The 238,823-nt window shown below is 42.1% G+C and overlaps 8 protein-coding genes across 19 annotated transcripts; 3 read left to right on the forward strand and 5 right to left on the reverse strand.

Annotated features, from left to right (window-relative positions):
* Positions 1-23,112: 23,112 nt before the first annotated feature.
* Positions 23,113-46,114, forward strand: gfra1b (gdnf family receptor alpha 1b; the record flags this gene model as incomplete). The annotated part of the gene is made up of 9 exons (XM_056430237.1): positions 23,113-23,428; positions 24,278-24,361; positions 35,149-35,327; positions 37,819-37,991; positions 38,515-38,624; positions 41,757-41,891; positions 42,805-43,004; positions 45,277-45,324; positions 45,753-46,114. Coding segments are annotated over 9 exons (1,398 nt in total), but the record flags the coding sequence as incomplete, so codon positions are not given.
* A 10,092-nt stretch (positions 46,115-56,206) lies between these two features.
* On the reverse strand, positions 56,207-121,555 carry atrnl1b (attractin-like 1b). Of its 3 annotated transcripts, XM_056430230.1 has the most exons (29): positions 120,140-121,546; positions 116,181-116,264; positions 115,794-115,907; positions 115,436-115,564; positions 114,967-115,175; positions 113,372-113,546; positions 112,437-112,524; positions 111,756-112,017; positions 111,126-111,309; positions 110,876-111,030; positions 109,944-110,028; positions 109,596-109,810; positions 109,178-109,296; positions 108,902-109,034; positions 107,536-107,723; positions 105,308-105,521; positions 105,001-105,192; positions 96,699-96,932; positions 95,541-95,678; positions 93,343-93,436; positions 86,252-86,304; positions 84,251-84,345; positions 83,932-84,010; positions 81,918-82,075; positions 78,447-78,508; positions 73,530-73,608; positions 64,695-64,802; positions 58,550-58,664; positions 56,207-58,043 (listed from the first exon to the last, which is right to left on the reverse strand). In XM_056430230.1, exons 1-29 carry the CDS (start codon positions 120,388-120,390, stop codon positions 57,922-57,924), a joined length of 4,134 nt encoding a protein of 1,377 aa, XP_056286205.1. In that variant the 5' UTR covers positions 120,391-121,546; the 3' UTR covers positions 56,207-57,921. The 3 variants fall into 3 exon arrangements, with proteins under 3 accessions (XP_056286205.1, XP_056286207.1, XP_056286206.1); XM_056430232.1 differs by lacking the exons at positions 56,207-58,043; positions 58,550-58,664; positions 64,695-64,802; positions 73,530-73,608 and adding an exon at positions 74,285-74,859 and having other exon boundaries at positions 120,140-121,555; XM_056430231.1 differs by lacking the exons at positions 56,207-58,043; positions 58,550-58,664; positions 64,695-64,802; positions 73,530-73,608 and adding an exon at positions 76,468-76,964 and having other exon boundaries at positions 120,140-121,555.
* Positions 121,556-128,163: 6,608 nt separating this feature from the next.
* On the forward strand, positions 128,164-162,433 carry afap1l2 (actin filament associated protein 1-like 2). The gene is made up of 20 exons (XM_056430233.1): positions 128,164-128,463; positions 139,404-139,532; positions 143,737-143,781; positions 146,044-146,135; positions 153,355-153,466; positions 154,664-154,747; positions 155,218-155,429; positions 155,734-155,913; positions 156,041-156,130; positions 156,290-156,374; positions 156,512-156,616; positions 157,163-157,374; positions 158,624-158,769; positions 158,855-158,966; positions 160,132-160,377; positions 160,497-160,773; positions 161,075-161,248; positions 161,317-161,504; positions 161,609-161,785; positions 161,955-162,433. The coding sequence occupies exons 1-20, from the start codon at positions 128,448-128,450 to the stop codon at positions 161,979-161,981; spliced, it is 2,709 nt and encodes a 902-aa protein (XP_056286208.1). The 5' UTR covers positions 128,164-128,447; the 3' UTR covers positions 161,982-162,433.
* LOC130203817 (kelch repeat and BTB domain-containing protein 13) lies at positions 147,327-149,245 on the reverse strand. Its single transcript, XM_056430236.1, has one exon. It carries the CDS (start codon positions 149,126-149,128, stop codon positions 147,611-147,613), a length of 1,518 nt encoding a protein of 505 aa, XP_056286211.1. The 5' UTR covers positions 149,129-149,245; the 3' UTR covers positions 147,327-147,610.
* Positions 162,434-163,196: 763 nt separating the features above from the next.
* On the reverse strand, positions 163,197-179,509 carry vwa2 (von Willebrand factor A domain containing 2). Its single transcript, XM_056430235.1, is given in 15 exon segments — positions 163,197-163,349; positions 163,352-163,419; positions 163,689-163,811; positions 163,950-164,501; positions 165,314-165,883; positions 166,550-166,657; positions 166,765-166,820; positions 167,722-167,851; positions 167,993-168,126; positions 168,977-169,174; positions 171,425-171,534; positions 171,642-171,775; positions 173,101-173,175; positions 175,845-175,909; positions 179,422-179,509. Coding segments are annotated over 14 exon segments (2,382 nt in total). The 5' UTR covers positions 175,900-175,909; positions 179,422-179,509; the 3' UTR covers positions 163,197-163,280.
* Positions 179,510-179,807: 298 nt separating this feature from the next.
* tdrd1 (tudor domain containing 1) lies at positions 179,808-192,831 on the reverse strand. Of its 6 annotated transcripts, XM_056429978.1 has the most exons (26): positions 192,666-192,828; positions 192,452-192,489; positions 192,308-192,356; positions 191,363-191,477; positions 191,139-191,205; positions 190,936-191,016; positions 190,660-190,839; positions 190,396-190,539; positions 190,085-190,250; positions 189,871-189,954; positions 187,913-188,089; positions 187,734-187,841; positions 186,069-186,239; positions 185,522-185,782; positions 185,195-185,329; positions 184,928-185,035; positions 184,524-184,691; positions 183,820-184,146; positions 183,612-183,728; positions 183,390-183,518; positions 181,656-181,823; positions 181,167-181,565; positions 180,991-181,020; positions 180,805-180,867; positions 180,263-180,306; positions 179,808-180,106 (listed from the first exon to the last, which is right to left on the reverse strand). In XM_056429978.1, the coding sequence occupies exons 1-26, from the start codon at positions 192,826-192,828 to the stop codon at positions 180,047-180,049; spliced, it is 3,552 nt and encodes a 1,183-aa protein (XP_056285953.1). In that variant the 3' UTR covers positions 179,808-180,046. The 6 variants fall into 6 exon arrangements, with proteins under 6 accessions (XP_056285953.1, XP_056285956.1, XP_056285955.1 ...); XM_056429981.1 differs by lacking the exon at positions 180,991-181,020 and having other exon boundaries at positions 192,666-192,831; XM_056429980.1 differs by having other exon boundaries at positions 183,390-183,728; positions 192,666-192,831.
* Positions 192,832-193,704: 873 nt separating this feature from the next.
* ccdc186 (coiled-coil domain-containing protein 186) lies at positions 193,705-224,427 on the forward strand. Of its 5 annotated transcripts, none has more exons than XM_056429613.1 (16): positions 193,705-193,817; positions 195,599-196,613; positions 197,008-197,134; positions 198,280-198,408; positions 199,942-200,154; positions 200,618-200,737; positions 201,557-201,661; positions 202,469-202,567; positions 204,008-204,094; positions 204,204-204,346; positions 205,846-206,101; positions 206,387-206,576; positions 209,043-209,141; positions 211,959-212,175; positions 219,054-219,273; positions 221,773-224,427. In XM_056429613.1, exons 2-16 carry the CDS (start codon positions 195,655-195,657, stop codon positions 221,854-221,856), a joined length of 3,048 nt encoding a protein of 1,015 aa, XP_056285588.1. In that variant the 5' UTR covers positions 193,705-193,817; positions 195,599-195,654; the 3' UTR covers positions 221,857-224,427. The 5 variants fall into 5 exon arrangements, with proteins under 5 accessions (XP_056285588.1, XP_056285590.1, XP_056285591.1 ...); XM_056429615.1 differs by having other exon boundaries at positions 209,043-209,123; XM_056429616.1 differs by having other exon boundaries at positions 219,735-221,862.
* An 8,746-nt stretch (positions 224,428-233,173) lies between these two features.
* Positions 233,174-235,583, reverse strand: adrb1 (adrenoceptor beta 1). Its single transcript, XM_056429926.1, has one exon. It carries the CDS (start codon positions 235,234-235,236, stop codon positions 234,043-234,045), a length of 1,194 nt encoding a protein of 397 aa, XP_056285901.1. The 5' UTR covers positions 235,237-235,583; the 3' UTR covers positions 233,174-234,042.
* Positions 235,584-238,823: the final 3,240 nt, after the last annotated feature.

Raw genomic sequence — 238,823 nt, forward strand, 5'->3', positions numbered from 1 at the left:
TGTGACGGACCTTCACGCTGCCCAAATCCCCACCAGCTCATCGCCTTTAAATGTCCTGTCGCTGCCATTACGGGTGAGACCCAGCGCTCCACCAGCCAGCTGTGATTCCCAGCACCGGGGTTCGTGCCGGCTTGATTTGAGCCGCTGCCGTTGTTGACTGGCTTCAGGAGCCGCGGCGCGCTCGGCTCCCAGCAGGATGGCCTCCGGGCCGGGAGATGAAGGTGCCAGTTGTTTCAATCAAAGTGCACAGGGACCATAAAGCCCCCTCGCTGATGGCATACATGATGTACATTTTGATTTAGAAACTGCTGTTTCCTATTTGGGCTATACATACGCCACACATTATAACTCCAATGGAAAAACAACAAAAGCAATGATTGAAGAATGTTGTGGTTACGTTTGAGGACTTGTCATCAATCCTAAAGCAATCAGTTCTTCTGTTAAAAAACTTGGCCTGCCATGTACCAATACAAAATCAAATCAAACATAAAAAGTAGCCGCTCTTCTATTATTAGATCTGACGATGATAATTGTTGCTGTTATCACACCCTGTCGGAATCCTTGTCTGATCAAAAAAGAAATGTGTAGAGGCAGGAAATCCCTCTTGCACGATTGTAGAGTCAACAACTGTCTCATGCTTCCAACAATCGGATGAAATACTGTCACTGGGCACCTTGGTTGCTCAAATGGTCGAGCGGTTAACCCCCTGACAGTATTTCATACTTCTTTGCCGCAAGAGACAGTTGTTGACTCTACAATATTGCGAGAGGTATTTTCTGCCACTTCACATTTCTGTTTGATTCACATTTCATAACTGGATGAGTCCTTAGCCCTGCTCCGGCTTTGGATCTGACCCGTCCATCATTTCTGTATGGCGTCCCCTCTTTCTAGCTTCACCCCACCCCACATTCCTTTCTATCTTTAACTGTACATGTCCGAAGGCAAAAAGCACAAAAAATCAAAAAAAATCAAAGATACCGTCACTGAAAACCAAAGTCATATCCCAGAAGTCGCAGCTTCTCCAACACGTGTCAATGATGATGACGAGCCATCTATCTTGAGATGGGGTTTGGCCTTCAGCTGAACTAACCACCTATAAATCCACTATTGGCATAGAGAATCCATATTTAACATGCAGGACATGCAATTAGCAACGTTGATGTTCACATGCAGTCGTGCATGGTCCTGACCGGCTGCACATTGAGCCTCTCTGTTCTTTTGTATATGACTTCTTCCTCATTGGCTAAAATATCCCAGAAACTCAGAGCTAGAGCCAAGTTTGATGACTTTATAATCCTGCTGCTGGTTTATAAAGCACTGAAGGTTTAGGCCTACATACATCTGTGATCTGCTGCTACCTTATGAACCACCCCGACCCCTCAGGTCCTCTGGGACTCGTCTACTTCCTGTTCCAAGAGTCAGATCTAAACATGGAGAAGCAGCGTTCAGTTTTTCTGCTCCACATATCTGGAACAAAGTCCCTCAGAGACCCTCAGAGACCACAGGGACCCTCAGAGACCCTCAGAGACCCACAGAGACCCTCAGAGACCACAGAGACCCTCAGAGACCACAGGGACCCTCAGAGACCCTCAGCTCCTCGACATCCAGATTGAAGACTTTTCTGTTTGCTGTTGCCTTTAATTGAACAAGATTCAAGGATACCAATCAATTTCTGCATTTTATTTCCTGAAACTGCATTGCAGCTTTTATTCTATTTCTTGCTTTTTGATGGTTTTTAATGATTTAATGAATGTTCGTAATGTTTTTAAAAGGTTGTTTTCATTTGCAGTATGTTTTGATGCTTTTAATGTGAAACACTTTCAATCGTCCTGTTGTTGAAATGTGCTATGCTGACTTGCCTTGCTTTGCTTAACCAGCAGCAAGGCGGATATACAACCTTTTGCTAAATAGAAATGAGAAAATGTGGGGGAAAGGATAAACACCTCTGCTAAATTATCATTATTATTTCTATTTCGGACATTTTCGGGGTATTCAACTGAGGATTCATGCCGAGGGGAGCTTTTAACAGATGAGATTATAGTTGGATTGATGGTCTTTGATTGTTGAATTATGAATCTGTTAAATCGTCCTGAGCAATTTCCCCTGAATAATAAGAGATCACAAAATGCATTTTATCACTTCAACTGAAATGGGATCAGTTTTTGCAGTGTAGTACCTTTATTGATGAGTATTGTATGATGTGTGAGAAGATATCTGGTATTGTCTGCTTCGATGGTATGTGTGATTGACACCTAGTGACCCTGGATTCCATTATCCAACATCTTCGTTACTGAGCTGGTTGTCCCACATAAATTATATAGCTAAATATAATAAGAATGGAGTAAAAAGTCACACTAAATGAGTTAGTGCTAAATGGTGAGAAGCTTAATATCTATCTTAGCAGAGAACCAGCAACTGCCATCTCTGTGGCCTCAGACTCCAGAATGTCTGAGATGTGATGTGGTTAATGGTCCCGTCACTATATGATACAGTCGATACAGTAAATATTGCGACATGCCTGTTGTAACATTTCCATAAGAATGTCATGACATTTTTAGCCAACATGATGCAAGAATAAACATTATTTAAGATATTTAGAAACAATTAAATATCTAAATATGTCGAATGTCTTCATATTTCAAAGAATTAAGAGTTCATATATTTCTTTAGAGGGTATACTTGCATTATTATATTATCTTTTTAACCCTTGTGTTGCCTTCGGGTCAATTTGACCCGATTCAATGTTTAACCCTCCTATTACCTTTATATTTCCTAACATTTTTTTTTGAGAGGTCAATTTGACCCCCCAGCTTTAAAAAAGAAAAATTATTATTAATATTGTTTTCCAAGTTTAAAGTGTGTGTGACTATGTTTGTTTGTTTGTTCCCTGAAGAAAAGAACACACATTACAACATGAATCGGGTCAAAATTTCACCAAGGCGACAGAGGGGTTATGAATCAAATGAAAATAAGACGAGATTAACAGTGCCATATATAAACAAAATGTTTTAATCAAAGGTAATGTAATGACATTTTTACAAATGGAGGTATGACTAGTGTTTCATACCATACTATGCTACCTACCTAAATGTTCCAAACCTAGACAGCATCATCCAAATATTTGTTTAAATCTTAGGTTAAATCGGTGACAATGTGATCATCCTAAAAAAGTAAACATTGTTTATTTAGCATATATATTCTTAACGTTAGAAATGGCCTTTAAGCCCTATTTCATCAACATGTTTTTATAGTTGCTGCTTTCTGCCTTTCCAAAGACGCCATAGATCACAACAACATTTATGAAAATGACTATTTTACAAAAAAACGAAACCCCAAATTGGATTTAAACCAAAGTACACAATAAAGCTGGGCAGGGTAATGTTGAGAACTAGTGTGTGTTACATATTTTGACACAGCTATCTTACAGTATGCACATTTGTACACCTTCTCCAAAGACAAACACGTGGAACAGTCAGTGGCAATCCACTGTTTCATAAAAGATAGTGTTGTGTGCACTCATGACGGATCACAGAGTATGAGCCAGCTGTAATGTGTCTTGTACACAACGCCTGAAGAAAAGTCCATGTGGATAAGTGTGATAAGACATGACAATCCAGAGACACGGAGAAGTGCTTTACAGCTGTACTACATCATGATATGCAAATTACCGTGATGGCAGAGAGCAGAAGTCCCCCTTTAGCCTCCACTACGGCAATGTGGCTCATCACAACAGACGTGTCTGGAGAGATGGGAAAGAGCTACAGGGAGCGCTTCATCAACTGCAATACTGAGGGCAACAGTTGTTGACCTAAATATATGTTAAATGATAGTGTTATCTCACTGAACCCTAGGGGTTTACAATAAAACGTGATCAAATAAATTATTTCAATCCATCTGTTGGAGCTATTTAATTTGACATTTGTATTTAGGTTTTATTGTAAAGTAATATTGATTATTTATTGATTATTTAGGTTATATTTTGATATGTTAGTTGTTTCCTATGATAGTTGTAGTTTAGTTTAATATATTTAATTGTAGGTTCACTGATTGGGTCACACTGGGGACCTGTGGTTATATGTAGAGGTGGGTGGGTGGGCACAGGACCAGCATGCACCAGGGTGGGCAATGGTTTTGTCAACATGTTGTTTGTTCTTTTTTGTTGGTTTAAGAAATAAAATATCAGAATAATAACAGGCGGAAGTGGACATTACTTTCTTTTGCATGCGTCAACACCGAAACCCACGGTGCATCAGTGGCGGTTTGATTTCTAGTTTTGTTTGATTTCGTACGTCGAATGGCCGCTACACCATCTATCTCAATACTTGGGATTTCTCACACACATTACAAGGCTCAAAGCTGACGGCTATACATTCGTTAGCCGTTAACAAAAGCAAAGCAAAATATAGCAACGCACCGTGATGTATGCCACTTGACTTATCACCTAATTAAGAGTAAGACGTCCTATAACCTTCATTTTAAGCAACCATGCAAACCCACCATAAATGGTGCATAAATCACCCGCATTAAAAAGACCAACTTGTCAGTTTAATTTACACACAAAGAAAAAAGGTCTTCCTCAATGTAGTCACTGAAACACTTAAAATACAGTTTCATGATGGTTTTAGTTCTCAATGAACAGGTTGCTGTTTGAGGCAGGGTTTATATACGATAATAACATATAATATAAGAATACCTGAAGCCACATCAACATCACAATTATCGTGATCATTATTATATCTCAATTTGGTCCAGAGTGGCACTTCACCACACCAGCACTGCATGTCCCCATGTTTGAAGACGGAGAGATTAGTCCTTCCAGGCAAGGCCGAGTTGGGTACCTGTAATTTGCTCTTTTGCCTTGATTAATTCAGCGCTTGATGGAAGGAGCTGTCCACTCCATAGCAAAATGTCATACTGTGTGCTAATTCTAACTAGATGGTTACATGAAAGAACGAGAGAAAGAAAACATGCTAAACTAGAATGGGCACTCGGTAGAGCGCATACCTTCGCATATCACAAGATTGGGCATTGAATTATGAACATTTTGGCATTAGTTGCATGCCAATTGGACAAAAATGTATCGTGCTATGGTAAAAAAAAGAGTTTGACCTTTCCATGACCTTGACCTTGACCTTTGACCCGATTGATCCCAAAATCTAATCAAATGGTCCCCGGATAATAACCAATCATCCCACCAAATTTCATGCGATTCAAAAAGATTTTGACCTGTTCATGACCTTTGACCTTGACCTTTGACCCGATCGATCCCAAAATCTAATCAACTGGTCCCCGGATAATAACCAATCATCCCACCAAATTTCATGCGATTCGGTTCAATACTTTTTGAGTTCTGCGAATAACACGCATACAAATAAATAAATAAATAAATGAATAAATAAATAAATACACGGCGATCAAAACATAACCTTCCGCATTTTCAATGCGAAGGTAAAAATGATACACTCGAGTAAAAACATGTTAGTTTTTAATATATATTTAACCTACTTGTATTAAGGACATAACTGAATTGCTCAGTCTATTTAACCTACATGAGGTTTTCCAGTATGCAAATATAACATTAAAGGTAATGCTAAAGACCTCACAGTTGGGGAATAGTGCCTTTCTGCGGAGCCCCGAGCTCAAGAGAAGCAGTTCAGCAAGGATGGCGTAGGGCTGACAACCATGCACTGTTATTGCTTTGGTCATTTCATTTTTTATGCATTTGTAGAAAAAACAAACAACGTGGATCCGTTGTTTATGAACACTGTGAGCCGCGCTAAAGAAGTCGGAGAGAGCCCCGAGGACTCTGGAAAGAAGATGAAAGTGGCCTTTTTTGGAAATTCCTCCCCCCTTGAATAAGTAGCAGAACAGCTGATGCAGCAACACAGGTAGCACAATAAAGTCCAACGGACATTCAGCGAGTCGGATTGTTCGTTGAACAGTATTGGGGGAGATAAAGATTGTGCGTGGCTACACAGCCATTCAGGTCTACATTATAAGGTCAGGTCTATTGTAGAGAGGACTTTTTGACGTTTTTATAATTTCTCCTAGGAAAAGCCAATTGCAAGATAATTGCATGCACGCACGCATGACCGAGAGCACTGTGAAGTCAGTTTTGTCACACCTCTTCGGCTCATTCGGGTCCTGAGGCCAAAAAAAAGCAACTCCAGACTCCAGAGACATTGAATTCTGTCGGTCGAAGCAATCCATCAAAGTGAAACTCAAATACACAAATCACTTTTTTCAATCTTGCATCAGAACACTAATAGGGCATAAACTTCAGATCCACTCAGAGTTTCATATTAACACACAGGAACAGTAATATAGGAGGAGGGGGGAGGGGGGGGAGTGTCTGAGTTTGATTTGCTTCTGTGGATTCCTCTTGGATTACTATTAATTGTTGGTTTATAATCTCATAATCCGTATGGTTTACCTCTCAAAAATGTAGTTGTGTTAGAGGTCAATCACAGCCAAGTCTGATACACAAATAGAAATAGAGATTTATTTTTTAGGTATTGTTCTTCTTCTCTCTTTTTTTAAATTTTTTTTATAGTATTTAATTAAAAATGTTTACTACACAAAGCAAATACAGTTTCTCACAAAGTGTGGGGGGGGGGGGGAAGCTGTACGGGGAAGCAGGATATAAGAAGGAACTCCAATCACACTCGAATGTTCCTTTAATGCGGCATATAAAAGGCTTTGCACCTTGAATAATAGCAGGATGTGCACTTTTAACTGCAATGTGGGAATAGAACAGAGTTAACACTCCCATCCTCAGACATCACCTGCTTCTACTATAATCAAAGAATCAAGTTCGGCTAAATTTCTCCTTTTCATTTGCTGATCCAGATTTAATCTGCGGTGTAGTGTTGATCAACATGTGCCTCTGGTGACATTTCCTCGAGGACGTGGTGACATTTTATTTGGTGGTGAAATTGATGTGATGAGGGAAAAAAAATCTGCATTTTACATGATGTAATTCATCATACAGGCAGGAGTGAACAAATTAACAAACCGCTTTTAAAGTGTAACGTGAGCGGCCGCTGAGAGTCACACATGAGCTGCGATACAACCTGAACACTTTGTCACGCTGCAGTCTACCAACATGATCACTTCAAAAACACGTCCTCATTCTCTGTAGATATAACACTTCTAATATATGGAACCATTAAAGTGTAAGGATCCTTTTTAAGGAACTTCTTATGGCTTGCGGGTTCTGCTGCTCTTTATACTTGCTGAAGCTGCACGGATGAAAACACCTCATAAGCATATCGAGAGGAATCTGCACAGCTTTATCCCCATTAAGGGCCAGAGTTCTCTGCCTGCAATGTGTTAGTAAATGAAATACCCCATTAATACCCCATTAAGTGGTGGAAAACCAGAAAACACAAGATGCAAAGTACAATTGTCCCTCGCTAATGATCATTGTTTTTACGTTACTGGTCAATGCCTTGAACACCTTTTAAAAACAAGAATGTGACTTCAAATCCAAAACGTAATGACAAAAAAGAAGTTGTTTCAACTCGTTGTTTCTCTAAACCTCCTAAAAATGAGCGAGTAAAAAGTAGTAAATGTGTTTTAAGCCCACTCCGTCCACATCACAATAAAAGGATGTGACTTATTAGAACTTTAAATGAGCCTATACTGTATTACCACTGCATCGTTCAATTTAAGAAAATAAAAACTTTAAATGAAGACATTTAAAAACTGTATTCCATTTGAAAGGTTAAAGCTGGGTGTAGGCAACTTGGGAGAAACGATCCGGAGTAAGCTTTAAGTAAGCAGCCAAGTATAGACGTGAAGTCAAAAATCAAGATTGGAGATATTCTTTGACTTCTTTTCTCTCCAACTCGGCCTACTTGCATGCGTCTGCAGAAAACAAATAAACACACTTGGCTTACTGCCCTGCGGCTACACTTCCCGAGACACCGCGGCCACGGGAAGAGCCGGAGGTGGCAGAGAAGCAACAGAACTGTGAAGTCCTCCTGCTGACGGGTACGAAGCCGAGGAGGTCGGCAAATAATCGGATCGGCTTATCACAGTCCTGTGACAGCCGTAGATTCCTGATATAGCGTCAGAACATTCGATTGATTTGATTATTTAAAACTGTTTAAACTGTTTCGACAAATATAACAAAACATGCTTGTGAAATAAATGGCCAGCCTATCTTCAAACATAATCAACATCCATAATGTCGGGTCCAGAGGACGCCATTGTCTGGGCAGATTGAGCTTGCTTAAATGAAGGAAGTTGCTCCTGTTCAGCAGGCACGTGCACAGATGGACCCAAGTGGGGCTCAAGCTCCTCCCCTTTTGCCCTGGATGAGAAAACTGCCCTTTTTTCTGGAGACAAATTGTTTCCTCATTCATCAGTATTTAATAAAAAATACTTTCTGTCAACAATTCCCTCCAAATGTATTTTGATATCTGACGGGGCTTTTTTTGCTTTTCTTTTTTTACATGAGTACCCGTTAGCCAATCAGAACTCTTGTACTGTCGTTGCCGTGGAATAATTCATATTTATTCATAAGGAAAATGTGAGCTAGCCATCTCATCCTGCCAAGAGGAAACGCAGGTCGAGGACCGCAGAATTAGTCTAATGCTGATGATGTTTCAACTCTGTCAGAACATTTTTTGGCCGATGGGTGCCCTTTTTTTTTTATTTGAGCACCTGCCCCCCAAAATGTCTTTGCACGTGCCTGCTGTTCAGTATCGTTACCGTTGTGACAATATGGATTTAATTAATTAACACTTTTTCCCAAAATGGTTGTGTGACTAAAAAAGCGTTGCTCAAATTAAAACCCTTTTGTGACTTCATCGGGAGCAGCAGATGTAGAGTAGAGCTGTAAAAGATCAAGTATGCTCAGGAAATTGGATGTTCAGGGTGACTAAAAGTCTAGCGGATAAATCAATGTGTTTGTTCATTTGTGGACAGAGCTTAAAGCGAGCAGTAAAGGTTTGTCGAAGGTAGCCGTTAGAGCCCTGAGTGCTGCCGGTGCTGTCGGCACGTTGGGTCCGACAGGAACACGTTGTCACCGACACACTGCAGGAGGTTGTCACGTGTGCTCTGAGTGTCTGTTCAGAGCTTCCATGGCGCAGGTTACTTTCATATTTTGTCAGCGGTAGTTTGGTGGTATCTGCCGGCTAATTGTTGTCTCAGGGCTCCAGAATCAACAGTGAAGTTGTGTGTGTGTGTGTCTGGGGGGGGGCTATGTGTGTGTGTGGGGGGCTATGTGTGTGTGTGTCTGGGGGCTGTGTGTGTGGGGGGCGGCTATGTGTGTGTGTGTGTCTGGGGGGGCTATGTGTGTGTGGGGGTGGCTATGTGTGTGTGTGTGTCTGGGGGGGCTATGTCTCTGTGGGGGGCGGCTATGTCTGTGTGTGTGGGGGCTATGTGTGTGTGTGTCTGGGGGGGCTATGTGTGTGTGTGTGTCTGGGGGGGCTATATGTGTGTGTGGCAGCTATGTGTGTGTGTGGGGGCTATATGTGTGTGTGGGTGGCTATGTGTGTGTGTGTGTGTGTCTGGGGGGGCTATGTGTGTGTGGGGGCTATGTGTGTGTGTCTGGGGGCTATGTGTGTGTGTGTGTCTGGGGGCTATGTGTGTGTGTCTGGGGGCTATGTGTGTGTGGGTGTGTGTGTGTGTGTGTGTGTGTGTGTCTGGGGGCTATATGTGTGTGTGTGTCTGGGGGCTGTGTGTGTGGGGGGCGGCTATGTGTGTGTGTGTGTGTGTGTCTGGGGGGGCTATGTGTGTGTGGGGGGCGGCTATGTGTGTGTGTGTCTGGGGGGGCTATGTGTGTGTGGGGGGCGGCTATGTGTGTGTGTGTCTAGGGGGGCTATATGTGTGTGTGTGTGCGTGTGTGTGCCAAATGTATTTCAGAAGTGGGGAGAGGGAGCCACAAATATCACAAGATATCTTTCTTTTCACAAGTTTTTATATTCGGCTTTGAACAACAAACATTCTGCTGTGGGCAACTCTCTCGAGGACCCGACCACACACACACACACACATCAATCTATACTCTTACACTCTCACACCGAACATGTAAATCATTTTTCAAAAAGCATTTTCAAACAGCCGTGCTGTGTGAGCATCAAAGTCGGAACGTAATAATTTGACACGTTCTCTACATCTCGTCTCATTCAGGGCCGTAAAGTGTGTCGGAGGGTTGGGGATGGCTACTTTTACTTTTACTAAGTACACAAATATTAATACTTGTACTAATTTTAACAACATTATTCCGTCATTAATTTATATACTACTTAATAATACATCATAGTTTATAAGATTTATATGTTGTATTAAATATCCGAATATGCAAAGTAACCAATATTGTCAAAGTTTCCTCTGAGATGTATAAAGTTCCCAATAGAAGTATAAAATTGCATGAAATGGAAATACTTAAGTAATGTAGGAGTAACTCAAAAATGTACTTAAGTACACGACCTGAGTGGACTCAATGCAGTGCGCTTATAAGAGCAACGTGCTCTTATTCGCACCAGATTGATGCATTCAACTTAAACATGGACAACATTTTCTTATTTATAGTGTAAATAAGAGGACCACCCAACATCGTCCCACAGAACGCTGCTCATCTGTCCACATGACCTCCGGGGAGAGGGATCCTCCTCTGTTGCTCTCCCCTTTTTCCCTGTGAATGTTTTTTTCCTATTTCTCTGGAGTTTTTCCCGATCCGATGTGAGGGATGTCGTGTGTGTACAGATTGTAAAGCCAACTGAGACAAATTCGTAATTTGTGATATTGTGCTATATACACTACCGTTCAAAAGTTTGGGGTCACCCACCCAGACAATTTCGTGTTTAACATGAAAACTCACACTTTTATTTATCAAGTGATTTGCTAAATAAATAGAAAATACAGTCAAGACATTGACAAGGTTAGAAATAATGATTTTTATTTGAAATATTAATTTTGTTCTTCAAACATCAAGCTCAAAGGAAGGCCAGTTGTATAGCTTCTCAAACCAGCATAACTGTTTTCAGCTGTGCTAACTTAAAAAGGGTTTTCAAGGGTTTTCTAACCCTCCGTTAGTCTTCTAAGGCGATAACACAATGTACCATAAGAACACTGGAGACAGGCCTCCACACACCTATGGAGATATTTCATTAAAAACCAGACATTTCCACCTAGAATATTCATTTACCACATTAACAATGTATAGAGTGTATTTCTGATTAATTTAATGTTATCTTCATTGGATAAAATAGTGCTTTACTTTGACAAATAAGGACATTTCTTCGTGACCCCAAACTTTTGAACGGTAGTGTATAATAAACTGAACTGAATTGAATTGTGGGAAATGGAGCTATAGCGCAAGTTCAGCCAGGAAGACCCTATACCCCTCGAGCCAGCTATTTATTCCTCACAAGGTCTTCTAATCATTTCCCTCATTGTTTACTCACTGTCCTCGTTCTGTGCGGTCAAACATGACACCAGGTGTGCAGATCAGCTGGTCCACTCTATCCAATAAGCACAGGTGCACGACGACACGGCTAGCCTATCGTCTCGCTGCCATGCCTCATTTAAATATGGCTGTTTTTCAACCTTCAGTTGATTCACGTTGCTGTGACGCACCCCTCCACCCCCCCCCCCCCCCATCTCCACCCAGTCTTCACGGATCCATCGGCTTCAGCTCATCAGCCACATGGGGATCTATCTGGTTGCTGATCGGGGGCAGCTGGCCCTCAATTACAAATCTCCCCGTAGAGTCCAAGCGCCAAAGACTCTGAGATTTCATCATTTCATATCATCTGTTTGCAAGAAACATTTTCATTTCTTCTTCATCCGACTGGTCTCTCCCTGATTAAAATGCTGTATGAGTGTAGTTTGTACGCAGGTGGAAGGGTTCGCTTCTTTTTTCTGCCGTTAAATGACATCAAACAGTTTGTGATTATTAACTGGAGAAGTAGTTAGTCTGTGTCATTTTGCATAATGATTATCTCAGTTGTGTGTCGTCTGGAAATAACGACAAGTGAGACTTTCAAGACGCTTTCTTTCCCAGCATGCAGAGGGAAGTGTGGGTCCGAGATCTGTTAGACAGAGTAGCTGCTTGCCCTTGTGTGTCACATTACAGTGTGTTATCACGTCAAGGATAATTGGAAGTGTGGGGGGGAATACCAAGCGGGTAAACGGAGGACCATACGATGGTGAAGGAAAACCGTGAAAACCAAGAACAATATCTAAGATGCTGGCACAGAAGAGACACAATATGTTATTTAATCAGGATTTGAAGTGCATTGTAATCCCACGAGGATCCGATGTGTCGTCTAAAGGTGCTGGAAAGTGCATTTCGATTAAATTGCTCTTGTCAGGGCAAAAGGTACAAAGGAAGAAAATGTATCCATGTCTTATGAACATTTTAGGGTTTTGGAAATAAGTTAATCTCTCTTAAAATACATTTTAATTAGTTATCCAAACACAACCTAATCATCCTTTTATTTATTTTCATCTGCTGAAACAATACTGTAAGATACATAATATATCCGTTATTTATAGTCACATGATTCTCTCATATTTACTCCAGTGTATTGTCACTAAAATCAAAAAACTGGGATACAGCTTTGAATAAATTGGATGATTAAGCATGTCAAAATGAAAAGGACATTATGTTTATGATCGTACAATGAGCTGACAGGAAGTTTAATATGTATAACCTCGACTGCTTTATTTAACCTCCATAAAAAAACAATTAGTGTACCATCACATGTAATTACTGTACCCAATCTGTAGCCTCACAGCGTGATAACACATGCAGCATATCAATTAAATGATGTGAACGGACTCTTTAAAGATTGCACTATGCCTGTAAAATCGTATGCAACCCTCAGAAAATACCATCTTATGTAACCACTTTGGAAGCATCCCAAATGGGAGCAACCGCAAGCAGCTTGTTATAATCGCTCTACAACAACGGAGCAAGTTTATAACAAGCCTAAATATGTCTTGCTCACTTAAAAACCTACTGGAGGCCAAAACATCCCAGGCAGCGTTGCAGGGAGGTATAAGGAGACGTTGGAGGTCCCCATCCAAAGCCTTGCGGTGAAGACGGAGGCTCTCACTCCATAGGGATGACACTGCAGGGTGTTTGTGGAGTGTTAAATCAATCCCAGCGTTGCTATGGTGCAGGAGCCACATGGAAGTGGACCATCTGAAATGAACACGTACAGGAGGACAGAGCTGAAGTACCTCGTAAAGCCCTTGTTCTGGGATCATGAAGCGTGGTGCTGGTGTTCCTCCAGGACTGTGACCCTGCCCACGCGCTGTCTGTGTGCATATGTGAATAGTTCAAAGGAAAACCCGTAAACACCAGGCTTACAGAAAAAAATAGGAGGAAAAAAGAAGAATTCACAATTCCACATGACTGGCTCTGACACGGTGACTGTCAATTTAGTTCACTGTAACTAGGGGAGGGGAAATGCATCAAATACGAGAAAGAAAATGCAGCTTGCGAGATCGCGGCACGATGGCGAAATTCTCCCAGAGCAATTGAGACGATGACACAGTGCCAACATTCAGCACTATTTTTAAGACGTGTCTTCTGAAACGACGTGCAGGCGACGCTTCTTTCCGTCGCTCCAGGTGGTGGATCGACACTGCCCCCTGCTGGTGTCATCACGCTCAGCTGCTGGCCATAACAATAAACACGCGGTGCATGCATCCTGTGCACAGGAAGGGATCCTCTTCTGTGCCATATGAAAGCATGAAATGAAAGAAGGGACTTCACCAACAGCTGACACAAGAGTAATTGCAAAATGAGCGTAGCAGTCCCATCAAGCAATATACTCATCATGTTTGCCTGTTTGCGTTCCTAAACGCCAGCTGGCTGTGTGAACACTTTTGGGCGTGTGCACCCATATGTCGACTGGTCACATATGGTAATTTGCTGTAAATAATAGACAAGCAACACTTCTAAAAAAAATAAAAATAAAGATCTCAACATTGCAATAGCCAAACAGATGCAGTAAATGTCCTTGTGTTCAATTTCCCACAATGTGACAAGCTGTTCTATGTAGAAATGTTCATTGTTCTTGTTGTTGTTGTATCGCAGGCTAATAAAATATCCATTTCAAAATCCTATTCATGTGTGGCTTTTTATATTGTCTTTTTTATATTGTCATGTGTTTCTTATATCTTTTCTTAATGGAAATAAAACGCTTGCTCTATAATACTGCTGACAGTGTGGGCTGCAAGCAAGTTACAAATCGGTGTGTACAATAAAGTTTAATCTGAGAATATGCTTATATTACTTGGAGAAATGTATTTATTTATTTGTTATACTTTTTTATTATTGCATTTGACAATAATCTGATAAAAACTCGTCCTTGATCAAGACACTAAACCCCCAGCTTCACTGCAGCCCACTGCTCCGTAATAACTAAGGATGGATTAAATGCAGAGAAGAAGTTCCCCCCTGTGGGATCAATAAAGTGTACATTATTATTATTATTATTACATTAATCTAAAAAATACTTGTTACACTCATTTTCACTTAAAAGCTAGCAGATGCCCGTCTGTTTTCCCCCATTACTTTAGCCCAATCAAAGTAACCTTTCCTCTCTAATCACAACCAAACTGCTCTGGTTCTTGCCTGAGGGAAGCTGTGAGTTAAACGCCAAGTATTTCAGCATGTGCATCTCTGATATGCAAATTAATGCAGCAAGGTGCTCCTAAAATGTAATCAGATCATCAGTTCTCCAGGGGAAACCTGTGGAAATATAAAGTTTCTATTTTTAATTGTTCTTGAGTTTATTGTGTCCAGAAAAATATGTCAAGAGAGAGAGAGAGAGAGAGACTGTCTGATGTGATGTGTTCACTCCCCCATAGGGAGAGGGTCTGAAGGGTTGGTGGAGCAATCTCAGAGCCCCTCAGCCATTGGTCTGAAGAGAGTTAGGCCTCTGGGAGCCAGCGGGTATCTCGACTTCCTTTTCTCTGCCAATCTCATTATTATTTACACTCTGATCTGCAACTTGATAAGCAAGGCTGGAGTTGGAGAGATGATGACCACATTCTTTCACAACTAGACAGTTTATAAGCATATTTCAAACCAAGAAAAAAAAAGCTAAATCCTAATAATAATTGACACTCATCACCAATAAAGAACAAGCAAGGAACAGGTCAATAATACGAGGGTTGTGCAAACAAATAAACTGTGAAAGAGGCTCACAGTCTGTGATCCATTATACATTGGATATGAGCCAAAAGGTAAATCGCTCACAGTTGTTTTCCTACATAAATAATATATCCCTGTGATGACATATAGATTCAGGAACAAAAAATAACAAAACAAATCCATTGTGGCATAATTTTTTTATTTGACTTAAGTTATACATATTTTTATGAATATATAGATATATATGGTGCTACTGCTAGGTCTATTGTTTGTGCACTGGAAACATTTATTTGAGGTTTTAGTTCATTCAACTGATTTCCCTAAGTTAGTTGAACTAAAGTGTTGGGTGTACTTAAAATATCAAGTTCAGCTGTGGCCAACTCGTCACTACAGTTGGAAGAGTTGAAGTAACACAGATTTCCTAGTTGACTCAACTGTGTAGTCCCTGCAAAAGCGTATAGGTAACCCCACACAGTTCAATGGACGGCAGTTGGTGGCTGCAAAAGCTCATTAGCATAAGTTGCCAAGGTAAGAACAAACTTTTACTCTGCTTGTATTCATCGAAATATGTTGAATAGAAAAAAATGTGTACATTTTACACACGGTTTGCAAAGTAAACCTTGCAGTAAATAGTTTTTAATACATTGTTTCGGGCAAAGTCGTGCTAGCAGTAGTAAAACCCTAAGTTTGTTCCTTCGGTACAGCAATGATATTCATTTCACATGTTTCATGTCACGTCAATGGGACCCGGTGAATGTTGAATCATCCAAAAATGCTCAGAAACGAAATAATCCGAAGAAATATAGTTTGTACCTCATCACCAACACCATTACTAACAATTCAATATTTTTTTTGTGGAATGGAGTTATACACCCCTCCATAGATCAGAGTTCAATCAGGAGAACTCACTCGTTTTAATGAAAAATACATGTTCAAACTATTATTTCAGGTACATTGGAAACATCTAGATATAAATGTTATTGGTCTATTAGAAATCCTATATTAGGAGAGACATGAAATAAACCCTCACATTAGTGTTGCATGTCCAATAAAGGTGTATTTAGGAAGAAAGTGAGAAGATAAGAAACATTGTTTAGTCTTTAGTGATGGGCACTTCACAGCATAGAGATGGTTCCCATACCAACTGAAATATGTACAACTTTATATATGGGGCTGTGAACAGGTGTGTGTGTGTGTGTGTGTGTGTGTGTGTGTGTGTGTGTGTGTGTGTGTGTGTGTGTGTGTGTGTGTGTGTGTGTGTGTGTGTGTGTGTGTGTGTGTGTGTGTGTGTGTGTGTGTGTGTGTGTGTGAGAAAGAGAGATACATATGTATTGACACATGGTGGTAGGGAATAAGAAAGACTGTCTCACATTAACAAAGAAAGAAGTGGGGGGAGGGGTGTGTGTGCAAATACCTTTTTTTTTGAGCAACCTGTCCTGTGAGTCACATGAATTGGTTCTGCACATTTCTTTTATGGGTTTGTTTGTCTCTCACAAGAAGTCTCAAATATATCTTTTTGGGGACCAAAGAACACTTAAAATTCATAATAAAGGAAGTCTGAAATGGCTCAATATTACACTTGAAGTAAACTGCAAACCCCAAAACATTTCCTATGAGAGCATGTCCGAGAAATCTATGAGACCGCGTTTAAATTCTCGAAGTTGTAACATCATATGTGATTCAGTCAGCAAAGCTGGTACAGGTGTCTGTGTTCCACTAGATGGTAGTGTAGTCTCTCAATACTTCACTTGGGGCTGAAAGATGGCCATTGTTCCTATTCCTCCACAGTAAGGATGATTATAAGAGAAAAGGTTATTTGCATAAAAGCTTGTTCTGTAAATAACAACTATCCAAATCTACTTAAAAGAGGAAGATACTAGAACCACAAATCTGTGATGTAGCAGAAACAAAACACAAAAGCTAGGCTTTGATTTTCAAGTAAAAAAGCGTCCCTAAGGGCCCAAAAGACACATTAAACCTATCAGTAAGTCTCTTGGCGGTTACAAAGACATAAAATAAGACAATAAAGAATATTCTGCCATATATAAAAAGGGAAAACTGTCCAGTATTTTAGAGAAAAGTCTTGAACAACGGTCTGTGGATTTCCAGTGGCAATCCAAACTCCATGAATCTCTGCTATCTGCTCTATATGTTGCTTCTTCATTGAGAACAGCAGGTGTAGTTGCCTTAAATCCGTGCTGGTCAGAACAGATTCTGAAGGTCAGGCACCTGCACAGACATTTTGGGGGGCAGGTGCTCAAACCAAAAAAAAGGCACCCATCGGCCCAAAAAAATTCTGACAGAGTTGAAACATAATCAGCATTACACTAATTCTGCAGTCCTCGACCTGCGTTTCCTCTTGGCAGGATTAGACGGCGAGCTTACATTTTCCTTATGAATACATATGAATTATTACATGGCAACGACAGTACATGAGTTCTGATTGGCAACGGGTACTCATGTACAAATTTAATTTAAAAAAAATGCCCTGTCAGATATCAAAATACATTTGTAGGGAATTGATGACGGAGAAAGTATTTTTTATTAAATACTGATGAATGAGGGATCAATTTGTCTCCAGAAAAAGGGGCAGTTTTCTCATCCAGGGCAAAAGGGGAGGAGCTTGAGCCCCACTAGGGGTCTATCTGTGCTGGTGCCTTTTAACCCTCCTGTTACCTTTAGGGTCAATTTGACCCCATTCAATGTTTAACGTTGGTGTTCTTTTGGGTCAATTTGACCCCATTCAATGTTTAATGTCGGTGTTCTTTGGGGTCAATTTGACCCCAGGCTGTTTTTCACTGTGTCAAACATATAAGAAATATCAACTTTTTTATATATTTAAAGGGCTATTTAGGTAGTCAACAAACAAACATAAAGTACCTCACACTTAAACTTGGGAAACAATATTAATTCTAATAATTTTCTGGAGGTTTTAATTGCTGGGGTCAAATTGAACCCGAGGGTAAAATATGTTAGTAAATGTGAAGGTAACAGGAGGGTTAAGGGTGACCAGATTTCTCAAGATGTCAGAACATCCACAAGGATACAAAAGTTCCCACTTTGAATGGATACACAGTTCTCACAAAACTCCACCTTCATACGGTTGCAAACGCACCCAATTCATCCATCACCCATCTTGTATTACCATATTTTGGATTTGCCAAATGTTTGAGTAAATGAACGAACAAACATATTATCGATCCATATGCTCCTCCCTGTGTTGGCAAATCTGGAGATTTGGCGAAAATGTGAATGTCTGTATACAAATACACTGCTTCCACTCCACATCCGTGCCATTCACATGTGTTGCCATGCCTGAAGGTGTATTCAGACATAATGTGGGCGTTGGGAATATTGTGAGCGTACAGTGGATGGGGTTAGCGTGGATAATACGTTGTTTTTTGTTCTTATCTATGTCAGGAAATCTTGTCATGGAAATGTAACGTAATTATAATAAACAAGGATGAACATGGATTATATTTTAGTTGCGAAACAACGCGATATTAACCGATAGCTTTCAAGTTTACAGGTTGGATTCTTGAAAAAATACAAATTGTGATCCGTACTTATCTCGTGAAACCATTTAATGATCTATATGAATATACCTGTAATTTATAAGACCAACATAAATGACTGGCTGGGCCGCAACATGAAATGAATCCTTTTCACATGAATTGAGTTACAGCATCCTGTCAGAGGGGCAGAGATAGTCTCGGGACCCGGGTAATTGGTTAGTGTTGATCTTGTGATATACAGAGAACAATAATATTGATTAGCCCCGAATAAATCTCATCCTGCATGTGTTCAGGTGCTGCGAAGGCTTCAGTGATCTTAGGGGACGCATCAAGTGAATGATCACCGTAAAGAGCTGGAGATGAATAATGCTGAGAGAGAGATTTCGCAGGGTAATAAAGGATCCTGGAATGAGCAGCGCGTGAGCCTCTTCCTGTTACCGACTCTGGATAGATTTTTCATTTGTTTAAGTAGGACATATCATATGCAGGAAATACCACATTAGCTACCGTCACTGGAAACGTAACAACTGATGACTTCCTATAGCCTCCACGGAGGCTTTAATGATCAGCGATCTATCGCGTCCTACAGCGATAACACTCTGTCATCGTATGGTTATTTACGTTAAATAATGAATACGCTTTCACCGAGAGGTGATGCTGCAAGTTGACATTTAATATAGACCTGATTGGTATCATGCAATTATTTTGTTGCTTTACCAAGTCGGTCAAACAGCGTTGTAGATTTTAAATGTGAACAAAGATTTCACATTAGTCAAAGTCAAAGTCAAGTCAAAGTCAGTTTTATTTGTCAATTTTTCATATGTGCAACATACAGAAGCCTATTATAAAGCCTAGCGTGAAACAAATACACTACCGTTCAAAAGTTTGGGGTCACGAATAAATGTCCTTATTTGTCAAAGTAAAGCACTATTTTATCCAATGAAGATAACATTAAATGAATCAGAAATACACTCTATACATTGTTAATGTGGTAAATGACTATTCTAGGTGGAAATATCTGGTTTCTAATGAAATATCTCCATAGGTGTGTGGAGGCCTGTCTCCAGTGTTCTTATGGTACATTGTGTTATCGCCTTAGAAGACTAACGGAGGGTTAGAAAACCCTTTTTAAGTTAGCACAGCTGAAAACAGTTATGCTGGTTAGAGAAGCTATAAAACTAGCCTTCCTTTGAGCTTGACGTTTGAAGAGCAAAATTAATATTTCAAATAAAAATCATTATTTCTAACCTTGTCAATGTCTTGACTATATTTTCTATTCATTTTGCAAATCACTTGATAAATAAAAGTGAGTTTTCATGTTAAACACGAAATTGTCTGGGTGGGTGACCCCAAACTTTTGAACGGTAGTTTACATATTTAATGATTAGCATCGGCTGTGAGCGGGAGCACTTGTGCAAATACATTGACTTATTGTTATAATAGACTAGTTTATTTAGTAGGGGCCATCCAATAATCACTCAACACTTCATTAGAGAGGATAAATTGCCATGCAGTTAACAAAACAATTCAACTCTTGGGACAGTTTGAATGCAGGATGAAGTTTTCGTGATGTCGTCCACAATACATCTCTAATACATGGACAAATCAATGTCTTTAAAGCCTGTCTTTTACTCGGGATGGGAAATCTGACATAAATTACATCTTGGCAAATGAGTTTTGATTATTCTACTAATGTAATCCAATGGGCACTCACAATTAATGAATCCGTCATCGATCCAATTCGCTGGCAAACAGACAACGAGTTAGACTCTCCTCCTTTAGAGGCTATTTTCATTTGCAATATTAGATGGTTCAAATTGTACTCTTAAACCTAATGTTCAAAGCAACTGAAACAATGTGGTAGAGGAGAACAAATAAAATGAGTTATTACAAACCACAGGATATACAAAGAAAACAATCAGCCTTACAAAATATAGCGTTGTCTCTGCACCTGAACTACACGCTCAGCGGTTTTGAGTCCACACTGACTCTTCTCCTTAGTTGTAATTCTTTAATATTCAGAGACAGTTATATGGATTTTCGAGATGCTGCTGCTCCCCCACTTTCCACAATATGAATAAATGAACCTGTATTTGAACTTGATGCAACCATACTGCCGTTCTTTATACTTTGGTTACGTGAGGAAGCACCAGAGTGGCCTGAGGCAAACGAAGGAGAATAAAGACGAGGATAAATAAATGAAAGATAGGGGGAGGCACCGAAAGGGCTTTTTTTCTGTAAATTTGACAGCGTGGCAAAGCATCAAATAGTTAAATATCCATTGATTTATTTTGCATTGGGTGAGATCCTGACACATCTTCATTTATATTTTGATCAATTCTGGTGTTGTTTGACTTCCACAGGTGGTCTTTTTAAAGGAGAGAAATCCCACTTCCACAATGACATACAGGGCAAAATCCTGCAGAGGTGCCTTGGAGCAAAGCACTGAGATGCATTTCATGTTGAACAGCGTTCATCTGTGGGCAACATGTCATATAATGTCTATAACAAGCTGTGTGTGGTCCAATAGTCGACTCACACAAGTAAAACCAGCTGGTGGACAAAATGCTTTTTCTCTCTGTATGTGGACAAAATGCTTCATAGCGTTATTTCAATTCAATTCAATTCAGTTTATTTGTATAGCCCATTTTCACAAATTAGAAATGTGTCTCAGAGTGCTTTACAATCTGTACACATATACATCCCTGTCCCAGAACCTCACATCGGATCAGGAAAAACTCCCAAACAACCTGTTACAACATATACAATCAGAACATTTTCCTGTAGCATTCAAACACAATCAATACTGTAATGTAAGTGTTTGTTGTATTGATTATATTGGCACCATAATGGTTTCTGCAGACTGCAAAGCAAGCTGTGATATGTCTACTTTCTTCACTCATTCTCCGTACACCTGATAGTTTTGTTTTAGGTTGAGAAAAACAAACTTTGATAGAAAAAGTTCCATCAACAGTTATCACAACATATATGCGAACTGCAATTTCAGATATATAATATAATCAATTTTATATTTCGACCAATGTCTAATTGCAGACTTTCAATTTGAGGGATTGAAATACCTTGCAACTTTTAAACATCCTACAAAAAAAGACAGTTGTATACTCTCTCAAGGCTATTAATTATAGAGTCATATACATTTGAAGAGCTGAGCTGAGAGGGAAAAGACTTAAAGTGCCTACAGTTATGTCCTGAGACACTTAAGAATCGCTGCAATTTAGCTATTCGATAGGAAATACACTTATTCTCCTGCTATGCAGACCTGCAGGTTCCATACATACATAATGGACTATTATAAATGTTGATTGTCCCCAGAGTTAATAACTCGATTCAGCATGAAATGCTCTGATGGTGTAACCTTCCCGCTGCTGGCCATCCATTTGCTCTGACCGAGTAGAATGTAAATCGAGGCTGTTAGTGGGAATATTAAGGTTAGTGTGCGCATATCGTCGCATGACGTCACGCCCTCACTCGTTGCATCCCGAAGGCTCTCAGTGTGTCACCAGAGTGCAGGGACACAGCGGATCAAACGGGTTGCTCTGCGAAACGGAATGGATTTTATTCCAGCTTCCTTGGATGTATAATGTAAAATCAAAACATTGATGGGCAATCAAAGTTACATTGATACCGTCTTCAAGTTGGCCTGGCGAGGTTTTCGTCTCCCTGTGATTTCCCCGTGACTCTTCTCGGTCGCAGCTGTAAACTTTTGTCCTCCAATCCGGTGACAGCTCCCGGATCAAAGAGACCCGCGGACGCACGGACGGACGGACGGACGGACGGAGGGACGGAGGGGTCGATGGGAGCGGGCTGAGGTGGGAGTGCTCAGCCATCGGCGCGCCTCTCTGAGTCTCACTCGAGTCCAGGCGTCTCCGACTCCGGACAGGTCTGCCACCATGTGGTCTTAGCTGCCGGACTCGGGTCTCACTCAGTTCCGAGTCTCACTGTTGGATCATATTCGGGATGCGTCGCCACATGAACGCGCGTTATGTGCAACCCGAAGGAAAGCGCACCAGCGTGACGCGTGCATTTTAAATCCCTAAACATCTCTTTTAAACCACGACGCGCGATGATTCTAACAACTTTTGTCGTGATGCTGTCCTTTCCGGGTAAGTGACACATAGGCTTCATCTGTTGAATTTCTATTTTTTTTTTTCGGGGGCTTTATTGTATTTGATCATTTCCTTTACAGTTCAACTCTAAACAAAGAGTGCAGTGAGGAGGCACGTGTGCCAAAACGGCTAAAACAGACGCACACGTGTTTGCCCTCATATGATTGTTGGTTTGTGCGTTATTTGGCAACAATTCAATAAAGCACTCTCCAATTAAAAATGCCCCACTGAGGGACTAATAACGGAATACCTCATCTAAATCATGTTCGTTGACGGATCGCTGCGTATAGTTGATGAACTATGTTTCCCATCGGGAGCACCCATCTTCTGCCTCTCTTCTTGTTAACTCCCAGACTCAGTGTTCACCTTGAAGGGGGACGGCGGCTCGTCCTCCCGGCCCGCGCGCCCGGACTGCGTAAAGGCCAGTGAACAGTGTCTGAAGGAGTACAGCTGCAGCACCAAGTACCGGACGATGAGGCAGTGCGTGGCCGGCAGGGAGAGCAACTTCAGCGCGGTCACCGGTCCGGAGGCGCAGGGCGAGTGCCGCAGCGCCATCGAGGCCATGAGGCAGAGCAGCCTCAACAATTGCAGGTGTCGAAGGGGCATGAAGAAGGAGAAGAACTGTCTCCGGATCTTCTGGAGCATATTCCAGAGTTTACAGGGTATGCACACTGTAGTCACTCACCATCCTCGTGTGATTGAGTCGTGACTGAGATTACTATAAAGCACGGATCCAGGGGGGGAGGGATGATGATCCACAGTAGATGCATGTATTTTACAGAAATATCATTTGAAAAATGAAAGTGTTAAAAGAAAAAGCACAGAAACAAATCATGCAGGGAGAATGGTCCCCTGGATTTAATTTAATATAACGTATACCACTATTGTGCAATTAACACAGTATTTCAAAGTCAGACTCTATTCCTACAAGTTGGTGTTTAGTCTGTAATGATGCATTAGATAGATAGATAGATAGATAGATAGATACTTTATTAATCCCCAAGGGGAAATTTGTCGTCACAGTAGCAGGACCAATAAACTAAACACACAAGAATTAAAAATAAAATATAAAAAAAATATTTTGTATGCATCTGAGATACATGTAATAGATCAAAAACTGAAACACATTAAGTACCTCACTTTTATATAGACCTTGAGTAGTTGTACTTTCACACTTACTGAATCCTGCTTCTGTAAATCAGTGACATTGCAAGAGCCATTCCCATGGACCCGCATGAGACAGAGATATACTTGTACTTGTCACAAAGTGAACCTGAGCTTGCCCTTGTGCATAACTCATATTTAGTATGCATGACAACACATTGTTTAAAAAACAATAGGAGTCAATAGTAGTAATTAACAAGGGATAATCTATTTTGTGTAATTATTATAATTCATGGGCTACTGTTCGAGTATCACATAACATCCACCTACGCCGCCTACGTTAATGCAAACATACACACACCATTGTAAGCGTATTGTTGACAATAATGATTTTTTTTCCCATGCAGGTAATGATTTGCTGGAGTACTCTCCGTATGAACAAGTCAATAGCCGGCTCTCGGATATCTTTCGCTTGGCCCCCATCATAGCTGGTAAGAAACTTCTTCTCCGCTGCCGACGTTCCTCAGGTTTAAGTTTGGACATTGTGGAAAGTCAAGTCCTTGCAAAAGATAGAACTATTACTTCTCAGTCGTGCTCTAAACCCATCTCGAGTCACAACATCACCGTTAAAAACCTGTCACTATTTGACAACCACTCTTTTCTGCCGTGTGGTTTCAGGCTGCAGCTTTCAACGGCCATTATCCATCACAAAAGCTTTTATCTGATACTGTGACCCGCCGTATACAAAGCAGAGTCATTTAGTCTGTTTCACGTTCGGCTTTCAAAGCGGTGATGAGGGGTTTGCACTTATCTGGTAGTTTTCAATGAGTTATCCTTTTAGAGGAAAGTCGGTGTTGTTTGAACTCCAGGAGCTTTCAGGGCCGAATGCCTTGATTGTAAAAAAAAAAAAAAAAAGTATACACCTAGTAAGGTCCGTATTTAGATCTCACGCACATACACAGAGGAGCAATTAACCATCTGTCTGCATTCAATGGCACTGATAGAACAAGAGGTGTGTGTGTGTGTGTGTGTGTGTGTGTGTGTGTGTGTGTGTGTGTGTGTGTGTGTGTGTGTGCGCAGCACTTTCTAGCACCCTTCAGCTTTCTGGCTGGAGGTGGGCGTCTGCCGGCACTGGCCAGCTTTACCATTTCAGTGAAAGAAATGGTCATTCGATTTTATCCCTCCCTCTCTGGCTCTCTCCCTCCCTCCCTCCATCCCTCCGTCCCTCCCCTCACTCTCTCTCTCTCTGTCTTGCTCTCGTTGTGATTGAATCCACTTAGCGTATCAAAGTGGCTCTGCTCCACATGCGCTGACATAATGGCTAACTGTATTTTAAACAGAGAGTAACATTTTAAAAAATTGGAATTCGGATTCTCTCTCTCCTGTGCAGGGATAGTGAGCGCGGCTGAGAGTAATTGCAAACAATCTGAACTTGTGGGAGGGGTTTCGAACGTCAAACAATCTACAATCAGGTGTGTTTGTCAGTCAGTGCCTAACTATACAGAAGTCATGGCAGGTTGACTTGTGCTTTTTTTATGATAAGAAATCTACATTGTGTATGCGAGTCTGTGAGCAACATAAATCAAGAAGCGGAGATGGAGCCGGAGCCGAATAGCTAGTTTAATGTATAGCAGTGTAAACAGCCAAAGGCTCTAAGAAAAAATAAATCACTTAATGGGTTGGATATCAGGAATCCATCTGCCATCAGGGATCTCATTCCTGTTTGCAACTAAGCCCGGCCTCAGGCGGTGTAAAATAATGCACATGGGAGTCCATACCACGTCCCCTGGGTCTACTGCCAAGATGTTATGCCCGCTACCGAAGTGTTGAAAATCCATTATTGTTACCATATATATATTTACTCCATTTATATTCCAAATAGGTTTCAGCGAATCAAGATGGAATAGGCGATGACTTACAGACTGTTTTAACCTCTTCACTCATCCTGTCATGATTTAATTGGATGTTATGTAATAGCTTTATACATGTGCACATGTGTTGGTCCTTTTACATAGATTGCATTACTTAAAATAAATATCTATCAACAAGACAAGAAAAAGAGTCCAACATTTTGACTCCAGCATCCGAAATGCTCACAAAGACAGTTCTGAGATGCTGCTGTTGGACAGGTGTGTTCACCTTGTTCTTCAGCTTCATTACCTTCGCATTGAAAATGCGGAAGGTTATGTTTTGATTGCCGTGTATTTATTTATTTATTTTATTTATTTGTATGCGTGTTACTCGCATAACACAAAAAGTATTAAACCGAATCGCATGAAATTTGGTGGGATGATTGGTTATTATCCGGGCACCATTTGATTAGATTTTGGGATCAATCGGGTCAAAGGTCAAGGTCATGAAAAGGTCAAAATCTTATTTTTACCATAGCGCGGTCAAGTTTTATCCAATTGGCATGCAACTAATGTCAAAATGTTCATAATTCAATGCTCAATCTTGTGGTATGTGAGGGTATGCGCTCTACCGAGTGCCCGTTCTAGTTTAACATGCTTTAACTAATTAGCACTAAACACAAAGCACAGCTGAGGCTGATGGAAGTGTCATCATTTTGCAGGTCATGAATGAACCTGAAGATGATTTTTTTTTAAAGGCCGGGGATCACCATAATAAGACGAGTCCTGTGGAGGGGCAGCTCCAGATATTTAAGTCTGGACCAAAGTGGTCGAAAGTGACGGACAGCCCGATACCACGATTTAGAAAGCAAAGACAGCAGAGTTAGTCTCCCAACGGCGAGTCAATTAGTACGACTCCACTCCGTTATTGAGTGCTACCTTTGTTAAGTCCCATGCATGGCCCCTGCAGAAAGCTTTCTCCTCTGATGTATTTATAACATTTTTAATTCCGAGCCAATAACTGTTAAATATAGTCTCCAGGAACCGCTGAAATTAAATGCGGCGTCATTCATAAATCAATGTCCAAGTGCCTTTCAGAGCTGTAACACAATGCTGCCGTGCAGACCAGGGGAATGATGGGAATACAGCAGTGCCCTTAACAAAAGGAAGGGAGAAAAAAACCAGCTGCTAGACATCATTGAGGCCATCACAAGGAAAACTCAAAGTATTTTCTTTATTCCACTGAGCTAAAGACAACTTCAGGTGATTCCAGACATGCAGCTTTGCAATCCCATAGCCAGAGCTCAGAAAAGGACACATTGCTGCAGGGTATCTCTTGTACAATCACATTTCCAATTTAGAACTGTAAATGTAAGATACTTCCTCGAAAAACAAGATGAACTGATTCTGCATTTCCTCATCACGGCTCACATCTGGTAGAAGAACACATCACATCCCAAGTGGGTTTTTGGAGAAGCTCATACTGCATAAATGAGGGAATACACTTTAAATACATGTTATTCTACCTCTCAGTAGGTTCTCAATGCTTACAAGAATATTTTAAATCACTATATATCACTATATGTGTTTTGATTAGATCCTTAATGCATACAGCCGTGTCTCTACACAGACATGCCTCTTAGACTCGACAGTATTTAATTTCCTAAACGTCTTCCACTCATGTTACAAAGACACTGCATGAATGTTTTTAGTTTCAGAGTGACCAACTTCTGACGTTTTCAAAAGGTCCTCCAGCCATTTCCTCAATGCCATGTAAACAGACACTCTGTAATCTGCCTAGCACTGGCCCTGCTCCTGAGCCCAGTGACTACCCCACTCCTCCCAGTCCACGCTCGTATTGGAGCCCACCGGTAGTCTTCAAGCGGCTTTGAGTATTTTGAAAAGCGCGATAGAAATGTAATGTATTATTATTATTATTAGTATTAGTCTTACAGAGAATAAGTCGTTGAACAGGAGATTCATGATGATTTCCGATTTGCAATAATCCAGAATAATTCAGTGGGTCCGGAAGCCACGGATTGGTCCTCTGTAGTGTTTGTCCTGTGGTCCATCCGGCGTGTGAACTACAAACTGCTCCCGCTGAACATCAGAGTAGAGGAACACTTTTAATCCGCTGATCCTTTTTAGACCTCTTTCAGTCCTATCAGCAAATTATCTGAAGGTATTTCCTCACACACACTTCTTTGTTTTCCGTCTGCCGCTCTGTGGCTGCAGAATAACGCAATTTATTCCAACCGAGTTAAGCAGAGGGAGCTCAAAATTCAATAATAGACACAAGTTTGTGGATTGCAAGTTTTAAATTCACTTCGCTGCTGTGTAATCAAATATTAAAACTGAAGCATTCAGTGGCATGAAGTGAAACAAACTTTATCACATTTGTAAGCGAGGAAATTGTATTTCATAGTATTGCCTTCCTCATAACGGAAAGCATAGGTTTGTTTTACATGAGATATTTGAACAATGCATACAGAGCACTTGTAGATGTTTGCACACAGGGGCAGACACAATAACAGCCACATCTGCAAAACAAAATGTAATTTAACATGAAAAAATAAAATCCACTTTTCCCAATATCATGATATCATAGAATGGAAAATTGCATATCCTGAAAAGAGTGTTGAGGGTACCGCCTTAAAATATTGAGGCGTAAAATACCTGAAACATGCTTTGCTACTGTGTTTTGATAATTGGATTTGGCATCATCATGCAAAATAAATACATAATTATCATACGATTCCTGTAAAAGAATATCATGGAGCAAATATTCTCATTCAAGTGGATATTGATGCAGGGGAATGGCTAATCATGACATTCAGATCGGAAAATAAAACGCTGCCGGCTGCAGGTTACACAGCACGATGTTTTCAATCAAATATGGAATTATTTGATCGGGGCTAACCACACCCTGCCCCCACAAACACCTATGTACACTAACACCTAATCATTCTCACTCAGTGCATTTCTGCTGCATACGCCAATGCAACATATTTGCATTTCAATTTGCATTTCTACATGAAAATCATCCTGCACACATCCCATATATTAACACTAACATACACATCCGCTCCGTGCCTCAGGCTTTTCTTCCATCTCTCAGATTGATATACCTTCATACATATGCAGATTCATGGTTTTAACAAACAAATGCTGAAAAGTAGGAAGGAATAATACAAAATAATTAGAAAGAAAGTCCCCTAAAGTTGAGGAAATGTTACTTTCTGTATTCTTGTTGTTCTTAGTTTGTACTCTAGGTTGAATGCACTTATTGTAAGTCGCTTTGGATAAAAGTGTCTGCTAAATGACATGTAATGTAATGTAATGTAAAAAGTAACATAAGTTGGCAACTGAGACAGAACATAGACAGTTATTATTTTAATGAGCAAAGCTGAATATCAGCCCTTTGATCGGGGTAACAGACATTCTGAAAAACCGAAGGTCAAAAGTGAGCCTGGTTGTCATCTGACTCAGTCTGAGTCAGGTGCAACCACAGCGATGTACGCTCCTACTTTATGTTCTCGCCCACATATCCTACAGCCTCAACGATGTGAATCATACTGGGTAATGTAGAGCGTATTGCATTTATGTTTGAAAGAATTTAACGTGAATGGAGAGAAAATGGAGGGAGAAAAAAGAATAGCTGTGGTATAAACTAAGTGAGATTTTGCTAATAACATGGGGGCACTTAATAAATGGTTCTTGGGTCTGGTCATAAATATTGAGACATGGCACAGATTTAGTGACGCTGGCTAGAAGCCTGATAGAAGTCACGGGGCCCTGAAGAAGAGGGCCCTGACCACTGCTGTTTTATTTCCATTATGGGAGATGAAGAGGGCACTAAGTGGAGGGATACACTTAGAAGGATTAAATAAAACAGCTATAAATTTCAACAATAATCAGGGCTGCACGATTATGGCCAAAATGACAATTGTGATTTTTCTTTTCAGCAATATTGAGATAATTTTTTTATTTTTTATTTTTTAAATAATGGTTTATTTAATAAGGGACAGTGCACATTGATCAAAACATTTCAGTAAATGTGCCAGAGTTAGCCAAGAGGCTATTTTTCATCATGAGTTTTCTAAATCACAATTATTCATCGATTCAGAGGAAAACTATATTGTTGTTGCACTTTTATATTTTATTAAACAGAGCACTGCTTTCCATGGTGTACAGTCCAGCTAATATACACATGTTTGCATCAAAATGGGACATTTAAGAAAGTTCGCTGAAGGGTGTTCACACGGCAGCATGACATCTAAACATCAATACATGTTTATTTAATGATGGGAAGCCCAAATTATGGCCGTGTTTAATGCCCTACCATGAGACCACATACAAAGACCTACAATATAGTTATGTTGCAGTTCTAAGTATTTGGGATAGGGAATTTTTAAGGAAATAAAAATGTACTGTATACATTTTATTCAAATATTACATGTAAAATACACATAATATACACACTTTTTGGGAGTAAGATGGCTGAACTTGGCTGCCGAAAAAGTGTTCCTTCATCTTTGCCCTCTGAGAAAATCCTCACTGTGTGCTATATTAAATTTGGCATCATCTGCATGAAAATGTTTGCTTGTTGATGCTACAGAAAGGGGTGCAAGACTAATACTGTAACCTTAATTCAAGACAAAACTGCATGACAACATCATTTTAGGACAGGCTTAACTCAACCCACAAACAACTGTCAAAGGACCATGTCATACGAAATAATCAATATCTTTTGTAACAGAATTCAAGTCTGCACACTTCTGACTACTCATTGTGTTTGTGTGGCTCATTGACTGAGCTGACTGTTTTAACTGACCCTGTGCTGTCGGCTTCTTAGTAATCCCCTTTTTAAACGGAGATCTACATGCACACATCTGGCCCTTGAGGTTTGGTCTGATGGTCACACTAATACCCTGTATTACTATAATCTGTGTTCCATGGATAGTGGAGGATTTACATATCATACATAGATAAAAAGGGGAAATTCAAAGACTACATGTTACTATATTCTTCAATTACATTCAGAGAACAAAGGAAAAGTAAGTTTAACCCTCCTGTTACCTTTACATCTACTAACATATTTTACCCTCGGGGTCAATTTGACCCCAGCAATTAAACCCTCCAGAAAATGATTAGAATTAATATTGTTTCCCAAGTTTAAGTGTGAGGTACTTTATGTTTGTTTGTTGACTACCTAAATAGCCCTTTAAATATATAAAAAAGTTGATATTTCTTATATGTTTGACACAGTGAAAAACAGCCTGGGGTCAAATTGACCCCAAGGAACACCGACATTAAACATTGAATGGGGTCAAATTGACCCGAAAGGTAACAGGAGGGTTAAACAATCCTATATATTATCTAGAAGTGGAAATAAACCCCCTAAAGAAAGGAAACCATCTGCACGGCTTTGGCCCTCACTGCATGTATTCCATGTACCCTGTGTACAGAGATTAATCCATCTAAGCCTGCATATACAAGCAAAACTAAATAAGGGGATTGCGCAATCTGATGCACGAGGCGTGGTGGTGAAAACCATGCCGCCTGTTCTGGAGTTTCTTTAGCTTCATGGTACACAATCTCATATGCAGCATTGTTTGCTAATGTAATATTAGTTATAGTACACACACACAGTAACATACACAGGCCTGCGTGAATATAAATAAAAATAAATAAATAAATATACACTTTTATTAATCCCCAAGGGGAAATTAGTTCTCTGCATTTAACACAATTGTATTGGCAATATATTGGCAATATATTGGCAATCGGCGGTTGTTAGGCTGATGGAGGTCAGTTGGACATTTTTAACATATTACCCAACCCAAGTATAAGCAGTAGTGTAGAGGCCAGATGTTAACCTTTAGAGGTCCCGACTTCACCTCAAACCGTTTTCAAAAGCTCATGGGCCAGTCCTCCAACACCGATGCATGACATGTGTCACATGTAGTGAACGCAGCCCCCCGGGACACCATCATCAACCTTTTTCTGTGAGATTCATATTCAACCCCACCTGTCTGTCAGTCTTTCAATAGGTATCTTGTGTCAACCCATTGGAGGTCAAAGGGTCAGATTCCAGTGTTTGCTACACTGGTTTGTTATTTGGTCGACATCAATGGCGACACGGTGGCCCTGCTCAGGGGGTGCAACTGAAGGAGGCTAAGGGAGATCGCCTGTAGGTCTTTAAACAAGATATGTTCAGACGGACATAGAGGATCGCAGTACTTGGCATGCCCTTCAAGGGCAATACCCCGACGACACAGGGAACTAGAGTCATGCTTGGTTGAAGTAATACATGTATCGGTTAAATGGTAAGTTGGAACACTATTTTGGTCACTCGTCACCTTTTTAGTAGTTTTTTGGAGGTTTCTTGCTGCATGTTATATATAACCATGACAAGAAAGACATGAAGACAGGAAGAGAAAACTGCAAGTAGCACAGAATAAAACACAGACAAATAATACAAAACTAGAACGGGCACTCGGTAGAGCGCATACCTTCGCATATCACAAGATTGGGCATTGAATTATGAACATGTTGACATTAGTTGCATGACAATTGGATACAAATTGACTGCACTATGGTAAAAAGAAGATGTTGACCTTTTCATGACCTTGACCTTTGACCCGATCGATCCCAAAATCTAATCAAATGGTCCCCGGATAATAACCAATCATCCCACCAAATTGCATGCGATTCGGTTTTATACTTTTTTAGTTATGCGAGTAACACGCATACAAATAAATAAATAAATACACGGCGATCAAAACATAACCTTCCGCATTTTCAATGCGAAGGTAATAACAACTAATAACAATCTTTAACAGAGCCCTGTTTATATGACTCATTGCCTAGCTCTGTCTCCTAAAAATGACCTTCCCATTCTCTAGCCTATTGTGTTTTAGGGGGAGGTATTTTGACTTGGATTACGTTAGCTTTTGACACAAATGAGTTTCAAATGAGCCACAGAAGTTGACGTGGGGAGGAAGTTGTGGTGGTGGATGGATACAAAGAAACACAGGACTCTCAACCAGAAGATTACTGTTTGTGTCCCATGGAAACCAAGTAGTTTGCGCCTGAACACAACCAGGGAGTAGTTTTGTTTTGCCTAAATATAACCAAGTACTTCTGTTGCATTTTTGTTCCGTTTTAAATTTAAAGCCATTTCAAGCCAAACCATGTTTTTACTAAAACTAACCAAGCAGATTTGTTAAATTATCCTCATTCGCTCATAAACTTGTCTTGGAGACAGTCACACATGGATTGTACCCCTGAAACAGAGAGGATGTTACCCAAAAATAATCTTATTAAATGCAAAAATGCTCCCGATGGAAGACACATAATGTTCTGGCATCCTTGTGTTGCGTCCATATGGAGTCACATTGCACTTGGTGACTGTAATTGAGGCAGAAGTGTCACACCTCCGGCGTGACAGCTCCAAACATCCACTAAAGGAGCACAGCTCACATAGGTACTTGTCAGATTTATGTAATGGCTTTTGTAATATGTGATTAACCCTAGGTTCAAGAACGTATTCAGATGTAATCATGGCTCATTCTGTGGTGCATGAAAGAGTGCAATGAGCTACAATTCCACCTCAAAAGGCAGATTTACAAAATTCATTCTTCCATGTCGAGGGTACGGTTTGAGTTACTGCGCAGAACTCCGTCGGGCAAGAAGGATTATGTACCAACAAGTAGCAATAATTAGATGTGAGATTCATTATGTTGGCCGGAGAGTGTTTATGCTGGGCTGTGATGGAAAAACTGGCATACTGGGAGGAAACTGGAAGCAAGGATGGGTGACTTGGTTCACGTCAAACAAAGTCGGGAACATGCTCAGTGTCTCGGCAGATGTTTGTATTTGTACGTTTCCGTGTTTTCTGTAAGGACGTTGACAACAAAATCACCTCTAAACTAGAACGGGCACCGGTAGAGCGCATACCTTCGCATATCACAAGATTGGGCATTGAATTATGAACATTTTGGCATTAGTTGCATGCCAATTGGATAAAAATTGACCGTGCTATGGTAAAAAGAAGATTTTTTTCATGACCTTGACCTTGACTTTTTACCCGATTGATCCCAAAATCTAATCAAATGGTCCCCGGATAATAACAAATCATCCCACCAAATGTCATGCGATTCAAGAAGACGTTGACCTTTTCATGACCTTGACCTTTGACCCGATCGATCCCAACATCTAATCAAATGGTCCCCGGATAATAACCAATCATCCCACCGAATTTCATGCGATTCGGTTTAATACTTTTTGTGTTATGCGAGGAACACGCATCCAAATAAATAAATGAATACACGGCGATCAAAACATAACCTTCCGCATTTTCAATGCAAACGTAATTACATGCATAAAGCAAAGAGACAAACGGCAACACGCACACAAACACAGAATGGAATATACAAATATGAGCATTGTGCGCTTTGAGCTTTGAATATTAGGGTTTGAGTGGTCTGGGTGGTCTTACTGCCATAACACATACGGTTTAATCAAGACGACCAGACCTGATGAGGTCACAGAGGGGGATCGGATTACCACCTATGGGTGGTCTGTCTTTCAATCAGGGGGTTGGCGGTTCAATCCCCGCCCCAGACGTGTCCTCGATGTGTCCTTGAGCAAGAAACGTAACCCTGAATTGCTCCCTGTGTCTCCGGTGTATGGGTTGAATTAGCCAGATAATTCAAGTTCAAACGTGTAACAAAGCAACTGAAGCAACAAATTGGAACAATAAATCCTAATTAAACCTCTGTAAAAGATGTTCATCCATATATTGTTGTATTTGCAAATACAAGCATGGCTGCGTCTCATGCAGCCTTTTCATTTTCAAAGAGGCTCACAGTAAATGATGTCATTCTAGTAGAAGGTAATAGCAGTAGATTGTGTGAGTATTTGTTCCGGCTATGACTATGACTAGCTGCTTCCTATTCTTTGGATTATAATTCATGTCAATAATGAGAAAAATAGAATGCATTTTATCTACATACGGGTGTATTTTCCAATGTACCTAAGAGAGACGGAGAGACTTCCTTTTGACTGTGATGGGAATGCAATATGTTTGTAATGTAATTAAACTGGCAGGGACAAAGAAAAGAGGTCATGGTTATTACCCAATGAAAAATAATGGTGGAAATTAGGAGAGTAACATCGCTTTCAGAAACTGCTCCGTCAGAAAATATTTCCTCACGCCGCCTTTCTTTCATTTCACTGAAATTAACTAAAATATTTCACTTCATTTTCCCCCATCGCTTGCCTGCACTGTGTCTTCTAATCTGATTCACTCAAGACAACCTTCATTTGAAGAATTGATCATTTAGGATGTGTGAACCTGTGCCAGAAAGTGATCATTATTATGAGGGAACTATAAAAAATAATGTATCTCTCTTCTTTCCAAGTTGAACCTGCATCTACAAAGGAGAACAACTGCCTGAATGCTGCCAAGGCATGTAACCTGAACGACACATGCAAGAAATACCGCTCGGCGTACATCAGCCCCTGTACGAACAGGGTGTCTGCGTCGGAGGTCTGCAACAAGCGCAAATGCCACAAGGCCCTACGACAGTTCTTTGACAAGGTAATTAAGCACGTTCATTCTGTGAGCTGCTCTTTGTGTGTTTGCTCAAATCAACAACTCAACCAGATGTTAAAGGAAAAATGCTATTCTAAGAGCAATAATCACATAAAGCTGACTTTGAATCCAATCTCTCGGTAAAAGTCTCCGTTACTTATCATCGGGCACGTGCACAGATAGACCCCTAGTGGGGTTCAAGCTCCTCCCCTTTTGCCCTGGATGAGAAAACCGCCCCTTTTTCTGGAGACAAATTGTTCCCTCATTCATCAGTATTTAATAAAAAATACTTTCTCTGTCATCAATTCCCTCCAAATGTATTTTGATATCTGACGGGGCTTTTTTTAAATAATTTTTTTTACATGAGTACCCGTTAGCCAATCAGAACTCTTGTACTGTCGTTGCCATGTAATAATTCATATTTATTCATAAGCTAGCCGTCTCATCCTGCCAAGAGGAAACGCAGGTCGAGGACCGCAGAATTAGTGTAATGCTGATGATGTTTCAACTGTGTCAGAACATTTTTGGGCCGATGGGTGCCCTTTTTTTATGGGTTTGAGCACCTGCCCCCCAACATGTCTGTGCACGTGCCTGCTTATCATCACGCTGATCTCTACTAAGAGCAACTATTAACGCTGGGAGGCAGCCGTCGTAGATCTGACCCCATTTACGCAAGCCGGGGGGGGAAATGTGTTCTGGGTGATCTGATTGCAATCGGATAGTGCTGGACCACATCAAAGTAGTGATGTAAATGCACCCACAACTGCAATTGTGACCGAATTGTTCAAACCACCTCCTCCTGGACTCGGAGTACACATGCAGTTACATTTTCAATGCACTTACAACAAGCTACGTGAGCGAGAATACGTAGCCCTTTCAGAGAGGACACTGGAGACGCATTTAATTACCAAGTATGACTATGATCAGGTTATATCAGATACAATCTGGATTTTTGTTTTCTGATCCGATGTGAGGTTCTGGGACAGGGATGTCTGTGTGTACAGACTGTAAAAGCCCTCGAGCCAAATTTGTAATTTGTGAGAATGGGCTATACAAAATAAATGTAATTTAATTGATTTAAATTAGTGCTGTGAAAAATAACGCTAACTCACTCAGTTAATTTCATTTAACTAGTTTAATTTTTTTTTTTTTTTTTATTTGACAGCGCGGAGAATGCTTCACCAATGTTGTTGTTTGTTGGAAAAAAAAAAAAAAAAAAAAAATGCTTTTCAATACACCAATTCACTACCATCCTCTCTGAACTTCTCACAGTGCAGCAGGTCATCTCTTCATCGGTAATCCTCCCTCCTAAACCTTGTTATTCCTTTTACTTCCTGTTACTTCCTGTAGATCAGGGTCTCAACATCGCCTTCGATCAGTCGCCGCGTGGTCGTGGCGCGTGGCGGTGTAGATCTAATGCATTTGGCCCGATTTCACTTCTCTATGTTCTCTATTTGTTCTTTTTATCTTTTTAAACTTGTCTGTTGTTGATCGTGACTGATCAGCATGTCATGTGCAGTCTCTCCTTTCTCGCTCTTAACTCGCACTCCGCGCCATCATCGCCTGCAGAGCGCGCCGCCGCATCGGGACCAGCAAACAAAAAAACGTCCAAAAAGTCGTCCGTCTGTCTGTCACCTGTCCGGCCGTTTCAGCTCAGCTTTCATTGCTCATTCCCGCCATCACCCGTCACGGCCCAGTTCAGAAACCAACCTACAGTCAGTTTGACAGCAGCCCTAGAGGAGGAAGACCTAGAGAATTGTGTGTTGGTGGGTGGAGTTGGGGGTTCAAACAAGAAAAAAAATTGTTTACCTTTTTTTACCTTTACATTTATTACCATTTTTATTTACTTCCAATTTTTTTCCCCCAATATTAAAAAAACCTCAATTTAATTATTATTAAATAAAATTGCTATTAAGTGTGTGTTTAAGTTGTTTTGTTTGTTGTTTGTTTAAATTTTAAATAATATTAATAAAACAAAAAATAAATAAAAGAACAGTGACACACACATATTGACAGATTAAAAAAATTGACCCCAAAAAACACAAAGAATAAAACAAACATTGAATGTCAAATTGACCCCCCGGAGGTAACAGGGGGGGTGAAGATGTTGTTTAGGATGAAGAGATGTATTAATGTTAAATAAGAAAATGAACTGCTAAATGCTGAGTGCAGTGTATACATATATATATATAGAAAAATGTATAATATATCTATTTCTCAAAAAATCTACATCTCTATAAATATATATGAATAATCATGATATTATCCATAAACCTGTTGATTAAATTAAAAAATTTTAATGCGTGGATTAAAAATTTAAATGTGTAACGGAGGTGTATGTTCACATTGTGTCACTCAGAATCTATAACGTGGGAAAGCTAAGGTGCCCAGCCACTCTAGTGCAGGTGGAAGTTGCATTGGAATTTGAAGATCTTTTTTTTAAAGACAGTTTATTCAAATATAAATGGACATCTTTTTTTTTCTTTCCAAAATAAAGGTTCCAACTAAGTACAGCTACGGGATGCTGTTTTGCTCGTGTCCGGCGGGGGATCAGACGGCGTGTGCAGAGCGCCGACGACAAACAATCGTCCCCGTCTGCTCCTACGACGATAAAAACAAGCCCAACTGTCTGTCTCTTCAGAACACATGCAAGACCAACTACATCTGCAGGTGAGGAGGGATCCTTAATAGACGGCATCTGTTTTCCAAATATACAGTCTAATGTTCTTCATACAGGTGTTTTATTTACGACTATAAATAATTGAACTATTGTTAACTAGAACGGGCACTCGGTAGAGTGCATACCTTCGCATATCACAAGATTGGGCATTGAATTATGAACATTTTGGCATTAGTTGAATGCCAATTGGATAAAAAATTGACCGCGCTATGGTAAAAAGAAGATTTTGACCTTTTCATGACCTTGACCTTTGACCCGATCGATCCCAAAATCTAATCAAATGGTCCCCGGATAATAACCAATCATCCCACCAAATTTCATGCGATTTGGTTTAATACTTTTTTAGTTATGCGAGTAACACGCATACAAATAAATAAATACACGGCGATCAAAACATAACCTTCCGTATTTTCAATGCAAAGGTAATAAATGTGACAAAGCACTTATTTTAGTATAAGCTTGACATCCAATAACAGCATCAGGAAATAAGCATCTCAAATGTGTTGTTTTTAGGTCACGGCTTGCAGACTTCATCAGCAACTGTCAGCCAGAAGCTCACTCCATCTCAGGCTGTCTGAGGGGCAGCTATGCGGACTGCCTGCTGTCGTACTCGGGTCTTATTGGTAAGTTCTGTGAAGCATTTTGAAATTACTTCAGAATTTGCGAGATACATTGTAAAGCTATACTAAGTAGCTGGAGCTGAAGTTCAATTCAGTTTATTTGTATAGCCCATTTTCACAAATTACAAATTAGCCTCAAGAGTGCTTTACAATCTGTAGGTATAGACATCCCTGACCTTTGACCTCACATCGGATCAGGAACAACTCCCAAACAACCCTTCACGGGGAAAAAAGGGAAGAAACCTTCAGGAGAGAACAGAGGAGGATCCCTCTCCAGGATGGACAGAACAATAGATGTCATGTGACCAGAAGGACAGATTTAGAGTTTAAATACATTCAATGAATATGACAGAGTGGATGAATAGTTGGTAGTCGGCATATTCCACGATGGAGACCTCCACGATCCATCAGGCAGATGGAGGGAGAGAGGAGTGGGCGGAGTCTCAACAGGGCAATGGACTATAATTCTATTTCTTTGAACCTATTCAGATGAACTTCCTTCAAAGGCACTTTTTCAAATAATATTGTGTACATTATTTGTTGTCAGTCAATCGTTTGGGTCTCAAAATTGATTCTATTTTTTTTCTTCTCTTGACTATCAATATGATTAGAAGTGATGTATGGAGCTTTAATATGATTTGTTTTCTTCTTCTAAGCCAATAGATAACAGAGACACATTAAAAGTATGGGAAGGGGATTCTTTCCCTTTAACAGCTGCACATAATTTAAGCCAGTTCCCTAAAACTACACATTATTAATGATGTATTATAAGCTGCTTGGAGGTAGTGTAAACAGGTCATAATTCATCTTTAATAGCTATTTATGTTATTGTGAAAACCTCTCCTTCAAACAACTGGCTATCTCCTGATAACACTAATGTGCCTTTGTTTAATTCTCATTTTCACTGGAACAGACCATAACATTGAGTGTCAAAGTATCTTGACTCTTTCAGAGTTATTACAACACTAGAAAGAGTAAATATTGTTGGTGTAAATATTCAGAGTTAAACATGTTTGCATAAAATATACAGTGTTAAAGTGAATTGACTGTCAGTCATGACAACTAGAGCAAAAGTTTTTTTTAAACAATGTTGATGGAAATGTTCACTGTTACTCTGACAAGCTCCGCCCCCTCCTTCTCCTTTAAAATGAAGTTTCATCACACGCGTTTTAAGTGTAGAAAGAATTTCTCTCAATCACTTTTTTATATAAAATGTTGATATTTCAGCAGAAGCAACATTTTAGAATAACTCGATACCCGAGATGTGTTTGTGTCCCAAAATAAAAAATATCAAAATCAAAAAAAATAAAATCAAATCAAAATAATAAATAATAACCCACAAATTTCAAATACTTAATACTTTTTGAGTTCTGCGAGTAACACGCGTATACAAATAAATAAATAAATAAATACACAGCGATCAAAACATAACCTTCCGCATTTTCAATGCGAAGGTAATAACTCTGAAATGTGTAGAAATAACACTACAAGTCTTATTTATTTTTGACACTCGGACTAGTGTTAATCAAAATGAACACTTCTCAGCACTTCTTCTTTTACTTTACTCTGTAGAGTAAAATAATAACTCTTACCAGAGTTGCGTTAACTCTGAAATGTTAACGATATGTTCAGCGTTACTGTAACACTCTAAAAATAAGGGACCATATGTTCACTGAGTGTTCAAATGTACTCTTTAAGTGTTAAATTGCCACTGCCAATTGTACTGTGTAGGACTTTAGTTCCCACTGCGACGGTAATGTCATTAATCGGTACGAACGCGAGCCAAACTGTGCGGGGGGATCCGTACGGCTCACAGCGGTCCGTTACACCGCCGATTCACACGGTTCATTATAGCTCTGTGCACAAGTCAAGCTTATTTCCTTTTGTTCCGTCTGTGATCCATCAGCAGGTTTCATTATGTAGAACGGAAACATGTTGAGTTCTCGAGATGAGATTTGAGCAACGGTGACCAATTGCAAACTCAAAACGCAGACATTTTAATCTGTAGCATTCATATTCTACCCCACACAGGTAACTCCCCCTGGCTTAGGCCAAAGGCATGTGCATGTACTTGCACAGTTGATAATTACGAGCCTACTCAATCTCAGGCTTGCAATAGAAAAAAAGGCAACAGTTTCATTCAGTTACAGCAAGATGAAGAAATAGCCATAAATGGTTTTATTTGATTTTCTGCCGATTGAGTACAATGCGCACCAATTTGGGACCAACCTTCTTGCCATTATAGCCTATTTCAACGGTTAAAGGGGGGAATTACATTTATACATCACAATGAAGCTCCACAGTGAGGAACCCTGCAATCTGTAAAGAAAAAAGAAATTGTAAGTAAAGGCAGAATATAATCCTGAATAAACTCGCTCTGATGGCTGATATAAACATTCAAATGTAAGTGTGAAACCAAAAGAGTCCTGAGACTAATGTTACTAATGTTAGCAGGGTTCGTACGGTCGTGGAAAACCTGGAAAAGTCATGGAATTTTAAAATGGTCATTTCCAGGCCTGGGAAAGTCATGGAAAAAACTTAAATCAAAGTTTTGCAAAAGTCATGGAAATTTGTTATAATCACATGTTCATTTAAGCCGAGTTTGAAATAATAAAATTAGATTTTTAAAGAAAGACGCTAAAAAAAAATATATATATATATATAAAATACAAGCCGGCGTACGCTCCCAATACACACAATTTTCTAAATTGTTCATGTTTATACCGAGATTTCAGTTTAGTCATGGACATTTGGTTTAAAGTCCTGGAAAAGTCATGGAATTTTAAAATGGTCATTTCCAGGCCTGGGAAAGTCATGGAAAAAATTAAAATCATCAAAGTTTTGGAAAAGTCATGGAAATTTGTTATAATCACATGTTCATTTACGGCGAGTTTGAAATAATAAAATTAGATTTTTAAAGAAAGACGCTAAAAATATATATATATATATATATATAAAATATAAGCCGGCGTACGCTCCCAATACACACAATTTTCTAAATTGTTCATGTTTATACCGAGATTTCAGTTTAGTCATGGACATTTGGTTTAAAGTCCTGGAAAAGTCCTGGAAATCCTTTGGTCAAAATGTGTAAGAACCCTGCGTTAGACTAATGAGTCTGATGTTTTGCTGCAGGTACGGTGATGACACCCAATTATGTGCGCTCGCTTGGCATCAGCCTCTCGCCGTGGTGTGACTGCGGCAGCAGCGGGAACAGCAAGCCGGACTGTGAACGATTCGCGGAGTTTTTCACCCACAATCGATGCCTACGTGAGTTCCAGTACTGCAGAGATTACGATTTCCCTTCTGAAATTGCCCTATTCTTCGCAGCATGAGGCCAAATTGACCATTTGTATCGTCTCAATTTAAATTGACCTTTTGAAATTATGGACTGGGAGATAACGACTACAAACTGTAATAGGGCAGTGTGCGGTCTGTCATGGGTTCGCCCTACATCTACAACGCATGTTACTTTGACTGCGTGTTTCATTTTTATTTTTATTTCTGCTCATATGAGAGCATGAGTGGTCGTCAAAGCCCTTCATGCTCCAAGTTTTAAAAGTATAACAGAGCAATTTCAATTGAATGGCTCATGCCCAATTGCTTTTTTACTATGATTAAGACTAAATATATATTTTTTTAAAAAGATTTTACATTTTATTTTATAAAGGGGAAAAAATCCTCAGATTAAATGTCAGATTAATTATGAAAGAAATTGCATGACATAAATAAAGTTTTCTAATTCCAGGCTGTTATTAAGTTCCTTTTAGTGAATCATAGCGATTATAGGTAGACGCTGCTTTTACCTTTCTCCAGAAAGGTCAAGTAATCGAGTTTCCTACACCATCAAAAATATCAATTATAAGCAGCTCTTAGTTGGGCACGAACAAAATCTTTTGGGCCATGCCGCTTGAACTGACTTCACCGGCAATGAATGAAAACATCTGCTGTGCAGACGGTATTATTAAAAAGAGGCTCGCAGGGCATGCGGCAGAATAAGGCTTATTGCATGTAATTATAAAATGCTACAGTTGAGTGGAAGTAATGACATTGAATACATATTTTCTCATACATCCGTACACATTGCTCACGTTCCAAATCATTTAATTATATACCGTCCAGTAAAATAGAGATTCAGTAAAGGATCAGAAATGTCACGTGTGAATACACTATATTCTTGCAGGAAATGCTATCCAGGCATTTGGCAACGGTACTGATGTTGGAGTCTGGCAACCCCAACCCCCGATTCAGCCGACTGCACCAGAGCCCAGCATCACTCGGAGGGGCAAAGACCGAACCAGGAACGGCCTGGACGCCCTCACAGACATGACCAAGCTGGATCTGGACGAGGACTCGTTATATCACCTCTGTGGGACCTTACAGGTGACGCTTTTTAAAGCATAGAGTTCAAAAAGGAGTTGAAAGTGTTTGGATAAAAGAGGTATTTTCATAGCTGACTGACAAAAAGATAGATAAAGACTAAATATCTGCAAAGTCCCCAACCGAATGTCTCTTTGTGAGCTGATTGAAAGCAACGGCTATATCCAATTGCATTTATCTTAATTATTCAATGTATTTTTCTTTTTACTCTATTATGGTCCAAAAATAGCTCAAGAGAAAGTACAATAGTATAATACTTTACATTGTCATTATAGCGTGCCCACTTATCTCACTCTGTGTTTGTAGTTAGTGGCTGTGCCTCTACCCCAAATGCCTGAATATAAATTGAGAGCTAAATATCAGGTAGAAATCTTTTCAGAGCTTCTGTCTGCGTGTTAGACGTCTGGCTCCATCACCTTGATGGATGTGGGATGGTTTTATGACGGCACGCTCAGAATCCCTCCTCCCGGGCAGAAAGATGAGCCGTCAGTGAGGAGTCAGAGCTTCCAGAGCTGTCATGTCAAAGCTAATTGGTTGCCACAGTAACATCAAAAAGGACCCACAGGGTGTGTGTGTGTGTGGGGGGGGGGGGGGGACACTATCATTTTCAATGTATACCACATTTTTTTATCCCAGTTTATGTTTACTTAAATTCCTGTTCGCTTTGTCACAACAATAGCTGCTCATGGTTAAAAAAAGCTGCATATGAGCATAATCACGAGGTAACGCAGCGTCTCGAGAGCAATTAGAGTTGGAAAGAAGCATAAGAAAGTTAATTTTTTTACATTTAGCCACTAAACTCTTGTTTAGTTACCATGCATTATGATGTAATGTCCACTTTCAAAAACTGTCAAGGATCATTCCAACTTTTAATTTCAAGAAAGAAACAAAAATCCTGAGTAAACTCCTGAGGAGGATTGTGTGGTGCGGTCCAAAGTTTCAAAACAGCTAACTTCTAAATCGACCTTGTGATGACATTGTTCTGTTATTTACAAAAAGTAATCATAGTTGTTCACTGTACACTGACATTATTTATTAGATATAACTCATTAAATTCAACATGCGTCTCTCCATACGCACAACTATCTAACATAACACAAATTCCAATGGGATTTTAAAAAAGTGCTTCCAGAAATGTTCCAAGCAGTCACAGATAATGACATGCAAATGGTATAATTAGTTTTTTAATACCTATTGCAATTGTGGAAAAACACTTCAATGTGCTGATTATGCCATTTTACGTGATAAATTGCATGTTTTGCTGAAATGTGCTTTTAGGTACTCCAGTGAAAGTCAAAGTGAAAGTGTTTGGTTACAGCAACACATTTTAGACCTATACTATTTTGATAAATATTACGGGGCTATAAATGAGATGATATCACATATACTTTAAGGGAGACAATGTATCATATTGGCTTTTAATAGCGATATGATTTATCACCGGTAAAAGCATCCTCCAGGAGGAAAGACCTCCTATAGAGCAATTAATCACTCTTCTCCAGAATCCTGGTTCTTAGAATTCTTTCTACTTAAGAAGCAACGCGTTGAGTGTTTATTATGTTCCGAAACCACCACACAGTCACTTTATCATTTTCTGTACTCCATCTCTGTATCTGCGGGTGTGTATTTGTTTGTGTGTGTGTGTGTGTGCAAATGCATTTGGTTATTTGTATATGTGGCTGAAAAGGTTTGCAGGAGTCTGAGAAAAGTTGTAAAGTTATTAAACTGTCATAACCTTGAGCTGGCACAAACGGGGGATGTAACACACACAAACATTTCACACACTCTCTCAAACACACACACACACACACGCGCGCGTCTTGCTCGAGGCGGGTGAATATACAAAGAGGTCCGTGTCGGTCTAAACTGTGGGAATTGGTGGGCCCTGAAAGTATTATCATAAATCTTATTGTATTTTGCTGTATAAGCGCTGCAGTGGGAGTTTGCCTCCGTGCAGTCATGATTTTGCGGGGACTTGTTTTGCTTTGAAGACGATGCCCTTCCTTCACTCCACGACTCTGACGACGACAACATCTGCTCAGATGTATATTTCAGAGCCGTCTGTGATTTTGAAAGATAGGATAAAAAAAGAATGAAATTGGAGCACCACAACCGCAACGTCCTGGGTTCGCCTCCGGTCTTAGGACCCCCCCCCCACCCCTCCATTGTCATCTTTCTCATAAAGAAAAAAAACTAGAACTAAATATTCGTGGAAATGAAAAGAATGACAATTAATGTTTCTCTGCCTTCTCTTCCATTTTTCTCTTCCTTCTAGGCCCAAAAACTGGTGTCCAATCTGACAGTGGACACTGCTCAGTGTGTGGTAAGAACGGTTCTCCTCTCGCCCAAACTAGAGAGATGTGTGAGGTCAATAAAGATATCGATATTTGATATTTTTTATATGAGCCCCTTATATTTGGTCATAAATATGAGAAAAGTATGCACTTAGCTCAATATGTTAATCGGAAAAGAAAAAAAACATTCAAATGCTCTCAGGACAAAGAAAAGAAATTGCGAATGAATGTCTATTTTTCTCCAAACTGCGACATCACATTTTCCAACTCGGTGTTCAAACTTCAACTCAGGTTTCTGAATGCACAAATGAATATTCTGCTGGTGTAAATTAATATTTCCAACCTGATCTTGAAAGCTATCTAAATCAAGAAATTTGCTCTGATTGTAGGCAGGATGAAAACATAATCTAGATTCACGCAAAAATAAAAGAAATTAAGTGTGTTTCCCCCCCCTCAGAACCATCAACTGGATGAGTCCAGCAACTCAAATGCCAACGCCAGAAGCCCGGCGGCCGACCTCGCCGGCTCGCCCCCCTCCAGGGTGCTCCTCCCACTCGCCTTTGCTCTGACCGCCGCGCTGCTTCGGCCGGAAGGCGTTCTGCCGCTGTAGGGGCCGAGGACTCCGGGGCCACGCTTTCCTCTCGAGAAGTGATTCCACTCATTTTGATTTTTTTGACATTTGCCAAAAAGTGTGACACAAAGTGTGACATTTGCATTTCTTTTTTTTTTTTCTTAAAAAACGGAAGCAATCAACACCGGCGCGCTGAGAGCCGCTGACGTCAGCCGACTGTGGATTATTCCAGAGCGGTTCATTTTCATTGCTGCTGAACAGCAGACCTTCTCTCATTCGCTGAGATATTCCCTCGGGGTGGGGGTGGGTGGGAGGGCAATTTGGTGACTTCCAAGAATCAGATGCAACCGCCGAGGAACACTTCGACTCTGTGATCTGATCGGCACGTGAATACACGTTCACGTCGTTGGAATGCGCGTGACTGAATGTGCCGGGCTGTGTTTTCGGGGGATGGAGTTGATCGTTTATGTCTAATAACTGTGCTCAGATCTGTCCGGCCAATAAACCTGGGTTTAGGGTTAAAGATCAACAAAAGAAAAAAAACTAAGTGTTGTATAAAAAGTGCTGATCCATAATGTGTCACAAGGGACAGACGACCGCATTTCACGGACACTCTGAATGAAAAAAATACATATTTAACGGACTAGAAATCCCATTTTGTTATTGTATCGTCAAAAGACAACGAAGAAAGAAACCGTTTCTATTCTCCGTGTTCGGTACTAGGTAGAGATCAGTTTTGTCGATTTTTTTTTAATCGTTATGGTTGTTTGTGGTTTAATCACATCGCCTCAAAAAGAACATTTTGTACATAGGATGCATAAAGTGAACACGATAACAGAATGCCGCCGTTAGCTTGTAACATATCGTCCGTAATGTTTTTGGGAGTCTTCGTTCGTATCCGTTGACTGAGGCCTGTCGGCGTTATCCGGTGTAGCTCTGGTTTATGAAAAGTGACAGGATATGGTTCATTATGTGGTTAAAGATATGACTGTTGTGTGGTTATATTTTGTTATATGATTGCAAAGTGCATATTCTTAACTTAAACAGTATTTTTCTTGAGAAATAACAAACTGTCTGTAACAGCAACATGAACATAAAGACTTTACAAAAAGTGTCTACTGGCAAAAATGAAGTGATGTTATCTTTCTGTCGTAGTAATAAAGAATACGGACATATTCACATCGAGAAATGCCAAATTTTAATTTTTTGAATACTATTTTTTTATCTAATTTTACCTATAAACTTGAAGACATTTGATATCAGAGCCCATTTTTATGTCATGAAATATTTTTTTTTTAAATTGGTTCCCTGTTCAGTTTCGAAAAAACAGCTGGAAAAAAACAGGTGAAGACTAATGCTGCTTTCTGAAATCTACAGAAAAGAATAGCGCTCGTTTTTTGGGCTCATATCATTCCCTCCAGTTTTCAGGAGGGACTCCTCCAGCAGGATTATGAGATAGCAGCAGGCAGACGGGCCGCCATTGTCAGTCCGATCACATCAGTCCCAGCGCGGAGGACACAGGCGGACAAGGACGCAGCCGGTAGAGGACAGACTGCTCCGTGTGTGTGTGTGTGTGTGTGTGTGTGTGTGTGGGGGGACGTCTGGCCAAGAACATGACACACCTGTTTGGGCTCAGTGATGGAGTACTTGACCTAGAGAGAGCCTCAGATTTATGAGATGCGCCACAGAACCGAACGGGCCGAAATAATATCCTCATGTTATCCATGAGAGGGAGAGGACGCGTTGAAACTGAAATATCAAGAATCGGAAGTTATGAGAGATTCAAACGCGTTGCTCCGGGAAATATGGTTATTGGCTTTTTTGGCAAAATGTTAAAGAATATCAAGTTGTTTTTTTAGCTGATTTCTGTGTGCCGTGGAGCTTCATTGCTGTTGAAGAAATAGGCATTTTTTTTTTATATACAGGACTGTCTCAGAAAATTAGAATATTGTGATAAAGTTCTTTATTTTCTGTAATGCAAAAAAAAAAAAAAAAATAAAAATTTTCATTATTTACAAATCAACTGAAATATTACAAGCCTTTTATTTTTTTTAAGAAAACTCTAAAATATTTCCTCAGACCAAGTAAAAAAAAAGAATTATAACAGCTGAGTGTTTGTCAAGGCTCAGGAAACCCTTGCAGGTGTTTCGAGTTAATTAGACAATTCAAGTGATTTGTTTAATACCCTACTAGTATACTTTTCATGATATTCTAATATTTAGAGATAGATATTTGAGTTTTCTTAAGCTGTAAGCCATAATCAGCAATATTAAAAGAATAAAAGGCTTGCAATATTTCAGTTGATTTGTAATGAATCCAGAATGCATGACATTTTTGTTCTTTTAATTGCATGACAGAAAATAAAGAACTTCATCACAATATTCTAATTTTCTGAGACAGTCCTGTATATGTTCCTTCGGCTGACATCAAATGGAAATAGGATCCAAAAAAAATGCTTTTTTCTCATGTGTGAGGAATATTTGATAATCCCACAGATCCCAGACCACGACAGAGAACACGACTTTGCTCTTGCTTTCTGACCTTCTATCAGCAGCCTTATTTATCGGACTGTCACCTATATTTACACTAATTAAGCACAGTTTCAAGTTTTTATTGCAAAAGCCAAGAATCAAAAGCAGGTACTTGTGGCACAACATACGCTCATTATCTGCTTTACACCAAGTTTAAAATGCTAAAAGTAACTTTTTGCAATAACCACACAGTTATTACACAAAACTAAAAGCGTTGTCTGTGTTGTTGCTTCACAATGCCACTAAAATACACTCAAATATTAAGCCTGCTGTGCACCCATGACACAAGATAACCAGAGCTCTATTGTTTACATTACATTGTCAGTTAGTATTTGAGTATATGAGACTATTAGAATCTACTCTTATGATTGTGTTCGAGTATATTTACACCATGCTACAAATGAAAATGCAAAGGCCTCCTGATACTCTTACTTAAACGTACTTTTATACGTATACTCATCAGTGTGCAGTCGGCATTTGGAAATAACTATTTCTTCGATGCTTGTTTTTCGGAATTCTATTACGAAAAACACTATTTTGGAACTTTGTGAATATGATGTTCCAACAAAGACGTCCGTCCCTGCTTTCAGAAATCTTCTTGCAGAAAGTCATTTATATTGATTCGATTGTTCAATTTCCTCGCGCCTGCTTATTTAAGTCGTATCGATCTTGTTTTGGTGAACCTCACACACCCACAAGCGCCGCTCAAATTACCAACGTCTTCTTTTAATTCGAGAACTCTTACATTCAGAGACGCGCCTGACATTAAAATGGAAGTATTGAGCTTTTTTTAAGAATGCGACTCACAAAGTCGACTGAAGCCTTCGAGACGACAGTGGTTGTCATTAAAAAAACATGATGAGTGTCATTGCTCGCCAGGTTTACTGTTCACCTTTTGGCGTAGATTTAAAGAGAGGGCCGATAAAACGGTTCAATCACAGCCGCGCCGCCTCGCAGGGATCGCGGCTGGTTGCGGCAACTTTTGACCCTCTCCGGCGACATTGTTTCAGCTCCTCGAAAAGAAAAAAAAACCACTGTGGATTTCACCGTTTCCATTAACCAGGAGAGCAGCGCCAATTTCACTTTATTACTTTCTTTTCCCCCCGCCGTGGCCAAATGTCAGGGTGCGCCCGGCTGTTTTGCAGTAAACACTTCACGGGATCGGTTATTTTGGGATGCTTCCCCTCTCATCTTTTCCAGAGCAGCGTCGGGGGCGAAGATAAGAGACGATAATGCTCGTTGATTGCGCGGCAAAAGCAAAAAGCCGTAAGCTCCTTCTCAAACTTGACCGGAGCGGGAGATGACCTTTTTAATGTCGACTGGAGAGACAGGTTCACCTCTTGACCTTAATAGATGGAATCACTTTAAGACTTTATCTTATTTGAAGAAAAGCGAAACAGAATGTGTGGCTGGTAAACTGTGGCCTGTACAGAAACTAACCATTATTTCTACAGTCCAGTGGTTGTGTGACCACTTTCCCCCAAAAATATCTGGAAACAGTTTTTTTAACGAAAATTGGAGCTCAATGTAGGCCCAATAATGACCTTCTATTTTATTTGCTGACTTACCTTCAAGGTTCAAGGTTTTTTACCAGCAGTCCAGACACGTCGGAATTATTTAGCAGGGCTCTCCGAGTCAACAGAGGTACAACACAATATAATAATAATCATCATAATAATAATAGTAATAATCATAATAATTATAATAATAAGCATAATAAATTATAATCATAGCAATAATCATAATAATAATAATAATAATGAATCATAATAGTAATAATCATAATGATAATCATATTCATAATAATAATCATAATAATAGTAATAATAATCATAATCTTAATAATACAAAATATAAAAACACACTGTACATAGGGTGGTAAAAGAAGAAAAAATGCATGCATGATGCCGGTTTAGTTGAAGATGTTGAGACGCGTCAATTAATATTCTATAACTAAAATAGCCCTCGAGAGTCCCCCGTCTCTGCCTCCAGCCAGTGGCTCTCCTCCTTCCTGTGTGTTTACCAAGGCGGCGTCTTCCCGGTTGAGTCCCAGTCGGATGCTTCTGAGCTCACGCCCACTCCATCAAGGAAGTACTACTCCGCTGTAATACTGCATCATGCCATCATAGGGGTCTCCTAAACTGCACATGTGTTCTGTAGAAGTATAACAATACATGTACACAGTGTTCAGCTCACTGTTCCCCTCAGCGGTTATTGTTTGCCGGTCCACATGTTGCAGGCGGTATGGATTGCCTTTGGCCGTTACACTTTTACCCTTCACACAGGGGCTCTGCGGTAACATTATCCCTTAAATAACTCCTGTAAACCCTGTGTGTTCAATCTGATATCGGCAAGCAGATAGCTCACAGAGCACAGATGTATTATGTAAAACAATATTGACTGAATTCACATATTAGGCTCTGGTGTTGCCGCCTCCCACAAGATCAGCAATCAAAAGAGGAAATCAGGCCACGAGCAAAATGTAGGCGGCTGTTTAGCGAATGCAATATATTAAACAAATAGTTAACGTCAGATACGCAGCCAAGATGAACTTCAACAGAAATTAGTTTTAAAAGAAAATGTTATGTAGCAGAAGACGACCGTGAATACATCAACGCAACTTTAGGTTTGGCAAACCTGGCAACATGTGCAGCTGAGTGGAGCAGCAATGTAATCATAGAAAGAAGCAGCTCAGCACTTTAGATGCAATTATGATATGAAAAACAGTAAGGCGAGATGTGGCATCATGAACCCGGCAATTAGGAAGTGTGCAGAGAAACTGAGATGATAATGTACCTCGTGATACAAGAGCCATGTTCAGTTTGCCATTTAGCAAAAGACGACAAATAACTAGTTATGTTTATGGAGAACAGACGACGTTGCATCCATGAAGCCGATAAACAATATTTCCCTTTTTTGCGATACTGATCGGTGTTTGCAGCGCAGGATGTAAGCCGACCCCTCAAACAGAGGAGGAGGAGGGGGACAACACACTGTCATGATACTTACTTAAGTACTCATATTTCACTTTTATGCAAATCAATATACCATAATGCACCTGCCAAACAACCAACGAGTGATGAGCTCAGCCTTTAAAAAATGAAGAATAACAAGCATAAATATTGCATCCCGTGTGTCGTTAACGTGAGGTTGCAGAACAAAAGAAGATATGAGCAACCAGCAGGTGCCAAGACACATGTGAGAGCCGACACACACACACACACACACACACACACACACATGTAGACACCCACTCAATTTAACAGTAGTAAATACATGACTCATATCTATATCTATGATTACATCTCACCTTTTACCAAATTGCTCTTCAACTGCTGTCCAACTCTAAGAATTGGGGAGTCTCTGCAGTGAGTCTCATGTTCAAACTGTCTTTAATGCTATTTAGAGAATGAAAATTATTTTATAAAACACATCTGGCATAATAATGACGTTGTAACAATACAGCAACATGTCTTGTTCAAATTACAATTACAAGAAGTTTCTCAACTCATGAAGAACAGAATATTTTCCCTCCAAAAACTTTTGTCAAGAACACATGTAGTTCACATGTAGTTCACATGTAGACCACATGTAGACCACATGTAGATCACATGTAGATCACATGTAGATCCTTACACGATGTGCATTTCAACCGCTGTGATGAGGACGCCCAGCCAATAATCGATACACACCACCTCACAGATACGAGTTCATTGCATGACGTTAATATATGGAGAAGTTAAGGCTGGGCCGGTGAGATCTACACTGGTCACTGGGGTCCAAATACTTCCAGCAGGATTATATTGTGTGTGACATGTGACAGAAGATCTGTCTTCTGTCACACACATCCATGAATTATATTGCTGGAAGTGACAGATGAATCAACATCTCTTGGTAATACTGGCAAAAAAATCCAAATTAAAGAGGAATAGAAATCCATACTCTTCAATCATAAGTGAATCAGGGAACTCAAGAGCCTTAGTTTCTGCTCTGACGTATGTTTTCAATCCATTCACATGCGTTGAATAATAAATAATAAAATCAGTCGACCTGCAGATTTATTTATGTAGCGCCACCTGGTGGTTGAATTAAGAGCATCGTGACAATTCACGCAAAAAGACAAAGTCACGGTGTCCTCGACTTTATCCAATTTATCTCAGGAACATTTTGTAATGTTATCAGGACAACAGAGGAAACTGAATTAGGTGGAAGGGACACACGTTGACATTGATACGCAGTGATTTGACCAGAAAAACAAAGATGAGTGAGCGTGTTTTGGGAAAGCAACTGTGTTTTTTACTCCCCCCCCCCCAGGTAGTAATGTAACGGGAGCGAGCTGAGAATCAAGAATCAGAAATTAGATCATCAGCTTTGAATAATGAGATCCATTCGTGAGCAATATGACCGCCGGGGTTCGACCAGACTGGACATCAGTTTGCCAACAGTGACTCCGGCTCGGCGCAGCAGTCACTGAGAATATGTCGTGCACATCTCTCTCCAGCACTTAGCACTGACCTCTAGAAAAACTGTCATTTTTGAAAAATCAAGCTCCAGCCGCACAGCCAGCAGCCCTCAGACTTCAGCAGATCCCTGCTAAAGAAGTGTGATTGAAATGTATTTATATGGAAGATGTATGTGGATGTATATATATATACATATACACATACATACATATATATTCTTTTTTAATTGTCTTTGTTATTATTTTATATTAATTTTCTGATTTGTTTGTTAATAATTTAGGATAGGAATATATAAGCATATTTTTGCTTCAACCTAGACCTTTTCAGTCTTTATGATTTGTATATTATACATAATAATATTGTATTGTATTTGATTGACTGAATAAAATAAATAAAATAAATAAAATAAATAAAATAAATAAATAAAATAAAATCTGTGTCAGACATAAGGCCGATTAGCTCGCCCTGCAACTAGTAGTGTCGTACATGACATTAAATACTCACAAGGACCTGCTCTATATGTGCATTTAAAAGCAAACAACTTAAAAGAAACATAATCAATGTCGACAATATGCAAATGTAGAAGGTGTGCTGCATTCGATTGCTTTTGCAATGTGCTCGAGTGTCTCTCATCGTATAGAATACGGGCTTCACACACACGGCAGACATCCTCCACCATGTTAGTAAAGCTTTTCGTCCCCATTTACATACATTAGTTAAGTATGCAATAGGATTCATGTCTCTCCCCCGGTTGTGTGTGTGTGTGTTCAATCCCTTCTGCACCCTTTTCTATGTCTCCATCAATTTAGTTTGTTCAGTGTTCCATTTATTCATTATTCATTACGTGACTATATTGGCTGCTGCAAAACTGGCACTAATGTACCTATTTTGAAGAAGTGTCTATTGTCAGCGTCACTAAAACAGCAGGGGGGGGATTCGTGGGAGTCACGCAGCACTTCAGAAGAAGAACTGGCAGACAGCAGCGCTGCAACATCGCAGAGCCCGACGACGCCCTGAGACCACCTGCTGTGCACAAAGGGCATGTAGAGTCTCTTTGAACACATACGCTGAGGCGAGGAGTCAAGGTCCAAATAAAAAATATTTCCGAAATGCAATGCATGGTGCTTGAGATTTTTAAAAAATGAAAAAAAGCAACCCGTTTTATTGGCCACGCAGTACGCACTCCCACTGCAAAGGGGGACATTATGAAAAAAACATGTGGGGAATGAACAGAAGATCTCCATAAAGGACACATATAGGACATTATGCATACAGGACTGTCTCAGAAAATTAGAATATTGTGATAAAGTTCTTTATTTTCTGTAATGCAATTAAAAAAACAAAAATGTCATGCATTCTGGATTCATTACAAATCAACTGAAATATTGCAAGCCTTTTATTCTTTTAATATTGCTGATTATGGCTTACAGCTTAAGAAAACTCAAATATCCTATCTCTAAATATTAGAATATCATGAAAAAGTATACTAGTAGGGTATTAAACAAATCACTTGAATCGTCTAATTAACTCGAAACACCTGGAAACACATTTTCAAATGTTTGATTTTGTTTTGCTGTTATAAATCTTTTTTTTACTTGGTCTGAGGAAATATTCAAATTTTATGAGATAGGATTTTAGAGTTTTCTTAAGCTGTAAACCATAATCAGCAATATTAAAAGAATAAAAGGCTTGCAATATTTCAGTTGATTTGTAATGAATCCAGAATGCATGACATTTTTGTTTTTTTAATTGCATTACAGAAAATAAAGAACTTTATCACAATATTCTAATTTTCTGAGACAGTCCTGTACACCCTTCATAGCACTTAATGGGTTTATCTTCTCAGGTTGCTTGCCATCAACGGCGGTATGAAATACCCACCTTCCTCTGGGCTTCTATGGCAGCTTTTCTTCAGCAGCCCCCTTCAGCTAATCGGTATACTGTCGAGTATAAATGAGGATTATCCAGAGTCGCTCCTCGGCAGGCTGCATCCCTCCTACTTACATCCTTATTAATGCACACCCCTGATGTTGCAGAGCATTCTGGAAGGCGTTGACACATCGAAGCACAAACCCCCCAAAATGAGGCTGATTATTGCACGGTTGTAATAGTTTATTTTGATTCTGTAGTCTTGAGCTTTAAATGAAGACATATAGAAAGATATTATAATAGGAGTATTAGGGAGAATCTTATTATTTTGAAGCATAGGGGTGCTGTTTACTCTATGCAAATGATTCATGTCAATGGAAAGAATTAATGTATGTTGCATGAGAGTGAATGTCAGTTAGTTTTTTTTTCTCTTCTGTGTTTTATATTTATTTTCATTGATGCTCTGATGTGCAACGCTGCTGTGATTTTTGAAATGTCCCCACTGTGGGACAAATAAAGGAATATCATATGTCATATCATAGTATTTCAGAATTGTCGAAGCCGGTTGTAGCCCGTGAAGGGATTTCAATGCGGACATTAACAGACGGGGCTTTTATTGTGAAAATACTTGTTTAGCGACTTGACCGGAAGTGACGTTTTGACCTGGGGGTCGTGACGTTTGACCTCTCCATTTCGATAGCGGACTGTTATCCAACAGGAAGGTTTTAGAGGCTGAACTACCTTTGAGAGGAGGTGATTGGCTGAGTTTGCGACTCATACTCTGTGCTGGGGAAAGATCGTTCTCTTTCGTCTTGACCCGGGTTGACCTTCGAACCTTGATGGTTTTGTTCACACTCCTTTCCATTAAATAGTTAAACTTAATTCACGCGCATCCGGAGCCTGACGTCCATCATCTGCCAAGTGCCCGGTGTCAGTTCCTCTTATATTATTAAAAGTGCGACACCCAATTGGTCACATTCAGTCTGCGGTGCCCTTTGCAGGTGAAATTAAAATAAATGGATAATGCAGTAACATGTTTGCTTGTTCCGAGTGCATGTCTACTGAATGTAAAAAATAAAAAGGCGACACTAACTCGTAACTGGAGTTACGAGCCGACACACAGATATGACACGCTGCCCAGAAGGAGGGGCCGCTGAGGTTTCTACATCCATCAAATAAAAACACAAATGCCAAAAAGATTAAAAATAGATTTTTTTCTTTTCTTCTTGCAACCTTCTCCATCAATGGCACGAAACACACACACACACATTCAGGCCTGGGTTTTATAGTTTGTGTCTCACGACACTTTCAAGTGGAACAATTATCTTTAGCCGAGGCGATCGACCGGCGCCGAACGCCGGTCACCAGAACACAATTACAAATAGTGGCTTAAAGCTTCAGAGGTAAAGACACCAGACAGCGTGGAGGTCGACGCCTCGACTCGAAGTCTGTGAGTGAAAGGACTCGGGCGCACAAAAGATTTTCAGCTTTTTTATTTTAGATTTTATGGCAAGTTGTCCACCTTTTAAAATACACTGAGGATTACCGATATGCAGTTTATCATCTTTTGTTCACGGTACAGCGAGACCCCGATTCCTGTGTAATGACACTGTTATAGGATTACTCTACAAAAAACTAAATAATAACACGTTAGCTGGCATACTATTCATACGAAATGCATCATACCGACCACTTCGCGACGAAAAAGCGAGACAATGCCCATATAGTGCGTAAAGTTGCACGATTCAAAAAGGAGTTGACGTTTAAAAACCACTGATTTAGGTCAACGCTAAAATCAAGTTAAATGCTATTACACAGGAATCTGTTAAATATAATGAAAAAAAAATATTAACAGAAATGCTCTTTTCAAAAGACTTAGTTTTTTCATAGATATAATAGAGACAGGTGACAAGGCCTAAAATAAATGATAATCTCGTGTCCTTGTCATAAAAACCTGACATGAAGTCTCGAGAGACGAGCGGCAAAGACTCGCAGCCGTTCCCACGAGACGCTGTCCAGCTCAGGGTGGAGGGCGGGGCCAAAAACCGTCGACAACTTTGAGAAATTCCGCGCGTCGACACGTCCCGTCCATCCGTGGAGAACCAAGGCTTTAAAAAAAGGTGACGTAACGGAGGGCTCTTTAAAAAAAATGTAAAAAAAACATAAAAACGTACAAAACGAACGTCGAAATAAACGAGCCAGAGGAGCCAGAGGAGCCAGCGACGCCTCTGGTGTCATTTTTATTTCGCCGCCGTCTTTCCACACTTTCGCTTTTGCTAATAAAATGCGTCCGCGATGTGGACCGTTCCATGCTTTTGGGTGGACGCCTGATGGTTTTGGTTCGGGCCTCCTCCGGGTCGCGTTCTTCCCCCACGTGCAGCGAGCAGCGATTGCAGCGTCTCTGCAGCGTTTGTATCCCACGGAAAATACAGACTTTAGCTTCAGCCGAGTGGATGATCCATATGTACAGGTAATGCTCTAACTTGATCGTGAATGGTAATTGGCAAAAAAAAAAATACGTGGGCCGATCACGGGGGTCGTGGGGCGTTATAAAAGAGTTCTGGCCGAGCGCATAGCTTTCCCCACGGAAAGGCAGAACGAGTTCAGTCCATACAGCAGAGGCTTCGCATAAGAACTAAAGGCTTTAGCACCATAGAATAGCACTTGTTGGCAAGCAAAAACAAAAACCCATAGGCAGCATGTACTGGATATCTACCAGCCATATATATATATATATATATTTTTTTTTTACTCTTCTTGTATTTCCATGGAAATCAGTTAAACTTTGATCTAGCCTAAAGCACAGACGGACACCGTTGCTTTTGGACGATGAGGTGTCCCGAAATGTTCGCTGCCGAAGCTTCAACAGGTGCCGATGCTCCCAATTAATCTGTCTCTGATGTCACTCATCAGGCAGGTTTCCTTCCAAGCGCGGACGAGGTGTGCCGTGATGAAGAGCCGAGCTGGAGAGAGAGAGAGTGTGTGTGTGTGTAAGTCGATTTATGCGGATTGGAGCAGAAGGGGTCAGGAAAGGTACGCAGGGTCGTGCTCTCGAATGAGATGCTCGACACGTCGTGGGCCACGTCTCGTCTCTGGAAAGGCCTCCGAACCGGGACCTGCTGCGTGTTGGAACACTACGGCCTCAGGTGGGTGTCGAGAAAAGGGGACCCGCGTGGATCTGCGGGCCGGGTCTCAGACGCAGGTGCCTTGGTGTGCTGGGAAAAGAGCCTTCCGGTTCTTCAAGCCCTGGGACTTCTCCTTAAAATCGGGTTTCTGCTGCGAGATGTCGATCAGCGCACTCGCAACGATGAGTCCTGAGGAAGGAAGAGAGGAGGGGAAATGTGATTTGGGGTGGGAGACAAGCAATTTATGCAAATTGCTTTGTTCAGTAAAGGAAACAAACTGATTTTACACAGGTGTGTCTATGATACTCCAAACACACAATCTCAGGTGGAATATTTTGCAGCTTCCAAACGCGACATGTATTTCTTCCCGTTGGGATTTGAGCCACATTTCTTCAGGAATAAGAAGACGGTTGCTTCATTTATGTGGAATGCAAATAGGTTGCAGTGGCATTTGAGCTACGTGAAATATATTTGCGTCACAGTATATGATGTAATGTTTCTGACGGTGGACCGTTTGTAATGTTTGAAAAAGATAAATTTTTTAAAACAACGGAACTTCTTTCTGAATATTAGAACAAATTATGAAAGATCAATGAACGATTTTCATTGTTTCGCCACTCTTGACAATATCTGTTATTAAAATGATGACGCCCATTGTGTGTGTGTGTGTGTGTGTGTGTGTGTGTGTGTGTTACCTGACTGTCCTGGCGGAGGCAGGTCTGAGAGTCCGGAGGGCAGACGCATGAGGACCGTCAGCACGGCGGCTTTCCCTCCTGAACACGGCTCCATCGCCACCGGTTTGGGAGCTCCCTGAAAAGAGATGGAGCCAAAGAGACGACGGCGTTCAAACACAGACTCGGGGCGACCACGGAAATAATGAACTCTCCAAAAAAACAGAAATATGTCGACTGGTTTATTTGGATTTTACAGTAAAGAAAAAAAAAAGAGCTTGCATTACAGTCACTGATATTAGCTGCTGCTCCGAGGCGAGACACCCGCCTCCTGAGACAAACGCTTCGATTGGTCACAACAACAACAACATCTGCATTGAATGGCAGACGAGAGTTGTGTGTGTGCATGTATGTGTGTGTGTGTCCCTGTCAGGCAGGCCACGTGTTGAGGCAATGACCTACCCTCTCAGTTAATGGCCAAAACGGCTCGTCTCAAGCGTGAAAAACATGTCATCCTGATAATGAATGTCAGTGGTTTAACAACATGTTTTGGATGGGGGGGGGGTAGACATTGTGGAATAATAAAACTGAATAGAATTTACTTTTTTTTTTCTCTCCTACATGTCTGTTTTTGAATGAACAGGGGTGAGCAGAGGCAGATGCATTCAGACCAGATAGGATCTGCCCACACTGCAATTTGTTACCTTAGAATAAAATACTAGACACTTGATATCATTTGTGTATTTTGAATGAACACTGGCTCTAAACGCCTGGAAAAAAACTAAATGCAAACTGCATGTTTAGTATAATCGATACATTCAGAAGTTAGAGGCAAAATTCAAGATGAAATAAGTGCGATGTCGTTTCCTGTGAAGCGTTCAGTGGCAACTTCCAATAAAGTTTGCCATTTCAAACTCCAGTATGCTTCTTAGTGACTGAGAATGAAGGCATTGAACACGACGAGCCTTCTGATATTAACGGTACGAATTAACATTTCTCGGCACATTTTGCGCAAATAATTGTTCTTTGAAAACTTGCCGAAGAGACGAAGCGATACTGACACGCACCACCTGAAAGAAACTACCGAATGTCGACTCAGAGACGTTTTGGTTTTGACCTCCGTCAAAAGAGAAAACCTCTTTGAGAAATTTGAATAATCTGCGGAGGTCACGAACGCCGTCACGAGCGTCCCGGCTTATTTGCCTGTTGTGCTAATCAGCCGGAACTAATGCAGCGGGACAGAAAGACGAGGGGGCCGGGGCGCGGGACGAAGGTGAGCCAAAGCACAAAGACAAAGTACATTAAATGTGACAGGCATTCGAAGTGACAGACACAAACTCTAATTGTTAATCAGCCGTTAAACGGTTTGAAGAAGCCCGACATTTATGCCGTTTTTAACCACAAGGCCGGATTTCAAACGTCTCCCCTCTGACGACACGGGTCATTTGACGACATTCTTTATCGGTCCAACTGATTAACGTGCAAACCCCGGATCCACTGCATGGATAGAATACGTACATCCAAGACCGGATCTTCAAGTACAATTATACATGTAATATTCTCCAATTCAGTTTATTTGTAGAGCCCATTTTCACAAATTACAAATTTGTCTCAGAGTGCTTTACAATCTGTACACAGACATCCCTGACCTTTGACCTCACATCGGATCAGGAACAACTCCCAAATAACCCTTCAGGGGGGACAAAGTGAAGAAACCTTCAGGAGAACAGAGGAGGATCCCTCTCCAGGATGGACAGGTGTATTAGATGTCATGTGACCAGAAGGAATCATTACACACAAATTAAAACACAGTAACAACACAATGAATATGACAGAGTATGAATAGTTGGTAGTCGGCATATTCCACCATCCAGACCTCCACGATCCATCAGGTAGATGGAGGTAGAGGAGGAGTGGGCGGAGTCTCAGCAGGGCCATGACATCGTTGGTAGTAGGCAGGCACGTGCGCAGATAGACCCCTAGTGGGGCTCAAGCTCCTCCCCTTTTGCCCTGGATGAGAAAACTGCCCCTTTTTCTGGAGACAAATTGTTTCCTCATTCATCAGTATTTAATAAAAAATACTTTCTCTGTCATCAATTCCCTCCAAATGTATTTTGATATCTGACGGGCTTTTTAATTTTTTTTTTACATGAGTACCCGTTAGCCAATCAGAACTCTTGTACTGTCGTTGCCATGTAATAATTCATATTTATTCATAAGGAAAATGTAAGCTAGCCGTCTAATCCTGCCAAGAGGAAACGCAGGTCGAGGACCGCAGAATTAGTGTAATGCTGATTATGTTTCAACAATTTTTTGGGGGCGATGGGTGCCCTTTTTTGGGAGTTTGAGCACCTGCCCCCCAAAATGTCTGTGCACGTACCTGGTAGTCGGCATATTCCACGATCGAGACCTCCACGATCCTGTACTGCAGGCGGATTGTTCCTCAACCCAGTCAGGCCACATGACCTGAACACAATATGCTCAATCTTTCCGTGGACGTTCATGAACACGAGGCCCATCGTGGATCTTTTTCGTGGACACACAAGGGCAATTAAACCGCCATTTCAAGTGATTCCTGCTAATGAAGAGCCACATAAGCCGTCTCCCTCCGAGGGAGCCAATTCAACCCGTGCCGAGTTTTGATGGCAGCGGATTCCACTGCAATCTCTATTTACACGGACCGGTGGGTGAAACATCGTTACAGCGGTTCCCGACAAATGAACAACGCGGCCAAACGGTTCGTCAGACTGCCGTGGAGCGTGTGTGGAAGTACTGAGTCAATCTATGCATTCATCAGTGAAAGGTCATCATGAAATATTTACAAAACATTGGAGTTTGGGAGATTTGTATATTTAAAAAAGGCATAAATACATGTCGATTTTAGCCATCTTTTTTTTGTGGATTATACCTTTAAAAATACTATATGAAAACGATGTTATGTTTATTATATATTACTTGTGTTTTTTCAGTGTACTCGTGTCTGCTTGTCACCAAGTATCTCATTCAACCGCCTTTAACAATCTAGAAGACTTTTCCTTTAAGTGAATCACTAATATTATAATTAATTTTAATGTTGGTATTATTAGTACAGCTATTATTTATTGTTATAATGCCTTATTGTCTTTAAATTCAATAACCAAATGATGACTGCTCTTCGGAGCGTGCCACACACAGTTTGTTGTGCAATTTCTGGAACTACACCGAGCGCCACCGCATCCATGATGAGATTTTCTGCCAGTAAATAACACATTTTTGTCCCCGTCAGTCAGCACAAATAGCACCTTCTTTCCTCTTGCTCTCTCTTACTGTCAGTCTGGAATCACAAATATTCCTAAAATGCAAAAGGAAAATTAAAAACATAAATAAATCATTTAATTCCATTCGTTTCGTCGGCATTTTAGAAAACTGCCATCTCCATAATCACACCTTCCAAAGGAGGTTTACCCGTCCTGCATTTCTATTATGCATCACCTGAGCTGTATTGTGTTTATTCATAATCACCCAAGCAGATAAACACACACACACACACATTGTTTGCTCTTTCCTCTCCTCCGCTGACAGGTGGCATCCATCACACTAGCTGTCCGTTAGTGGTTCCATATGTTAAATGCTGGCCGTAGTGAATAGAGACATCTGTGACGACCGAACCCTCGGCTGCAGCGTTTGCGCCCCGACAGCTGCTGACATCTCGATGGCTAAAAGCAATGACCGTCTCTTTAGGCTTAAACTGACCACGAATGGAGGAAATGGGCACGGAGGCCGTTCCTCTCGGCCCGGCTGGAGGCTCTTGCTGACAGAGAGCTGGTAATAATGATTGCAGTGAGGCCGATGCTGACGGAACAATGAGAGCATGAGGCCTCGCGTGTTTCCATGTGGTGGAACGGCACATCGTGGCGCTGCGTCCCTCCGTGTCTCGTTGTCAAGCTGCGTCATCCGACAGTGTGGCTGTTGTATTCTAAAATACGCTCTTAACTTTGTCCTTGAAAATAGAACGAAAGGTCACGCAAACTTCAGATTTCCAAACTGATGAGTGTTGCTTGAACTATAACGCGTCTCTCGTCTGCACTCAGTGAATGAGTGGGCGCGAGTTTAAAAACGACAAACAAACAGGAAACCAGTGATACTGGCGTGAAATCGGTGTCCTCTTTGACTCCAACGGGAGCTAAGTGGGGCCAGATGCCGACCAATTTACCTTTACTAAGAGATGATTGGGCTCGTTTCATACGGTTCACCCTCAGCGAGAGCCGAGGTAACTGACGGAGCTGTATGTGGTCCAACATATTCATTTGCACATTTGAAACTGTCGATTTTTGTCATGGAATGAGTTAAAAATGCACTAAAATTATTTAAAAGATCACAGCGGCTACAAGCCTATAATAACCACATCAGTTCTATACATTTACCCTTTAATGCAAATCGTTGAAACTTGAAATGGAATAAAATCATCAAACTCGGAAGCAAACTCCTGCAGCTGCTGCACCGACTGCATGACCTCTGGAAAACACACGTGTTCAACAGAGGAGTTTGTTTGGCCTTTTGCGCCCCTACCAGGTACGCGTCATGACCTTTCAGAAAGTACACAACATATTCATTATCTACTTGACGACCGCACGTCTGGAATCAACACAACAACGCCGTCACGCGGCGCCGGATGTCAAGTCGAGAACATTTCCGGGTCATTAGAAGCTGGTTTGGCGTGTAGATGATTAACCAACACCTCTTTATGAAGAGCTGCCCGGTGAACTAGACGTTTACCATCAAGACCGACACCCGAAGACGTGTTTTTAAAATACATTGGAGGCGACGTACTCCGGTGGAAGGTTTGTACCCTTGCTGAAATGGCATGGCGGTGAAATAAATGGAGGGCACAAGCATGCAAATCAGGAATTCGTGGGCGTTATTATCCCACAAACAAAATTTGTGTGGCCACTTCCTGGAAAGCTGTACAGACATCTGACGGAGATTGAAAGTCAAGCATATATTAGGTTCATTCTGCATCTTGAAAGGGTCAATAAACAGACGACTGAAGAGGGGTTTTTTCATCCAGTTATCACATCCGAAACAGCTTGGGATATTGTTCACGGCAAAACTCTCCGGTGGATGCACAGCTTCTGCCTCGATGGGCTCCAGAACACAAGCACGCCGTTGTTTATTTGTGCAGAAAGGGGAGGAACGCGAGAGGAATAAGTTATTAGATAACACTGACAAACACGTTCCACTGACGAGTATGCAATTAACATTTTACTTACATCTAAAAAAGGTGAAAAAAAAAAAACATTCAGGCTGAGATTGTACCTCACAACTCAAAAAGGGCAGCGAGAGAGCGAAGAAGCATTGTTCTTCTCCTCTTCACAATGCCCTTCACAACACCATGATGCACGCAGAGTACCACTCGGCATCATACATTAATAGCTAATGTAGGGCCTCTTTCCTGGTTGCCACAGTGATTTTATTTCTCTCAGCGGCAGGTGACAGGAGGTGGCGGCGGCGGAGGAAACGCGGTCGGTCCTTCGGTGTTAATTTGAGGATGGAGCGGCCCACGTTACCCCGAGCGAGGCTTTCATCTCAGAGCCCCGGACTGTGCTTCAGTTGGTCTGGGAGCTGTTCACCTCGCAGGAATAACCAAGTCGAGCAGCAACTGGACTAAACATGTCAAATGGGCAAAAAGCACGTGAGCGCTTTATAGAAATATGAGTGTAAAATTAATAATACGCCATGTTTCCTGTAAACAACCCAGGGGGACGAATGAGGCTAAAACGAAACCCGCAAACTTTAGGACAAACGCGTGCGACAATAAAATGTTCCGCAAACAATTATGACGTCATCGCTTGGATATCGTTGCAATGCAGTGATGCCATTCAAAGTAATGACCACTTTTTCTTTGCAAGAGAATTACAACAATCATGGAATATAAAAAATTCATATAAATCTTTTTCAAAGTGTGACAAAGATTTTGAAGAAGAAGAAGAAGATTTTGAAGAAGAAGAAGAAGAAGACGAAGAAGAAGAAGAAGGGTCCTGTTAAGGCTTCAGCTCCATTTATGTGAACACATGTGGTGCTGGAATTTGTAAACAGGACATTACATTATATGAACATTAAAGTGTGTGTGTGTGTGTGTGTGTGTGTGTGTGTGTGTGTGTGTGTGTGCAAAGACGCAAACAAGACTCACCTCAGCCGCAGGCTGCAGCGGCTCCGTTTCTTCCCCTCTGGTGTCCAGAGCCAGCGCCACCGAGGCGAACGGCCGGCTGGCCATCTGCTGGCGCTCTCTCATCAGCTGCTGTAAAAATCACACAGATGACGGATGAGCGAAACACAGAGCGGCGTCCGATCGAACGGAGAGAGAGAAATACGCTCCCCTGATATATTAACAGACGAACATATAACATGATATACGTCGCTTACAAATGAATAAAAAGGCTTTTAAGTTACGACCCGAGAGTGACACGTTTTCTGTTGGTTAGACGGAAGAGAAAATAGCCCCGCTGATCAATATTGTAAAACAACTTGCGCCATACTTCCACTCGGCAACACGGTGTCGAATCGATATCCAAACAGGCGACCATTTGAGCACCAAGGACATCCCTGATTGATATTGGATTTGTGATGATTTTAAATGTGCTGTATTAGGATCTAATTGTACCCCAGGTTACTGAGCACATCGAGCAGTTGTGATGATTGGCCCTCGCGACCCGCCCTTCCTTTGCACTTTTCTGAAATTCAAGAAATAAAAGGCTGTACATCCATATCCAAAAGGAAGATGTATAAAAAAAATTACAAATGTAAAATAGACAGGAGCAAAAAAAGAGGAAGGCATGAACACGGCGTCTTCTGAAACGTCGCCACGCGACGTTAAAGCATGAACCCGACGCTACGTCAAAAGGCCGAGGAGCATTTCACGAGATAACCTTTTTCCTCGTTCTCGTAATGCGAGGACAAACTACCTCGACGCTGCGAAACCAACAAAGTAGTTTCTTCCCTTCAGGGTCGTAGACTTGGGTTTCTGACGCGTTACCCGGGGACCGTTCGCTTTAGCGTCGGCGTGTACACCTTTAAGACGCCTTTCGCAGGCGTCTCGTGGTAAAACGTGTCTGGCGGAGACTTCGAGAAGTCAGCCGGAGAGAGAGATGGCTTCAGGAGCGAGCTCGCGACAGCTGATGGAATCTGCCAGCGACAGTTGTCATTTCGGGAGACGCAGTGATGATCATCAGCTAGACATGAGAAGCCCCGCTTTTATCTGCCGTCGTCTCGGGTATCGTTTCGGAAAATCCGCCGCCGTGAACGCTGTGCGCCGAGCGAGAAGGGAGCGCTTGAGAGGCATAGCAACGGTAACTAAGGGGCGCAGCTCGGCAAACGGCCAGAAAACGGGGGGTAAAGACTCACCAACAAGGGGAAAAATACAAAGATACGATAGTAGGAAGTCGCGCTTCAGCTCATCCTTCAAAAGAAGATGCACATCTTTGATTATTCAAGTGCGGATTCAGCACTATCCAATTATCTCATATAATTACTAATAAAACCAGAGTGTCTGTTTGGGTCAAACGAATGAGAATGTTTTGTGGTGCTCCTGAATAGGAATGTGTCCTTGGTGTAGGAATGAACCCTGATATTCTTGTGTCCAGAGCCCCCACCCTCACCCACTCTGAATTTAATTAAGTATTCATTAGTCCGGCTATTAATTGGCAACATTAAGATGAGGTCTGGAGCGGTTGATAGCTTTGTACAAGCGAACAAGTGGGAAAGAAAAATGTCTGCAGAGACGATTTGAATTCACATCTCGGGGAATCAACGACTCCGTGTACATGACGGCTTGAGAAAACGAGTGCGTCAGAGCACCGTTTTCATTCTTTCAACAGTCATTGTTCTGTTGAGTGTTTACAAAGGAAAACATTCATATTGATGGAAATACAGGTATTAAATGAAAAACCTTGATTCGATATTTGACGCGTGCTTGCACAGGCACTTCAAAACAACATGTTCTCAAATAAAGCTGATATTTAATACACCCTCTTACCTGCCTGGAACACATTGAATGGCAAACAACAATGCAAGAAAATACGTTTAATTTTCAATTCATGCTTAATATTAAACTGTAATAATTAACTTAATGACACAGGGTTACAGATGCCGTCTACAGAGTTGTATGTAATGTTTAAAACAAGTGTTTATTATATAAATAGTGTCATACTAGCTGGGCCATGTGCACACCATATATGCATGACATTCAATTCAGTGAATGTTGTATAGCCCAATATCACATATTACAAATTAGCCTCAGAGGGCTTAACAATCTGTACACATACGACATCCCTGGAACAAATACAGTATATTGTTGCGTAACATATTTGTCTAAAGGCTAAAAATGAGAAGCACAGTCAGAGTGTTATAAATATCAGGGTTCTTACACATGTTGACCAATGGATTTCCAGGACTTTTCCTCGACTTTAAACCAAATTTCCATGACCAAACTGAAATCTCGGTATAAACATGAAAAATGTAGAAACATTTGCATATCGAGAGCGTACGCTGGCTTATATTTTGAGCGTCTTTCTTGAAAAAAACATTAATTATTTCAAACTCGGCGTGAATGAACATGTGATTATAACAAATTTCCATGACTTTTCCAAAACTTTTATGATTTAAGTTTTTTTCCATGACTTTTTCAGGCCTGGAAATGACCATTTCAAAATTCCATGACTTTTCCAGGTTTTCCACGACCGTACGAACCCTGAAATATGTTCTTTCTATGCATCATGAATGGTGCATTAATTGTGTCGATGCGGCCCGGATTGAACCCGCAAACATTCCTGAACAGAATAGTTGTACAAGACTCCGTGATGGGGAGCGAGAGGGAGGAGAGTCGAGGTCACTTCTCTGTACGGACTGTTTGGTTGAACACTCCCTAGGGGAGCGAAAGCCGAGAAAAAAACAACAGCCATATGAAATTGAGATTGATCACCTGATTGATTTTTTCTTTTTTGAGCTCAGATTGTTAAACTTTAAATCTAAGGGCCGATGTTAGATTGCTGTACATCTCTACTATTAAACATCAAAACCGATAGATTTGAGCCGCCGGGCCACCGCGGGTCAAAATGAGAAAGTTTGCCCTTTTCCAAAAGATAAAAGCAGGATTGAGGGCCTGGCGGGGTTGTTGCAAAACAAGAAAACAGCTCACGGCTTATTATGGTCTCCAACACAAGAGCTTCAAATCCAACAACATTCATCCTAAATGTCAGATTGCAGTAATGTTATTTATCATGTTGCAGAATTCATTTAAAGCAACAAAGAGGAGCGCAGAGGCAAAGTCAGGGAATGCTGGCGTTGTGCTGCGTGTCTGGAACCGGCAGAACAAAATAAAATATGGGCTGGCTGGGAATACACTCATCAAACGGGCCGGGACAATACCAGGGAGGTTCTGGAAATTAAGACAAAGTTAACTCCGCAAAAGCAAATATGATTTGTGCAATGACAGACTGATTTTGTCAGCATAACATACCATAATGGAAAATAAAACACAATAAATGCGTTGCCAAATTACACTCCCACTGGGAGTTATGGACTTCACTTCATGAAGATATCCTGTATACTAGACGGCAATTGCATAACACAGTGATGTGATATCGCCGTGGTTGAGTGGTTCTGTGTAGGCGGAAGTACAAAGAACTAATTAGGAACAGGAATAATATGCATTATTGTGGTAATAAGATCCGTAATAAGAAGACTCGGGTAAAATATTCATTAAATGTTACCTCGTCGTATTTATATAATTCCGTTTTACTCATTAGTGAAACGGTTCCAAGCTTCCAAGGGTACGCTATATCCTAAATTGAACTTCTAGTCACAGGTACACTCAATCATCTGCAACTTTAGAGGAAATGATTAGAGTGCAAACTAAACAACGGACAATCAAGGTGACCAGGAGCTTAAGAGTCGGATAATCTCGTTATAGCGATCGATGGCTGCTGATTGAGCTTTTCGAGGGAAGAGCAGATCAGGAGACTACGGTCTGCACACATGCACAAATGTGAGGATTATGTGGTTTGTAATGCGTTGCTTTCAGTTTGATCTATGCAAGCATATAGAAAATCAGATAACCGAGAAGTCTTAATCCAAATGTCGTCATTTCAAAGTGAAGGTTCACGCTGCCGGCATATTATTTGTGCGTCTTTTTACAGAAAAAGAGTGAATTCAGACCAATGTATGCACCGCAATAAAGAAGGCAGCCCTGTCATTATCTGAAAGGGTTTTTCCTGTCAAAGAAAAGTGGATCTGGCTCAACTGGTCCAACTTCCTCCAACAATCAAATGTGCAACTAGACATTCCTACTAGAAGACTTTGTAATGTGAGCGGTTCTATTTCTGTATTTCTGCTGCCTCACAAGTGCGGCGATGAAAGATAACATGATGGTCTCCGTGAACCATACATGTCATGGCAATTGATCGAGTAGATGTTAAAACGTCACAGGAAAACAGACACGTTTGACTTGTTAGAGAGGAAAAGTCACAGGTTCATTCATCCTCTGGATCGGTCTTAGCTCTAATGACAATCCATCTGGTAGTTATTGATCATTTAATCCGAATCCAAAGTGGTGGCCTGAATAACCGACGAAAGCCATGCTGCAAACATGGGCTAAAAGAATTGACGAAGAATGGGTTGAGGACGGCTTTCCATAGACAGATGATAATAAGCTAATGAAGCATTTAGTAAATGGAATGCTTAAACATGCTGGAGTAAAAAAAAGAAGAGAAAAAGTGGTCCTCTTCATGGTCGCCGCTGCGCAGTAATAGTTTGGAGTGCTTTTAGAGTGCGGGTGAAACCATCCCCGCTCTGCGTGACGGTCAGTACATGCGGCGCGAGTGTGTCCGAGGTGTGCATCCGCGTGTCGGTAGGAGTGTGTGTGTGTGTGAGAGAGTGAGATAAAGAGAGCGGCGCTGCATAAGATACATCCACGTGTGTGTGTGTGTGAAACATCTTCCGCGTTGCAGTCTTGTGAAATGTCAGCGCCCCCTCCCTCCCGTTCCCCCGACAGGTAGCTTCAAAGAGGTCAGCCGTGTCCTCCTCCGTGGCATTTACAGCTGTTGTTGTTTTATCCTTTGTCCCCCCCCTCCCCCCCCCCCCCACTCAGGACCCAAGTCTGGTCACCTCTCCTCATCTATAATTATTCAAATACAACAGCTGTACCTTCGGAACAAGTCCTTTCAACTCCTGCCAAAAAAAAAGAAAAAGCAAAGCGTTCATCCCATTAATGCATTAGTGCGGTGAAAGATCAGCTTTGTAAATCCTTGTGGTGACTTTATCTAACACAGTAGCCCCCCCCCCCCCTCTGGGTCTCCGAGATGTTAATAGTTATCATTATAAATTCCATAACAGACAGACATACGTGGTGATGTATAAATATTCATGTTGAGTGCGTTTCGAGCTAAGGACTCCACATTACTCAGAATGAACGTTTCATCGAAAGACTTTTTACAGCTACACACAGATCAGACGGAGCAACACGGATTTCACACCAGGAAGTTAATCAAACCGTTCGATCAGTATCAGACATCATATGCCACTCGACCGGATCAGTGACTTGCCGTCTCCGGAGGCCTCATTAACACTTGTTTATTCCGTGTCCTTATGCTAAACGGGGGCTTGTGAGCATTTCGTGGCTTTCAGCCCAAATCCATCCCGTATTTGGACCGGCTTCGTAAGCTTGCACGGGCTTTTCAAGAGCCCCTTCAAATTAACTGGACACGGCGCTCAGTGAAGAGCCAATCAGTTCACCGAATAGGCAAGATTGATGAGGGCCCAATCAGCGATCTAATATCACATGTGATTAATCACAAGTTCCACTGAAACTCTTGATTACGACTTCACCAGGGTGACCGCGTGACAGAAGGTCGGATGCAACCCTCAAATATAATATATAAGGATTGTACGATGTGTAAATTGTGTTTGTGGACGCTGGATCATTTGGAGGCGGTGAAGCTGCTTGTGCCGTTTTAAAAACACTCCCTAAACGTACGGGATCAGCTCCACTGATGCAGTCCGAGAACTTTGTGGGATTTACTTTGCAAAGGAAACGAAAAGAAAGTTTAAAATCTATGCAGCAGAACCATCGATACTACGCTGCCTTTTATATTTCACTCGTTCTTCTTCCTCCTCATAACCTGGCGCCTACATTACCTACGAGGCGAACACAAAACAGCTTGTAAAGCCTGATGATAAATTATCCATATCTAATAAACTGCAATTATAAAGAAAGAGAAAACATACTAAATACTGATTGTATTGATTTAAAAGCAAAATGGTAGCGTTGCATTTACGTTTACTATTTAGTCTAAATGTCATATCATTATTATACATTTGCATGATTCTTTACCTTTGAAGGAACTTCTTTTATATTTAGATTATTACATCATCAATCACTTCAGAACAAGCGCAGTTATGGTTTTGTTAACGGCTGAATCCTGCATCAAAGGATGGGTGCGAATTTTAAAATGGAGATGAATATTTCCAAATGTCTTTAGAAAAACAAACAAGCAAACACCAAAGCAAAGAGAGTCCTGTCTGGGACACAGATTGATTTGCGTGTATTTGTCCTTTGATCTGTAGTGTTTTAGAGAGTGATTGATCATGTCTGCACCTGTCAGACACTGATAATAGAGATTATCAAACAAAAGTGAGAAAAGAATTAAAGCTGGAGGCTGTCCACGGCATTGTGTCACAGCTGAACCATTTCTATTATGGTATCGTTGTAAGAAAATATAAATATATTCTAAAATGCTTAACTTTGGTGTGATTGATTGGAGTCGATTGGAGCCCTGATCGACATGAGAAGCTTCCATTGATTGCAGTAAAAGCAATTCTTTGTCATTTGACCTGAATACTATACAGGACTGTCTCAGAAAATTAGAATATTGTGATAAAGTTCTTTATTTTCTGTAACGCAATTAAAAAAACAAAAATGTCATGCATTCTGGATTCATTACAAATCAACTGAAATATTGCAAGCCTTTTATTCTTTTAATATTGCTGATTATGGCTTACAGCTTAAGAAAACTCTAAAATCCTATTTCATAAAATTTGAATATTTCCTCAGACCAAGTAAAAAAAAAGATTTATAACAGCAAAACAAAATCAAACATTTGAAAATGTGTTTCCAGGTGTTTCGAGTTAATTAGACGATTCAAGTGATTTGTTTAATACCCTACTAGTATACTTTTTCATGATATTCTAATATTTAGAGATAGGATATTTGAGTTTTCTTAAGCTGTAAGCCATAATCAGCAATATTAAAAGAATAAAAGGCTTGCAATATTTCAGTTGATTTGTAATGAATCCAGAATGCATGACATTTGTTTTTTTAATTGCATTACAGAAAATAAAGAACTTCATCACAATATTCTAATTTTCTGAGACAGTCCTGTATATCCATAAATACTAATAACTACAAACGATTCTACGTATTTGGCCATTATAGAAATGTGGACAAGAGAAGCTGTGAAACACTACGTGCAAAGCCAAGTAGCCGTCCCATCCCCGAAGAACACCATCGGGGGTTTTACAGCTTTCGGGAAAAGGTGACCAGCTTCTCTTCCAGGGCAGCTGGAAATGCCACGAGGAACCCGGAGGTATTATTTCTCTCAGGTTCAGGAAGCCATGTAGAAGCAACCTTCTGTGTCAAAAGGGTTTCACTGCATAAGTGATCAAAAAGGATCTTCGGCTGGGCAGATCTCAGGTCGTAGCTACAGGTTTTTGAGCATTTATTCCATTCAAACGTGTAATAATTTTTTATTTGTATTTGTTGGCTGGTAACAAATCACAACAGGATCCCGGATGGAAACAAATTCAGAAAAAAAGAAATACTTTGACTGAACGTTACACTAGAATTGACAGACTCCAAGGAATGTGCACTCGAATGCAGAGCATTCATATAGGAGATGCATACTCTATATTCAAATGTGCAATCCTTTAATTCATAGATACAAAGTGATGTGTCATCTGCAAACAAATCTTTCCGAGTCCTTGCAGAAAATAAAGTATTTTATTGCTCCAGTGACAAAACTTTTCTATCACCTGAAATTAATAGGAGTGATTTTTTGGAAATGTAACTATGTTTTCAGGTGGCAGCTGAAGGGCAGTGACAAACAGAGGACGACAAAGCCAAGAGCAGGAAAAAAGTGAGCAGAATTTCAATGACATGAGCCCATCTGCCTGCATTAATTTGTATTGACTTTAATTCTTTAGATAGGCATGATTCCGTGTCACGGTAGCCATCAATCTTGTTTATTTTCATATATAAAATTAGGATCTCATGATTATCAACGGGATCCCCAAAGGGGAAATGAATTGTGGGAGCTTTATGAGTAGACTGCAGGTCACATAAGGCTGGACCAAATTAAACTTCCTGCTAGTGAGTATCAGGCAGCATCTCGGAGAATATCGGGTTCAGTCTGAAGAGAAGGAAATGATGGACGCCCTTACAGAAATCCAGGAACCACCTGAAGCCGTTTGGGTTCCTGGGAGTGAGGTGAATTTATATGCTCTCTTCCTCAATTTCCTGCACGGTATTTTTCTTACCCTCTCTAAAAAAAAAATGTATTTCTACTGCCAGTCATCTCGTGTTTCTCCCCTTTTCATACCCATCTATTCTCAACTGTCATACTAACACTGAATATTCATGATTATTTCCACCACCGATAATTCACTGCATCTCTACTCCCATAAAACCTTCTTTGCTATTCAACATAACTGAAATACAAATGCAGTCTTAATTATAATGTTGTACTTTTAACCATTTTTATTCATGGCAAAATAACTAATCAAAAAGTGGGGCGCCCAAAACATGATTAAATACCGACCTCCTCTGAGCGATTTGTGCAGATGTTTACGGGATGATGCTGCCTCGGCTAACATACTGAGGAGTAACGACTTTCTACAGAGTGAACCGGAAGTTATTTAAATATACCCGCGGTCAGTTGCATGTCATGTGTCAATAGAGTGTGTGTTATGGACTTACTTCTCTACGCCTTGATGCCCAGCAGGTCTGTTTGATCTTCCACACCACTGCAGCCACCAGGAGGAGTGACAGAAAACAACTGGAGTGAAAGAGGAAACAATGTCAAGCAAGATGAAACAGCTGTCACAGAGAAAGTTCACATATATTCTTTAGAAATATATATATATATGCATCTATATCTATATATTCATACAGAGTGCAGACAACCCTCTGGTATTTAAAGCCAGATATTGAATATGAACATGAAGTTAATTAGGAATGCGCGATATAAACGATATACGATATAAACGATAAAAAATGGCCTACGATAGAGATCTTAGTTATATTGCTCTATCGCGATATTGCATGTTTGACGCGATCTATCCATGACCCGCGAAATATAAAGTGCCACGGTGTCACGATGTGTACAGGATGTGGACCCAGCGGATGTGGACCCAGCGGACGGGCGGTGATCGCGGAGGCGCGAGGCGGGTAGGCACTAGGCAGACGGATGATCGGCTGGCTGCTGGCGGAACGAGAAAACCTCTGGCGGGTGTACATTACGCTCAACAATATCGCATGCGACACTAAGACGATGATCCCACAACTCGTGGGTGTCAAGCTGGGGTTCTTATAGTCCCGTTGATTTGTGATTGCTTGCGGTGTGTGCGCCCGCGGCGGCAGCGAGTCCACGCCCCACCCCGTCAAGCCCGGTGTGACACGGCGACGACCGACAACGCAACAACCAAACCGTCTGCAACGCAAATGTCAAACGACATACTAAGTTTCTTTCTTCTTTTGTTTTATACATTTAGCAGTTTGGCTTTCCTTAGAGTCTATGTAACCTGTTCTGAAATGGTTCTATTATGATTTACAGTATATATCGTGATATATATCGGTATCGCAATAGCTGCAATGTATATCGCAATATGGATTTTAGGCCATATCGCCCATCCCTAAAGTTAATCCAGTGTTTCATGTTGAAATGTTGTAAGAATCCCTATCTACGTGATATCCTTCAACAGCTGCTTTTAAATGTCAATGTTGTGTATAGTTACAGTATTTCCATACACATATATATACACATATATATTAACATAACTACAATATTATTGGCCGCACAGTGCAGACGAAACGGAGGAGAGGATACGAAGCACATTCATGAATATGTTGGCCGATTACTTCAATTAATAACCCAAGAGTAAAATCATCAGTCAAGGGAAATTCAACAAGGTCCGAGGGCTACTGGGATATAAAAATATGACCGATCGAGGGCTTCAACGTCATTATCCTGGTGACAGAGGAGTGTTGAGATGATGTGCTCCAGAGACACGGTGCACTTCCTACGGGCCTGTCGGAGCACAATGTCAAGTACACATAAATGGCCACACATAAAACTTTTAATTCAGCTGCTCATTAACACGTATGTCACCATTTTCCTGTAATTATTCTGAATTACACAAGAACATGATCCTGCTCCTGATGGCCAAGAACAATGGATCCTATTTGGATTTGAAACCCATCCTGTAATATGACCAATGAGCCCCTGTCTTCAGGGGGGGGGGGGGGGGGGGGGGTCAGCCTGGTCCACTGTGCACATTTCAACCAGAGACACCCGACTAGCTCAGATTTCTTGGGCCCATTTCTTTGATATTTTAACTTGAGTGGGCTTTCAATTTGCTGGCCACACCTGCTCGATTCTCAGGTCAGGATCTTTGAAGGAGGCGATAACACTTGGAAAATACAGCCTCTCAAATAAGGCAAAACGGGGATACCAAGCTAAAAGAAAAAAGAAGAAGAAGGGAAGTGGTATTAAAGTGTCGAGTAAAAGGAAACTGGGCTTCAGACATCTCTTCAAGCAGTGTATTTTTTTTTATTTTTAAAGGTGCAAAAGCTGGGAAACCTTTTTTTTCTAAATACTTCCAACATCTTAAAAACCTTTGAAGCCTCCGCCCCGTTTCCCAATTGCTTGTTTTATTTTACAATAATCTCTAATCATTCCTACATGCTTTGTTTACATCCCAATTATCTATATTCCTATTTACATGTTTTACTTTCTATTTATATATTTCGGATAGAAAATATAAACACGTTTGACTTGACAATAACAGTGATGGAAAGGGAGAGTTGTGGGGGCTTCAATGACATTTACATGCTGGGGAAGTGACAAACATCCCAAGACAGATGTTTGGCTTTCATAAGCACTATTTTAGACAGTAAAGACGCTTAAATCCCCTTTGCTGCTGCTTCTCCCGCTGCGGTTAATAAACGGAGTTCTGCAATTATTCACATTCCAACGCCTCGACAAAGTAAAGAACAAATATAACATTATTTACACAAAGAAGCACTCAAGTTTGCAACACGTAGTTATTAATATGGGATAGGTTGACTTTGGTAACAGCAGTGAGACATTAGGAAGCTGTCGCCCTTTATAGGTAATTTCCTGAGTGTATCGATCTCAGGCAAATCCCATTGTCCTTTCAAACATCTTCTCCATAGACGACACATTGTTCACGATGTCGACGGTGACGTCACACAATGTGCAACTAAATGAAATTGGCATTTCACCGACAGGAAAATGATCATTACATATGCTCATCTCTGCGCTCCAGTTACCACAAGTGAAATCAATCAATGATATCCATACCTGCTTTCTACATGACCCACGATGCTTTTAAAGAGCATTACAATTATAAATAATAAATATTTCTTGGAGGATTAAAAATAGAAGTATAATTTGCATAAGCCTTTTGAGAGTCCTTTAAAAAGGTATATATATATATATACACACAAACATGTATATATACACAAATATATATCCATACAAATATATATACATATATATATACACACACATATATAATATATATATATATACACACATATACATACACACATTTAAATATATATATATACACAAACAAATATATACATACACATGAATACATACATACATTACATACATACCTTTAGTTTAGCTTCATGTCCTTTGGACTTACCCATTGTGTACGTGCAGTATGGTGATCCATAAATAATGAGTGCATGCCTCTTAATAATTCTACTGCTTGCACATATATGGTGTAAACGCATAGCAACCCCAATGTGCATGTGTATACACTGAAATACGCGGTGTACAAACATACAAATGTGACTGGAGGGACTCGGGTTCATTAGTATGAATTAGACCCCGGGGCTGCTCTGCAGTGCAGCATCCAATTAGCACGTTTCTAAAGCGTCTCATCAGAACAGTCGGACTCAAATCAGATGACAACTTAGGCAGCGCTTTGCAAGTAAATATTGTTTATGAAGTCACGAAGAAGAGGAGGGAAAAGGGTGAGGCGATATTTGAATTTTAAAAAAGGAGAAAAACAACAGAAGGAGAAAATGGCGCTTGTTCCCAGTCGCACCGGCATTTCTTCTCTCTCTCTATCTCTCATCCAAGGAGGTCTAGAAACCCTGTGGGGCGATATGACATTTTTGTCATCAGGCTGATTATGTTTCTCGCAGGTTCATCCCCTCCAAGCATCCGTAACATGTGCACACACACACACACAGGACCCCCCCCCCCCACACACACGCATCAGGGCATTTCACTTAACTCTGTTTATGGGTCAGTGAGAGTAAGCATGCAGAAAACACTCGATAGAATTAGTATAACATGCACGACGAAATAAACTCAAACTAAATGCATCCTGATGGAGAACGGGGCGCAACATGAGGCTGGCAAACAGGAAAAGCTCCGTGCTGGATTTCTGGGATTTAGATTTGAACTGTTCAAATTTTAAATAAATCGATAATCAATATATGAAAGGATTTTGTGTTTTGTAAATACTACTCAAACATTATTCTCCAACAGAAAGGAGGTCAATGCTTTTGGCATTAGGCGTTTGATAAAGACCCAAACTGTTACTTTAAAACAATTTTCTTCTCCTGTGCCCCGATTTTGACCCTGTTTTAAAATGATTTCCTCTGCAAATGATGCAAGTAGCTGCCAGCAACATTTTTAGATAAAATAAGCTCCGTCCTTCCATTTCCTTGCAACAATTCCCGAATTCGGCTATGCGACTGTAATTTGATCGGATGGAGGCAAAAGATAACTGATTGTTTGACAGCTTTTCAGGAAAGTTATTGTGGGCTGGGCCGTGATGGGCAGGTGCCTTGGGCAAAGGCTGTCTTATATTCCCACCGTGACAGCGACACAGATAATATAATACGTTAGTCGATCGGAAGGACACCTCGAAATAAATTGAACAAACACATACTGCACCATGGTCAGGAACTATCCGTGTGAAAATAACTATATCCCCACCAATGACACTGATGTAATGTCTGAAACCAGCTGAACTCAAACTCCACTGATTTTGCATAATTAAAAAAACTAAAGGAACTCCTTTGAGAGCTGCTTCAATGTTGATCATTTTTTTTTCTTTCTAATGCCCATATCTAACTTAGAATATACATTTTCCAATCATACTTGCATCCACAATAGACATTGCGGTGCTTTTGAGACAACTCGCATGTACTCATTTTAAATAGTTCAATGAGAAAAGAAATTCTATCACAGCTCTCAGGATGAAAAATCATTAGGATCCCCTCATATATCGATGGTCGATGCTGTCCCCCGAGATGGCACTCACAGAACAATATGGACCTATTTGAATGACTGCCGGCTGCTTCATCTGCCACTTGGGGTAAAAAAACGGAAAATTGCTGCCGTAAAGACACAAGAAGTATTTACATGTCCTCAGTTACCAGAACAGGCAGCTCAAGTAACTCAATAAGCCCGAGAGCCAGAGGCAACACATGAAGAGGTGGCGGATCACATTCTGGATGACGCTTCTTGACTGTTGAGCAGCTGAAACAAATGTGTGTGTGTGTGTGTGTGTGTGTGTGTGTGTGTGTGTGGTTAAGACGTGTGCGGATATTGGACTCACTTACCTGAAAAACGTCACAAAGAACTGGACCAGGTCCATAATACTGTTGTGTTGGGAAAAGGCAATCTGTTGGGGAGAAAGACCAGATTGAGAAACGACAACAAAAATCAAGCAAATACCAGAGCAGTCATATCAAAATTAAGCAATAAGCCATGAGACAGTGATTTACCGTTGCTACATTCTGTAGTGATATGAGTTTTGATAACATTTAATTAGACCCAACAGTATATACATTAATCAAAATGAGCCACACCTTCACCAACTGCAACATTAAAGCGATGAACACATTAATGCATCACTAACTGTTATTAAATAACATAGTAAACATTATTCTGAAAAGGGCCATTCTGCCGAATCAGCATTTTAAGTATATTTTGACAAGAATCTTTTCATATGTTCCTGCCAACATGAAATCAACATTCATGTAAAACACACTGAATGTAAATAAAGCGTTTTCAGCATTATGAGAAGCTTTATATTAAAATGGGTTATTAAAAATGATTCAGTTCGATACAAGAATCACTTGATTGAGTTTTCCCAGTTCTTCTTCTACATTGTGTTGGTGTTGACAGTTCGAGTCTGCCATAGGGCAGAATGGACTTGCTCAAAGGTCACGGGCGGGATTCTTGTGCTTAATGGTTCGTTGTAAAAAATGTCTGTTTGAATAAAGCGTAAAAAGATTATTACAAAAACAAAAAGGGCAGAACGCTTGGAGACAACTTGTAAAAAAATATTGCTTTACCTCCATTTTTTTTATATGGATACATTTTAAGAAATCCACTCAAATATGGTGTATTCTGTATAAAGTGAATTTTTACTTCATTCTCAAGATTCTGATTTAAAATGCGTCTCTAATCCTCTTCAGTACTTATTTAAGGACTTGAGGCCAGAGATGGAAAATACACACTTACATTTTCTTCCATTGACTAAAGGGATGAAACTACACGTCTGCTGTCGAGTTACAATAACATGCATCTCTTCGATAGCCGATTAGTGTATTTGTGTCGGCAGCATTGCCAGCGAAAAATGTATCACAAATATATGTTGCCTTCATTAAAAGAGGGACGACACAGTCCTTGCAGCTAGATCACATCTGATAGACGTCATCACAGAGACGCGTCATTATCTACTGGAGGTGCGTTGAAGGCGTTTTGTCCTCAGAACAAACACGACGTCATCGGCAGCAGCCCGGAGGGTTGAGTAATAGAGCACAGATTGTGCTTTTAGAGGTGTAACGTTGTAATACATGATGTTTTGGATGAGGCAGACATTAAAAAAAGTACTTGTTTTGGCTATTCAGTCCATAGAATAGTATATCAGTATAGATATACACTACCGTTCAAAAGTTTGGGGTCATCCAGACAATTTCGTGTCTTCCATGAAAACTCACTTTTATTTATCAAATGAATTGAAAATTGAACAGAAAATATAGTCAAGACATTGACAAGGTTAGAAATAATGATTAATATTTGAAGTATTAATTTTGTTCTTCAAACTTCAAGCTCAAAGGAAGGCCAGTTGTATAGCTTATATCACCAGCATAACTGTTTTCAGCTGTGCTAACATAATTGCACAAGGGTTTTCTAATCAGACATTAGTCTTCTAAGGTGATTAGCAAACACAATGTACCATTAGAACACTGGAGTGATAGTTGATGGAAATGGGCCTCTAGACACCTCTGGAGATATTTCATTAGAAACCAGACGTTTCCACCTAGAATAGTCATTTACCACATTAACAATGTATAGTGTGTATTTTTGATTAATGTTATCTTTATTGAAAAAACTGTGCTTTTCTTTGAAAAATAAAGACATTTCTAAGTGACCCCAAACTTTTGAACGGTAGTGTATATATACTGATATAGTATTACATATGTCAGTTATCAGTTATTAGTAATTGACAAGCTATTAAGTTGAATATTGGGCTTTAGCAGAAGACGTATTTACGGTCATGTGGCCAGGCCAAGTCCTCACTGGACCATCTTTGACTTTTCCCAACTTTTGTAGCTAGAGAATCAGAATCGCTGATCCGAGATGAGATGCTCACTGACACGGCTAACGCGACTCAAACAGGACACATCACACAGATCTATTGCTGGCTTTTTTAGCTCGTGGGAGAGTTCTGTTTTCACGTGATATGAAGTCAAAGCAATATATTTGGGGTTATCTTCGATTCATCTATCCGAGACGATCAACGGCATCATTTGAGAATGTGCTTCCATCACAATAGGAGTTTTATTACATTGAACAGTCCCTATGGGGAACAAGTATACGAACACATAATGATGTCATGGAAAAGACTAAACTCAAGATCTCCCTTTACACACATTTGAAAGTTATTTTAAATGTCGTGACTGAGTCATGTTTGCACATAGTAATCATTTGAATCCATAACACCGCCATCAGCCTAGAGACCTAGAAAGCAGCATGTAATGCCCTTGGGGCGAATGCATGAGGGCAGGGACCGTAAAAACGAGTGCATTCTCAAATTCTGCTTTATCTTATCCAGTTAGGCTCTCACCTCGACATCATAAAGGCAAGCAAAGGGAAGCGAGACCTTATCCCGTTAGAGCCATTTGCTTTAACAGCTCAGGCCAGTCCATAATAAATAAGTGACTGCTGGCCAGGAAATCTAATAGAAAACTATTACCGGGCCACCTCCACAGATGGACTGACCCCAAAGATATCATCGCCATACGGTGCTCCAATCATCTACCTTGTGAAGGAGACGCCCACAACAAATATAAAAATCAATACTTGGAAGTGGGCTAATTAGCAAAAAGGGAAAGTGTCTCGATGAAACCTACAATTTCGGCAATACAATTGTTGCGGACTGAATTGCTTTCATTCATTGGCCGACGTCATCTACACCTAGACTTGATTAACACCGAGTTGTAAGCAAACAACCGCCTATGTGAACGCATCCTGCAGACAATGGAGAACCGTTTTCGTTTATTCCGAGACTAAACCGTGAATAGTTGTGGACAAAAGCTTAATTGTTGTTTTCCCGCATGCCCAGAACAACTGACAGCAAATGGCATTTATTTTTCACCATGTTGTATCCTCGCCCCGTCCACCACATCAAAGCCTCAATCTCCTCCTTTCAGAAACAGGGAAATGAAAGGTTAAACGGTGCTTTGCTTTTGCCAGCTTAGAAAAAACACCCAAAAAAAACAGCTGTGCAGCTATATGAACGCTAACTATCGCTAATTAAATCTGTAATTTGAATAAAGTGCACTTGGAATCACCCTGAGCCGCAGCATCAACAAGCTCTGCATCTGCAGAGGCTGCACTGCTCTCTTCATGTGCTGTTTGTGTGTGTGTGTGTGTGTGTGTGTGTGTGTGTGTGTGTAGGATCAATTCCCTATCACCGGCATGACCCTCTATAGTCTACACGTACTGTACATCGAGGGAGCGATTTAAAAAAAGACAAAATCAGATCGCCGTGTCATCGGCTGCACGAACTCAGTGTTTACCTGGATCTTGATGGGCCATGAGAAGTTACTGACGTAGACGTAAAAGGTAATATTTGGGTTGCTCCTGAAGGTGAACTTCTCACAGGAGAAGCTGTCTCTGTATTCCTTGATGTTCGTTTTGGACACGATGGGCACCTCCTCTCCAGAAATGGTTCCAGCTGTCGGGACACAGAGTTCACGTTTAGCAGGCTGGCCGTTGACCGTGATGGAAAGAGCTGGACCGGCTGCAACGTATCATTACGAACCATTAATGGGTTTATGAAGCAACACTCTCATAGGCAATAATTATTATCATTGTCTGGAGTGCATTCAACTTCTTTCTGGTTGCCCTAAAACGGAGCAGAGCTTTATTTTGTAATTATACAAGCCGTCTAAATGTTATAGTTAAATGGGCGTGGGAGAAAAGCACAGGTCGAAAGGTCGTGACTGAGTCATGTTGGCACACGTCATCATTTCAATAAATAACACCGCCGTCAACACCTGCATTTAGTATATCGGAGCGCTAGAACGTAGCATTCAATGGCCTAGGGGTGAAAGCATGAGGGCAACAAACTCTGCACGGATCAAGTATTATTATATTACTATATTATTATAAATACTTGTCTATTAATGTTCAGTATTCATGAGAAGGGAGTCGTTTCAATTATACACCCCAAAACGGATTGTTCCACTCATTAAAATTAAATCTTGTCCAAACTGAAGTAAACTTTGTAGAGTGGCTTTTTTTATGCAAAACTCTAAATACATGAAATCAAAACAAAGTCATCTCCGACCGACGTGTCTTTAGAAGTCTATTTTCCGTCGATCTAAATGCTTCAAGTCATTTCTGTTTCTTCCTTGTGGCAGTCGCGCCTCAGCATTGACATTCCAACCCACAGCCCTGAAACAAAAGAGCTGAAAATGACAGCTGGAGTGTGGCTACGTGAGCACGTTTATCTTAATTGAAATCACCACCACCCTCCTCCTCCTCCTCCTCCTCCTCCTCAACGCTCTTGTCGATCGTGAAGAGGCTCGCGTTCCTTCTGAGACGCAATATCTTTGTGGGGGAAAGGGGACCCGACTCCAAAATATTAATGACGGTGGGCGGGGCAGGTAAACGTGATTTAGTGGTCGGAAAATGTCAGTGTTGTGGGGAGGCGGGAGAGGCAGGTGACTCGAGAAGGGGGGGGGGGATAAACGATGGCACTGCAGTGTCCTTGGGTGTATTTCATCAGGTGACCTCTAATACCCAGGGACACAGTGCACACTAACAAGAGCAGGTACAGTACATGTGGATTGTTCCTGCTAAATTACTGGTGTTATAAATAGAGAAATATGTCATATGTCAAAAGTAAAGCCAAATTAAACTTCATCAGAAATTAAATATCTGAAACTCCAGACATCTAAGATGGCAGTTAAGCAAAACAAATAATTAAATAAAAATTTACAGCATCATGGGAAATAGAATACAATTAAAAGATATATATTATTTTAACTGATTGTTATATTGAGGCTATATTTCATTATGTCTGTGAATATTGTGGAAGCAGGTGCTTACATTTGCAATAGGTATATTGTTCCGGCATTCAAATGACAGTAAATAAAGACAGCGTGTCTGAACAGCCTCGTCTGTGTTGGACCTGATGGAATAAATCCCTGAGTGGACAGAAATCACTTCTTTATTGAGATGTTCAATATCTGCTCCGCTGACCTTCCAACATTTGAGACGATAATGTCTAAAAAACCCAAATATGACTTACGTCGTTTAACTCTTACCACTTTTGACCCAAATCTCTTGTGGAAAGTCGACACCTAACAAATGGCTGAGGTCACAAATACCATCCATGTGTGCAGAAGGTCATATGTATTTTGCAGACAAGTTAATTTAAAACTAAACCTACTAAGAAATGCACTGATTATTTGGTAAACACTGAAAAGATTGTAATGAATATATATTTAACATGAGCACAGTCTCCGTCTAATAGAAAGTGTTTTTAGTACACAATACATGAACTGCCAAGTCAAGTAAAAGTACCTGTGGATCCCACCGACCAGGTGATGTTGAGGTTGAAGTTGTTGGATGCATTAATGGACATGTCCAAGTTCTTGTTCGCCTTCAGGTGAAGAAGATAACACGATAATGTAGTTAAATACAAGATAAAGGGATAATATCACACAGACGGACGCAGGAGCCTCATAGAGTGAAGTACATCATAACAGCAGAGATATTATGAAGAGATTATGAAAACCTACAAGGAGTCAGGGAGCCGTGAACAATTTATGGACTTCTCCAGACTCCTTGTGCGGCTCGACGGGAAAAGGACCATCAGCGTTAAACGTGGAGAGAGAGTTACCTGCTCAGGTGAGGCCATGAAGTTGATGGCAGTGTAGTGATTATCATCTTCTTGGATGAGACTGAAGGTGAATTGGTAGTCGATCAGGAGATTATCTATTTTGTAAAATCGGACAGGAAAGACAGGTCTCATATCCTTTCACATCATTCGACAGAACACTGAACATAATAATAACACTTGAGTGGAAACTTTATGAAGAATTAAAACAGTATGAGCTTCCACCTGTGGCTGACACGACGAGCGAGTGCTGTGGCAGCGTAAATATATAGAGGGACGTTCGCTAAGCGATAAGGAACTTCCGAGCGATAGACTGAAGGATGGAGACAAGTGAAACTTAAATGTCTGTAATCAAATCCAACATCAGCAATCAGGGGGCTACAATTTTCTCATCAAGCAGAGACCAGGTAGGAATACCTGACCCTGAGCTCCGAAATTGCCCCTGCAGCGATTAATAAAGTATCAAATGACTCATTAATAGTGGGCACATATTCATCTCTATCCTCAATACAGATTTCTGGCGAGGATGTTTATTTCTTTTGTTTGAAAGTAACGGGGCGGTCGACGACTGCAGTTCCAGTGGGAATTATATTAATATTTTTTATAAATAAAGACGATGTCATTTATCCGACACGTTTTTGTATAAAGTGGACCAATCGGTTGCACGTCATTTGGTCTAGATCTAGAAAAATTGTGCCAAAGACCAAGTGTTTCTGTTTCAACATTTATTTATTATATTATATTTATATATTATTATATATTCTATACATTTATTTTTCATTTTATTCATGCTTCATATCGGTCACTTATGTGACAGTTAACGACAGTCAAGCGGCTCTTTAGTTGAGCGAACAGTTTGGGAGATAGCCGAAGTGAGGGGTCAACGAATGGCGCACACTGTGGATCATAATCCACAATGAGTGCATCATACTAACCAGGCACGTGCACAGACGTTTTGGGGGGCAGGTGACCCATCGCCCAAAAAATTCTGACAGAGTTGAAACATAATCAGCATTACACTAATTCTGCGGTCCTCGACCTGCGTTTCCTCCTGGCAGGATTAGACGGCTAGTTTACATTTTCCTTATGAATAAATATGAATTATTACATGGCAACGACAGTACAAGAGTTCTGATTGGCTAATGGGTAAAAATAAATGCCCCGTCAGATATCAAAATACATTTGGAGGGAATTGATGACGGAGAAAGTATTTTTTATTAAATACTGATGAATGAGGAAAAAATGTGTCTCCAGAAAAAGGGGCAGTTTTCTCATCCAGGGCAAAAGGGGAGGAGCTTAAGCCCCACTAGGGGTCCATCTGTGCACGTGCCTGATCTTAATCCACGTGGCCTTTCAGATTGTCGGGGAATGGGGGGGGGTCATGTTTACAATACTGCATAACAGAGCTCTAGAGAAAGTCCCATTGGCGTGCAGAGGTTAAAGCAAGCTCTCCAGGCTTTTAGTTCCCGTCTTCCCCTCATAGAGCTGTCTTCCCCTCAGAGCTGTCTGGCTGTGACATTTTTAAAAAAAAATAAAAGGGGACAAAAACTTGGCAGCGGCTCCGTTGTCAGTGGCAGAATGTTGAACGAGAGATACGCTGCAGCGCCGTGAAGGACGCTGCATCACGCAAATAAACACACGGCGCACAAACACGGCACCCGGTTCATTCTGCGTCGCTCGCCTCGGTACGTGTGACCTTGGCGCGCACGTCAAACTAACATTTAGTCAACTTTCTAGATTAATGAGGAGGCGGGTGATCAAGTGAGTGAGTAGACGAGTGGAGAGTCTTTACTTCTCCGTCTCCTTGATTAGCGCAATCACTCACTCCTTCTGATGCACTTGACATTTTCACGACAAGTCATTCCGTCACTGAACAAGCGCCCCTGGTGCCGCCGCGCTAAAATGCTCCATCTGCCCCGAGCCAAGTGGAGAGAGGGAGAGAGAGAGAGAGAGAGAAAATAGTGTGTGTGTGTGTGTGTAACTACCCAGTGCAGAATTACTCACAGTAACAGGTTCCTCTGAGTGGATTGCCAAGGTAACGGTTCTCTGAGTCACATCTGCGGTGAAGAAAACAGAGAGGAGAGAACAAGATGACGAAGAGTGCGAACAGACTGAGAGCACGGAGGCCTCCTCATCGGAGGCAGTGTAGGCCGAGCGCATCAACTCGTGCCGGTGGCGCCTCGTCAAGTCTCTTACTTCTGATAAAGAAAATAATCTAATAATCTGAGTTTACAGAAGTTAATTTGTTCGCTTTTCTCTTCTTTTTTTACTTTTGTTTATCAAATCAGCACACAGACATGCACCTGATCTCCTCTAAAGTTATGTGCCAAATGTCATCCCTTAAAGACAAGCATCACAGTTTACGTAAATGACTTCCGACATGATGAATTTGAGATCCGTAATCCTAAACTCGAGATGTGACACGCCAAATCAAGAATAACCAGCAATCACGGCGACTCCTTTTTTACGGGAAGCGATCAGATTAGAGCGCTCATTCAAGCTTCAGAGACATCCAGCCAAGCGAGTTGGGAACGCAAACTTCCCAAGAGGTTAGAAGGAGCTCCGGGCGAGTTTAACTCGGTCGCGTTCATTAACTCGGAGCTTTAGGATTCAGACTCGGCGATCTGTTACTTTTCAACATCGTGTTAAAGTTACGTGCATCCGATTCATCTCGAGTGCAGAACATCTCTTTGCCAGTGTGACAACAACAATGAGAAGGAAAACAAAACCGGATTCTGAATAAAGCCTGAACAACGTCCAGTGAAACACAAATACACAATCCAGTGTTGGTAAAGAACGGGAGTGAACTTCTTCTCATCTACGTTAATGACTCTCGGTCTGCTTACCGCCATTTACATCTGCATGGAAACGAGGCAGTAGTACATTTCGTTTAAGTATATGCCTTTTGATCACTAAACATTTGAATTTAAATGAGGCTGTTCTGATAAATCTACTTCAGATGCATTTTACAAATTGGTTTTCACTGTTACACATATTCATTCATCCATGTCGGTGAGAAATACACAGTTTAATTTCCCCGTTAAAGACTCAGTGAGGCAAAAAAATATACTTTTTCCAATTCTTATAACACAACTGTGACAACTAAGAGGCCCCAAAAAAAAGTAGTCATCTCCAAAAGAAAAGAATCTGAACCATAATTACCCCGCGTGGTTCGTGTTCATAGCGAGTGTGAAATGACTAAGCCCAGTGCCAGCGAATCTATAACTCAAGCTAATGAGTCCTAACCCGGGGCCAAACGCAGTGTGAAAATTGGACGATCACCAGGTTCCATTTTCCTCCGATGCATTGTTGTTAGTTGACAAACACTCTAATTTTAAAGCCTCAAACATCACGACCGTCCACCCAAATAGAGAATACTAACACTAACTGATTCTCGACAGTGAAAAGACGCACAGTCTCCAACCGTTTCCAGATGGCCTGCAGTCGGATTAATACATTTCTAAACTAGAACGGGCACTCGGTAGAGCACATACCTTCGCATTTCACAAGATTGGGCATTGAATTATGAACATTTTGGCATTATTTGCATGCCAATTGGATACAAATTGACCGCGCTATGGTAAAAAGAAGATGTTGACTTTTTCATGACCTTGACCTTTGACCCGATCGATCCCAAAATCTAATCAAATGGTCCCCGGATAATAACCAATCATCCCACCAAATTTCATGCGATTCGGTTTCATTTCTTTTTGTGTTATGCGAATAACACGCATACAAATAAATAAATAAATAAATACACGGCAATCAAAACATAACCTTCCGCATTTTCAATGCGAAGGTTAAAAACAGCCTCAGATATTGCGGCAGTTTTAACACATATATATATATAATATAGTGGCGTGAGCCAAAACCGTCCCGACTTCTAAATGAAGGGCGGCCGAGCAAAACAATGTAACCTCCACAGAGTGCCGTCAACTGCTCATTTGGCTCATTTTGAAAAGCCTGTAATGAGGATGAGTGTAAGGTCCAGTGATCAGTGTTTGTCTCCTTATGAATGCATCTCTCCACTGTCTGTCAATCTTTTACTGGCCACAAGTCTAGTTTTTTTTCTAGTATTTAGTTTTGTGTTTATATTTATTTTCATTGATGCTCTAATCTGCTGTGATTTTTTAAATGTCCCCACTTGGACAAATAAAGGAATAGCATGTCAAGTCACTCTGAACTACGCCCCCCCCCCCCTCTGCCGTAAGAAGAAGAATTAGAAACTGCACTAACAAAGCGAATATAACATTATTACGCTGTGTTTCGTTTCACAGTTGTTTTATCTCACAGAGACCCAATTAGAGCTGTTGAAATGTGAGCGTCAGAGGCGGTGTCGAGGAGTCAGAGAGGACACCCGGCGAGAGGGGGAGGGGGGAGAGGGGCCGACCGAGAGACACCAACGCCGCTGAGGAGGAGGCGGCTGAAAGTAATGTTACAGTGCGTGACTCGGCCTCTAAAAATAATGCCAGACGCCGTCGCTGTTGACGACATGACACAACGGAAAACAGTTAGTCAGGTTCTGAGTGAAGACGTGTTCCAACACCTTAAATACCAACCAGGGAGCAGTACAAGCAGAATGTGGAGACGAATAAAGTGGAAACTTGAGCTCTGAAAACTATCAACATTAATGAGGCGGATTCATCTTACACCGCTCCGTCTCTGGTCGTTTTACCGGAGCTGCTGCACTCGGAGGTACATGCGTCGTAAATACGGGCTTTAACAATATTAACTGAGCTGATCGGAAAGGAGTCTGACTCGACGTCCTGAAGGACACGCTTCAGCGCTCTAAATGATCGAATGGGGGCAGGACAGCGAGCTGGGGAGGAGCCAGCTCCGACGCGCCGACTGTTAATATTAAAGAGGCACGGACAGGGAAGAGTGCTCTTTCGCCACGGTACAAAGGACGGGGGACAAATGCCGCTACAGGCTTCTGGACCTTTCAGAGCATCACTCCCGGGGCATTTCAGCGGCCTGGCATTTGCAGATGGCAACATACACGCACGAGCCCGTCGAGAAGTGTATAATGCAACTCCCGGACGCTGTATCTTAATTTGATCTACACTGATGCACCGTTCGCTTCATTACGGCAGCTATTATTTTGAGGTCCTAATGGCGTCCATGCACACGTGTGTGAGCGTGTACTGATGTGTACACTGTGGAAAAGACAGAGTACCCTTGTGTAGAGGTCTTTGTTTCAGGGTTTACTGCTGGGGATGGTGCGAGTGGTTGGGGAATGAGTTGGGATGACAATGATTAGGATTATGTAATGAGATACCAGAAATTGCATTATATATTTTTTTTTAAAGGAACACCCCCAACTGTTAGTCAATACATACAAACGCAAATTAGATTACACCCGGATAAAAGTGATGAGTCTGGCTCGTTTGAACGTGAAAATACGTCTTGATTTTGAGATAAAAAAGACACCACTAACGTAGCAGGAGTCGATGATGACAACGCTAATCTAATTACGGGACTGAATTAGCAACACATTCTGGTGGTTTGTGTTGCTGGCTAACTTTTAAGATGACAATCGCACACCGGGCTGCAGAAAGCGTTCCCAGAGCCGTACGGCCACATCCTCCCCTCCAAACGCCCGATGACGACTGGCCCGCCGGTGCTCGGTGCCCCGCTCGGATACGCCACTCTAATTTCAAAAGGGTTTTGGAAACGGAGTCGTTTGTGCCGACTGTTTGCCGCCTGCCGTCGGAGTGCCGCGCTGCATTCCATCTGGTAGCGGAAATTAATGTGACGTTCTGTCATTTGCACACGGAGTCATTTATTCGGTGTCAAAGTCAACAGGAAAAGCGCGGAGGCTTTTGGCGAGGTCTCACCCTCCTCCAGCCTCTCTTCCCTCGGAGCACTCGCCGGGCTTCTTTCACACAGTCAGTTCTCGCCTCGCCGTCATCGCCGCCGTATTATACAAGAGATGAACTTTGTTCATAAACCACGAGTCCCTACAGGTGATGCACTTTCTTCTAACGACTACCGAGCTTAACGGTGTAACGGGGATTGATCCACGGCACATTCATGACAGCTGGAGAGAGGTGTGACACTTTATGCCATTTGTTGCACTCTCAAGTCAATATGCACTGAATATTTGCACTAGTTTAGCAACCCCAGATAGTTTATGTTTATATCTCCGCATTATTTATAATCTGTATATCCTGTATTTATTATGATGCTTTCTGTTGCACTTCTGGTTGGATGCCAAACTGCATTTCGTTGCTCTGTACTTGTACATCTGTAATGACAATAAAGTTGAATCCAATCTAATCACTACAGTTGATATCAACCCTCAGGAGTGTAACAATTAACATGGAGTTATATGAAAATGCTGAATTATTTTCTTGTGCACACCAGCTAATACGAACACAGGCTTTTCATACAGAGCATGACGCCTCAAGGAAACTCGCAATGTGTTTTGGTTTTGGGACGGAATATAAATTTTTTGTTGATTTGTAAGAAAACTCCACAGGGTACCTATTAGGGCATTCAGACGACTTTATTTGACTAAACTGTTGTCATTTTATTCAGCGAGAAGATGTCGCAATAGAATCAGTGCAACAGGTCCGAACTCTGATTGACCTTCAATATATATATGTATATATATCTATCGTTTTTATCATAAGGCTTCAGGTTAATTTAGATGTGGTGTGAAATGTAAAAACAGTACGTAGTGATGATGAAACTTGAAAACGAACCTGCATATGTGATTTTGATCCAGCATTAGAGACATTTGGGGAAGTGACCTTCGAGACAAAGAGGAACAGGCATTGTATGTGTGTGTGTGTGTGTGTGTGTGTGTGTCCATTTGTGTTTGCCAGTGACCCCTCCATAACTCCTACTGCATTAGGGTATTAAAAAACATCAGGGTCCATTCTCCTCACAACTGGGAAAGCAGACAGCTAAGTGGAGATGGTCCTCCCACACCAGAGGAATCCACCGCGTCGGCAGAAATTGTGCTGGAGGTGGAGCTTCTGGTCAATAATGCCAACTGATGGTTTTCTGTTTTTATACCACCGAGTCCAATCCTCCACACGAGGAAGAAGAGAGCGGCTCTTAGCGATCAGAAATCGATGCTCTTGAACTGTGACCTCAGTGTCTCTGAATACCATTACATAATTAAAACAAAAGGGTTACTGAAAGTCAGACAACTTCAGGATTCAGGGGCTGAACAATATGGTCATCCAATTTATTTTCAGACCAATTCAAGATGCAAATTGTTCACTACCTTCAAGTATAGTTCACTATTCACAAGCGATAAATCACTCTATAGAAAGACCCATGCAACACTGGATAGACTAGATAGTCAACATATATATGAGAATATGACATGAATTGATATGAATAACATAACATTTATTTAGCTATTGGAATATGGAAAACGTTTCAATCGATTCTGATTTGCGGTCCTTTCCTGCGCGTCATGCTCCCTCTATCCTTCCCTGTCATTCTCCAACTGCACTAATAAAGACAATACAAAAATAAACAGTATTTATTTAAAGTAAATACAACTATAGACTTCCATTTATATAGCGCCTTTCGAGTCTTTAGACCACCTACGTGCATTTATTCATTATGAATTGCAGCTTTTGTGATTTAAACATTAGTTTGATTACGCCGCGATGACAGCTTGAATGCAACCGATTCAGCCCGATTCAAAATCTAATTTATATTCCATTTGACGTGTTATTTTCTGTCTTTATCCGACACGGCGCTATTGAGGATTTGTTTTGGAAAAGAAAACCGAAAAGAACTCCAAGGATCTCTACCTTCCATTATGAAGTATTATAATTGGTGTCAAAGCCATGTCATCAATAATGCTGTCCAATTATATTCAATCACAAACAAAATGGCTGACTCCATGAGTCTGTATGTATGCTCTTTAAAAGAAAAAATTCCAGGGGGAGTTTTCAACTCTGTATAATAACAGAACAGCATTGAAAATGCGGAAGGTTATGTTTTGATCGCCGTGTATTTATTTATTTATTTGTATGCGTGTTATTCGCATAACAAAAAAAGTTTTAAACCGAATCGCATGAAATTTGGTGGGATGATTGGTTATTATCTGGAGACCATTTGATTAGATTCTGGGATCAATCGGGTCAAAGGTCAAGGTCATGGAAAGGTCAAACATCTTCTTTTTACCATAGCGCGGTCAATTTTTATCCAATTTGCATGCAACTAATGCCAACATGTTCATAATTCAATGCCCAATCTTGTGATATGCGAAGGTATGCACTCTACTGAGTGCCCATTCTAGTTACCTTCGCATTGAAAATGCCGGAAGGTTATGTTTTGATCGCCGTGTATTTTTTTAAATTATTTGTATGGGTGTTATTCGTAAAACTCAAAAAGTATTGAACCGAATCGCATGAAATTTGGTGGGATGATTGTTTATTATCCGGGGACCAGTTGATTCGATTTTGGGATCGATCGGGTCAAAGGTCATGAACAGGTCAAAATGTTCTTGAATCGCATGAGATTTGGTGGGATGATTGGTTATTATCCGGGGACCATTTGATTAGATTTTGGGATCAATCGGGTCAAAGGTCAAGGTCATACTCTTTTTTTACCATAGCACGATACATTTGTGTCCAATTGGCATGCAACTAATGCCAAAATGTTCATAATTCAATGCCCAATCTTGTGATATGCGAAGGTATGCGCCGAGTGCCCATTCTAGTTATAAATGTTTCGATATCGCGAAACAGATATTAATGTTTCTTTTTGGCTAACTATCACAAGCGGCGCACAATGCCGTCCCATATGGATCAGTCTCACTTGTCAAAACGGGTTTCCCTTCAAATGGCCCTAAGCATTTCATCATGGCTTCGTCCCAAGTGATTACTGGCCGGATGACAGGCCGCCCAGAGACACACTTTTGATCGACACTACATCAAGTCAGTGAATTTCCTTCGGAGCATGAACAGCGTCTCTCGGTTGACCTCTCGGTTGCAGGTCGGCACTTTTGCAAACGGTGTGAAATGGCAACACAAGCTATACTACGACATGCTGGAGAATGCAACCATGTAAAAGACTACAAAGCTGCGAGTCACTTCTGTTTTGTGTGTGTGTGGGGTACTCACAGCTGGCACTGGTCTCCTTTGATCCCCTTGGTGGTGCAGAAGCACTTGCCAGTTAACACCTGGCACACACTTGCATGGCCATTACACTTACAGGCTGGAAGGGGCGACGGAACACAGATCGAACAGAGAGACGAGAGAGAAACAGAGAACAGAGGCATCGTTGATTAGCATCAAACAAAAGCAAATGAGAAGTGAGGTGCTTTTGTGCCCGGCTCCTGATTTCCAACATCGGTTTAAAGTCGCGAGTTCCCGGATCTCCTGAGGGCACATTAAAGCCCTCAATTTCCACAACAACAGTTGTTTACCCCCCCTACAAATATGCACCTCCTAGATAGGACACTACAGTCCCTGCAAGGCACTGTGTGTGTGTGTGTGTGTGTGTGTGTGTGTGTGTGTGTGTGTGTGTGTGTGTAGAATACAAACAGTGCGGCAATAGATGTGTGAACTGATTCCTTAACGGTGCTTCTAGTGCGACAGCCTTTCAGGTTTGCACTTTTGGGAGGACGAAAAAAAACCAGACCTGTTCTTATTCCGTTGACAGAGCTTTAAAACAATGGAGGAGGTGTCGTGCAGACGGGTCAGTGGACACGGTGCCGAACCTTCTTCGGGCAGATTTCCCCAAGACGGTAGATGCGAGTCTTTCAGGTGACAGGACTGCTTTTAACCGAGGCGTCAGAGCACTTTCACCTGCACTTCTCGTTATCGACAGCTGGCAAAACAGTGAGTTAGTTGCGCTTACTTTGTGCAAGTCACACTGGATCGGAGAGTTTGCTAAGTGCTCGCTGTGCGTAAAAGGAACATTGAATATGCAATGGTTCCCTGCCTATTTGCACACAGTAATAACACATAATGACTTGGAGTCATTTTGTCCTCAGGCGCCGAAAGAATAAGGATAATATTGCCTTCCCAGATGCTCGTGTGTAGTTTCACTTTACAGGTTACAGATATAGCCGATGCATCAACAGATGGTATCGGAGACTATTAAGCTGCCAGATGCGTGCGTGCCTCACATAGTCGGGCTGTTCAAACAATAGCCTCCATGTCATTTATCCGGAATGCTATTCATGCCTCATGAGGGGCAAGTGCGGGTAACTCTCCTGTTGACAAGGACGCTCTACCATTCAATCTATATGTATTTACTCATATCTTAAGACTCTTATCCAATGCACATAGTCGTTTTATATTCAGTTAAATGCCCGTTTCCTTTGCTGACAGCTTAATGTTTACACCCATTCCCCACATTAAATGTGGCACGCATTATGTGATTTTGCTTTGAAAACACGAATGCCGGATAAATTATAGTTTGCAGTCACTCCGGTAAATTTATTCTGCACTGAGCCGGAGACACGGAAAATAAATCTGCATCACGTGCGATTCAAATCTCAATCACAGCAGTCCTATATTCAGAGAGAATAGCCACACCCTGACAATTAGTGCAACAATTAAATCATTGTGGGTATGTGTTGGAATTTGTAGCATGACTTTATTTTGTCAATGTTTCACAAAGCTCAACAGTCCTGTATGTGTGTGTGTGTGTGTGTGTGTGTGTGTGTGTGTTTTCCCTGCATCCACAATTACGATGCATGACGCAGTTCTATTTTGAACAAAGCAGTGCTTTAGGCTGTGTGAAAAAACACAGAAACACAATAAGTGCGTATTTGACCTTGAGCTTCACCTCCACTTCCCACAGTGCATCACATCTGCTCCAATGTCAGGAAAGCACAGGTAATCTTTAGTGATACTAGTATGTCGGACTGAGTTAACACAGCAACACACAACAGAGACCAGATGTCTTTTACCTTTTGTGTTTTTTCTGTTCACACTTTTTGAAATCAACATATGTAGAAATATTCTCATTAATCAAACAGGAGAGACAAATTGTCACCAGATTCCTATCAATACACAATAGTGCCCTCTGTTGGCCAATATGCTGTATTACTGTATGTTTATCACACAACAGACTAATTAGAATTCAATAAGTAAATAATATTCCTCTGAGGTTCAGTTTCATGAAAGAACATGGAGAACGTAATTTGCTTAAATGTATCAGATTACTTGCAGAGATGATTAAGAAAAGTTAAAAAGGGGGTTAAGAGCAAAACTACATCAATTGACTGCTTCCCCAAAAATGACACGAAGTAAACCCGTTAAGTTGTCACGTGTGCAGAGTACATCATTTGAGGCGATGCGACACTCACCCTGACATTTGCCGCCATTGGTCGGGTCTCCGTGGTAACCAGGCATGCAGGTCTGGCAGTGGGGACCGGTGGTGAGGTTACGGCACTGCTCGCACACACTGCCGTTCACACACGTGCTGTGGCCGTTACACTGGCACGCTGGGGATGAAGCAGAGAGCGGGTATGGAGTTAACGCGGGGTTAACGTTCTGCCTTTCAACCACGTATTCAGGTGATGAGAGAGAAATGAAAATGTCAGATTCCGATGAATGAATCCTTATTTTTGTTTATACTGGCTTGCCGACGCAAGGCGAGACCGACGTGGATGTTGAATGTATTTGAACGATCGGGACGACGAGGGCACATTTCTGCCAACATGTTTACAGGAACAAGCGTCTCCATCCTTCTGCGAGTTTCTTTTCAATAGTTAATTTCCAAGTCACACCATCATTTTGATAATGCGCCCTTTAGTACCGAACAGCTAGAATTTGACACCAGCCCAACAATATGTTCACTTATGAGTTGTTGTTGTTGTTGTTGTTGCTGCTGCTTCCTGGAAAAGCAACGGCCCCATCAAAGCTGTCATACTAATTAATCAGACTTGCCGATGAAAATTTATTTTAATGGCTGCAACTTTTAATGAACCTAGATTTCTGTTTCCCATTGACGATACAGATTCAACAGCAAATGGAAAAAACTATGTACATGAATATAAGCAATTATTTTAAGACGGTTCACCTCGTTTCTATTCATTTTCATGTCGACATGAATCGTAACAATTAACTCCACCCATGAGAATGAAAAACATAATCAAGATGCATTAAGGGGTGCACCTAAAGGCTTAAACTCATAAGGCAAAATATCCTCTTTACATGTCACTCAGATTCATCAAGGTTGTACACATTAATAATTCCACTGAGCCTCACACTCTCATACCGCAACCACGTCATCGTCTTACATGACGTGGTTGCGTGGACTGGGAGTGAAATGGCACACCGGCGTAAGGTTGCCGGGAGTCAGAAGGGAGGGATGCGTTACATAGGGAAGCTGCAACATGAATCCTTGATAAGAACATCTTTTTAAGCGTAAGCCGTGGCAGTCAATAGGCAACAACAACAACCTCTCAAGAAGATACGCCGACGACAGATGATGAAGGCGAACGGGAAGTGGATCGACTTACCAGGGCAGTGAATGAAGGCCCACTCGTAGCCCTCGTCTTTGGGGCAGATGCCCGGCTCCAGGATCATGTCCCCGGACGGGATCTGCTGGCCCTGCTTCACCTGCCTCTTCATCGGCCCTCGGTAAGACCCCTCGGTGCAGAGGCCCTTCCCCGTGCTGCTGGGGTCTCCGCACCAGCCGCACTCCGGCTGCTCCAAGCATTGGGAACACGTCCGCAGGCCCGAACAGTTCTGGGCTAGAGGAGAGACGAAGGGTGAGACACGAGAATCAGAACGCTTCCATTCCTGTTGCACTCCTCTGCTCTTCAAACAAGGATTTAAATCCAAACGTTTCTTTAATTTTCCACCGTTAGCCACATTTCTCTACAACGTTTCATTACCTTCGCATTGAAAATGCAGAAGGTTATGTTTTGATCTCCGTGTATTTATTTATTTATTTGTATGCGTGTTACTCGCATAACACAAAAAGTAATGAACCGAATGGCATGAAATTTGGTGGAATGATTTGTTATTATCTGGGGACCATTTGATTAGATTTTGGGATCGATTGGGTCAAAGGTCAAGGTCATGAAAAGGTCAAAATCTTCTTTAATCGCATGAAATTTGATGGGATGATTGGTTATTATCCGGGGACCATTTGATTAGATTTGGGGAAAAGGTCAAGGTCATGAAAAGGTCAAAATCTTCTTTAATCGCATGAAATTTGATGGGATGATTGGTTATTATCCGGGGACCATTTGATTAGATTTTGGGATCGATCGGGTCAAAGGTCAAGGTCATGGAAAGGTCAAAATCTTCTTTTTACCATAGCACGGTCAATTTTTATCCAATTGTCATGCAACGAATTCCAAAATGTTCATAATTCAATGCCCAATCTTGTGATATGCGAAGGTATGCTCTCTACCGAGTGCCCGTTCTAGTTTTAAAATGTATTCACGCGCGTCGTCGTCGTTACCTCGAAACAAACAGCAGGCGGCTAACTGTAGCAACAAGGCCCAATGTGGCCGTAAACTCAACCGTGAAGGAGGTCGCTTCATGTCTTAGCGTTGAACGGGGCCCGTGGATCAAGGAGCATCGATGTGCTTCGCGCTGAAAGCTGGTTATCTGATGAGCTGCCAGGACCACAGATTTAAGAGAAGAATTAAGTGCTGAGCATTTCACAGCTGATTGAGAGCCACGAGCGATCCAGAAACGAGGCAGTGAAAAGTTAGTGACTTGAGCAAAGTTCAACGAAAGGCTTTAAATGCGACGTGTGAAGTGGCACCTCGCTCTGAGCCCCGAAGGACCGCTGAATGCCGTGTTGTCAGTTTGGGTGATGAACTTTCAGGCCGCTAAATTGCTCGAGAAGTTTCGCCGCCGCTTCTCGCCTGCTAGAGACACTCGAGACACTCAATTTCAAAAAGGAGACAAACACTGAGTGCTTTTACTTTGTTTATGTCAAACAAATCTCCCGCTAATGGATGTGAAACCATGACGACGGGAGAACAATCGCTCCAAAGTAACGAGAGCCATTTAAGTTTGTTTTGACGACGGGACGCATGTGGCTGATTTCTCACCGACATAGCGGTCGGAGAAAAGAAGCTGCCGGACGAAGAGTCTTCACTTCAAGACGCAAACGCATGTTGAAACACAAAATCTGCCGTGAAAACAAAAGCCACATTTTCCCCAAGGTTAGAGACGAAGAAATCAATATGTGTGAACCGCTAAATCCAATACCTGGAGCCTTCACATGAACTGAATGGCGATTGTGACGGGGTCTGTACAGCGAAGCATCCAGCGTGAACGGCGTTCACCAGCAGAGCAAACGGAGCTCCCTTCCCCCGAGCGACGTCTCTCACCAGATACGTCAGGTCTGAATGCATTTCTATTTTCTGGAAACCTTCAAGTGCGATTTAAAATGTGGACACTCCAGCAGTCACTCACAAATGATAGCAAAATGTCTTCTTTTTTTTTAAATGGCGTTAAAAAAAAGAAAAAGGGTAAAACTCTGGAGGCTCAGACTTTATGAGATCAGTTTATTTCCCATCCACTCTGCTTGTCCGGCGTCTCCTGTGGTTACATTTACTCTCAACTGTTGCACGGCTTGCAAAGTGTTCCTGCTGCATTTAGGAGGCGACACAGATTATTGATCAAGATGACAACCTCGCCACTTCAATATAAATATCTCGACGTGTCTGTGGAATGATGTGATATGGCGCCGTACGTGATGGCGGCTGTGTTGCGAGCTCCCGGATTTTGTAGTAGTTTTTTGTTATTTATTCTTATTATTGCATTTTTGCACAAAACGCGCAGCCAGTTAACGACAGATGCGATGCACACTTCTGGATTGGATATTGGTCGCCCTTACCGTTTTTTTTTCACTTTTACTTCAGCCCCGCCAGGAGGAACGGAAAAAGGCGCGTCCATTTATCTCGCGCGCGATCGCGCGAACCGACGGCGCGGACGGAGGGGGAGCTGGCTGGCTGGCTGGTTACGCTGAGGCGCCACCAACCCCCCCCACCACCACTACTACCCCTGGCAAATGTACAGTCTTTGGACATTGCTATGCGAGCTACAGGCTCAGCAGGCATTCCACCGAAAAACTGGACAACTGCATCATCATGCTTATCGGAGAGGAGATGAGAGAGTGAGGACAGCCACAACGCAGCCATCGGAGATTTTTCTTTCCCGCGCGGACAGCTGCCAGACTCTCTCAGAGACTCTCTGGTAAAGGTCATGGAGGGTATGTCTGATAATACTAAACAAGTCTTGCATAACCAAAGTCAGTCAAGTCGTTTGTTTCCCTGGAGCCGGACCTGGTGTACATGTGCTCATCATGTGTTTTCACTTGAGTTTACAGTGGGAGTTGACAGCAGTCATGTGTACATTCGTGCATTTATACTCTGGCTAAGCTGAAGAGGCGGAAGAAACTCGAAAGGCTGCTTCAGCGCAGGAGGGGCTGCTTTCTGTGTTAGACTTTTTGTCAACTTCTACCAAAAAGAAGCTGAAGAAGTCTCTCTCTCCATAAAAAAAAACACGAGGGGAAGCGCGAGGGGGGAGCGATGGCACTTCCCGCCGGATGGATACACCCTCCTCCGCCCACCTCCTCCGCTCCCACGCCACCGCCTCCCATCCAACCTCACCACAGGCAGAGGCAAGGGCAAGCAGCAACACCAATCGCTGTTAAGCGCTAACCGATCGGGTTCACCAATCGTCTATGCTACAGGACTGTTTTGAGAACGATGAGACTGACTGGGACCGGACAACGTCGACAACAACGCCAGCCAGTCAGTCACCGGTCTCAAGAACATTCAGACATATGACCTCAGATTATGGTTCATTTCTCGGTTGTCGGTTCGACCCACCAGAAACCGTGGATAAATGGCGATGTTGGCGCTGCAGCCGCGCGCAACTGCCTTACCGGAATTGGAATAAGAGGAAAATACAAAGAAGACAAAGAAGACCATACGCCCAGTGGAGTTCAGAGCGGGGAGGAAGGAGATGGAAAAGCTCAAGCAGAGAGGAGGGAGAGGGTGGGGAAGGGAATCACGGACTTCAGAGGAGAAAGAAGTAAGAGAAGAGAAGAGAACTCCTACCCTCCTCCACTCAGGCTTGCTCATTCTTCTTTTCGCGCGACAGCCTCGGCAGGGCAGCCGCCGACAGGCAGCCCAGCCGAGGCCAGCCTGCAGAGAGGCTGAGAGGAGCTGGCGTTCAGGTGAGGGACGGTGGTGGCTGACCCGGGCGGCGGTCGGGACCGCGTCTCCAGCCGAAGGCATGTGCCAGACAGCCTGGCAGAGTCTTCGCAGACATCAACCTCTCCCTCCTGTCCCAGGCTGTTTGGTTCAAGGCAACCTGTCTTGTGCCTGTGTTGTGCCCCCCACCAAACACCCCAAGGTAACTGATGACCCCGAACCGCTGCCCCTCCTCGTGTCAGTAAATGCAGAGAGAGGTTGGTCAAGGACTCATCATGTTCATTGGTTGCCTCCACGCTGCCACGGCATGGCAATTTGCATATCGTTCAACACCACCAATCGACCAGCGCTTGCCCATGGCACTTCACACCACTTTCCCACCTGGAAGAGGGAAGGGTTGTGTGTGGGCACCTGCCAGGTGGAGACACTCAGCAACACTCAAAGCTCTGCCCAAGCCGCCACCACTCACACCACTGGACCAGGCTCACAGCCACCATCCTGCACTGATACCTGTGCTTGACCGGGCTGCGCGCCCTGTGGTGAGGATGGGCAGTACCACCTCTTCCCCTGAGGGCCCGGGCTCACCTCAAGGAGGCCTCAGCGGTCCTCCCAAGCACTGTACACTCACGATCCCACAGCACCCTCATCAACCATGCCACACTGACAGTGTTGGGGCTGATTAACAGTTTGCTGAGAGACAGCCTGTAGGGCGCCGGAGGAGGAGGGTACAGTGGTGCCAGGAGCTGAGAGAGAGCTGCGGCCGGGCCTGCCAGTGAGAGAGCCTCGCAGCCAGAAGGAGAGAGGCAGGAGGAGAGGAGTAGCTACTAGAGAGGAGAGGACCGCAGCTTGCAGTAGAGAGTTGCAGTAGAGAGAGAGGGCTGGCAGGACCAGTAGACAGGGGAGCACTGCACAAAACCCTACAGCACATCACATGGTGAGCAAACCTGACATTCACGCATGACCCCTGCAAATTCGAGAACATTTCGCCTCACGAGGAAATTGAACACCAGCACCCCCCCCTATACTGCACCTACACTACCACAGCACCATCGTACTGCCTGGGTCAGGGCCTCGCACATGGGACAGGTCTGCAAGTGGTGCAGCTCATCGGCACGTTACATCCTCTGTGACCCCACGGCGTGGCCAGACACCAGCTCTCCATCCAAGCGCAATATCCAGCCAACCAAACTGACAGGGCCCAACCCGCCAGGAAAGACGGCCCCTACCCGAGGCAAACACAACAAAGGTATGCCGTGCCGGAGGCGGCAGGGCATACATACCGCAGGCTTCAGGGATACATAAGGCCACAATAGGCAGAGACATACATTGTCCACTGCTATATATACATTGATACCATATATTATATTACTATGTATATATATATATATTATATATATATATAATATATATATATATTATATGTATAATATATATTATATATATATTATATATATATATATATTAAATATACATTATTAAATTTTATATATATTTACTTATATTTTATTATATATATTGTGGATATATTATATCTTTTATATTGTTTTTTATTCTTTTTTTTTTTTTTTTTAGTTTGTTTTTATTCTTTTTTAGTCTGTTACTTTTGTCTTATGTTTTTGTAAAAGGTTTTTCAACAACTTGAAACTTGAAACTAATTATGAACTTATAAAAAACTTGAATGCACCCTGCGATCAACAGATCACATCATATGACGTTTATCCTGACTAGACTTCAACATACTCCATCCAAACACAGTGAATTCTACTTCATCCCGACTGCTCTCAGCCGTTTAACCCTCCTGTTACCTTAGGGTCAATTTGACGCCATTCAATGTTTAACCCTCCTGTTACCTTTATATTTACTGACATATTTTACCCTCGGGGTCAATTTGACCCCAGCAATTAAAACCTCCAGAAAATTATTAGAATTAATATTGTTTTCCAAGTTTAAGTGTGAGGTACTTTATGTTTATTTGTTGACTACCTAAATAGCCCTTTAAATATATAAAAAAGTTGATATTTCTTATGTGTTTGACACAGTGAAAAACAGCCTCGGGTCAAATTGTCCCGAAAGAACACCGACATTAAACATTGAATGGGGTCAAATTGACCCTAAGATAACAGGAGTGTTAAAAGAAATGTTTCTCTGGTATTAATGTTTCTGCACAGATGACGCGGTTATGCCAGGTCGGCTTAAAATAGGATGATTATAGTTTTGAAGGCCAAAGCAGACTAGTGCGTATTGCAAGAGCAGAGATACAGAAGGAGTTTTTGCCAGGACTTAATCATGGCTTTTTCTGGCAATAGAAACATCCTAAAAAACAATCAGCTAATAAGAAAGGGTTTCTCATGACATCATCCCACCAACAGTCCAAAACTCAGATACATTATATACTATTATATATTCTGGACACGCCAATGCGACTTTGGCTGGAACCCGAGCATCAATCCGACATCGGTTTTTAATCAATAAACCTCGCCGTGTGGAAGAGATTGGGATCATTCTCTTTATGTGTAAGGCAACATCAGAGCTTAACCATGTATTTTTTAACAGATAAATACATAGATTTAAATGTTCTGAAATGCCATTTATTAAAAGAATGTTATTTGATACAAGATCTGATTATTGTCACTGCCGTATGCCGTGATTTGAGTCAGTATATCGGACCAATATCCAATCCACATCAGTATTGGATGTTTGCCATGTTGGCTTGAAAGATGAATGAAATATTGAAGTGAATCTCAATTGCCAATTAGTTTTTAATCAAATAATTGTTTCTAGCCGACTCGCATGCAGCATCGCTGCAGGAGCAACAGAAACGGTGGAGTTGTCGTAGGGAGCAGCCGGGCCAGTCCCGTTATCTAAAGATCCAATCGAGGAAGAAAGATGCAATGAGGAAAGAGAGGAAGTCAACTCGACCGTGCATGTTTAAAATTGTGTCTGAAGTACCAGCAGCTTTGGGGGATTTGCTTTTTGTTGATGAGACAGAGAGAGCGTGTGTTCACAGCAGAGACGTGATGCTGATGGCTTCGGTCTGACAGGTCGGTAAGATGTGGCGTAAAAGAAGCCGAGGAGATATCACTACCTCCATGGTGACAGGTAGAAATAGAACTACAGTTCACTAGAACTACAGTTCACAAGAACTATAGTTCACTCGTGATAGTTCACTAGAACTAAAGTTCACTAGAACTACAGTTCACTATTGATCACTAGAACTACAGTTTAAGGTCATAAATAAAGAGCGCTATTCGATAGCAAATAAACCAACATTTATGAGTAAGTCACAACAAATAACTACGTGTGCAATGTCAGATCTGCAAATGTAGATAATATTCTATCACAGCACACCTTTTCAAATGCGAATTTCAAATTTATGCGAGGTCTGTGGTTGGAAGTGCACGTCGTGAACTCTGCATTAAAACAAAGCCTCTCTTTGAGAGGAAAGAAATATAGCAAGCGAAGTGATTTAAGACTCAAGTGGTGATTTAAACTTTTGGAGTGAATGTGAAGGAGCAAAGTCGGACAAAGCGAAAAGAAAAAAGGAGAAAATACTTTATATAATTTAAAGATACCCTTCTCTGTCCTTCATGCCAAAAGGGAAACATATCCAGAGTGCACAGAAACGTCTCCGGTCAGTCGTTACCTGAACGACTGACCGTCAGGTGAGGGAGCGCTCCGATTAATCAATGTGTCGTGTAAATACTGGCGACCGCTTTACCTCGGTCTGTGCCCGGTACTTTTTTAATTTACTTTTGGACATGATAACAAATAAGAAGGAGATGTGTTTTGTTGTCCCGAGACAACATCGCTTCATGATTGAATCTAAACCTTTTACACCATCTGTCCAGCCCAGAGAGGTAAGCCCGTTTTTCTTTTTTCTTTTTTGGTGCGATTTTCTTCATCGCTTGTTTTACTCGTTTGTGTCGAGCAATTTGTAATCCGTGTTTTATGAAGAATTAAGGGGATAAAATAAGCCATCGCATTCTCGTATGAACTCTAGAAAACATGGAGAGGATATTCAAGGATAAAATGTATAAAAATTGTGAAATTATGATGGAACTTTCCTCATTGATTGAAGTGTCAAAGATGACATGGGCTTTTAAATACAGTAATCTTTAAGAGCATTAAGACCTCTATAAACATGGGTTTTTTTAACTGTTCTGCTTTTTAATTGTGTCCATTTTTAAATATGTTGTACGGCGACCTTGAAAGGCGCCTTATAAAATGAATGTATTATTATGGTACTACCCGAAAATAGAGCACTTTGATTCTGGGAAACTGCCCCTCGTCTTAAACCACTTAGGGCCAGCTAACAGTAACAGTCCCTCTGCAGCATGAGGTCAACAGGGAAATCTAACAGGTGGGGCAACTTTATACACACACACACACGAGTAATTGGCCATTACAAAGAGAGAGAAAAAAAACCGCTTCCAAAGCTAATCACAGGAAACTAGCACCATTTTTCCTCCGACACAAACACCTTCCACTCGTGGCTGTTTTTTCCCCCATAACCTCTTTTCTGGCAGTGATGAATATTGACCGCTTCCAGAAAGCCGGTTGCCGACCACCTTGATGCCAGACCAGAGACTTCAAAGAAGTCTCATCTGGGTTAAGATGAGTAAAAGACACGTACCCACGCAATCTCCGGTCTGCCACTCCAGACACTGGCCGTAGGGAAAAGAGATGACGTAGGCGGTGGAGTCGACGCAGCGCTGCGTACTGCCGCACCACATGCACTCCATGGCCTGGCTGGTACAGTTGGCGCAGTTGGTGTGCAGCGAGCAAGGCTTCTTACAGGCAGGGCGGGAACTCTGATTGGGGTTTCCTGGACAAGACAGAAATGAAAGGAGAACAAGTCTTATTCGTCACTCTAATTCCTGTGTATTATTACAAACAAGTAACATATTAATGTTGGATGTACTTGCGAGCGAAACTCTCACCGGTAGCTTTTTCACAGATGAGGCCGTGGGCAGAGGCGGTGCACGGGTTGGCCCTCAGGCCGGACACCTGAGGCTCCTCCAGGTAGGCACAGAACCCAGAGTCGCTGGGCTCGCCAGGTAGCCAGCGCAGGCTGCTGTTGGTGAAGGGAGACATGTCCTCCCAACCCCAGTACGACACGTTGATCTTCCTCAGGCCCACCCAGGGAGACAGCCGCTGTGGAGACGCGGCAAAAGGCTTCGAACGCGGACGTAACAAAAGTAATAATAATAACTTTATTTATATAGCACCTTTAAAAACAATGTTGACAAAGTGCTCCACAGAGAGTCAAAGCAAAACAAGTGGAATAGCAAGAAACCAATATTACATTTAAAAGTACACTACCGTTCAAAAGTTTGGGGTCACTTAGAAATGTCTTTATTTTTCAAAGAAAAGCACTGTTTTTTCAATAAAGATAACATTAATCAAAAATACACACTATACATTGTTAATGTGGTAAATGACTATTCTAGGTGGAAACGTCTGGTTTCTAATGAAATATCTCCAGAGGTGTATAGAGGCCCATTTCCATCAACTATCACTCCAGTGTTCTAATGGTACATTGTGTTTGCTAATCGCCTTAGAAGACTAATGTCTGATTAGAAAACCCTTGTGCAATTATGTTAGCACAGCTGAAAACAGTTATGCTGGTGATATAAGCTATACAACTGGCCTTCCTTTGAGCTTGAAGAACAAAATTAATACTTCAAATATTAATCATTATTTCTAACCTTGTCAATGTCTTGACTATATTTTCTATTCAATTTTCAATTCATTTGATAAATAAAAGTGAGTTTTCATGGAAGACACGAAATTGTCTGGGTGACCCCAAACTTTTGAACGGTAGTGTATAGATTAAAATAAAAAAATTCATTCATTAAAAACCAAATAAATTAAAAACAGACAATTAAATTAGGGGAACCAAAGTTCTGCATAAAAAGACTAGATCACTTAAAAGCTGTTCTATAAAAATGGGTTTTAAGAAGTGATTTAAAAGAAGTAAATGTACAATCCATCCCAACTCGGCCTCCCTTTCTGCTCCAGCATGCCTTTTACACATTTACACCAAGGAAGAATGCCATTAAAAGTCCACAGAAAATAATTTCACAGATACGATTACTTATTTGCCTTCAGGATTCAACTTGTAATGTAATGGGGGAGCTGATGGAAAGTGGCACGCCGCGGTTGTGTTTGGAACAAACAGGCACATTTCAACCAGGCCGACTGACAATAAACGACGTCCTGATGAAAAGAGCAGCCAAAGTCAAATCATCAGCCAACTGCACAATTATCTTTCAGCGCACGGTTGGTGTGTAGCCGTTTGCCCAAGATCTTTTTTTTTCGTTAAAGATGAGGAGGCTTCAATTATGATGTTGTTGGGACAATGTGTTTTTGGTTTCTATGAACAAATCATAATTTACAAGCTATGATGATTCATGCGCCGCTCTCAGCTGTGTTGCGTGGCCGGCTGGACGTCTTAAAGTCACAGAATGGGTCGGTAGAATTTTTGGAGCCGAGTCGCTCCTGAAAACGTGATCTTGGAGGATGGTCGAACGGCAAAAACTCACACATTTTGAATTTCAAGCAAAGCAATTTCAAAGTTATACTTGTTCAAAGTAAAAAAAAAAAATAGAAGCAAACTCGACTCGGGAGGCCTAGCATTAGCTCTGTGCTGATGATCGTTGTTACAGATGGGGAGCCGTGTTTTATAAAGCAAAAGGAAAAAACTGACGGCGTTCCGAAAAAAATCATTTCAAAGCAGGCAAAACAAAACTAAGTGAGGTGCCGATTAGCATATTGGTCAAGTGCTGTATTTCAGAGGTTCTCGGCATCGCATTGTTGTCTAGTTGTAATTGCGTCAGTCAGAAAACAAACCGTATAGTCGGCGCAAAGTGGAAACAATTTGATGAAAAATGGTCGAAAGACACAAATTACACAAGCTAAAAGCAGCGCCGCAATCAGACGGGGAACAGAGCGGGCGCACGCACCGAGCTGATCAGGAGACAATCATCACAGAGCGCGGAACTCAGAGCGGCTGACGGGCTCGACCGACGGGAAATCGCTCCCCGTTCTCTTCAGTCAGCCGAAACCCAAATTTGAAAGCTGCGTGCCAAATCAGCCGGCTTCCGATGACACCCGGGATAATATCGGACTTTGTTTGATTCAGTATTTACATTACAGACGCATTTACCGTGTCTCGTTGCTGGAGCTTCTCCAGTTCCTCGATCACAAAGTCCACCTGTTTGGAGGTGGTGAGTGACGCGATGTTCCCGTTGAGGTTTTTGCAGTAGTGTTGGGCGTTGTCGTAGCTCTCGCGGCTGGAGTTGATCCGCAGGCAGGCTTCCCCCACCTGGCTCCATCCCTCGCTGCACTGCTGGGCTGGAAACGGGAAGACAAAAGTATGGCGCATGAGCCACAGGCAGGACACGCCATCATGTAAGGAACAACATAATCCGTCTCTCCCTTTCAATCCCGTACGTGTGGAAGACATGAAATGACGACGTCTGCTGTTACTTTTTAGGGGGGGAAACAACTTTTTCCACATATCGTCATCGACTTTTAAGTTTAAGCAAATATCTCATTGTTAAGCCTTTGAATGCTCCGCGCTGTCGACCGTCAACCATCAAGCATCTTACTTCATTCGTCGGCCATTTGGTGTGAAGCAGGTTGTGTACGGTGGGTTTTTGTTAAATATTGGGACTTAAATCAGTCCCAATATCGATACCTGAGCTTTGGGTATCGGCCGATACCGAATAAATCATTAGTTTAACCCTCCTGTTACCTTTAGGGTCAATTTGACCCCATTCAATGTTTAACGTCGGTGTTCTTTGGGGTCAATTTGACCCCAGGCTGTTTTTCACTGTGTCAAATATATAAGAAATATCAACTTTTTTATATATTTAAAGGGCTATTTAGGTAGTCAACAAACAAACATAAAGTACCTCACACTTAAACTTGGGAAACAATATTAATTCTAATAATTCTCTGGAGGTTTTAATTGCTGGAGTCAAATTGACCCCAAGGGTAAAATATGTTAGTAAATGTGAAGGTAACAGGAGGGTTAAAACCGCTCAACAGTGGGAACCAGACCATAAAACAAACCCTAGGGGTGTAATCTGAATTTATTTGCCTCAGAGAGATGGAGTGATTTTTGGAAGCAAGATTGCCAGTTAATTAATGCTTCTCATAAAAATATGGTGATTCTCATTTAAATGTATGTGTGCATGGCCGCATGTATCCATTTCAGGCATCAGAAACACACACACACACACAGAGCTTTAACAAGCCTTTAGGCGACACGGCGTCACAAACTGAAAATTATGGATTAAGTGACTCCAACAATTCTTCAGATTCAGTCGACATTCGGGAGGAGGAGGAGTAGAAGGTAAGCGGGACATTTAATAATCTGTCAGAACTGACAAACAACATCAGGATGACATCCTGAAAGTACATCCCTGCAAATACCAAATGCTGTTTACAAGACAATGTAAAAACACTAATCTTAATGAACAATGTGCTGCTGTGAAATGTGCTCGGGGTTCCGACATCCATCTTACCTGGCAAAGCGTGGCACTCCGACTGATTCTGGTCCCACTGACAGTTGAGATTCACCAAGCAGCTCTTGCAGTTGGCGAGCTTGCTGCACACCTGCTCGTTCCGCACGGGACACTCCGTGAAGTTACTCACGTTCTACAGAAAAAGAAAGGAGAGGATAGAGATGACCGGACGGTTAAACAGAAGCTTTGAATTTCAGACGGATCGGGAAGTGTCGGGTCAGAGCGACCGAGCCAGAAGCCCAGAAGTGCTCCGGCGCCCCCTGCTGGACCACTCACTGAGGTGCAGTTGCTGGAGGCGGAGATGCACTTCTTGTCGTCGCACCACTGGCACCCGTTGGTGTTGGCCGTACAGCTGGCGCAGTCCGAGAACCGGAAGCAGCGCTCGTCCACGGTGACTGAAAAAGATACCGCATTTTAAATGGATGGCTCAGGAATAAGAACGTAAACTGTTTCCTTAGAACTAAGCTTGCATTTATTAACTGGTTGACCATATACAACATTCAGAAACAGGTTTTGTCATTTAGAATAACGGAGAGCCTAAATTACTTTGCTGTCACTCTGGAGGAGAAGTGGGGTGGGGGGGGGGGGAGCAGAACAACGTGGAAATGTTAGTTCTGTTATTTAAGCAGGAAACGAGCAGAAATAAAAGCTCTGATGAATAAGCAACAAAACATCGGGTGGTTTTCTCTCTCACCAGCTTTAGGGGGGCAGAACGAGGCAGGAATGAGGCTCCCATTCGCCATGCTGGGTTCCCAGGGGAGACAGTGGTCTCTGCTCCACATGCAGCGGACCCCCGGACCCGCATCGACACACCCCTCCTCCGCCAAGAAGGCTTGGCAGCTGGGGGGTCGGTAAACAAGCACATCGTTGAGCAGCACGCCGGAGAAGCCCCCGAACACGTACATGGACCTGAAAGGAAACATGACAAGGTCATAAACAAGTGGAGCAACAGTGCTTATTCCATTTGGATCAGGGGGTGACTTTTAGTTTTTAATGAAGCTTCTGTCCGGTGTGTTTGAGAGATTCCATTAGAGAGACTTACCCGTTGCTGACCACAGCAGAGTGACCGAAGCGGTTGACATCCCTGTGCAGGTCCGGTTTCGGCAGGACCCTCCACTCGTCACAAGCTGAGGAAAACACGAGGCGGGAAACGTCAGAGACCGTGTTTACGTGCATTCGAATAACTGGCTTAGTCGGACTGAAATCGAATTATCCGTTTCATGTCAACGCCTTTGTTCGACTATGTGCGGTCCGACTACAATCCGATTAACACCCCTGGATAACTCGATCCGATCCGGTTGATAATTCGACTATCGCGGCATGTAACGGTGAATTGGATTAGGAACTGGACTTTGCGTCTTTGCGCATGCTTGAGATCCCGCCGCCCTCCTCCCCCCTCCCTCCCATGTCGTGACCCGGAAGTCGAAAGAGACGATAATGTCACTATTAACATCATGCAAGAATAGTTGAGGGATGTAGCTTCGCCTTGCTCTCTGTTCGCCATCTTTCTCGAAATGTTGATGTTGTTGTTTGTTGTTGGTGGTGGTGAAGAGGTCAAGCGGAAATGGCTGTATCACCACGAGTTGTAATGAAAACAGCGCCACCTATCGTATCGGATATGACATGCTTTCAAAGGCCAATGATTCGAATGACTCACTGCCATGTATATTGGGATAACAGCAGATCCCCCAAAAGATAGCAGAGTCCGACTAAAGCAAGATTAGAATTATACCATCATGTAAACGCACTGAGTGAGAAGCCGGTTTGTCTTTGCGCTTATGACAGAAGATTTTTAACAAACATTATATCAGCTATTGACCCCACTAAAGAAGTCCCCATTTAAACCGTGACACACTACGTCTTCAGTGCGCACTTTACCCCTCTGCTGTAATCCTGTAAATTCCCCCACTGCTGGATTACAGAAGGATTATCTCATTTTATTTTATGATGTCCAGAATAATACGAGAGTGCTACCGATGTCGTAGGCAAGGAAGTCGGCAGAGAAACACTTGGCGCCGTTGCTGAGGGACGTGTCGTTGTGCGTGTTGCCGCCAAAGACGAGCAGGGTGCCGCTGATGAGCACGGCCGAGTGCAAGTACCGCGGAAAGCCGCTCTCTCTCAGAATGAACCTGGAAAACACACGCATGGCAAGTGTTTCAAGGGCAAGAGTAGCAAGAAACAATTTAGCAAACAGTGTCAAAGATAAGAATGCGTGTTGATTTACCACGTCCGGGCGTTAACGTCGTAGCGGTAGAGGTCATCAACAAGGCCGTATTTGTTGGCGGGCAGCGCCTTATAGCCTCCGTGGACATACACACTACCGCTGGCGCCGTCGTACGTGCTGCTGTGGCCGTAACCTCCCTGGGGAACGGCGCCCGTGGTCTCCGGCACCAGCCACGTGTTGGACTCTGACACGGACACAAATACAGGAAGCTTTTAAGAAGAAAGTAAACAATCATTTGAAAAACAGCTGGGCTGGTGACCTTTATTATATTCTTTGGAATTTTGTAGGTTTTGTTGTTGTTGTGGAGTCGCAAAAGTTTTCCTGGAAGGTTTTCATGAAGTAAAATGGATTCAAAAGCATTATAGAAAGGATTTCCCTTTCAACCCATATTCTGATTGACTGCTGATTGAGCTCAGTATGAGCAAAACATCACGCTAAAGAAAAGTTCCGTCGACTTTTATTCTCCTATTAGGAGAGAACGTATTACCGTGAATGGAAGCCGCCTGTTTTGTATTGTATTAAAGAAAATAGAAGTCCCAAGCAGAAACCTTTTCCGACAATGTACATGATGTCATTCGATGATGATGGGAATATAAAATGTAGAGCTCATAGAGTGAGGAATATACTCACTCAGGTTGTACTCCTGGACGTTGCTGACATAGCTGTAGATGGGGGAGTAGCCAAAGATGACCAGCATAATGGCCTCGCCGTCCTCTAGTGGAACGCAGTGGGCTAAATGACCCTCCACGGCGTAAATCTGAGTCTGGGCCGCCGCGCCAACCACGGGGTTTCTCCGCTGCCACGTCCGACTGGGTACGTTGAACACCCACAGCTCGTCCGTCACATTACCCCAGCCCGCCTCCAGCTTCCCGCCAAACATATAGATATCATCCTGAAAAGAGCAGAGTGGTTCAAATTAAATGAAAGGCTAACTTTTGTCAAAACATGTCATAAAATGTACCTTTTCAAACAAGCCCGTTTAGTTAAAGCAAGTATATGGCCTGTGACTATACATTTAACAGTAAAATGAAGTCACAGGCCATATAGGTTGCTTATGAAAATAAGGGGAATATTGCAGACAAACTATATTTTTTTCCCCCAGTAATTATAGATATACAGGTATGTCTCTAATTTTTGTGTTTAAGACATGTCGTAATTTAACGCAAATTCCCTTTCAAAGCGATATGCGTGGCTTCCTTTTGGCGCGAGCAAACTTTAACCGCCGTTTCGTCCCCAATTCTAATCCCCACCCTCCGTCCACTAAAGTCTATTTGCACCCGGAGAGAGTGAACCTTATCGGTGTGTGTTTACCTGGTGGGCCGCGAGCGAGTGGCCGTATCTTGGCGTAGGGCCAGTGCTGACGGGGACCGTGTTCCAGATGCCACTCTCCAGGTTGTAGCTGCAGAGCAAAGCAACAGAACGTTACGCTTCAACGCATTACAACGACATGCATGTACATCTTATTTTGAACTAATGATCAGCCGATTTAAAATCGCAAAAGGCAGCAGTTTCCTTCGTGCCAAGGGCAAGGCTGGAGACTTCCAGTCACAGGAAGGACTTGTGTTTGGCTCAAGGTTCTGCACATGGATGAACACGGCAGAATAAATGTTTCACAATAAAACGGAACACTTGGTTCTATCATCCCACATTGGTCGTTTATTCTAAAAATCTATTTTCCTCAGGAACCATAGCACCTGATGATGAACACAGAGCCGGCGCAGACGGCGAGAGCCTGTCCACTGACTGAAGGCAAACTATTTCAGTTAACTCTGAGCCAGGATGTGACTCGGCTGCACAGAAGTCAGTTCTGCATTTTATCTGGAGAGTCTTAAAAGAACTAAATACTAAATCATTCATTTAACGAAGTGAATGCGCCACCTATACATTCACAAAGAACAACCATTGAAACCTGAACTGCCACACTTGCCCGTTTTGACAAAGTGAAACAATTAGCCCCGAAACTCGGTTTTCTCGAGGGACCCGGGGGAACTGGTCGTATTCTGTGAAGCCGCCAGCTTTTCTGCACTTCTTCTTTTAGCAGTTTTTGCCTAGTTCATCATTCATGGCCAGGTCATAATCTGAGACTCTGGCTTTCAATGGAGCAAAAGAAAAAAGATCTCCGCGGGCTATGAAAACGTAAACACCAGCGAAGAGGATACATTTTATTTTGTGCTGCTCTCCGTTGGACTTTGGAGAAACACACATGCTTGGGGAAGACTTTTGGGGCATGCTGTGCTATGACCTACTTGAGAATCATCTGGAAGGAGCTGTAGTTGAAGGTGTAGCCGCCCACCACCCACATGACCTTTTCTTGCACCATGGCCTTCTGGGAAGCTCTGGCGAGTGACGTGCCAAAGGGCTTGACGCTTGGTAGCACCCAGAAGGACTCGGTCGAAGGTACAGTCAGCGAGCAGTCGGGACCTACGACACAACACCAGAAAGGAATGTCAGCCCAAAGGCTCGAGTTGGAAGTAAACAACAACGTTCATGCATTGGGAAGAAATGCCGAAGCTCTCTCCGAGATGGACGCACACTTTCGTTCATAGTTCATACCCAGAAACACTTCGAAGAGCAAACACGGCGCTCTCAAAACTAAACTAAAAGCACGGCTACTCCTGAAATAAACATCAGGATCAGGTTTTTTATTGGCCAAGTAAGTTTGCACAAACAAGGAATTTGACTTGGTAAAGTGACTCTCGGTGTGCTTACACAAAATATACATTACAACACAATACAATACAAAACAAAACAGTGCAGTACAAAACCAACAGTGCAAAACAGTGCAACGTTCTAAGAAGTTTAAGAAAGTGACTTCAAGTATATACAAGGCGGAATGGCTATATACAGTAGCTGTGAAACAGTAGTGCAAGAAGAAGTGGAGAGTGCGAGAAGTGCAGGGATAAAAGAAGTACAGGGATAAACATGACAGGCAATAAGGTGTGAATATGCTAAACTGTGTGTGAGTGAATGTTGTGCTGGACAACAACAAACAATGCATGCCTCTGCTAATGATTCTGTCAAGTTTCATCACGTGAAAGCATTCGTTTCCCTCCAGCTGGAGGCTCATCATAACGCTCTGCCACGGGGCTGATCTGAGTGTTACCAATCAGCATGATGACACAAATCAACACAGCTGTTCACACTCGTCTGTCAACACGGCCCTCGATGCATCATCACACGATGCTGCAGCCGACCGCATTTTAACAACCTGCGATTGCAAAAGAGCGTTGCACACAGTTCATCGGTCAGTGTTTTCCTTTACTTTTCAAATCTTTTGTCGTGGTCTCAACGAAACAATCTGGCAATTAAATTCCACTTTTGTTGACAGTGAGGTCTGGATCGTTGAATATGCCTACGACCAACTATGCCATAGACCTGCTGAGACTCCGCCCACTGTTGAGACTCCGCCCACTCCTTCTCTCTACCTCCATCTGCCTGATGGATCGTGGAGGTCTCCATCGTGGAATATGCCGACTACCAACTATTCACACACTCTGTCATATTCATTGAATGTGTTTTAACTCTAAATCTGTCCTTCTGGTCACATGACATCTATTGTTCTGTCCATCCTGGAGAGGGATCCTCCTCTGTTGCTCTCCTGAAGGTTTCTTCCCTTTTTTCCCCGTGAAGGGTTGTTTGAGAGTTGTTCCTGATCCGATGTGAGGTCAAAGGTCAGGGATGTCTATGTGTACAGATTGTAAAGCCCTGAGACAAATTTGTAATTTGTGAAAATGGGCTCTACAAATAAACTGAAAATTGAATTGAAGTAGAAAAAAAACGTGTCGCGCCAGAACAGTGAAGTTCTGTTGAAGTTATTCTTTTGGATGTGGAAGTTTGGTACCTTGCCAGCTTTCATTGCAGACACACAACTTCTCCCCCGTGAGGTCGCAGTAGCCGTGGTCGGGGCTGCCGCAGTTGTTCCTGCAGTAAGGGACGTCACAGGCCTCGCCTTTCCAGTACTTGTCGCACTCGCAGTACACTCTGCTGGCGGCCGAGTTACCGGAGGTGCACTTCCCGTGGCCAGAGCAGTTATTGGGGCAAGAGTTGATCCTGGAACAGAAGGATGGTTTTTTTGTTTAGCCAACACCACGTGTACTATTTCGGCCAATCACAGAGCAGGGATTCAGAAGCATTGTACCAAGAATAAATGGACCTGGAAACCTGGAAACTGCTGTTTTAAAATAATTTAGCCGCATCAATGAAAACCTGAAAAATGCAGAGTAACCCAACTCTAAAAGTAGAAACAATGAAAGTTTTCACATCATGTTTTTCTTTTAGTTCAAGTTCAAATGGGGCGCCAGGATACGTACGAATAGAATATCTCAAAGCCCGTTAGGTTGTAGGCGGCGTCGCTGAAAAAGTGGAGTAGTGCGTAGCCAGAAGTCGTCTCCACCTCGGGAACCGTCTCGTTTCCTCGGATCTCCGGCACCATGAGACCGCTGTTCAGAAGTGCACAACATTCCTTGGCATCACTTTCTCACAACTGTACACAAGTTACAGAAGCAAACCCACAAGTGTCCGCTAAATCAGAATGACCAGACGCGCGCTGCGATGAGTGAAGAGCAAATTAAAACAGCCACATAATCATGGCCACGTCTTATAAAACATGCTTCCGACCAATACTTATTTGCCATTTAGGAGTAATACCCATGCATTAAACTGCCTCACCTGAACACAGCAACCAGGGGCGCATATACTGAGTCTCCGTCATATACGTACATGTGGTCCCAACTACATTCTGTGGCAAAGTGGTTGAATCTTAACCGAAGAACTGCATTTGGACTGCGGAGGAAACAAAGAAATAAGGGTTTAGGTCTCAAGCATAAATAATGTAAATAACAGATTATTTTCCGAGGTACTGCGGAGTTCAGACACAAAGGCCCCATTTCCAATTATAAAGGAATTAATGGATACAATCATAACAGAAGTTCCCTTGCTTCAACAGAGATGCTGATTGGCTCATTTTAAATCGCATTAATCAGTTTTATGCTACATAATTAAATTTGGCCGTGAACTCAGCTTCAGTAGAACGTAGACATTTATAAAAGTACTTACTAGCCCTCAATGAGCCAGGTGCACTTTGTTTTGTACTTGTAGTTGATTGGCCCGTCGGTGAGGTATCCTGAGGGCTCCGTCAACCTGAGAGATCACAGACGTCGGCACAGTCAACAGTGGGAATACGTTCCCTCGTACATTTTAAATCCAGGCAAACAGTTCCTCCGATGGCTGTGCGTGGAAGATTCACAATAAATGGGCTAAACGCACCGTCTGTATTTCCTGCTGTGAAATAAGTTGAGGCCATGAAAGTAGAGGAAACAAGAGCAGCTTTGACCACAAGTGATCATCTAATGTTGTGTTGCCTCAAAGCCAGGAGTCGCTCCGAAACATCAGATGTGTACATATACAATAAATGTCTTTATATTGTAGTTAAACAAATGTTTTAAATCATATATAGCATTTAATATCCATAAGCAGCACTGACACTCAAATCAGTGGTCCCACAAGTCATTAGAAATGGTCCCAAATCACATTTTGTGTCTCCTCACCTGCATTGAGAAGTGTTGTTTCACTTGATATTTTCAGATATTGTATAAAACTATTTTTGAGTGTATCAAATGTAACAAATGACAACTGCATTTCCTCGTGAAAACCAGCCAGCGCTTGAGTCAATACCGCTAAAACCCATCACTGTCGACCCAAAGAATCAATCATCCGTCTCTTAACCCTCCCGCCCCCTTAGGGTCATTTTGACCCGATTCAATGTTTCACCCTCCTGTTACCTTTATATTTACTAACATATTTTACCCTTTGGGTTCAATTTGACGCCAGCAATTAAAACCTCCAGAAAATTATTAGAATTAATATTGTTTTCCAAGTTTAAGTGTGAGGCACTTTATGTTTGTTTGTTGACTACCGAAAGAACACCGACATTAAACATTGAATTAACCCTAAGGCGGCAGGAGGGTGTAATATTGATTCGGGTCAAATTGACCCTAAGGCAACACAAGGGTTAAAAAGGTTCATCTGCTCCTTTCTGCTAACGCCTTAAGCCTGAAACTATATTTCAATATTCTTCAAGCAAAAGACCAGAGTATTGTGTCACAATGCTAGATTCTTTAATGTATATGCACTACCGTTCAAAAGTTTGGGGTCACTTAGAAATGTCTTTATTTTTCAAAGAAAAGCACTGTTTTTTCAATAAAGATAACATTAATCAAAAATCCACACTATACATTGTTAATGTGGTAAATGACTATTCTAGGTGGAAACGTCTGGTTTCTAATGAAATATCTCCAGAGGTGTATAGAGGCCCATTTCCATCAACTATCACTCCAGTGTTCTAATGGTACATTGTGTTTGCTAATCGCCTTAGAAGACTAATGTCTGATTAGAAAACCCTTGTGCAATTATGTTTGCACAGCTGAAAACAGTTATGCTGGTGATATAAGCTATACAACTGGCCTTCCTTTGAGCTTGAAGTTTGAAGAACAAAATTAATACTTCAAATATTAATCATTATTTCTAACCTTGTCAATGTCTTGACTATATTTTCTATTCAATTTTAAATTCATTTGATAAATAAAAGTGAGTTTTCATGGAAGACACGAAATTGTCTGGGTGACCCCAAACTTTTGAACGGTAGTTTATATATTATTGAAGGACAGATGTCAGTCACACCAAGTTTAATTAAAGCGGTATGAATCCTTCCATTTTTCTCTTCTGAGACAGACATCCTGAACAAAAGGTTATTGATTCCATACGAGATAAAGAAGCAGAGTAGAAGAGTCAGGGGTGGAGAAAGCTTGTAAACAATTTACATTCAGTCTTCACCCCTTCTGTCTAGTATTTTCAGGAATGGATGTCGACATAACAATTAATAAAAATATTAATAAAGTAAAGGACAGAGGAGATAATAGAAACAAAAAAGGAAACAACAAAAATGATGATGAAACTGAAAAATATTGACAAATGTATAAATAATAAACAAAAACACCAGCATGGAGGATGGCGGAAAGGTTGACCGCTCAAATGATGTACACTGTGAATAAATTACTTTAAATTGAAATGCATTCCTGTCACAAGGAAGACAGATAGGAGACGGACGACCGTAAACTGTTTTCTCGATGCATTTTCTGGTTCGCAACAGATTAAACTTTGATAAAAACTCATTTGGATGTCAAACGTGTGCCAAACACTCCGTGAATCCACACAATAAGTCTCCGTCAACTGATAACATTGAGGCCTCGTCATCACAGAAACACTGAGAGCCGTGGTTCTTTTATTTCTGAGTCGGCAAGCGTCTCAAATACATACCGGCTCTCGTGGGCGGTCTGAATAACACGGGAACTGAATCTCATTCCCTTTTATGTCCACGAATTGTTTTAGATGCAGAGCATAGCATAAGATCACCTCAGATTGTGAGGTTTTGTCCGGACAATGCCCTCAAGATGGGTTGCACTCTCATAAAGATGCAACGTTATGCCTTTGATATGATCCTGACACTTATGCAAAGACTACTGATCGAGGTGAAACACTTGATACAAACACCCAGCAGCGAGTTCAGGCGCTGCAGACATCAACAAGAGCGATGACATTTTCATGCAGCACTTTGGACTTCCCATGGAAAACACGACCCCGGGACTGCTCCTTTGAGACTTGTCTGTTCCTACCGGGCATTGTGATGTCCGGTCTTTTAAAAATCAGACCTAACAACGCATCATAAACAAGAAATAATATTTGATTACAATTTGCTTTTTTATTTTTTAAATAGTATTCAAAACTTTGTTTTGGGAGAAGCCACAGCCTGCTCACGCAGCAATGTGTAATTGGTCATCTATTAACCGCGATGCAGTTCCCCATTCCACTGACTACAGAAAAGCTGACGTCCAACATGTTCGTGGTTTGTCTCTCGGTGACGGGGAGGTTATTCCCTGACAATATTTCCTGATGACAACTCATACGAACACTCAGGCACATCAGGGGCAATAATAATTACTGTGATCAAAGCACTTCTGTGCAGCTCAGGTGGATTGAAATGTCATTAAATTGCATGCGTCAAGAGTCAAACTCAAGATATTATAAGTTTGCCGTTTTTTCTTATTTCACTCGACTATTATGAGCTCCTGATCTTTAACTAATTGCACATATTGTGGGTTTGACACCTGTGCTGGTCAAGACCCATAGCCTTCCAATTTAGGATCGACAGACATTAAATCAGGGCTAAATCAATTAGTTGCAGAATTTTCATGAAACCGACTTTAGGCTCCTTTCTCAGATCAAAGCTTAAGATAAATATACTTTTATGGATTTTATTTGAAATCAACACGAACGCTTTATGCTGCAAGCCTTTTTCTCTGGTCTATGCTTACATGTGTTCAAGATAAAGGCACTGATTCCTTTACTCATCAACATTAGACATGCATACATGTCTATATCTCAAGTGAACACATATACATCACAAACAACTAATTGAAGGACTGAGCGAGGCCACAAGAAAAGAGAGAAATGATATTGTAGTTTTGGTCGAACACAACAAGCAATTTGAATAAGTCACCTTAGGTTTTAGGAATTTCTTAGGGTCCTTTTTTCTAACATTTCATAGACCAAATGATCAATCAAGGAGGATGAAAACAATGACCTGCACCAGAACCTTAAATATGACATATTGGGTTCCCCATTATCAAAGCTTTGACTTAGGAATCCAAGAATGTTCATGAAGAATGCTCGTCACATATGAATATTTATCATAAATAAGACCTGAGCTCAACAGGTCTGTCGAGGTAGTATGAAGTATGATTTAAAGGGTTTAGTTCTCATTAAAAGTGCCACCCATCTCACAAAAAGCCGGTCTGTTTGCTGAGTGATCTCCACTGACTGAAGGGAAACAGAAACAACCTGATTATATCAGCTCCTAATGTACTTTGATTGGCTCAGACCATTTAAAACAAAAATGAATATGATGATAGTTTTGCAAAAACAATGACACAACAAGTGGAAGAAATGAGGTCACTCACTTGAACCTCCCTTGGCAGTGCTGGCACTGGTCTCCCACCCATCCTCGGTCACAGATGCAGGATCCGTTGATGCATTTCCCGGAGAGACAGTTCTTGTCGCACGGCTTGGCCGGAGAGGCGTGCGTGGCCAGCACGAAGAAAAACAACACAGAGACCACCAGGTATCTGTTGATAGCCCGCAGATCGCCGTGGGTGGCGAGTTTGGCTCCAAAAGCAAAGGCTTCCGTCGTGCATCTCCCCCCGGGATGCATTTTTTTCCGGGTCGACCGAGCCGAGGAAAACACCGGGGCCTCGACGTCTGCTTTGGGGGAGAAAGAGGGAGAGAGAGAGAGCCTCTTCTGCTCCGGGGGCTCAGTTACACCAAACGAGTCCTGCGTATTCGCTGAATATTCTGCATATTCGCATCGAGGCTAAGCGGAGAGGTTCACGAAGCGACGGACTGGAAACGTGACGTTAGCCGAGAAGTTTCTTCTTCTTCTTTTTTTAAGCGGCTGCTTGTTTAGCCTCGGAGTGGGAGGAATTCCCTTCACCCACCGACAATGACGAGCATTCGGCTCAAGCTAATTCGGCGGCTAACTCGTTGACGCAACGCGTTAGCACGCGGGGCTTATTTACAGGGTGGCCCTCAGCTGGGTAACGGAACGGTTACTGGATCGATTCAAGAGCCCTCTCTCCCAGATGCCGTTTCAGCAGCCATTTTAACGCGTAAACAACCCGTCAGACTGAACCCACCGGGGTGTGCGTTGCAACACGCGACGCGGTCCTTCTCACAAACCGCTGGAGTTCAGGCGCATCTTTGCCGCGGGAGAACAAAGGGGTCGCGGTGTCGCAGACCCCGGGAGAAAGGCTGCCGCAGTCCGCATGGATGCGGTGTGGGGACCCGGGAGGCTATTCGTGCCCGACTAAGGGGGGCATTGAGCAAACACTTTGAACTGTTGTGGGTCCCACGGGTTGGTTCCCTCAGCGGAGGGGAGCTCCTCCACGCGGGGACTTCGTTGACAGCTGCGCGTGGCGGTGTCTCCTTGTATTCCCGCGCAGAAGAAGAAGAAAGTACCGCTGTCGCTCTCAAAACGATGACAAGAACCGAGGCTTGCTATCGCGGCGACACTAGACAGTTCATCAGGTTGGAGAAACTAAACACAGGCTGCGCATGCGTATTGGATACGGGTTTTATTTAAAGGTACAGTGCACCAAAAAAAGCCACCGAACACAATCTATGCGGCATTAAAAAGCTGGATGTGTCTTTCATTCTTCAGGTCAAAGGTTTCCAAACGGAGGCTCATAGGTTATTGACCGCGTAACTCTATTTGGCGACATTGTGTCCTTGTCCTTTGACCTTGAAATGTTAAATAGCTCACAAGCCGAGAGAACTTCTCAATAAAGTACAGCGTACCTAACTTGTGGAAGTCATTTGGTTACATGTTCCTTATCGTCAAACCGAGAACATTTCAGAATGACTTTATGCTCTGCGTTATGTTTTTTATTATTCTCTTATGTCATATATATCATGCAATCTTCCTCAGGTAAGCTAGTCAATCATTGTAATTGCATATTCAATTCCAAATTCAGCAAATAACTACAAGTGATGCAAAAAAAAATTATTGTAAAAAGTGTTGGTTGTTAGTTTCTTTGGTTAACATTTACAGTCTATTCACAATATATGAAAGTGGTTCATTGCAAACATTCAACATATCTAACATTACATTGCAAATAGGCTATGTATATGTAAATATGCAATATACATGGGCTCTGCTGTTTAAGACACTGAGTGCAGTTAAGGGTCAAAAGCATGTAGTTCAAAGAAAAAAGTTATTTAGTGAAATAAGTTATGTGTTAGTTAAAATCACATCGAAGCACGTCACTAAACACTGTACCCAGAGAAGATAGTAAATGTTGTACGCAAATAATAATACTAATGTTATTTTGATAACTAATTTTCCTGCTGAACTTAACCTAAGCAAAGAGGCTAAACTTTAGCCTTTGCATTTGACTTTTACAAGATTTACATGTAAATGTGTCTGTGAAAGTGATGTTCACATCTCAGAAAATTTCAGTAGCTGACACTGAAATATTCAGTGACAAGGTCAAGGAGGGACAGGCGCTTTTTAATAAAGTCCCCCATCATTCATGTGTTTGAGGAGGCTCTATTGTCACTGTACTCTCACATCAGATGCAGTGCGTCGCTCTGAGAGACCACTTATCTTTCTTTGAGAGGAGGCTTGTCAGAGCGGCGCCTGCTGCCAAGCTGAGGAGTTGGACAGATCTGAGCTCTGGTGGAGTATTTCATTATGAGAAGCAGCAGGGCCAAGAGATGTCGGAGATGATCCTCTGTTTGTGTTTATCAAACAAACGTGATTCATTGGCTGATGGAGCCCGGCATAGTGTTGGACATGAAAGGGGCTTAATTCTTGTTCTTTATTTTCATATAATAGATCATATAGTATTAAAGAACAGAAAGGTTCACTTTCAAGTATGCAACTATCCCACATTTGTCCACAGTTCTATAAAAACACCTCTAGGTGGCAATGCTGCACAGCAACTACAGGCATCAACAGATGTAATTCAGCCGGGTATTGAGACTCTTTTGGTTCAGGGCTGCTGGAATAGAGCAGGAGTAACTGACGTTTCTGTTCTGACTGTTTAGGTTTCAGAAGGCAGGGCTGGTAATGTTGAGATGGCTCTGTTCTATTTGAAACTGAAGCAGATATATGGAATTCAGCCATCATTGATTTACTTATTTACCCGTTCTTTTCTGTGACAAAAGGTGTTCCTAGCAAATGGCTTATGGGTTGTTGTTTTTCTGCAGAAAAGGTTATAGAAAATTAATATTCCAGCATGACACCAAATATTGTCAAGAATATCCATTTTATATAAATATTCACACAAGGACATTTGTTTTTATTTCTCTATTTACGTCGAAAAGTCTCAGGCAAAATGGCAACACGGTTACGTTACAAGTCAACACAGACATCAAAGGATGAAATGTATGACAAAGAGGAGGGGGGGAGAAATACAACTTTAGAGGGACATTTCACTATAAAAAATTGATTTACATATAATTGTCTCCATAAAAATGGTTCAGCTCAGCTCTTTTTGGAAAATTTAAATCAGTTTCTCCAATAAATAAATCATGGATCAGCATTGCCGACATAGTAAAATCAACTTATGGAACAACTGCTAGAAAGCATTTATGACCCCTGTGGTCACATGTTGTCATGTCACACACTGTGATTCTACTGGGATACAGCCTTTAGGTGTCACACCTGGATTCATCTGGTTATATTCAGCTCCAAAAGTCTTTGAGTATTCTGAAAAGCGCTATAGAAATCGAATGTATTATTATTGTTATTATTATTATCTGAAGACTTTACTAAATGCAACCCTTGATGCTGTGGTTATACATACATATCCTGTTTGATGTAGACTCTAATGTTGAAGACAAAATAACTTTAACACAGTTAGTGACGAAGAAGTAAAGCAATCGGTGGTTGGGGGAATCATCTAAAAACTTGACCGGACTTCTGAAAAACACTCTCAGTGCTCCCCAAACACAACCTAACAGGCAGGCGAGATTTAAGCCATCACGAAAGGAGTCGCCTCAACATTTTCTCAGCTCTCACAAGAGTTGTCCGCACACACTTTGAAATCTGAAGAACCACTGTTTATTTTCCACAGAGGTTTCCGTGAACTTGAGCACACATGAACTCCAAACAATAAGATCTCTGCTACGACTTAACGCTCTCCTACTGAAGCCGCGGGAGAGCCTCTTGACGTTTAGTCAGCTGCACGCACCTCTTTGGTGCAGAGAAACCAGAGCCATCTTTCCAAGGTGTAGTGTGTCTGAAGCCAGTGCCCTCTGCATTCTTGGTCTAAACGTTCCTAAATCAACAGGGAGGTACAGCAGAGTCAGTGGATTCAACATCCTTTGGAAATTCCCAGACGTAATAGTAAGAGGTTTAGACTAGATTAGGTGAAAATACCTAAATAAATGGGGGGTCTCTTTTCAGGGGATTGGTTGTGCAGTGTGTGCAGACATGGGGAAAAGCCCCCGAATCAAAGAGGGTCCAGTGCTAATTTGGAGTCGAGTCGGGGACCTCTGTCCTCTGATTCACAGCTGAGGAATGCTTTGTGCTCCGGCAGAAAAGAGGAGAGAAGCCCACTCCACCGTTGCACCTTGGACAAAAAAAATGTAATCCTGCAAAGTTCAAGTGCGTCTGACCCACTAAGAAACATGTAGCAGCCTTATTCCACACCTACACGTGAAAACCTCACACACATTCGACAAGCACGATGACCCGAAATCCCCCAAATCTTAACGTTCAAGACCTGAAATCACCTGGTCCACCAAGGTCCGCTGCACAATAGGAATTCCCCTGCTGGATTAGGAAGACACTTCTTTTGCTGTGGACAGGCAGACAAAGACAGACCACCCTTGCATTCAGTTCCAGCTGAGCCATCATGCCTGACTTACATTCACACCGTCTCCATTCGCTCAAGGCTGTATCATAAAGGGGAGGAAGCCCGATGACTTTCAACTGACCCGTGAAGTCTGCACACAAGCGTCGGACTGAGGGAAGCTTCAGGGCTAAGAACTGAATCATTGGCGTCATTCTGGGGGGAAATATTTTTATTTTCACGCACATTGTTTTTATATACTTTTTAGATATGTGCATAACAATTGAATGCAAAATATTGAACCAGGAAGTTTACACACACAGACAAAAAAAAACAGCGATTGTCCCACTTTATTAAATAAATGTACCTTTATCTGCCTTTTGTTTTGCAATAAATGAAGAAGACATAAGAGCCAGAGCTTTCTTCAGACTACAAACTTAAAATCTTGAGGCAGCTTAAGACCCTGTTTTTTTTACAACTTGCTAAAAACACTTACACTGAACACATTCAACATCTGTGCTGTCCGTCTGTTTTTGCTCTTACCAGCTTAACCTATAGTAGCTGACAGGTGTATTGATTTATATAATGTAGGCTGAAAACACCCGTAAAGGTATGAGGACATTACAGATTATTCAAAATGCACCGTTGAGACCTTCACAGAGAACCCAGAGTGAGCTCACTTCATCGGCTTCGTTGGGTCTCAAATTATGATGTTAATTTGAATATTCTGATTACTTACACTCTTAATAAATTGAGGGTTGAATAAGACTTCAGGTGTCATCCAGTCGGATACATCTCTTGTATGTGGTTCTCAAGTACAGCCGTTCTTGCTGTTTTTAAGCACTTAGTATTATTATTGGGCCTAAACACTGCAAGCAAAATGGTAATTAAGGTTACAGGATATCTAGTGTTATACCACATTAAAATGTTTGAGCAGGTTTTAGAGTTAACAGTTAATAATTATATTATTGGAAAATACAGTCTGCACAATTTTTGTGTCATGGCAAAGGCTGTGAATACTTATGTACATGTTATGTTTTAGTTCTTTATTTTTAATAAATGTGCAAAAATTTGCAAAAAACAGTTTTCACTTTGTCATTATGGGTTTTTATGTGTAGAATGTTGAGGAAAATAATGAATTTAATCCATTTTGGAATAAGGCTGTAACATAACAAAATGTGGGAAAAGTGAAGCGCTGTGAATACTTTCCGGATGCACTGTAAACCTGGTCTGCTAATAGCTTTACACAAAGGTCACATTGAAGACACTTTTCTCAGGGACTGAGTTAAAGCTACAGGACATCGAGACAAATCACGCCATACACCAATCATAATACATTTGAACCATCATCTTCTATTTTCACTTGAGAAAATGTCCAGAGGATATTGCTTCTTGTTGCATATTCACGCACTGCAGACATATTGCCATCAATGCCCGTAAATGAGTTTGCATCGCTGTGTGCTGCTGTGGGAAAGAAACAGCGAGGAGAGATCCCCAGTGGCAATGTTTGTATCTGTGTGACAAACGGCTCACAGCTGGAAATCAAAGCTGGGAAAATATGAGCACTGGATTTGAACAGGACACTCTTTCATCTTCGAACAATTCATTTTCTTCAGAGGAACTTCGTGGGAAAGTGAAGATTATTGCTTGCCTCTATGTGTGTGCTTTACACAAAAATAGCCGACAGGAGAGGCTCAATATATTATCTCTTCTTTTTTTAAGTTAAAATGTCTGTACGAAGAAGTCAACATTTTGACACATAGAGAGGGGCAAGGATACTTCACCTCTGATGAATTAAGTATGTCTGATAATTGTCCCATTGTTCTTGGCTGTGTCCTCAGCCTCTGTTGTGTTGAGTTTGGATCTTGACCTCGTCTGACCCCGATGGCCTCTGCCTTCTTCGTGGTGTCTTCGCACCCCGTCCCGCCAAGAGGATGGGTGAATGTGTTTTTGGAGAGCTGAACCCTCTCCCGTGACTAATGTGACTTTACTCAGACATGCTGTGATCAGTTAAACACACGATGCCTTCACAAGGGGACGACATGGGAACACTTGGACTGGCATGTGTCTCAGAGTCATAATGTCCCCTGTGCAGGCACGTGCACAGACATTTTGGGGGGCAGGTGCTCAAACCAAAAAAAAGGGCACCCATCGCCCAAAAAATGTTCTGACAGAGTTGAAACATCATCAGCATTACACTAATTCTGCGGTCCTCGACCTGCGTTTCCTCTTGGCAGGATGAGACGGCTAGCTTACATTTTCCTTATGAATAAATATGAATTATTACATGGCAACGACAGTACAAGAGTTCTGATTGGCTAAAGGGTACTCATGTAAAAAATAAATAAAAAAAGCCCCGTCAGATATCAAAATATATTTGGAGGGAATTGATGATGGAAAAAGTATTTTTTATTAAATACTGATGAATGAGGAAACAATTTGTCTCCAGAAAAAGGGGCAGTTTTCTCATCCAGGGCAGAAGGGGAGGAGCTTGAGCACCACTAGGGGTCTATCTGGGCACGTGAGTGTCCTGCCTCAGCTTAAACCCATCATCAGTCACATGATGGGGCCGTACAGTCTGCAGTTAGTTAGCCATATAGAGAGTGAATCATTCACCAGCAGCAGGAGACATCAGGGCATCACCTGCCAGGTTTTCTCTCTTATCTCAGGTGACTTCTGCAATAACTAACCCTTTACCAATGGCTTCTCCGCCCTGACTGCGCCTGACATCTGCTGTCGCTATATAAGCCCTTAAGGCTTAATATGAAACACTCGTGCACGTCAAGTTGCGGTGCACGTGCACGACATTCCTGCCATACCTCCACCACATCTCAGTCCTCCCGCAGGTTGTTTGAACACATCAGTATTAACACTTGTTCTGTTGCGTACAAGTACAGGACACGCTCACTGCTTTTAAGTATAGTCTCTCACACTGTACATGTGCAATAACATGTCAGTGTTATTATCCCCACACACCATTTCCCAGTGTTTCCTGGCTGACGCTCATTTGCGTAAAAGAAGAGCGCCTGGAGGACAGTTAAGAGCAGTGGTCCCCAAAGTAAGGCCCGCGGGCCGGATACGGCCCGTCTCCACATTTGGCCCGGCCCCCTGAACAATACCAGAGACGCATTATGATTTTTTTTTCAGTCTGGCCACGCAAATCCTAGACTCGCCCCTGTCAAATAGAACGGAATTAGTTATTAGTTATTTGGTTATTATTTATTTCACAAATAGTGTTATTTATTTCCTTTTTCTGTGAAGATCCCGGAAAGGGTTATTAATATTTGGTTATATTTGGCTTTCTGGAAAACAATACATGTTTACATTTAGGCACCCCTGTGATCGTCACACTTTTTCTGTTACAAACTGACCCCGGCCCCCATCAGAGAAGGGAGAAGTTTGGGGACCCCTGGTTAAGAGTCACACACACACACACACACACACACACACACACACACACACACACACACTCTGCGGTCGTATCAGTCAACTCATACTCGTAAACAAACCAAATCTGAACTGGAAGATGCGACCATCCTCCTCCGTGTTACGCGTGACACTCGTCCTCTCATCCCGTGGGCGCGTGCGCGTGTGCGCGTCTGACTGTGACACCTGAAGGCACCGTCTCTTTTCAAGAGCCCGGCGGAGAGCTGCCGCGCGGATGCTGCATGCCGGAGGGCGGTGCATCAAACCCAGATGAGGAAGAGGAGCAGAGCGCCGTTGCTCCGCGTAGATCTGCGCACCCGGCCGGCCAGTACGCGTGCTGCGTTGGGAACGGGAGCGCCGGGCTGCATTCCGCACTCTCTCGCCGTCACCCATCACTCCAGATTCAACTTGTGAGCAAACTTGTCGGGATTGTTTTGATCATATGAGAGGAGGAGAGCGAGGGCGACGAAGGTGAAACAGCGAGGGAATGGAGAAGCACGAAGGTGAGAGGAGGATTGTGTGTGTTTTAAACTTCGTATCAATAACAGCTGCGGGACTTCTCCACCGTCTCCATGTCTTCGCTGACAACGCATCTTTATGGACATGAATGCTTTACAACTAGTTTTGCAACAGTGTTTGATAGAAAATGTTTAGACCAAAAATAAGACATAATGCATTCGAGTTTTTTGTGTATGTGTTGCAAGATGCGGATAGAAAGGAAATGGCTTTTTTTGTTGGTAAAGTTTTTGACACCATGAACATAAAAGGGATTTTGTACCTCCAGATCAGTTCATTTTAGGTGTGATTGATCAATGCTGTGAGGACATGATGTTTCACACTTTGGCTTGAATATTGCATGGCCACCTGCCTATAATACTGATTATTAAAACTATATAATAATGTATAGCCTACCAAAATAAGACTGGCATGTTAAACTAGTGAGCTGCCCTTGGGCAATAATGAGTCCCTATCGTTTTGAATGCATCATGTGTCACCAACAATATCAAGTTGTGTGCATGGCTTATCCCATAACCGCCTTGCCATCCAAGTGGGCTCTATGAAACAGTTTACTCTGTGGCCACTGATGAATTCCAATATAGCAGCAACATTGTTCTCACGGCATTCCTCAAATTCCTGCGGTTATTTGTCCACGAGGAATGAGCAAGGCCGTTTAATACTTCCTCATTGACATAAACAAACAGTGTGAATGTGGTCTGTAATGATCGGCCATGCAGTGCAATTCACCTGTAAAGAAAACCAGCACAGAGGCTTAGTTAGAGGGGAAGGTTGGTCATCCATGGAGCTCAGCAGCATGAGGACCAGCATGAACACAGTATACGAATCCCCCACACCGTCACTGGTCCGGGTGAGGCGACTGGGTGGACTTGGACTGAAAACAATGAGTGACTAGTCCAACTGGAATGGGATCACCATAATTGAACATTCTTGCAGCTGCATTCTTGTTCTCCAGCTGACTGGATGGGCCAGTCTATGTACTCCCACAGTAGAATAAATAGCCATTGTTGCAGTGTGTTCATTCATCTATCCATCACACAGAGAGCTGAAATAATAAATGAAATGAGCGACAATAAATGAATCTGCATGTTCGAGTGATCTTCAAGCAAATATTCCCCGCAAATTTAATGTATGTGCGTCTCGGGATTGTGAAGGGGGATGTTGTCATTTTATTGATTAAACCATCAGACAACTGAGAATATAAGATGAATCGATAATGAGATGTTGCGGCCTTAATCGTGCTCAATATCTCAGCGTACGTTGATTTTGACAAAATGTCGCAAGGACTTGTCGATCTTTAGATTGTTGAAACTAATTTGTTGGAATCGATGTCGTATACATCGTATTAGAGTAGTTACCTTCGCATTGAAAATGCGGAAGGTAATGTTTTGATCGCAGTGTATTTATTTATTTATTTATTTGTATGCGTGTTCCTCGCATAACAAAAAAAGTCTTTAACCGAATCACATGACATTTGGTGGGATGGTTGGTTATTATCCAGGGACCATTTGCTTCGATTTTGGGATCAATCGGGTCAAAGGTCAAGGTCATGGAAAGGTCAAAATCTTCTTTTTACCACAGCACGGTCAATTTTTATCCAATTGGCATGCAACTAATGCCAACATGTTCATAATTCAATGCCCAATCTTGTGATATGCGAAGGTATGCGCTCTACCGAGTGCCCATTCTAGTTTGAAGTAGTTTTTTAAAGTGAGCATTGCAGCATTCATTTGTTTCTGATCAACTGATTAGGCTTTGAATATATACGGTTACACTTTTTAAATTGTTCTATTAGGTGAATAGGGGGTTTCCAGGTGTAAACCAAAGGGATGTAGGGGGAGATCTGAGTAAAGAGGATGGAATGTAGAAAGGGAGAGCTGAGGGGAGGTGGAGAGATGCAGGGTGATGATCATACACCTGCTAGTTACAGAGTGCAGGAGCTGGTGTGTGTGGGGGGGGAATAAGGACTTGAGTGTACCCGTTTGAATTAGATACGAACAGCACAGGCAGCCGCTGGAGGAGGTACAGTGAAGGGAAACCTGGGTAAAGTCGGGGGGGTTGTCAACGACAGAGCAAGGCATTGTTTAATAATCTGGATATGCTCCATTCGATTCAAACCTGACTCGTGCAGGTTTAATTCCATCAGATTAGTGGAGACACCTGGAGCTGTGTTTGTCTTGAAAGTTCTTTGGGCTGTCATGTTGAACAATCGGTGTTGCAGGAGAGGACGTAGCTCAGAGAACAGATGAACAGAGCATTTTAATATGCAATTTATGGCTCATTAGTTACTTTCAACTAGTTCAGAACATTAATCTAAATAATATACAAGTACATGGATATAGAAATAAATGAAAGTGTAATTTCCCTAAATATTCCGATGAAGGGAATGAACCTTTTTGTTTTTGTTTTTCAAGATCCTCTCCAGTATTTATGATATGGATCTCCTTTGTCAACCAGTGCCTTCCTCCTCGTGCCCTTGCTTGTTCGGCTATCCGTGCCGTCATGGCTCCCACCAGTTTCTGGGTAAAGCACGTCTACGTTGAATCCGCTGTGCTGGCTGCAGACTCGTTGCTGCTGGGTTTCCCCCAGAAAAGCAGTGATGGGGTCTGTGATGATGGCTCCTTTCTCTCGCCTCCAGCGTCAGCCGTCTTCTCCAACAATAATCTGATTCTATGGCCGCTGCCAAAATACAAAGCAAGACAAATGGAGGCAGACTGGCAGATGTACTGATGGACTTTTTTGAAGTGACACATAAGCTACTCAAAAACTGGATGTGTGGGCCTATTGATTTGTCTTGGCAGGAACATTTTGATTGGATTTTAGAAAGAATCTTTAGCATTAACAAATCATTTTAAAGAAAAATACAGCGTTTAACCTACTGCAGCACCATTTTTATAGTTATGTTTTTATGATTTAGTGTCCTAACCCTAACCCTGAAAAGTTATGATCACTTTTATTCACGTGTTACATCACTGGCAGTATTTCAGAGCAGCTGCTGTTTTGATAGCCTGCAGTCTGTGAACGGCAGAGGGTCATATCAATCAAAATGACTCCCAGTCAATATACATTTTGCAGTTTTGGGTAATATCAGATGAAAAGTTAGAGTTTCCAAAGGTGCTCTTCAGTGTAGCATGACAATGTGACAGAGTCAGTGGGTTTGACCTCTCATGAGCTCAGCAGAGGCAGGCTGAGATGAAGGCCATCAGCGCTGGCATGGGGTCTCCCGGTGTGTGTGTGTGTGTGTGTGTGTGTGTGTGTGTGTCATGGGCTGTACTTGCCAACGGGGAGTGAGTGGGTTGTGGGTAATTCAGGAAGCTGGGGCTATAAAAATGATGAAAAGAAAGACGCTCTTCCTGATCTGTGGCAGTGCGGCGCTCTGGGCTTTGGCCCCGTTGGCCTCTGGGTCTCGCTCCTGTTCTTTATGACACATCAAACATGGCTTTGTTTATTGGACACAGGAGCTCTGCATAAGACGTGCATTGTGTGTGGGTTTAATTCTCTCACCAGGTACTCTTTTGAAGGAAACGTTTCTCTTGTAATCACACACACATGCACGCTCACTAGTTGTTACTCTCCCTGCAGCCCTCCTGGCCACTTATCTGTGGGATAATAACCAAGCAGACACGCTTTTATGTGGGTGACTCTGAGGTGGCATTGCTAGTTAGTTTTTATTTGTCAGCAGCTGCTTCGAGTCTGTCGCTTTCTTTCTCATCGAGCCCAAAACTATGGAGCCTTGTAAAGCTTCACTTTTCCTTACGAGTGAATCTGCATGGTGTATACATACATATACACCCACGCACCTCAGAATATCTAGAGGACAATGCCGTTGACTGGGGTCCTGTGCAGCCAGGTGAGGTATACGGAGAGAGGAAGATTGAAGGAGGGATGCAGGCAGGGAGCTGCGTTAAGAGGAGGAACCACACTGAGCCTCTTCTTCACCATGACCTGGGGCTGAGAGAGTCTTCATCTCTGCAATGACAAATAGAGAGACTTATAGAGGTGTGTGTGCTTTGGAACAACTAGTGCGGAGGCATGTTATTATCTTCTCCTGGCACAGTAGATTGCTAACATGCGTTGCATTTTCTGCACAGACCAGTAATGCAGTTTGGATATTAACTTTTTTTCGATGTAGAAATATCTTATTAGTCTGTCTCCCAGCTCCTCCTCGCTCAGGGAACTGGGCCCCACGTGACACATAGTCGCCTGATCCATTGTTAACATGAGTACATTATAGAGCAGCATTCATAGATATTTTATTTGTTATATTTCTTACGTTCACTTTCCAATCATGCCACCTTTTAACATAATTCATGAACAGGTTTTGGCTTTTGTCCCACAGCCATGTTAACATTCCTATATATTAATATGTCATGTAATAATTGCTAAAATGTTAACATTTGTCATAAAACTGAGCCTGCAACAGGCTCAATAAATTAGTCATAATCTATCTAAAAGTGTGTTAAAGACATTTATTTGCCACTATAAATCAGTATAAATGGCAAATTCTGGCATCGTCGTCCAAACTTTATTTTATTTCTGTTCCCTTTCTCACTTCCCAAATCGTTGACTTTTTTCTTACATACACACACACACCCACACACACACACACACACACACAAACTTGATGTCATCAGCTCAGCCAGAATGTCGAACCTTCAGCTCAAGCCTTCATCTGTAAAGACTACAGTAGCATGCGCTGCATCCTAATCAGGAGGAAGTTGCTCAACTCCACCAGGGCCCCTTCCTAAAGAAAGAGAGAAAGATTTACTTGTTTTTTTAGAGCCCATTAGAATGATTCAGCTATAAAAAAAAAAGTGCCTGGTTTCTCCAAGGTCTGCGCTGTAAGCCTCAATATCACCAAGACAGCACAGATCTAAAGAAAGACTGGAAGAGAGAAAAAGGTGATGGGAAAGATAAAGCATGAGGTGAAAAATGGCGAGATCCAATAGTTGGGACAGAGGGAAGAGGAAAGAGAGGGCAACTATTCTTTTTTAGGTTACAGCTTGACTGTACCTTTAAATTAACACTTTAATCTGTGGCTTGGCTTCGGAGGATGGATCTTAGTGCTATTGTTTTATCATTTGGGGTCAGATACTCTCTCTAGCCCTTCTTACTCGCAGTGTTTCGAGCCTTCTCCACTCCTTTTTAACTTGTTCCTCACCCAAGGAGCTTCTCATCACATTGATACAACCTGGTTAGTATTTAATTGAGCCGTGGTGCATATTTTTACTTAAAACAAAATGGCAAACCCCTCAAATAGATGAATAATTTACAGTAGACACAGGATGCACCAATAGTTCATCATGAGACTGGTTTCAATTTTACCAAACGTACAGCAACTGATTCCACTTCCTCTTCTCTGGTGGAAGTTGTGTTGAACAGTGCGACACGCTGCTGTGGATTCAGTGGATTCCACACACTCTTGGGCCATGACAACTTCAAGCTCCTCCCACATCACATTTTTTCCCACAGTGTCAAAACACTTCCTGTCACAAGTATATGACCTCCTTCCTGACCTCAAGTGACAACAAGACTGACACAGATTTTTTACTTTTTTAACCACTTCAACCTTCCATTCATGCCCAAGTTGTTTTCATGATGTGTTTCATGGAGGAAAATGACCCATCATCGATTCAGTGATAATGAGTCTGTTTCCCTCCCAGTTGTTAATGAATGAATGACTCAATGCACTGCTGCACATGCGCCGACTGCCAATCACTCTGCACAATCTGTTGTGTTGCCGCATGCCATAAGCATATTAAGTGTGTGAAACATTTCACACTTTTCCTGCTCGCTATAATAGTCTAAATAGGCTAAATGTAATATATGTATGCAAATATAAGACACATCTTCATCCTCTATTATCTATTTAATACTTTATACTTTCTCATTCGGATGGGTCTTTGAGAAGGAAATTAGTTAAGAAAGGATTAAAGTGCTTAGTTTTTCCTCATGGTGTAGATATTCTCTGGCATTGTGACTCAGACCTGTTAAATAATAACCTAAAGTCAAATAAAATGACACACGTTGTTGACCAAGAGATTGAGATTGCACGGAATTTTAACGTCTTTCCGGTCTTTGCTTTTCACGGGAGCAAAGTCTTTGACATTTATTTCCGTGTATGCTGATAACAATATAATCTCATTCTCATTTTATGTGAGGTTTCTTTATTTGTACTCTCAAACAATTAAAAACTTGTAAAAGAAAACGTAATACTTTGAGAAAAGGACATATGGGCTTATAGCTGAAAAGCTTAATGTTATAATATATTCTCTCACTTTTGTCACTTTGTCCATTTCTTTCTTTCCAAAGTTCCTCCAGTGCTGCTGTGAGGTCACCAAGTTGACACCCCTCTTTTTTTTATTCACGTTTCTACGGCAATAACAACCAAACACAGCTTGGATTAATCCAGCCATGTCCACATGTGTCACTGCCTCACAGCTGAACCCAGCGTGTTGCGTGGAGACAGACCAGCGTCTGTCAATAGTGAACACACACCAGTCAAATCTGTGTTTTATCTTCATTTTGGGCCTCGTCATCAGCCGATTAGCTGCCATGCTCACATGAGGCAGGCCGGACTGGAACAAACCAATCATACGTGGCTCCCTCTCTGTTGTGTTGAAACTGACCCAAAGGTCAATGTCATTCGGGCGTTTTTTCCTTGAAAGTTTGGTGTGTGAGAGTCAAATGATAAGAAATAAATCTGCTTTGCTTCAGTCCGTTTCTTTCCTGTCTGCTGAAGCAGAAACAGCTCAAATCTGTTGCCGTGTAAACGTTATAATGTCCACTGGTTGCAACTCTCCTTCTTTACTCCACTTCCTTTCTTCCTTTCTAGGTGAACTTGGAGCTCTGTCATTGTTAGTCTCAAGATGTCATTGTTAGTCTTAAGGTGTCATTGTTAGTCTTAAGATGTCATTGTTAGTCTCAAGATGTCATTGTTAGTCTCAAGATGTCATTGTTAGTCTTAAGGTGTCATTGTTAGTCTCAAGATGTCATTGTTAGTCTCAAGGTGTCATTGTTAGTCTCAAGATGTCATTGTTAGTCTCAAGGTGTCATTGTTAGTCTCAAGATGTCATTGTTAGTCTTAAAATGTCATTATTAGTCTCAAGATGTCATTGTTAGTCTCACAATGTCATTGTTAGTCTCAAGATGTCATTGTTAGTCTTAAGATGTCATTGTTAGTCTCAAGATGTCATTGTTAGTCTCAAGATGTCATTGTTAGTCTCAAGATGTCATTGTTAGTCTTAAGATGTCATTGTTAGTCTCAAGATGTCATTGTTAGTCTCAAGATGTCATTGTTAGTCTCAAAATGTCATTGTTAGTCTCAGGATGTCATTGTTAGTCTCAAAATGTCATTGTTAGTCTCAAGGTGTCATTGTTAGTCTCAAGATGTCATTGTTAGTCTCAAAATGTCATTGTTAGTCTCAAGGTGTCATTGTTAGTCTTAAAGTGTCATTGTTAGTCTCAAAATGTCATTGTTAGTCTCAAGATGTCATTGTTAGTCTCAATATGTTATTGTTAGTCTCAAGGTGTCATTGTTAGTCTTAAAGTGTCATTGTTAGTCTCAAGATGTCATTGTTAGTCTCAAGATGTCATTGTTAGTCTCAAGATGTCATTGTTAGTCTCAAGGTGTCATTGTTAGTCTCAAGATGTCATTGTTAGTCTTAAAGTGTCATTGTTAGTCTCAAGATGTCAGTGTTAGTCTCAAGATGTCAGTGTTAGTCCATGAGGACTAAGATGACAACGTATGTGTTTGTGAACATGCTACTGATGATTCTCACTGTGATGTCACAAGTTCAAAGCTCACCTGAAGTAAAATACCTGACTCTTTTAGGTCAAAAGTGCCATGTCGAGATACAGTAGGTACTTATTGCTGTTGTGAGGGAAGCTAAGAGGATTCTCATCAGAATATATTCGCGCAGACTGATACGACCAAGTAGTAGAAGTATTATAACAACCTCATTTAACTTGGAAGCAGTCGGATGGCAATGAGAGGCCATGCCGGCCTCGTTAGTTTAATAAAATGAAGGTTTGCACTAAGATGTCAGTGTTGATGCAGGACATGAAGCCCCTCAGAATGAAACATGCTGCCAGGATCCTTAACAAGGAGAATGGTGCAACAGCCAAAAGTTCCATCCCCCTCTCCTTTGAAAGAAAAACCTTTCTTGAGAAATTATTTTGAATCTGACTTTTTTAATGCAGTTTATTTCCTGTCTGGTTCATGTGATGACCAAATGTGGGGCTTGTTCAGTAAGTTTATTAGTGATACCTTGTTGTCGTCTTCTTGACAGACAGGAGTTTAGCAGCTGTGCTTGAAGATTGTCAACGATTAAAAAGAAGCATCACTTGTAGTCCGGATGCACAGATAAAAGCACGGATAGATATGCATGCAAAGGCATGATGTCCTCCTAATTGAAAGTGTTATCCTTTTCTTCTGTTGACCACAGTCAGGGTCAGACAAGGTCAACGGATGGAGACCAGGCTTCAGTAGATTCTAATTAATATTGCAGGAACTGAATATTCAAAGCACTATATCAATCACAATATGAGTTCATATCTTTGCGTGAAAGAAATAGTGAAAGTAGCAAACCAGGAAGTAAAACCTCAGACATTAGGAACTGATTATTGACACAACTTTTATGTGCTGTTAATCGTTCTCTTTATTACATTCTTACCTGCCTTTATATTTGGTTTAATTGCATCACAGATATACATTTCTTCCAATGAAAACACTGTGGCGCTTTTGGCTGGCTGACGCTCTCTCGGATTCCTTTTGGCCGTTCTCCAGAAGTGGATCGTTTATGCTGCGGTCACTCGCTGGATGTTCAGTGGGCGTCCGGCCAGCCCCGAGCCCACAGAGACTGCCTGCTGCGGACCTCCCTGTCCTGTCAGCTGACTCCGTTTCCCAGGGTCCTTCAATCCAAAAGGCCATCAGAGTCAATCTCTGAAAAACACACAATGAGGAGAAGCTGGAAAAATGTTTAGATTCATAGTGTGCGGCCAGACATCAGCAGCTAAACAACTTACATACTGGAAATGTAATGAAAAGCCATTATAGTAACATATCATTTTAATTACTTTACATGCCCCTGTGTGTGTGTGTGTGTGTGTGTGTTTGTGTGTGTCTAAACCAGTAATGTTTTCCATGGTGCGGGTCCTGTTAACACGGGGCCTCTCAGCAGACGTTGACTCAGCTTGAGCAGGAGTCATTAAAAACAGCCCCGCTTGCTGTAGCTTTGGGAAAGCCTCTCGTCATCTCCGAGGGGCAAAGCGTACGGGGTTCCGACACTTTATTTTGCAGCAATGTACCCTGCGTTGGTCCTTTGATGTGTGGGAGTGTAAGAAGGAGGGGAGAGGGCATGATTGTGCTTCCCAGCAAGGCCCAGTTAGTGATCGCTTTCAGCAGGAAGGAGCCTCTAAAATAGAGTCGCCGGCTGTTTTAAAAGAGTTCAAAGGAGCACTTTACTCTCTTTATAATAGTTGGGATAGTTGTGCTAATTGTGATTATGATGATTTAAATGATATGGAGTCAAGTTCATGGTTCGCGTTTTATGTCTTTGACATATTGGCAGTTTTGTCTCTGATTGTTTGTTTTTAGTTTGAACTTTGTTTAATTTCAGTTTCAGTTTCAACTGTGTGGTTATTATTACAGTAATACAACGACTCATGTCCTGCCTTGAAATGTACATGTCCGGTGCGTCATTTACTTTATTAGTATGTATGTGTTTATGTAATGTCCAGAATAACTGTACAGAAGCAATGTGTGCTTGCTTTTGCCATAGCCGGATATATCATCTAGCATCCTGGATGCTGCTGTATCAGAGTTTAATTTCTCTTGAGACATTATAAATGAAACACTCCTTTTTAATGGTTTTATTTTAAGATATCCAGTCTTTATGGTAAACTAAGCTACGCTGTTCACCTCCTCACAAGCTCCAAAAGGTCAACAATGCACAAACATGAGAGTGGTATCAATTTGCTCATCTCACAAATAGTTGCTTTCAATGTTTAAAAAAAATTCCTATTCGTAGTTACAGGTTTCATGCTTGAGTTTCGACTTGGTTCTAAGTTTGGGGATTTCTAAATATTGAGGCAAATTACTCAGTAAGCAGTAGGCCCCTCTCCTCCACTGCTGATTGAAGGAAACTTTTGACATTCCGGTATCTAAGAGCAGTATGACATCCCCTCTGATATTAGCCCCATCTCATCCTTTAATAAAGTCCCCCTTCTTTATCCCGCTTCAGTTTTCGTCTTCGGTTGAAGCGCTCACACTGAGGCCCACTGTGGCCAGGGGTCTATTCATGAGGCCGGGAGACAGCGAAGGGAAGCACAAAGAGCTCCCCACACGGTGGAGAGGGCTGTGAGCTCAGAGATGACCCCTGAAGGATGTGTGTGGGCTGCACCCAGACACAGAGGCCCCGCCGACTCCACCAGGCCCAGACTCCTCCCCTTTTCTTTGGACTTGACCTTTCACTAAACCCATGCAACTACCAAAACAACCTCAAACTGACGTGTGACTGACAATAGCATCTGGATGAGAGTGCTGACTGACTGACATGAAGTCTGAATGGTCATCGACTCGTTGCCAGCTAAAAACCTCTGAGGAGTCTCTCCCATGTTAAAAGCTGGCATAGCTTGAGTCGCACAGGCCCAGCCGTGACAATGGAATAGCTAACAAACGTGCAGCTGTATTCAGTGTTAGGAGTCATTGAGTTCAACTCCCTGTTTTTGAATTAAAGTATGTTATTCTGCCTGTAAACTTCACATGTTCGACTATATTGCTCTCAGCTTTTCTCTGCCTCACAGTCCTGTCGTTGAGCTACTCCTAAATACTATCACGTCAAGAAATGTGTAAGACCATTTCGCATTGAGTGATTTTATTTTGCCATACTGAGACTGAGACTGAGTTGTCTCTCTGTGCTTCCAGGGCTGGACCAGCTCCTGGTGGAGCTCCACCGCTTCCTGCTCATTCTGGACAAGGAGACCCTGAGTGGGAACGCCACCGTCCAGAAAGGCTTGCTCTCTGATCTTCTCCAGTCCTACAGTGCAGCCAATGGTATGAAGACAATACTGTAGTGGGTATACACTATGTACACGACAGCACTGATATGCATCAAAAAGGATTTTGAGTTATGGGCTCACTGGCTTAGTTTCGTAAACATGTCAGTTTGCATCAACCAGAGCAGACAGTGTGTGCCACATCAGGCAATGAGAAGGGCAGAGTCGTAGAGTTGCGTAACTTTATCAACAAATATTGAAACTTGCGCTGTAGATATATAAGCAAATACAAAATTCTTAAATTGCATGACTTGAGTTCTTATGTTAAATTTATAGAGGAAGTGATTTTGGTGGATATTTTGGGGTAAATTTGACATGAGTTTTTTGACTCGTTTAGAAACAAGTGGCTTGATATATGTAAAAGTCTGAAAGAGAATAGATGTACAAAATAAATAAAAGCAAAATAACTGTATTGCAAATATCACACAATTTGAAATGAGGAAATATCTGTGACTTTTCTCCAAGATATATGAGATGCTACTTTTGTATTAATTAAGGCGGGTACATTGAGATGGTCAACCGTAGCCTGTTGATATCAAGATGGAAGCTATTTCCAACGAGAGCGTGGCCATTGCTGAAAAATCCATAAGTAGTTTGAAACATTTCCTCAGTGTTCCTGATGTATGTTTGTTAACTGTGTGGTATTTGTGAGGACATGACAGTAAAATTGGTTTAGATCTAACCACAAATATTTAAACATGGACCATTCAAAAGCTTTTGACGAGCAGTCAGTCTGCCCTTATGCACATGTGGTCAAGCCCTGCTTTTCCCACAATTCAATGAGCTTAGATTTTTGGCTATTAAGCAACCCAGTCTGGAATTATTTTATCTCAGTAACCACCATGTAATAATTATACTCTTGCATGCTTCTCTTAACAAATACATTTAGGGTCTTTTAACCCATTTTGGTGACTGATAACCACACTGTGGTGGCTGAATTACATTTGTTTTCTCTCTTGCAAAATGATGGGATTGAAATCTTTTTAGTTTGTGGATATTTCAGCCAGATATAATCAACGTGCCTATTGTTTCATCATAAAAGGATGCATGGCCAGTTAACGTATCCTGTCGGACGTGTCACGGTGGGATTAGGGTGGACCCAAATGCACGACTCAGGAGACAGATAATTCAAATAAAGATTCTTTACTGCGAGTGTCGTCAGTAACGGATCAGACAGAATAATCAAACTGTGGAACGCTCGAGGGCTTGGTCGGAAAAACACAAAACAATCTGGCAGAGGACAAGCGCAAGTGAGGGAACCTAAGTAGACAGGGACTAATTAGGGAATGGGCAACAGGTGAGATGGGCATGAAGACCAGGTGAAGGTAATGAGGGACTAACGAGGTGATCAGAGGCAGGTGAGGGGAGTTGGACTGACGAGATGGGAAGCAGGATCTGGAATGACGTGATAGTTAGAGTCAGGATGAAAACAACTAATAACTAGAATGGGCACTCGGTAGAGCGCATACCTTCGCATATCACAAGATTGGGCATTGAATTATGAACATGTTGGCATTAGTTGCATGCCAATTGGATAAAAATTGACCGTGCTATGGTAAAAAGAAGATTTTGACCTTTCCATGACCTTGACCTTGACCTTTGACTCAATTGATCCCCAAATCTAATCAAATGGTCCCCGGATAATAAGCAATCATCCCACCAAATTTCACACGATTCAAGAAGATTTTTACCTTTTCATGACCTTGACCTTGACCTTTGACCCGATTGATGCCAAAATCTAATCAAATGGTCCCCGGATAATAACCAATCATCCCACCAAATTTCATGCGATTCGGTTTAAAACTTTTTTTGTTATGCGAATAACACGCATACAAATAAATAAATAAACTAGAACGGGCACTCGGTAGAGCGCATACCTTCGCATATCACAAGATTGGGCATTGAATTATGAACATTTTGGCATTAGTTGCATGCCAATTGGACAAAAATGTATCGTGCTATGGTAAAAAAAAGATTTTGACCTTTCCATGACCTTGACCTTGACCTTTGACCCGATTGATCCCAAAATCTAATCATATGGTCCCCGGATAATAACCAATCATCCCACCAAATTCCATGTGATTCAAGAAGATTTGACCTGTTCATGACCTTTGACCTTTGACCTTTGACCCGATCGATCCCAAAATCTAATCAACTGGTCCCCGGATAATAAACAATCATCCCACCAAATTGCATGCGATTCGGTTCAATACTTTTTGAGTTTTGCGAATAACACGCATACAAATAAATAAATACACGGCGATCAAACATAACCTTCCGGCATTTTCAATGCGAAGGTAATAAAAGGTGTGGAGCTAAACTGTTACAGAACGGCAAAAGACACGTTTGTTGTTCTTGCTCACCGGGTCTGACCCTCACCGTGAAAACGTGGTGACTTTGATTTATGGTATTTACAATGTGAACCAGTGCTACACTGAGCCTCAGCCAAGCCTCAGGTGTGTGATTAATTGGGTATAATAAATGACAGAAAAGTGACGGAAATATTAGCTTTGTGTGATCCTTAAGCCATAAAAACACGAAACTGTAAAACCTGTTGCTTTATGCTAATCTTTAAAACAGTACACTGGAAACTTTTGACACAATTATTTTACATTCACTCACTTTTAGATTGGAAAAGCCAGCATGAGCTTTGCTAATCCCTCCCCGTCTTTCTCTGTCTCTCACACACCGACACACACACAACAGCAGTCAAGCTTTTCCGTGTTCAGGTCCTGGACTCGTCTCTCCGTACTTCCTCTTCTGGCTCCGAGCTGTATCATCTTTCCGAAGCTGCATTTATCCTCCGGGGACGCACACTTCCTTTGAGCAGCAGCTTATAAATAGCGTTTCAACTCTGTTCCCCCGAAAATCTGTTTTCACTGTACAGGCAAAACATAGCTTCAATCTGCTGTTGTTTGGTTTCACCTCGCGATATCTATTTCAAAGCAGAACGCTTCTCTAGAGTATCAGCCAAGGTTAGAGTTGTGTTTGATTTTCTCCCAGGGTATAATCTTAGTCAGCTAAAATATGTAATTCAATGAAACAACCTTCCTCAGAACTGAGCTGCAGCTCCAGAACAAATTTCCCATAACAGGTTACAGTAACCAGCTGGACCGCAGGGTTTATTGTCTGGGAAAAGACATTCATTCAAACTGTTGATGTGGGAATGTCATGGCGACGGTTTCGCCAGCTTGTAATTACTCCACCATACGAAGACCGACGTCAAACAAAACACGGTGCGTTTGTCACTCAGCGGACTTCAGACATGAGGTTTCATCATCTCCGCTTATTGCTTGAATGATAGCATTGCTCACACCGACTCGAAAATATTTACATTTTCGTGCGAGGAGAAGTCGGGTCAAGTTTAAAAAATGACAGCCCTGATCGATTGTCCATAATGTTTAACTCCTCTCACCATGTGAAGCACTTCTAAATCACTGTTCTTTTATTGTCCTCACAGGAAACCATATTAAATTCGAATATGTTCTTGTTTTCCTCTTTCTGTCTTTCAAAAGAAACTGTTGCTCTAAATCTTGTTTGTGAGTTGAAATTCCAATGCAGAAACTGTGTGGAAGTAATGTTTCCCACTAAAGCCCAACCCGAGCAGATGGACCAAGTTCAGGAGCTCCTTCGTGTATATATTTACTCGTACGATCTTCAAAGAGAGAAGTGACACAGTGCTTTATCTGTGCAGGCAGGGACTTTTCTGACTAATGTCCGATGAATGCCAGCCACGGTGAGAGTGGGTGTCAATAATAGACCCATCTGTCCACACAATAGGCCGCTTGTTTGGGTCAAGTTCCCCCTTTTTATCCTGAACGTGTGTTTGGCACAAAGGTGGAGTCAGATTTTCCCATCGGAGCTACAAGAAAAAGGCATGCTCTTCTTATGTTTACATACATATGTTAAATTGCTTGTGTGCAGTATATGAAGAGGTCTTTATTTCATTTATTTATAGCATCAGTTTCAGTCATTTAAATAACTGCATGGATTACATATCTGCCTTTCTACTTTTATTGTTAGAATAAATGCAGAATATTTACTTGAATATTGTAACCGTTTACTAGAAATGCAAAACAGGCATGTATCACTTGATGTTTTGTCGAGCTGTATTCAAATGGTTTTCTTCAGTATATCACAATGTTGGTGCTTGTGGTAAAACTGCTGTCAACTGTTAACCACCCTCTGCTGTCTCTGTACAGGTGCTGATGAAGAGTACATCTACATGAACAAAGTCATTGTTACTGGTAAGGACAAAGGCTGTATAGCCGTGAGTTTCAAAATGTCTCACACCTGTCAGGTGTGAGACTAAACATCTCGAAGCAATACAATCCTGTTCATTCTCATGTATTTTAGTTATTAATTTTACATTTACCATCATCAACAAACAGTTATCATCATAAAACAGTGACTTTCTCTGATGCTTTACAATACATTCATCTTAATATTCTGCATAATATTATCTATAAATGATCATAACCTTCTAATGTATTGTACTGTAAACATAGACTTTCTTGATGTACATGTGCATTACAACTCTACAATTGCCATTACAACTGTGTACAGATATAAATGGTGCAGACATGTTGCAACTTGTAAAAACCTGCAGGTCAAAATAAAAATTGGTCTCATACTTTGTCCAAGACACTGACGTCTGCTATTCAGCAACATATTTACGTTGTCACTGTGATGATAGACAGTTATTACAAAGTCATTTTTATAGGGTCAAGGCCATATTTCCTAATCAGTCACATCCTCAACAGAAACATTACGCGCTGTACTTTTTTTTTACATCTTGAAGTTGACCAAGTCGCTCAAACACCAGTGCATACTTGTTATTTCATCGCATCTTGTACTCCTTAATTTGATGCGATTCAAGCGAATAGCAGATATGAGAACAAGCTACCACGAGCAGCAACCCCCCCTCAGCCGCCCTGCGCTCCCCATTTCCTGTCTGTTTCTGCGCAGCTCCTCGCCATCTGAAACTGACCTGTTTTGTTTGGACAGTGTTAAAGAATGTGGTTTCAGTGCGCACTAGACTAACTGTAACACACATATTTTCAGCAGCGACGCTAGCAAAGCCACAAGTTTTCTTTCACGGAGACTGATGGAAAGTGGGGGCCGAGATATCTATGTATACTCATTGAGTACTCATTGATCTTGAGGTAAACCGGAACCGTCTCTTGCAGTTGAAGTGCAAGATAAAGACGTCACAGTAAAACGTGTTTCGATCAAAAAAGACGTAAATGGAAAACGTGCTTGTGCTGAGCAACAAAGCCACAAACTCAACAGGTCTAAACCTTTTTGGTTTTTGCTATCTAACGCTGTCCACAAATCTATATTGAAGTAGAAATAAGGTAAAAAGGTCAGAGGAGAGAGGAAGTAACGATAGTACATATATATGTACATACAGTACATACATACATGTACATACATACATATAAGTATATATATATATATATATATATATATATATATACACTACCGTTCAAAAGTTTGGGGTCATCCAGACAATTTTGTGTCTTCCATGAAAACTCACTTTCATTTATCAAATGAATTGAAAATTGAATAGAACATATAGTCAAGACATTGACAAGGTTAGAAATAATGATTAATATTTGAAGTATTAATTTTGTTCTTCAAACTTCAAGCTCAAAGGAAGGCCAGTTGTATAGCTTATATCACCAGCATAACTGTTTTCAGCTGTGCTAACATAATTGCACAAGGGTTTTCTAATCAGATATTAGTCTTCTAAGGCGATTAGCAAACACAATGTACCATTAGAACACTGGAGTGATAGTTGATGGAAATGGGCCTCTATACACCTATGGAGATATTTCATTAGAAACCAGACGTTTCCACCTAGAATAGTCATTTACCACATTAACAATGTAGAGAGTGTATTTTTGATTAATGTTATCTTTATTGAAAAAACTGTGCTTTTCTTTGAAAAATAAAGACATTTCTAAGTGACCCCAAACTTTTGAACGGTAGTGTACATGTACATACATACACATATACACACATACATATAAGTATATATCTATATATATATTCATATATACATTCATACGTACATATTCATGCATACATATATATGCACACACATAAGTACATAAATACATACATGTACATTAGGGCTGCAACTAACGATTATTTTGATAATCGATTAATGTGTTGATTATTTTTTTCAATTAATCGATTGATCAGATAAAAAATAAACTGTAGTTTTCTTTAATTTTCTCTAATTGAGAACCACAAGTAGACGCTGTTCATAATTCTTTAACATCGTATGCAATCTTGTACTGTGGTGTGTGAGTTGCACCGTCGGATTGTTGCGACCATACAAGCTCCACCTTGATTTGGGTTACGAGGTTACTGTAATTTCATAATGATGGGTTCTACCCGTGAGGGTTAGTCTTAGACGGAAGTGATCATCTGGACATTTGAAAATAGTGTTGAATAAATTGTATTATTTAGCTCATATAAATGTTCTATCTTTGACCCAGATGACAGATCAGATGCCCTGGTCAATGGAAAAGCAGCAAAGTATGTCCCGGTTCCACAGAAGAGCCTCCCCAACCTCCCGCCCCCCAGAGCAGTAAGTGACCTCCAGTTTGTTTGCACCGGAATTAATTAACATGTGAAACGATTTGATTTTGTTTATCCTCTGCCACTGTGGTGGGAATGGTAATAGAATAATTGACCCCAGTCAGAATACTTAGCTCAACAAAGTACGTGGGAAAGTTCCCTGTAAATTGTGATTTTCAATGGCGTGCACTTTGAAGGTCATTGACAGTTTTTTGGTCTTCTGTTACAGTCAGAACATTACTTTCACGAAGCATCGTGAGTATTACAAACAAAAAGGAATCGATATCACATGTTGCCAGAGAATTTAATTGGTTTTTAATACACTAAAACAAATGCAGTCTGTGTTCATACAAGCCGAAAACATTTCCCACAGCCCTCGGTCACAAGCTCAAGGCTATGTGAAATGTATTCTCCCACAGAAACAGGTATTTAATCAGCCACGGGCCAGCAAACCAGAGGAAGTTAGTATCCAAGAGTGTGTGAGAGAGCTGTGCTGCGTTTTATGTCGACTGGGAGGCCGGCGGCTCCCGTATTGGCCCAGTGTGACTGAAGGAAAAACGTTGAGAATGAGAGGTTTAGGACATCCCGTCAGAGCCTTTGAACTTTGCACACACACATGGGCACACGCACAGTGGCCTCCTCTAATATAAGTAGCAGCTGTTGCTAATCAGAGGAAATGCATAGGGTCAGCACGTGTGCGCATGTCTGTAAGCGCATGTGAAAGTGAATGCATCGAAACGGAGAATATTTCAGTCGCGATGCAATCGGAATCGTTTCGTGTCGGTGTCATTTTTTGTTATTCATAGACTCGTGTGCCAGCTCAGAAACCGTAACGTCTTTCACTGCGATGTATTCTAATATACACTACCGTTCAAAAGTTTAGGGTCATCCAGACAATTTCGTGTCTTCCATGAAAACTCACTTTTATTTCTCAAATGAATTGAAAATTGAATAGAAAATATAGTCAAGACATTGACAAGGTTAGAAATAATGATTAATATTTGAAGTATTAATTTTGTTCTTCAAACTTCAAGCTCAAAGGAAGGCCAGTTGTATAGCTTATATCACCAGCATAACTGTTTTCAGCTGTGCTAACATAATTGCACAAGGGTTTTCTAATCAGATATTAGTCTTCTAAGGCGATTAGTAAACACAATGTACCATTAGAACACTGGAGTGATAGTTGATGGAAATGGGCCTCTATACACCTCTGGAGATATTTCATTAGAAACCAGACGTTTCCACCTAGAATAGTCATTTACCACATTAACAATGTATAGAGTGTATTTTTGCTTAATGTTATCTTTATTGAAAAAAACAGTGCTTTTCTTTGAAAAATAAAGACATTTCTAAGTGACCCCAAACTTTTGAACGGTCGTGTATCTGTGGCGTCTGCTCCGGAAACAAACAAACACGGTCTTGTGCGTTGTACATAACTCCATTGTATTCCTCAAAACACAAAAACATTGCTTTTTAGCAGTAATATCACATTTCCATCAGAGCTTCTAATAATCCCTCAGATTTGTCCGGCAAAGGCGTTTTTCCTTCCTTCCCTTCCGCAGCCAGCCGTGGTCCGACTGGCCCCGTCTTGGGCAGCCTGAGTAAACACGTGACCAGCGAACCGCTCTTTGGAAACCCCTTCATCTGCCTGCGGGGCCTCCATCTATCCCCAGTGATGGCGTATTCAAGAGTTAGCATGTGTTTCACCGTGAACACGGAGTCCCCCTTTACCCTCGCAGAGAACAGCGCCCCTTTGCTGTTGATGTAGTCCCCCGGCATGGCCGTCCACTGGCCTGTCGTGATGTTGTAGCAGTCCATCCGACAGCGCAGGAAGTCGTCGGAAGGCCCGTTGCGCATGACGTACAAATTGTCTCTGTGGGCCACCATACAGTGACCGTAGCTTTGACTTTTGACCATGGTGGTCGCGAGTTTCCACTCGTCTTTCGCTGGGATGTATTCGTAGATATCGGTGGTGTCTGGGGGTTTCCAGAAGCAAACGAACATCCGCCGTCTGGCAACAGCGCACGCTGCCGACGCCACGGGTCTTGGCGCGTGTTGTATAAAGGTCCACTCTCCTTTCTCAACGTTGTAACTCTCTGCCGTGGAAGTCGTCCGTTTTTGGACTTCGCCTCCGACGGCGTAGAGTCGGCCCTCGTGTCCCAGCAGGGTAAAGTCGTGGCGTAGTTGCTGGGGACCTGGAAGAGTCGTCCAAGCTCCTGAGTCAGGGTTGTAGCAAAAGCTGCTGTCGACTGTGCCCTTACCGTAGCCGTAAACTCCCCCTACGATATACAATCGATTGTCAAGCACTGCCACTCCAGCCATGGCGGTGCTACACAGAGTCGGGAGGTGCGTCAGATGCTTCCAGTCTCCCTCTTTGTCATCAAGATAGCAAATGACCCTGCAGGAGTCCTGCAGCACTTCCATCGAAGGAGAGTGTGTGCCTATCGCAATGTAAGTAGCGGGAGACAACGATTGAGAATATCGAAGAAGGTCATCAGATATCGAACTCTCGGCTGCGTCCTTCAAATCCTCAAAAGCGTCACAAAGGAAAAGGGCGGCGTTGTGAAAGAGCGCGTGCACCCCGAAGTCGGAGGCCGCGCGGTACAGCAAGAGGCAGTTGTCCGAGTCGACGATGTCACAGAGATGCCGCACCAGACACTCCACCTGCAGGAATGCGGCGCACTCCACCGCTTCGACGAGCTCATCCGGGTCGCCGATGGAGGGCGCCTCGCCCCTGCAGACGGCGAGGGCGACGAGGAAACCCCGCGCTCGCACTCCTCCCTTCAGGTAGAGCTCGTCCCGGCGGCTTTCCGTCATCCCGGAGTGAAAGAGGGCACAGAAGTAGCTGCTGTGCCTTTCCAGCGAAGCCCGCTGCACGGAGAACCAGCTCTCCTCCACCCTCACTCTCACCCAGCCCGCCCGGTGCTCGCCGGCCTCCAGATCGAGGCTCGCATTCTCTGCATTCATATCCTGGTTGACGACCAGGTCTTCGGGCACTTCCATCGCCTCTTGAAACACGGGTCGGTTGTCTTCATAAAACAGGCTCTCGAGGGGCAATGTGGCACGCGTCTCGAGGCTGTGTCTCCATTTCTTTCCCGAGAACTAGAGGCTGTATACAGGTTTGTGAGGCTTCCATTGCGTCCTGTCTGTAAGGTCTGGAAATAGAGCCGTGCTATAGATAGCAGCTGTGCCACTTGCACGCGTCAGGCAGGGGAAGGAAAACTGTTGACATGCACCCGGAGTGGTCATGTCGCTGCCGGCAACTGGTGATTATCATCACCGCAATATAATTGGCGAACATGAGTATTTTCTGATCGCTGTGTATTTATTTATTTATTTGTATGTGTGTGTGTGTGTTTGTGTGTTATTCGCATAACTCAAAAAGTATTAAACCGAATCGCATGGAATTTGGTGGGATGATTGGTTATTATCCGGAGGCCATTTGATTCGATTTTGGGATAGATCGGGTCAGAGGTCAAGGTCAAGGTCATGAAAAGGTACCAAAAAAGTGGCTGCGGCGAAGGTATGCGCTCTACCGAGTGCCTGTTCTAGTTTAAGATGATGTTATCTGCCAGCACTGCCCCTTTAAATACTGTTTATTAACTGTTTCAGTTTTTAAACTGTTTTTTTCTTTATTTCTAGTCATATTTTCTTTTTTTTAATAAACATCCGGAGAAAATTGGGAGGTTTAGAGGAGGTTGAAGTGTTGAAAATAATGGGAAGAAAACACATAAGAGAGCACATAGGTGCAACATGTATGTCAAGTCATTTCTTTTCTGCTTTCTGGATTTGTTGTTTTCCCAGCTTCCTTTGTCCTGCTTTAAATATTATTAGAATAGTTTCCCTCTTATAGAAGTGGTTAAAATGAAACGGATACTATGATACAAGTAGTGGAGAGACAGCAAAGGCCCAGAGAGTTCTCCTGAATCTGACTTTCCAAAGCAGATTATTTTGATCACTATCTTCTCCTCTGCTCCCAGCTCCCAGCAAGCTCTCTGATTCAAAGTGTGTGTGTGTGCGTGTGTGTGTGTGTATGTCTGTGTGTGTGTGTGTGTCGGATTCTTGGCATGAGAACCAGGGATTTTCCATGTTCCTCTAACTCTTCGTTTTTTTGGGTTCTTTTTCCCACTCTTTACTCAAAGCCCCTCCACCACACCCCGATTCCTCCTCCACCGCCGCCTCCTCTCCTTACTTTGTTATTTATGCTCTGACTCCTCGATCCATTCCTTCGCCACAATGTTTCTGTGGTGTGTGTGCGCGCGTTTGTGCGCGAGAAGTGAAAGGAAGGGGTTAAAGTGACTATTGGAGAGTTGGAGTGATTGCAAAGTCTTTGGGGACAACAATAAATACACTCACAGAAACACACCTGGCGTGTTTAATATCAGCCCAGCTGGTCGGAGGAATGGATCACCGAATACTCTTTTGATTTTTTTGAGAGAAAAAGAAAGAAGATGGCGATAAGGGTGGGTGGGCGGTCGAGGGGGGGGGGGTTGTGGTGGGTGGGGGGCTGCTGGTGCTCTGGAATGCCTGGCTCTTTGTTTTAATTAATAACAGATGCCTGAACTGCTGTTTTTTCACCGAGGAGCAGTATACACTGTCAGTGCTGTCGCGCGTTTGCACTAATACTTTACAGTCTTTTTCTCAGAGGAATTTCTTTTTATGATGCACTTTGTGGCTGTTTCTCTTTCTGTGTTTACTTCCATAATTGTGATACTGGCCTAACTCCACTCTCAGCTGTGAGTCGTGGCATCGTCCGTCTTAGTCGTCAGTCTTATTTACAGTATTCACGGGGTTCAGTTGTGTAGGCTTCTTTGTTTTGTGGTGCTAAAACAGTCTATATATGCATCCCATTGAGATGCTTGGATATCAATACAGTAGTTGGAGCCAAAGAAGTGAACATGGAGACATGGCAGATATTCTGGCTTATTAAAGGTAAACCAGAATGCTCCAAACTAAGGCTTTGATACCGGCACACCTAAACTAATGCAGCCTTCATCAGTGTTATTAGTGACACCGATGCTCTAACCCCGGGAAATAAGTTTCATTTCATGTTTGCTTGGCATTGCATCATTCTAAAGAGAGAAAACTGTAACTCATATTGCATTCTGATATTTGCCGATACTTGCATTTGTGAACAATCTTCAACAGCTCTGTAACGAATAACTGATGTTCCTCATTAAACCGCAGCGATGACATCGCCGTCCCGCTCGTTTCTTTGGACACGTTCCTCCACGCTGTGGCAAGCGGATTAATCGCACGAGCAAATTGTCGTCACTGCGACTGAATGAGCAGCGTGACGCCAGTTATTATGACATCTCTCTGCATCTGCTATAAATTACTGGAAATGACATCAGAAATGATGACTTTGTGGTTTTTACACAAACAGATGTGTTTTTCAGCATTGTGTTGATCTGTAAATCTAATGAAGCAGGACTTCTATTACCACTGTACGGCCACAGGTTGGTAACCAACATGCACAATATATTACCATACATGCCTCTTTCCTCTTTTATTGGATTATTATTTCATGTATAGAGAGTAAGACTAAAGCTACACACTAAACTTTAGTTGATTTCATAATTTTCAATGGAATTGCTTTGGCTATTGAAGTGAAGCAAGCTGCTTGGACCATCTGATATCCACCCTTAATTAAAAACTGATATGAAACTTTGATCTTATTAGATGCTTTGAGATGTTCTTCAACTCCTCTGCTTTACGGGTTACATTTCATATTTCTGTGATCTTGTGGAGCATGTGACAGCCTTCAGGGGAAATACAGAAACATGAAGGAATACAGACAGCGTGTTCATATCAGTGGAGGGAGGAAACATTAGACATAGGTATGACATCGCTTGTTGTCATTCAACTCGTAGAGTATCACAGAGTTTTACTAGAGAAAAACTTTTTTAAAGTATATTCAGCAACATCAGACTTCTGCTTCATGAATATAGGAGCTGCGTCCTCAGGTGACTTTTCCTTCATGTTTATAACGGAATAGATGAAATAATTTTACATAATAATCTGTAAGAGGGGGGGGGGGGTACCTGAACAAGTATCCTCCCTGTATGGGTCTCCTTCATCAATCTATATGCGTCATAATATTATCTTTATACAGGAAGGAATGCACAGCTTTCATCTTCACTGGCAGCCGTGGATTCTTTCTGATCTTAGTTCTAGTATGCACCAAGACAACACATGCATATCTCCCATCTTCTGCCTGGCACCATGGATATGATAGCTTGAGAGTTGTGGTCAAAAGTTGAGGAGATAAAACAAGGAATTCCAACTGGAGGAAAGTTTCTGTTTCAACATACTGTTTGAGTTTGAGTCAGAAAGTGAGCGTTCAATGAGATCCTCAAGCTTTAAACAAAATTGCAAACTAAGAATAACATTGTGGGAAAGTTGGTGTAAAGAAAAGAAAAAAGAGATTGTTTTGTAATTTGCTGCCGAGGAGCCATTGGGCCCAATTTCACGAAGAGAAATGAATCTGTGTTCGTCTTCCAAATAACTGTGACTGTATTCCTGTAACGTTGTTTTTACTGGAACCGAATTTGCAGCATTTTTACATTTTTAACAAATCAGATTATATTAAACCAAATGAATTCAAACATGCAGTTTAACATTTTACACAAGGGGTGTATTCAAATACATTCTCCAGGATTCACAACTTAATAACAGCTAAATTAGAAAAAAATGATGACGGAGGTTATTTTTGGATGGTGTAGCTGACGATTAGTGAAGTCACGGACAGACTCTCGATGAACTGAGACTCGCTCAGGAGAGGGCGGTGCTTTCCAGCGTGTGGGGAGCGGCAGACGGACCGTCTTTACCACACAGGAGATGACAAGAGAGACAGAAGTGAAGCCAGACTGATGATTGATGTCAGGACAGCCACAGGGCACACACACACACACACACATTCAAATACATGCCATCCCTCTCTTTTCCACACACACACACACACACACACACACGCACTTCCCCGAAGGCAAGCATGTTTCTCCTTGGTGCACAGGGTCAGACGAGGATTGGTTACATGAGGAATTCCCTGCCTTGCTCCTGAAGTGACGGCTTGATGAGCCACATGTTCGGCCTGGGGGAAGAACACGTTGATGATGTGCATGCCTCTCGTTGAACATATTTAGATGGAGGCTGTTTAGTCGTAGGCCATATCACTGGAATGAAACGTGTATTACATGTAGTATTTCCCCACCCCTCTCCTCCGTCAGGGTGTGATTGGTCGGGAGCCGTTCCCTCTACCTGCCGTCCCTGCTCCAGCCTGTACAGACAACTCAGAGAGTTACTACGAGGAGGCTCAGCCCTACGAGGAGACGTTCAATGGTAAGATATATATATATATATATGGTTATCATCATGTTACCTGTTATCTCTTGAGTTGTTTCTTACATTCCTTCTTCTATTCCCCATACCTGATCCACAGGAAAGCAATTTAAAATAATCCACAGGCCCAGATTAAGGATTGTCAGATTTAATCCTACTGCAAAGGATACTCATCATGTAATACAGGTAGCGCACCGGTAAAGTTTAAAATCCCTTCTTGAAAAATGAGATGCCACTGATGCATATTGAAGCTGTATCAACACAAACGACACACAAGTCAGGCCACTCATCTGCTTTCCTGTTCTTTGGAAAACATAAACCTCTGAGGGGTTAACCATCATGGAAATAGCCTGACACAATAGTGACACTCGCTTACGTGCAAAAATGTCAGTTGTTTCTGCGGTTTCATGCACTCGAAGTCGTACATCAAGATGCAAACACAAGCTAGTTATCGTGCATCGAGGCACCACGACGACGTTCTCTAAGAAGCTCTGGCGTGCTGGGACGGTGCGGTCTGTGGTCAATAAGGGAATTGCACTCAGTGACACAAATGGCAACTTTCTGTGCTCAAAGGCTCACGGTACTTGAATATCATGACAGCGAAGCCGTGGAGTCGTGGATCGGCCCGACGGAGCATGTTGTTGTTGTTCAGACTCATTTTGCCATCGATGTCGTGAGCAGTTCACGATACTTTCAATTGTTGGGAAGTAGGACTGCCACAAATCACAAGGTCAGATGTTCACCACATGATTATTGTGTATCATGCCATCAATGATTGGGGGAGATGGACTACGCTTAATATACAAGTGTAGGGAAGTGGAGAGAGTCTGGAGACATAATTATGTCTTTATTTATATATATATAAAAAGATTTAAGAGGTGCTGGATTATTTACATAATATTATCATATGTGAATTAGAGTGTTCATTTTTGAACAATATTTTTGGAAATACTGGTATATTTCTACACCCCTAATGACAAGTTTTGATATGTTATGAAATACATTTATTTGTTACAAATAATAAGGTTCATTCGGCCTAAAGTTTTCCTTTTCTTGCATTTATTTATTTTCTGGCAGTATTTTCTCGACAAGTATTTTGAAAGGCATTTTTCCTTTGGATATTTTTCCCAATCTGGCTTTCCCCTCTTCCTCCTCCTCCTCCTCCTCCTCCTCCCTGTTTCCTTTGATGTGGTGTAGATCTGGACTGTTTTGGCCTCCTCTCAGGGCCCTGGATGCGAGTGCACAGCTCTGACAGTGTGGTCTATGCTGTTATCAACAGGGGTAGCTACCTCTCTATCCCCGGATGCTCTGGCATGGGCTCGGGCCAATAAGCATGCCCTCAGTCCTCATTGTCCAGCATGACCAGCGTCTTGCATGTGGACAGACAACTTCCTGCCAAGACTTGTGACAAAAGTCATTCATCAATCCCATCTCATCGATTTACTCATTTCGTTGTTTTCCTTTTCATCATATCTGTTTCCTGTCATCCCCTTTCATCGGTACATTCAGTACAGCTCATTCCCAGCCTGGCTGTTGCAAGGAAATCCTCTTCCACTGAAGGTCAACAAGACCAAGAAGTCAGGCATTGACTTATCATGTGGTCCCTCAGGTTCATTTAACAGTGTAACATGTCTTGTTGTTGTTGTTGTTGCCACTCATGCCTTCCTGCCACACACACTCACACACACACACTCACACACACTGCCTCTTTGTTTGAGTTTCTTATCACTTCTCTGATGTCTGTTCCTTAGATGATGGGGATGCCGTGAGCAGTTCATACGAGTCCTACGATGAAGAGGAAGTGACCAGAGAAAAGTCATCGTCGGCGCAGCACCAGTGGCCGTCAGCGGAGGCGTCCATCGAGCTCATGAAGGACGCTCGTATCTGTGCCTTCCTGTGGAGGAAGAAGTGGCTGGGTCAGTGGGCCAAACAGCTATGTGTCATCAAAGACCATCGCCTGCTGGTGGGTACAAGATTGTGTCAACATCTGAATTAAAGCACGGTCAATTGTTATCCAATTGGCATGCAACTAATGCCAAAATGTTCATAATTCAATGCCCAATCTTGTGATATGCGAAGGTATGCGCTCTACCGAGTGCCCGTTCTAGTTTTAAATATATATTCAAATATTTTGGAAAACACCCTAGTTTGTGTCCTTTTCTAGAGCGAGATAGCCGTGCGTGAAAGGAACAAACTGTCGTATAAACCTTTCGGCCGGTGGCTGCAGTCGTACGATCCTAATGTTCGGCGTGATCTCGACCCCTCAGTGCTACAAGAGCTCCAAGGAGCAGACACCGCTGCTGGATGTGAGTCTGCTGGGCTGCAGCGTGGTCTACAAGGAGAAGCAGCTGAGGAAGAAAGAGCACAAGCTGAAGGTCATCCCGGTGGGAGGGGAGGCCATCGTGCTGGGCCTCCAGAGCAGGGAGCAGACGGAGCTATGGCTGAGGGTGAGACTCGAAAAGCTGTGGGGCAGTTGTTCACAACCGTATGTTTGACTTATTTTGTATTAATAACGAAGACATCTATTTGAAATAATCTGAATATGTTGAGACGAATCAACGTTTTGTTCATTAGGTGATTCAGGAGATCAGTCCCAGGCCGGCTGAAAACTGTGACTCGCAACAACACTGTGCGTCCGACTCGCCGAGGCTCATCTGTTCAAAGGTAAGCTCACGTTGAACAAATGTGCGTCAGAGTATACCTGTTCCACCATCATCGGACAACCTCTGGAATACTTCTCTGGTGCTTTTGATTGGCTCTAACCAAGGTCACTTTCTTTTTTTTGTCATAAATTGACAACAATGTGGATCTGAACTTTTTCAGGGAGAACTGAGTGAGAGATACTCAGTGGCCTCAGAGAGCGGCAACAGCACCGACAGCCATGCTGAGACTCCCGAAAACAAAGATGGTGAGACCTCGCGCTTCTTTGTTTCGATGCAATCGGTCCGAAATATGGGTGTAAACTCACGGTGCGGCCGCGGGTATATGTGATGGCGAAGAAACGGTTTGAGAGAATCACGCCGAGAATTCTTTTCTCCTCCACAGTGAAGAAAAAATATGGTGCAGGGTTGAAGTTCAGCAACCTCATGAACATCGGCAAGAAAAAACTCTCCTCGTTGGAGAGTCCAGAGAAATGTGTGGACACCTCAGGTGAGCAGAGATCTACTGGACCAGATTAATAAATCCCAAAGCATGGCTATGGCTGCGGTTCCTATCCTTTTTTTTATTTATTTTTTATGTGTTTATTTTATTTTATTTTTTCCCTTCAAGGAAGAATAAGTTACAAATACAATAAACATAAGAAACACGCTACCAGACAATAATAAAATAAAAATACAAATAATGATAAAAATTAAATAAATTATATATAATGACACTCAATACTGGATCAGTTCCTATCCTTTGATCCTTTGACACGGTTACTGTCTGTTCCGCAGTCCGGTGAAGGTCTCTATGTCTAGTTATTTCATATGAGACTAAACATGTCAATGTTTTCCCATATGTAGCCTTCTGATTAAAACAATAGCCATAATGATACACTCTTATAACAAAATACTGGCGCTCAGCACTCAGCATTCAATCTGTAAAATGGGCCTCAGAGCCATGAATGAAAAACAGAGATAACTCGATCATTTCAGTCACCGAGATAGTGTGCTGGCTGTGACCGAAGCAACGTTGTTCTCTTTCCTCTGTCAGGCTACCTCAACGTGTTGGTGAACAGCCAATGGCGGACCTGCTGGTGCCTTATAAAGAACGGACAGCTCTGGTTTTACCAGGACAAGGGCAAGAACAAATTAAGCCAGCCAGCTGTGACCCTGGGGGGCTGCAGCGTCCTGCCCGACCCCAGCCCCGAGCACCTGTACTCCTTCAGGATCAACATGGAGGGCACACAGCTGGCAACCCTCGAGGTAGACAGCCGCAGTGCTTTCTGACGCTCTGCTGATGTTTTGGGATTTAGATCTGAATATATTGTTTGACGCCGTTAAACCAGAGTCAAGGCAAGGAGTCACCCACTGAGAGTTTCCTGTATCTCTGTCACTGTTCCGGTTTTTTTAGGAGACGAGCAGAGTTGATTTATTTTTTATTTTTTTATTTTTATTTTTTTTAATTATAAGACAAAATACAATACATAGACATAACACCTAGAGGACGACGAAACGATGAGGACGACAAAACAATTGACATAACATCATAAAGTCAGAGGATTGTGAAAGAAGAAAAAAAGAAACAAAGAAAAAATAATAATAATAAAGAGAAAGAAAGAAAGACACATGTGTACATGTGTGTGTGCGTGTGCGAGTTTAAAAATAAAAAAAAATACATATATTATTTTATTTTTTATTTAAAGAAACAAAAAATGCATTGATGATGGCAGATGTTTATGGACCTGTGTATGGACCTGAGTTGATTAACTCCGAACATAAACAAAGATTATTTCTTATAAAAATAATAAAAACCTCTCCGTTTTCATCCACCCAAACGGCGTGTAATGCGTCATCTTTGTTGTAAAGCCTCGTTGGTTTAACACGCCGGCGTAAATCCATGTGTGTGTCAGATGAGAAATAACCTCAAATCTCACGTATCTGGAGAGAAAACAAAGGTCAGCATCTTTGAAAGAGAGAAAAGGAGTCCAGCTCCTTCTAGGAAACACTAACAGGTCGTCAATTGGAAATCACGTTCCGCTTTATCCAACAGAGACTGTATAATATATGTAAGCACGCCAGGGTGGTCTGCGTGTGTGTGTGTGTGTGAAGGGTGTGGATGTACTGGGATTTGGGGGACTAATGTTCCACCCTTTTCCATCAGGTTTCCAGTACCACCCTGCTACAGCGCATATTTGGCCATAAGCCGTGGAATCTGATGTTTAGTCTTGAGGGCTCTGAAACATTTTCGGTTCTTCGTTCCAGTATTTACCAAAACAAAGCAACAGACAAAACAAACCCCATCAAGGTTATCACCTGTTTTAATTAGGGAGCTATGCGTTGCCTCTTACAGTTCCAGTTATAGCTCTGCTGGTTGAATCCACCTCCGAAATAATAATGTTGGAAATACATAGCGACAGATGGCACGCAACATCCACCATGAGCTGGTTTCAAAACTCCTGTTGTTGCAAGTGCACAGTGTGTCCTGAACGCGCTCTCGCCCCTCCTCCCTCAGGCTAAGACCTCAGTAGACATGGGCCATTGGCTGGGCCTCTTGCTGTCGCAGACGGGGAGCAAGACGGACCCCGAGGAGCTCGCGTACGACTACGTCAACGCCGAGAGGATCTCCAGCATCGTCAACGCCGCCAAGACTTCCTTATCGTGAGAGCCTCCCTTCTGGACCCTTTGAGGCGCAGGCATGCTTTGGCACAGCGGCACTTATCTGTGTTTGTGTGTGCCTCTGCAGCTTGATGCAGAGGAGGTATTCAGAGCCAAACGCCTACATCGACAGTCCACCCTCCATCACTCACAACTCTGATGAGCTGTATGATGATGTGGCGTCGATAGCTGATCCAGAGGTACGTCACCTGGAACCAGACAATATTCTTCCAATATCAATACGCTGCTGTTTAATTGTGCAGTTTATATAGAACGATAAGGACTACAGGACTGTCTCAGAAAATTAGAATATTGTGATAAAGTTCTTTATTTTCTGTAATGCAATTAAAAAAACAAAAATGTCATGCATTCTGGATTCATTACAAATCAACTGAAATATTGCAAGCCTTTTATTCTTTTAATATTGCTGATTATGGCTTACAGCTTAAGAAAACTCAAATATCCTATCTCTAAATATTAGAATATCATGAAAAAGTATACTAGTAGGGTATTAAACAAATCACTTGAATCGTCTAATTAACTCGAAACACCTGGAAACACATTTTCAAATGTTTGATTTTGTTTTGCTGTTATAAATCTTTTTTTTTACTTGGTCTGAGGAAATATTCAAATTTTATGAGATAGGATTTTAGAGTTTTCTTAAGCTGTAAGCCATAATCAGCAATATTAAAAGAATAAAAGGCTTGCAATATTTCAGTTGATTTGTAATGAATCCAGAATGCATGACATTTTTGTTTTTTTTAATTGCATTACAGAAAATAAAGAACTTTATCACAATATTCTAATTTTCTGAGACAGTCCTGTATATAGGCTGGCAGGTGACGAGCAGGTGAACATGTCGGGTAACAGGAGCTCTAAACAACAACAACGCAACATAAACCCACAGAGACAGAAGAGAACTAGAACGGGCACTCGGTAGAGCGCATAGCCTCGCATATCACAAGATTAGGCATTGAATTATGAACATTTTGGCATTAGTTGCATGCCAATTGGATAACAATTTACCGCGCTATGGTAAAAAGAAGATTTCGATCGATCCCAAAATCTAATCAAATGGTCCCCGGATAATAACCAATCATCCCACTGAATTTCATGCGATTCAGTTTAATACTTTTTGAGTTATGCGAGTAACACGCATACAAATAAATAAATAAATACACGGCCATCAAAACATAACCTTCCGCATTTTCAATGCGAAGGCAATAATCAGTTAAATCATCTGGGGTGGTGTTTGTTGTTTGCAGCTTTCTGCCCTGCATTGTTTTCTAATCCATTTTCAATTTCTGTTTCATCTCGCCACGTTCCGCCTCGTCGCTCTTCTTCCGGCTCCTTTGCACGATGCAGGATGCTGAAGAGAGCGGCCTGCCAGACGGCGAGGACAACAATCCTCAGGAACGTAATGAAACATGCGCACAGGACACCGAGGACTCGGCGGGGACGGAACAGGACGCTGACAACCGGGTCTACCTGGACCTCATCCCCGTACGCTCCTTCCTCCATACGGCCGGGGGGAGCAAAGCCCCCGCCAGAGAAACTCCGAGCCATTCCCCAGTAGAAGAGGAGAAGGACCCGTCTTCTCAAATGAAAGAGGTCGGTAATAGGGACTCGCATGCTGTATTTAGAACAAATAGCCGTTACATTATACTTGCATTACACTTATATCTTATATTTTGTGCTTTAAAATCTATATTTTATGCCTAAATGTCCAGGTCATTTCAACTAACCGTACTGAGGCAACACCGCCCGTGTCAAATGGAACAAGTTCAACCTGCGTGACCAGCAAACCAGAACACGAGAAACCCCCGACTCCCACTCAAAACCAACCGGTCAAGACCTTGTCCCAAAGCCAGGAGACCCCCAAGAGGATCAGTGCGGGAATCCCACAGGCCTTCAGCCCCGCCGGGGTCCAGATCAATAAAGGTCCCACGGTTTCTGCTGTGCTCCCAAGCAGTCCTCACCCCCTGCGGCCCAAAGCACACACCATGGGTGAGGACCAAAACACTTCATCTTTATCACGATCACCACCTTCACGCACACGTGTTCGCTTCCCTTTCTCTGTAATCGTACACAACCACAGAGCCCTCTAGTGAAACTCTGCATCCTCTGCACTCAAATGCGCAGCTTCACAGTGGAACGCAGATTCATATTCCAGTGCAACCAGATTTACTTTCTTTTAATAATGAATGCATCTTTTTCTTTCTCTTTGCATTCTTGTATGTCATGATAAATACTGGATGTTGTTTTCCTTGCTTAAAACATTTTCATAACTTCAACCATTAATTCCCAGGGTGTCCCGGTGTCGTCGAGGTGAAACTAGGCAAGAACCGCACGGAGGCGGACGTGCGGCGCTACATCGATGAGCGCGACTGTCTGGAGAGAGAGAGGGAGGAGGTGAGGAGCAGTCTGGCGAACCTGAAGAAGGAGAGGAGGGAGAGCAAAGAGGAGCTCGGCGCCTGCCAAGGTACGTCTGTTCTCGTCACCGGAGGTCCCCGGCGGTCTGTGTGACTGACGGCTGTCCGTCGTCCTCAGACCCCAAGCGGCAGGCCTCGTTGGAAGCCTGTTTGAAGCACAAGGAGGAGGCGTGTCGGGACGCGGAGCGTCGCAGGGTCGAGGTGGAGCTACGGCTGATGGAGGTGAAGGGAAGTCTGAAGAAGGTGGAGTCGGGGCCTTTCACGCTGGGAACCACACTGGACAGCAGCCTCCAGGACACGCCAACGGTCAGTGGAAAGGTCATCGGGGTCAGGAAGTGGATCATGAGACGATCACAGTCAGAGCTGTTTGTTTCACTCTCTCACGACTCCTCTGCCCTTTTTACCCTCAGCCAAAAGCAGCAACCCTGCCTGCTGCCCAGACATCTTCATCATCGTCATTATCATCATCATCATCGCAACCTTACAACAGCAACGTCGGTGCAGACCCAGTCAACTCTGCCTCTGCGCTGAAGAGCAGACCCGCCTCCATCATGGCCACCAAAGGCAAAGTGCTGCAGAAAGCTATGGTGAGTCTAAAAAGCACCGACACGCTTCAGTGGAACAAGACACGTCAGCTACACACACACACACACACACACACACACACACACATGTCTATTACATCAGGTACAATTATTATTCTATCTACTTTATGCTGGCAGAATACTTAAATACCTTTTTTTTTTGTATGAACAGGAGTGGGAGAAGAAATCCTCCTCCTAGAGGAGAAACTTGGATGCCCTTTGACCTCTCAAATCCACAAATGTTTCTTGGCAACAGGAACCGTCGCGTTCCCAGAGCGGACACGACGTTCTCCCTCAGCCTCATCGCGTCCTTGCCAAGACGATAAAAGGCCAATCAGAGAGATGCTCAAGCCGCCGTGTCCAACAGCTCTGGATAATCCTAGTTTCAATGACTCTTCATGTTGTTTTTCTCTATCTGCTTGAGGGAGAACATCCATGCGGGAGCATTCTGACCAGTCTAACAATTGATCTTGTGATCTTGATGACAGAAAGACACCCCTCAACTAAATTGTGTACACTCTAGATTGTAGCTTGGTTCATATATGCTGGTAGCCAAGATGTAAATATATTGACACCGTTATTCAGCCTCATTTGGTTGTATTGCTAGCTAAACATGCACTTTTTATTCAAATAAAAATGTACTGACAACAATGCTGGCTTGAAGTGTGTCTCTTCTCACTGATGATGTAACAAAGAGCGCATGAACGGGAGTGATTTGATAACGGGGTGTTTTCATTTGACTGTGGCTAGTATTTAGATTATTAGCCATTTTAAAGATATACGTTTAGGGCTTCTTGGGTGTTTACAAGTGGAATAATTATACTATTTAAATATAAATATTTTTTCGTAAAGCTGCATTGACAAACCATATTTTATGGAAGTTTATTTCTCTGTCCCCCAGAAGTGATATTAGTGAAGTAGTTAAGTTAAATACAAAGCCAGCCTTATTTTTAAAGTTATATATTACTTGTGTCGTACACAATAGTACTAACTAATCATGAAATACATATATTTATAAAATGTTTATAATACGAAAATTATAAAACTTCATGTTCATGTTCATTAGTGAGAGCAAAACAATCATGTGTTTTATGTCTAAAAAACTTTAAAAAGTTGAGTGAAGGCCTATTGTAAAAAATGATATATGTAAAAAAAAAAAAGATAAATAGCATTTGGTATTTTGTTTTCGCCTTGTTTAAAAGACGGAAAAAAGATTGTGGCGAATATTCAATGAAAATAATAAAATCACGACACAGATATACAGTATAACACAACATAGTCTAAAAGTTTACATCTTTGAATAGACAGCACAGCAGTGAGTACAGTGATAAACAGAAACTGCAGTAGAAATACAAACAGTGTGAAGGCACTTGTTTCAGTGCAAGTGTAAATATTGAAACAGTCAAATGAGTTTTCCTTTTCCTCCTTTGTGAACCCGTAAACATCCTCGGTCCTCAGGTGTCCACAGGTGACTTGTTTCTGTGAATAGGATGAGTGTTTATCGGGCCGCGTGTCTCCGGTGGTGCAGTTCGTAGTGATGCAGGAGCTCCTGGTGACTCTTCTTCTGCGGCTCTTCCTCCTGAGACCAGCGGGCCTCGGGAGATCTCCTCTGGACGAAGGCCTGCTGCTTCTGCTTCCTATTATACGGACAGCACACCACAGAAAAACTCATATGCACATGCAAATAAGGCCGTCACTGCAAGGATAAAGATGTCCATGTCGTGTAAGCAACAAGAAAACTCAGACCACCGACCATAACCAAACGTATTAAAAGGTTCAACTGATACACCGATAAGAAGGAAAGGTTTATTTAAAAGTAAAATGAGCATAAAAGGAAGGCAGGCAGGTGAAAGATAAGGAGAAGAACTAAGGAAAGAAGGAAAGAAGACTCATTAATGCCACTGACTTGTTTCACAGTGCGGTCCTTCATAGCCCGGGCACTGGCAGCGGAAGCTCCCTCCAGACAGAACGCAGGTCCCATCATTCATACACGGGTTGGGCTTGCACAGGTTTACTGGCTTTTTAGCATCTAATAGAAAGAAATGTATCATAAATCAGTTACAGTCACTTTTAAAAATTCATAGGTCCCTGAGCATTTTTCATCGTTTCTTAAAATCAACCAGCTGTCCTGAAAAACGTTTTGGTCATTTCCCTTCATCGCTCTCACCTGAACACAGCATCTGCACCAGCACGTCCTCAGAATATTTGAGATCCTCGTAAGACGGCACGGCAATCACGTGTTCCTCGGAGCCCGCGATCCGCAGCAGCCACTCTTTCTGTATGTCCCCGATTCCAATCACAAACAGCGAAACTCCGTTGTCTCTGATCTTCTGAGCGGGAACGACGGCGTCGGCGCCGCCCGAGCCGTCCGTCACCACCACCACGGCCTTGTTGACTCCGGGCCGCGCGCCCCTGGCCACCGTCAGGACGTCGGAGTGGATGTGCAGGAGAGCCGCGCCCGTCGAAGCCACTCCGCCCAGGTAGTTGGCGGCGTCCACGGCCTTGAGGACGGTGGACCCCGTCTCGTGGGTGTCGAGGTCGAAGACGGTGGTGGCTCTCCGGCTGTAGGCCACGAGAGCCACCTGGGCCACGTCTCGGTTGATGTCGAACTGGACCGTGAGGCTGCGGACAAAGTCGCGTAGGGTGGCGAAGTTATCGGGGCTGACCCCGCCTGAGGCATCCAGGGCCACCACGAGGTCTATTGCTTGGCCGAGACAACCTAAAAAATAAATACTAATGTTGTAAATGTGGACAATTAGGACCAAAAGAAAAATACCAAACATGTCTTAACCCTAGATGGTTTATTAAATCACATATGAACCAGATAGAGGCGCTTTAAAGCAGTAACTTTGTTTAAATCACTTCTTAAAACCCATTTTTTTTATAGAACAGCTTTGAACCCTTGTGTTGCCTTAGGGTCAATTTGACCCGAATCAATATTTAACCCTCCTGCCGCCTTAGGGTTAATTCAATGTTTAATGTCGGTGTTCTTTCGGGAGTCAACAAACAAACATAAAGTGCCTCACACTTAAACTTGGAAAACAATATTAATTCTAATAATTTTCTGGAGGTTGTAATTGCTGGCGTCAAATTGAACCCAAAGGGTAAAATATGTTAGTAAATATAAAGGTAACAGGAGGGTTAAACGTTGAATCGGGTCAAATTGACCCGAAGGGCGGCAGGAGGGTTAAGTGATGTCGTCCTTTTATGCAGTTTGTTGGTTCCCTTAATTTAGTTTGTCTGTTTTTTAAAATTTTATATTTGTATCTTACCATTCTATTTGTTTTGCCTTGATTTGCTGTAGAGCACTTAATGCTATATAAATAAAAAAGTTATTATTTACAGATTCAATTTGATTTTTTCCATCTAAATAAGTGCTGAGTGCATTATTTTTGTGTGTGTGTGCATATATTGAATGAGCATGCATTTAAAGCATGCATATAATAACAATGTCATTCACATTTGGAGCAACTGGATCAAATGACAGTTCTTATATCATATTTCATAAGGTACTAAGTAGTCGGCCGGCACCTTGTGTATCCACACTGCAGATCTTCGCCTTGAGCTCAGGGATCTTGGCACTGAACTCCGGTGGCGTGAAGGTGATCGTCCTCTGGGGATTTCCCGTGATGTTATTCAGTTGTCCCTTGAGGTGATGTGGCCCCACCCCTATCAGGAAGATCTCTCTGTCTCGTGCATATTTGGAGGGCGCCACCACCTCGTCGACAGCCGGCGTGGCGGTGAGCAGCACCACCACGCGGGGCAGGTCGTCCGTCACGTCGGCGAAGACCGGCGCGCTCACAAAGCCGTGGCGTGTGACGTAGTGCAGAGCCCGGCCGGTCAGGGCCTCGCCGCCGATCGGCCGAAGTGCCTCCACGGCCGCGAGCAGACCCTTCAGGTCCCCTTTGAACTTGTCCACCGGGACCTCGACTCTGGTCTCCGCTCCGAACACCGCCAGGCCGACTTTACTGGAGCCGATCACGGTGCGCAGGAAGCGCTTCAAGAAGGACTTGAGGCGGAGGAAGCCTTCCAGGGTGAGCGTGGCAGAGCCCTCCACCAGGAACAGCAGGTCGACAGAGCAGTCCAGGGACAATGCAGGCGCTGAGGAGGGACGGAGGGTCAAGTTATGTACATGCTTACATATATACACTCGGGCTGCAACTAACAATTATTTTGATAATCGATTAATCTGTTGACAATTTTTTCGATTAGTCGATTAATCGGATAAAAAAAGAAATAACTGTAATTTTAGGGTGGTGGGGGGGGGGGGGTGGATAGAATCATATAAATGTAAATATAATATCTAATAAATAATATAATAATATAATATAATAATTATAATAATATAATAATATAATATAAATGAATGCAAAGAAAACAGAAAGCAGAAGAAAAACAATCACCAGCAGGGACAATGAGGAAAGTCCAAAGCATATGCACACACATAAGTAACATCACCGAGTTTTTTATAATGTCAGTATATTGGGCGTATTTCCTATAATTTTATTTTATGTGAAGTTAAATCCGGTATTTAAAATAGATATAGATTATCTGAATTGAATTACATGCCCCATACACCGACATATAAGTATATATGTACATACATACATATATATACAAATGTATATATATATATATATATATATATATATATATTCATAAAGACGGCATTGAAGGCCGAGGTAGAAAATGCATGGCCCGCCACTGGTTAGTAGAGAGATAGGGGCGGGGCTAATATCTCAGGAGGTCCAGAGACCGGGTACAGACCACAGTGTGGGTCTCCTCCATAGCCAAGTGGACATACACAGTGGTATCCCTCTGGACCGTCTGACACACATGTTCCACCGTTCAGACAGGGCCGAGAGTCACAGGGATCTACGGAGAGAGAGAGAGAGAGAGAGAGAGAGAGAGAGAGACATGGTGTTACACAAAGACACATCATCTCAAAGAGAGCGAGTAAAGAGAAAGAACAGGGTTGTTACCTGGACAGATAGTGCGATGGCAGACTGTCTGGTGTCTCTTGTAAACCTTGTTGTACCTGTAACACACACATTCGGAACGGCACTTGAAATTCACTTCTTTTGTTGGCTTGAACAACTTACTTTGTTTTTCTTCTTCTCTAAAGTAAATGAAATTGCTCTGTCGTTTAAATTGGCTTTGTTTTGGCAGTTCTATGATGTAAATACGAACATTGAGCCTTGCCTATGAGTTAATAAACCATAAAATATGCCTTTCGACACACAGGGAAGGCATTATATATTTACATTTATTCATTTGACAGGATCTACAAAGTAGCCTTCTCACTTAGTTTGCACTTTGTTAGCGAAGATGTATTCAAATCTTTATTTAAATGGATATTATATCCCGTTGCACAGTATTGAACAAGCAGCAGTTCTACTTTGTGCTGCAGCTAAAACTTTAAAGTAAAAAATTCTGCTCTTTCAAAAAAAAAAAAATTTACTGGACAATTAAGTGTATTCAAGATACATAAGATTTAAAAGATACAATGGAAAGGTGGGATGGTTCGGCCAATTCATGTTGATAAAGATGCAATGTGCTGTGAAATAAATGGAGTCAAAGGACATTGTAATTGCCCTGCATAAACTTGTTTCATAAACGTCAAAATAAAATGTCCAGGCTGCTTTTTTGCTAATTTAATATTTAATATTATTTATTATATTATTTAATTTAATATTTTTCCACCATTCCTACCAAATATTCCCTCGTGATTTACAGGAAGGTGTTCTACAATTATATAGAGATTGTGAAGACTTGTGTTGTCGCTATTAAAACAGTGTCTCTAGCTTTAGTGGATAGTTGGGTTTTCTCTTGTAAAAGCTCAGAAATTCATCTTCTCATAAACAATGTATTTTTGAGCTCTGGTGAGGAAGACAACAAAAGCGTTTGCATTATTCACCAATGTACAAGTATACACTTGCCTGTAGTACGGACACAGAGACGTGTATGGGGAATACCCCCTGGAGCCCTTCCAACACATGTAATTCCCCTGCATCTCTTTCACAGTCTCCAGTGTTTTCCTCTCACAGGGAAGCAGCTCCACCTGACAGCCTGGGGACCGCAGTGGGAGGGTCGGGGTCGGGGAGGGGTCGGTGGGGACACGATGGGAAGTTAGAGAAAGAAAACACAAAATGAAAAAGTCCAGCGAAGGGATGGGGGGGCTGTTCCAATGTCGCCTCCGAGGACACCCACCTGCGGGCGTGGCGTTGCAGACGGAGAAGGCGGTCAGCGTGGTGCACAGGCCGTTGACGGCGTCGTAGAAATGCTCGGCGAAGAACACGTGGCTCTCCATCGGCTCGCTGGCCAAAGCGTGCAGCTCCTCCCACCTCGGAGGGAGAACAAAACGTTTTCTTAACCCTCCTGTTACCTTTGGGGTCAATTTGACCCCATTCGATGTTTAACACGTCTCAAAATATATGTATTTATTTATTTATTTATTTGTATGCGTGTTACTCGCATAAATAAAAAAGTATTAAACCGAATTGCATGAAATTTGGTGGGATGATTGGTTATTATCCGGGGACCATTTGATTAGATTTTGGGATCGATCGGGTCAAAGGTCAATGTCAAGGTCATGAAAAGGTCAAAATCTTCTTTTTACCATAGAATGGTCAATTTTTATCCGATTGGCATGCAACTAATGCCAACATGTTCATAATTCAATGCCCAATCTTGTGATATGCAAAGGTATGCGCTCTACCGAGTGCCCATTCTAGTTGACATGTGTTCTGCTTCATATTTCATGACTTTTTACTAATTTACACAAAGTTGTTTGGGATGATATTGAGGTCACTATAACATGCAATTTTATAATCTTCAAAAAAAGTTTAGGGCCCTAACATAACCATAGCTGTCGGAGTGCGAAAACCACTGATAGTTCACACATGATGTGGGGGAGGGGACATGTGGTTCCCATGGAGATATTGATAGTTCACACATATACAAGTTTGCACAGCAGCCTTCTAAACATTTTTTTAATGTAAAGGGTTATTTAGGTCAACAAACACACATAAAGTATCTGACACTTAAACTTGGGAAATAATTTCAATTATAATAATTTTCTGGAGGTTTAAATTGCTGGAGTCAAATTGACCTCAAGGGTTAAAAGATGTTCGTACATTTGAAGGTCACAGGAGTGTCAACCACCTTTTGTGGTTTTCCAACCCGAGAACATACTTAGGGTAGCGGACGCCCACGGCAAACAAGACCACGCCCGTCTCTTTGAGCTGTGCAGCGGCCGGCGCCGCGTTGCCCTGAGACCTCCCGTCGCTCAGCAGGATGGCGATCCGGGCCGCGGAGGAGGAGTTACGGCCGCCCGGGAAACCCTTCCTCAGCAAGTACTTGAGAGCGAGGCCCGTCTGGGTGCCGCCTCCCCTGGGAGTTCAGAGATGGGAAGAGTGGTTTAATTTTTTCATTGTTCGAAACAAAATTGGAAAAACAATTACTGGAGTTAATAATTTAGCGCGTATCACTGAAGAAGTAAACCACATTCCTCTTTTAGTTCTTGGACTGAAAATGCCCTCTGAGTTGTCTGAGTGTTGTCTGAAGTGTCATCCTCCCCAGGGCTCAATAAACTCTTTTTAAAACGGTTAAATTTTTTCAAAAACACATAAATGTCAGTCAGAGCTGGAGCCTCTTCATCTCACCGCTGGACTCAAAGAAACAGATTCACAGTGTCTCGTGGTTATTAGTACGCAGAACCGCTGAGACAGAGATAGTGCAGGTCGGAAGCTGCTTAGATTTCATCTTATCCCACTTCTCATTTTGATCCTTTTTTTTCCAGCTTGGGAAACAATGCTCTGTCTGCTCGGAGCGCCAACAACTACTAAACAATGTGGTGGAAGGTTCGAAAGCCCTCAGGCATGATGACAATGACTTTGCTCCTTTGAACAGATTTATGTTAGCAACACGAGGGATCGGGTTCTCAGCATTCAAGTGCAGCTTGAAAAGATCATTTATTCTCCTTTATGCTTCTTTATTCTCCTTTATGCTTCTTTATGCTTCTTTATGCTCCTTTATTCTCCTTTATGCTTCTTTATTCTCCTTTATGCTCCTTTATGCTTCTTTATGCTTCTTTATTCTCCTTTATGCTCCTTTATTCTCCTTTATTCTCTTTTATGCTCCTTTATGCTTCTTTATTCTCCTTTATGCTCCTTTATTCTCCTTTTTGCTTCTTTATTCTCCTTTATGCTTCTTTATGCTTCTTTATGCTCCTTTATGCTCCTTTACTCTCCTTTTTGCTTCTTTATTCTCCTTTATGCTCCTTTATGCTTCTTTATGCTTCATTATGCTTCTTTATGCTTCTTTATGCTCCTTTATGCTTCATTATGCTTCTTTATGCTTCTTTATTCTCCTTTATGCTTCTTTATTCTCCTTTATGCTCCTTTATGCTTCTTTATGCTTCTTTATTCTCCTTTATGCTCCTTTATGCTTCTTTATGCTCCTTTATGCTTCTTTATGCTCCTTTATGCTTCATTATGCTTCTTTATTCTCCTTTATGCTTCTTTATGCTTCTTTATTCTCCTTTATTCTTCGTTATGCTCCTTTATGCTTCATTATGCTACTTTATGCTTCTTTATTCTCCTTTATGCTTCTTTATGCTCCTTTATGCTCCTTTATGCTTCTTTATGCTCCTTTATGCTTCATTATGCTTCATTATGCTTATTTATGCTCCTTTATACTCCTTTATGCTCCTTTATGCTTCATTATGCTTCATTATGCTCCTTTATGCTCCTTTATGCTTCATTATGCTTCATTATGCTCCTTTATGCTTCTTTATGCTTCTTTATGCTCCTTTATGCTCCATTATGCTCCTTTATGATCCTTTATGCTTCTGTATGCTTGTTTATGCTCCACATGTTACCTTTTCACAAACTGTGAACACATGTAATTCTATCTGCATACAGAAGAAGAAGAACTAGGTAGTATGCATTTTTATTTGTATCTGTTGCAACTTTTCTCCCGTTTCAGATGATAATATAAATCTTGTTCTCAAGACTTTCAGACTCAATCCTTGAGAAAGCAACTTGATCCCAAACAACATGGATGTAGCCACTGAACTAAAAATAAAGTACTTCTTTTGGATTCTCTGACACATTTCTTGATGTGAACTGCAGTACTGTCATAGGTAACCATGCACTTTACTCATACTCATCAAATTACCTTCCTCTTGGCTTATGAACGTATCCAATATCCAGTGACCACCTGTGGTGTTCCCCTCTAATCTGAAATTAATTTGTTTTCCTTCCGGGGGCATTTGCTTCACTAGAGGCTGTGTGTGTAAGTCAGCGTTTTGCTTTCCGCACAATTCTTGATTAAATCCAGTCTTGCCATGGTTACCAAATCGTTAATTCGGCTTATATTCCTGAAACAATACATGTTCCCATCACTGCAGACACCTCGTTTGTATATATATAGTAAATATACATTATTCAGGTAATTGCTGTGATTTTAAATAACTGTAAAAGCTTGATTTTATGACTTGACACGTGCTCGTATATCATCTTTTACATCACTTCAGCAGTATGAAAACAGATGTCCTACCGCCCACTCCAAATCACACTACGAAGACTTTTTGCATCCCAAAACATGAGCTGTGTGAGCGTGAAATGAGGAGAAACACACCTGTGAGAAATCTTCTTGATGCGCTTCTTCAGCTCTTCTTTCGAGGCGTACGAGTCCAGGGCGAACTCCAGCCGAGGAGAGGAACCAAACTGAATCACGCCGACTCGCACCTGCACGACAGTGGAAATACGTGAATGTGAGTGACACGAGAGAAGGAAAGAAAGAGAGAGGGAGGAAGGGAAAGAGACATAAGAACAGAGAGAGAAAGAGAACCAACCTTGTCTGGTCCGACGTCTAGTGCTTGACAGAGCTTGATTGCGTAATGTTTGGACCTCTCAAAGCTGCCCTTCCCCACGCTGTAGGAACCATCCATGAGGAAGAGGATATCGATGGCTGCTGAGCACTGCATCACTTAGATAGATAGATAGATAGATATATACTTTATTAATCCCCAAGGGGAAATTTGTCGTCACAGTAGCAGCACCAATAAACTAAACACACGAGAATAAAATATAAAATATAAAAAACAGGGATGAAAGATATAGATGTATACAAGTAAAATATAAAATACAAAATTAAGTATATATATGTATATAAAATGAAACATATATGTATATATATATACACACACACAAACAAATATAATACAATGACTGTGCAAAGTATACAAAGTAAAATACAAAATAAAATATATATGTATATATATATACACAACATATATGCATACACAAATATAATACTAATGACTGCAGTGTAAAATTAAATTAAATTAAATTAAATATAGACAGACTTCCCAAGAAAACACACACACACACACACACATTGTCCATTGTCTTCATTGCATTTCTGGCAGAGTTTAGATTCTATGTTCTCCATGGTTCTATTGTGGGATTAACCTGGTTAGTGATCTAATGGGCTGTGATGTAATAACAGAGAATCAGCGGAGCGTGCCACCGATTCTATTTTCCCAGGAGCAAACTCGCAAAATATTCAGGGGAAAAAAAGCATGTTGGAGGCGTCAATAATCTGCAGTGTTGCTGTAATGTAAGCCGCCCGTCTGCGTGCGGGAAAGTCACCTCCAAATATGTTCCTCTATGACACAGACATATCAGACATCGGGCTAATAAGACCACCCACCGCCTTAACCCTCCTCTTACCTTTGGGGTCAATTTGACCCCATTCAATATTTAACGTCTCTAAAAAAAATTATGGACATCATTTTTTCCTTCATATTTCATGACTTTTTCATAATTTATTGGGGACAACTGGGTAAACACAAAATTCACATGATGATATGTTTTCAATGTCCTGAACACAACTTGTACCCATCGGTGTTCTTTGAGGGTCAATTTGACCCCAGGCTGTTTGTCACTGTGTAAAAACATATAAGAAATATCAACTTTTTACACACATTGGTTTTGGTTGTGTATTTTTATTTATTTAAAGGGCTATTTAGGTAGTCAACAAACAAACATTAAGTACCTGACACTTAAACTTGGGAAACAATATACATTCTAATAATTTTCTGGAGGTTTAAATTGCTGGGGTCAAATTGAATCCAAGGGTAAAATATGTCAGTAAATTTGAAGGTAACAGGAGGGTTAAGAATGGGAAGTATTACTCCAAAGTCTCGCCCTTCTACTTCACAATTGATTAGCTATCTACAGAAACTTCCCTCGTCTACATCAGACCCTGCACATTCAGTATTTTCCACATCTGGGCTTCTCTCTACTCACTTTCTCCTGCCGAGTCGATCTTTTGGATGACGTCATGGCTCGTGTGGATCTCCTGCACTGAGGAGCACCGCTGAACTAGGAGGGACAAACAGCACAGAGATGGGACCAACAATTCACATTCAAATAGTTAAACCAACCATAACGACAACTGTGCAATGAAGACCTTCACAATACATAGCGTCGCTGTTTTTATTATAATTGTTCCAACTTTTCTCTCATCTCGTCTTTTATTCATGAATTGAAAAAAAAGACAAAAAGAAAGTCCTCAGAGTGTTCTGTAAACCTCCACTCTCTCCCTGTGTCTATTCATTAGAGCGATAAAGAGGGTAAATCAGAATTAGGATTCTGTTCCACAAGCCGATACAGTTTGCTGGCGCTCTGCGATGGATGATTAAGTACTGGAAGCTAATGTGAGTGGACAAGTGAAGAAACACATTCTTTTGCTCCATTCACTGAGTGAACGTCGCTCTATTCAGACACACGCACAGCCCAGAGAGGAGCGCCGGGCATGTGACCTCCTGCTCAGAAACCCACGTGAACACGCCTCGTTGCCCCCGGTAACGCCAACGGGTCACAGAGGCATTTGTCCGGCGTGGAGACGGAGCGCTGGAGCGGTTTCACGTACATCTCCACGTTAAACACATCCTCAGCCCATCTCTCCGCGGTCACAATATGGAAATGAATTGTTTAAATAGTTCCCGTCAACTTCGTTGTGATGCTTTAAGCCGTCTGCCTCGTGGTGGTTTCGCGGATGCTGATCAGCTGGTGAGGAAGGACAGAAACACCCGGACCAACGGTTCTGTAGAAACAAGCTGCGTCTGTCTGAGGACGCTCAGCCTCCTCCTCCTCTGCTCATATTTCCGTCACTGACGTTGTGCAGTGAGGATTGGGAGAAAAGATACGGCAGCAGACGATGCTTTGCTTTTATTGGGAGGAAATGCAATATATTTTTACCGGTCACAAAATAAAAACAGTAACTAGAACGGGCACTCGGTAGAGTGCATACCTTCGCATATCACAAGATTGGGCATTGAATTATGAACATTTTGGCATTAGTTGCATGCCAATTGGATAGAAATTGACCGGTAAAAAGAAGATTTTGACCTTTTCATGTCCTTGACCTTGACCTTTGACCCGATCGATCCCAAAATCGAATCAAACGGTCCCCGGATAATAACCAATCATACCGACAAATTTCATGCAATTCGGTTTAATAGTTTTTGAGTTATGCGAGTAACACGCATACAAATAAAAAAATAAATACACGGCGATCAAAACATAACCTTCCGCATTTTCAATGCGAAGGTAATAAGCTGCAACTTAACAAAGAGGACTTTTATCAGATAAATCTAAATAGTAAAGTAAGACCTCTGACTTCACATCCTCCAGATCCTCATGAAATCAAAGTCTTCACATGAAGGTATCCATCATCAGCTCATTGGAGGAAAGGAGCAAAGTGCGTGAGATCAGGAGACATTGAGGTGTTAAATCCACCAGAATTGTGGGGAAATATAATATATTATATTTATAATCTGGAATACATAAGTATAAGAGTATTTACTTGAAATCAAAGTTTAAATTAGGATTGTCATTGACCCGTATGGGAAATGTAACTTGACAGACTGGATGACATGAACATCTGGTATCAGTGCAACAGGTTATCTGTGTTGTCAGCACAGGGGGGGGGGGGGGTGAAACAGTCTGGTTTTCCCAAGTTCAAAGTCTTAAAATGACCAGTAATAAATACTTGGGATGGTGCTAAAGCTGTCATTTCTTTTTAAACAACTCAGATTATATTGCCCCATGAGTCCCGCCTCTCCCCTCCGGCAAATAACGGCAATCTTGTGTCCGAGAGAACATCTGAGAACATCTAAGTGACTCTACTCTCCAATCTGAATGTCAAGCACAGAAGCCTTCATCGCCCGAGACTTGACAGCAGTGGCGTTTAACCAGGAGAATATCTTCTTCTTCTTCTTCTAAAGTTGTTCAGAAGAGTAGAAGTGAAGCATTGCACGTGTTCTACCTCGCAGCTGAGGAACGTTTCGGCCTCAGCACGTGTGTACAGCCACATGGTGTATCTTACAGGATAAATGGCAGTGGCGGGCCGTCCGGGACTTCGAAGGGATTCTCGGAAGGCCTAAACATAATTACAAAGTTATAGCTATTTTATAATCAAATGTAAAAAATCAAAAATAATAAAAACTTAGATTTTCTTAATTTTTATTTTCTTATTGCACTATTGTCTTCCACTGTTGCTGTGCTTCCATCCGGCAGCGCTGCTTCCAGTCTAATTTATTTTAACAGGAGCTTTTATCCAATCAGATTTCTTCTCTGATATATACACATGTACATACATAAATACACACACATACATCGATATAAATATACACATACATGTACGATACGATTCTCTGAGTTAGTGTAACTGAGGGTTTTACGTTACTTAATAACGCAAGAAACACGCCAACTTTATCTTTTTCCGTCTGCTCCTTCACAATAAAAGCACTGCACCGGAACACTGGAGAACTGATATCTTACATTAGGTTATTCAGCTGTAGTAAGACGGCATTGAAGGCCTATAGGTAGAGAATGCACGGCCCGCCACTGATAAATGGATATATATATATATAATATATATATATATGACCTTGAGACAACGGCATTCAACTATAAATCTATAAATTGCAATCCTGAAGGTAATCATCAACTGAAACGGAAAAAAAACTAAAAGGCAAGCAACCGACCTTGAAGCAGCAGCAGCAGCGTTACGAGAAGGGAGGGATGAGTATCAGGCCGCATGTCGAGAGACCTGGAATGATAAACAAGGAAGTACGCTTAGCAAAAAGTAGCAACAAAATACACCCGAGAGAAAAGAAGAGATTGTGTGTGAAGAGAGACACATGTCGTCGCGTTAGTGTGGACAAAGATGTGAGTATTCATTCATAATGTGTTGCATTTGAACTGGCAGGCTTGAAGAGCTGAAGGTTTCCAGTATTTCACCCCCCAAAAAAAGAAGCTAAATCTTTAAATTTTGTTAGGCTGAAAATCTATTTTTTTTCTTCTTCTAATTGGTGTTTTTGTATTCATTCAAACACACGGGAAGTCTCGCTGTCAAGTTGAAAGGAATGTCGAAATAAGTTCCACAACTCGAGAGGCGTCAAACAGAGGAGAAAGCTCTCATGACGGGGGCGGCGTGGAGGGTGTTCCGCGGAGTAGGAGCCTGGGACAGATACTTAATGGCATCTGTTAAGAGTTCTGCATATCAGAACTAGAATGGGCACTCGGTAGAGCGCATACCTTCGCATATCACAAGATTGGGCATTGAATTATGAACATTTTGGCATTAGTTTCATGCCAATTGGATACAAATTTACCGTGCTATGGTAAAAAGAAGATTTTGACCTATCCATGACCTTGACCATGACCTTGACCTTTGACCCGATTGATCCCAAAATCTAATCAAATGGTCCCCGGATAATAACCAATCATCCCACCAAATTTCAGGCGATTCGGTTTAAAACTTTTTTTGTAATGCGAATAACACGCATACAAATAAATAAATAAATAAATAAACAAATAAATAAATACACGGCGATCAAAACAAAACCTTCCGCATTTTCAATGCAAAGGTAATGAATGAGTTCCACCACAATGTACCCCCCCCCCCCTTATCAACTAAGCCCACTGGTGTGTTGTGTACCAAAACAAACTTCCCTGTACAAAGGTTTCCACACACACAGATACACATCATGTGCACCATTCTGTATTGTGTCTGACTCAGAAAGATAAGCGATATCAAGACTCCATCTTCGTCTGTTGTGTGTGTGGTGAGGACGCCGGACGCAGCCGGGGCCGCCGCAGTGCGTCGGCTTCTCTCATGACACGGTTGTTCGGACAAAAGAGGAAGATGCCACCCTGAAGGCAGATTTAAATATGTATTCATATGGCAAATCAGAGCTGTATTGCCTTTCAAAACTACTGCGCTTAAGGTTTTATTAATGGAAATGTGATGAGAAAATATGTTGGAACACAGCCGTGTTCTGAGCAGTTTATACGTCTTTTCAATCTGTGTGTATCTCTGAGACAGAGATAGAATTGTGTTCACGTAAAGAGGAGTCTGTGTGTCTGCGATACAGATCTATAGAACTGCAGCGGCCGTCTGATAAACATCACCAGCGGCTATTGATTCTCTCTCATACACACACACACACACCAAAATTGGCTCCCTCTTCACAAGCATTCTTCTGGACCGTCCACCCTTCATCTCCTCACTTAATGCAATTTTGGTCCGAGCTGAAATAAAAGTCCTGTCTTGCTTCACGGACTCAACATGCGTCGCTGAAAATCAAGATCAGCAATGACAATAAATGCAAAGAAACAATCAGGGTCACTTCAGGGATTTCTAATTTGAGAAAGACAAGGTGAGAAAGATAACCCAGACCTAATAGTTTAGTCCAGTGGTCCCCAAACTACGGCTCGCCTCCACATTTGGCCCGGCCCCCTGAACCATACCAGAGAGGCATTCTGATTATTTTATTTTTTGTATATAGTCTGGCCACTAGACTAGCCCCTGTAAAATAGAACGGGATAATGGCGAAAAGCTTAGGTAAGATCCCGGAAAGGGTTATTAATATTTGGTTATGTGTGGCTTTCTGGAAAACAACACATGTTTACATTTAGGCACACTTTATCGTCACACTTTTTCTGTTACAAACTGACTCCGGCCCTCATAATAATAATAATAATAATAATGCATTTCATTTTTATCGCACTCTTCCTTCAAAGAATCTCAGAGTGCCACACATATAGTAAAAACAAATAAAACCGATTAAAACATAGTTAAAGCAACCCAAAAAAAAAGAAGAAAAAAAGAATGTAATAGCTGACAATAAATTAACTCAAGGTAAAAAATGCCTTCCTGAATAAAAAGGTTTTTAGGCCAGTCTTAAAAAAGTTCAGTGTCTGAGTTGCTCATCAGAGAAGGGAAAAGTGATGTTGCCCTCACAGGAAAAAGTTTGGTGACCCCTGGTTTAGTCCTTATCTACAGAGAAAACATGCATACAAGTGCAAACTGGAACATTCCTATTAATGTATTCACTCTATTTTCTTCAAGGAGCTCCTGAGCCGTCGATGTGCCGCGTCTGCTTTGAATTGGTCAGCAGGTTGGAAAGTGCCTCCACCCTGTAGTCTGTCATTAGTAAGGAGAGCTTGTTTTTGGACCAACATCATACAACCATCTGAAGAACTCCTCGCCTGTACTTGTTCAGGTGTCAAGCAACGGTTTCAATTATTTCCCGGTGACTCACCTGAAATATACACTTTTAAAACAACTGAAGAACAAATGTGGACAAACTTTGTTTCCCCCCCACAATCTGACTTTCTGATTCATGGACAGAAGGAACTAGAATTAAAAAGGTCCTGGTATGCATGGAATATGTTGCACGAGGAAACTGGATTAAAAAGACATTCCAATTTAACACGTCACATGATTTTAGGTGTTTGGCTTGATGCCTGCAATATGGATTACAGCCCAAATTAAAAGACATGCGTGCAGATAGAAGACTAAATCAAAATCTCACAAAACCCATTTTCAATTTAAACGCGTTTCTTTTCCTTGTTGCTCACATTTCACACACACAACACATTTTCAATTTAAACGTTTCTTTTCCTTGTTGCTCACATTTCACACACACACTTTCAATTTAAACGTGTTTCTTTTCCTTGTTGCTCACATTTCTCTCACACACATACAACACATTTTCAATTTAAACGTGTTTCTTTTCCTTGTTGCTCAACCTGTGGCCTGCCCGTCTTGCAACATCTGGACCCTCTTCTGCGTCCAGGCAGGTTTAAGATGGGTCTGGAGGTCACGACCCCGACATACAACAGTAGAAGAGTTTCCTCAAGAAGACACACACGGTGATGCCCGTCAGCCTGCTCACGTACGGAGGAGGGCGATGGGCTCCAGGAAAGCAACTCGTTGCTTTTAGTCCAATTTCCTTATTTTAGCAGTGCAGATGTAAATATCTTCACTGCTAATCTTAAATGTAAACTAATGGTATCTAAGTGATATTAATGAATCATTCCGACGGGCTTCATCCCTTTGGTTTCCGTAAGAAACGTGATGGAGGCGTACCCGTCGACGCACGAGTAGTTGACCAAACTGTATTTATATTTTCACATTTTAATAAAAGCTGGTTTGGGGTCGCATCGGGGATCCGCATTAGCAGACCCCACCAAGTAGAAAAGCACATCCATTACGCACGCGCTGCGCTCCAGCGGGTTCCGCCGTGTAGAAAAGTCTATGAAGGACTCACTTACCGCGCGCTGTCCCGGTAACCAATCCTCAAAGCGTTCCAGCGGTGCTAACCGGCTTCCTTACGGGACGGGTCCACTGGGGGGTTCTGCTGTGGGCAGCTGAGCAGCACCCCCAACCCCCTCAGGTACCTGCACGGGTGGGATCTAATCGGTCCTCCTCTCATCGCGCACACGGGGCGGGACCAAGACCCGTGAAGCGGTCCCCATTGGTACTCTGAGTGTGTACTTCTTCTCCCACTCAGCCCTTTCCTTCCATTAATATTATATTAACTACAGTATTTACATTGGATGTGTAATATTTATGTTATTGCGCCTATGTGGTGCTCAAACGTTTCCCTCTGCAACAAAAGGTTCATCTCATCATGAAAGTCCAAAGAAAGTCAAGAAAGTCACAAGATAAAACATAACTTTTATGTAAAAACAGGAACACATAACTCCATCAGGCAGGACATCCCAACTGAACAGGTGGACCAACTGCAGGCCATTTATACTGCATTTACTTCTTTTTTAATGAAAACATCCAGAAATATAAAAAGGTCCTGGAATTTAACCACGGGGTAAACACAAACGCCCAGAACAGAGTGAACCATAAATTAAAGGTTGAAAGCTTTTGAAATTGGCGAGTCTTCTATTTGTTATGTCCCAACAACAGTGTGATGAGAGAAAGCTGCTGTTGCAGGTGGTCGATCTGTGAAAGGAAACACAAAATATGTTAGTTGATGTTCATCAAGTATAACACAACAATGCATGTCACAGACGGCCACCGACTCCGAGCTTTATAAATTAAAACCAATGTTCTATACAATTAAATATGCTTTCTATAAAGGGTCAAACCAGCCCTGACCTTCGTGATCAGCTTCAGACAGCAGCAGCCAGACGTCGGAGGATCTGAGATCCACATAGAAAGCAGAAGGGATTACACTCCGTCTTAAATCAGTCACAAATTCATCGTGGAACAAATGTGCGACAAAAGTTCTGTTCGCGTTTTAAAAAAGGGAACTAAATCAAATAATTGTTTAGTCTTAGCTGTGGTGCTGTTCATCAATCTAGATTGTGTTGGTATGCGTTACATAGTTTTGGAAATCTTTGCTGTAACGATATGACTTTTTTAAATGTAATGTAAAATCATGATCCGGTTAGTCGGGATAAGCCACAGATCTCGTTGAGAGATATTTAGTGTGGGAACGATCGAATAATATACCAACTATAAAAAAGCACCACAAACCGTGCCGATGTGTTGGCGTTACGGGAGACCTCTCTAAGGCAGATATCTCAAAAATAAGGCAACTCGCACCAAAATCATTGAGACTGATAAATAGTTCTTCTTGTAACAGGAAACATGTATTTTTGATGTTGGTGTGAACTGTGCCTTTGAAGCAATCGTACCATTAGAACTTGTTATTTTACACGGAGGCTCCATTTGCTCCAAAATCTTCTGAACCGGATCTTCTGAAAAGCAAAACATCATCATCACTAGACCTCATGAGCCCTCCTGGTTCATTTATGTAGTTGATTTAATCATTCAATCAGTAGAAACTATTAGATTATATAAATTATTTTAAGAACTATTACTTTCTGCTCTCCTTTCCAGCAGTTTGACTCCTTTCCGCAATATGATGCATGCCAAAAAATGGGACACAGAAATATACTAGGTTGGCACAAGGTTTTTGTTGAATTTCTGGTATAGCAGTTGAGACGAGCTAAATAAATAAACAAACATCACAATGTGAAATAGTAATTTGACCAACCATTGATTGTCCCAGCAGAAGTGTTTTTCTTCTGCTGGGGAGTCTCGGGGGCCGGCTCGGGGTTCATGGCGAGGCCGGCGCTCGCTGCTGTATTTCCAGGCTCCTTTGGGCTTTCAGGCTTTGCGATGCGGCAGTCGGCTCCAGCTGCAGTGATGGCAGCGGCTGCGATGCCGGCCGCGTGGTCAACCTTCCGGGTGATGGACGCACCAGGATGACTCTTGGCCTGTAGTGCATCTGAGATCATGGCGCCGATGTGCCCCCCGCCCTTCTCAGTGGGCAGAGTGAGCGACAGCACATTCTCCGAGCCGTTGAAGGACTGGACCGTGGCGAGGACGCCGCTCGACAGCAGGTTTTGAAACAGCTTCTGGACTTCCTCTGGAAGCTCTGCAGGGAAGAGTTCTTTGCCAAAACAATGAAAGCGGGAGAATTACAAACGATACACTTGTGGTTAAGTATGACGTAATAAATATTAGAACAAGAACTACTCACCAGTGAGGGTGCAGCGAGTGACCTGAAAGGGGAGCTGAAGCAGGTTCATGGGGATGGGCAAGACACGGGAGAAGGGCACCTTCTCAGTGTTGCCGTAGTCCGCGTAGACGACGCTCAGCTCACTCTCAGCGACCTCCAGGACAACCGCTCGGTACCAGTTACTGTCAGCTGATAAATATAAAGTTAAAACAGGGTGTTACATATCATCTATTGGCAGTTTTGAGAGTGACAACGGTTTATTATTTTGTATTTCACTGCCTCGATCTCCTTGTGTATTTCTGCATATTCGCAATGTGCAATATTAGAATAAAAAATGTAAATGTTGTCTTTTGTCTTTATTACTTGACCACATATGACATGACAGAAGCGTGGTGATTGGATTCATTCGTGGGGAGATCACCACCCACAGCCGCCCACCCAGCCAGACCGTACCAACGATACTGAAAGCGGTGCTAGAGGGAGGAGAGCCCAGATGGAAGCTAACCGAGCTCGGACCTGAAGCGATTCCACCATTCAGTTTCCTCCTGGCTGAAGTCATGTGACAGTACAATTCAGGCTAACCCAGTAACAGGAGGTGTGCCCACACCTTTACTGAGACATAGGTCCATGGTGGCATCCCGGATCAGGCTGCACTTGACGGGATAGGAGGATGCAGGACTCCAGTGGGACAAGAGGAGGCAGACTGTTTACATCAACGGTGCTCAAACACATTCAAAGAACTAAATGGTCAACGTTTCCCTAAGGTCTATTTTTTTTTTTTTAAAGATATCAACAATACCGCTCAGAGAATTGTTTTATTGCTTTCATTCGCATTCCTCCCGATTCAAATGTTAAAAATGCACCACATGAGCGCACTACTGTGCTCGTTTTGTTGTTCGTCATGTTTTTCTTGTCTAGCAAATGGGCTACACTTGCATTTAATTGTGCAACCTTGTGTTGCATAATGACAATAAATGAACCCTGAAGTCCCCGTCAGATGAGATGACGGATGTTTCTACAAACAGCTTCCCCTAAAAAACATGTATGAGCCTTCACCTGCAAACCACAGACGGCACTCAAAACCATTAAGACGAACCCTGTTGTTAGTCGAGCTGCGGAATGCATGCCAGGCTAGTCTCCGACATACACACTATGTTTAAAGAGGAACCACGCTTACGTTCAGCAAAACACACACACACCCTGTGTAATTACATCTACTCGCAGACACCAAATTACCAGTTTAGGGTCTGCAGGTGGGGTCTCAACAACAGTCAGAGGGAACATACCAAACGGATGCCAGAATGATAGTAGGGAGTTCATGGTGACAGTATGCAAGTGTGTTTCCTCCAAGTGTAATAGCTTAAGAATAAATCAGCTGGTTTGTCCTCAAAGGGTCTCTTGCCAGTCATCATTTAATGATGTGTGTGAATGACGCTGCCTGAGCGATGGTGTATCCCCTTGCTGACAGTCATTTTGGATGCAATTTCCTCATAAACCATGATGGTGAAAATGAACACACCGTGCAAAACTCAACTGTAATCTTATCGAATGCATTTTATATTTTGACATGAAAGCAATAAATAAGTGTTTACTAAATTTCAATTCATTTGTTGCCTCAAGAAGAGCTGCGCGCTGTAGCTGTGGCGGTTACAGTTAGGGCAGACGCACGACGTCTATCTGGGAATATGACCACCGATGTAAGTGTATCCCTCTTATGACGTAGAGAAGTTATTTATTAAATAATAGATTCCTCACCAGAGAACTGAGCACAGCAGGCAGCCCCAGGAGCTGGCCTGCTCAAGACAGTGGAGGATGAAGAGGCCTGAATGGTGTTGCAGGAGGCAGCCAGCTCCATCATCACCCCCTGAAGCTTCTGCGGGTCCACTGCACAACACACAGCAATCACAACAGAAAGGAGTAGAACACATTTATCATTTGAGCATTTACTTTTGACCGACGGTAAACGAGTGTTCTGACCCTGGCTGGGACTTATCAGGTAGAAGAGGGAAGGGCTGGTGATGGCAGCAAAGCAGGGCTGAAAAGTGTTGTTGAGAGGCAGCTCCACTGTCTTCCAGTCCACTGGGAAACACAGGGCTGAAACAAGATTTCAAGAACAGTTTCAACTGGACTCCCCAAAACATCGCCCATTGCATTGCATCTAAAGGAAACATGCCCTTCAGCTGACCTTCCGATGGCATTGCAGTGCCCCCCTCAGTTGGCATCTCTTTGGAACTGACTCCTGTCACCTGGTTCGAGCAATGCGCTCGTTTTGGGCTTTGCTCATTTGCCTGTATTTTCTCTTGGCGTGCGTGTCCAGAGCCAGTGGTTGCATGTGTCTTTGTGGCGAGTGAAATGAGGGCTGTTGCCACATTCTGCCCTTTGCTCTCCAGATCCAAACCGTAACCTTGGTCAGTGACAGAAAGGACACGTGCAGAGAGCTGCTCGCTAGCCACCAGAGTCTGGAATAACAGCAAGGCTTCACTGCTCCACTCTGACCCCAGAAGCTCCACACCTGAGATCAAACACACTCTCTTTGTCAGAAACTTATTGTTAAGAACTCGTTTCAAATTATGCAAGAATAAATTAAAGTAAAAAGCACTTTATTACTTTAATTTGTACAAAGGTTCAGTAAAGAAATGTGATGACAGACATAACTAGACTAAATAATCCAACGGACAAATGATCTTTAATACTATAGAAGATTTGTTTCCATCAATGCATCCCTAAATAAAACTTCCAATGAAAAATAAAATTATATATATATATATATATACACACACACAAATATGTTTCATATTTATATTCTTGGCTGCTAAATAAGAACATATTTCATTTGAGAAATTACTTAAATGTCATATTTATTATTAATTGTTTCTCTCAAACACAGACCTTTGAGCCAGCAGCGAATTGCCTGGAAGGGTAGAGTCAGCAGCCGGTTTGTAATTGATCGAAGGTTGCTCTTTTCAACTTTCATGCTATGACCGTAGTCCACAATGTATACAGACACGTCTTCTTCAGACAGCCCGTTTACCATCGCCCGATACCACTCTCCATCACCTGGGGAGCAAAAAGCACATTATATATCTGAGCAAGGCTGTGTGAGACAGTTCCACATTTAAAAGAGATGAGATTCAAAATTGCACTGCATTGTAAAAGCAAACTCAGTTTAGACAGCATTAACCGATGAATAACTTGTTTTGACTTGGGTGCCAATGTGTCAACCCTTTCATGTTTCAACAGTCTCAATAGCTGAAAGAGTTTAACACAACCGGAAGTACCATACATAATCTCACCAGGAAACAGGGCACAACAGGGCTCCCCTACTTTGGGCACAGAAGCGGACACGTTGGCCTCACAATGACGTTTCAACTCAGTCCCCAGCTCCATCAGCCGCTGATGGTCTGGCAAACACATACAAACACACAAAATAAAGAAAGTTCATATCAAAGCATTCAAACGAAATGATCATGACCCTGGTAAATATCATGCACACTGTGGTGTTTCCCAAAGATGTTCAAGTCGCATGCATCATTCTGGTAGTGCAAAGAGAAATTAAATACCTGTAGGGTTGTTGAGGCAGCAGTAAAACTCTCGAGGGTTCTTCACGACACTAGCGAGCAGTGCCACTGTCTGGCCATCGCAGGGAAGCTCAGCACAAGACCACACCAGAGGCTCACAGGCAGCAGGGGTAGGCACTGAGGAGCACATTCAAACACAAAAAAGAGCCAAACACATCAAGATAATCAGAACTTTCTCAAATATAAAAAACAATGGAAGGTACATTTCGTAGAATTCAGAAAGACTCAAGTGACATTTCAATCAAATTAACATCAAACTTGATAATATGTTTAAAACAAAGTGTCACATTGAGTTAAGATGCCTCCCACCTTGTGGTTCCACAGTGGCCGTTGCCGTCTGGTCGGCCTGCAGGTCACTACCGACGGGAATAGGAGCAGATGCAGCGAAACCAGCAAAGCGCAGCAGTTCGGCGACATCGGCCTGAGGATCACTGGCCTCATCGACCATGGTCACAAAAGCTTTGCCGTCGTGTGTTGCCGTGATCTCAATGCGCAGTATTCGGTTTGATATCCTTTGCCGCAGAGCCAGCAGACAGTCTTCTGACCAGCTCTCCCCAACCGGCTGCACCCCTGGAAAGCAGCCCAAAGATAGAAGCTTGAGAGACAACTCGTTTCGAAAGAGACAAATGTGTATTCAGAAATTTGAGTCAGATTAAAATATATAAAAAAACTATGCATCTACTCATTTAATTGATTGTTGAACAATATTAAAATGATGTTTTAGGGGCATTATGGAGATTTGCGCTAATAAAGGGAAGGTCCAAGTACATACTATGAGATTAAAAAGACTCTTGAGATCTATCAAACCCACTTCAGTTTGAAACTTTTACATTGTGCCATCAGGTGAGTACACTACCTGCTAGAACACAGGGAATAGCTTGCATTGGCAAGGCCAGTAGGGCAGTGCTGATTGGCTGCAGGTTAGCCAAATCCACTTCCTCAGAGTTTCCAAAATCAATGTAGCCGACACAGACACGTTCCTCGGATGAATAACCCAGAACTTTGGCCCTGTACCACTGCTTATCCTCTGGAAGAGACAAGCATTAATATTGAATCTGTGATTTGGTCGCTTGAAGCACCTTTCAGACATGAGGAATTTTCAAATCATGAAAACACATTCATAAAGGAATACACAAATCCTTTGGCAAAAATCACTCTTTGTTCAACTGAAACGCAGCTGAAATGTCAACAGTTTGATATTTTTTGCATCGTGTATTCGCTTGTTAGGTTCCAATAATGACCGTTTTACTTTAGCAGACAACATAACAAAACTGTCACTAACCACAATGTGTTAAATCAATTACATTTAAAGCCCCACTATGTAACTTTTGGACCTTAAAATAACAGCTTGAAAAAAATTGTGCCGCTACAATGACTTTTAATATGACGATTTGCGTCTCCGATATTGCCATCGGGGGTCTGTGGGGAAATAACTCCGCTATGTAAGATTCTGGAGCCGCCCGGTATATCCGGCGGATGTACTCGACCTGCTTTCTGGCAGTGATTACGCAATGTCATAAAGTGCCACTCCACGCTCGCAGCTCCAGTATAAGGGTAGCTTTTTGGTGTTGTCAACAATATTGTATTCGATCACATGTACTCCACATTTGCAGTCCCCCAAAACAAAAGTAAATGACTGCACGCGCGCACCCGCGCACCCCCCCCCAAAAAAAAGCCGCCAAACAGCTGACCGACCAGGCGGAAACATGGCGAGGCGCCGCGTTCAATCCCCGCGCTACTTCACCCTAGTCCGGTCGGTGCTGGGCCAGTTCACAGTGTTCCTGCGCAGTCTTCTATTAGTGATCCCGCCCGTTGGTATGAATCCAAAATAGAAAGTCGCCGGATTGTTGCCGTTCTGAGTCCGCCGCCTGTCAGCGCGCTCCAAACAAAATAAAAACTCGCGTCACCTCCCCCTCGTCACCTTTTATAACCCGTGACACGTACAAATAATAATAATAATAATATTATAATACAGGACAACACATGATCCCAACTCAATACAAGTGTATGCGAGGCTGCATCTATCGTAACTGGGTATTTACGACACTGAAGTCGAAACCTAAATACCTAAAAACCTGAAGGGGGCGCCAAAAGTGAAAAACTACAAAGTGGGGCTTTAATGTGAAACAACCCAAATCACACATTTTCCTCTGAGGGATTTACAATCCGTACACAAACCACGTCCTGTTCCAGGACCCTCACATTTGTACGGGAACCCCCCCACCCGCAAAAATAAAGACTAACATTAAGTGTGCATAATAGGGCTCAAAATGTCTGCTAGAGACCTAAAGCACTCGGCAATTTGACAGTGGAACCGCCTTACACCCTCACAGGCTTTGCGGGAAAGCGGACCAAAGTGTGGACAATGGGATTATGCTGGACACTCAGAAAGAAGTAGGTCAATAAATCTATTGACTCCCACAGTCCTGAGAATATGTCTAATCAACCAGATTAACTGAAAATCTGTGTGGTGTTCAGAGGCTTTAAGGCGTGATATATTCTAAATATTTACATGTCGTACCTGAGAACCTTGCACAGCAAACTGTGCCAGGGGCCGGCCTGAAGTTCTGAGGGGCTGGGAGCTGACAGCAGTGTTCCCTCAGATTCAGCTGCAACTCCTGAATCATTCCTGTAAACCAAAAGCTCTCAAGTTTAAAATACATGTCGTAAATTGCATGTACCAGATCAAATACCACTTACCAGCATTCTCCACCTTCTGTAAGATAATTTCACTGGGTGACTGGAGGTCGGTGATCATGACAGAAAAGGAGTCACCCAGTGCCTGTGTCAGTGGCTCTGGTGGCTGAGCCCAGGTGTTGTCGTCCTTTCCATCAGAGCGACGCCTGAAGTTTTCCAAAGATGCAGTCACCATGGCGTCTGAGGAAAATCAAACTTGTATAACATCTATCCATACATACATATATATAAATAAATAAATATGCTGTCTTTAATTGTTCCAATTATTCTAAATTAGTAACAAAAGCACAACAATTAATTGTAAGATGCTGAACAATCAAATGTCATGTTGCCAGAAGCATTATTTTAGCAAAGGTAAAAGTCAAATCTTTGGGTATAAATTCAGGGTTTTTCCTGGGTCAAAATGGGTCTTCGGTGCTTCCAATTTTTTTTTTTTGCCACACATTGTACCATCTCATGCAGTTGCAGTGTTTGTGAGAGATGATGAGCTCAAATGGAGGCAATGGAGGACTTAAAAATATTAAAAATATAATAATATAAAAATAAAATGCAATATATATAAATGTATAAATAAATACAGGAATATATATATATGATAAATAAACGTTATTAATCATCACAAGGACATCATTAAATATATATTTCTATTCTCATTTATTTATTTTTATTTATGTTTATATATTTCTTTCTTTATGTGTGTATTTGATTTTATGTTTTATATATTCAAATGAAAATGGCGGTCCGGTCCGAACCTCTAAGTCTGCATGGGTGGTCAGTGTGATGCACCTGGTGTGTTGTTGCTTACTCTGTGGCGTTGTGCTCTCCATGAGCTCTCTGCGCAGCCTTCCGTCAGCTCAGCAGACGAGACAGCTTTTTATCAATTCCTTTATCACTGAACAGAACACTGAGAACAGACTTGTTATTCTCTTGTTCTCTTCTTCTGGTCTCGACTCTCGGGGACGAGGACGGTCTTTCTGGTTCTGTGTGGCACGGGTGCTGTTGTTCACTCAACTGAATATTTTTCATTATTCTCTATTTTACTTTGTAGTGGAGAATGTGGTGTGTTGCATGGTGTGTGTTTCATTGTTGCCCACAGCCTAGTACTTGGTGTACGGTAATAATAATAATAAAATAACTAAAATAAATAGTAAAATTTTCCTTAGTCCACTGAGTCGCTACCCCTGATTCTATTGAATGGAATTAATTGGCGTCAAACTTTATCTTTAATAAATTCTAACTTTAAGCTCCTCAAAATCATTAAAAATCTAGATTATCTCAAAACCCCCTAACGAGCGGAGTTGTTAGCCGAGACGAGCCAAAAAAAAAGCGCGATTTTTAAAAGTCCTGTCGGCAGCGCGCGAGCGCGCGGCTAGCTGGCGCGCTGCTGAGCACCTGGTCCTATCTCTCACCCGTCTCATCTCTCATCTCATATGATGCAATAAATACCAACTTATAACCTCAAAACATCTAAACTTAACTACCAAAACATCCAAAACATACATTCATAAGAACAACAGAAGTAGTATATTTGATGTAGAGAAGAATGAATCATACACTGTTAATTATACACTCGATTACCTGTCCCTGAAAACGTACGAATTCGGGAACCTCTCGATGATTTGATATTGACATGAACCATCGATTGAGAATGATGAACTCCTTGAAAATGAACAACACTTGACATATGTTTGAGATTTTGAACAGTTTTTTTTTTTTGTTTGTTTTTTGCTTTTTTTTTTTTTTTTCGGCGCTCGGGATTTGTCATAAAACTGGGCGCTGGGGGTGGCCAGAAAAAATAAACTCTGGTAAATTAAATGGCCATCGTGACTTTTAAACCATCAGAAATGCATCTGTATACAATATACTTCAGCAAATGGTCCAACAATGGACATAGTTATTCGCCCTCGCCTTGTCCCACATCCCTAGTCTGCAGTCTGACTTTAGATGGGCATATGGCTTACTTATTTCCTGCTGAGTTGGTGCGATGTTGACAGCTTCCTCTTCTGCATAACCATGCTCAACGAGGAATGCGCTCAATTTATTTCCTAAAAATACAGAAAAGTAAGAGTCATCTTAATTGCTTAAAAACAAAAACCTAGAGATGTGTTCACAAACAACACCGTTCCCATCGTAAACGCATCATGTTTATTAGCATTTCCAACTCCTACAACCTACCTGTAGGGAATAGGATATCCACAGAATGGATGCGATCATTTTCTTGTGTTTCCACCAGCCTAACAGTTAAAGTTTTGCCGGCCAACAGCTTTTTCACAAAAATACTGCTCTCGCCGGACCAGCTGCCAGCCGTTGGCACCACCCCAGTGATACGGCACTCCATTGCCTGGAAGTAATATATGCAAGTGCTAGTATCATAATGCCAGCTGTAAGACACTGCAAACTGTCAGCGTAAATGTAGTGGGAGTTTTATCATAACCAAGCTTAAAACAATTAAAAAACATATTTGAACTGTGTGAATATGAACTCACGCATGGACAACATGGCTGGATTTTAGTAGACAGGGGCTTGATCCTGTCGACAGGGACAGTCTCTTCATTGCCAAAGTCAATGTAAAGGATATTAGCCATCTTCTGGTCAGCACTCAAGGTCTGGACCAGACCCCTGTACCAGTTCTACATGCAAAAGATAGAAGCAAACAATCTAGTGGCACAGTCAAAGACGAAACAATATGTAATTATTATTGCATATTAAAGTGTGTGTCTCTTAACAATTTGCTTAATGTCTCTGCTCACCAGATCACAGGAGAACTGAACCGCGCAAACCTCTCCAACACAGGGAACATACGTCGTCACCGATGGGCAGCTGTACAGTTTCTGAAGCTCTGTGCTGATATTTTGCAGAGCTTTCAGAAGCTCGGGGCATTGGGCAACAAGGAAAAACCTGCCAGGGCTGTAGAACTCCACAACAGATGCCTAAAAGTCACACACAATAACAAAAAGATTTTACTTTTTTATTCAATAACATTGGCGAAATCTGTCTAAACAGTTGGCAAACGGTGTATGTTGTACCTGGATATCTGTTCCCTTGTTGATTTTAGTAGTGTACAAGTCCTTCAGATAGACCCTCTGGAGGCTGAAGCCATCTCCTTGCTTCAATAAAGAGGTTAAACATAGATTATAAAAAATCCCTTACATAGGGTTATTTCAAATAATTAAAATGTGATGCTTGACTTCCGAGTTGCAATAGAAAATCTCCAAATCAGTGTGATTACCTGAGACTCAAGCAGGCCGGCTTTGTCTCCGGTCACTGGCGAAGCTGTGGTGTCCTTAGGTTTCTCACTTAGATCGAAAGAAACAAGCGAGTGAACATTATCTATTGGACATTATTTAATGATTCAATTATTGACTGGTGTTTCAAAAACTGGTTGATTATTGTTGGCAAACAAAAACAACTCACAGCTGAAAGTCAGTGGTACTCAGGGATGACCTAACTTACTTTTCAGGTACAGGATCAATAGGCTTGCATATGTGCCTGTGTGCCTTCCAGTCTTCCGTCTGACACGGTACAGAGCAGTAAAGTGTCCTCTTGCAGCGCTTGCAGCAAAGATTTCCTGTCAAGTGATTATTGGTTCATTAGAAACTGCTAATTGTTCCCAATTTAAATACAAATATGTACTGAGGCTTATAAAAACACAGTGAAAACAATGTTGCCTACCATGCACCATAGTTTTAGGATCTATAAAAATAAATAAAAAGGCATTGAACACTCAAGGATTTTTTTTTTATGCCGTCACTATGTTGAGACAAAATGATCTAAAAGGGTAATAAATATTGTAATTAATTTGCAACCATCATTGATCATTTCTGTATTTCTCATCAATTAGGCCTTTCACCAGACAACATCTTGCAAAAACTGAGATAAGCACATGTGATCTGAGGACAAAATACTCACATCTATTTAAACCTAATGTCAGCATTGTGTCCTCAATGAGTTTAGAATTTATATATTTCATAAGCCGTTTCTAGAATACAACATTTAACATTATGTTTTGGAGAATATCATGCTCCTTAAATGCATCTTTCCAATGACACTCTGATGTGGCAAAAACGTTGGTGATAAAGAAATAGATTTTTTTTTAAATATTGTCTGTCACTGTTTTATGTTGTATTGTATGGAACTTTGTGTGACGTGCTACTGCTGCTGTCTTGGCCAGGACACTCTTGTAAAGGAGATTTCTAATCTCAATGAGGCATTTAAAATCAAAAATTAAAAAAATACAATAAAAATACACATTTTACTGCTCATTAAAAAACACAATATAAATATTTCAGAATGTGCCACTTCGACAGGTGCACGACCGCTTGTATACTGTTAACACACATATGGTGCAAGGCCCTTTACAAGTTTGTAAAGTTGTGACTTTAATGGCAACAATATTACCTTGATTACCACAGTAGTTGCAGATCAGTGCTGCAGGTGTGGACGACACCTATGAAAACAGAACAAAATGTAGGAAAAAATGACAATGTGGCGCAAAACACATACATTTAGCCATTGATGAAGGACTGCCCGTTTGTAACGTACTGCAGATTGATCCCTGCAGACTGAGACATTCTTCAAGTCTGCAAAAAAGTGGAATAAAGATGAAGTATCAGATCAGATGATTTTTTTTTTTAAAGTTCTAGTATTGACATTACATCGCTGTTAAGTTACTATTCGCACTATGCAGTTGTCTAAATTAGAAAAACAAACATGTCCAGCATTGCGCGCATGTCGGATAACGTTGGTCGTGATTTACCGTCTCCAATGGCGTCAGACTGCGTGCGCACAATTGCTTCTGGCACGGGGAGAGGATTTGGAGGAGCCGGAGGCCTTGGGGTCGAAAGACTCATGGGGCTCGATGACGGTTTCCTCAAGGGCAGGTTAGGCCGAACCATGGTTGGAGAAAATGAATGATGCATGGTGGCAGCTTCAAAAGTCATGAATTATGTGTAAAGATATATAATTTAACAAAATATAATTTACGAAAAACAACGTGCACAGTAATGTCGCGTTTACACCTAAAAAGCACTGCTTTCCAAGCAAGTTAGTTATTTAGCGGTGAAGCAGCTAACAGTATGTGGTTACCGTTAAACTTTACGGTGATTTATGTTAGCTCGCTAGCTAGCTTACGTTAACGCTAGCCAAACATATTAGGTTAAGTTAATGCAAACGGCAACAATTAAACTAACTTATGACCGCACAACCTAACGTTACGTTATGGTATAAGCGACAACTCAACATAGAAACCCAAACCCGAATGTAGCGTTATCTATCCTTTTATGGTTTTATATTGCAGTCAATATTTTACCTGACTCCACGTGTCGGGAGAATCGGTGGAAGTGGTGCACATGCGCAGTAGGGTAGGTCACATGATTGGGATGAATCGCTTCTGTCCAAAGGATGATTATTTATTTATTTTGTTTTTTAGATGTTTTTTGCCTTCAGAATGATTATGCCTTCATACATATTGGAATATCTGACACTATATATCCTCTAAATTTTTTTGAGACCATAAAATACCGAAACGAATGCACTGGAGTTCAGAGAATGGAGACATATTTGTCTTCAACAGCTACGGGGACCTTCGTGTCAAAATATTGTCAGCGAAATGGTCCAAAGATTCAAACTAAAATAGTCAACAATAATAAAAACCACCAAACAAACACCCAAATAAAAAAATCTGAATAATCTCAGGTCTACCTGTCGTGCGTCGACGTCATAATGACGTCACTTCTCCCCGGCCTGCCATTGGTTGATATCGGCCCCGTCGGTTCTCCCGCAGCGGCCATGTTTGTTGATGTGTCATATCAAAGTGACTTGTTGGGGCAAATCAGCTGGTGAGGTCGAAATCCCAAAGTTATCTCTGATCCCGGTTCTCCGGTTTTACGTCATGGAGTTTACGCATTCGGTGGGTGAGAATATAACCGTGCTGTGTTGATCATGTACGACATATGGGGGGCGTTAGCTACGCTAGCTGCAGTGTCGGCTAACGCCTATTTTATCGACGTTAGCTTCGCGAGCTAAAATCAGCAGTGCCTCCACACAATATGTCAGTCTGCAGTTACGTGTTTAATCTATTTCGACCAACCGTTTTTAGTTTGCTGTGTTACGTGAGGTGACGTTGACGTGTTCCCCTAATTCATTGTCGCGGTTCACTCAGCAGCGAGATTAAATCCGCTGTGGCTGCGTTCAATGAAGCGACGTGTTAATTAAACTGTAACGTCAGATACAAATGTCATTGGCCCGCTGCTTGCTAACTACACACAACCCGATGCAAAGGCACCTAAAGGGTGTGTTTTTTAATCTGGCAATGACGTTGACTACCTCTTTAAAAGTGTGTTTGCATGACACCTGTCGCAAGAAGGTGTTTTTATGTGTGGTGCTTTCACTGCTACCTGAGCAGCTTGCTTATGTTGTGGTATGTGGTTCTGAAATATGCAACACAATGGAATGATGGTGAAGACGAGGCTTCTTGATTTCATCACGAGAATAAATAAGATCTCAATGCAATAGGGCTGTAGTGAGGACGGACAAGATGATATTGGAAGAGGTATGATGAATTGTGTTTTTGGGGAAACATGATATCACGTATCATCTTTCAAAGACAACAACTCGTTTATTAAAAACTACTCTCTGTGAGCTATTCGCCATCTCAGTAATTAATAACATGGTAGATGCTGACTCAGCCGTTTTCTAGCCAAGAGAATAATGGAGTCAAGCCATGACTGGATGTTTTCAGACCTGAGACGGGGCTACTTTGTTTATGAATCTGTCCCATTACATTACATCACATGTCATTTAGCAGACGCTTTTATCCAAAGCGACTTACAATTAGTGCATTCAACCTAGAGTACAAACTAAGAAGAACAAGAATACAGAAAGTAACATCTCCTCAACATAGTCAAACTATAAAAGTACCATAATAAGAGCTATTTAAGTGCCACTGAAGTGCTAATCTGTGTTTTACTCCAGATATAGTCGGAAAAGATGTGTTTTTAGTTTCCCGTCGCTTTAGTGAGCACAGGCTTAGTGGCTATTCGTAGCCTTAAAATAAAGTTAACAAGAAAAGTGTTTTTAAGCTAATCCAAAAAGGTCGTATTACTTGTTCTCAAAATTAAACATTAGAGAAACATTTGTCCGTCATGTACCGGCGCTTAGGAGATTCCTTATGTTTCATATGGCTTCGTATTAGATGACGTTAGAAAATGTGTACACTAAAATCAAACATTGTACAGTCCTTTTGATAATTGTCTTATCCACAGAAGTGTATTTTACCATGCCCTCTGAATGAAGCGGCATCTTAAAAATAAAAAATAAATGTATATGCAATGAGGTTGAGTAATAATCTTGAATACACATGTTAGTTGGATGACATTCTGTGCCACACGCCTGCAAGTGTAACTACTTTACAAGTGTTAACAGGACCACACCTGCGAGTCTGTGTCTGTTGGGTAAGTGTTTGAGGTATCTGATCCTTTTTGAAAACAGTTAAACAGAGAACCAACATGAGGCTCAGTACATCAGAGATAAGATCGTATCTTAAGCCCAGAAAGGCACAGCCTGTTACATCCAGGAATGTTCGGCTGTTCACAGAAAAACTGCTGTCTCATGTCGGATGAAAACCCCAATTTTTCTTTTGTCTCTGATCTCCATCTTTACTCTGTCTGCTTCTTTGTTGGTCTCTGCTAGATTTGAACCAGAGAGGGACCATAGAACATCCCGGCCCCGCGTCAGATACACGCGTGATGGAAGGATCAGAGGCGGAGGCGGCGTCAGAGGGGCTGCACCCGGCCGATCGGCCTCGCAGCAGCACATCTGACGTAACCCAGGAGGAGCAAATCCTTCACAACACCGCAGATGCGGCAGAAAAGTGCAGTCGGGCCGAAGATGAAGCGGAGCCTGCCGGTGAATTCATCGACGCTACGACGGATCTACCGACCGACGCGAAGATGAAGTCGGGGCCGCAAACATGCAGTCGGGAAAATGAAGAGGGGAGTGAGCTGGATGCTGATGACGGCAGCGATGGAAGTGCGGTTCCCGTGGATGGCGGGATACCGTCGCTTTCAGATGAGGCCGGAGGAGCTTTTGCGGCCCCCATCACCACTTTGGACCATGTGGTAGAAAGCTCTCCGGTTGTCGAAGGAACAACAGCAACCACATTGACCCTTGATGAAGTGAAGGAGTGTCACGCCACCACTCCGGACGGCAACGAGCAGCCGTCTGTCTCGATTAGAAATGGTTCCTCAGAACAATCGCCTGCTGATGATAGTGGTTCGGCTGAGAGTCCATCATCCCTCTCTCTCCAAAGTGCTTCCAAGAACTCCTCGACCGACTCGACGACCACCTCCGGGTTCTGGAATGGCCCTTCTACGCCCAGTTCCGACACCGTCGGCTCCTCCCTTGCATCCAGCCCGCGAACCGGTGCCGACACCTCGGCCCCCTCGCATCTATTGTTAAGTCCGTATGACACCGATTGCAGCCGAAAGCTCATGTCCCAAATCCAGCGCTCGCTGTCACAGGATTCACTGCTGGATGAGCTGGAGTCAGAGCTCTTGGCTTCTCAGCTGCCTCAGGGGGAGAGTGGAGGTGAGGGGAAAGGGAGCCCGCCCATCAATGGACTCCCTACAGACGAAGAGGACTGCATGGTAGCCTTTGAGAAGTGTGTGCAATACAAGTATACACAGCAGGAGAAGTCCATTCATAGGTAAACGGCTATTTCTTCACTTAAAATAGATGCACCAAGTCGTGCATTTTTAGATTAATCTATGTCTCTGGTTTATATCCCACCGAGTGTAGCTGAGTACAGTACTTATCGTCCATTGTAATGGGTCAGTTAAGCAAGTGATTAGCAACGTTTCTAGTGGCTGTATTTCTTACATTTTAATTGTACATCGGTCTTGATTAGGCAGCATCGCAAGAATAATTGTTTTACAACCAAAGCAGGTTTTTTTGCATCATGACTCACACATTTCCCCATCCTGCTCTTTCTTCTGGCCTAGTAGACGTAAACAGTCTACATTCTTCAGTACGTTATGCAGGTTTGACCTGATCGGTATTGTTTGCTTATGTGTTTGTTTGTGGTGCTTTCTTCTAAATAGGCTGCTTGAGGAAAACAAGAGGCACCAGGAGCTGATCCTGGGTATCTGTTCAGAGAGGGACGACATGAGGGAAGAGCTGAAAAAGAGGGCAGAGACCGAAAAGCAACACATGGCCATCATTAAAAAGGTTAATGGGCCTCTATTGTCTATTCCCATTGTTCATGGTCATATGGCACCAACTGTTTTGGGGTGTTGTCTGTATCTGTCCCTTCTTTCTACACAGTTTGGGGTCATCCAGGCAATTTTGTATCTTCCATGAAAACTCACTTTTATTTATCAAATGAATTGAAAATTGAATAGAGAATATAGTCAAGACATTGACAAGGTTAGAAATAATGATTAATAATTGAAGTATTAATTTTGTTCTTCAAACTTCAAGCTCAAAGGTAGGCCAGTTGTATAGCTTATATCACCAGCATAACTGTTTTCAGCTGTGCTAACATAATTGCACAAGGGTTTTCTAATCAGACATTAGTCTTCTAAGGCGATTAGCAAACACAATGTACCATCAGAACACTGGAGTGATAGTTGATGGAAATGGGCCTCTATACACCTCTGGAGATATTTCATTAGAAACCAGACGTTTCCACCTAGAATAGTCATTTACCACATTAACAATGTATAGTGTGTATTTTTGATTAATGTTATCTTTATGGAAAAAAACAGTGCTTTTCTTTGAAAAATAAAGATATTTCTCAGTGACCCCAAACTTTTGAACGGTAGTGTATTTGTGTCCTGCAAGTCCCTCCAAGCTGTTTGTAGATGTTTCGTCTGACTTGAACACCTTGCTCCGCTTCACCCGTAAACACTGATCAGAGCGTTGCTCTCGACCTGCTCCACGTGGGTGCTTGTTTCTTTGTTTGGGTGTGTTTGAGTTGCAAAGCTAACCACCGACTAGCACACCAGATCACAAGGATTCATTGGAACTGGTCAATCATCGCTGTTGCCATAGAAGGACCATTCATTGCAAAACGCTCGTTGGTAACGGCGCTTGTGTAAGCATTGTGTAAGCAGAAGGGTGGAGGCAGGGTTTTTATTACATGCACCCAATGTAGGCTTTCAACCCTTTTTTTCTTCTTCTCTTCAACCATATATGTCATTTATCTGTGGCTCATCTTGCCACACCGACATTTCAGTTGTCTCTACTGCCTTCCCCTTCCTGTATTTTGCATCTAACCTTTTGCATCCTGCGGAGCAGGTTAGCCCAGGTGTGGCCCAGTCTTGTATGTTGCCCAACAAGTTGCTTACTCTTTCTACTCCCCGTTTCTGCAGTTGGAGGGCAGGGTGGACGAGTTGCTGAAAGAACTTAGAGAGTCACGGGACAAACTGATCCACCAGGACCAGGCAGCAAAGGCTGCCCTCCAGCAGATGCAGAAGGACATGTCTTCCAGGCTTGAACAGGTATAACTGGTTTTTTTTATTGAGCTGCCTAGCAACTTACTTTTCCTAAGTTTGACTCTTATTTGCATGTCTCACCTTATTCCATGTTTGCTGCTCCAGCAGCTTTTTAGTTAGCAGAACTAACTAAACGTCATTAGAACAACATACCCAGTCCATGGCCAATTTTACACTGGGTATGTTATTTTTTTTTTGTTTTTCATTGAATTTTGTCATTTTAGTGTTACTTAATTTTTTAGTTTGGCCCAAATGTATTTATTTTTACTGTGTGTGTGCACATGGATTTCCAATGTGGAATCAAGAATGTTCAAAGACAAGAATCTGTTGTCTGGAATGTACAAAAGAATGGCATTCATGTGCACACACCCCTCTAGAGTATCTGTAGTATCTCTATACTGAGATTAAGCTTGTGCATCACTGTCACTGAGAAACAGGAAGCACCTCTGAAATGAAGGTTCTATTCATCTTCAGATTTAGCTTATTGCTAAAGCCGATGCAGCTCAAATAAACGTCACTCGCAACCCGCCACAGTACGTGGATTTTGTTGCCACACACTGAATCCCATGTATCTTTTTGAAGATGTTTGTCCAAAGCTAGCAGCTGAATCTTTGCACACCAAACCTGTTAGTGCAGATTGAATCACTTGTTCAGCGAATAGTGCAGGAGAGCACATTTTGTACCCAATAGATTCCACACCTGGTTGAAACCATAAAGGCCGCCTTTCTCTTGACAGTTTGGTCACACTTCACCATTTTTAATTTCACTGTTCAGTGAACAACAAGAGGAACATTTTGCGCTTGTCTTCTTTTACCCGTTCCCTTATACTAGTCTTCTCTTCAGCCCGTTACCCAGTCCTAATCAACTGTTGTCCCTGAGGTTTGAAGCATTTGTTCTGTTAAAGATTCTGTGCCACCTAACGGATGATTTATTTCTTTTCTTTTACTTAAAAAAAGACAATGTTATAGTGCACAGTTCATGAAAAGTGATATATATTTCCATTACGTTATATTGCTAACACACACAACACTCTCATACAGTTTCTACCTTCTTTTGCTCTCCTAAGAGTCCAGTTTTTTTAGAGCTTGCAGTAAAGATTGGGTAAAAAGCATAAAACTACTAACTGACAAAATCTGAAATTTTCACATGAGCATCTCATTGGTGTGAGGAATGAGCACACAGGTGTGTACGCAGTATTGTGTGCCCTGGTCACAAAATTGATAGGTCAGTGAAAGGAATATCTATAATTTAAATGATTGTTAGTTTCAGTCCGAGGAAGCCAAATACGGTGAAGAAAGTCTGGATTGCTTTATGTGTATGTACTAAATAATAGATTCTCCATCTTTCATTACTTGTGCCAGTCCAGGTTGAAGTTGCAGCAGAGTAGCCCATACATCTTCTCCACAGCCATCATCTTTTTGGTTTTCCACAGGGAAATGTCACTTTCTTCTAATCCTCTTCATGATCCAACGTGCAGCTCAGTGACCGAAGTGGGGGAAATTGTATAACCCTAATTCACAATATAAACGCTCCTCTCAGGTGGGCAAGAAGTGTGACGAGGCGCGCCAAGAGAAGGAGGCCATGGTGATGAAATATGTGCGGGGGGAGAAGGAGGCGCTCGACCTGAGGCGCGATAAGGAGGGTCTGGAGAAGCGGCTGAGGGAAGCCACCAAGGAGGTCGACCGCCAGGCCCTCAGAGGAAACCAGCTGGCCCAGGATAAAGGTCGTCTGCAGCAGCTGTATGACGCCAAGGTGAATGCCGAGGCAGTTGTACCTTGCTAAACCATTTGGAGAAGGACATAAAGACTTGACATGTTTCTCATCATTAAGTGGACCTCTGAAAAAACTTTAAAAAATGTTCTACATGGTGCGATTGATTATTTGACCTAATAACAGTGTGCTTTATGCTAAATTCATTGAATTTAGTATAATTTTCCACTAAAGGTATGATGAACGTACAACGCTGTCCGACTCCTTAGTTTGTCCTTGAAATGACGTCACATCATCGATTGTATCCTGCTAGTTCTTTTCATCCTGGAGTTAGTTATCTATCTTGGCAGTGTTGAATATCCCACTCCGACATTATTATCATAGACATATTGGGGAAGGTGAAAACACGAAGCTTTGTTCTTAAATAATAACCTCAGCTCGGCTAAAGATGGATTTGCCGTCCGCTCCTCTGACGTGGTTGCTTCACCCGTTGCTCTGCTCTCAGGAAGGCGAGGTGAGCCGGTTGACTCGAGAGGTGGAAAAGTTGAAGGAGGAGATCAACTCTCATCTCATCAAGGTCAAATGGGCCCAGAACAAACTCAAGAGCGAGGCGGATTCACACAAGGTGAGGCTACTTGTCGAGGTTTAATCTACCTTTTCCACATGAAATTATTTCACAACCCAAATGTGCTCTGTAATCCAATAAATATTCTATCGGCAAAAAATGAGGGAACCCTATATGTGAATTACTTGTTGATAATATCCTTGTGCTATTATTGACGAGTATGATCATGCTGCAGACAAATTTGAATCGACTGAATACAAATCTCTACATTTACATGTTTAACAAGGTTGAATACATGAAGCTGTTGCAGCTCCAGTATATACAGTAGGGGATAAATTGCCCATATTTCTTTAAAAGATGCAACTTCTTGCACATTTCTAGTTAATGTAGTTTTCATGATTTATTCTAGAAAATACGCCTGTTTGAAAGATACTTAGTATTTCCAGGAACGAATGACTTCCCCTTCAGTCAATCTATCTGCAGCCGTCTCGTAAAAAACATGATTACTGTTTATGTGTCTTCTGCTTCAGGCAAAATGAAATGGGGTGAAAATGGTTCCGGTAATGATCCTGCAAGGAAATCATAATTTACGTTGCAGCTGTTTTTGAACATTTCTATTCAGAAATATTGCTTTTTATGTTAACCTTCCTCAAAGGAAATGACATATTAACGAACGGAGGAAAAGGCAAAAGCTGAGTCACCCTGTTTGTGTCTGCACAAATTCCATTTGCATTTGCTTGGAAAAGAAAAGTCACAACGGGAACATTCATTCCATGGTTTTATCCAACAAAGGCTTTGCTTTGAACTGAAATCCTTGTTTTTGTTTGTTTGTTGTGTCCTAATTACAAAAGCATTGGTGTGTTGTTTATCTATGTGCAGGAAACGAAAGACAAACTTCGGGAGACCACTTCCAAATTGGCGCAGGCCAAAGAAGAGACTGAACAGATCCGCAAGAACTGCCAGGACATGATCCGAACATACCAGGTCTGTGACATGTATCACATATAAGTATTAGTTTGCTCATGACCAACGATGTGAGCATAAAACATCTCTATATGTATGAGGAACTCGGCATGTCTGGATTTGTTGCGTGTAGATCGAGAATGCCTGATTTCTATAGTCAGTGTCAGAATCTGGGGCTGCAGTCAGTTGGCTCACTCACTGAAGGAACTAGTCAAAGAATGAATGGAATCTGATTGGTCAGTGACACATGAGGTAAGTAACTACATCTGCTGTATCGCATTCTGTCCTCTGTCTTGCGTCGACTAAAACAAATGATGTGCAAACAGAAATATTCAAAGTAGAATACAAACATAAACTGAACTTTAAATGATTCCGCTTCAGTGGAACGGCAGTTTTAATTTATACCTCGTGATGGTGGTAGAGAGCTGCCTCAGATTTCCCTGTGTGCTACATTGAGTTATTGTCTTCCCCAGTCGTGTGTTTACAAGCAGAGCATACGCAGACAACAAGGACCGCATCAAACTTAAAAATGAAACGACGTGTCGAGGCGATCCGAAAGGACGTGATGAAAGAATGTGACGATTACGCAGTTATTATTGGCACATTTCATGAAGTTTAAAAAACCCTGAAAAGACCTAAAACATATTTGTTGCAAACATGGAGACTATTATTGTGGTGTTGTCATTATCAGATACGTTCTCTCTTTGTTTCACACACCTCTCTTTCTACAAGGCTCTCCTGGTCTTCACGTCAGCCCCTCTGTAACTGTGCAGTCTCTCGTTCGCCCTCGTCATCGTCGTCTTGTTTTTATGCCCCTCTCTCCTCCAGGAATCGGAGGAGCTCAAGTCCAACGAGCTGGATACTAAACTGAGGGAGACCAAAGGAGAGCTGGAGAAACACAAGCAGGAACAAACAGGCCAATTAGAGGTGCTCACTAACCACTGTGCTCTCACACAAACACGTTCGCACACATGTTCTCACAATTAGCTCGGCATCAGTAGTAGTAGTAGTTTAACTGCTCACAGCATTCTATTGTTGGTGAATAATTATACTATTTGCATCTGTGTGACGATCAACCAGAAATAAAAAGAGAATACAGGTTTATTATAGATTCGAAATTACAAATACATTCTCTTCCATTATTCATCCTTTTGTTGATGGTCGTCATGCCAGCTCTTCTAGTTTTGTTTTATTTATTACCTTCGCATTGAAAATGCGGAAGGTTATGTTTTGATCGCTGTGTATTTGTGTGCGTGCGTGTTATTCGCATCAGTCAAAAAGTATTAAACCGAATTGCATGAAATTAGGTGGGATGATTGGCTATTATCCGGGGACCATTTGATTAGATTTTGGGATCAATCGGGTCAAAGGTCAAGGTCATGAAAAGGTCAAAATCTTCTTTTTACCATAGCACGGTCAACTTTTATCCAATTGGCATGCAACTAATGCCAAAATGTTCATAATTCAATGCCCAATCTTGTGATATGCGAAGGTACGCGCTCTACCGAGTGCCCATTCTAGTTTCCAGCTGTTTTAATCCGAGTACCACACTGGCGCAGAGGCTCTCCAGGCAGACACACATGCACTCAGCCACAGACTCCATCAAAACACAATGGCCTGTTTTTCTCTCTGCTTCATTCTGAGGGGAATCACAGTTTAATAATAAATGGCCTAGAAATAATCAATATGAAGCTGCGGGTTCCAACAACACAGTGGACGTCACTAGTTTCTTGTCATCATTTCACAGCCTGGTTCATTTATCCAGGGTGTTTACGCGTCCTTCAAATTAAAGTCACAAATATCGGGTCTTAGATTTTAATATATGTGTCCTGCTCAAGTTATGATGCAGCTCCGTCCTAAATAATGCAATAAAAAAACATAACGGTCGGGTTTCCATTACTGGTGGGTGTCGCCATTAGAATGGGAAGGGATGAATCGGGGTACTCGATGATAATTTACCAGACTGACATGTTGTCTTAGATACCACATGCTGCTAATAGATTCTTGGAAAAAGTGTACCATTAATGGCTTTGTTCAAAAGATGAGACGAAACATTATTACGCTTTGCCTTCTCAAACACATCCGCAATGAAATTATGCTAATGTGTGATTTTAACTTTTTTTTCTCCCCCAGAAATAAATTGTGAGTTGATGGCTGAGACCATTGAACTGAATTTGTCTTTGGTTTTACATCTTAGTCATCGCGATTGTAATTTGGTAGAGAAGAAACCGTTTTTTTAGAGCTCTGTATGTCTTTTACATTTAGAATTCAGAGGATGAGAAACAGAAATTGCATTTGTGAGCCGACCCAAAGTACAAACCGTAACAGTGGACACAAATCTAATGTCGAGCTTGATGTCTCTGGCAGGTGCACCGAGTGAAGGCCAAAGAGCTGGATGACTTGAAAAGGAGTTACAAAGAGGGCATGGATGAGCTCATTACTCTTCGAACCAAGGTTTGTCATACAGATAAGTGTGTGCGTGTGCATGCGTGTGCTCGCGAGCTGGTGTGCGCACGTGACATCAGAAGCTGGCGAGGTTAATCCAGGCGGTGTTGTTGTGCAGTTAAATTGTCTCGAAGACGAGCGTCCACGCTGGGAGGACGAGCTGAACAAGTACAGGGAGATCATTAACCGGCAGAAAGCTGAGATCGGGCGGCAGAGAGAAAAGCTGGAAGAGATCACTGCGCTCCAGGAGCAGCATGAACGGTACCAACACACACACACACACACACACACACTCTCACACTGATCCTGCAGGTGCGGCACTTAAACTGCTAACGTAATTGGTTTTGATACGACAGTGCACACTGTCGTGCAGTTCTCCCCTTCTTCTTTTTTTTTGGCAAGTACCTTTATTGCAGGATTTAAAGATAGGCCAGGGACAGATATAGCACACGGGGCAGGAAGGGACGCGGTCCCTCTGTGGTTGCCTCTGCCGGCCAGGTGCAGACGACTTGATGGAGAGACTTGTCCTCCTTATCAAGATGGGGCTTTCTGTGTGTTCCATAAGTAGGCGGTGCCAACCCAAATAGATTTCTGCAAAAGCTTCTCAAATGTCTTTGAGCAGCAGGACATGTTTCCACCACACACACACGATTGTTATGTTGTTGGCAAGTAGAGATTCAATTTCAATGTATTGTCATTGCACAGAGTACAGGTACAGAGGCAACGAAATGTATTCTCTGCATTTAGCCCCTCCTTAGTTATTCAGGAGCAGTGGGCTGCAGTGAAGCGCCCACTCAAGAAATAACTCGATGTCACCAGTTCTTTGTTCCATAAGCAACGTTTATGCATTCTCCGCTAACTCATAGCTTCAGTGGTACATATGAATGCCAATGCAACACACTTTTTATTTGAATTAAATAATGGATTACAGATCGAGTGAACCATTAATCATGTACACGAACATTTCTGTCCATTCAATAATTTGTTTCTAAATTTTGTAAAACATTTTTTTTGCATTGGATAATTGTCTTTTATATATGATAAATCACCATTTAAATCATGAAAGATTCCCATCCTATTAAGTATAATTTGTAATAATTTATTTGTGTATATACACTACCGTTCAAAAGTTTGGGGTCATCCAGACAATTTCGTGTCTTCCATGAAAACTCACTTTTATTTATCAAATGAATTGAAAATTGAATAGAAAATATAGTCAAGACATTGACAAGGTTAGAAATAATGATTAATATTTGAAGTATTAATTTTGTTCTTCAAACTTCAAGCTCAAAGGTAGGCCAATTGTATAGCTTATATCACCAGCATAACTGTTTTCAGCTGTGCTAACATAATTGCACAAGGGTTTTCTAATCAGACATTAGTCTTCTAAGGCGATTAGCAAACACAATGTACCATTAGAACACTGGAGTGATAGTTGATGGAAATGGGCCTCTATACACCTCTGGAGATATTTCATTAGAAACCAGACGTTTCCACCTAGAATAGTCATTTACCACATTAACAATGTATAGTGTGTATTTTTGATTAATTTAATGTTATCTTTTTTTTTTTTAACAGTGCTTTTCTTTGAAAAATAAAGACATTTCTAAGTGACCCCAAACTTTTGAACGGTAGTGTATATATATATATGTATGTATGTGTGTGTATATATAGTACGCATCTCACTCGCGTACACACAAAGGGACGCTCATAGCTGCTGTCGTTATGAACACCTTGCCAATAATTCTTTTGTCCCGCAGTGATAAACAGGAGGTCACGTCTCTACGCGAGGAAGTGGACGGCCTGTCCAGCCAGCTGGCTGACCTCCAGCGCGACGTACAAGGCAGCAGAGAGCGCGAGGCCGAGTTACTGGGCTTCACCGAGAAGCTGAGCAGCAAGAACGCCCAGCTCCAGTCCGAGAGCAACTCGCTGCAGTTCCAGTTGGATCAGCTCAGCAGTGGCTTCGCAGAGCTCCAAGCAAAGCTGGAGGAGACCAACCGGCTCCTAGATGACAAGGTCGGGCCCGTCGGATCACACGGAGTTCTGTAGAAGTGCGACGCGGCAGCTGAGTTGTCTGACCTAGAACATGCGGTGTCCTTGAACAGATAGGGTTTTTTTTAGCAGAAGAAAATCTTAAAATAGTGTGTGCTCCATATTTTTTTTCCTATCCAATCACAGGCTGCTTCAATGTGGATTTTATTTTAAAATCAAGGAGCTCTTGTCACAATATCTTGCCACTCATGTCTGTTATTGAATAATTAGCCTCATGAAGCCCCCCCCCCCTCTCTGCTCCTCCCGCAGTCGCGGCTGCTGAAACGGGAAGAGGCGCTGAGGCAACAGGAGGTGCACGGCCTGCAGGAGGAGCGGGCCGCCCTGCAGGCCGAAGGAGCTCAGCTGAAAACCAGAGTTGAAGAGCTGAGGGATGAGCTGGTGACTCGTAAACGGAGACAAGCTGCCAACATCAAAGACCTCACAAAACACCTGGCACAAGGTCAGGAAACAGCCTCACTGCATGTTTCCGTCGCTCCTTTTGCGGTAAAATACCCCGCTTAACTTAATGTTCATAGCAAACTCCGACGTGTGACTATTCAGTGACAACAAAACCATGTGATTCATGTTTTCTGTTGAAACACACCTGTTTAGAGGGTGGAGCACTGAAGATGCAGTAAAACATTGTGTCTTTGTAACAAAAACAACTCTATTTCTGTAATTCAGTGACTCCTATTAAGTGTGCTACCATACTTTAAAAATATTTTTTTTTAAATAGATTCTTTACTGTAATGCGTTTTCTATTTGGAAGCACCGCGGCTGATAGTCAGTGACAGCCAATACCTACTAACAGCACATCCCTTTTAAATGTATTTCACTGTATTTAACTAGATATAGGATCTGCATACACTGTGAGAATTACTTTCAATTAGATTGTATTCAAATTGCAAGCTGTCAAAAACATGTCATTTCTAGCCCTGCCAACATGGCCACTGTGCTCATGTATTCAAAACCATATCAGAATACGTGACGAGTGAAAATTATCGAATTTCCTGTTTCTTAACACCTAACTCTACTGTACTGTGATCTTTATCTTTAATATAGAATGCCGTGACGGACAGAGTGTTCTTTACTCAGCGTTTTGAAGTCGGGTCACACGTGAAGATTAAGGGTGTCAGGTGATTAGAAATGAGGGAGATGGGAGTGTACAGATGCGTGTGGCGTATAGAAAGCTAATGTTCTCCTCGTGCCAGGATTATGATTAATAAAGTGAGCCAGCTTCTCCTCCTGGCTTCCCAGTGGGACACGCAGTGACCTGAAAGAGAGAGATGAGGGTACTTATTCATCGTTAATGTCCGTGTTGCCTGCAGTAGATGGTGGTCAGCAAAGCAACAAAAGGAGCACCTAAAAAAACAAAAACACGACCAGTTTAAGAGTAAATTCTATTTACAGGGTTCTTACGGTCATGGAAAACCTGGAAAAGTCATGCAATTTCAATATGGTTATTTCCAGGCCTGGAAAAGTCCTTGAAAAATCACAAAGGTTTTGGAAAAGTCATGGAAATGTGTTATATTCACATTTTCACTGTGTTTGAACAAATTAATATGTTTTTAAAAGAAAGAAGCTTAAATTATAAGCAGGCAATTTTTACTTTTTTTTCGCCCTGTGACTGAAAAGTTCGTTGGCCATAGCAACAGTAGCTCAGGGATAATCCACTATCGTGTATACACAGATTTCACAAAATATTTGGTCATGGAAATTTGGTTTAAAGTCATGGAAAAGTCATGGAAATCCATTGGTCAAAATGTGTATGAACCCTGTATTTAGAATATGATCACCTTTACCTTGTTGACGGTAGGCCTTTTCCGATGGAGAACTAACGCTTAGTTAGGTTATCAATACTCTCTCTAAAGACGGATCCTTGAAGAACATGCGAGTTGCTCGTCTCCCGCTGCCTCGATTTGGTTGGTTTGTTATCGTGGGACTTTGGTGAACCAGAGCTAACTCTTTAAAAACGACAAAGTGCCACAATAACACAAACGGACCAACAAGCAGCTCCCGTGTTCTGCGAGGTGGTCTTGTGACTTTGAGAGCACAGCTAACCGCTTCGGTTTAAATAGGCCATCTGACGGTGCAAATATCCAGAAATAGATTAATATTGTTCTTTTTTGGAGGCTAAAATAGTTTTCGCTGCTGCCGCCGTGTCGGCGCTGCGTTGTCTGCTTCTCCAACTGGGGTCGTGCGTGCATGCGAACACCGACGATGCATAAGTACCTCACACAGTCCACTTAAATAACCTTAACAATCCCTTACAGGGCACTCATTCCAGAGCTGTTGTATTTGCGATACGGGACACAAGGACGTTAGGAGAGCTCGTTCATCTGTGTTGCAGTTCCTGTCTCTGACTTTGATTATGCATGAAAGATTTGCCGAGCGTGCACTCTTCTTCAAAAAGCAGCCTGCATCACCTTTTATTCAGGGAGACACCTCCACAGAGGAAAACTCTGAGTTCAGTCAAGCAGTTGACTTTCATCTTTCCTTTTTGTGGGCTTCTGCTGCAAATCATTTGCCTGTAGGTTTTCATAAGTAGTTAATTTTTGCACGGCTATTGTATGTTTTTTTTTTTAAGACAACGTTTCTCGCACAAGGCTAGAGTTGAGGAAGTTTATGACCAGAACATAACTCTTTCAATTCAGTTTTCATAATCAATTAAGTCATTTAGCCTGTGAAATACAAATATACACTCATTTGTTTTTTATTGTTATGATTGAATCTTTTTTTTTTTATATTGATCAGACGAGCAATGAGAATATTTTTTTACACCACTCTCGTGTGTTTTGAATGTCGGTGTTAAAATATTGTCTCCCGTTCCTTTTTTTTGTAAGCATACAGTGCTGAAGTGAGTTAAATTCTACTTCCTTTAGTTAATAGACATTTTAATGTTCTTTACTCTTTGTCGACGTTGCAGCCCGTAAGAGACTGGAGCAGGTGGAGAACGGAGGCTGCGACCGGGATGCCAGCAGCATGGGCAGTCGCTCAAGTTCCTCAGGTACTCCTCCTGGATTTGGTTAGTATTCAACACGTGCAGAAGAAATATCATAAAACATTCATCCTGTCAAGTTTTTATTTTTCCTTTAGTCAAATGTCCCTCAAAAAAAGGTAGTGCTTAAAAAAGAAAAAGAAGCCTATTTTTATTTATTTAAAAAAAGAACACACATATGACATCCAGGTGTGTATGGTTTTGATAACTGTTTATACCACCTGAACGCACAGAAACACGTCACACTCAGCAACTCCACCGCAGGCTGCAGGCTGTTGGTCCATAACGAGCTAATTACTAGCGTCGCGTTTTCCCTCGCTTTCTTCCTGAAGGACCCCTGAGCTGACCTCAGTGCCCGTATGAGCTTTACTCCTCCTAACCAGCATTAACCCTTCACACAATTGCAGATACACAAATACCAGGAAAATAAATGAAACAATTAACAATCAATAAAAATAAGAAATACATGAAAATATTGGGGGGTCAATGTCCAGTTTGTGTCCCTGTGTCCATTGTTACTGAGGGCCCCAAACATGACCGTGTCCATTGTTACTGAGGGCCCCACACATGACCGTGTCCATTGTTACTGAGGGCCCCACACATGACCGTGTCCATTGTTACTGAGGGCCCCACACATGACCGTGTCTATTGTTACTGAGGGCCCCACACATGACCGTGTCCATTGTTACTGAGGGCCCCACATGACCGTGTCCATTGTTACTGAGGGCCCCACATGACCGTGTCCATTGTTACTGAGGGCCCCACACATGACCGTGTCTATTGTTACTGAGGGCCCCACACATGACCGTGTCCATTGTTACTGAGGGCCCCACACATGACCGTGTCTATTGTTACTGAGGGCCCCACACATGACCGTGTCCATTGTTACTGAGGGTCCCACACATGACCGTGTCTATTGTTACTGAGGGCCCCACACATGACCGTGTCCATTGTTACTGAGGGCCCCACACATGACCCTGTCCATTGTTACTGAGGGCCCCAAACATGACCGTGTCTATTGTTACTGAGGGCCCCACACATGACCGTGTCCATTGTTACTGAGGGCCCCACACATGACCGTGTCCATTGTTACTGAGGGCCCCACACATGACCGTGTCCATTGTTACTGAGGGCCCCACACATGACCGTGTCCATTGTTACTGAGGGCCCCACACATGACCGTGTCTATTGTTACTGAGGGCCCCACACATGACCGTGTCTATTGTTACTGAGGGCCCCACACATGACCCTGTCCATTGTTACTGAGGGCCCCACACATGACCGTGTCCATTGTTACTGAGGGCCCCACACATGACCGTGTCTATTGTTACTGAGGGCCCCACATGACCGTGTCCATTGTTACTGAGGGCCCACACATGACCGTGTCCATTGTTACTGAGGGCCCCACATGACCGTGTCTATTGTTACTGAGGGCCCCACACATGACCGTGTCCATTGTTACTGAGGGCCCCACATGACCGTGTCTATTGTTACTGGGGGCCCCACACATGCCCGTGCCCATTGTTACTGGGGCCCCCACATGACCCTGTCCATTGTTACTGAGGGCCCCACATGACCGTGTCTATTGTTACTGAGGGCCCCACACATGACCGTGTCCATTGTTACTGAGGGCCCACACATGACCGTGTCCATTGTTACTGAGGGCCCCACATGACCGTGTCCATTGTTACTGAGGGCCCCACATGACCCTGTCCATTGTTACTGAGGGCCCCACACATGACCGTGTCCATTGTTACTGAGGGCCCCACATGACCGTGTCTATTGTTACTGAGGGCCCCACATGACCGTGTCCATTGTTACTGAGGGCCCACACATGACCGTGTCTATTGTTACTGAGGGCCCCACACATGACCGTGTCCATTGTTACTGAGGGCCCCACATGACCGTGTCCATTGTTACTGAGGGCCCCCACATTACCGAATCCCAACAACGAACACTTTTCTAAGTTCTTCGTGACCTCCCTCCGCAGGCTCCTTGAATGTGCGCCATGTTGTTGAAGAGCGCCACCGGAGCCAGTCCGCCTCGGTGGCAGGTGGACAATTCAGTTGAGCTAAATATTCAGGCCCACCGCTCACTCCCTGGTGTACCTGTGCTTCAGCTCACCTTGATCGGACAGCAGATGCATACAAACAGTTTATTATCATACTGAGGGCCCCACCATGACAAACTTCACTCAGAGCTACTGGAGGGCTGAATGCATCGGTATGGATCCTTAATAAGCCTCCATCCATATTCATAGCCATCACCCACATCGACCCAACTTGTTTATGAATGCTCTGCAATTATATGAGATATCCAATCATTGTCTTAGTTACGACCACTGTGGCTTTTGTTCACTGAGCCCCACACATGACCGTGTCCATTGTCACTGAGGGCCCCACACATGACCGTGTCCATTGTTACTGAGGGCCCCACACATGACCGTGTCCATTGTTACTGAGGGCCCCACACATGACCCTATCCATTGTTACTGAGGGCCCCACACATGACCCTGTCCATTGTTACTGAGGGCCCCACACATGACCGTGTCCATTGTTACTGAGGGCCCCACACATGACCGTGTCCATTGTTACTGAGGGCCCCACACATGACCGTGTCTATTGTTACTGAGGGCCCCGCACATGACCGTGTCTATTGTTACTGAGGGCCCCACACATGACCGTGTCCATTGTTACTGAGGGCCCCACACATGACCCTGTCCATTGTTACTGAGGGCCCCACACATGACCGTGTCCATTGTTACTGAGGGCCCCACACATGACCGAAGTCCCAACAACGAACACTTTTCTAAGTTCTTCGTGACCTCCCCTCCGTTCTCTCCAGGCTCCTTGAATGTGCGCCATGTTGTTGAAGAGCGCTCACCGGAGAGCCAGTCCGGCCCCTCGGTGGCGGTCGTGGACAGCTTCCCCGAGGTGGACAAGACGGTGCTCGTGGACCGCATCGTCCGTCTGCAGAAGTCTCTGGCGCGCAAGCAGGAAAAGATCGAGTTCATGGAGGATCACATCAAGCAGCTGGTGGAGGAGATCCGCAAAAAGACCAAGTGAGTGGCTTTGACCGGGACACGGAGCACCAAGGGAGATGGCGAGAACAGTTATATTATTTTCTTTTGCTGCTATAAACGATGCTGAATTAATTTTTGGGAGCATTTTGACCAGAGAATGCAAGGTGTTCAGATTTCACCAGAGCAGTGGATGGTCCTTACATTTAAAAGAGTTAAATAAAATAAGCAGAATGCTCCGAGGAAGAAACCAAATGCTCCACCACCACTCGCTATATGACTTCTATGAGAGCATTAACTCTCAAAATTAATTTACCAAATATTTACACTACCGTTCAAAAGTTTGGGGTCATCCAGACAATTTCGTGTCTTCCATGAAAACTCACTTTTATTTATCAAATGAATTGAATAGAAAATATAGTCAAGACATTGACAAGGTTAGAAATAATGATTAATATTTGAAGTATTAATTTTGTTCTTCAAGCTCAAAGGAAGGAGTTTCGTGTTAAAGTGGAAGACGACTAAATGCACTATATGTTGTCTTAGTTACACATGCTGGTGTTAATAACGCAAATTGACCAATAGGAGAACTGAGTTTATTCTATTTAACTTTTCAGTTGAGCTAAATATTCAGGCCCACCGTTCCTCACTCCCTGGTGTACCTGTGCTTCAGCTCACCTTGATCGGACAGCAGATGCATACAAACAGTTTATTATCATCCTCAGATTCTCGCCTCACTTCGGATTCATGACAAACTTCACTCAGAGCTACTGAAAGTCAAGAGGGGCTGAATGCATCGGTATGGATCCTTAATAAGCCTCCATCCATATTCATAGCCATCACCTCAACTGAAGAGACGGCGTGAAGGTCGTTACAGCCGTTTTAAACACATCGACGCTTCATGTGCAGGTTGGGCCTTGAAGAGGATTGTGGACCAATGTCAGGATAAATGGGGTGTGGATATGCTTTAAACGTAACAGAGTATCATAGTTTGAACCAAGGAGACGAGAAACATTTCCCTCTACGGAGTAAAATGAGGGAAATTGTATTATTTGATCAGTGTGGATCACCCCCAACTTGTTTATGAATGCTCTGCATCACGTTGGCTCTGCCAGATTATATTCACAATGCTCAGAGATATCCAATCATCCCGACTCGATTCCACTTGGATCATCCCACCCCTCGTTTCTTTTGTCGGCTACACACTTGTAGTGAATCCATTAGCCTCAACCTACATTCAAGAGTTAAGATTGAGGACGAATCCCACGGTTACCGGGCTAAATTTAGCGAAGTGTGGGTGGGGGTGGGGGGGGAGGAGGTACTGCACCTCCCAGATTATAGATGTGCATTTGTCCTTTTTGCCTCTCTGTATCCATCCCTCCAGGACAGGCTGGTGAAAGCTGATTGAGCTGTGAGCCTGAAGCAGGTGATGAGTTAAGAGACGGCCTCTGACGAGGACGCGTTGTGAACGACACGCTCCCGTTTGATTCAAGCGTCCACCCCGTACATCAGAGCAGTGTTTTTACATCTTTAAACTTATTTACTCTTAGCGATTGTGTACTCCTGTGTGTGTATTCCAAATAACATATAGTTGCACAGTGGGAGGAGATATGTTTGTGACCCCCTGGTTCAAGAAGTAAAAGTCCCGAGATGCATTTCTGTAAGAAATTTCCAATCACACAGCTAAAAACTCAAGCCGCAGACTTGTAAGCTTAATTTGAGAACCTCAATCGTCGCTTTTGAATGTAAAAAAACTAAAATAATTCCACAATCCGTACAGCCCCACCTCCCAAACTCATTGCCGTATTTAAAGCCGGGGGTCACACTAAACTGATGAAGGGAAAAAAACAGGATTTCTTGGACGCTACATTGAACTAATTAAAACTGGTGGCCTGACCACAACATAGGCCTTGACATCGATGATGGTTACATTTTGTTTTTTTTCACCCATCATGCAGCCATTCAATATTTTTGGTGGAATATTCATCTGCTGCTAGAAAGTCAAACACGGGTCATTGGGTACGATGCTCATCCAGAATATGTGATTTGTAGTAAATGAGCTAAAACATGCAGAAACGGGGTAATGATGTCTGTCCTTCAGTAGCCACACCTGGTTATTGAGACCATTAAGTCTGAATGGGCTACTCATGTGACTTGAATTAAAATGACGCTGTTATAAACCAGAGGAGAAGAGGAGGAGGCCTCTGGTCAGGAGATGCTGATGGAAATTGAGTTAGAGGAGCACCTCTTTTCTCTCTTTTTTTCAAATCAGACTTCAAATCAGGGCAATGCGTGCTCTGTTGATCGCTATTCTGGATCCACACCTGCTGAATGTGTTAAAATATTGAATATATTTCAAGTTTTTTTTTTTAGGATTCCTGTCCCTCCACACTAAGCCCGAGCGACTTCGTGTTTCTTCATGCTTTTGATTTACGGATAAACCTATGCAACTGTTGTTGCCTGAAGTTCTGAATCCGATGAAGATAAAACCTACAAACAACGACCGGCGCATATCTTCTTTTTTTTTTTCCTGCATTTTCTCTCGTAATTATTTGGTATTTGGGCACAGTTTCTAAGTCGCCTTAAGAACGCTCATTACCTTCCCATTGAAAATGCGGAAGGTAATGTTTTGATCGCCGTGTATTTATTTGTATGTTTTTGTTGTTTATAATGCATGAAAAAATCAAAAAAAACGAAATCGAATAAATGGTGATCTGGATGATTTATCTATATCCGGACCATTTTTTTGGATTCGATCGGGTCAAAGGTCAAGGTCATGTAAAGGTCAAACCTCAAACAAAATATTTAGCATACGGTCCATTTGTATCCAATTGGCATGCAACTAATGCCAACATGTTCATAATTCAATGCCCAATCTTGTGATATGCGGAGGTATGCGATCTACCGAGTGCCCGTTCTAGTTTTAGTATGATGTGGTCTGACACGGCGTATCCAAAGGCTGCGCTGCACCCCGAATTGCCAGCTTCACTCCGTGCACGCTTGACTTGCCGCCCTCCTTGCTTACGCCTTCTCAGCCGAGACCAGAAGGACAAATTACTCCCAGATTCATGAAACCGTCGTCTTGCTCGCCGACCTCTGCATGCCGTTCAGCGCACCATGTGGCCACAGCTTTAATTTCTGTCACTTTTTTTGTTTTCACTAAATACTGTTGTGATGGAACTGGGGTCGAAATATGGACCCTTTCAAGTCTAGTCATGTGTGTGTGTGTGTGTTTTGGGGAGATTTATGATGCTTTCTTATTTAGTGCTTCTATAGCTACTGTATCATTTCAGTTTTCTTGCAACATAGACGTCTTTGTTGTCGGGCTTGTGTCGTGCATACATATTGGGTTGACTTCTGTGAAAGACTCACAATACCGAGACAGAAAGCCCAGTAATTGATTAAATGAAATGTAGGATAAAAGATTGGACCTTCTTTTTTTTTTTCCACACAGAGTGGAAGTAAGAGTAGATACTGAGTACCAGTATTAGTTGTATCCTCCCTCCTTCAGAGTGGACTTGAGATGTATTTTTTATAAATGTAATATTTTCATTTCCTGTCAAACGTTGATGAATGCGTTCACATCTTAATGAGGTTGGAGACCCGTGTGTCCCACGCTGCCGATTCAGCGGTTTTGTATTGGACAGGACTACAAGTGCACGGCATATTCTGAAACGTCTGTAACAGAAGTCACCGGCACGCTCTCAGCCTTCAAAAGATCTCTCTCACAATATTTGTACTTGATTAAAATGCCTTCTCTTGACAGGAATAGATAAGCAGCAGGTTTTTTTTAACATTCACTTAGTCCCCGATGAACCACTATTCCATTTAAAGTCTTGACGTTTAACTTTTAAAGAGACCAAGTCGGTGTGAAATGACTCGTTACAGACCGTAATGCGTCTGAAGCGCTGCTTCATTCGTCTCGCACGCAGAGGAAGGAGATGTTCTTAGGGATGTAGTACACTTCCAGTTTGCCTTTTTTATTTGAGGCATTACATTTCATTTTTATTTCATGAAAGCTAGGTCGTACATCGGTAGTGGTTGTTAGAACATTTAGGTATTCACCTCTGATGAGTCTATGCTCTAGTTAAAAGGTTCTCACCCTTTTTTCAGTGATGTTCCCCGTGTGAAATATTTATTTCAGCCGTGTACCCCAGTGCAAAGCCTTTTGGGTTGAAAAAAAGATGTAATACGCAGCATTTTGCATATAATATATGATATTGTAGGAGCGCGGAATGAAAGAAGAGTCTGGTGTTTCCTTTTGGTCGTCGCCTGTGGCCGTTTGTTTATTTATCTTTTCAACACCTGTGTTTACCTTTACTTCCGGGTGCTCCTTAACACCCCGTCCCCCCCGTGGGGTCACTTAGAAATGTCTTTATTTTTCAAAGAAAAGCACTTTTTTCAATAAAGATAACATTAATCAAAAATACACACGATACATTGTTAATGTGGTAAATGACTATTCTAGGTGGAAACGTCTGGTTTCTAATGAAATATCTCCAGAGGTGTATAGAGGCCCATTTCCATCAACGATCACTCCAGTGTTCTAATGGTACATTTTGTTTGCTAATTGCCTTAGAAGACTAATATCTGATGAGAAAACCCTTGTGCAATTATGTTAGCACAGCTGAAAACAGTTATGCTGGTGATATAAGCTATACAACTGGCCTTCCTTTGAGCTTGAAGTTTGAAGAACAAAATTAATACTTCAAATATTAATCATTATTTCTAACCTTGTCAATGTCTTGACTATATTTTCTATTCAATTTTCAATTCATTTGATAAATAAAAGTGAGTTTTCATGGAAGACACGAAATTGTCTGGATTACCCCAAACTTTTGAACGGTCGTGTATATTGTATTGAATATTTATTAAATCACTCTTTTCAACGGCTTTTTTATGGATTTTAACCCTTGTGTTGCCTTCGGGTCAATTTGACCCGATTCAATGTTTCACCCTCCTGTTACCTTTATATTTACTAACATATTTTACCCTTGAGGTCAATATGACCCCAGCTATTAAAATCTCCAGAAAATTATTAGAATTAATATAGTTCTCCAAGTTTAAGTGTGAGGTACTTTATGTTTGTTTGTTGACTCCCGAAAGAACACCGACATTAAACATTGAATCGGGTCAAATTGACCCGAAGGCAACACAAGGGTTAATGCATTTTAAATATATTTAAATCAAATTTCACTTACCTCCTAAAGGGCCTTCACGTTGCCCCACTGCTCTAATTGTATCTTCTTGAGAACCCTCTAATATGAATATTCCAGCTCTACATGCCCGAGTGGAACTCTCATTGCTCTCACTCGTCCCTCTGCTCATCCCGCGGTTACCCACCTTCAAAAAGTCGCTCTCAGACGCTCCCTGCATTTGAACTACCCGATGCCGTGGAGGGCTTCCTGTTGTCGTGTCGAGATCCACAGCTGGGTTGAGAGCCGGTTTAGAAATATGGATTACAGGCCCATCTCAAGAGAGTTACAGGAGGTTGTTGACCTTTTCTGTAGGGCATTACCCGATCCTCTTCTTCCCCTCCCCACAAGCCCAAGTCTTCAAGAGGAAGCTAAGAATACAGTTGCAGCGGTAAAAGCTTTTTGGTTCCATCATTGTACGCGTTACATTGTGAACTTTATAACCGGAGCCTTCACTCATTCGTGGCAGTGGACGTACACAGAAGACATTTTATGAATTAGCTTCACACACTAATTTCCTTAACCATCTCCATTACCTTGAATATCGCGTTCTGTTGTCTTCCCTTCAGTCGCTAATTAAGACGAAGATAATCATGTCGGACGCAGTCATGAATTTCGGTCACGATGGTCTCTCTCTCTCTCTCTCTCGGTCTATTTTCCTCTGAATAGAAACACACGAGTTGTCACTGTTCTCTGGCTGCACCGGTATAAATTGGCCAATGAGAAAAAAATGAACATGAAGATTATTCTTATTTTCTCCGGCGCTCAGACAGACAATAGTTGATAAATTGAATCCTTCCAGCCTCCTCTAATGCGGCCCTTCCCATTACTTTTTTTTTGTTGAACTTTTTATTTTGCATTTTCCACAAACGGATTATTCCTTGACATCGAGAAAAAGAAAGAAAAAAATATATATCTACAACAAAATAAAATCAGCACATATCCAAATCCATCCATATCCACATGAACACCCGCCAAAGATTCCCACCCATCCCCTCCCACATGTTTATACCCTCCAAGAGTAGGACCCAATGAGGAGGGAGGAAAGGGCCAAACAACCAAACTACATACCACCAAATGATAAGCATGGAGTACAAAGTAAAATAACTAAAGAAAGGTAAAAGGCATTCATGTGAAAAGTAAAAAATAAATAAATAACAAATCAACAGACATTCATTTCATACCCAGATTTTTCATAGACCTCTTTGTTTTGCAGTTGCACTGTATGTGTACAACCTCAACCCCTCAGTTATAACATCGACATCCAATATCGACTCTAGATATAACGTCACGCCCATCTTCTTGTGAAGATATCTAATGTCATTTGTAGTTTTGCAGTCATTTTTTCCATTGTAAGGACCTGGTTTAATCTCTGTCTCCACTGAGTTATGGTTGGTGGTTTTGCATCTTTCCAGTTCAGAGTTATTGTTTTACCTTTTCTCATCCGACTTGCACAAGAATTATTTCCGGCTCCGACTGAGTTCATCCCGTGCACGAGTTCAACGAGACATCCCACCGAAATTACTATTCTAGAAACGTCTGTAGCTTTCGCTGCTGGAAACGTTTTTATTGCAGTGGGAGCTCTCCACGCTCCCCACCTATAAATCCCACTTTCCCAATTTCTTCGCTCGACAGTCCGCGGCCGAAGCCGCGCCCGTTCGCTTCGTTTCCCTCTCCTTTCTGAAGCACGCAGTTTGAGTCCTCCCCCCCCTTCTTCCCCCACAGAATCATCCAGAGCTATGTGCTGCGAGAGGAGTCGGGGGCCCTCTCGTCGGAGGCGTCGGACATCAACAAAGCCCTCATGGGCCGGCGGGGGGGCATCATGGCGTCGCTTTACAACTCGCACCCGGCGGACAGCGGGCTGACCCTGGACCTGTCGCTGGAGATCAACAGGAAGCTGCAGGCCGTGTTGGAGGACACGCTGCTGAAGAACATCACTCTGAAGGTAGGCTCTCCCCCAGCAGGCGGCCGACTCCATTAGTGTTGAGCTGTGCATGCGGAACAAATGTACACACACACTGGCAATGTTACAGTTTCCCTGAGGGATTGTTTAACCTTGGATGACCTTTTATTAGCCGTGACGGCATCTCCAGTTGGACTATTTAAGTGTGAAGGCATTAAAACCATTTTTTTTTAAAAAGTCGACTCTTCTCTCAACTTTAGTTTTGTGTGATCATAAATGTAGAGCCCTCAAAACACACCTCTTCCAACTCGCCTTCTTCTTCTTCTTCTTCGAGCAGTTCAGTCTCTTTTGTCCATTTTTCTTTATACAACTATGTTTTAAAGTCATTCTGCCTGATTTTCATGCATCTAAAATAATTGGCTATTATTAATTTATTAATGTCCTGAGCTTACGCCGACTGAATTTTTCTTCGCATTTAGAAAATGTAGCTCACTTTCCTTCAGGTCTCCTCCCCTACAGCAGCCCAGAAGACGGCCTGACCCCTGGACGGCTCTCCCGTAGCACGTCGGCACATACGAACTGCGGATGCAGAATACTGACACTCGCCGCCATCGTGGCCCCGTGCAGAAGCGGCGTCTATTCTTGGGTTTCTTAAAATCATCTTTCCCCGGTCTTTAAATTAACTCCAAAAAAATCCTGATGTTTCTGCTCTAAATTCTGTTCAAAAGATGACACCATTGTGTAAATGAGAACCTCCTTTGAATGAATGTCAAACCCTGGCAGTCCCCTCAGGACACTGTGCTCTCAGGTCGTCTCTCAACCATCTATTTTTCGAGCGATGGCATGTTGGGAATTGTGGTCAAATTCAGAACCTGCATTATTGATGCTCATGCTAAGAAAAGGAAAACTGTGCCCCAGTGAAACCGAGACGCCTTTCTCCTCCTTATTGGTTCACGGTGCGAATAGTTTATTTACGCCTATTTTCCCAGGAGTCGTCCTCGTTCAGCCGGAGCGTACGCAAGCTCTGGCCGGGCTTCTGCACACGAGGGTCTTTTGATAATGTCATTGAATCGGGATTTCAACTGAACCGATTGTGTGTTTTTTAGAGTTGAATCATCAAACCCGTTTCAGCTCGTCTGTCTGAAGAGGTGATGGAGCCAGATGTCCACTGTACCTACAAGCAGGCACGTGCACAGATAGACCCCTAGTGGGGTTGAAGCTCCTCCCCTTTTGCCCTGGATGAGAAAAGTGCCCCTTTTTCTGGAGACAAATTGTTTCCTCATTCATCAGTATTTAATAAAAAATACTTTGTCATCAATTCCCTCCAAATGTATTTTGATATCTGATGGGGCATTTAAATTATTATAATTTTTTTTTTTTTACATGAGTACCCGTTAGCCAATCAGAACTCTTGTACTGTCGTTGCCATGTAATAATTCATATTTATTCATACGGAAAATGTAAGCTAGCCGTCTCATCCTGACAAGAGGAAACGCAGGTCGAGGACCGCAGAATTAGTGTAATGCTGATGATGTTTCAACTCGATCAGAAAAACATTTTGGCCGATGGGTGCCCTTTTTTTTTGGGTTTGAGCACCTGCCCCCCAAAAAGTAGCGCACGGGCAGCGGCACCCTGTTCTGACTCATTTGTCACCTCTCCGTAAAACGCAGTCGCAGTGCAATGCAAGGCCGTCCGCGCTACAATGCAACGCATTCAAAGCCCAATAGAGTGGGTGAATATGGCCCTGGGTGACGCAAAATAGAGATAATAGAAAAGCAATAATATTTGAGTGCGTCTACACAAAGGAGCCAAACTCTCGGAGCGTTTCCTCGTAGCCGCTTTGGGGTTTGTCGCTGTGCTCTAGTGGCATTTTAACGTCGGCACATTAGATGCTTCATTTACAACAAGCAGATTCATATTGTCTTTTATATCGGGAATTTATCTTAGATACCCCAGACGATAAATTGTAATGTGGGAGTATTTTCCGACGGCGAATATTCTTTTTGTGGATGAAAGATGATTGGCGGTAAGCGGGAAGTGATTGTATGAAAACACTCGAGATGGAGACGATAAAATGACAATAAAACAAAAGGTTCTGACGAAGCCGAATTAAGGCTTCACATTTCATGCGATGGATAATGTGGCCGTGGCAATCGTCAAGTCTGCGGTGATTGTTTATCATTCTGACAATTGATGGCTGTGTGATAGGGGGTTTCTCCAGGAGGTACGACAAAGGGCCCGGCTATTTTCAGTCACACTGGATAGAAAACACTTGAATATGAATTTTCTTGCAAGTTCATTCATATAGCGGTTAGCTTTTGATATTTTTCTGTTTTGAAGTCATTCACACTTTTAAAACACCATTTCTGTTCCCGTGAAAATGCTTTCTTTCCACAACATTATCACATAGAAATGAATTGGGGGAAAATAAGCTGCAGGAAAGAAGTATGTCACTCTCTTTCTCTATTATTGCTGCTAAACCGCCACGGCACACCGGATCCCGACGCGTTCGAGTCTAAAAGTATCCGCTCTCTTTTCCAGGAGAATCTGCAGACTCTGGGGTCCGAGATCGAGAGGCTCATAAAGCAGCAGCGAGACCCTGAGGATGGAGTGAGGAGGAAGTGACGAAGCCAGGAAGCAGGAAATAAAGGACCGACGACTACGGCATTTTTGAAGGGGACGGGAAAATGTAAGATGTGCGCACGCGGAGGAGCAAGTGGAATGTTTGAAGCGGCGGCAGCACCTCCGGCTGCTTTTTAGGAAGACCTCTTGAACTGTTATTCCATCCACATTGTCCCACCTCGGGCAACACAACAGAATCCCCCCCCCGTCCCCCCTGAGCCGGGATAAAACTCTTCAGGCCAGTTGCTTCGAGCTTTAAAGTCTCACTGTCTTGTAAACTAGTTGACGCCATCATTCTGAATGCAGAGCAAAGTCTACCAGGGAAGTAGTTTAAAAAACAACGACACTGATTTGCCAATGAATCCATCCCACGAAGAGGACATCCGTCCACGGTCCAGCGCGTCCCGCCGGAATAAGACGACCGTCGGCCGGCGCGGTCCCTCGGCTCGTTCCGTCTGCCAATAAGCCAAATGTATTTTTTTTTTAAAGCCGCTTCTTCGGCATCCCAACGCAGCACTCCGAGAACTTGTAAAAGTGAAGAAGAATCACACGTCAGCCCCGGCTGGTTGGGGGATCTTGTGATGCCACGCGGGCATTTTTTTTTTTTCATCAACTTTTGCGCCGCACAGCACTAACGGGCCGAGACGCGACCATCTGCGTATCGCCGCCGCGCCGCTGAAGGATGCTCGCGGCTTTCTAGTCCATGTTTAATGCAGCAGACGGCACTATGCCAGCAGCGGGGAAGTATCCCAACGTTAAGCCCTGTACACACACAAAAAACGACAATATTGTGTAACAGTTGAAATGTAGAGCTGGCCATGTTGAATGTGATTCTTCCTTCTTTTGTTTCTTGGTTTATAATTTAAGTTTTATTTGTCTGCTGATCCATTTATTTTTATTTTTATCATCGTGCATATTCACCGAGAGCTTTCTTAGAATCGTTGACCTTTTTTTTTGCTTTTTAATTTTAAATCATAAATACCTAGAATATCTTTGAGAGGGAAGAGACAAATGTTCAGCTTCTTTTACCACACTCTCTTTTTTCCTTTTCTTTTTTCTTCTCGCGTCACTTAGTCCGTCGAAGTAAATCAAGCGTCGAAGAATCGGACGGACGGGAGATCTGTGGCTGTATCTGTAGCTCAGGAAAGCCAACGAACCTACAGAAATATATCCGGGGACAAAGTGCAATGCTGTTCCTTTTTGTTTTTGTATTTCTATCTCGTCTTCTTAAGTTTTGTTCTGAATGCCGTTTGTGCGTACTGTTTTATGTGTCTGTTTTTATGCTCGTGTATGTGCAACATGCGACTGTGCAGGCGTTTGAATATTTAGTGTCCAACTTGTGTGTGTGTGTGTGCATGGCTGCATGTGTGCCTTTTTATAACCTCTCAAGCTTTTACGTTTACACCTTGTGAACATGCCCCAACAGATTGACCGTGAAGTGTGTTCCAGCCAGAGGAATCCTGCTACACTGGATTTGCATTTAGACCAGACTCTGTCAGCCACACACACACACACACACACATGCAGCTTCTGTCTCTCCTTCACAGATGTTCAGTCGACCGCATCCACGGTACGAAGGCAACTAGCTTGATCCAACACTCTTAAAGTTCCCTTGGTCTTCATTTGATCCGATTGCAGATTCGGTCACAAAGCATCGGCCTCCATCCGCATTCAGCCAATCAGAAACAAGCTTTTACGGGTTGTGACTGGTTGCAGGTTGATCCCCTTCCCATCCACCCGGAGGTGACGTTGAAGCGGCCCACCCTGTGAACAGAGATGAAAGTCCTTAATGCCTTGCTCGGCGTTTGATGCGCCGCTGCTTTTTATTTCATCCAAATTTCATTTTTTGCCAGGTGTAAACGCACAGACCTGGAGATTACGTCTCGCTTCTCCTCGATTGTGAAACTTGTTGACCTTTTCACCCCTGAAAGGTCGCAGTTTTATCACTCTCGGGTTTCCGGTTCTATTAAGTTGATTATTTATAAAAATGAAAATGATCTGGATGCTTTCGTGCAGCGGGGGGAGATGAGCTGCTTTCTGCCGACCGGGCGCAAATCGTCGTTTTCTTTACAGTCGGTAAAATACAACCTATATGCAAATGAGCGCATAGGATTTCCTTAATTATTTCCTCTAAATTATTGGTCTCCTGTAAGAATCACGCCGATCCAAGTTTTCACACATTTCCACAGCCTTGAATGAAGCCATGCTGCAGCATTGTGTGAATAATACATTCATCATGTTCCCCTATATGGATATGATGAAATGGAGTTCAGTGTGTGTGTGTGTGGGTGGGTGTGTGTGGGTGTGAGTCTGTATCTGGGTGTGTCAAAGTGAGATTTAAATTGGAAGTGTGTCATGTTTCCTCCTGCTGTGCAATGATTTCCCCCTGCCCTGTTTTGTGTAATATTCAAACTGTGATTCTAATATACATTTGTAAATATGTCATTCTGTAAAATGATGAGTTGTTTTTAAAAAACATGCTGAATCTGGATTATGTTTGTGTATATATATATATATATATATGGTGTTTCCAGGGAATAAAAAGAGACAAGTCTTAACTTTCTCTTGAATGTCCCACAGAGTCTCATATTTTTTGTTTAGTTTTTGACAGGACACGAACATCTGCTGTTCTGGTTCTAGTTTATTTGTGTTACAGTGGAAGTGGAATTGAGGTTGTGACATTTTGCACAGGTGACCTCTCGTTCTCGGAGTCTTTTTGGCGTGCAAACGGCAGCGTCGGCCTCGCTGGAGGTCACACAAACCGCTGCACCGCTCGCTGTCAGTCAAACCAGGCGGCCTCTCGGATGATTTAAAACCCAACTCGATGGCAATACAAACGAAAACAAGTCGTCTACAGCCATTTCGGGGTCGATGAAAGCCTCATTCTCGTGAGGCTGACCTAGTTCATCAGGGTCAAAGGAGTTAAAGCAATTATACTGTTGACATTACGGGTCGCAGCTTATGCTGCGTCATTCTTGATTATCTGGAAATTAGTTATTAATCTCGACGCAATGTTAAAACGTAGTGAAAATGCCCATCACGGTTTCCTGAAGGTGAGATTAAATTGCTCGTTTAGTTTGACCAGCAGGCCCAAAGCCAGCGACATTCGATTGAAAACGTCGCTGGAGGCGAAGAAGATGCAAGTCCTCACATTTGTGAATTTTAACTTAACCCTCCTGTTACCTTCAAATTTACTAACGTATTTTACCCTTGGGGTCAATTTGACCCCAGCAATTAAAACCTCCAGAAAATTATTAGAATGTATATTGTTTCCCAAGTTTAAGTGTGAGGTACTTTATGTTTGTTTGTTGACTACCTAAATAGCCCTTTAAATAAATAAAGTTGATATTTCTTGTATGTTTTACACAGTGAAAAACAGCCTGGGGTCAAATTGACCCTCAAAGAACACCGATGCGTACAAGTTGTGTTCAGGACATTGAAAACATGTGCATTTTCTGTTTACCCAGTTGTCCCCAATAAATTATGAAAAGTCCTGAAATATGAAGGGAAAAAAATGATCTCCATTTTTTTTAGAGACGTTAAATATCGAATGGGTTTAAATGGACCCCAAAGGTAAGAGGAGGGTTAAAGGGGACATTTACATGTCATGAGAAATACTTCTGGATCTGAGAAAATGATTTGTGCATGTCGCCTTCTGTGGCCGTGTGAACATTAATTTGTTGGTGTGGCATTAAAAATAAGTTGGTGCATCCACATTGTGGCTGATGGAGGCAAAAGGTTTTGAGAATTAACCATCCTATTACCTTTGGGGTTAATTTGACCCCATTCAATGTTTAACGTCTCTAAAAAAAATTATGGACACTTTTTTTTGCTTCGTATTTGATGACATTTCCTAATTTATTGGGGAAAACTGGGAAAACATAAATTGTACATGATATGTTTTCAATGTCCTGAACACAACTTTGAACATCATGCATGAGCTTTTACTCTCTCCCACGCATGAAAAAAACACCTACAGACCAACTGACGGCACCTGTCATGGAATAATAAATATTTCAGCAGGAAAATAACACATTTGACATTCTCGTCACGTATTCCTTTGGGATATTTTCCACTTTCTTCACAGGCGCAGCAGCAGGTTCAAATATCCAATTCAGGCCAATGGTTGCTGTCGAGCTATTTTTAGCTCGCTGATAAAGGAGACTCCTATCAGCTCAGATGACCACCCTTGAATTCATAAAGCATTGCTGCTGTGTCCTTTAGAGCTGAAGGGGCCCAGATAACAAGTCTATCCAGTCCTTGCCTCTTTTTCTTTACTATACATCTCAACACAAGCACCGCTACAGCTGCAGCTTTAAGATTTAAAAAAATGTGAATATGAATGAGTCTCTATAATGAGTGTTATTGAAGTCCACTTGTCTTTTAACTACAAAAACAGACCTTTTTTAAATTGAGATTCTGCATGTATCCATCTAGTCTATTAGATACCATTAGATAAACCTGCGTGTAGAACGTCTCCGTAATGCTCTGATTGTATTCCAACGTACCTGCTCTGCCTCTCCTGACGCTCCGAGAGGGAAATTGAGGGGTCTTCTTTTCTTTTTTTTTCAACGGGTGTTTTTGACATGTTCATTCAGATTTGCGATTAAGCAAATGTGCTGCCGCTTTCAGCGGAGTCGATTCAGTGAATGGATTTATGAATGAAATTTGTATTTTGTTACATTCTTAAATCAGAACTCGCGTCTGCATCTTCATGCAGGGGGCAGACGAGAGGAGAGTCTGAGGCTTCGTCAGCCAGGAGGGTTTCAGCCGACAAGCTGCTGCTCAGATTTAGAACATGTATTCAAGTAAAGTGCTTTACGTCAGTATTTCCATTTAATGGAAATATAGCTCTTTTATTTTACATAACTACATGTATTTATTGACTTTATCTCCTAGTTATTATTCAACTCATGATATTACAGAAAATAGTATCTCGACCACTGACATGGAAGCTGTTTCTATTTCCCCATTGTAAAAGGGTCACGGTTAAGAGAAATGTCCCAAAAATGTAAAACGGTCTAAAGAATTGTTTTCCTATGTTCTCTCATATTAATTTTCACGACCCAACATATTTACCTTGTGACATTTTGGTGTATACCAAACTGTATATCATGCATTTAGAAGAAATTCCACTTTGACCGGCTACAACAGGAAAATGCTACATATATACTATATATATATATACATATATGTATGTATAATATATATATACAAATGTATATATATATATAGATGTATATAAATATGTGTATATATATATATATATATGTATGTATATATATGTATATATTATCTGCAGAATGAAAACTTGTATTTGTAACACTATTAAGGAGCTGCATTTAACATTTTTAACATTAATTTAGCAGCAAACAACTAATATCTATGTGAAGAGGAGTGACGTCTACCTGAGCAGAGGATGAAGATGCTCTCCCTCTCTGTGCTCGCCGAGGTGAGAAGAGCATCTGAGAGGAAATTGAAAAGCTTCCAAAACTCGCAGCACACACGTCGTCCTCTAGTCTAGACTCGTCTAGAGCACGGTCAGGTTATCGGTTGAGGGGTTGCAAAAGGGCAATTTTGTTGTTTTGGACTCTTGCCCTCTCAGAGGGCCTTGAATGCCCCTCATGTGTGTGCAAGTCCTGGACCTCAATATTATTGCAAAAGACTGTTAATCCAGCCAGGGCTGGTGACATAGACAGACGAATTGTATAGCAATGTCGTCTTTTTCAACCGGTGGCTGTCGTGGTGGTGCAGCGAAATGTGTGCCAATGAGGTCCCACGCCACTTAATTAAATAAATTACATTCCTCGAGGCACCGGTGAGAGGTGAGGGAAACACCATCTTTGAATCGAGCCTATTATGAATCGACAGCCAATTCGATTGTGATTCTGTACGCCCACCAGGTCCATATTCATAGTGCTGTAGCTAAATTTAAAGAAGCGATTCCCTTCGTTTGATGATTATCTTTGAGAATGACACTGGACTCGATAGCCTCTGACCCGCAAACTAAAGCAAACGTCAACGGCTTGAGAATATGGCGCTTCAACTAATCGAAAGAATCCCGCTTAGTTTGCAGATTTTCTTTTAAAATATATAAAAAGGCCTCCGAAGAATGAAGAGCAGCCCATTACATCAGTGAATGGCCTTGGAAACCGCTATGCTGCCCTGTGTATATGTTGGTTTTTTTTCTCCCATCAACACCAATTATCTTCAACGGTTTTTTCTACTTGTACCTGCCATCCCGACGAGGCTGCTTTTAAGTTTTTGCCTTTAATTGGCGGCTCTCATTAGAATGTGTCTCTGCTAACAGGCCACGACACACACTCTTCAAGGTGGTTGTTTATTAAACCTCTCCTGCTGAAGTGGATCCAGAGGAGGTATTGGCTAACCCAGACCCATCCCTCTGCTAACAGGCCACGTACCACACTCCTCAAGGTGGCTGCTGTTACCTCTCCTGAAGAAAGAAGCCCACCTGGATCCAGGTATGGCTAACTACAGACCGATCAACCTTGAAAGTGGTCGCAAATCAGTTGTGCTGACTTTACATCATAATAGTTTATTTGAGAAATTTCAATCAGGATTTAAAAAACCACACAATCACCGAGGCACTGGTGAAAATTACAAATAGTCGATTGGCATTTCAGGCACTAAGTTTGTATTTGTAAACGATGACGCCGAATACCACCAACGTTAATCTTGATCGGGACTTGTCCTTTAACTCCCACGAATCAAACAGTTGATCCAGAATGCTGCAGCTCGTGTTCTCACTAAAAACTAAGAAGATCACATCACTCCTGCACTAGCTGCTCTGCACTGGCTCCCAGTAAAATCAAGAAGAACTTTAAAATTTATCTTAAGGAGCTTGTCGTACCATATTTGCCACTAGAGAGAGCTACACTAAATGCGGGACTCTACTTGTAGTTCCTAGAGTAAAAAAGTGGAATGGGAGCCAGAGCCTTAGTTATCGAACCAGCTTCCATTTCAGTCCGGGAGGCAGACACAGTCACCTCGAGTTTGCCCTGTCCCAGCCCCTGACTATGCTGCTAAGCTTATAGCTGGGGGGTTAGGATTAGGATGCATACCTCACCCATTCTCTCTTTCTCCTTAAGGATGAATCCCGGAGTCCTTTTGACTTCCGTCTCATGGGTCATCTGACCCCCTGAGAGGCAGCATCCTAATCTGCTGTTGAGACTCCGCCTGTTGAGACTCTCACTCTCCTCCTCCCCGCCATCTGACATAATTATCAAAAAGAAAGAGGCATTCAAAAGCATGAAGATTAGAAATGGGGGGAAGTAGCTAATCTGGCTCTGTCACAACTAAACATTTTTTTTCGTGAGCTTCGAATGTCCTATTTCCAGTTTGAGGCTTGTGTTGCCTTTAAACAGAGCCAGGCTCGCTGTTTCCCGTTGTTTCAAGTCTTTATGCTAAGCTAACCATAGCATGGCCACAACTTAACAGGTAGATATGCGAGTGGTACGTTTTCATTTGACTCCCGGGAAGAAATGTTAAACTCTTCTTTTAATGACCATTTATGTTGGCACACACATTGCCATCCTGGACACAAAATGTCAAGGCGACACGAGAGACTCCTGGACCGTCCGAAGGGTCAAGAGTCTTGACGTTAGCACCCCGAGGTAGCATACATTTAGCCTACTTTGCTACGTCCACTGCAAATGTTTTTTTAAAATTAGTAAATCATGAGTGTCTCAGTTTAAAAGGTCATACTTCTTTAAATTCAAATGTACGTCATCAAAGATGAACACAAATGCCGAACGCCAAACCTTGGAGGCGTGAGCAACAGTAAGAGCGAGCCAACGCTCGGCAGATGGAGACCGCTGAGCACCGAGTTCACGTGGGAATTTACAGATGGACACGTGAAGCGCAGCGCCTGCTTCTGGCTCCGGATCTCCACATGAAGAGGCCTGATTTTAGACCGTATTAAATCGCAGAGGAATTTAATCTTACAGGGTTACAAGGCACGTATTAGTCAATGGAAGTTGAGTTTTATTCACGTTTGGCATCAGATGCGCGTCCCAGCTTCTCGTTCAGCTACATTCATAAACTAGAACGGGCACTCGGTAGAGCGCATACCTTCGCATGTCACAAGATTGGGCATTGATTTATGAACATTTTTGCATTAGTTGCATGCCAATTGGATAAAAATTGACTTTTACTATGGTAAAAAGAAGATTTTGACCTTTTCATGATTTTGACCTTTGACCCGATCGATCCCAAAATCTAATCAAATGGTCCCCGGATAATAACCAATCATCCCACCAAATTTCATGCGATTCGGTTTAATACTTTTTGAGTTCTGCGAGTAACACGCATACAAATAAATAAATAAATACACGGCGATCCAAACATAACCTTCCCCATTTTCAAGGCGAAGGTAATAAGACATTTTGTTTCCCATGTTATCTCAAAATGGCCATAAAATAAAAAATTTAAAATGTCCCCACTGGGACAAATAAAGGAATATCGAATCAAATCAAAATCCCTGGGTTTGAGTCGTATTGCTCAACAGGCTAATAAAACACGTATTACATCGTATATATAATTGATATTAAGTACACTTGAATTACTTTGGATGCCAACAAACAAGAGACATGAAATCATGCAAGAGCTGTGAAAAACGGTGCACTTGAATGCCCCCGTTGCATGTAGTTAGCTCCTCGTCTGGGATGGGATATCCTCATTAGCAATCAGCGATAATTACATCCAGGTGCTGACTTCTTGTATTCTGAAATCACCGTTCTGTTTTTCTACCTGCGAACCTTGGATCCAAATCCCCTTCAACCTCCTCCTGAAGAAAATTAGAGTACTTGATTTACAAAATCATTTTCCTTTTGCATCTCTGCTGCAATTAGCGGAATCGCTCATCTCCTTTGTCTTTTGCTTGGTTCCCGCGGCAGCCGAATGAGCGGCACACTAACTCTTTCACTAACTTTAATTGACAGTTTTGTTTTCGTACACGGTCTCCGTGCAACGCAAAGGGTTATTTAAAGGCTCGTGCATTTATAGATATTTTATGAAGCATGTGTGTTTTCTCATTAATTTGAGTAGCGCCTGGGGAAAGAGAAGATTACCAATTCACAAAAAAATACTCCATTTACTTTAACATTTCCTTCAATGATTGTGCTTTTATTGGTCAGATGGCAGTTGGCAGAGACAATATTCTTGGTCTGGAGGAGAGGAGGTTGAGTCGGTTTAATCACTGAATGAAAGCTCACATCTGTTGTGTCACGGGTAGAGAGGTGCAGGAGCTCACGCGCAGAGGAATTTACAGGACTCAGTGTGGATAACAAAAAACGCTCTTTACTGAGGCCAAAAAAGTGATGTGAAAAACAACAAGGTCCAATAAGGGGCAGGCAGAGGATCGGCGGTCAGGGCGGGCAGGCAGGGTCAGAACAGGCAGAATACACACGAGCAACATGTAAGACAGGACTACAGGACAAAGACAACAATCCAGCACAAGGGAAGGACTGGTACAATATATAGGGGGGAAACACAGGTGTACGGCATGAGACAGTAACGAGACAAGAGTGGCTGAGGGCAGGTGAAGGGAATGAAGCAATCAAGGAGACAGAGGAGAAGAAAGTGCTCCTTTAACGTTGCAGAGCAGTGAGGTTATGGAGATTTGAGAGGACATGGAAAAATGCTCTTTTAATGAATGCACTTTTGAAAAATAATGTTTTGAAAAATGCACTTTTTGAAAAAAATTATTTTAAAATCCACTTTTGAAAAATGCACAAAAATACTCTTTGGAAAAGTGCACTTTTGACAAATGCTCTTTAAAAAACACACTGTTTTAAAAATTCACTTAAAAAAAAAAGAAATTTAAATGCACTTAAAAAAAATTATTTTTGGAAAAATGCACTTTTGAAAAATGCACTTTTGAAAGAATAATTTCAAAAATGCACTTTGGGAACAATGCACATTTGAAAAAATACATTTTTAACAAATGCACCTTTTGAAAAATGCACTTTGGAGAAATGCTCTTTTTCAAACGTGTACTTTGGACAAATGCACTTTTTGAAAAATTCACTTTTTGGCAAATGATATCAGTAGTTTGTCGTTTGACTTGAGCAGCCATAATGTCCACAGATACACATGCAACGAGGAACAATTATTCTTAAAGCTGCTGATAGCTGCCCCATCTGTGAGCCTTGCTAATCTGCCCAAACACAAACTTCCTGCCAAACAAACGATGCTTGATAATGAAGTGGGACTTTGCCAGGAGGCCATCAAATATAATGGCTGTACTGGTGCTGTTATTCTTTTTCTAAAAGCTGGGTCTCATTCACACGTATTAGTCAAGCTAATCAAATCTAAACGATTTCCATTTGCCAAAACAGCTGAGTTTAGTTACATTGAGATGTGTGTTTCCTGGTCTAATTGAAGTATATGACTGCATGGCCTTCTGGGAGAGCCCCATTAGCAGAGCACGTCATGCGAAAGTTTTTAAAAAACGTCCAGTTTAAGAGCTGATTCATATTCCCCAAAGAAAGAATTGGAAATCTCTCTTAGGTCACATCATAACCGCTGCCGTGCTAAAAAACTAAATTTGACCAATATTCAAGGATAATACATCAGTTCCAAACCTACTGTGCTCTTTAAAACCAGTATATGATGTGTGTTTTGGTTATAGGGGAAACTCTGACAAAGTAATCTTGCTGACATCACTATGACATCTTCAGTTATTTTACAGAAAGTCTGTTACAAACCTGAGAAGTGTGACACAGGAGGCAGGGAGGGTCTGATGTAAGACGCCTTCAAGTTGTATTATGAACATCGAGGATCCAGTGTTTCCAGATTACAACTCTGGGACTAGAGTCAGGCTATTTCGGCGTCTATTTAGATTCTTTTTTTTCTTGAATAAATCTCTTAATTTATAAATACCCCATGGACGTATAATAACTGCAACGCTAGAGTGCATTTAACATTTTAAAATGATGAAATGTTAAAGATCACACACTTTTTTGCGTCACGTCAAAACAAATCAAATTGAGGTGAAATGGAGTATAGCAACAGTAATGTTCAACAAATTAATTGTTTTAATATTCCAATATAATTTGAATGTGAAATAGCATCAATGCTTCAACATTTTAATTGATTTCCCCCCCATGAAACTGATTTATCATCATCTCAATCCAGCCGTAACACAATTATATCCAACATGTAAACGCTTAATGCATAAACTGTGCATGAAATACATTGATTTAAATCTTATTTCCATGGTTTCTCTCCAACGAGGCCAGTCAGGTTGTAGTTGCTCTCAGCAGTCCCAAACCATAAATTCCAAATAAAGCTCAAACAGTATCAATGAAACGTCCTTTTTATTTCACAGGAGTCAACACGCCACCTCACAACAGCATGTCGAGCTTAAACGAGAAATAAGACAAGGAGAGGTTCAGAATCCTCCCATCACTGATAAACACCATAATACAATATGTACAATGGGCGTGGGAATCGGTCCCCACGTTCCCTTGTGTAAAAGACAGCCTGGAATAAATACATATTTTACATAAATGTTTAATATAAACAAATACCTGTCGTACAAATTGCACTTGCCGATAGCTGTGAGGTAAAAAAACACACTGTGAGCGCGACATGGCGACAGGAGAGTCACTGACGAATTCATTTAAATAACCATCAGTGTTCCACAGTGATCCTTTTAGGAATAAAGCATAACCCAAGGAGAGCCAGGGGGTCATTCAAGGGCAGCTTCCAGATTATCTGCGTCAATTTACACTCCAATAAATAAGAAATAAACCACAACATGAGGATACAACCGCGCGCTCTTTGAACGGAATGCCGTTTCACTGAATCCTGTTTCATGGCAAGTGCAGCACCGATTATGTTTGATTTGATCCGTTTAGAAACATGAGGTTTGATATAAATAAATAAAAAATTGGATCATCTCAGACACTGAACTGTCCTGGTGAGATTTGCGCATCTAGGAACGAACATTGGTCCTGCTCCCTTTTTTAATAAAACACAATGTGGCTTTTAAAAGACAATACAGGTGATTTCACCTGACCGTTAACTTCTGATCCACACGGCGCAGCTCTTTTACGCACACCTTTCCAAAAAGAAACCCATGTCCAAGAAGCAAACGCCCGCTGTCGTCATCCATCCTTCCCAGTTTGTAGTAGTCCACCTCAACAAAAAGCATTCGTCTTCCCTTCACAGCTGTGATTCAGAGTGCGACAGCTTCGCGGCGCCGACCATGCCGCCGTCACTGTTGTCCAAGACGGCGCAATCCGACCACAGCCCCAGGGTGCCGGGCTCCAGAGCCGAGACGAACCCGCCGGAGTAGCGCGACAGGTCGCAGGAGCTGATGTGCAGCCTGCGGTCGGCTTGCCTCGGGCAGCACAGCAGCCTCTTGAACGCCTTCCTGAAGTCCGGGCTCCGGCAGTAAATAATAGGGTTGAACGCCGAGTTCGCGTACCCGAGCCAGTTTAGGAACACGAAGAGGTCCTTGTCCACCACCTCGGCGCGAAACACGCGCACCACGTTGACGATGAAGAAGGGCAGCCAGCACAGGGTGAACGTCCCCATGATGATGCCCAGCGTCTTGAGCGCCTTCTGCTCCCGGAGCGCCAGGATCTTAGACGGCCTCTTCTTGAACTTGAAGTTCAGTCCGGTTAAGGTGTTGTGAAACCTGCCCTCGCACTTGTCGATCTTCTCCAGCTGCTTCTTCGCCTCTCTGTACACGCGGGCGTAAACAAATATCATAACCAGCAGAGGAATGTAAAACGATATGATGGATGAGGAGATGGCATAAGCCCTGTTGGTGACGAAGTCGCAACATTCCGGCTCGTCGTAGCAGGCTGTGTCCACGCTGTCCCGGGACCAGTGCATCAGGATGGGGAGGAAGGACACCAGAGCAGAGATGGCCCAAACCACGCACACCACCGATTTGGCCCGAGCTTTGGTCAACAAGCTTTGGTAGCGGAACGGGGAGGTGATGGCCACGTACCGGTCGATGGCGATAACGCACAGGGTCTCGATGCTGGCGGTGACGCACAGAACGTCCACGGAGATCCAGAACTCGCAGAAAAAGCTGCCGTACAGCCACGAGCCGCTCACCTCGAGCGCGGCGCCAAACGGCACCACCAGCAGCCCCATGATGAGGTCCGCGCCCGCCAGAGACACAATGAACACGTTGGTGAGCGTCTGCAGCCTCTGCGTCTTGGCTATGGCCACCATGACCAGGATGTTGCCGAACACAATGGACACGACGATCAGACCCATCAGCACGCTCATCCCCGCCATCCACTGCTCGGACACGGCTGTCGCGGAGTCCGGTGCGTCCGACGCCTCGCTGCCGGAGCCATTCTGGAAACTCACCGGCAAGGACGCGCCACCGTCCCCCATGACGGGCTGCTGCGCTGTGTGCGGGACCAGGTCGAGTTCATCAAGGCAGTGCGAGGCAGCCGCTCTAGTGTGTCGCGGACGCACGGGCCACCACAGCTCTACTCCCGTCGCGCGCCAAACTCCATCTGGAGATCCTCTCTGTTCCTCGGACTGTGCGAGCTGCCGCACGGGCACCGACACATCAAAGTGAACGGTGACATCACTGCTCCTCAGGGCCAATCAACGCTGCTCAGCGGACACGTTGTCCCAACAGTGAAGTTGAGGAATCAGAAACGACTGTGGTGGGTTTTTTTTTACTATGGACACATAAACAACACTTCCGTTTAGTAAGAGGAGGACATTTTTTAGAAAGCAGCTTTCTTCTCACACCCTTCCTCAAACTGCCCTCAGACTGAAATTCTAAAAATCTGCCTATAGGGAACAAGGCATAGATCCAAAACCCCAAATATTATTTATTATATAGGGATTTTGTTGCTTTTTCCACTTGCCATCACAAACATTGTCCTACTATATATATATTTTATCACAAAGAATGCATTCCAAAGCTATGAGAGCAGGCCCGACCACAGGTCTGCTTTTTGATTCTCAGTATAGGCCTATACATGAAACGTCTTATAATATAAATATAATGTAAAACAGCCAGATTATTCAAGTATCACGGTCAGTTCCACATCATTAAAAATCCATCTAACCCGCATTAAGGCGATTGATTTAAAACTGTGAAGCGTTAGCGGGGTCTCTGTTTTCATCCAATGTCAACAAACGTATTCAGTAAGTAGCCACTGAGGCCGAGAGGCAGGCATGGCCTGAGACACAAACAAAAACAATCTCACACAAGACCGGAAAGTGACCAGGAAACAACAGCGGAGCCGAAAATTAGCTCTCATTAAAGCAGAGCTGGGAAATAAGCTCTCGAGAAGTAATGTGCGTGACACAGTGCTTATTATGAGCTCATCGTGAAAGAATACAGCATTTGAACCCAAACATTTACACTATCACTTAAAACATGCATCTTTACGCCGTGACGGAGATTATTTGGAAATGACAGCAGCCTTTCGGAAGACTTCAAACATGAACACAAGGAAAGACATCGTGAGCTCTGATATCTTAACACATAGACTGCACACACAAATTAATCAACCTCTTTGTTGTTGTTGTTGTTGTTGTGTGCTGATTAGCATGCCATGTTCGTGACCCAGGGACAGACAGGAATGAACCAACATAACAAGCCCATCTCCGATTGTCAACATCAGCCGCTTGGATCTATTCCTCAGGCTCTCACAGCTGCCTTCATGTTCGGAGCAGGCATTTCTTGCTCAGATATGAGGAGGCAGAAATAATAAGGCCTCGTCTGACGGCATCTCTGGGATTCTGAGAAATGCAGATTCTCAAATACTTGTCCGGGAAGATCAGCGTAGTCCAGTTTCAACAACTATTTGCTTTTTATAATTAACACTAACGGCAGCAACAACATTCAGCAAACAGAACATCAATAGTGTGTTCACAGCAGGAAGAAAAAATATCTTCAATGTACACAAGCAGAAATGATCCAATACTTAATATGTTCAACTTCTGGGTTGCTTTCAAAAGACTGTACGGTTACATCATGTAAAAGGGCTGCTGAGAATTGGCACCGACATTTAAAACGGTCTTATTATTCAATCAAACTGATCTGTAAAACATTAGTAAATAGTCATCTTAATTCATTAGTGAAGCTATTACTTACAATGTGATGTGAGTCACAGAGTTGGTTCACAACTTTGGTAAATTAGGATCATACCTAATATGGAACATATTGAAGTCTTCTGTATTTTTATGGGAGTTTGGGGTTTAACAGGCACTAGTTAAACTAGAACGGGCACTCGGTAGAGCGCATACCTTCGCATATCACAAGATTGGGCATTGAATTATGAACATTTTGGCATTAGTTGCATGCCAATTGGATAAAAATTGACCGCCCTATGGTAAAAAAAATATTTTGACCTTTTCATGACCTTGACCTTGACCTTAGACCCGATCGATCCCAAAATGTAATCAAATGGTCCCCGGATAATAACCAATCATCTCACCAAATTTCATGCGATTCGGTTTAATACTTTTTGTGTTATGCGAGTAACACGCATACAAATAAATAAATAAATACACGTCGATCAAAACATAACCTTCCACATTTTCAATGCGAAGGTAATTATACAACGTAAAAGCTGACACATATTGCGTGTTATAAGCTGAGTAGTGGAGGCTCAATATATATTTAAGTTTGACTCCTTTTAAGTGAGCAAAAAAGGTAGTTTTCAGACCGGAGTGCATTATTGTAACACTTAGTTTTAGTCCGACAAAAGAATAAAAACAATGGTGGCAGAAATCTAGACAAATAAAACCAAAGCTATCTGCATGAATGTACAGATGCCCCCATTGGTAAGTGAAATATTCTTATTGTATATTGGGTCAATTGACCCTTTAGGGTGATGGATTTAAAGCAGAACTACACTGTTACTTATTTATTTTGTAAATAAAAGCTGTTTACTCAAACCACTTGAAGCTTGTTTAACTTGCTGGTGTATTAATGTTCCTTATCGGCCACATTTATGACGTATAGTTCCATATTCTTGTGCACCTGCTCCCTCACTTTTACAAAAATAAGCTGAGTGAAGTGCACTCGATACTGAGCAGCAGCAGCTTCCTCCCGCATATTTTCATATATCTTTGCATGTTGGAATAAAGGGAAGTAAAACAGGTTGAACTGGACTTCACGGCCCGGCCGAGTTTCAACACCGGTATCGAGCCAAAGGTCAAAGTTAGTTCCAGCATCTTCTCGTTTATATATTGAGCTTGAGCTTCTGAGGTGAGAATGGAGGCGAGAAGCAGAGGCAGACAAACTGGTCTGATGTGTTCAGGTGCACATTTTCCGCAGCTCTTTTCCTCATAAAACCTCTTCTTACAATCAAGCTTCAATGTCATGCAAGCAGGAAATGTAATATTGTATCTCTCGCACAGATATGATGTGAATGGAGCCCACTGAGCCAGAATGCAGAGCCAATCCATTTTTCCGCAATTAAAAAGTGTGCAAAAACTGGGATTTTTCCCTTCACTAAACTCCCATACAGATTTAACTTCTAAACAAACACCTGAGCCAACGGAACCGTCTCAATTAAATCAGTCGACTTATTTTTCTAAACCGTTACTTCATTTTCCATCGTTTAACAAAGCAGAACAACATCGATGTCGCAACATTCAAAACACGCAGTAATAATAATGCATTGGCCAGCCGTGATACTTCCAAGTCACATTTGAGGAGCAATTAATTGCAAAGAGGTCAGAAACAATAAACCAGGGGATGGGGAAAAGTTTGTGGAATGTTTTTGTTTTGTTTTGTCTTGTTTTTGTTGTTGTTGTTTTTCTCCTTGTTTTCATCTTATGTTTAAAAAAAAAACCCATCATCCTTGTGTGGTGATTTCTACAAGGTTATACATTTGTATAATTTCTTTTTGTAAAATAATATTTTCAGCATAACAAACTGTAAATGCTATTTCACTTCAAATATTCTGTAAAAAAAAACTGTTGTTAATAAAATAAAAAATAATAAA

This window comes from Pseudoliparis swirei, chromosome 13 (genome assembly GCF_029220125.1).
Source record: "Pseudoliparis swirei isolate HS2019 ecotype Mariana Trench chromosome 13, NWPU_hadal_v1, whole genome shotgun sequence".
Lineage (NCBI taxonomy): Eukaryota > Metazoa > Chordata > Actinopteri > Perciformes > Liparidae > Pseudoliparis > Pseudoliparis swirei.

Bases quoted from the DNA above. Each gene is read 5' to 3' on its own strand.
- adrb1 (XM_056429926.1), bottom strand. From the start codon at position 235,236: ATGGGGGACGGTGGCGCGTCCTTGCCGGTGAGTTTCCAGAATGGCTCC.
- LOC130203817 (XM_056430236.1), bottom strand. From the start codon at position 149,128: ATGGAAGTGCCCGAAGACCTGGTCGTCAACCAGGATATGAATGCAGAG.
- atrnl1b (XM_056430230.1), bottom strand. From the start codon at position 120,390: ATGCATCCCGGGGGGAGATGCACGACGGAAGCCTTTGCTTTTGGAGCC. The intron at 113,547-114,966 runs GTACCAAACTTC...GTTGTGTCGTAG, and splicing joins CTGCAATGAAAGCTGGCAAG to GTCCCGACTGCTCGCTGACT. The intron at 96,933-105,000 runs GTACGTGTCTTT...TCTCTCCTCTAG, and splicing joins GCAGACCGGAGATTGCGTGG to CCCAGAACTGTTCGGGCCTG.
- tdrd1 (XM_056429980.1), bottom strand. From the start codon at position 192,828: ATGCATCATTCATTTTCTCCAACCATGGTTCGGCCTAACCTGCCCTTG. The intron at 191,478-192,307 runs GTAATATTGTTG...ATCACTTGACAG, and splicing joins CAACTACTGTGGTAATCAAG to GAAATCTTTGCTGCAAGCGC. The intron at 190,251-190,395 runs GTGAGTTCATAT...TATTACTTCCAG, and splicing joins TCCAGCCATGTTGTCCATGC to GCAATGGAGTGCCGTATCAC.
- ccdc186 (XM_056429613.1), top strand. From the start codon at position 195,655: ATGGAAGGATCAGAGGCGGAGGCGGCGTCAGAGGGGCTGCACCCGGCC. The intron at 200,155-200,617 runs GTGAATGCCGAG...CTCTGCTCTCAG, and splicing joins AGCAGCTGTATGACGCCAAG to GAAGGCGAGGTGAGCCGGTT. The intron at 219,274-221,772 runs GTAGGCTCTCCC...TCTCTTTTCCAG, and splicing joins TGAAGAACATCACTCTGAAG to GAGAATCTGCAGACTCTGGG.
- afap1l2 (XM_056430233.1), top strand. The intron at 160,378-160,496 runs GTCGGTAATAGG...CTAAATGTCCAG, and splicing joins CGTCTTCTCAAATGAAAGAG to GTCATTTCAACTAACCGTAC. The intron at 161,786-161,954 runs GTGAGTCTAAAA...TTGTATGAACAG, and splicing joins AAGTGCTGCAGAAAGCTATG to GAGTGGGAGAAGAAATCCTC.